The 272,672-nt window shown below is 59.9% G+C and overlaps 4 protein-coding genes and 1 long non-coding RNA gene across 6 annotated transcripts; 2 read left to right on the top strand and 3 right to left on the bottom strand.

Moving 5' to 3' along the window:
- Positions 1-46,904: 46,904 nt before the first annotated feature.
- Positions 46,905-105,077, bottom strand: SKI (SKI proto-oncogene). The gene is made up of 7 exons (XM_059900187.1): positions 104,065-105,077; positions 51,581-51,700; positions 51,387-51,502; positions 50,650-50,912; positions 50,240-50,541; positions 49,431-49,661; positions 46,905-48,870 (listed from the first exon to the last, which is right to left on the bottom strand). Exons 1-7 carry the CDS (start codon positions 105,031-105,033, stop codon positions 48,682-48,684), a joined length of 2,190 nt encoding a protein of 729 aa, XP_059756170.1. The 5' UTR covers positions 105,034-105,077; the 3' UTR covers positions 46,905-48,681.
- Positions 105,078-118,698: 13,621 nt separating this feature from the next.
- Positions 118,699-122,703, top strand: LOC132347615 (uncharacterized). The gene is made up of 2 exons (XR_009497249.1): positions 118,699-119,097; positions 121,602-122,703. It is a non-coding gene; the product is annotated as an uncharacterized LOC132347615 (long non-coding RNA).
- A 7,675-nt stretch (positions 122,704-130,378) lies between these two features.
- On the top strand, positions 130,379-135,023 carry FAAP20 (FA core complex associated protein 20). Its single transcript, XM_059900061.1, has 4 exons — positions 130,379-130,455; positions 130,714-130,849; positions 130,936-131,222; positions 134,860-135,023. Exons 1-4 carry the CDS (start codon positions 130,394-130,396, stop codon positions 134,930-134,932), a joined length of 558 nt encoding a protein of 185 aa, XP_059756044.1. The 5' UTR covers positions 130,379-130,393; the 3' UTR covers positions 134,933-135,023.
- Positions 135,024-138,297: 3,274 nt separating this feature from the next.
- On the bottom strand, positions 138,298-236,624 carry PRKCZ (protein kinase C zeta). Of its 2 annotated transcripts, XM_059899867.1 has the most exons (18): positions 236,350-236,624; positions 231,813-231,934; positions 230,769-230,858; positions 229,035-229,085; positions 170,352-170,437; positions 164,976-165,107; positions 164,303-164,384; positions 163,242-163,294; positions 160,402-160,590; positions 157,401-157,498; positions 145,703-145,789; positions 144,123-144,258; positions 143,848-143,935; positions 142,747-142,866; positions 142,019-142,098; positions 141,520-141,609; positions 138,982-139,097; positions 138,298-138,695 (listed from the first exon to the last, which is right to left on the bottom strand). In XM_059899867.1, exons 1-18 carry the CDS (start codon positions 236,418-236,420, stop codon positions 138,608-138,610), a joined length of 1,779 nt encoding a protein of 592 aa, XP_059755850.1. In that variant the 5' UTR covers positions 236,421-236,624; the 3' UTR covers positions 138,298-138,607. The 2 variants fall into 2 exon arrangements, with proteins under 2 accessions (XP_059755850.1, XP_059755925.1); XM_059899942.1 differs by lacking the exons at positions 229,035-229,085; positions 230,769-230,858; positions 231,813-231,934; positions 236,350-236,624 and adding an exon at positions 214,149-214,452.
- Positions 236,625-250,263: 13,639 nt separating this feature from the next.
- On the bottom strand, positions 250,264-260,367 carry GABRD (gamma-aminobutyric acid type A receptor subunit delta). Its single transcript, XM_059894284.1, has 9 exons — positions 260,300-260,367; positions 254,429-254,541; positions 254,047-254,114; positions 253,738-253,958; positions 252,509-252,591; positions 251,982-252,119; positions 251,214-251,369; positions 250,784-250,995; positions 250,264-250,548 (listed from the first exon to the last, which is right to left on the bottom strand). Exons 1-9 carry the CDS (start codon positions 260,365-260,367, stop codon positions 250,264-250,266), a joined length of 1,344 nt encoding a protein of 447 aa, XP_059750267.1.
- Between the last annotated feature and the right edge of the window lie 12,305 nt (positions 260,368-272,672).

Here is a 272,672-nt window from a genome sequence, read left to right as displayed (position 1 = left end):
CTCTCGTTCTCCCCTCACTCATGCCCTGGTCTGTGCTGCACTGACCCCGAGGTGCCCCCTGCTCCGCTCCTGTGTGGGCCTGTCTCCCAGCCTCTACCCGACCCGCTCTGCACCAGCCCCGCATGTCCTCTCAGGGTGGGAACTGGGCAACTGTGGAGTCCATCGTGTTTCCCGTCCCTCAGGAACCACTGTCCTTGCCTGATGTCCAGGGTCTTGGAAACCACAGTCTCATTCAGTTTCATCTGCTCTTTGGTTGCTTCGAGTAGGAGGGTCCGTGTTACGGACCTCTGGGACCCTCTGGTCCCAGTTACGCCCTCTGGACCAGAACCAGAAGCCAATCAAACCACAGTTGTCTCTACACTTGGCTCCTTTTCTCCCCAAGTCCACGACGTTCTGGTGTTTGCCCTGCGTGTCTCCTTTTCGGATCTCAGCAACTCGAGGCTGCACAGGGCCCTCACTGGCACTGGTCAGTGCTCCTTGTTGACCCCGAGCCCCTGAGTGCGTGTGACCAGGCCTGTGCTGGGTGCCTCGGGGATGTAGGCAAGTGGGTGGAGCCCAGCCCCCAGGCCGAGGGGGGAGATGGGTGGCCGTGTGCTCAGTCGGTCCCCCACGGCCCTGAGCCTGTAGCCGGTGAAGCCCTGAGGCCAGCCAGCAAGGAGAGGCCCTCCCAGAGAGTAGGGACCGGTCGGAGCCAGAGGCACAGAGGTGCCCTGCGGCCTGGAACTGGACTCAGGGTCGGGACTCCCAGGACGGGGTGGGGCGGGCAGGCAGAGCGTGGACGGTCGGCCGAGGGCCAAGAGGAGGGGAGGGACCAGGAAGGCGAGCGGAGGGCGAGGTGACCGTGCTCTTGGCCCCTGGCAGTGCCCTGCTCCTCCTGGACACTCTGCTGCAGACATTCCTCACGGAGGCCGGGGTGGGGGGCTGGGGGGGCCCAGGTGCGGCTGCCCTGCCCCCGCGGCCCTCGGCAGCCCCTCTCTCTCCTTCGGGAAAGTGAGCACGGCCGGGTGGTGGAGATCTCCGCGGGCATCCGATACGTGCAGCTCCCAGCCTACTCGGAGGTCAGCTTTTTCAAAGTGGACGATGGTCACAGAGAGACACCCATCCGGACCCCGTTGTGAGTAAGGGTGACCCCGCGCGACACCCATGAGGGTGGGGAGGGGTCCCTCCTCGACTCTGCTCCCCCGAGCCCCTCCCGCACCCCTCCCGCTCCCACCAGGACACTGCGGGCACTGGGGTCACGACGCGCTCTGTCTGGCAGAGGGGAAACCAAGGCAACTTCTGACTGTGGGGTCCGGGCAGGGAGGGGGTCCGGGCAGAGGGCAGGAAGGCAGGCCGGCCAGGGCTGCAGTGCGACACCCTGCCTGCCCCCACTTCCTTCCCACCACCCTGGTCTCCGAGTGGCCACCTCAGCCCTTTCTCCTACCTGGACCGGCCCCTGGACCCCCGTGTCCCCGCAGCCAGGTGTCACCCAGCTCGGTGTCGAGCAGAGCCCAGCCCTGTCCTTCCCTCCACAGCGGGTTCCAGTGCATCTCCTACCCTCGGTCCGGCCCCAAGTCCAGGGCCCTGGAGCCCAGAGCTGCCCTGGAGAGTGCCGGCGCCAACTCCCCACTCCCCGAGGGAGAGCCCTGCGACCTGCCCGGTGAGTGGGGTTAACCAAGGGGTCAGCGGTGGGCAGCACAAGCTCAGGGCTGCATGGGGTGACAGCGGTGCCCCCGAACCTGGGCAGGAGGAAGTGTAGTTGCTCCCTGAGAACAGTGGACCTGGGAGACACGGGACGTCCCGGGAAGACATCCCAGACAGCTCCGAGGGGCGGTCACCATGGCGATGGGTTAAAAGGCAGGCTGGGGGCCGCCAACCTGGCGTCCGGGCTGCTGGTCGTGCTCGCCGTGCAGACCCAGGGCCCCCGGTGGGGGAGGGGCGGGGCGGGGTGGGATGAGTGGTCCGGGCCGCTGCACCGCCGTCCTGGGCTGTCCGCCTGCACAGCCCTCGTTGCCGTGAACGCAGAGTGAAGTCGGTTTGTTCGTCCCCTGTGAGCCTGGCAGCAGGTGAGGCCCCCGGGCCGCTGGTCTCAGGGCTGTTTCTGTCCAGGGCTGTCCCTGGAGGGCGGCAAACCCACCAAGGCCGCTGCCAGCGGGAGGCCTGTGTTGGCCTGGACAGGACACCGCGTAGGAGCCCTCCCCCAGGCCCCCCAGGTCACCCCCGGCTCTGTGGGGACCTTGCGGGCCTGATGGTCACACGTGTTCACCTGGTTTTCCAACCGATTCCACCCTCCCTGGAGCACAGGGCCAACAGCATCTCTGTGTGCGCTCGGCTCCCGGTTCTTCATGGAGATGTGGCTCCAGTGTCAGGCAGAGCCCGCGCACCCCAGGCCCGGGCAGGGGAGACCTGCCTCCGTGGAGTGTGGGCCTAGCTTTGCCACGGGTCTTTTCTGGAATTACTCCCGGAAGCTGGTGCTGGAGCTCGGGCTGAGTTGGTTTAATCACTGCAGTTCACGCTCAGGGATCGAATCCTCCCGCAAACCCAGGGCTCGCGTCTTCGGGGAGAGTGGGCATTTGAGTTAACAGAGGGCGCGTCCCAGCCGAGCATCAGCTGATCAGCTGCCGGGGGCCCCACCTGGTCCCCAGGGCCCTCGACACTCCTGGGAGGGCTGCTCGGTAGTTGGGGCTGGGGTCCCGCCGGGCAGACTCACGCACACTTCGGTTTAGGGCCCTCATGCTCTCCTCAGCCTCTTTTTTTATTTTTAAATTTTTAAAATTTATTTATTTTTGGCTGCATTGGGTCTTTGTTGCAGTGCGCGGATTTCTCATTGCGGTGGCTTCTCTTGTTGGGAGCACGGGCTCTAGGCACACAGGCTTCAGTAGTTGTGGCACGCGGGCTCAGTAGTTGCAGCTCGTGGGCTCTAGGGCGCAGGCTCAGTAGTTGTGGCTCATGGGCTTAGTTGCTCCGCGGCATGTGGGATCTTCCCGGACCAGGGCTCGAACCCGTGTCCCCTGCATTGGCAGGCGGATTCTCAACCACTGCGCCACCAGGGAAGCCCGTCTCCTCAGCCTCTTGAAGGGGCCCCCATCCCTCCAGTTAGGATTCCAGCCCCGGGCGCAGCCAGGTGGGTGCGGGGCACAGACTTGCCGTGTCCGGGGCCCGAGCCAGACAGGGTGGCCGTGGGGTGCTGAGATGAGGCACGTCCAGACTGAGCCCCGGGTGCCTCCCTCACGGGGCAGGCGGGGCCAGCCTGGCCAGAGACCCCCTCTCTGCTTCCACCTCAGTTTATGGAAGCAAATTTAGCTGCACTGTCGTCGGGGAAAGTGCTCGTATTTCTGTGTAAAAGTGCTCACTGGGCGCCAGGCCCTCCGCTGGGAGGGCTTTCAGAGCCGCTAGGAGGTCTCGGTGGAATGCGAGGAGCCCCGCGTCGGCCGAGTGCGGGCCTGCGGGCTGGACGCAGCGCGGCTAGGGCACGGGCATCGAGCTGTAGAAAGTGCCCCATAGGGAAGCCGAGGGGCACAGACCCCCCGGGTTCCGGCCGTCACCCTTCTGCGTTCGGCGCCGAGTCGGAGGGCCCTGGGTCCCCGGCAAGAGCATCTGGGGACCGGCCGGAGAGTGTCCGTCATTCTCCGGCTGACCCTCCCTGGGCTTCAGTTTGCTCTTCTGCCAGATGAGGTGGTCACAGCGTCCACCTCCGGGACGGCTGACCGAGCCCCCGCGCCCCACTCCGTCCCCGTCACAGGTCTGACCCGGAAAGTGCCCCGAGAAGGGAGAGGGCCCACCATCCAGAGGCCAGGGAGGTGGGCTCCCTTCTGCTTTTGCTCCTCTTAGCGCTGATGCTTCCCGTCGTGCGAGTGGGTTCACGCAGGACCGTTCCCGGTGAAAGTCCCCCCCCCCCCCCCGCCACGGACACGGCTGCGGCAGAGCATCTCGCCCACGATGACACTCGCCCCCTCCACGTACCCGAGCCCCTTGGACGTGTTGCGGGGAGCCCAGGTCGGCCCAGGGTGGTGAACACGCTGCGTCTGTCTGTCCTCCGTCTGTCCTGTGGTGCACGCTCCAGCCCTGCCGCGAGGAGGTGAGCGGTCAGCCGCCAGTGAGAGAAACGGCTTCAACTCGGGGGCCCCACACCCCGTCAGCAGGAAGGCGGACCCTGGGCTGCAGGCCTGAGGGGCACCCAGTCGGACCTGGGACCCTGGTGGGCGGAGCAAAGCCTCGAAGTGGCCAGAGGGGGACACGGGGCTGCTGGGCTAGGGAGGGAGCAAGCCTTTTCTTTTTTCCTTTTTTAATATTTATTTATTTATTTATTTATTTGGCTGCACCGGGTCTTAGTTTTGGCATGCAGGATCTTTAGTTCCGGCGTGCAGGATCTAGTTCCCTGACCAGGGATCGAACCCTGGTCCCCTGTACTCGGAGCACAGAGTCTTAACCATTGGAACACTAGGGAAGTCCCAAGCCTTTTCTAATTCTAATACAATGGCTTATTCTATGACTATATGGGGATAGATATCTTTAACTTTTAAGTTTTATTTATCCCTCATCCTAAAAGAAAGCAGAGTGCGGAGTTCTGGGGCAGGCCCACATGTACAGGGATCAAAAACCAGGAGTCCTTTCCTCATAAGAGTGAACTTCTGTATTCTCAGAACCAGAGAGATAAACCCCATTCCTCTCATGCTCACTCCAGCACAGCTGTGGCCCTTTCTCGCTTGGCTCTCGGACCCAGACCTTCACCAAGGACCCGAGCCCTTTCTCCAGCCAGCACAGGGCCTGGGGGTCTCGGTGGCTGTCTCTGCCTGTGTGCTCACTTGCGCGAGGGCCGTGAGGGGCAGGACGCGGAGGCAGAAGGCGGCCCCTGCTGAGTCCAAGGGCAGGGGCATCGCCGTGGGCCCTGGGAAGCCTGGGGAACGTGCCCTCGGGGCACCGGCCGCAGCCAGGATCCCCACGCGGACAGGTCTCGAAGAGACACAGAGGGTTTCAGATCGAAAGATAATTCAGCACAAGTCCTGAGATAAACTTGGGCCAGGAAATCTCTGAGGTGACAGTTTCTACTGAAGCGAATTACAGGGACCCCCGCACAGAGGAGTCCAGTGAAACGTCCGGCTTCCCTCTCAGCCCAGAGTCGTGGGCGCTATTGAACGCCCGCCATGACCGACACATGCCACAGAGCCAGACATGGGACGGCTCTCGCCGAGGCCTTGTCACTGGGCCCCTTGCCCTCACCGGGCGGCTCCACCGTGGTCACCCGTCTCTCCAGCTGACTCTCAGGGCATGGAGCTCACACACGTGCCTGCTTCGTTTGGCTCCTTCCTGGGCAGACCACATGCTAATGGTGAGGCTTGGCTGCTTCTTACAACACAGTCGTGGCTTCAACTCCATCGACGTTTGCTGCTCACGTAAGTTCAGAGGCAGGGGTGACATCCTTCCTGATTGCCAGGGACTCCCACTTCTGTTTCCTATTCTGCTACTCTGTGTACCACCTCACGGTCCTCGAGGGTTGCACAAGCACCAGGCAACATGCCCCTATTCCAGCTAGCAGGAAGGGGGAAGCATAAGGAGCGAGGGGCCCTTCGCTTCTAAGAAGCTTCCCTAGGGGCTTCCCTGGTGGCGCAGTGGTTGAGAATCTGCCTGCCAATGCAGGGGACACGGGTTCGAGCCCTGGTCTGGGAAGATCCCACATGCCGCGGAGCAACTAAGCCCGTGCGCCGCAACTACTGAGCCTGCGCGTCTGGAGCCTGTGCTCCGCAACAAGAGAGGCCGCGACAGTGAGAGGCCCGCGCACCGCGATGAAGAGTGGCCCCCGCTTGCCGCAACTAGAGAAAGCCCTCGCACAGAAACGAAGACCCAACACAACCAAAAATAAATAAATAAATAAATAAATAAATAAATAAGAAGCTTCCCGGGGGTATCACTCCCACTGCCACTTACACCTCATTGGCCAGAGCTTGGTTACGTGACCACACCAGGCCATACGGAGACAAGCAACACAATTTGCCAGCTCGGACCAGGTTCTGCCATCAGAGAAGGAGGGGAGGATGGTCAGCCAGCCATCTGCCAAGTGGTTTGGAAGCCCGAGTCAGAAACCGTGTCATCATGCTGCACTACCGGCCCCTGCTGGGCGCCAGCTGAGCGGGAAACAGCCTGCGGGCAAGGATCCTGGCCTCCTGCCGCCTCCGTGCCGGTGCCCCCCCGCCCCCCGTCTCCTTTTAGGAAGCAGGCCCCGTCCGTGACCCCTGCCCGCCCTGCGACCTCACCCTGCAGCCCCGCGACAGGACTGTAAGGTCGTGATTAATGGGTTTGGTAAAACGGGCTGGTGGTGAAGATGCTGATTCTGTTAGACCAACGGGGAGTGAAGGAGACAACCATGGTCGTGCCGTGAGGGTGTTGCAGCCTTGGGAGCTAATGAGGCCCCCCCGGGAGTGGGTGGCCCGCCAGATGGGTCAGGCCGGCTGGGGCTGAGGGCTGGGGGTCCAGAGCTGCCGCCCCCCGGCCCTGCCCTGCCCTCCTGCCATGGGGTTCACTCACCGACAGGAGGCAGTGCCCCGGGCCCTGAGCCGAGGCCCCGGTGGGTGAAGGCAGTGCTGGGGGCCTGGCCGCAGGTCGGTCCAGCGGGACCTGGCAGGTGGCACCTGCAGGCCTGCTCCTAGAGGTAGCGCTGGGTGTGGAAGGCGGTCGGCACCGGGTGCAGGTGGGGAGCCGCTGCAAGTGGGGGAGGCCACCCCACCCCCGCCGCTGGAGCACGAAGTCGGGTTCAAACCTCGGAGCAGTTAGGGGTCTCCCAGAGGTTGGAGGTCGGGCTGCCCCAGGACAGGAGGGAGGGAAGGAGGCCCCAAGCAGAAGCATCGCGGCTGAGGCTGACCTGAAGTTAGAGCAGAGCCTGAATCGTCTTACATTTTGAAGCAATTTTCCAGTTCCAACCTGTTCTGAGACTCGTGCCTACAGCCTGGGGTGCGTGAGCACGGACCCCGGCAGGCGGCAGCAGCTACGGGCGCTCGGCACCCTGTGCCCCACGCTCCGCCCCCAGACTTTCCTGGACAGAAGGGGATGTGGCCTCTCAGTCACAGGTTCAGAACCTTGGGCGCCTGGAGCCGAGGCCTGTGCACAAAGGAGGGGCCCCTGGAAGTCACCCCCACTCAGGGGTCTCAGCCCCCCTCCGCCCAGCCTCACCCAGGCCTCCCAGCACCTACCCAGGGGCTCGGCCCTCACCCCACCCCCAGCCGCGGCCAGGTTCTCAAGGACGACAGGTCAGCATCTTCCCTCCCGCATCTGGTGGGCAATTAAGAAAGTGGACCCTCTAAAAACTTGGCTTCTAATTATACAAATAAGTAAAAGGAGAAGAGAAAATGCTTTCTCTTTCCCAAGGGCTAATGTCAGTAATATGTAATTCAAACTCTGTATTTTATTATTTTGTTGATATGAAATATCTCAGTTGTTCAATTGTTTTTAACTTTTGAATAGACGATTTGCTTTTCGTTGAGAAGAAAAAAGAATTTCATCGATGTGGACTATTGCCAGATATTCTAAACCCTATTTTGGTTAAATTATAGCACCCAGATTTTAGTTAACAAAGCACATTGATTTTATATTCAAAAAATTTTTTATATTTAGTCTCTTAACCTTTTGTAATTCCCACCCACAGCTTTAAATGGTAGAACCCTTTTATGCTAATTGTTGTCAGTGGGGTGTCTGCCTCGGCCCCCCCCCCCCCCCCCCCCCCGGTAATTTAAGCCCATTGAATCCTAATGCAGGTGCTGGTAATTGCCAGAGGGACATTGTCAGCCTGGCTGAGCCTGGGTGGTTCAAACAATCCCCTGTAAATTGGATTTGGGAACCTAAAAAAGCCATAGCAGTGAGGGAGAACCTCAAGATTGCTTTCTTTTTTTTTTAATGCACAAAACCCTCCCAGGAAATGTTTCCAATTGATCTGAGTGGTTCCTCTTTTTCACTGTTGAACAATGGTTTTGAGTATTCATCAGATGGGATCTAGGAAGAATCATCATAATTATAAGATGATTTTAAAAATCAAGGTGCCCTTTGCTGCTAATCCAGTCTTGCCAATAAAGTGGCAGAATGTGTAGCAAAGAACTTCTGGAAATTTCATTGCCTCTTGGGGTGATAACACGTTTTAATATTGTCTGCGGTTAATTATGGCAGAATAGCATGAAAGATCCATACTTTTAAAGGAAAATTTGTGCTATAAATGTCTTGTCTAGGAATCATCCCAGCTAGAGGAAACGTCCCAGAGAAATATAAAAAGATACCGCGTTGCTTCCAGGGCCAACGCAGTGGGTAACGATGGAGGTGAACTCAGATGTGAGGGGGGATGTCTGCCTGGAACCAAGCGTCAGGAGGGTGAGGGGTGGGGGCCGCAGGACCCCGAGACCACAGCTCCTGGGAGCCGGGGCCTCAGGGGGTGCCCTCCCCGGGGCTCTCCTGGACACTGGGCCCTCTGGCCCTGCGGCGGCCCTGTGGCCTGGGAGCCCCAGGAAGGAGGAGGGGCCGGTCAGCAGGGCGGTGGGGCCTGACCCCCAGGGTGGGTCCAGCGGGAGCCCCCGCTGGCTCCTCCTTCCCATGGATGGATGTGTGGTCTGGGGCCGGGCAAGAGGACACCAGCCCCTCCCTGTGTCCTGCGACCCCGAGGGCACAACCAGCGGGAGGGCCCCTGCGCTGCCTCGGATACCCCACGCCCTCTGGCCCCGACAGCGGATCTCTGGCGGCCGTTTGGTGGGACCCACAGGGTGGAGAGCAGAGGGAGGTGGGTTGGCACCCAGGCTCCCAGTGCAGCCGAGGTCTTGCACGGCGGCAAATCTGCACCCCCCATGGGTGCTCGCGCTGGGTGCTCACGTGTCCTTAGGAGGGACCGTGCGGCGGGCAACCGGCCTGGCCCGCCCCTTTCAGCCCCCGTCGTGGCCTCGAGGTGAGGACATCCTGCCGGGGGGGCAGGTGGGCTCTTTCCCTATGACCTTGGGGGTCCAGGCCGTCTGCTGGCCGGGCCCCAGACCCCTTAGAACCACCAGACCAGCCAGGGATGGTGGCTTATTGATCTTCAACTTTACGTTCTGACAGGGGGCCAAGAAGCAAACCCGACCAGTGGCTGCTGGCAGCTTCCAGCATCAGGGGGGGCAGCTCCTGCCTCGCCCCGCGCCCGGGACCCCAAGTCAGCCCTTCTGCCACCCACATGGGCGCCGCCCGTGGGGCTCCCCGTCTTCTGTGGTCAGAGCCCACACCTGTCTGCAGCCTCGCCCCAGGGGCTCTCCTGGGCACACTTTCTGCCCCCGTGTCACCTCACATGTCACCAAGCCTGTGGCCTTCCTGTGTCAGCCCCAACGCTGCCTGTGGGTCCCCGTCCAGGGGGGACAACCCAGGGCACCACACTAGGGTCAGGCTCCTGCACCAGCTGAGGTGCCGGTTGACGCGGCCACGGCCCAGCTGGCAGGGCACCGGGGTCTCGTGGTGCAGGTTGTGGCCTCTACGGTTCAGGAACAGCTTTAGCCTGGAGACTGTTGAGGGCGGCAGGCGAGTCAGGCACCATGACTTGTCCAGGGTCACTGGGCGAGGGGCCAGGACCCGGCCACCGTCAGGAAGCTCGTTCCGAAGGCGCCGGGGTGGGGCTTGCTTGGGGGTCGCTGCTGTCCTGGAGGCCTGGCCTGGGGCCCCCACGGGCGGGGCAGAGTCAGGACAGGGTGACGCGGAGGAGGGGGCTGGGCTGGCAGGGCGCCAGCAGGAGGGGGTCGCCCCGGGCCTGCAGGGCTGCACTCGTGGGCCCGTGAATGTGCGGGTGAGTGCATACCCCAGCTGAGCCTCTGTACACGGGTGTGAATGTGTGTGTGCACCAGAGCGTGGAGGGCCTGTGCACGGGGAGAGCGTTTCCCGTGTGGCTGAGTCCTGTGTGCGAATGAGGCCGTGTGACTTGTGTGCACGCTCGTGTGTGTGCGTGTAAGTGTGTACTCGCACCCCTCCGTCAGGGCCTGCTTCCTGGGAGCAGCGCGGGGAAGGGGGCGGCCTCCTGCTCCCAGGTGCCCCGGCCCACCTGCTCCCAGGTGCCTGGCAGCTGGAGCTCCCGCAAGCCCTTTCTCGAAGCCTCAGTATCAGCACGTTTTCTTTTTAAAGGCAGTTTTCAGCTCTGTTCCCTCCTTCCCGCCGGGCCTCGGGCCTCATGCCAGCCCTGCCCTGTGCGGGGGAAGGAGGCCAGAGGCAGAGGCGGTGTGACCTGGGCCGTGCCCCACGCGCCAGCCACGAGTTCTGCGGCCTGATGGTCTCCTAGACACAGCGACAAATACCCCTCCACCCTTTTCTGGAAGAACAGAAGCACATGAGTTCTTTGTTGTTGAGAAGCACAAGCCCCCAGCCTGAGGCTGACTCAGTCCCCTCCGGAAGACAAGCTCCTGCCCCCGGAGACCCCAGACCTCCAGAGGCCCAGCGAGAGCCCCGTGCTGCAGTCCAGGCCTCCTCTGCCTGCTGACCGCCCCCTGCAGGTGGCCCTCACATTGGAAGGCAACCGCCGGCTGCCCCACTTCAGGCCATTTCATGGCCCCTGAGGCCTGTAACCAGGGCCGTCCGAGACCCCCAGGATGGATGTCGTCAAAGTGGCAGCTTTAGAAATGGCAACTTCCCAGCAAGTGAAAGGACACATCACCGCAGGAGAGACCTTGGACGCAGCGTCCTCGGGCCCCTCCCCACCCCCACTCCTCCACCCAGGACGAGGCCGCTGCTTAGTGAGCCGCGTGCAGGACACAGAGTGAGCACACGGGGAGCACAGGGGCCGCTGGCTGCTTTCCAGTCTCTAGCCAAGGACTGCGGGGACGGACATGGACCCGTGGCTTAGTGGGCACCTCCAGGGGCCCCCGTGTGGGTGGCCGGCAGCTCACCTCTCCCTGCAGGGCTGGGGCCCCGACACAGTCCTCCCCCGGGCCCGTGGGGCCTGCCCAGCCGTGCTCTGCCAGGCTGCGTGCAAACGGCTTGGCTGGGGGAGCCTCGTGGAGGCGGGGAGTGGGTGGGGGTGTCAGAAACAGGCTCGGAGAGAACCCCAGCTTCGTTCCCCAGCCCTGGCAGCTTGCCCCTCGTGTTCCTCAGAGTGCCAGTGGGCCGGTCTGAAACCAGCAGCGTGCCCTCGACGGGGCAGGACGCCCCAGCGCGCCGTCTCTGAAAAGGGGGAGTTTTCAGCTGAACTTCGGTGCGTACAGAGCACGCAGCTCCCTTCAGACAGAAGCACGACTGGCAGCGGGAACGCGGCAGACAGAAAGCTCGGGCTGTAGGAACACGCGTCCTGTCCCTGCTGAGCGTCCGGGGAGGACGTGGGCCAGTGGGGACGATGGCCTTGCTTCACAAAAGGACGGGGCAGGGCTTCCCTGGTGGCGCAGTGGTTGAGAGTCTGCCTGCCAATGCAGGGGACACGGGTTCGAGCCCTGGTCTGGGAAGATCCCACGTGCCGCGGAGCAACTGGGCCCGTGAGCCACAACTACTGAGCCTGCGCGTCTGGAGCCTGTGCTCGGAAACAAGAGAGGCCACGACAGTGAAGAGGCCCGCACACCGTGATGAAGAGTGGCCCCCGCTTGCCGCAACTAGGGAAAGCCCTCGCACAGAAACGAAGACCCAACACAGCCAAAAATAAATAAATAAATACATACATACATACATAAATAAAAATCAAAAAAAAAAAAAAAAGGACGGGGCAACACCAGGGTCGGGCTTCTGCTCAGTTACCGGTGCCGTGGCCCCAGAGGCGGGATCTGCTGACCTCAGCCTGGGGTGGCTGCCGGGGCCCAGACCTCGCTCTGCCGGGGGTCCTGATCCACAGGCGCCCACCACAGGGACTGGAGATTCCAAATGCCCACCATGCCCACCCCTCCCAGGCCAAGCCAGGTCACGGTCCCCTTGCTAGCCTGGAAATTCTCGAGTTTGAAAATCTCTTAATAAAAAAATAAGCCAAACCTCGCCCCCGGGCGGGTAAGAGGGCCCAGTTACAGATGAGGCACTATATTCCCCACACAGTGAATTTCTGCTTCCGGGGCTGATTCTCAGGCCCGTGTCTCCACCCCAGGTGCAGGCAGCCTGGACAGACGAGGCTGAGGTGGAGGAGGGTGCCCTTGCAGGGGCTCCTGAGGAACCTGTGGGTCCAGCCCTGGGATCCCTTCAAAGACAAGATCCGTGCACCCGCCTCCACCCCAGTCATGCCTACAGAGCAGCAGGGCCCCTTGGCTGGAGCTGGCTGTCCTCAGTTTCCCCCTCCATAAATAGGGAGACAACAACTCCTTCTCTAGGCTGAGGTGAGGGTTAAATGCGTGTAAACCACATGGGAAGAGCTTAGCAAAGGATCTGGCTCCTGGAGAGTGTAGAGTGACCGTACTGTGGATGTGAGAACGATCCTGGTGGTGACATCTGTGATGGTGATGATGGTGGTGTTGTTAGTGATGGTGGGGATGATGGTGAGGATGATGGTGATGATGATGATGACGGTGGTGATACTGAGGATGGTGAGGATGATGGTGATGATGGTGATGATGATGGTGATGATGATGGTGGTGATGATGGTGATGGTGATGATGAAGGTGATGTTAATGGTGATGATGATGGTGGTGATGATGGTGGTGATACTGAGGATGGTGAGGATGATGATGATGATGATGGTGATGATGATGATGGTGATGATGATGATGATGATGATGGTGAGGATGATGATGGTGATGATGGTGATGATGATGGTGATGGTGATGATGATGGTGATGGTGATGATGATGATGGTGATGGTGGTGATGGTGATGGTGATGATGATGATGATGGTGGTGATGATGATGGTGGTGATGGTGATGGTGATGATGGTGGTGATGATGGTGGTGATGGTGATGGTGGTGATGGTGATGATGATGATGATGATGGTGGTGATGATGATGGTGGTGATGGTGGTGACGATGATGGTGGTGATGGTGATGATGATGATGATGGTGATGGTGATGATGGTGATGGTGATGATGACGGTGATGATGATGGTGATGGTGATGATGGTGATGATGATGACGATGATGGGGATGATGGTGATGATGGGGATGATGGTGATGATGATGATGATGGGGATGAAGGTGATGATGATGATGATGGTGATGATGATGATGATGATGGTGATGATGATGGTGATGATGGTGATGATGATGGTGGTGATGATGATGGTGATGATGGTGATGATGATGGTGATGTTAATGGTGATGGTGATGGTGGTGATGGGGATGATGGTGTTGATGGTGATGATGGTGATGGTGATGATGGTGATGGTGATGGTGGTGATGGGGATGATGGTGGTAGTCAGGGTGGCGAGGACAATGCAGCAGGCAGACCTGGTCCTAAGGACACCTAAGGACTGAGGCTATAAGAGCCAGGAGGGACTGTCCAGGAGAAGCAGGCTTCACTCCTTGGGATGTCAGCAGCCAAACTAGGCATGGAAGGAGGCCCAAGGGCGAGTGTGTTTGGGGGTGGAGGAGCCGGTGGAGGTGGGCAGCAGGGAAGCTGGAGAAAAGCACAGGCAGATGGGGGCCCTGGGAGGTGAGGAGGAGCCAGGAGGAGATGGAAGAGGCCCCTGAGTCTGGCGCAGGTTGGGAGGGACTCTTGTGTGGCAGCGTGGATGAAAGGGGGAATGGGAACTGGGTAGGAAGGGGGGTGTGAGGGCCCTGAGCCCCTGGGGGCAGAGGCAGCATGAAGGGCTGGAGCAGGGAAGCCAGGGCATCACTCGGCTGGAGAGCTACCACTCGCTTCCTGTGTTCTTTCTCGAGGAGCCTGGCTTCGTTTTTCTGTAACAGAAACAATCCCCACTTGGTGTAGGATGCTCGCAGCTGGATCTTAGATGGGTTGAGTTGTCCAGAGGGTGCCAGGTGGGGTCAGAAGGCAGGACTCCTGGTGGATGTCCGGCCACGCCTAGGGGACAGTAGCCCGTCCACTCTGGTCCCTGCCGGCTCCAAACGGACCCACCTGCAGGGTTTTGAGCAGGCAGCCATGGCCTGTCTTACCTCCTCCTGGCCTGGACCATCTCCTGGTACCAAATGGTTCACGGGCGCCAGACTTGATTCCCGGCTCCAGGGTCAGGAGGGCAGGAGTGGGAGGGTCGAGGGGTCCCTGCTCTGCCTCTGGTCACCTGTGGGGCTCAGGGCGCACTCCGCTCTCCCAGCCACACCGCTCACCCCATCGGCCAAGAGGACAGGCTGACCCATTAGATGTCAGCAGCTCGGAGCTGCACTTCCCCTGCTGCAGGCATTTCTGTCACTCTCATCTCCCTGGACAGGACACACGCGTCCACTGCTGAGGCGAGCCCGTGCCCATGGGGTCCGCTGCGTGGGAAGTGCCGCTGCGATAGCTCCGCAGGACGCGGACGGCAGGACAAGTGTAGGGGGAGCCCGTCTAGACACGCAGAGCACGCCTTCTGGCTGGCTTGCCAAATGCACGTGGAGGAGCCCCAGACAGGACCCAGTGAGAGTGGGGGAAGGCACTTCCTCTTTCTCCTGCCCTCCTCCCCACCCTCCAGGAACCGTGGCAGGGCTGGGGAGGCATCCCTCAGAGGTTTTTGCCAGACGTTAGGAAGCCCTCCGAGGCAGACACCACCAACAGGACCAAGGCCCGGTCCGTGAGGGGCGGCTCTGTCTGGGGGCTCTGCATCCTCGGCCACTTCCCCAGGTTGGCAGCAGGCGGTCCGTCCAGAAGGGCACGGGCAGCGGCCCTGGGCTGGAGACCTCCCTGGGCAGGGGAGCGTGAGAGTCGGGACATGTGTGCATGCGTGCCTGTGTGTGCACACGTGTGCCACGTGGGGAGACAGCTGACAGCGTCGGGGACTCTGGACAGAGGTCAGCAGGCCTGGTGGCAGGGGAGCCCGGTACAGATGCCCCCAGACCCTCTCTGCCTGCGTCCGGCTGATGAGAGACCCTCCAGGCCAGACCCCAGGCCACAGCAGAGCTGTGTGCGCCCACTGGACAAACAGGGGTCGGGGGGCTGGCACGCAGCCCAGAGGGGGCCCTCGCCAGGGCACTGGGCGGCTGGAGAAGGGGCCCGAGGGTGCCCACCTGGCCGTGCACAGCCCTAAAGGATGCCTCCCCCCCCCCCCGGTCATGGAGACCCAGGGCCCACGTGTCCTCCCTGCATGGCCCTCCCTGCTTCACTGGCTGCCCAGGTGCTCGTGTGTCCCTGTCTCTGTAACCCGCCAGCCCCTCGCTGATGTAGTCTGCCCTGAAGGCTTGCGCGGTGTGTCTGGTCACCAACAGACGGGATGGCTTGTCTGCTTCGGGCTGATAAGCTCTCAGGGGTTTGAGTCTCGCAAATGGAGGAAACATCCGGCCTAGAGCTGCCTCTCCCCCGGGTAACAGCCGGGCCTGCATGAGGTCTCTGCGCCTCTCGCCTCTGCGTCCTACACAGGTGATTAGCGAGTCTAATTGAGTCGGCTGTAAAAAGATAATTAATTGGCATTTCCCTCCCGGAGAGGTCAAGCTGCCCGATCTCCCTGGCCAGCAGTGACCTTTATCTTGCTGATAAAGCCATAATTGTTGTAATTAAAATCGACATAAAGGCTTCAGAAGTCACTCCCCAGAGCTGGAGTCTCGCGTCTGCTCGCAGGGCCGCCTGGCTGGGGAGGCCCCAGCAATGCGCCAGGAGCAGCCCCAAGGGCCCTGGAGGCCAAGGCGGGACCCGCCCCCAGGAACACTGTCCCCTTTGGAGCATAAGGGGGTGAGGGCGTTGCTTCCTCTTGCGTGGCATCCTCAGGGCCCACGGAGTCCAGAGTGAGGGCTGATCGCTCCTCAGGGCATTTGATGCACTTGAAGTGGCCTCTCGGCCCGTGCAAGCTCGGCCAGGAGAACGGCTGGCTGGCCTGTCCCCAGGGGCGCTCTGCGGGGGCAGTGCCGTGGCCTCGCCGTGTGCCCGGCGGTGTCTCTGCGGCTGTCTGTTGTCAGAAGTGGGGTCTTGCCTCCCGTGGGGGGGCACCCCCCTTTCCTGTTGGTGGTTCGGCCTCTCGCGACCAGGTTGGCCACAGAGCAGGCAGGGTGAGGAGGGGCTGCGGAAGGGGCCATCGCACCTGCAGCAACGTCCTGGGGAGGGGTGTGGGCAGGGGCCGGCAGGGCCAAGGCCCAGAAGGCTCAGCGGGGCTCAGCCGTAAGCGAGGACGGGACCGGCTCGCGCCCAGGGTGCAGGCGGAAGTCGGTCTGTGGGTCTGGTTGCGGGTCCGTGTGCTGGAGCGTGAGGCATGTACTGGACGGCCGGAGCTGGGCCGAGGCCAGCGGGGCCGGATCTGAGACGGTGGCCGCAGCGCTGCGGGCAAACGAGGACCAAGAGGGTTTGGGGAAACCAGTATCAGGCAGAATCGAGGGTGTCGCGCAGGTTCCTGGCGGAGTAACCAGTGGGTGGTGGGGCCCGTCACCAAGGGGGGGACCGAGCTGCAGGAGGGGCGGGAATCAGGTCTGGGGGACCCAGAACACCAGGTGAGGAGACAGTACGTGGGGGTGTCCACAGGGAGCTGAGACAGGTGAGGAGAGGCCAGTCCGCCCCCGGACGGCACATCAGGTGTCCCGCAGAGGGGCCGGGAGGGAGGCAGATGGGGCGGCGGGAGGAGGTCGGCCATGGCTGCTGCTGCTGGGGGTGGGGGAGGCCCGGAGCCGCCGCAGACGCGGAGCAGCTTGTGCTGACCGCCCCGGCGCTCCAGCGAGGCCGACCGGTGAGCCACCGCTCCTGGCAGGAGAGCAGAATCCGCGAGGCCTCTCCGCCCCTGCTGTGAGCTCCTCGCCTCCGTCCCGGGGGGTCCAAGCCCCCCACGAGGCTTTGGGCCTTCTCGAGCCCCCTCACCCAGGCCAGCATGCATCTCCCCAGCCTGTCTCCAGCCGGGCCTGGACACCACCCACCCCACAAGCGCTCCACACCGCAGTCCGTGCGCGGGCCACCTGAGGACGGGGTGGCCGGGGACGGCAGGCTTGGACATCACACAGCAGAGCCGACAGAAGCTGAGTGGCCCAGTGGACGGGCCAGGAAGCCACCGTCCAGCCAAGACAGAGGCGGCCGGGAGCATGTCCGAGACGGGGGTCAGCGAGCGGGGCTGAGCGTGGCCAGGCCGGACTGCGCTCTGGGGGCCGCGGGGGCAGCGGCCCGGCTCCATGGGGAGCAGCTCGAAGGGCGAGGAGGACCCTGGGGTCCCACCGAGGGCAGAGCGGGCAGCAGGCGGGCAGTGCTGGGGCCCGCGAGGTCGCGGTGGGCACGGAGAGCGTAGTGGTTCAGAGTCGAAAGTATTTGTGGCAGAGCTGGCGTCGCTGGGGCTGCTGAGAGCAGAGGCGGCGCGCGGTGGGGGGGCACGGAGGCTGCCCCGGCTTCTGGCTCAAGCGCCTGGAGTGGGTGCCAATCACCAGGACGGCGGTGGGCAGATTGGGGGGGTTCCCCCTGAGCAGATGAGGCCGGCGAGTGGAGGCGGCAGGAAGCGGCCAGGTGTCCAGCACGGGCAGCACGTGTTTGTGGGGATGGGCACCGCTCAGTCTCCTGTGTCCAGGATCCCAGTTCCAAAGGCTGCCCCGCCACCCGCCCCTCCTTCCCCTGTGGGGCCATCCACTGGGGTCAGATGCACTTCCCAGCCCCCAGTCCCAGGCCAGGGTCCAAATGCACCTGAATCTAGGAAGATTCCACCCCAGGACTGCAGACACAGCTGCCGCTGGGGTTTAAGCCATTTCGTGCCGGGCCTTGGAGCCCCCTGCCCTTCTGTCCCTGGATGGCGCACGGCGTGTCCCGGGGGGTCAGGAATGCCCGCCCTCGTGGCCGAGATGGAGGCGGTCCTGAGCCGCCATCGGGTTCGCCATGCCCTCTCCCCGCCTCGTCCACCCCGTTGGTTTCCGAGACCTGGGCTCCGAGGCTGCCTGTGATGGTCGGGAGGACGGGCCTCTTCAAACAGCCCTGCTGGCACCCAGAGCCGGGGGGCGGCAGCTCACCCCCCGGCCACCAGCCCCTGGCAGTGGCATTTTGCGGGCCCAGGTCTGAGGTTACTTCTCCAGGAGGGACGGCGGCCCTGGCAAGCCCAGCTCCGCCTGGCGCCACTAGCAGGGTCACCTTGTCAGAGCACAGCGCAGGGTCTCTATTGTCCAGAGGTGTTGAGAAAAGAGGCAGGAGAAGTTAGCGCCTCGTGAAGTCGCGTGGAAGCCGGCGGTGCGTTAAGAAATGGAAATGACGCCGTCAGCAGCACAGCTCCTGTCGTTGCCCAGGACGTAAATAGTGTGAGGGCAGCAGCAGCTAACGAGGGGAGGACGATAGCAGAGAACGTCCTTGCGGAAGGGAAGACTTTCCTTTTTATAATGTGCCATAATGGTGAGATGAAGACACCTCCGAGAGAAATAATTCCCCACCTGTAATTTGGAAATTCTTCTGGGACCCGTCTCCACCTCTCCCTGCAGAAGCTGGGCTCCGGAGAAGGCGCGTTAATGCCTGCGGCCCCAGGGCCCCATCCAGAGCATGGATGACAGGGGCCCCCCCACCAAGGGGGGCCGATGAAGGGTCCACCGTGCAGACTCTGCTGGCAGGAGCGTCCAGCCACCTCCCGGAGGCTCCTCCCCACTGGTGTGCAGGGCAGAAGTGGGCAGCAGAGCCCTGAGTCCAGCCCCCATAGGACAGCGGGCCTGATGGGCCTGTGTTTGGGACGGTCCTGGGGTGACCCTGCACCAACGCCACATCGCAGAGTCCCCTGCAAGCTCAGCTGTCGGCCTCTGTGCAGAAAAGGCAGAGTGCGGAGGTGCGGGGCTGGGGCTGCACCCCTGTCTGTGAGCGGCCTGAGCACGGGGGCGGGCCCGCCAGAGGAAACGCTCCCTATCACCCTCACACCTTGGGGCCCCAGGGGGAGGAGGGGTGGAGGAAGCCGGGGTGAGGAGCAGTCCCAGGGGGCACCCGCTGCAGGACAGGCCCGCTGAGCCCAGCCCTCTGACATTCTCCAGCACTGGAGGGCGGCAGGGTCTCCTGGGGGGCGGCCGCAGCCCCATCCATGCTCCTCGCCGTCACGGGTGCGGTCTGACGTCACCCGCACCGGGCAGCCATCGTCCAGCAGGAATGTGCTCTGGTCACACTGTTCAGAAGCGGGCGCTGGGCTCTGCCTGGCCGAGCACAAGGCCTCTGACCTGCGGCCTGCCCCGGGCAGCCAGGGCCTCAGCCGGCAGGGGCCTTGCGACAGGAGACCCTCCCAGCCCCAAAGCATAGCCTGCCAGGCCTGGTGGCAGACCCCAGATGAAGGGGCGTCAAAGGGCCGTGGCCCCCAAAGCGTACCAAGCCTGCTCCGTCTCACCGGGCCTGGCCTGGCCCTGCCTGGGGATGGCCACGTGGCCCCACTCCGGGCAGTAGGGCCAGGCCCCCAGGGCCCCCGTGGCCACCGTGGCTCGACCACCTCAGCCACACAAGTCACGCTTCAAAGAGGCCACGTGAAATGTTCTTCCCAACTTTTGTTTTGTGGCACTTAAAGGGCCTTTTCGTTCTTCATTTTTCTGGAAAACCTCTTTCCCCTCAGCTGGGGGACACAAGCCCCGCTGTCCTGAGGACCGTCGGCCAGCAGAGCACAGCTGCGCCCAGTTCTCTGCCGTCCGCCTCGGACCCCCTGCACCCGGGTACCACCCCATCCTCTTCCTGGACAGCCTCCGCGAGGCGAGGCGGGAGAGCCCCACGTGGCTCAGACACTGAGGCCAGCGCGGGGGGCGGGGGAGCGGAGCACCACGGGGAGCCCCTCCGAGCCCCACCTGCTCCTTCTATAAGGCGGGCAGCAGGCCCAGAGGCCTGGGCTGCAGGAGGACGACGCCCACAGTGCAGGACCCGCCAGGAGACAGCAGGTAGGAGAGGTCGACCCCACTCCCGGGCGCCTGGGGGCTTGGTATGGCCTCCCCATCAGCTGGGCCACAGGCAGGGCCTCCCAGGTGTGTGCATTCGAGGACGGGGGCCCTTCTCCACCCGCCTGCCCGGTGTCCCCAGGCCTGGGCATGGAGGCCGCAAGCAAGACCTCTGTCTGCCCTGGCATCACACATGCTTCCGTGGCCTGGGGCGAGGGGAGCCCGGGGCCTGGTCCAGGACGGCGACGTCCCTGCAGCACCGAGGGCCTCGCCTGGGATGTGGCAGTGGGGGTGGAGCCCCACCGGCATCCCGCGGCTGTCCCACGTGGGGACTCGCTCAGCCGGGCCCGAGGCGTGTGGAGCAGAGTGGTCACAGGGGATCTCTTCCTCGCGGGGCCTGCGGGACGCTCCAGCATGTGGACAGAGGCCGGGGGCCACTGGGCGGGGAAGCAGGCCCTCAGGCGGTGGGCGGGCACCGTGGGCTGGCGCTTTGTCTCCCCACATCCCTCCCTGCCCCACACGGACGCTCAGGCCACCACCACACACCCTGGGCCATAACCAGCCCATCCTACAGGCCGGGAGACCGCGGCTCGCCCAGGCTGAGTTGGGGTTTCTGTCTGACAAAGTGGGCAGGGCTGTGTGGGGAGGCGAGGGGACACCCCTCTGCTGTTCCTTCTCAGACACACGCTCCCTGCAGCGCTGACCCTGCCCCGCGGGAGGAAGGCTGGATTCCAGAGAAACTTCCTGGGAGCCCCTCGCCCGCCCCCGCCAAGCCACACAGCCCAGCCCCAGAGGCTCGGGCGGGACTGACCCTCACCCCCCTCCAGACCCGAGTGCCTGGGAGCCCTGAGCACGGGGCAGCCCTCCACGGAGCCGCCAGCGCCCCGCCACCTGGGGCCCCCTTCACGGGTGGAACCTGTGAGGTGTGGCCACGCGGAGCAGACCCGGGCTGGCAACTCGGCCGCGACACCCGGAGAATACAAGCACCGCTCCTGAAAGATAGGAGCCTCCTTCCCGAGACAGGCAGCCGGGCCCTGGGTGGGCGGGGAGGGAGGACACGGCCCTCCGAGACGCTCGCCTGCCACCAAGGCCCGGCCTCCGACCCGAGCGTGAGGCTTGCCAGCCACGGGAGCCAAGGTCGGGGTGCCGTGGAAGCCTCTCGCCGCCAGCGCGGGGCACGCGTTGAAATAGCCACACAAGAGCAGAGGCCCGTGGGCACAGACGCAGCAACAAAACTCTAGGAAAAGGAGAAACGCAGGACAGATGGGCAAGGCGTCCACAGCACCGCCCTGAGATGCCGCAGCCGCCGACGCTCCCTGCGATTAGCTTGTTCATCGGTGACGCCAGCGGGTGTGGGACGGGCCGGGACACTCGGAGGCTGGCACGGGGTCGGCAGGCTGACAGGCCTTTGATCCCACTCGCCAGGGGGAGCGGGAGTGCGCCATTTCCAGCAGAAGGGGCCCTCCTTCTGTGTCGTTCTGAGTCACGGTTTGTGAATTAAATATGAAGCTCACTGATAACCGGAGAAGCACAGACTCAAAACAAAACAAAACAAAAAGGCAAGATCCCGTGAGACACGAGACCCCACGTTGCCCAGTGTTTCGATCTCGGGAACACACGTGCAAGCCAAAGACTGAAACACCCCAGGAATAACTCACAGAGCTGTGCACAGACCCAGATGCTCAGGGCAAAACGGAGCTTGATTTGGTAACTGTGGCAACCCGGCAGCTGAGGTTGATGTGGAAACGTCTGATTTCAGCAGAAAGAAGCTTCTCACTGTCCGATTCTTCTGAGAAGACGGGGGAGCGGCCAGCTCCTCCTCCCGCCTGCCGGCCCTGCTGAGGGCTTTCCAGGCTCTGGAAACGAAATGCCCTCTGCTACGGTGGGTACCGCCCCAGGAGGGCACGTCTGCATCTTACAATGCCCCGTGCCCACGTACTGGCCCGAGTGTGAGGCCTGGCCCATTCTCCCCGGGGAGCCCCATCTGAGCTTGTTCTCCGAATATGGAAACCCCGGAGAGATATTTATAATCCTGAATTCTCCCACAGCTCCTGGGCCACCCCCTCAGCCGGGCCAGCTGTGGAGGGGCAGGGCCCCGTATGCAGAGCTCCCCACGGGGCCTGGAGCTGCCGCGGTTAAAGACACGTGCCGGTGTGGACAGGCAAACCCCGACCTGGCCCCGGCGCCCTGGCCCGAGCCCACCTGCCTGGCCCGCGTCCACCTCCCAGGCCCCGGGGCCAGTTCCTGCAGCCGTGAGGTCCTTTCCCCCCCACAGACCCCAACGCCCCCACTGCCCAGACGCCCTGTGCTGACGGGCATTGGCCTCAAGGCTTCCTCCAGGGCCCCAGCTCTGTGCCCCCGAGTCCCGGACCTGCTCTGCGTCTGCGCGGTCGCCGGCCCCATACAGGGAAGAGGTGGGGAGCTGGCCAGAGGGCCCCAACGCCTCCTGCTCTGTGTTATGGGGCACGGGCCGTCCTGGTCCCTGCCCACCACCACTTCCTCGCACTTGTTCAGGCGTCAGTGCCCTGTGCCAGCCTCCACACCTGCCTCTGGACCCAAAAGCCCACCCTTGGGACTTCTAAGAAACCCATCCTCTCCAGCAGCCGGCTCTGGCAAATCAGAAGCACCTGGGCCTTCGGGTGTGCACTGAGAATTCTTGCAGAGCCGTGGACATTTGGTTCCTGCTGGGCCCACTGTCCCCACCCCCGCCAGGAGGCACAGGGCTCCCCGCTACCTGACCGGGGTAAAGTGACACCTCCCCCTGACACCCTTCGAGGCCCCACGCGGCGGCCAGGTCCCAGGCTGGGGCTCAGGGGCTCAGGTTTGTGAATGACAGACCCACGGGGGGCGGGGGGGAGAAGGGGTGCGTGGGCCCCTGCAGCCGGCGGGTCCTCCTGAGTCCTTAGTGCCTTCTGCCCCGAATGGTCTCACCAGCAACACACGGCGGTTCCCTCCCCCACCAGGGCCACCATGGTCGGCTGGGGGACCCCTCTTTCTGTAATGGGCAGCTGGCCTGCAGGGCCTGACCCAGACGCCGAGACGGGGTGCAGGGCCAGTCGGGTCTCCCGCTGGCCCCCCACCCCACCAGGCTGGCTCAGGCAACGCAGAGGCCACAGGGCCATCCCCCGTCCAGCAAGGCTAAGCCCGTCCTGTGTCACCATCCGCATTTCCGCATTTGTTTATTGACAGTCTGCCTCCCAGCCCTGTGGCAGGGGAGGGCTGTGGGGGGGCAGAAGGAGGCAAAGCCTGGGAGGGGCCAGCACGGGGGCCGCCCGCGGGTCTCACCCTGTGGCAACCCTGGGGGCACAGACCACCGGTCACTCCTGGTACAGCCCAAGGCTGCCGAGGCCCTGCCAGGGCCACCCCAGACGAGGCTCTCCCCGCTCCCTCTTCTCCCCCTGCAGCAAACCCCAGAGTCGCCGTACCCTCCCGCCGGGGTGGTTACTCTCTCAGACGTGTCCATCACTCTTGCTAAAGATGCAGATATTGACAGAAGCTGATTGCAAACTGCCACAACTGCCTCCTGCTTGTTCCGAATCTCGGGCCAACTGGCAAACACTTGCCTGCAGACAAGGTTCCTTGAGGTGCCAACAGTCTTCATGGGAGCGAGACGGGGCGCGTGCATGCCTGCGGGTGCAGCCCAGCCCCCGCCCTCACCTCTGGTTGGCAAGCGCGCAGCAAGCAGCTCTGGAAACCCTTTCCGTTTCCCCCAGAACCCGTCCACAGGGCCCTGAGTTTGGGGCCATCCGACACCTGGCCCTGACCATGGGGCCTCTGGGCTGGCCTGTAGGTTTTGGCCTCTAGGTGTCAGACCCCAAGGTCCAGGAAGGGTGGAAGAAGCCGCTGAATTCAGGTGACCGCCACCCCCCAACCCAGGGTGACCCAGGAGGAGACCAAGGGTAGGCCGGCGCTCCTCAGCTTCCGGGGCCCGCGTAAGTGGTCCAGGCGGCCGGCTGTGGGGCTGGGCCCAGGGCGAGCTGACCTTGAGGCCCCAGGGCCACTTGACCCTCAGAGCAGCCCCGGCCATGCCCACAGCCCGCATGGCCCCCCACTCAGCCGCCACCTTCCTGCCCTCCTGCCCCAGGGCCCCTGTGTGTCCTCCCCTGGTAACCCCTCAGACCCACAGGACACCTCACGTTGTCACTTGTTAGCTTCACCCATTGTCACCATCCAGAGGGTTCCAACAGTAGACAGGGTTGCAAAGGTGCCTCTCCATCCCCACGAGGGCTGGGGTGACACAGGCCCTGTAACCTCAGAGCCGAGCCGGTCTTTATTTCACGTAACAAGGGGGCAAGTTCAAGGGGAACCAGTTGCTGTTTGTCACAATGTTCAGGTTTAATTAAATTACCTTTGTGCTCCCTAAAGTAAGCCTTTCAGTGGAGGGAAGGGGTCCCGCTGGGGCGGACCGGCACCCTCGGCCTGGGGGTCGCGGCCTTCCCAGAGCCTGGCCGGCAGCCCACCAGGCCCCTGCCCCTCCGCAGACACGCTCTGACCATTTGCTCCTGCGGGTGCATGCCCGCCCAGGGAAGGGGCGCCCAGCCCACCGGGGGCCCTCACCACACAGACCCCGCCCTGTGGAGGGAGCAAGCAGGGTTCGCGCCCACCCGGCAGGGTTCCGGCCTGGAAGGGCCCTGCGTGTGGACGACAGGGGAGGCCCCGAGTCCTGGGGGTCGTACAGGGGGTGTGGCCGCCTTGAACTCCCCTTCCCCTGGGAATGAATGGCCTGCGTCCACGGGGCTCTGGCTCTTCCCGGCCGTCGCATACGTGGCTTCTTTGCGTCTCAGAGTCTGGTTCCTGAGTTGCTGCCCCACCACGGTCAGGGGAGCCTGCCCTGGTCCCCCGTCCCCGCAGTGCCAGACCAGGGGAGACGGCGTGTGGACCGGGTGGCCCCTCCGTGCGGCCCCAGGACCCAGGAAGGCCGGCGGGCGGCCCTGTGCCGTGCTGCTTCCCGGGAGAGCGCGGTCTCCACCGCAGGCCTCGCTGCATTCCTGCGGAGACATTCCTGGCGTATTACGGAATTTCACAGCATGACACAGAGCCCTGTCAGTTCCTGAATGATGTGAGACTGTGTCAGCTGCACAAGACAGAGTCCATTTCAGAACCGGGGGCCGTGAGCCTGCCCGGCCACACGGGAGAATTCCATCGAATTGGGGAGCACGTGGCTCTGGTTGCATCTTCCCCAGAAATCCTGAATGCCGGCCCTGTGACAGGAGGACACACCTGCAGCCCCATCAGCCTGGTGGCTGCACTTGACCTTGCCCGAAACTGCTCAGCGGAGGACCAGCCGGAGCCTGACACACAGCGACCGGCCCTGCTCGCTCAGAGAAAAACGGGTTTCATTAAGACTTCCATGATTAGTCATTTAATCAGTCATTAGGCCAACGCAGATGGAGACAATTTTCTACTTGAATAGATAGTTGAAGCCCACAGTCCAAGAGTCCCCCACCTCCGCAGAGGGTCGCAATGACCGCCGAGCCCCTAAGACAGGCTCTCGTCCCCTCTGAAAGGCTGTCCTCCCTGAGTCTGCATCCTGGGCTCCCCCTCCGCCCGCCGTCCCCCCTCCTCTGCCAAGTCCAGGACAGCCCTGGACGGGGGTGGGGCGCGGTCCAGGAACCACCGGGGTCAGCAGTTCCTGTCTCGAGCGCCGGCCCCCGCACCCTGAATGTGCTGGGCCCAGTCAGGAAGGCCCGGCTGGTGAGGCCACAGGGGGCAGACAAGAGGGAGGTGCACCCCCAGCCGTAGGGCAGGGACGGGGCCCCCCTCGGCCCCCGTGATGGAGTAAACGGGCAACTCCACGGCCACAGGCCGGGGGCTGCCTGCCTCTCCCGGGACCCCCAGGCCTCCCACCATACCCTCTGGCCTCTGGGGGCCAATTCTGGGTGCCCTCCCCCGACTCCGTGTCCTACACGGGGCTCAGCCCAGGGGGCCACAGGCAAATGCTTTAGAACTGAATCTCGAATGACCCAAAGGATCTCCACCGGAGGACCGAGGCGAAGCCCACGGGCCCTCTGCCTTCCCGGCCCTCGGCAGGGAGCTCCTCTGGGTGGGCATTCATGGAAGACAAGAGAAACGGAAGGTTCTTTACTTCTTTAGAGACTTTCAAAGACTGAGAAGTGAGCCCGTCTTGTCCGCAGGAATAACAAACCAGAGCAGGTGTGGGCCAGGCAGGAACAGCTGGCCGGGAAGCGCGGCTCTGGCGCCCTGACCGCTCCGCCCCCCAGCAGAGCGGGATGCTTCCCGCCTGACGCAGGGCTGGAAGAATCGCCCCGACAGAGCCCTTAACCCTTCACACGCCTACCCCCAGGGCACCACCCACGCTCCCCCTGGCCGAGGGACCCCCTCAGCAGGCACCCCCAAACAGAAGACACCCTGCAGGCTTTCCAGGACCTGGAGCTGACTGTCCAGCGGTGCCCCGCGGGGCACAGGAGCCTCTGGGAGAGGAGCCGGCCGGAGGCCCGCGCCAACCTGGGGCTGTGCCTGGGGCTGTGCCTGGGGCGGTTGCGCCAGAGCTCACGGCCCTGCGTGAGACCCCCTGTCTCTCGGGGGTCCTAGGGAGGCAGCGACAGTTCCCAGCTTGGCCCCAAATCAGGGCCAGCCGCAGTGCTGCAATGAGCTGACTTTTAATTTTGGAACTTTCGTGTGGGCTCCCTGCGGGGGCCAGAGAAGCCCCGGGGCCCACGCCCCAGCAGCAGGTTGGAGGGGCCTGGGCCGGCTTCTCTGCAGGCCGCAGACCCTCAGGGTGACAGTTTTCCCAAACTGGGGCCTTGACTGGGCCCTCTCAGCCGGCACATCCCACGAGCGCTGGGGTGATGCGCCCGCCCACCCCCAGGACCCTGGGCCTTGACCCAGACTGCCCGGGGCCGTCCCCTGACCAGGCCGCGGGAAGGGGTCCCCACCCTCTCGCAGCGGGTCAGCCTCGAAAACTGGTCCCCGTGCCCAGATAGGCCTCGGGGGATCCACACCCCATGCCATGCCCTTGTATCCACTTCAGAGACTGGAAAACAGACGGTCAGGTGCAGGTCAGGTGCAGGTCTGACCGCGCCCAGAGCCCGCACCCCAGCCCGTCCCCCGCGGGTCTGTGGGTGGCCAGGCCCGGGTCACGTGGGCTGCTGGAGACGCCTGGCCCAATAGGGAACCAGTCTCTCCAGAGCGTGAGTCCCTTTCTCCCGTGGTCACAGGGCACCTGGCCAGGGGCTCCCAACGCCCAGCACCTTCTACACCCAGCTGCCCGCAAAAGAGCCGGCTGTGTGCAGGTGCTCCACGCGCCGGTGTCTGGCCGACCAGCCTCAAGCTTCTCGTCCAATTATGGCCCTTTTCTCACCTCTGCCCTTTGGATCCCCTGACCTGGGCCCCGAGGAAAAGCAGTGAGAAGCCACGGGCCACGGAGCTTGGCTGTAGCCCCACACCCCACCCAGGCTCAGCGGGCATCGCCTTGGCAACAGCTCTGCTTAGGGTCAGATGTGCTCGTGGGAATTTCAGCGGAGAAAATCCAGGGCAGATTCCTAGGGCCTCTGTGACCCCGGTGCTGCGACGCACCAGCTCTGGGGACACTCTCGGGGCCTCCGGAAAGGAGAGGCATGGCCGTGGGGCCACCCGTGCCAAGAGGACAGCCAACGGACTGGCGGGTCCCTTGGGTAGCTGAGCGCCCGACAGGGACCCTCACGGCAGGCCCAGCTTGACCACGTGTCCCACTGGAGCAGTCAGAGGGTGAGGCCCCTGGGCCTCGTGGAGGACTCGGGGGGACCCACCAGGGGAGCTTCACTACAGGCCTCGTGTCACAGGGACACATCTGGCAGGTCAAGACGCCTGACAAACGCCCCGGAAGGACAGCCCACGCAGCAGGAGCTCGAGGCCGCCCTCCCCCTGAGGAGCCCCACCCTTCAGGTCGGGTCACTGGAAGACAAGTCGGTGCTGTCTGGGCACCAGGCCTCGGTTTGGTCTGTAAATGCAGAAACGGACTTCTGCTTCCAGCCAAGATGGAACGCAAGGGGCTGGATTTGCCCTCCCACAAGTAAACAAGTAAAAAACTGGACAAGATCCAGGACACAACAGTCCTCGAGACAGTGTACATCTGATGTCGAGGAATGGGGAACCATGACGCTGAACCATCGGGGTGAGCCCTCGGGTCCCCCAGCGCGCTGCCTCCGGGGTCTCCAGCTGTGGCGCAGGCAGGGGACCCAGGCAGGTTCAGGGGTGCCCCGGGGGGAGACACGGAGCTGGGAGGCCCGGAAAGCCGAGGCGGCAAGAGTTCGCAGGACGGAGCCCCGGAGAGGAGAGAGCCCCCGAGTCTGCAGAGCACGGATCAGCCCGTGCACGTGAGGAAAGGAGGCCAGGAAAGACCCACCAAGAAGGTTAAAGGGAGTCGTGTCCAGAGCTCACACGGGCTGTGAAAAGTGCAGGCTCGTTCCAACAGCCGGGCCAGAAGACCTCCAAATTCACGGGGCGTTGGTACTCACAAGGGTCCTACCTTAAACCCCACCGAATGAACCTTAAAAGCAAGACCCAAAAGGATCACACTGTTTCTAAGTAATATAACAGCACCAAGAATGTTTACAAGAATACAAAAGTATCCGGCACCCAAGAAGGTAAAACCCACAATGTCCAGCTTCTCATCAAAGATTACCAGGCAGAGAATGCAGGAAAGCACAACCCACAACGAGGAGAAAAATCAATCAATCAAAACTGATCCTGGACGACACGAGTGAAAGAATTCATAGGCAAGGACACTGGACCGGCGGTAACTGGATGGAACATGGAAGGTTGAAAAGACTGAATCAAACGTCTGGAGATTGAAACGGCGATGTCTGAGGGAGGGGTAACGGCCACGAAGCAGGCGAGTGGGCTTGAAGACACGGCCACCCCAGATGAAACCCAGAGCAAGACAAGAACGGACACGGCAAGCAGATCTTGCTTATTAAACCCTGAGACGACTTCAAGAGGCCAAATGTGTACACAGCATCAGAGCTTCCAGAGTGATGGGGCGAGGAGCAGATGCAAAACATATTTGAAGAAATTATGGCCAAGATTTTTTCAAATTTGATGACAACTATGAAGCCACAGATCTCAGACACTCAAGAACCCTGAGCACAAGAAACATGAAGACAAGGACACCAGCCACAGACAGAGGGAAGGTCTTGGATGGGGGACTGCAGGACCTCGGGTGCACCCGGCCCCTCCCACATCCTGCCCCATCCCCACTCCACCCAAACCTGGGTCACGGGTCTCGCCACTGACCCCACGCACGCTTTCCCACTGACCTGGAGTCCAGGTGGATTCCGAGAGGAAGTCCGTTAGTGGCCCAGCTCTGAGCCCTCCTGATTCCAGCGCTGTGCACACAGTGGGCGCACAGTCAGCATTTCTGGGCTCAGACAGAACCTCCACCTCACACACCGCCGGGCTGCAGCTGCGCCGGTCTCCACGGGGCCAGGCCCCGAGCCCTCGGGTCTACCAGAACCGTCAGCTAATCCGCTGGCTCCTTCCTGGCTCTGCCTCTGTTTTCTCGAAGCCCTGAGGGTTCTGTAAAAACTCTCAGGGTTCTTGTAACCCCGTTTATTTCTCTTAAAGCTGGCAGCCTGACAGGCTCTGGTTATTCTTAGAGCTGAATACCCGCACTTCAGAATATTTAACGCGGCTCCTGGGTCCGAGCCAAGGCCCATTTTCCCCCACTGGAAATGAAGTAATTTTAAAATCTTTTGTCTTTAATTTTTTATCACCCAAACCATGCTTGAGGTATTGAAGCTTGGCAAGGGGTCAGAACCTGGTGGGTCACCAAGCCTGTGCCAGGAGCCCCCATGCCCTGCCCCGGCTCTGATGACAGGAAACCGCCAGCCACAGAGGGCAGGGTTGGGGGGGGCCCTCCCTCTCCCCTAAGCCCCTTTGCGGGGTAAGTCAGGGCAAAGCCCAGCCTGTGGCACCTGGGACTCTGTAGCTCCGGCAGCCCAAGGATTCAGGGTGGCCGTCCACACGGCACGGGCTCCCTTGTCCCCCGAGGATGCGTGGAGAAGGCTGGGCAGAAACGGAGGGTGCAGCCAGGGCTCAGCTGGGGCACAGTGCCCTGCCCTTCCCTGGGGGTGAGGCCCGGGTGGTCCTCCTGGGCAGGTGAGCCTCCCCTGCGGGCAGGTGGGGTGAGCCCATCACTCGCTGCAGAGCAGAAGGCGGCATGGTCGAGACGGAAACGTTGGGACTGGGCCTCGGGGCTGAACAGCTGTGGCCCCCGGGACCCCCGCGACCTCCTGTCTTCACCTGCTGCCTTTTCTCTCCTGCCTCACGAGGGGACACCGGCGCCCACGGCCCCAGCCCGCCTGAGTCCCGGCTGCCGCTTGTCACTTCTCGCTGGGAAATAAACGCAGCTCCTGTGTCCTCTCCATACAGACTCTACACATCCGTGAGGCCTCGGTGCAGCTCTGACGCCCACTTTTCAGAGCAGCCCCTGGATTCTGCACGGGCAGCGCCCGCAGCGGGGCCGGGACTGGGTTTGTCCAGCTCCAGCTCTGGCTCCACGCGTCTGTGGGCACGTTTGGGATCGGACGGCGAGGTTAGGGGCTGAGGGCCGGAGACCCAGGTCCCAGGGCTCGCAGGGACCCCCCTCCAGGTGCAGGCAGAGCGGAGAGGGGCTGGGGCACACTCCCCCTCAAAGGCAGCAGTGGGCCTGGGAGGACAGGGTGGTCACACGAGGGCGGGCCTGAGGCTTCTGCTGTCCTCAGGCCCGGATGCGGGGGACCCGGGCAGTGCCTTCAGGGGCCTCCTCCTCTTCTCCCCGCAGGCCTGACAGGGTGGTCACGGCGGAGCTGGCAGCAGCAGCCTTCCCAGGTAGCCGGGCAGCGGGCGGACACGGCCGGGCGGGGCATCTCCAGCTGTCACTCCACGATCCGAATGGGTCATTTGTGTCGACCTCCAAACGCCCAGTGGGAAAGGGCAGCTCCCAGGGCTCCGGATGGGCCTTGGGTTGCACGAGGGTGCCCCCAACAAGGGTCTCTGGGCACCCCCGAGGCAGTACCAAGAGGGCCCTGGGCAGGTGGAGGGGCAACCAGCCGAAGGTCCTCCCCAAGCCCCTCCCAAGGCTCAGCCCCTTCCAAGGATTGTGCGTGCCAGCAGGGCGCCTCCCTCTCCCCTCGGCCAAGGCGAAAGTCCCTGGCTCCTCGTCTCTGGGGTCCTGGTCAGAAGGCAGGCGGCCTCCAGGTGTGGGCCCCCGACCCCTCGTGCAGCTGGGAGCGTTAGCGAGCCCTGCTGGTGGCTACAGCCGGAAAGGCCCCCGTGCACGGGCAGCGCTGGGGTTCCAGGCAGTGCCCCCGCCTGGCTCTTTGCGCTGGCACTGGTCGTCCTAACAACAGCTACACGTGCCTGCCAACTGGCCAACAGGGCCAGCCCCATGGTCACCCCCAACAGGACCCTGGGACCCTCGCATGCGCCCAAGGAGGAGGTGGCGGGGCTAGGCAGAGAGCGTGCCCCCGTGCAGCAGCTGGGAGAAGCCATCAGGGGACCGGCTGGACCACCAGGCTGTGAGGGGCAAAGCCAGGTGGACGGTCGAGTCTCTGAGATGTGGGTCAAGCCAGGCCAGGCTCGGCCGGGCGCCGGGCCCACGGCGGGACCACGTGGCGGTTGGGTGGTTTCCGAGGCCGGCAAGGGGGCCCCTGGCCAGGCCCTTTCCCATCTGCTGGGAGAAGGGCCTCAGGAACAAGGTCAGATGAGGGCTGGGGCCTGGCTCTGCGGCCGCTGCCCACTGAGCTCTCGCCGGCTCCCCCGCCGGCGCCCTTGGCCGCGGCTGGTGTGGCTGCGTGTTCCCGGGAACACCTAGAAACCGGGCTGCTTGGAAACACTGCGCCGTTGCCATGCGCCGTTTTCCTCCAGGCCGGCCAGGGAGGCCCGGTGCCCGGCTGCGGAATGTGGGCCCCCTCCCAGCGGCCCGAGCCGGCCCCCAGGACCCCCAGAACCGTGGCTTCTTCTGAAGGAACTGACTCAAGGTCAAGCAAATTCCTGCCAGCCCCAGAGGCCCTTTCTCGTCCCGCCCCAGGCACGCGGGCCGTCCGCGGCCCCCAGGCTGGCCTGAGCCGGAGGGTAGCGCGCAGCCAGGGAGGTGGCCTGTTTTCCACCCCGGGTGCTGGAATGTTCCCTGACGGTGGGAGCCGACTCCCGCGCCCCCCTCAGCTGCGGCCGCATTCCTGGTGGGAGCCCCGGCCAGCCCTGCGAGCTTTTTCCACGCTCCGGTGCCAGCACTGGCGGCCTCGGGCGGGAGAGGACGGTTTCCATGGCAACCTCACTTTCTGTTATTTCTTATTTTCTTTTTTATGGTTTCTCCAACTTTGAAGCTCTCCAGACAGTTTACAGACTGCAAGGAAGAAAAGTGTTTCCTTCTCTCCCATGTCCCCCAGCGGGCGGCAATCCCACCCCCAGAGCCGCCCCTTCCCACAAAACAAGCCAGACAGCCATGTCTTCAGAGGCTAATTATTTTTAAAAACATTCTAGAGGAAGTGAATTATTTTTCTCCTAAAAAGATAGGAAAGTATTTTCAAAAGAACCCCTGCCCTCAGCCGCGCAGCCCCATCGGCGGGGTGGGGAGGCCCTGAGCCCGGCCCACCTTGCAGAGCTGGCACGTGTCCTCGGGTCCGGCCCCAGCTCTGCCCCAGGACACGGGGTGGGAGGTGGCTTCCCTCACCCCAAATGCACTTATTCACCTGTGTTGCCCACCCAGCTCCCCAGGAGGAGAAGGGTCTGGAGCCCCGGGCAGGGTACCAAGGCGGGGTCCCTGGGTGGGGGTCAGGGGGTGCGGAGGATCTGAGGGCGGCGGGAGCCTGGTCCAAGTGCCCGCCTCTCGCAGGGGGGGCGTGTCGTCGTGATCCGTGACATGACCACCCCTCCGTTCCCGGGCCACACACTGCCCACTGCCTTCAAACACCTTCAGGTCTCGGCGCAGGGTTCGGCCCTGCAGCCCCGAGCTAGGGGGCTGCCCGAGGCACCCACCACCGGCTTTAATAGAACGCGCAACACCGACTTCCGAGGGACCCCTCCCCCGACCCCCGGACACATGCGGCGGCTCATCTGGGCGTCCCAAGGAGGGGCGGCCGGTGGTGGCTGGTGCCCTTCTCGGCTGGCACGTCTGCAACATCCACGCTCTCCCCGGGGTGAGCCCAGGCCTGGCGGTCCCAGTCCCCCGGCCACAAAGCCCTGCAACAAAGCCGGCCCAGCTGACCTCTCGGCCCAGCACTGCCCAGAGCCCGGCCAGCCAGCGCCTGCCTCCCCGCCGTCCCTGCCTTGGAGGGTGGCTCAGGGGCCCCGCTGGCAGCCTGGAGGTCAGGACGGCTCCCAAACGAGAAATCAAGAGGCCGTAGGCAGGTGATTGGTTTTCCACAAACCAGAGGCCGTGTCTGCAGCGACCGCTTGTCAGATTTTACAGCTGCCTCTGAAATGCACCCCCAGCCAATCAGCCAGGTCTGGGGCTCGAGGGATAGAGCAGGGGACACACCAGGAGGCCTGGGGGCAGCCAGACGTGCAGTCACGTGGAGGAGCCGGTGGAGGGGCCCGCACCTGCCAACCCCCTACTCGGGGTTCAACCACACTCCAGACCCCGGATCCAAAGCCTCTGCCCAGGGCCCCCAGATCTCCCTGCATCCGCACGGGGCTGGGCTCACCCCCTGCCTCGAAGCCCACGACCTCCTCCTCATCCTCTCCCTGACCACCTGCTGCCCTCACGGAGCGTGAGGAAGGGGAAGGGGACACCCAGAGCCCTCAGCCCCTCCCTCACCGGCACAGTCACCCCTGGGCCCGAGTGGATGGGCCCGAGCCCCCAGCCACGAGGATGGAGCTGCTGCTTCCCATCCGAGTTGCCCTGCTGACCCCACGCCCCTCATCCCGCACCCATTTCCCTCCTATGCTTGCCATCTGCACCCTTCCCCTCACCAATGAGCACCCCACCCCCATTTCAGTGCTCAGAGCAGGGCCACCTGCCCCAAGGGGCTCCAGACACCAGACGTGGCCCTGGCAAGGCCCCCCCATCCCCTTGACTCTCAGCCCTGGGGCCCGGGGCTTGGGCCGCCCCCCACCTCCCGGGAAGCTCGCTGGCTCCTGGTCTCCCCTGGCTTCAGCGGCGGTGGCGCGGCAGCCCCTCGGGCGTCCAGGGCACCGTAGACCTGATGTGCCCCACACCCGCTCCTCCTGCTCGGCTGACAACTACGCAGTCTTCTGTCATTAAGGTCCGAATCCTCCGCGTCCGCCTTTGTTCTCTCTTGCTCTGTGGTCCACGCCCCCACCTCAACCCCAGCAATCCTGCAGGTCTTCAAGGTGCATCCCCAGCTGACCCCATCTCACCACACCCAGCACTCGCCCTGCCCCTGACGTCTCTCCTCCACCAGAAGGTGACCCCACGGCTCGCTGCCCCTACTGCCCCCTGCTCCCTGCGTCCTTCAGCCAAGCTGGGCACGCTTCTGCCTCAGGGTCTTTGCACTTGCTCTTCACCTCACAAGGCCTTCCCCACCCCAGCTCCAGCAACACGGCCTCCACGCTCCCCGCTTCCTCTTTCGTCTTCTGCACGTGTCACGGGCTAGGACGCCGTGAGTTTCACAAACCAATCTCCCAAAGGGTGGGCCTTTCTTCAGTTCTGTACACCAGCACAGCTCGGCACCTGGTGCAGCGTGTGGCCTACACAAGGCACCCAGCGGGTATTTGCAAGGAACGGGTGAACGCGGAGCACCCAGTCGGTGCAGCCGCTACTCCAAGCCGGGCAGCGTGGAGGCACTGGAGACAAACAGGCAGAGGAGGTGTGCAGGCCGGGGTGGCTGGGGGGGGGGAACAGCTGGAAGGATGGGTGGAAGGGCAGACGGACGGACGGACGGACGGATGGTGGGTGGGTGGGTGGGTGGACGGATGGAAGTATGAATAAACAGAGGGATGGATAGAGGGATGGTGGGTGGATGGATGGGGATGGATGTAATGAGGCATGGAGGGAGCAGAGGTCCATTTGTCTTTAGGACGTAGGTCTATGTGGAATAATTATGTTCTAACGTGAAAGGCAAGAAGAGACTGATGATCAAAACCAATCCAAAGCCCGAGAACCCTTCACCCTTCCTGCTTTTCTCTTAGTAAGTTTCCCACCCAATTTTCCCTCAATACACCTGCCTCAATACACAGTCAGCAGATGGGGCGGCCGGGGTGGAGCTGATTCCCCCTGCAGGACCAGGGGAGCTGAGCCCCGGTCCCAGGCGATCCTCCCCTCTGCTCGGTCCCGGCTCCCAGAGCAGGTGGAGCGGCTGGGCGGTGAGCCCCGCCAAGGGCCCGCTTCGGCATCAGGAACAGAGAGGAACGACAGCCAGTGAGGGAAAGGGGGTTCCAGGACCGCCACGATGAGGGAGTTGATGCAGTTCTGAGCCTGAGACGTGGGGTGGCAGCTGGGGAGGCTGGAGCAAGCCGCATCCGTCAGCCTCTTTCTGGATCGACGAGCTCAAGGAGCCACAGATGCTGCCGGCCTGGTCCAGCAGGGCCTCCGCCTCTGAATGTCTGTCAGGAGAGGACAGGCTGCGGGTGTCCCAGCAGTGAGTTCCCAGAAGGGGCCCGTCCTCGGGAACCCCTGACTCCTGCATCATGCCTGGGCTCCTGGGGGCTCTACCCCACCCAAAGTGCGTGGAGGCAGACGGAGGGGGTGCAGGGCGGCGCCCCCTCCGGAGGGTGTGGCAGGTGAGCTGCAGGGGGCGGTGTCCACACAGGGCTGCGTGAACCCCGTGGGTAGAGCCCTGGCCAGGACCCCATGCCCTTGAAAATCCCCTAAGACAGCTTCCTCCAGGCCCCGTCATCCACCGGCTCCACCCCAAGACTCGGCAAGTCGCTCTGCAGCTCCTTCTTCGCATCAAGATAAAACCACACTTCTGTCAAAAGAAAAACAATGAAAATGATGTTTCAATTTAAAAAACAAAAACGCTGGAAACAGAAGCAGCTGCTGTGTTTCCCACACGCCCGGGTCAGGAGGCATCTTCTGGGGCTGAATTCCAAATCAGCATCACGGTTTTCAGTCCCCAAACCCAGGGCAGCAAGTTCAAGGTCGCCGCCCCACAAGGACGACGCGGGCCTCCCGGGATGCGGGGCGGGGGCTGCCCATCGTGGGTGTCCCCGCAGACTTGGAGCGAAGCTGGCTGTTCAAGTTGGCAGCCTCTGCAAACACAGGGCCCACGAAACCTCCTACCTTCCGAAGCCCGAGGGCAGGGGCTGCTTGGAACCTGGGAGGTGGGGTAGGGACAGGACCGGTCCCAGGTGAAAGGCGCTGTCCCCTGCTCCTCCCCTCGTGCCCACCCTCTGCCAGGAGTCCTGGGTGGGGGGCGGGCGCGGCCCCAGGGACCCGCCCGGACTTCTGCTGAAGGTGGGGGGGTGCGGGGGGATTCAGACACCAGAGGCACCACCCCAGCCCGTTAGGACCCCCCAGTCCTCACACTGTGTCCCACAGACAAATCTGTAGAAAATCTGAATTCTCAAAAAAAAAAAAAAAAAGAGGGAGGGTCAGCAGAAGCCAGAGATGCTGGCCCGGCCATTACACCAGCTGGAGGAGGAGCTCGGCGGGAAGAGCGGGGTCCTGAGAGGGGCAGCACCCAGCCTGGACCACGAAAGGCCAGAGCCGCAAGGCGGCCACAGGCAGGGCCTTACCTGGAGACAGTGCCCCCAGGCAGGCGGGGGCTCCGGCGGGCCTGCCTCTCGGGGGAGGCTATGCGTCTGCCTCTGGCTTGGAGAGCCCCCCCCCCCCCCCCGCCTGGGGCCTTCTCCTCAGAGGCAGGCAGGCCTCTTGGGAGTCTCCCAGGAAAGCAGCACCAGTGGGCCAGGTGGGGCCTCCAAGCCACCCTCTTCCACACCGGGATGGGGCAGGCAGGCGGACAGAGGCTGATGGAGGGCTGCCTTGAGGCTGCCCCCCACATGCCTTACACCCCAGGAGGCTACACGGGCTCCAGCAGGCTCAGGGAGGGGACTCCTTTCTTCCCTGGGCCTCGATGTCCCCGGTGGACCCTCCTCCTGCCTCTGACTTCTGGGGCTGGGGATTGGCTCCGGATGGTCCACTCACGGAAGGGACATTTACCGAGTGACAATCACGCGCCTGAGTCCTAGCCAAGCCCCGCCAGGAACAGAGGACACCTTCGTTCCTCGACTGGAGTCTGGAGCCAGAGACGAGGGACACACACAGAGACAGGAAGAGATGGGAGAGGTGGGGGCAGCTGCCCTCTGCCCAGCCCACTTCCCAGCAGGGCCTTGGCAGGCACAGCCCCTCAGAGCACCCAGCGGCGGCCTGGTACCAGACCTCCCAGCCTCCCCTCCCGCTGGCCGGCGGGTCGCCCAGGATGCCCCCGGCGGAGGCCTCCCTTCTCCGCAGCCCGGGCAGGCCGCCTGGTCTCGGTGCCAGTCGGGTGGCGAGGCCAGCTGTGCAGAGCAACCCCCCCGCCACCCCCAGGGAGGGCTTCCCGGAGGGCGCAGGGGGGCAGCCTGGCCCGCCCGGTGAGCGCGCTGCTGGCCCGAGGTGCCCTGGGAGCCCTCGGTCCTGGCGCAGTCGGCGAGGGTCTCCAAGTCTGTTTCAGCGACACCACTGGGGGACACAGACAGCTGCCCGTGGCGCCCCCCCCTTCTTGCCCCCTCCCTTCAGGGCAGGGACAGCCACTGAGGGCCAGCCCGGGGCCTCTCTGATGGAAGAGCCGGGCTGGGGCGGGCACAGGGGACCTTGGGAGGCAGGTGGGGAGCGGCTGCCGCGGGCCCCTCTCCTCAGGCCCGGGACCGCCTCGGGCCCTCAGCAAGCCTGGGGGCGGCCCGGGGGCAAGCGAGCCAGGCGGTGACCCACACTGGCCGCAGCTGCCCCAGCCCGGGCTCCTCTTGGCGCGAGGCCCTGGGTCTCGAGGCGCGGGCGGGCGCCCCACTGCCACGGCCGGGGACGTTCTCTGATGGAGACTATAAATAGGTCTGTCATGGGGACACCAGATGTGCGGTCTCAGCCGGCAGGCCAGCCCTCCCGCCCCACACAGCCCCTGAGCGGGATCGCTCCCCCAAACACGGACACCCGTCCTCCTGGTAACCCTCCCGTCCACAGGGGTTCAGAGCACTGCCAGTCGCCCCCGGCCCTGCCCCCTGCACACCCAGCAACAGGAACCAGGACAGGTCCCTCCCACAGATGCGGCTCCAGAGCCCAGTGGGTGGGACCACCTGGGGAGGGGCCCGGGAGGAGTGCTGTCCACCCCCCGCCCCCCCCTCCCCGAGCCCTCAACACCCCTTGGCCCTCCACGCAGCACAGATGCCAGCCTGGCCGCGTCAGCCACGGGGGCCTCTGCACCAGATCGAGGCCGGGCTGGCCCTCCAGGGGTTTCTCATCCTGTGGGCTAATCCTTGGTGAGCCCTTCTCGAGGACCCCACTAGAAAAGAGGGCAAAGGTGGAGCAGAGATGAAGGGGAGGCTTCAGGCAGATGCCCGGGTCAGGGCTGGGGGTGCACCTGGAGCACCACAAAGGCCCCGATCTGGAAAGAACCTGCTGGCCAGCGAGCAGCCCAGACCTGCTGTGAGCTGGGGCGGGGGGTGGGGGGGGTAGGACCCAGAGGCAAGGCAGGGCCTGGGGAGGGGGCCCCAAGTACTGGACAGTGCCAGGGAGAGGAAGGGTGTGTAGACGAGGGGATTACCATCCTGATGACAGTGAGGCCTGGGGACAGAGGAGGCCAGGCCTAGAGAAGACAGGGACGGAGAGAGGGGCAGGGGAGAGCATTTCTACAGGGGGAGCAGGTCATGCGAGGCCTTCTCTGGTCACATCCTTCAAGGCGCATCCCACCTCCCACCCTGGGGGCTGGGGTGCCCTGGGGCTTCCCCACCCCCCCACCCCCGTCCAGAGGAGGTGCTTACCCCCCCAGCAGTTCTAGGGGACTAGGGTCAACTCTGCGCCTGCATGGGGGGCAGTGGGGAGGGACGGGGCCCAAGGCCTCTAGGGAGCCCGGGCAGGGTTCTGGGCACAGGGATGCTTTTCCACACCGGTGGGAACGCGCTGCCCCAAGTTCGAGGGGCCTTCAAGGATCCGTTTTCCTTCGGACCTGGCATAAAATGCAGGCAGTCCCCCCAGAGAAAAGGGCACCCAAGCAGGCTGAGCAGAAACCTCCTGGGGAGGGCGGGTTCGGATGCGGACCCCGGAGCAAGCCCCTCCCACCGCTCGGCCGGGAGGTGCAGTTCCCGCCTCTGCCGCCGGGGGTCGCGCCGACACCCCGGCCCCGCTAGGCCGCGCGGCGCTCGGATGCGTGGACACGTCAGCGCCCGCCCGCCCCCGCAGGGGAGACGCTCGGAGCGCGTGGGGAGCCCCTACCTTACCCCGGAGCGAGGGCGCGGGGGCTCCAGCCCAACGTGCCCCCAAGGCCCCTCCCCCTACAGGGTACCCCTCTGTCTCCCCCCATCGCGCCTCTCCCCAGCGCGCAGGGCGGGAGGGGAGGGGGCACTTCCTGCCGCCCGCTCCCTCCTTCCCGAGCGCGCGCCACCCCCAGGCCCCGGGCCCGAGTGCCCGGGCTGCGGGGTGTGGGTTGCCCCGGCCCGCTCCGCCCCCACCCCGGTCCGCTCCGCCCCCACCCCGGTCCTGAACCTGATCCCGCCCCTCGCGGTGGGTGGGGGGGTCGATCTCGCGGCGGCGGGGGAACGCGCGGCCCCACCCCCGCGCCCGGCGCAGGCGTGGAAAGGAGGGGCCTGGGCGGGGGCGGGCCGCCCCGTCGTAACCCCATCTCCGACCCCGCCCCACGGCCGGAAGCGCCGCCGTGCCCACCCCCGTCGGAATCGGAGGCGGACGGAGCCTCGCGCCCCCCGCCGGGCAGGGGGAGGGGAAGTGAAGCCGGGCAGCGGGGCCCGGGGGCCGCGTCGGGGTTTCTGTAGACGCGTAATCGGAAACTGAGGCCACGGGGCGGGGGCGCGGCAGCCGCGCGGCCCTTCCGGACCCCGGCCGCCCGCGTTCCCGCCGCCCCCGCTCTGCCGGGGAAGCCCCCCTCGGCAGCGGAGATGGGGCGCAGCATCCTCCCCTCTCCAGCCTCGCTGGATCTCAGGAGGCAGCTCCGGGGAAGGAAGTGGGGGGATCTGCCCTGTCCCGACTGGAGCGGGGCCTTCCTGGGGAGGGCGCAGCCCACCGCCCCTGTCCCCGCAGCCCGCCCCCCAAGCTCCCAGCACCGCCCACGAGGGGCGCACACCCTCCGGATGACTCACTCCGGCGGAGACACCCACTCCCTGCCTGACTCACTAGGTGCCGGGCCCCACACGGACACCCCGTGCTGGGGGTGCATTTCGGGTTCGCGCTCTGCACCCCCATCGGCACGTTTGCTGGGCGTCCGAGACCCGCGTGACTCGGGAGAGGCCTCTTGGGGTGCTGCGCGGCCTTGGCCCAGCAGGGCGTGGCCCCCGACCCGCAGCCCTAGGCTCCGGACCGGGAACCCGGAGCCGCGTGCAAGGCAGGCGGCAAAGGGGCTTAGGTTTACCCCAAAAGGGCCTGCCAGGGGCCTCCGCACCCAGCCCGCCTGCCACCGCCCCCCCAACTCCCCGCCCGGCTTCCGGCCAAGCCGGAAGGAGCAGGAATTTGGAATGTTGGGAACCAGCATTATAATTCTCCAGGGGCTTCTCCGCCCCCGCCCTTCCCCCAGGGGTGGGCGGGGCAAGGGGAGGAGCCTAGTCTGCCTCCGAAGAGGCGGGGTGGTACCTCCAGGGCCGGGGGCCACCCTGGCGTCTGGCCGAGACGCGGTCTCGCGGGTGCCGCGTAAACCGGGGCTGGGGGAAGGCCCGGGCGCCCGGCCCACCGCCAACCTCAGGCACTGGGGCGCAGGAAGTCGGGGGCGAGGCCCGTGTCCTGGCAGGGGTGCCTGCAGGGAGACCGCACTGGGCGGAGGAGCCCCGACCAGCTGGGCCTCCCAGCACCGGGCGTGTTGGAGCAGCCGCTTGCCTTCCCGCCGGGGAAGCAGTTGTGGGGAACGGCAGACGCCCCCAGTGACGGGGCCAGTGACACCTGCCTGGCCGCGCCGGCTGCAGCCCTCTGGACACAACACCACCCTTCCCCGGCCCGGCCTTGGCAGGGAGCCTCCTCCACAAACCACCAGAGCCTTTTCTGGGACTGTTTTTCTTAGAAACAGGAAGTTGGGGTGTGGGCCACACGTCCCCCAGGTCAAGGCCCCACCGAGGGCAGAGCAGGGTGGGGGTTTGGACCCATGGGAATTCGCCATCCTGCCCGGCTCCTGCAGCCCTCTGGCGCCCGACGGAACCCCAGGTGTACGCAGACAGAGGAGAGGGGAAGGAAACAGGACGACCTGGCCTGGCCGCCCGGGCTCTGCTACCCACCCGGCGCCAGCCCCAGCACTGGGTCACTTGGGCCTCTCGGTGGCACCTCCACGAGTCCGGCCCCGGGCGTGTAGAGCGGGCGCACTGGTGCTCTCCTCCCGGCCCCAGCCCCGCAGCCGCTCGCCCGAGCAGAGCCTGCCCCCCAAGGCCAGGAGACCCCTGCCCCAGACGAGATGCCGCAGCCGTCCTGGGCCTGAAGACCTGGGTCACTGACCCCATCCCTGGTGGATCAGCCCCTTCCTCTTCTCCAGCGGAGCTCCTGGGCCCTGCGTCGTGCTCACTGGGCAGGGTGGGGGGTCTTCTTCTCTGCTCCTGCCCCGTGTCTGACGCTTTCTCGTGCTCACAGGTGAGCATCTGTCCCGGTGGTCCCACTGCCAGCCCCTCTGTCTGGGAGCCCCACGGAGGGCACTGTGGACACAGCCCTGGATGCCTGACCCAGCCCGCCTGGCCTGGCCGTGCACCAGGCCCGGCCAGGGTCACCAGCTGGCCCCACCCCACCCGCCTGGCCAGAACAGGGAGGTTTGATTTTGGAGGGTTTCAGGATGCAGGCCTTCCTTCCAGGCAGGCCCCCACCCGCACCCTCGTTGTGGACCTGGGGACCCCAGGGCCGCAGAGGATGGAGCCCAGGGGGGCCTGTGGGGTGGGCCCTGATGCAAGTCTGTGCACACTTGATGCCCAGCTTGCAGGGCGCCTGGCACCTTCTTCTCCTGACTCGGTGGAGGGACCAGAGGGTTCTGAGCGTGGGGGAGGGGTATGTGTGGGGGGAGGAAACCTGAGGGGCAGAGGAGGGGGAGGGCGGGCACCCCGACACTAAGCACGCGCTGCCAGGGCTTTCCCTACACGCCAGGTTGCAGACCGCACAGCTGCGCCCACGGCCTGCCTGGGTGCAGGGGGGACCCGATGCCACCTGCCTCTCTGGGGCTGCAGGGGGCACCGGTGACGGGGCGCTGCCAGGTACCTGCCTCCCCTCTCTGCTTGGGTTTGCTGGACTCAGGTGGCCTTGGACATGAATGCTCTGATGGGGGCCTTGCAGAGGAGGCGACCTCAGGCTCCGTCCCGCACAAGGTGCCCTGTCCCTGGAGGTTTCCGGAACAGGCCCGCGGGCAGCAGGAGTGACCTGGGAGAGAGCTTGGGCCGAGCTTCCTGCCTGCAGAGGCTGCCAGGCCAGGCGCAGAGCAGGAAGGCCCGACCCCCGCCCGGCCGGGCACCTGCCTGGCACAGGACGCTCCATGACAAGCCAGGTCGGGCTGGCTCCACCTGCCTGCCCACCCCCCTGCTGTGCGGCCACCTGCTCCGGGGCTAGGAGCCCCAGCGGCCCTGGCCCCTGGCACAGGCCTGGGCACAGATGGCCCTGTGTGTGAGGCCTGCCTGCAGGAGCACGTCCTCAGTCCTTGGGGGCAGGGGCCGGCAGGCGTCCAGATCCCCAGAGTTCTGTCCCCATGTCCCTCCCAGGGTTGCCCGTCTGGGGGTGGGCAGACAGGAGGCTGCAGGGCTGCTGCCACCCACAGCGCAGTGGGTTTCTGTGGGGAGGGGTCCAGGGTCCCTTCCGAGGCCCTGGTTTCACATCCTGCTGACAGCCCCACCCTTTCCTGAGGGCACAGACTGTCCTGGGGGCCGGGCCAGCCTCCCTGTTCCCTAGGGGATTCCACCTCCCTGCGGGGAGAGGGGGGATTACCCAGGTCACCCAGAGTGCGGCCAGGGCTCCTGGCCAGCCCCGGTGGACCACCAGCTGCCCGGCGGCCTGCTGAGCAGTGTGGGAAGGAGGCCTCAGGGATCTCGTGAACCGCCCTAATCTGACTTAGACCCGCTCGTGGAGCCCTCCGACCCTTCTCTTCTGGCCAGCAAGGAGGCGTGACCCTGCGACAGGACAGGCAGAGACGAGGGGGCAGGGGCAGGCTGGGGTCTGGGGCCCACAGATGGGCTCTGCTGGAGGTGTGGGTGGGTGGAAGCTGGGGGCCACACCGAGGGCCAGGGGCTCGGGGAAGGGAGGACGGGCTGTGCCAGCTGTTGCTTAAAGGGCAGGCGGCTTCCTCTTTCCACGAGGGCGCGCCTGGCATCCGCCTCCCCGGATAAGGGCCCGGCGCTCGGCCTGCGGTTGCCCCCTTTGACCACAGGACGCTGGGTAGGGGCTGGGGGGGCCAGACTGTGGCTCTGGGGCCGGCAGACTAGAGGGGTGGGGACCCCAAGACACAGGCAGGCACAGCTGAGAGCCGAGGGGGCCGGGGCGGGGCCCCCAGCTGCCAGTGACGGAGCAGAAGTGAAAGCCGCGGGTGGGAGCCGCGGGGCAGGGACAGAAGCTGGGGAGGCGAGGGGGTTCTCAGGAGCACCCCGCCCTGGGCTCACTTCACCCCAGGCCTCGGGGGGACTTAGGAACTGGCTCCAACGTGGGGGGTGGGCCTGCCGAGAGCTGCCGGTGCAGGGACACTTGCTCCAGCCCAGGGCCCTGGGCAAAGGCCAGGCTGGGGGATGGCCCCGTGGGTCCCTACAGCGGCCCTTGCTGGTGTGACGGTCCCGAGCCTGGGGACCCAGAGGTGGGGGGTGGGGCTGGGGGGTGGGGCAGGGGGCTGCCAGGAATTCCCGAGGAGGGGTCCCTCCCTCCCCGAGGGTCTGATCTCCTCTCCCTGAGCCCTCGGGGTGCCCTGAGCCCTTCAGCATGGGCTCGGGAAGGGGGTTCTGAGCTCAGACGGCTCCCATCCTGTCTTCTCTGGGCTGGGGGTGCCCAGAGCCCTTGAATGCCATCAGGTTACACCCAGAGGTGAACCCAGAGGGAAGCCCAGGGCAGCGCAGGAAGACGGCAGAGCCCGGAGCCCCCGGGAGCTGCCACCGGCCCAGCTCCAGACCCCCGACGGGCTGAGCACCACGCTGGCCGTGGACTCCCCCAGCCCCAGAGGGCCCCCAGTCTCCCTCGGGAACACCTCCCCCACCCCCCCATTTCCCTGGCCGTCAGGACCATGGGTGTTACGTGGACCGCCCGAGCGGGGAGCCAGGGTGGAGCCGGGGGCCGAGGGGCTGGGCGCTGGCGGCCAGAGGTGCTCTGGGGAAGGGTGAGGAGAGGCCGTCGCCATGCGGAGCCCAGACCGAGGCCTCGCGTCAGCTCTGGGGACAAGCGCAGACTGCGGAGCACGTGGCACCCACGCAGTGGAGACGGTGCCGTGCAGGGGCGGCAGATCTGGACACGGGACATCACCCCAGTCACACCACCCAACCCTGCTGGGCTCAGTGGAGGTCGTGAGGAAGGCGTGCGTGTCCAGCGTTGGGAGTGGCAGGGCCTCAGCTGCCCTCAACTGGTGTCCATGCCTGCAGTACCCCCGACGGGCCGCAGCGGACGGCTGACCACTCAGGGGACCCCAGAGGATAGTGCTGCTTAGCACCCTGGATGTCCAGGCAGAGGCAGCGGTCAGGTGGACGAGGGACCGCATGGCCCAGTAACATGGCCACAGTGTCCGGCCACCGGCCTTTCTCCCGCTCTCCTCCCCCCTCTGGGTACGTGGGCCAGAAGCGCGCCCTGGGGGCCATGCCTGCCTCATCTCTTGCAGAGCAGTGCCCCAGGGTCCAGCCCTGCCCGGGGAAGGGGGCCCTCAGATTCTGACTGATGGCCCTACAGCTCAGTGGAAGGCCACTCCTGAGAGGGACAGTAGTCAGGCCCAGGTGACACCTGCACCAGGGGGGAACAGAGGGTATCGGGGCCTTGGCTGTGCCCCATTCAGGTGGGTCTGTCGCCCACACCACTGGGCCCAGGGCCCCAGGCACCGCTCTCGGGTCCAATGCACAGGCGGGAAGGGGGCGGGGCTGCAGCTTAGGGCCCAGCCTGCCTCCCTTCCCCTGACCTGTCCCCGACCCTAGGTGGCACCCCATGACCCTGGACCTTGGGGCAGCTTTCTCCTGGGCCCTGCTGTCCCCCGCCCCAGCCTGGCCTGGGTGGAGTGGGCTTCTGCTTCCACACTACAGGCCATCGTGCACCCCTCCCCGGGGGCTCCAGGGGAGCACTTCTGGGCCCAGGTCTGGGGGGCTTCCCAAGGCTGGGGAGAGGAGTAGAAACCCGGGAGCCCTCCCAGGCTGGGGTGTGTTTTCTCCAGGTGACCTGTGAGGCCCCACGGCCTGGGCTGGGAGGCCGGACCTAGACGGCCAAAGGAAGCCTAGTGAGGTGGCACCCTGGGGCCCAGAACCAGGGGCGGGGTGGGGCGGGGTGGGGCGGGGCGGGGCGGGGTCGAGGGGGTCCTGGGGAAGCCCCCAGGTAGTCGGGCAGGCGGGGGGTGGCCCTCTGCTCATCCTTCAGGGCAGCACATTGGGGTCTGCGGTTCTGATGCCATCTGGCCCCCTCCCCGTTAAAGACGTGGGGCAACTCTGCAGGGAGCTGGCCATCTACCCCCGGGGGACAGGCCTCCAGGCCCCATGGGGGACAGGCCAGGAAGGGCCCCCAGCCGACGTCCACAGTACAAGGAGGAGCTGCAGCTTGGCGTGACCTTGAGGGAGAGGGATGGAGGGCGCCCCAGCTGGGACCTGCCCGCATGTGCCCCGTGTCCACTTGGGGTCAGTGGAGACTGAAAGGCCCCAGGGTCTGACCGACCGGAAGACAGGCGCCCCTTCCCGGGCTCAGGCCTAGATGGTGGCTGGAGGAGGGGCAAGGAGTGCTGGAGAGGAGGGGCTCTGGGGTGGCCAGGCGAGCGAGTATCTTATGATGTCATCTGTTTGGGGAGGGGCGCCAAAGGACTAACGGGTACACAGAGAAATAGAGAAATATGCCAAGCTCTTTTTTTCTTTTTAAATCAGGCATTTATAAACAAGAAAGCATACATTAATTACATAAAAATAGTTTTCGAATAGTGAGTAAGTCATCATATTGTCATTAGCAGCAGCAAAGGAGAGAAGGGGACGGCGATGCAGACGCTCGAGGCGGGTACGAGGGTGGAGCTGTGGTTTTTTTCCTTAATTGAAAAAAAAAAGTGTCGTTTGTGACTCCTGACTTAAAGCAAGAACAAGACGGCCTCCCTCAGCCTGGTGGGCGCGGCAGGCGGTGTCGCCCGGAAAACCGGCTCGAGCCGGTGGGCATGTTCTGCCTCAGTTAGAAATAACCCAGAAAACAAGACAGCTACCAGGTAAGAAGAGAGTCCCGGCAAAGGACCCACCACGTACACGTATGATACACGAGTATCAGAGGAAAAAATATTTACATGGTCGCTTTGTACATCGGCGAGTTCTGTACGAAAAGCAGGATATTATGTGAGTTAGCTGCTCCATAGATATGAATGTTATTGCTGTTGTTTTTTCCCTTCGTTAAAAGTCTTCTTTCAGCATAGAAATAATGAGTGATTAAACTGAATACACGATCATTTCGATAATGGGTATTACACAGGGGGAGAGTCAACAGCCTACGGGAGAGTGCCTCTTCAGAAAAGAAACGCAACTGCAGCTGCACGGCAGGAGCCCGGGGACCCTGCCCCCGAGGACGGGGACGAGGACAAGGGTGGACAGCCCCATGGCCGGCCTCGCCCAGGGGCCACCACCGGCGCTGGCAGGCCAAGGGACCTCGGGGCGGGCCTGAGTCCACCGCCTCACCTCCAGCTCTTCCCGACATCTGGGGACCAAGCCGGACAGTGGCGGCGTAGACCCGATGGCCGAGACGTGCGGGTGACCGGAGGGGACAGAGCGCGGGCGAGGAGGCGCAGCGGCCCCCACTCGCAACTTGGAAAAACGTATCTCCCTCTGGAGCCTAAGAACTCAGAAAGTAAACGGAGCAAAGCAGGTGGCCTCGGGCGGGTCCCGGGGGCCCTGCGATCTCACTACGGATTTTCAGACTTGGCAACAGAGCACAGCCGCACAGAAGCACACTGACACGCTTAACGCTTTGCTCCAACTAAATCATTTACTTTCCCTTGAAGAAATGACCGCAAAAACACAACTCTGGAAAAACAAAGCTAAACACAGCATTCTGAGTGTTGCGTGACACAACCGACCCTCTACACGACACGGTAATAATGCCCATCGGTGGATATACGTATGGCAGAGGTTTTAAATTCCATGCATACAGATTTAATAACTGCAAAGAAAAACAGAAGCAAAAAAATTTAAAAAAAAAAAAAAAACAAAAAACAACAACAACAACCAAACAAATGCTGCATATACACGATGTCCCTTTTGCATTGCACTTTAGAAGGGGGGCCGGCAGCACCCGGCCCCCACCCAGTAAACCAAGGGCAAAACCCCACCGACGATGCCGTCACCCGGTCTCCGCTCCACTCGGCGGTCGCGGCACCACCCCCGGCCACGCTCGCAGCTGCCGGGGTGCTGGAACGGAGTCGGGCAGAGGGTTCTGGTAAGATCTCTCCATGTAAATAAATACCATGATTTTAGGACGGGCAGCCACCTCGTCTACTGGGAAATCATTTTTCAAGCTTGGGCATAAGAAACCTTATACAATTCGCATACAGTTGAGAGTAAACGAGATTATTTGGAATAAATGCAAGTAACTCATTGTGATAGTGGCAGATTCAATAGCTACTGAAGACATATTTTGGGGGTAAAAAGACAAGTCAGGGTCTGCTGTACAAGATGCTGGAAGGCACAGAACTACCCCCCGAAGTTCAGTTTTTGCATTTTCGTTTTCGTGTGATTCCCTTGTTCAACCAAGCACCAGAGGGGTTTCTAAACACTTGAGCACTTAGGATGTGAATGCTCTATAAATCGGTTTGCAGTATTTGAAAGTAAAAACCTCAGTTAACTGGGGAATAAAAAGAGAAGGGAAGATTTTTGACAAAGTGCAGTTCTAAATATACGTTTAAATGAACAAACAAACAAAAAGAAAAAGTGAAATAATGCTGTGTTTTGTTCCAATGCTGCAGCCTCAGTCCCCAAACAGAAGGAGCAACGCTTGCCGAATTGAGAGGGTTGCCTGGTCGAGGGCGCGCGTGTGCCCAGCCAGCGCGGACCCGTCTCCCGTCGCCTCCAAGCACACCTGCGGACACACCTGTGGAAGGCGGGCGGGTAAGGCGGCAGTGTTCCAGCTCATCGTGCCTGCGCGGTGCTCTCCGTGCCCTTCCCGGTGGCAGCACAGGAGACGGGGGTCCTTATGGCTGAAAAAATAGACTCTGGAGAAAAACCCTTTGTGTTGTCACGCGGCCGCGGGCGCGGACGAGCTGCGATGGCTTCGAGGGGCAGGGCGGCTGCCACCCTGGCTCCCTTGCGGGTCCTCGGGTGGCGTCACGTGTGGGTGGGGCTTTTAAAAGTCAGTCATTAAAAAACATGTTGATTTCTTTGAATATCAAGTCTCCTCATGGGTTTTAAATAGCTTATCACAAAAGTGTAAATGTTAGAACGATCCGGCAAGCGGAGGGCCAGCTGCAGCTACCGAGCTGGCCTCGGCTCCGGCCGCAGTTGGGGACCGGCTTGCTCGCTTGACCTTGGCCAGTAGAAAATTTTGCAGTGGATTCCAAAAGTATGTGGTTCCAAACACTTGCTTGGTTCTAGGCACAGTAAGACGTTGTGCTATATGGACCGGGGCTGGGGGGGCGGGGGCGGGGGTGGGGGTGGGGAGCAGCCCCGCCGGCACGGAGCCCCCAGCCCCGCTGCCCGCCCGCCCGCCCGCCCTGCGGCGTCCGCCCCGCACAGCAGGCAGTGGGTCCGGCTAGGGCTCCAGCTCGGCCGTGCTCTCGCCGCCCGTGGCCTCAGAGCGGGGCCGCGGCCACAGCTGCTCCTGCAGCCCCTTCACCACCTTCTCCAGGTGCTCCCGGGCCTCCCGCTCCCGCAGGAGGTCAGCCCGCAGCTGCTCGCGATCGGCCTCCGCGTGCTGCAGCTTCACCTGCAGGTCCTCGATCTGGAAGGGGACGCCCCGTGTCAGCCGGGCCCGCTCCCCACCTGGCCGCCGCCCTGGCCCCGGCCTGACCCTCCGGCCCATCACAGGCTCGCCACACCCGCCGCCCACTGGACCCGGGCTGGTGAGGCCGGCAGGGCCTGGGGGAGCTTCCCGGGCGGCACCAACCCTGCCCGCGGAGACCCTGAGTGGGGGAACTACCCGAGCCCCGAGCGCGGCGGCCTTGCGCCTCTCAGCCTCCTGGGCCCGGCCCGGGCCCCCGAGGCGGCAGTGAGGCCGGAGCAGGGGCTACGTGGACCCCGTCTCCCGACCCCAGGCCAGGCAGGGCGGCCAACTGGGACAGGCTGAGACTTTTAACGGTGCGTGAGAGTGTGGGTGCAGCCCTCCCCCCAGGACAGGAGGTGAGGAGAGCCTGGGGCCAGGACACCCCCGTGGAAGGAGAACCCCAAAGCCCAGCAGGGCCGGGCCGGCCTGCAGGCTCCCCACGCCCAGGGCGGCCCCGCGAGGAGGGGAGGGACCCTGAGACACCGACGGCGCGCCCACCCTCCCGGCGGCCCACGTACCTGGGCCGAGTACTTGGCCCGCAGGCGGCCGGCCTCGCAGCCCTTGTCGCACACGCGCGCCTGCCGCGCCTGCTCCAGCTCCCGCTTCAGGCGGAGCCGCGCCTCGTTGGCCTCCTTCATCTTCTTCTCATTCTCGGCCCGGAGCCGCTCGATCTCCTTCCGGAGGCTGCGCTTGGCCTCCGTGGCCTCCCGCAGCTTCTCCTTCTTGGCCACGCGCAGGAACTCCAGCTCCTGGGGCGAGGGCGCCGGCTCAGGGGCGCCCTCACGCCAGGCCTCCCCGGCCCCGGCCCTCCTGTGCCCACTGCGCACAGCCCGAGGGGAGCCCCTGGGGCCGGGGGAGGGGGCTCACCCAGGCATCGCGCCATCTGGGGGCCCCGGGGACACTATGCGGCCGGATGGAGAGGCGGCGGCCCTTTTCGGGGTCTCACCCCCGGCCCCCAACACGCTCACGGATATGCACGTGGGGAGCCACACCTCCGACCAGAACCAGGAAACCGGTGCGGGTTTCCGAGAGAGTGGTTGAAATGGGGCTCTCGGGGCTGGCAGGGCTGTGCTGCGCTGGGGCCACGTGTCAGACGCTGGCTGAGGTGTGAATGCAGCTGAGCCCTGGGGTGACAGACCCGCCCTCGGCAAGGTGGCGCACAAGGCGACCAGGGGGCCGACGGCACAACCGCAGGGTCTCTAGCCCCCCCCGGGAAAGGAAGCAGTCCCGGGTGGAGTCGCCCGGAACCGGTGCGCGAGGGGCCGGCGGGGCAGCGCCCGCTCCTTCCCCGCACACTCGTGCCCCCGCCGGCCCCCGCCCGCCCCACCTGGTGGAGGCTGCGCTTGGCCTGCAGCGCGGCGCTCAGCTTCTCCTCCTGCTTCACACGCATCTTCACCACCTCATGCAGGAACTTCTCTTTGGCTTCCTTGGTGTCCAGACCGCCCTCCAGGGCCTGCCGCAGGTGCTCCAGCTCCACCTCCAGCCCGCTGCTCGGGGCGTCGGCGGGGGCCGCGGCATCGGGGGCGCCGGGGGCCGCAGGCAGGGCAAGCAGGCCTGGGGAGCTCAGGTCCTTGGCGGAGCCGGATGAGGTAAAGGACGGGGAGGAGAGCGAGGACAGGGAGGAGGTGACTGCAGAGGCAGACAGACGGAGGCGTGGGTTCGCAGGGCGTCCGCCCCCAGGAAGGGCCGGGCGGGCGCACCCCCCGCACCGAGGGCAGGTTTGCGGGCCGCACTCACACTCCTCTCTTCCCTCCACCTCCACCTCGGCCTCCGAGTCCTTGTCCTCCTCTGGGGCAGGCCCGGGTGCCGGCGTCTCCGGGGCTCCAGGGGTGTCCACCGTCAGCTTCCGCTTCCGAGGCTGGACGCAGCTGGTGATGGGCTCGGGGGCCCGGGAGACGACCGTGGCGCAGGGCGGGCTGCTCACCACCTTGTGCTGGGCTGGCGGTGCTAGGGCCACGTTGGGGGCCACGCCCGTCTCAAAACTCTTGTAGGAGTAAAAGCTGCAGGGGTGCGGTGGGCGTCGGGCCCTCGGCATCTGCCCCCCGCACCCCCTTGCCCCGCCCCTGTACCCCTGCGCCCCTGCACGCCTCCGCACCCCCGCTGCACACCACCCCCCATCGCGACCCCGGCTCCCATGGACCGCGTGAGGACGCGGACACTACAGCCCGGGGCCCTGGGGGAGCTGCAACACGGCGACCGGCCACACCCAACGCAGAGCGCACGGCCAACTCCAGACGCCACTGAAAATCCTAGCTTCCCCCCCGCCCACCCCCCATGCCATCAAAGAACCAGCACTTCTGCAACTGCCTCGACTGGAGGGCTGGGGATCTGACACACAGCCTCCAGACCACATGCCCGTCGAGCTCAGTGATGATTAAAGCGGGAACCTGCTTCCCCGGCTGGTTCGGGGCCCCGCAGCAGGGTCAGGCTGAGCTGGGACGCGGACATGCCCATCACAGCTGGCGGGTACTCACCTGTCTCGAATCAGGGCTGGGAGGTGTGGGGAGAGCTCTTTGTCACTCGCAGAAACCGCAGGGGACCAGGGTCGGAAGGCAGAGAGGCGCTGGCGAGGGTGGATGCAGCCCAGGCTCTGTCGGGAGAGAGGCGCCGTCAGAGGCCGGGCCCCGGGCCGCCCCGCACGCCCGCCCCGCACCGCACAGCACAGCACCTTGCTGGAGGAGCCGGCCAGAGTCCGCAGCCAGCCACACTGCTTGTCCTTCTCGGAGGACGTGGGGTGCTGGGAGGGGGCGTCGTCTGCTTTTCTTACGGAGGCCGGGGGCTCGGAGACCTGTGAGCAACACAGAAGTTCCCGTTGGCAGGTTGTGAGGCGTCCCCCGGGGCCCGGCCTCAGACGCAGCGGAGCACGAGGCGTGTCCAGGGACGCGTACACCCTGCCCAACTCGTCACCCAGGGCAGGCCCGGCCCCACAGCAGTGCTGCACCCACGCCCACCGGGCACTGGTGCAGGACAGCAGGAGGGACCCCTGCTCCTACCCTCGGGCCACGGCCGGTCTGGAAGAGGCAGCCCGGCGGGCAGGCTCGCTGGCCGAGTGTAGGGCCCTGTCGGCGCCACCTGGAACTTTCCAGGGGTGCCACGCAGCACCCCCAGAGTTCTGGATTTCACCACATGGAACTAACTTCAGAAACTCCCTGTGGGCCTGGGGCAGCTGCACGGTGGGCTGGCAGGGCAGCCCTGGGCCGCGCCCCCTCCCCGCCTGAAGGAACATTCCCAAAATGAACTGAGTGTGTTCAGCTTGACAAGGAAGCCCCCTCGACTTTCCCAAGTCTTGCTGTCAGGGAAGGAAGCTTGGGACAGCGACCCCGGGCCCAGCAGCCGCGCGTTGTGTCTGCTGGACGCTGTGGTCCAAGTGGCCTCCTGGGTTGGTGTCAAACTGCCCCCCAATCTGCCGGCACCGGAGTCCTGAGGACACAGGGTCCCTCCCCAAGAAAACAGAACAGTCTTTGGAGAAAGGACGGTGCCTCCCACCCCCGGCCGGAGCCTGGGCGTGTCCGGGAGGCCACTGAGGGCGAGGGGCTGGGGGACAGTGCCCATGACCCCCGGGTCTGACCTCAGGAGGGGTGGGGTGGGGGGGTGGGGGGGCTCCTTCCGCCCCAGGGGGCACTTGGAGAAAATACTGAACCCCAGAACTGGCCCGAGGGTCAGCAGGGCCATCACCACAGAACTCAAGAGACAAGGGGCAGGCTGGGCCAGGCCCCCCAGGGAGAAGGAGCCAGCACGTGTGGGTGTGCGCGCAGGGGGCCGCCCCCGACCCCGCAGCCAGGCTCCCTAACTCTGCTCCAGGCACCGTGTAGCCCTCGGGCCCCAGACCTGTGGGACTGCACGGCGAGGCTCTGGCCTCGGTCCCCGCACGGGGCAGCTGTCCCAACAGCCTGCCCACCCAGCCCCAGGAGACGGCGCGGGGGTCCCACAGACAGCGGGGACCGTCTGCTCAGACCTGAAAACACTCACTCCGGAAAGAGAGGCCCACTTAGTGCTGCTTTTCAGGGGAAAGGAGTCGCGGTGATGCCTAGACCGGGCGACACCCACAGGGTGGGGTTTCCTGTCTGAGCCCAGTTCTCAAGGGAGACAAGCCACAGCGGCCCCGCCGGCTCCTCCGATTCCGAGAAACCTCAGGGAGCCTCGTGGCGGGTGTCAGTGCGCCGCGCGGCAGGGGCGGCTTCCCACTTGGGAGAAGGGCCGGAGCCTCCTGCCCCCGCCTCACCCCGAGCCCTGGTCCACCCAGGACGCAGGGAGGCAACTCGGGAAGCCGAGCAGCCCGTGAGACTCCCGACCCCGGCGCGCCTGCCGTGAAGCTCAGCCAACCGGTTACAAAAGTGAGGAAGCAGCGGAAGAGGAGCTTGTGGACCGAGGTTGGGCGGGCGCAGGGCTGCCAGGGCCCCGAGGGAGTGTGGCCTCCTCAAAGCCCTGGGAAGGACAGGCCGGCGACAGCAGGCGGTCGGGGACAGAGCTGTGCGCGGCGATGGCCGCCATGTCCCCCGTGTGCGAGGAGGTGAGCCTGTGGCCCCCGGCTCCTGACCCCGCTGGGCGCCTCGAAGCCCAGGACGCTCCCCAGCAGCGGGGCTGGGAGCCCGTGGCCACCTCCCCACACTCGAAGACCCGGGTGGGAGCACGTGCCCCGTGCACACGCCCCAGGGCAGGGGGGTGTGCTGCCTGACGGAGAGGCCTGTGGGGACAGCGCCAAGACGTGGGTCCCAGGAGACACCCCGCCGCCACAGGGTGCCGTCACCACGGAGGACAGGACACGCGTCTGCCCGTAGGGCGCTCCCTGCTGTGGGGGTCTGTGCGTCACCCAGGGACCTGTGTACGTCTGCAAGGATTTGGGGGTACAATTTGGGAGTGCTGTCACTCCCGTGACTTTCATGTCCGGCCAGGCCACGAGTGTCAGCCAAGTCAAAGGCACCAAACCGTGGGGTCCGCGGGATATGGGTGGAGTGGGGTCTGGACGGCTGCTGGGACTGTGGCCACCGCCAGAGACCAGCGCAACGGCAGCAGGCAGACCGGGGGGGGGGGGGGGGGGCTTCCAGCGTCCACCACCTCGTGCTCCCAAGGGCCATACTCAGTGCCTGAGCCCCAAAGGCCCTGCAGGCCAGCCCAGCCAAGCAAACCTGGGGGCTCCTCCCTGCAGGCAGCAGGCCCTGGACCCACCGCGGAGCAGAGCAGCCTGCACCCTGTGCTGAGGCCCAGAGGTGGGGAAGGGGCGGAAGGAGGGCTTTGGGCCATCGAAGACGAAGCTCACCCTGGGTTTCTGAGTCCCCACCCCCAGCGCTGCACTGAGAGCCCCAGGGTCCGGCAGCACGAGGGCCTGGACGCTGGGCCCTGGCCTGCACATCTGGGGACCTCAGGAGCCCCCGGATGCTGGCAGTCCCCACGCCATGGGCCTGCCCTGCCACGCCACGCTCCGTTTCTTATGCCCTACACCTTGGACATCTTAAAAGAGAAAGCGACAACGTACACGAGGCAGGAAAGAAAGGAGAAAGAGCATTCCAGATGCAGCTCGTGGCACCGGGCTGAGGCCTGAGCGCACAGCGTGACGTCTGCACACACAGAGCGCTGGGGCATCCCATCCTCCATGTTCCCAGCTCTGGGGCGACCCTGGCAGTACAGAAGGGCGGATCCCACTAACCGCAATGCAGGGCCGGGGGCCAGGAGGGCACAGAGCCGCCCAGCGCTAACCTGCACGGGACAGAGCAAGGGAAGCCCAGCAGCAAGGGCAGGACCAGCCCCAAAGGGCCTGGGGCTCGGAGAGGAAGGCTCAGACTCACGGCCTCGAACACAGACACGCGGGCAGGGCTGAGGGAGATGCCGCCTGAACACAGCGCAGCGGGGCTGCCCGGGCTGGGCCCAGCATGGAGCACGTGGGAGGAGTGAGCGCCACCCAGGCGCTGCCCGGCGGGAGCAAGCGGCCACCCAGAGCACCTCCCTGCTCAGGTCCACGACTGCATCCGCGAGCCCCCGTGGGACGTGCGGGTGACAGGGCTCCACCCGCCCAGACGGGCGCCACGCTGCCCTGAGACCCGCCACCTGCGTGGAGGCAGGCTCTGTCCAGGGCGCACCGGGTTGCCAGGATGTGGGGCCTCCCTGCACCGCCCAGGAGGCACACGCACCTGCTCAGGGCCGCGTACACGCGAAGCTCAGCTGTGCAGGCCGCGCGCTGGCAGCCGCAGGAGAGCAGTAAGCACCCGCCTCCCCGGGGCGGGTTGGTCTGTGTTCTCGCAGCGCAGAGGCGTCCCCTCCGGCCTCGGGGCCTGAGGCCGGGACGCCCGCTGCCCTGGGCGCTCTGCAGGGCTGAGGGCGGCTGGTACCCACACGCCCTCTGGTCCAACAGCGCTGGACGACGCGGCTGGGGGACCAGGTGGGAGCGCCCACCCAGTGAGGCCTGCGCCGCTGGCCAAGGAGCACGGCCTCGACGGAAGACCTGCCCCACGGAGGAACGACACTTGGCTCCCCCAACTCTTTGCTGGGGGCGGGAGTTCTGCCACCTCGGGGACCAGGCCCAGATGAGGGTGCGGCCAGGCACTGTGCTCGGCCAGGAAGCGACACGCACTGTCCAGCCGCCAGACCCTGGTCGTCAACTTGTTAAGAAGAACAACATCAGCCTCGGTGTCACCCCCTGCCCCCCAGGCCCGGGTTGACCCGGCCCAGCCAGCAGCATGGCGCGCCTCCTGCCATCAGATACAGGAAGAGCGCCAGCCTCTCCCGGAGGCAGCGAGCAGCCTCCACAGATCAACCCGAGGGGCCACGTCCCCACCTCTCGGGTGTGAGCACACACCTTCCAGGTGAGCAGGAAGCCCCCCGGGAAGCTCACACAGAGCTGGGGGTGTCCTCCAGATGCACGTGCCCTGCTGTGCAACATACCTGCCCGCACCCCCTATATCATCCCCTCCCCATCACCCTCGCCCGCACCCCTCCATCACCCCGTCCTCCACCTCTTCACCAGGCGGCGGCTAGTGTGCAGAGCTGCCACGCGTGCTGGGAGAGCAGCCAGTCTCAGAGCTGACCTGCAGGCAGCGGCTCCCCTTTGCCAGCTCACAGTCCGACAGATTCTGCACCAAAGGCCCGGGCAGGCCGTGCTAGGGGCTGGGAGAGCGTCTCACCCACCGTCCGAGGCAGCTCTAACTTCAGGGAAGGGCTCCGGGAAGCGTCGGGAGGACCGGGTGGGCGTGGGGAGAGTGACCGCTGCCGGGTCCCGTGCAGAAGGCAGAGGCCGAGGGGCAAGACCACTGGCCGCCAACCTGCAACACCAACTGCTCCAGGAAGCTGTGACGACGGCCCAGAGCCCGGGGCACCTCCCCCGCGGCCAGTGTGGGCGAAGCGGCAGGATCACCCAAACGCCCAGGCCCCCGCCCAAGGGCCACCGGTCAGGACGGAGGCGTCCGGGGCTGCTGGACCGGCACGGCCACCGTCACGAGCTCATTTTCCACGTGGCGGGAAAGCGGTTCCTTGAAAGGACACAACCCAAACCTCCCCTCTGCTTCTCACGTCCTCACCCGGCTCTCGGGGTGTGGGCGGCCAGGGGCGGCCCCTCCCGGCTCCCGAAGGCCAAGACTGTTTCTGTGCAGCTTCCCTCCGATAAACTGCTTCCTTAAACCATCTCAGAGAAAACCCAAAGGTGAAGCGTCTGGAGGAACCATGAGGGCTCCAACGGTGTGAGCCTCACCCCCAAGGAACTGCTTAGACGATACCAAAGCACAAGGAACCAAAGGTGAAATAGGAAAGGGGGAATTCAGCAAAATCAGAACATTTGTGCTTCAAAGGACACCATCAAGAAAGTGAGAAGACAACACACAGAACGGAAAAAAACCTTTGCAAATCACCTCTGATAAGGGACCTGGATCCAGAACACACGAGAACTGCAACTCGAGAGAAAAACAACCCAACTCAAGGGCGAAGGCCTTGGATAGGCGTTTCTCCAAAGAAGGCACACACACACAGCCAACAAGCACATGAAGATACTCAGGGTCACCGACCATCAGGGAAACGCACCTCACTCCCATTAGGACGGACGGCTATGGTCACAACCAGAAAGCAAGTGTCGGTGAGGATGCAGGGAAATCGGGAGCCTGTGCGCCGCTGGCAGGGATGTGACCCGGGGCAGCTGCCGGGAAAGCTGCTGTAGAACCACCCCGCGACCCCCAGTAAATGCCCGAGAGGACTAGAAAGAGGGACTCAGACCTGGTACCAGAATCTAGACCAAGTGCACAGAAATATCTGTTACCTCGTACACCTGCACGTGAGTCTACAACCATCTGAAAAAGAAAGTATAATTTAAAAAAACACCATGAGGTGCCCCTTCACACTCACTAGGACGGCTGTAATTGTTGAAAGGATGGACGCTACAAAGCGTCGGTGAGGATGTGGAGAAACCGGAACCCTGTGCGCTGCTGGTGGGGAGGAACAGAGCTACAGTCGCCACGGGACCGTCTACACAACTGCCACACAGTCCAGCAACTCCACTCCTGGGCTTTACTCACGATTACTGAAAACACACCCACAAAAAGATCAGACACGAGTATTCACGGCAGCATTATTCATAATAGCCAAAGAGCGGAAACGTCCCAAGTGTCCATCAGTGGGTGAATGAAAACCCAAAACGTGGTCCCGTCCATCCACACACCGGAGCATCGCTCGGCCTTGATGAGGAGCGAGGCACAGACACGCGACACGGTGGAGCCGTGAGAACACGGCGCCCAGTGAGAGGAGCAGACACGAGAGGCCACACGGTCCCATTCCCGTGAAACGTCCAGAACAGGAAATTCCGCAGACAGGAAGTGCATCGGTGGGTGCTGGATGATGGGGGGCCTACGGAGTACGGGTTTCTTTCAGGGTGATGGAAATGTTCTAAAAGTAGACAATGGTGATGGGTGGCATATACTAAACATCACTGGATCATATCTTAGAAAGGATGCATTTTATGGCATGTGAATTACATCTCAATAAAGCTATTACTAAAAATATCTATTAGAAAAATAAGATGAACTGTGGGTTGAAAAGCCAAACCCCTGAGGATCGAGGGCTCCTGACTGAGCAGCCCGGGGAGCCGCTCAAGGCCCATGGCACCGAGACGGCGTCAGAGGTCAGGCAAGGTCCCAGCGGGGCTGGCATCCACTGGGCACCTGGCCGGGCAGCCAGGGCACGTCCAGAGTGACAATGTGGCCCTGGCCAGGGTTCCATGGCGGGTGGGTGTGGGGCTGCACACAAACGCAGAGGCTCGGCACGGAGGGCGGCCCCGAGGTCCTGAGGCCCACCCCGGCCCCCGCCTCCCAAACCCTGTGGCCCGGCGTCCTGGCAGTGGGCGCCCCGGAAGCCCCGCCCCGGCTGGCTCTCTCAAGCCTGGTGCCACTTCACAGGTAGGGTCAGAGGGCGCTGCTCAGGCCGCCGCCTCACAGAGCAGGGGGCAGGAGAACCTTCAGCGCGTTGGCCGGCATCCACCGGCTCCCCCCACCAGCACCCGCCCTCTGGCCCTCCCCGCTCTGTGCCCCGACCCTCAGCAGCTGAAGGCCCAGGTCCCCTGCCAAGACATGGGCACGTGGGCACGCCCGGGGTCGGCACCCAGGGGCAGCACCCTCTGGGGGATCAACTCGGCATCCCCTGTGACGCCATCAGCATCTTATGAGCCACTCGGAAGACAAAGCAGGCCCCCCGCGGCCCCCAACCTCAGGGACCTTCCACCCACAAGAACGAGCCTGCACCCCCCAGACTGAGGCCTCAGAGCCAGCAGGGCCTCAGAAAAGTAGTGAGAGACGTTCTTACAAATGTACAAATCGGCAAAAACGTGTCTAAGGAGCATTTTTTTTAAAGTTACAGACGTCATATGAAAACCACTTAAAAAAAAAAAAACAACATAGCAATCTTATAAAAATAAGAAAGAAAAAAATTTTAGGAATCTTAATACAACACATCTATTTCTACTGAACCTTAACATGGAATTCCACTCCTAACTGATATTGCTGAGTTAGAAAGTCACTGCTGGTCTGGAGCTGAGGCAGGACTGAGGGTCTGTCACCCGGATTCTAGGTGATGAACAAGACACACACTGGAAGCATTCCTGGGATTTCCAAGCCCCAGGACAGGACCCAGGGGGATCTGTCCCCCAGAGCAGGGACAGGTGAGTGTAAGTGACCGCAGCCGGGCGGGGGCTCGAGGCGGGGGTCCAGGGAGGGCACGGGCGTGGGGCAGGGAGCCTGGGGTCTCCCCGTGACCCTCAGAGAGCCCCACGGTCCAGCTGCTCCTTTTGCGATCTTCCTGTCATTTGGCGGATCAGCAGAAAAACAGCCAGGACCACAAACGGAGACGAAAAGTTCCTGCTGGGCAGCATCGGGCCTTCACAGCAGCCCGCCGCCCCCCCTCCGACCCCCGCTGGAGCCGTCACAGCCGTCAGGCTGGGACCCCCGGAGATCGGCGGGGGCAGCCGCCACCAGCCCCGCTTCTCGGCCCCGGAACCCCCATCCGCACACTCTGACACCGGAGAAGACAAGCGAGCGTCCCCTCGGCATGGCGTTGAGCCCAGGAGGAAACGCCCACGTCACGTGCTGGCCCAGGAGGCCCACCACGCAGGGGAAAGCCCCTCAAGAACCCATAACCATGGACCTGCACGGACCCCTAAGAGGGGCAGACGCCCACAGACCCTACACGCAAGGAGCACAGGGTGGAAACACCCAGAGAGACCCAGCCGGAGCGGAGCAGACACAGAGGGAAGCTGTGCGTGTGGGTGGGCACCAGCGCGGGGCAGGCACGTGGCACCCCGCAGAGCGGCCCCGCTCTGCTGGACTCTCCCGCCCGGGGTGAACCCGGTGCCCACGGGGGCCGGAGCAGCCCCGCTCCTACAGCCACGTGGACCCACCGCCAAGACCGGGGCCAGCCCTGCTGGGCCCCTGAACCCCTGCCCGGGGTGGGCGCAGCAAGGAATTGCAGGCTCCTTCCTGCAGGGATGCCCGCCTCACCTCAGAGGGAGGCCGCAGAGGAGAGAGAGTGGCTCCCCCGGGCAAGGGTGGGGCTCCGGGCCACCGCGTCCCACCTAGGCTTTGTGACAAAGTCCTGCCAACACCACCCACGTCTCCTACAGCGTAGCTCTCAGCCCCCATGCTTGGGACCACTACCTCTAAATCAGCCCAAGGGCTACGTCACGGATGGTCCTGCAGATTTTACAGTTCTAGAAACTGCAGAGCTATTTTTGTAAGTACCATTAATATTTTCCACGTGATAATTCATGTTTCATATTATGCTTAAATTAACCTATTTTCTGATTATTGTGGTACAGAGGAAGCAGATTAAATTTGCAAGACAACCCCAAACCCCAAAATGAAGTGAAAATAGCAGTTTTACAGATTTGCTTTGATTTTTTTTAAACTTAAGTGGGTCATCTTTTCTGTTACTTCCACACCGTCGATGAGAAGAATAAGTTAAAACTTTTCTAGGGAAACAGTCACTGCCCCTCCCCCGAGAACCAGACCTCAGCGGCTCTCTGCTGAGGGGTCCACATTCCCTCCGCAAGGAGGAACCTTTGGCCTGGCTCCCAGAGGGAGGTCCTCCCACCCCCCACCATCCCTCCTGCGGAGGAGACTGCGGGGAGGGGACAGGAGGGGCGGGGCTCCGGGAAGGGGTGTCCCTGAAGACCCTGGACATCAGCCCCGACACTGGGAGGCCTCCGGTGGCCTTAGTCCCCGCCACGTCGCGGACCCGCCACCAGCCCTGCTGCACAAGGCCTCCCACACCCGTCTCCCCACACCCCTGCAAAACCTCCCTTTTAGCATCAGAAAATCAGGGGAAGTCCCCCGCGGGACCAGGCGGGGTGGAACGGAACCTTTTCTTTTCCTTAGCAGTCACTGGAAAGTAACTGTTAAAAGGACTTTAAAAAAAAAAAAAAACCCAAACACCAGAACCCGGAGAACAATGAAGCTGTCCTGGGGCTCATTTTACTCTTAGGACGATGTCCTCGAGGGGTGGTGAGGAACAGCGCCTTTCCCAGCGCCCTGACCGGCCAGTGTGGGGGCGGGGGGCCACAGTGGTCGTCAGGCCTCCGGCCCTTGGGCAGAGAGGGAGGAGGACCAACAGGCCTCTCCATCCAGAATGAGAGAGAAAACCAGCAGGCAACACAGGACGCTGGGGCCGCCCTTCTGGAGGGTGACTAAGAACCAGCCTGAGGGGAAGAGGACAGTTTATAGGACAGCAAGAGGGGCGAGGCTGGACACCCCCGTGCCCCACGCGGCCCTCACCCCACCAAGGCCCCTCGGGAAGGTCGGCCTCCCCCTTGACCCCCAACAAGCCTCTGACGCAGGAACCACCAGGACGCACGGGCGCTGTCCCCAGATAAGGGCCCCGATGGAGCAGCGGGCACTCTGCCGGGTCCCCAGCCTCCCCGCCGCCCCTCCCCTCTCCCGTCCTGCCCCCCAGCCCACGTCCGTGCCAGATGCCAGCCTGTCCCCGGCCCCTCTGCTCACACCCACATCTGCCGCCAGGGGCTCCGTGGGCGCCTCACCACACCCATGGCGTGTCTCTAGCCGCCCCTGGGGACACAGCCCCCGTGCCCTGCGGGCCCCAGGCCCCCTCCACCTCCGCTAACCGGCCTCCTCCTCCGAGCTGCACACCCTGCCGGGTGGGGGCCAGGGCCACCCTCCGCTGCTTAAACCTCCGGGGCACCCCCGCACGCTCCCGACTCACAGCTGACACCTGCCGCGCTCGGACCAGGACAAGGTCGGGGCACGCGCGGTGGGCGGGCATGTAGGGGCGTGTAGCCTGCATACAAACGTACCACCACACTCTCGCGTGTAATCTTCGCCTGCTCCAGGTGAGAGCCTCAGAGAGAAGCCCGGGCCCGGGGCAGCTGGGAGTCAGCGGGGACCTGGCAGGCCTTTCACTGAGCAGAGCCCTAAACCTGGCAGGCTGGTGGGGTGGCTCCCGGGTGGCCCTGGGACAGGCCCTGGGGAGAAAGCCCCCAACCCCGACGGGTCACATCAGTCACGACACCGACGCGGACGCTGGCTGGGGGCGCTGAGCCAGGATCAGAGGCTGCCGGCACATAGCAGCCTCCCACGTCCTTCCAGTAAAGGGCCTTCCGCTCCTCCAAACGCCGACATGACGCCAGACGAGGGTCTCCTGAGGCCTCGGGACCCTAGGCCTCGGCTGAGAGCGGAGCACCCGGGGGCCCAGGGAGGCTGAGGCCTCGGGCTGCTCAGCGTCCCACCCTGGAGGACACACGATCGGAGGCAGAAGCGGGAACGTGTCCCCAGACTTGGCTTCGCCATCTCACCCGCCCCCCGCTCCTGCGGGAGGAGCCGCCGGGCCTGGGGCTGGGAGCCTGGGGCTGGGAGCCGGAGCCTGCAGGTCTCCGTGCACAGAAAGCCTGCTCTTCCTACAACCCCGCTTCCCATGCGCCAGGCCCTGCCACGAGCTACGCATCACAACTGGCCTGTGCGGGAGCCTCGGGAAGGTGGATGCGTGAGCCAGGACCGAAGGAGGACCAGGAACCTGGGGGCCGGGCTCCTGGAGGGGGTGATACAGGTGCTGGGGGCTGGTCAGTTTTGTGGAGGGACTCGGAGGACCAGGAGCTCCACGCCCAGAAGAAAGGCCCGGATCCCGGCCACCATCGGTGTCCCGAGGGCACTGCCACGACCCCCACAGGTCAACTACACCCCAACCTCAGAGCTTACTGACACACAGACACGACTCCAGAAAAGAAGCCCAGCCCCAGGCGAGGGCACGTGATGGACACCCGAGCGCCCCCAAGCCGTGCGTCCTGAGAGGCAGGATGGGGGGCTTCCAAAGAGGCAGCCGGAGGGAGACGAGGAATCTCTGCTCTCAAGCGACCCCTCCCCCTGGCTGGCACCCAGCTCCCTGGGCCCCGGGAGGCCCTCGGAAGACGAGGTCCACTGCCCACACGCCCCATCCCACTTAGGGGAGCCCCGCGCTCCGTCCACGGGAGCAGACCCTCCCAGCAGCCCACCTCGCAGGGGGCCACAGAGCCTGAACCGTCCTCGGGGGTAGAGGCCACTCACGACGTTCTCGGGGTCCAAACTGCCCGTGTCAGGAGCTCCCCGTTTCTCTCCACATCAGGATTTTTCCTGTCCAGGGAACACTGTCCCCGTCTTCAGAATCTAAGTAAAAATATCCCCAAGATGTGCCCACCCAAAGGGGACAGGCGGCCAATCTCTGCACAGAATGGGGGTCTCCCGGCCCTCCAGAGCCTGACACCAACTCCCACACACCCCCAGGAGCAGGAGGAGGGCCGGGAAGGGGGTCCCAGGAGGCCCCTCCCACGAGGGCTTTTTAACCTGAAGGTAAGACACCAGGGCTGGCTTTGCGGGCACACGACGGCGCACTGGGGTCAACGCTCTGCTGGGGTCACCTCTTCACCTTTGATCAAATGTTATTTTGTAAATGAAATCCAACGGGACAGGGGTGTGTGCAGAGCCAGAGAGACGGCGCGTGACCCCAAGGGGCCAGGGCTTCCCTTCAGACAGGGGGGGCCATCCACCTCCCACCCCAGCCCAGGAGGCCGTCCTGGCCTCTCGGTACCCACGCTAGAGTCAGAGACGCGGCCAGAACGGGAGCTGGGGACCCGGGTGCTCGTCCCTCCCGCCCTCCACACCTCAGAGGGAGGCAGAGGCAGCTGGGGGGGCAGCAGAGTCAGCCAGACAAGGACGAAACACACACGCAGGCTGCAGCGACCCTGCACACACCTCAGACGCTCTCACCTTTGCATTTAACAGTGGCATCACACGACGGGAGGAGGAATGCTAAAACTCAGGGTGATAGCTTAAATTTTTAATTTTTTCTTTATTCGAAATGGTATTAAATAACGATAAAACCCCCACGACAAGTTGAAAGACCTCAAAAGAGAGATGAAGTGTAGGCATTTCAGGCCCTTTCCTCCTGCTTCCCAGACAAAAGCCGGGTTACGCAGCCAGCCCAGACCCTCAACGCGCACGGTCACCGTGGACCCGCAAAGTGCCCAGCTGCACAGGCTCAGCAGCGGCCACTCGCCATCCTGGGGGATGCAGAGCAAAGGGCTGCCCATAGAAGCCAACTCTGCGGTCCAGTGTCACCCACGTGGAGCCCCAGGGCGCGTGTGAGCACCACCCGGAGCTGAGCCTCGGCTCACGCCAGAGCGAGGGAACTTGGAAACAAACCACTCTCTGACCTGTTAACGATAAGATCCTCCAAAAGAAGACTTTTAAGCCCATTTGTCAACACCTCCCAAGTGCACACAGAGGGCTGGTGATGGCGGGGAAGATAGAAATTCACTGGGGAGGCTGCTGTGAGCTGCCGCCCAGCTCCCCACAGCTCCGCGAAAACCACCAGGCATCTGAACCAGAGCTCAATGCAGCACACAGGCTGCCCACTGGGGTCCAAACACACTTCAGAGCCAAAGGGTTTTCTGTGCTCCCAATTCTAATTACAGAAAAAAGTCACTTTTTATCGTTGGGGGTGCATCTGTCCAGGAAAGCACACACGTGGGTCCCTAAACTCCCCTGTCCATACCAGCCACTGACGGGGATGTGACGGGGATGGAGCCACAGGACCGTGCGTGGAGCGCTCACCCCGCCCTCCAGCCACGGGGGCCACAGCAGAACCCCGGGTGGGTGCGATCTGGTGGGCAGGTGACCCAGAGGAGGGCGGCCGAAAGCCCATCTGCCCCCAGCTCTCCTCGAGATGCAGGCCTCCTGGGAGGGAAGGGAAGGGAACCCGACCCAGGGCAATCTCACAGCGGCATTGGCATCGGTTCCGGTCAGCTGGAGACCCTGGGTTCCCCTGGAGGGGCTCTCAGGAGGGGCGCAGCAGCAGGGGGAGGCAGCCTGGCCCCTCACCCAGACCTGCAAGCAGCCTCGAAAAAAATCAGGGTGACCCGGGGCCAAAAGGAGGCTGCGGCGAGCCAGGCGTGGGCGGCAGGACCAGCGGGCGGCGCAGGCACAAGGAAAGACACACCGGACCTGGCCACCACCGCTGCGGCACCGCCGGGCCAGACCCCGTGCAGCCTCCTCCGCCAGCAGGCGGGGTCCCAGGGGAGCTGCCCTCCACTCCTCAGCAACCTAAAGGTCCCCCCCAGAGGCAAGTCCCCCTCCCCCGGGCACTGCACGTGCCGACAGCCGACAAGGCCGAGCCCGGCTCTTGCAGGCACCCCGGCCTCAGCGGGCAGCTGGAGGGACGGCACTTTCGCCTGCTTCCCCGCCAGGAAGTAGCCCCGGCCGGCCCCGCCCACACCCCGCCCATGCCGCCGGTCTGTTTGGCTTCCTCAGCGCCTGCACCTCCTCCCTCCCCTTCCCCTCCCCCTCCCGGCAGCCGCCCTGCTTGTTTCCTCGCCATAGAAACCGACACAACACTGAGCCCAGCGCTCGAGTCGAGCCGGCGCGGGTGGACGGTGACGTTGCCCGGCCGCGGGGCTGCTCAGAGCTGGCGCGGTGGCCGCCTCTGCTTCCAGGCTGCTTCCAGGCTGAGGCACCGAGGCCGGCAAGGGGCCAGCGAAGTCACCGCTGGTGTGTCCCTGGTGAGTCCCCGAGCCCAGGCTGAAAGACAGCTGCTCATGGGTCCCGAAGACATGACCCTGGAGACACAGAGGCGAGAATCCACGGCCCTGTCGCCAACACCGACCAGGGCACAAGAAGGCAGGGCCACCAGAGTGGGTCCCTAGTAAAATGCAGAACACATGGCATGAAGCTCACTGCGTCACCTTCACACTTGGATGAGGGTCTCCAAGGGGGCCCAGCCCCTCCCGTCTGAGGTTCATCTCTGCCAGTGGGGTGGGCTGGGGTGGGGAGGGGGACAAGGGTGACCAGCACCGGGGAGGAGGCTCTGTGGGCCACACTGGGCCCAGGAGAGCCAGGACACAGGCAACAGGGGCCTGAAGAATCCACACCTGTTTTTCATCTGAAAAATGGGGCGACGCAGGCTCTGCTACCTCAGAACAGAGAACATGGCGTTTCTCGAATCTCTAGCCCTAACACGTCTCGCCTACGGCAGGAACCACGCCGGTCACATGACAGCCCCGTAGCTGCAGAACCCCCACCACTGCTGAGCCAGGCAATGGGCCCTGAGACCCCTGAAGCTCCCCTCCTGCGGAGTATCCCAAGACACCCCCCCCCCCAGCAAGACGCAGGTGGAGGCAGGGCCTGGCAGGGGCAGGAGGCCGGGGGCCCAGGCACCAAGGCTCTCCCAGTGCGGCCAGGCCAGAGTCTGGGTGACATGGCTGCACCAGGGGACCCGGCCCAGGACCTGACCCCACCCCCGCCCCGGCCCACACCAGCCCTGCATCGTCCCCTCGCTGACAGGCGCCCCGCCGGGCCCCTTCTCTCACTGCACAAAGCCAAGGACCCCACGGGGAAGGGAGGGGTGTCCCGGCAGCCCTGGTGGGGAGCAGAGACGGGGATCCCTGTGCCTTCTCCTGGGGGGAGGGGCAGCAGCCCTTCGCAGGCCCTGCCATCAAGGACGGCGGAGGGCTGGGGCCACCATTAGAATCAGCGGCCGGCCCCTCGCCCCAGGTCTGGGCCTGCTCTGCTCACTGTGGCCAAGGCCACAGCAGGGACCAGAGCCCACGGCCCACCCCCCGCTATCTCTGACCCTCACTGACCCTAAGACCTGAGTTCACATGATCTAATTAGGAAGACTGGGGCCTCCTGTTTCATTTTTTAATACCCACACTATAGCCTGTGTTTGCTGCTGTTTTTTAGGCCAGGTGTACATTCTTAAAAGGTGCACATGTGAGGTGTCAGGTGACACGGCCTTCTCTCTGCAGGCGAGGAAGGCGAGGAGACCGGGCGCCATGTCGGGGTTGTTCAGGGGTTCAATCTCGTGCGGTTACAGCAGGCCGGGCTCTGGCAGTGACATCGGGAACACCAGGCCCTCCCTCTGCGATGGTGACCCAGGCGGCCTCCTGGAGAAGGGGCCGCCGTCTGCCCACACAGGAACGGGTTCCACCCCAATGGCTAACGTGTCTCCTAAACGCTAATGACACAGACGGCGGGAGAGGCGGTGTCACCACTGATTTTTGAAAGATCCCACTTGAAACAGCTAAAGAAGAAACACCTCACTTCCCTCAAGGAGCCCGCTGACCTCCGGTCTCGGTCTCCCCCTGGCAGGGCGTGCACATGGGGCCAAAGCGAGGCAGACAGCACCCCTCTGTCTGCAGGGCTGGGGCGCGGGGTGGCCTTGGCCGGGGACAGCTTTCCGCGCCCGTGCCCCTCCCCCAGCCCCCTGCACTTGCAGCTGGAGCAGTCCTTAGAGGGAAGGAGGCATTTCCTGTGCCCCCCCCCCCAATTTCCCAACATTCTTGGCAAGCCCAGAGGAGAGGAGGTGACAAGGACGGGAAGGGGGCTTGGAAGTGGGGGGTGGGAGGATGCGGCGCCCAGAGAAGGCCGGCGGGGCAGGAAGGGGCTCTCCGTCAGGGTATCCCCCGTGGGGTGTCCGCCAGGCCCGCAGCACCCGCAGAGAGGCAGGGGGCAGGGACTCGGGCCTTCAGGACACGGAAATGCCAGGCGGCCGGGAGTTGGGATGACTGTCCAGTCCTTGGCCACTAAGCCCCAGTAGTGCTCTGCGGCCCCACCTGGCATTCGGCCGCCCCCGCTGGACTGGGAGGGAAAGCCCTGCACTGCTCACCAGCGCAGCCTGGGGCCTCCAGACACCAGGTCCGTGACAACCAGGCCCGAAACACCAGCGCTGCGTGCGGGCCCAGAGCAACCGGAGCCCAGGAGCCCAGGAGCCCAGGAGCCTAGGAGACCAGAAGACGGGGCGGCCGCTCCTCCCACAGGCTGTGGAAACGCCCTCCCCGCACGCCCAGCAGGACAGGAGGTCGGAGTCTAAGCCTGCAGTCAAGGGCTAAGGGAGGGACCTGGTTGGTGGAGCCATGCCCCCGGGGCCAAGTCACAAGGACCAGGGCGGGGTCACCCCGGGGTCCACACACGCCATGCAGCCCTGTGGGTGCACGGAAGCCCGGGGGATCCACGGCCATCCCAAGGCCCTGGGGGTCTCGGGGACACAGGGTGTCTGAGCTTCCTGGGGGTCGAGGCGATTGCTGGGACGGAGACCCTGGGCCCGCAGCCCCACGTGCCGGGAGCTCTGGAGTCCGGCCAGCACTGGCCCTCCAGCAGGTGGTCTCTTCCTCCTGCAGGGTTAAGGACGCTTCGGACCCTAACAAGAAAGCCCAGACGCTCGGGGTCGCCACCCAAGGCCAGGACTGATCTCCACAGACGCCCTGGGGCTCAGCGGCGCTCCTGCCCTCCTGCCCACCCCTGGCAGCAGGCACAGGAAAGGGTAAAGCCCTGCAGGTCTGCGTGGGACCCCGGCTGCGCACCTATCAGAAATGAGAACGCCACAGTGGTTGGCTGACAGCCCGGACCTCAGGGCCGCGTGCCCGCTAACCGCGCACGGCCCCGACAGACACCCCGTTTATATTCGAAGCAGCCTCGGAGCAGCCCCATCTCCCCCCAACACGCCAGGACCCACGGAGAGGCCTCTGTCTTCACAACAGGAAGGTCAGGCCCCTGCTCTGAGGGGCTGAGGGAGAGGGACACGTGAGGACCACGTGATTCTGCCTGGGGAGTGACCAGGTGGGGACTTCTCCACTGGGAGTCGTCTTCAAAGCAAGTTTAGGAATCTGCATGTTGCAAGAATGGCCCCAGAAAAGCCGCTAGTCTGGCCCCGGGGCCCATCTTAGCTGCTGCCCCGCATGGCCTCCCAGCAAGGACAGAGGAGGTGAGGCTGGGGCCAGGCCTGAGGCCACGTGGCCAGACCTGCAGCCAGCACGCCCTGCTCAGCTGAAAGGACTCCCTGCAATGACACGAACCCACGTGACTCCATCCGGCCCAGGGTGCCGGCCTCTCCTGTGCGTGGATGTGAAGGCTCGGCCTGAGCAGCCACTTTGGGCCAGGAGGCAGCAAGCAAGAGTGACGCAGAGAGCCAGCAAGGACGGGGCTCCTGCCTCCAGGCTGCACTCGCCACAGGGGGCGTGCGCACTGCGTGTCCTCTGCACGCGCGGCCAGGCCCCACCCCGGCTGGGGGCGACCACGAAGCAGGGCTGCCGGCAAGGGTGGAGCGAGCCCTTGCTGACATGCACCCAGAAAGCAGAAGGTCACGACCTCAAGAAGTTTTAAGTTTGGAAGGTTTACAATAGTCTTTCTTTTTAAACAGAACAAGCGTCCCCGCGGTCAGCCAGAGACCCTTCTCCAGAGCCAGGCTTGGCGGCTGTGGACACCCACCTCCTGGCCCCCGGGTGGAGTCCTGCTGCGTCAACAGCCCACACCCGTCCTCGCGGGGGAGCAGCCGGAGGCCACGACACGCACACAACGCTCACTGCAAACGCACGCGTGGACACAGGGGCCCAAGAACCCCCCACGTTTTGGAACAAAAGGCAAACGCCTCAAAGACTAGGGGTCCTGCATACATCAGGACCGAGGTACCAGGGAGGCTTTTCACCTTTCCCAGGGAGAATCCGCAGCGCTAACAAGGGAGCGTCACAGGAGAGCAGCCAACCCTCCGACAAGCGAGGCTGCAGCATCGAGGTGGGGGCACAGCCCCAGGGGTGGGCCAGGGGGACCCCGGGAAGCACAGGGACACTGAGGGCCCCCCCTTCACGCCCAGTGGGGGGAGCAGCAGAGCCAGGCAGTGCAACCTCCCCCTGGGGCCCAGCCGCCCAGGCAGCTCCTTTCACCGCACGGCCTCGCCCTTCTTTTGGAGACAAATACTGGGCACCAAGAAAACAACTTCTGAGCGTAAAAAGTGACCTGAGAGCTTGGAGGACGGGTCCCGGTGCCCCTGGGGGTGTGCCCTGCCCACCGCCCACAGAGAGGCAGGTGCCGGGCCAGGACCACCTCCCTCCAGGATGCTGGGCGGTGTGGACTGGAAGTTGGAACCGGGCCGCAGGCTGGGGCTGCGGGCACAGCGGGCGAAGGAGGCTTGAGCCGCGGCAAAGCCGACACCAGTTCTTCCACACAGAGCAACCTCCACCCCGGCGGGTAAAGGCCAGAGAGCAAAGGCACGCATGACCCCAGCATCTCCGCAGTAGAGCAAAGGCCCCAGTCCCCCACCCCTAGGCAGAAAGGGCTGAGAGTGTGCTCGGCGCTCTCCCATGGGGCCAGACCCCTCTAGGGGCCCCTCCTCACCTTCCGGCAGACACTTAAGGATGTGCTAGAGTGCTCATGGAAAAACCAAAGCCCCGGTGAGTGGGAGGCCCCGGCTGGGAGGAACCTTGAAGGACCAGTGGGCAAAGGACAGCAGAGCTCAGACACGACCGCGGCGCCCGTCCCCGGAAGAGCAGGGAGGCCGCAGACGCCGCCCCGTGCTGGCCAGAGGGAGTGACGACAGATGGTGGAGGGGGTGCGCGTCTGCGGCCCCTGTCATCGCCGCTGTCCTCCCGGGGCCAGCACGGGGCTGGCACAGCGTCCACTTCGCCGTCCCTCACGCCCCAGGCCCCCACCTGACTCCTGCTTCTAGAAACAGCACGGGGATGCACGTGGCCAGGGCGTGGACGTGGAGCCCCAGGCAGGCGTGAGCGCGTGGAGGGTGCCGTCCACCGAAGTGCGGGGAAGACGCACAGGCTTCACAGCACAAGTGCTCCGGAAAGTCACAGAAGGAACCAGAACAGACGTGTGAGGGAGGTTTCCCCAAATACGTGAGCCTTTCCAGCCTGTGAACCACTCACCTACTCCCAGTGACACAGAAAACGGAAGGACAGAGCTGGGAGCCGGGCAGGGCGGCGGGAGGGGAGGAGGGGAGAGGGCCCCGCGCCACGCCCGTCTCCACGGCCACCTGCCCCTGCAGCTCCAGCTCCTGCAGCCCCGTCGTTGGAGCCTGAGTGGCCTGGCACACGCTGGGCCACCGGCCACAGGCACAGGCAGCGGCAACATAACCTGTGTCTCCCTGGACCTAAGAGCCAGGCTCCTGCCACCTGCCGCCCCCAGAAAGGAGCACATCTGAGGCCGGCTACAAGCAGAGCACCTCGGGGCCTCGAGAGGGACGGCTCTGTTTAAAAAGGTACCGGGGGTCATCCTGGGAGCAGAAACACCTCGCCTGCTCCAGGGTCCAGAGAAGCAGGGCCGGCGCAGGCCAGAGGAGGTGGGGAGAGAAATGAGGTCCCAGCACCGCGGACGGACACAAGCCACGGCAGCAACAGGAAGGCTCGGGTTTGGGGCAACACAGACGACATCAAGGACGACGTGGACGAGCCGGCAGCGCCGACGGGTCAGCACACAGGGACACCGACTCGTCAACCCCCGTCATTGCTAGGAAAGTCCCGAAGGTCTTCCCCAGGCCGGGCCGGCCGCGAACAGGGGGCTCCTGGCATGGCCTCCCACCCGGGGCTGCCCACCTCACTGTGCTTTAGCAGCTGGTGTCGTCCCAACCAGTCCTGGTTTCTCTTTGTCCTAAACCGAGACGTGTGTGTGTGTGTGTGTGTGTGTGTGTTTCTCAGCTTTAACACCACTTTTCAGCTACTGAAACATGTCACCTCAGGGCTGCAATTCAGACCTTTCAGCCTGTTTCATCCCCTGAAAGGCCGTGTCAAGCCCCAGCCCTGCCCGTCTGTGCGGAGGGCGAGGGGTCGTGAGAACACACGACGCGGCGTAAAGATCAGGGCAGTGACCTTTCGACCCGGCCTCTCTGCAGGGCCCGGGCCTGCAGCGCCAGTGAGGGGCCCGGGGCGGGGCGTCTCTCCCCAGGCCCCTCGGCCCGGCTGGCCCTGCACCTGCCCACAGGGGCCAGTGCCCCCTGGGGAAAAAGGAATGAGCAAAGGGGGTTGACACATCCTCCCTGCAGCCCCTTGTCCTGAGAATGCTGCCTGTTTTGGGGATCAGGTCCCCTTTTCAAGGAGCCGCTTCTGTAAACTGAGCAACTCTTCCCCGGGCACTGTCCTCTCAGGCCATCTGCACCTCCTGGCCTTCAGCAGTGGCCCGGATGGGAGGAGGGGGTGCCCCAGGGGCCCCCCAAGTCCCCGTGGGCCGGGCAGCCACACAGGAGACCCCCAGGGACAAGGGCCAAATCTCAGCCCTGGAGGTCCTGCGGGGGCGGAGAGGGGTCCGGGTGCCGGCAGGCCCAGAGGGACAAAGGTTTCCGTGGGGCGGGAGCAGCTCAGCATAAAGGGGCGTTTGGGTGGGCACAGGGCAGCATCAAGACTTTGTGCCGAGGGTCCCGCAGCTGCAAGCTCCCGGACTGGCCCTTCGTCCCCGGTGGGAACTGGGCGACAGGACGCCGGGGAGGTCCCTCCTAATTAAGCTCCAAAGGGACGAGCCGCACCGCCCACGGCGCGGCCATCAGGCAGAGACCACAGCACCTTCGGGGGCAGGTGCCCTCCACCTGGGGCAGCCTGAGGGCCTGACCACAGGTGAGGGCGCATCCCGGGGTGCCCGCGCTCCCGCCACCCACGGTGAACCGTGCCAGTCCCTGGGATGCCACAGGCGGGACCGCGTCCGTCTGTCCCGAGCCCAGCCCCGCCCTGCGAAGAGCAGGCCGGTTTGCTGAATCCAGGGCCCAGGAGGAAAACAGGCAGTGGCTCCGCCCCACCCCCAGCTCCCTCTGGGGCTGGTGGCCTGAACTTTTCACCCTCGGCACAGACACCAGGAGAGGAGGGCGCAGGGGTGTCTGCCCGCAGGCGGGGGAGGGGAGGGCGGCCAACACCCACCGCCCCCCTCCAGAAACGTGTATGGCCCCTTTTACAATGGCCAGATGGAGGCCCAGGGCCCGCAGGCCTCCTCACCCTCTGTGACCGCCTGACCTCTCGTAAACGGGGACAGAGCTGGGACCTGCGGCCACACCCCCACACCCGGGAGGGGCCAGCGAAGGTCACCAGGGCTGCGTCCAGCCCCTGGCCTCGCGAGGTGGGCCAACGCCTCCCAGACGCTCCCCCAGACGCTCTCTTGTGAGAACCAAAGAGGACCCAACCCGCTGGTGGGGACGGGGCAGAAGCGGTGGAGGGATCGCGGCCCAGAACCCACCCGATGGCGCAGGGCACGGCCACGACGGGCAGGGGACACGCGGGGACAGCTGAGGCTCTGGGCGCAGAGACCGACCCGCACGCCCCATTCCCCTCCCACACACACACGTCACGACGACAGGCTGGGAGAAGCAGGGACCTGCCGGCCACGGGGCCGGGCTCCATCAGCAAGTGACCCCCGTCTCTCCTGGGGGTTGAAAGCAGCGCATCGTCACACCCTGAGACCAGACGCTACCGAGTCTCGCCGTCCCTAAGGACCAGCCAGGGCCACCGCACGACGCAGCACACAGCCCGCCCGCCTGCCCGCCCACTGACCTCCTTCCAGGTCATCGCCTGTCCCCGTGAGGCCTGTCGTTCTAAACTGCCACACGGGGCGCGATGAGCAGAGCCTGAGGAAGAAAGACCCGCTAGGACGCAGGCCCCGCGGCTCTGTGGCCTCCAAAGGACCTGCTGGCAGTGCCTCTCAGGGGACCTGCTGCCCAGAGGTACACGATGGACGTCACAGCAGGTCCCAGACAGGGCCGCGAGGAGGCAGGCGTGGGCTCACCCAAAATCCCCAGCAGCATGGCCACACCGAGGGCCCAGCGTGGCAGGGACACCTGAGCCAGAGCCCAGTGGGTCCCGAGTGGCGGGTGGACCCCCAGTACCACTGAACGTAGGCTGGCTCCCCCGAGCGCCCGGGCACCTGACCAGGTGACCTGCGGCTTCCTCAGCAGGAACGCCAGGCCTCGCCACACCGTGTGTGCCCACTGCCCCTCGGCCCCTCTGCTCTGCAGCCCTCCACCAGCAGGTCAGGTCAGTCACCCCCTCGACCAGGGAAAGCACTGTGCTCTAACGCCAGGCAGGAAAGCTCTCCCGCACCGCCAGAAACCCAATCAAATATGGTTCCGGACAGTCCTCTAGAGTGACTCGGAGGCCCGCAGTGCCGACCGGGCAGGAGGGCACCGGGCAGGGGTCTCGGCCGGCCCTGCCCACCTTCCCCGTCACCCAGCATTCACAGCCTCCTGCCCCGTCGCCGCCCTGTGGTCAGCTCGGCACCACCGGGGGGGGCCAGACGAGGCCCTGTGCCCCTGGATGCAACTTCCCAGGCAGCCGTGTGCCCCCAAGGGCCCCTCTCGACTCAGGAAGCAAAACGTCCCCCAGCAGCCAAGCCGTGGCCAGCACCTCCTCCGACCCACATGCTAGCACTTCGCCCCGTCAGGTGCAGCTGTGGCCGAGGCCCCGTGGCTCAGCCCACCGCGAACCCCAGCAGGAGCCCGGCCCCTTGCCCAGCACCCGCGTGTGCTCACTCGAGGCTACGCCTGTCCAGAAGCTGGGACGGAGGAATCAGGGTGGAGGGCACACACGGGGGCATCTGCCGGCCGCCAGGAAAGACCCAGAACAGCAAAGTCAACGTGGATCAGCTCCCCGGGGCGGAGGTCCTACTACGCGACGAGTTCTCTGAGCTGGAGCCCTGCGTCCGAGAGGCCGCCAGTCCAGGGCTGGGGCCGGTCAGGCACCCCCGGGGCAGGGGCTTCCAGGGTGAGTGAAGCCCACCGAGGGGCTCCCCGCCCGGCACCCAGGCCTGTCCCACAGCAGCCCTGCCCCCGACCCCAGAGCTTGGGCCACCCGGGCTGCTCGGGAAGATCTCCGGCCACCCGGTGAAAACCGTTCTGATGCAGCTCCGGGCAGACACCGGGGTGGCACTGCAACCTGTGACCAGGGACAATCCGGAAGTAGGAGGGCCACAGCCCCACCTGTGCCCTGATGCCCAGGCTCACCATGGCACAGACGTTCGCGCCCCTCCTGGGCGAGACCACAGCACAGCCCTGACCTGCTAAGCCCTGAGCTCCTCCCCACAGTGTCTAGGAGGATGCAGCCCCACCCTCGGCCTGGCCGAGCCCCAAAGCCACTGACCACACCTCCAGACCTAAAGGAAAGCTCTAGGTGGATGTGGTATTTAAGCACGAGAACACGAGGGCACACAGGCCACTGTCACCGCTCTGCTGCACCCCGACGGCATAACCGATGCGCCACCTCCTCACTCTGAAAGGCACCACACTACCTGGAAATTTCTGAAAAGCAAAATACACAGCTCTGTCCCTGCTCAACCTGAAATGAGTGGCACCTGGTAATCCCCCTTCCCCGACAGCCAAGTCCTCAACTCTGAGTACTGTCCGTTCTCGCAGGTGCCACGGAGAGCGCGTGGACGCAAGCCCATTCTCGCAGGTGCCACGGAGAGCGTGTGGACACCAAGCCTGTCACTAGACTGGTTAAGCGCTGGCTCGACGCAGCTGCTACTCTGAATAGTCAAAATCATGGCACTTTGTTCATAATCAATTCTGACTAAAATTGAAAAGGCAGTAATGAAGATGTTAACAAAAACGAATTTAATGTAGCCCAGATTACTGCAAAAAGGAAAACATATCTGCTCACAACGGACATGCCAGTCAGCACAATTCAGAGATTTTTTTGAAGACTTCCACCTCGGAGTTTGACTTGCTCACCTTCCTTCCGAGGGCCGACAGCACCCCTGGGGTCTGCCACTCAAGTCTCGAGCTATTTTTGCTTTTCATGGGATTCCAGCAGCGCAGAGGACCCCCCACACGCCCCCGTGCAGAGAAGCCTCCCCAGATGTCCGCATCCCGCAAGATGACAGCAATTTTTTAACTTTTGATCTCGTTTTTCTAATCTTGTTTATGAAAAGAGTGCCTGATTAGACAAGCTGGAAGCCGATTTGGGGGCAGTAACCACGCCGCGGGGAGAGGACCCGCCTGCAGCCCAGATGGCGTCACAGGGACCGATCACCCCCTCCCCCAGCCAGTTAAAACCCAGACAAGATCCAGGAGATGACCGCCCTCAAGGCACTGGACATCGTGACCAAGGACAGCGACGCCCCCCCCCCCCCCCACCAGATGTGGAAGCTCTCGGCCACCCAGCTCACTGCCTTGAGCTCTCAGACAGCGGGGCCCAGGGCACCCCGAGTTGAGGAGACAGAGCTGATGGTCCAGAGGGACCAGTGTGGCTGGAGTGCCCAGGACGGAGCCGCAGGGGGAGGGCAGGGTGGGCAGAGCGCAGGCTGGCACACGCGTGTGAGGACACTGCCAGAGGCCGGGAAAGACCCACCAAGAGGACTCAAGGGAATGGAGCCTGGGGCCCACACGGGGCTGGGAGCAGCCCCTGCTCCACCTAGGAGGCTGGAGTACCTGAGTCCTTGCAGTCCTGGCTACTCAGGATGGTTTTGCCACAGTGCGGGGGATAATTACCCCTAGAAGGAGCATTCCTCCGGACCTACCCAAGAAATCGTAAAAGCAAGACCTGTGAGGATCAGACTGTCCGCAAGTAACTTAACTGTGCCCCAGGACAAAGCTTGAGAAGATTTACAGGAATTTAGAACATTCAGCATCAAAACGTCTATAGCCCAAGAAGCAGGAAACCACGAACCACAATGCAGAGATGCACGAATCCACTGAAACGGACCGAAACTTGGAATTCACATAGAACGTTAAAACCATTACTAAGGCCAGACTCCACATGCTCAAGAAGTTAAACAGAGACACAGAAGGTCTGTGAAGTCAAACGTCCACAAGATGAAGACGATGCTAGATGGGGCTGGCAGAGCGGATGTGCAGCGCAGATGCTCGCGACAAACTGCTCACAATGGAACAGAGAGAAAGAACCCAAGAGAAGGGGAAGAGCATCTCTGGGGGGTGGGGGGGGGCAACTTCAAACGGTGAATCGGCAGGTAACTGGGGCTCCCACACGAGGCAGGGGGAGCAGAAAAAGTCTTCAGAACGCCGGCCAAAAACTCTCCAAACTTGAAAAACACTATGAACTCCAAAAGCTCAATAAACCCCAAACACACGCAATCTAAAGAAAGCCACGGGGCTTCCCTGGTGGTGCAGCGGTTAAGAATCCGCCTGCCAATGCAGGGGACACGGGTTCAAGCCCTGGTCCAGGAAGATCCCACATGCCGCAGAGCAACTAAATCCGTGCGCCACAGCTACTGAGCCTGCGCTCTAGAGCCCACGAGCCACAACTACTGAGCCCGCGTGCCACAACTACTGAATCTCACGTGCCTAGAGCCCGTGCTCTGCAGCAAGAGAAACCACCGCAATGAGAAGCCCGCGCGCCGCAACGAAGAGTAGCACTCGTGCACCCCAACTAGAGGAAGCCCGCGCGCAGCAACAAAGATCCAACGCAACCAAAAATAAATAAATAAATAAATAAAATAAAAATAAGTAAATTTTTAAAAATAAAAACAAAGAAAGCTACAGGGACTTCCCTGGTGGCGCAGTGGATAAGACTCCACGCTCCCAATGCAGGGGGTCCGGGTTTGATCCCTGGTCAGGGAACTAGATCCCACATGCATGCTGCAACTAAGAGTTCGCCTGCCACAACTAATGAGCCCGTGTGCCACAACTAAGGAGCTGGTGAGCTGCAACTAAGGAGACCACCTGCCACACCTAAGGAGCCTGCCTGCCGCAACTAAGACCTGGTGCAACCAAATAAACTAATTAGTTAATTTTAAAAAAAGTTTTTTTTAAAACATAAAGAAAGCTACAGCAAAGTACATCAAAATCAACATGCTCAAAACCAGTGATAAAATGAAAATCATAAAGACAGCCCAGAAAGAGGAACAAAGGACCATAGCAGATCAGCATCTTTAAAGTACTGAAAGGAAAAAAAAAACTATCAACCTGGAACTCTATACCCACTGCAAATACCTTTCAAAAACAAAGGGGAACTAAATACGCTTTCACACCAAAAAACTCACCACCAGTGGACCCATACTAATAAGAAATATTAAAGGACATGCTTCAGGCAGAAGAAAAACAACACCAGATGGAAATCTGTATCTTTGCAAAGGAATAAGCAGTGCTAGAAATGATTACTACATAAGTAAATGTATCAATTTCTCTCTTACTATTTAAGCGCCTTTAAAAAGCAATTGTTTAGGGGCTTCCCTGGTGACGCAGTAGTTAAGAAACCGCCTGCCAATGCACGGGACACGGGTTCGGGCCCTGGTCCAGGAAGATCCCACATGCCACGGAGCAACTAAGCCCGTGCCCCACGACTACTGAGCCTGGGCTCTAGAGCCCGTGAGCCACAACTACTGAAACCCGCATGCCTCGAGCCCGTGCTCCGTAACGAGAAACCACTGCAATGAGAAGCCGGCACACCGTAACGAAGAGTAGCCCCCGCTCGCCTCAACTGGAGAAAGCCCGCGCAGCAGCGAAGACCCAACGCAGCCAAAAAGAAATAAATAAAAGAAATTTATTATAAAAAGAAAGTAATTGTTTAATCATAAGCTGTAATGACGTATTACAGGGATTATGACACGTGTAAAAGTGCAGTGTGTGACAACAGAAAGCCGGGAGCGGAACGATGGGCAGACCGCAGTGAAGCTCTCGCGCTGCAGGTGCTGCGCTGGGTGCCGCTGAACGGTGGCAGGTCCAAGGTGACGAGGACAAAGGCGAAAGCCCCGGGCAAATCCTTAAAATCCCAAAATGAGCGCAGCAAATGAGGCAACAAGGAAATACTACGGCATCATAAACAGTATTTGATTAATCCAAAGGAATGCAGAAACCCACGAAAAATGAAACAAATAGATGGAAAAATAGAAAACGAATGAGATGAAAGACTCAAACCTAATCCTGTCAATAATGAAAGTAAACCTTAGTGGGGTGAACACCCTCAATTAAAAGGCAGAGATTGTAAGACTGGATAAGAAAGCCATATGCAGCCTACAGGAACACATTTCAAACATAAAGATAGGTTAAAGCAAAGGCGTGGGAAGGGATACGCAAATTCACAGGAGTAAAAAAAGTAAACAAAAGCTGAAACGGCTACATTAACATCAGACAAAGTACGTTTCAGGGCAAAGAGTATTCACCAGGGACGAGGCTGATTTCATAACTGATAAAAAGGATCAAGTGATCTTTAAAAAAAATCATAAACACGGATGCCCCTCATAACAAAGCTACAACATACATGAAGCCAAAACCTGACCTGACCGCAGAGACAGACCCACAATCGTGACAGAAGATGCCAATTCTCTTCTCGCAGTAACAGAGAGCAGGACACAGGAGACCAGCCAGGATGGCAGCTGTGAACAAGGCTGCCAACATCTCGACCTGAGGGTTCGGAGCAGCCCCCAGCTCAGCTCCCCCAGCGTGCACAGAGGGTTTACCGGGATGGACTGTACTCTGGGCTGAAACCAGCCTCGGGACCTTCAAAAGGAGCCACGTCACACAGGTGGGTGCTCTTACCAGGTGGGATTCGATGCGCAATCAGTAACAGAAAGACCTCTGGAGAATTCCCAAATGTTTGGAAACTAATCCACTTCTAAATAACCCGTGCATCAAAGAGAAAATCAAACGGTAATTAGAAAGTTTTAAACTGAATGGAAATGGAAACAATGCACCAGAATAGTGCAATACCCTTAAAACAGGACTCAGGAGAAAACCAAATGTTTGGATCACAAAAAAAGAAAGGTCTCAAATAAATGGCTCAGCATCCAATATATGAAACTAGAAAAAGGACAAATTCAACCCAAAGTAAACCGAAGAAACAGAAATATAAAGACCAAAACATAAATCAATGAAATAGAAAACAAAAAGTAACAGAAAAAAATCAGTGAACCCAAACTGGTTTTTTGAGAAGACCAGTAAAATTGATAAACCTTTACCCAGATTGATCAGGAAAACAAAAAAAGAAAAATGATCAGCATCAGAAACGTGAGAGGGGCCACCGCCCTGATTTCTACAGCTAACAGGAAAACACTGTCAACAACCCGCGCCAATAAATCTGACAATTTAAATGAATTGGGCAATTACGTGTAAAAAACAACTCTCAACCTAGAACTGATAACCTGAATAGTTAAAAACCTCCCCACAAAAAAACCTCCACACCCAAATGGGCTTCAATGCTAAGTGCTACCAAATATTTTGAAAAGAAGTAAATAATTATTTCAAAAAGTTTAAGGACGGAATACTTCCCAAATAATTCTATGAATCCAACATTACTCTGACACCAAAACCAGACAAAGATATTACAAGAAGAAAAAAAAAACAAAACAGAAACTATAGCCCAATATCCCCCACGAATATAAATGCAAAAACTTATAAACAGGGCTTCCCTGGTGGCACAGTGGTTAAGAATCCGCCTGCCAATGCAGGGGACACGGGTTCGAGCCCTGGTCCGGGAAGATCCCACATGCCGCGGAGCAACTAAGCCCATGAGCCACAACTACTGAGCCTGCGCTCTAGAGCCTGCAAGCCACAACTACTGCGCCCACGTGCCTAGAGCCCGTGCTCCGCAACAAGAGAAGCCACCTCAACGAGAAGCCCACGCACCACAATGAAGAGTAGGCCCCGCTGGCCACAACTAGAGAAAGCCCGCGCATAGCAATGAAGACCCAACGCGGCCAAAAATAAATAAAACAAATAAATTTATTTTAAAAAAATTTATAAACAAAATTTTATCAAGTCAAAGTCAACAATATTCTAAAAAGGATAAGACACCGTGACCAGGGGAGATTTATCCCAGAAAACGAAAGGTTAGCTGAATTCAAAATCAGTCAATGTAACTCACCATATTAATAAACTAAAAAAGATATGCACCATATAAATAATCTCAATAAATGCAAAAAAAGCATCTGACAAACTCCAACCCATTCCTGATCAAAGCAATCAAGGACAGAACTGGAGGGACTCCTTCAGTCTAATAAGGAGCATCTACAAAACCCAGTAACGTGTGAACAACATACCCAACAGTGAGACACTGCACACTTCCCCTAAAACCAGGAGCAAGGCTGTCTGCTCTCACGAAGTCTATTCAGCCACAGGAGGCTCCAGCCAGTGCAATCACGCAAGACAAAGAAAAGGCATGCAGATCGGAGAGGAAGCAAAACTGCCTTTATTCACAGACGTAAAACCTGATGGAATCTCCAAAAATCTACTAGAATGATTTGCAAGGTTGCAAATGCAAAATAAATTGTACTAGCAACTTATAATAAGGAGCTGAAATTTAAAAAACAAGAGTACTTATAACAACACCAAAAGAGAAAAAGAAAAAACTTGGAGATAAATCAATAAATCTGAAAAAAGGCATCAAAGACCTGTGCCCTGAAGACTATAAAATATTGCTGAGCGAAACTAAGAATAACTTAAATAAATGCAGCAATATACCTTGACCATGGGTTGGAAACTCAAAACTGTTAAAATATCAGTTCTTCCCAAATTGATCTATAATCTAATTCAATCCCAACCAAAAATTTCAGCAAGATTTTTTTTCATAGAAATTGACAAACTGATTCTAAAATTCATATGGAAATGCAGAGGACCTGAAATAGTCGTAACAACTCTGAAAAGGAACACAGCTAGAGAATGAATATCACCTGATTTCAAGAATTATACAGCTATAATAATCAAAAACAGCACAACATTGATATTAAAGATAGATAACTCGACCAACTGAACATAAGAGAGTCCAGAAATAAATCCACACACATATGGACAACTGATTTTTGACAAAAGTGCAAAGATAATTCAGTCAAGAAAGTATAGTCTTTGTAACAAATGGGACTGGAACAACAGGGTCATCCACATGCAAAAATATGAACTTCGACGTAGACCTTGCATCATTCCCCAAAATTAACTCAAAATAGATCACAGACCTAAACGTAAACCTTAACGCTACAAAATCTGTGGAAGAAAACAAAAGAGATGATCTTTGTGACCTTGCATTAGGGAAGATTTCTCAGCTAAAACATCAAAAGCCCCGTCCAAAAGAACCAACTGGTACACTGGAGTTGATCAAAATGTTAAAATTCTACTCTTGAGAAAAAAAAAAGAAAAAAGAAAGCCACAGACAGGGAGAAAGCTTTGCAAAGCATAAACGTAAAAAGGGACTTGCACTCGGAATACATAAAGAACTCTCAAAATTCACCAGTAAGACAACAACTCCACTTAAATAACAGAGAAATCTTGAACGGACACTTCACCATAGAAGACACACAGACGGCAAACAAGCCCACAAAAAAGATGCCCAACGTCATTAGGGAAACGCAAATTAAAACCACAATGAGATACCCCTCCACACCTGTTAGAAGGGCTGAAAGCAGAGAGGAACCACAGCAAGCGCTGGCGGGGATGGGGAGTGGTGCGGGTGCTCTGGACCAGCTCGGCGTTTCTAGAAAGGCAAACCTGCACACAAATACACGACCCGGCCATTCACACCTAGGTGTCTACACAAGGGAATGAGACGTGAACGTCCCGGCAAAACCTGTGAAGGAGCGTCCTCGGCAGCTTTATGAGTAACAGCCAAGAACTGGAAAGGATCCCAGGCATCCGCAGGTGAACGAAGAAACAAACTGTGGCGAATCGTACAGTGGAGCAAAGACGAAAACAAAAATCCCAACTACCGACGCGACCACACAGAAGAACCTCAAGATAATTATACTGAGTGGAAGAAACCAGACCGAAAAAGAGATCTCACGTATATAAAGCTCTGGACAAGGCAAATGCATCTAGAGTGAAGGAAGCTGCTCGGTGGCTGCCCGGGGTGCGGATGCGGAGGGACAGGCCGGAGGGGCCGCCGAGCGGCACGGGACACTTTGCGGGTGAGGGACGGTTTCTTCACCTTGACTGTAGCAATGGTTTCACGTGTGTACACGTTTGTCAACGTTATCAAACTGTACGTTTTAAATATGCACAGCTTAGGGGCTTCCCTGGTGGTGCAGTGGTTGAGAGTCTGCCTGCCAATGCAGGGGACACGGGTTCGGGCCCCGGTCTGGGAAGATCCCACATGCCGCGGAGCAACTAGGCCCGTGAGCCACAACTACTGAGCCTGCGCGTCTGGAGCCTGTGCTCCGCAGCAGGAGGGGCCGCGGTGGTGAGAGGCCCGCGCACCGCGATGAAGAGTGGCCCCCGCTTGCCGCAACTGGAGAAAGCCCTCGCACAGAAACGAAGACCCAACACAGCCATAAATAAATAAATAAATTTAAATATGCACAGCTTATTATGTTAATTATACCCTTAAAAAGCTGCCTTTAAAAAAACTATACAGCAATTATCCCAACCGGAGCCTTTATATTCCAGGACTCATTTGTTCCATGGCTTGAAACAATCCCTAAAGGTCAATGGCAAGTGTAAATGAGCGGCACAGGCCACCATTTCATCCATGGTCGATCCCAAACACGTCCTTTTCCATCCCAAAAAGATTCGCAGAAATGCCGTGGCCATGCATTCAAGTCATTTCTTTGTCTAGATCAGGAAGCTGCAAGCACTTCCTATAAAGGACAAACCATATTTTTGGCTTTTTTTTTTTTTTTTTTTTGGCTTTTCGGGGCGTGCGTTCTCACTCCAGCTGCTCCAGGCTCCCACAAAAGCAGCCCCAGGCCAAGTGGATGCCACGGGCAGGGCCGCGAGCAGATACAGCTTTACTTACATAGATGAGTGGGGTCTGGCCTCAGCCCAGGGCTTCTCCCAGGGGGGCCCAGGGGCAGTGTCACCTGGGAACTTGTAAGAAATGCAAATTCTCAGGGCCCACCTCAGATCTAGGGATCTGAAACTCCAGGGGTGGGACTCACAAGCTAGTCACTGAAGAATTCTGAAGCTCAAGCTCTAGAACCACCCGTCTAAAAAACCGGCAAGAATGACGGACTGAACCAGAGGCAAGAATCAGCACTAACAGAAAGCTGCAGCCCACACTCCGCAGGGGAGGCCCTGGGCCTTGGGCAATCTGTGATAAAACATGTCTGCTGACTTAGCCACAGGAGAAAGTCTCAGAAAAGGAGAAAGGAAAACGAGACTTGTCCTGACGAACCTCTATTACTAAACAGCTCCTGCTGGTTCTTTTCACTTCTTGACAAAGAGTTTTCAACCCACTTTTAAAAGGCAATTCCAAAATTGTCTTGGTTCACATTCTCCCTTGACTGCCTCCGCTCGCCGCTCGGGGATGATTAAACCTCAGAACAAGGGGTCTGAGTCATTCCTCCAAACATCAGTCAAGACGACACTCAGCCCGAGACACTGAGTGCGAGACCTTCAAGGGCGGTGAACCCTATGTGGACACGTGTGCACACACATGCACACACACACTAGCAAGAAACAAAACACTTGGAGAAAATAAATCCTGGTTATCTGAGGGCGGCTTCTGGTCAAGTCACAAATCACTGGCAACACTGCACCTTCCTTTTTAAAGCAGCTCTTCATGCTGTTCCTTCCCGAACGCTTACAACGCCAAAACCTTTTGCAAATTCAGAGACACTCATCAAGAAGATGGAATAATTAAAATGCGTAACGATAAAAAACCAGTTTCAAGATGGAAGAACAAAGATGCTTCAACCCCGCTACCCTCCAGCGAGGAGCACCTGTGCGGGCGGGAGGAGGCTGGGCCGGCAGCGGCGGCGAAGGGCCAGGGCCACGTGGACACGCGCAGCGTGCGAGGACGCCAGCGACCACGGCCGGCAGAGAGGACGTCTCCATCCGCAAGTGTGTCCGCGGAACGGTTCAGCGGACCCCAGCGCCCAGCCACACCACACCACCGCTGCCTGCCGCAGTCACCTGCCTGACGCCGGGCTCAGAGCGAAGAGGCAGGGCACACGCCAGGTCCAGCACCTCAGCCTCAAGGAGGGGGACAGCACCACTCAGGGGAGCAGCAAACAATGACCAAGCCCAGGATGCAGGATGGACATAAAGTGAGGTCAGGATGCGGGAACCAGAGCAGACAGGAAGTGAGGTCAGGACACAGGAGCTACTGCAGACACGAAGTGAGGTCAGGATGCGGGACCCAGAGCAGACAGGAAGTGAGGTCAGGATGCAGGAGCTACTGCAGACAGGAAGTGAGGTCAGGACGCAGGAGCTACTGCAGACAGGAAGTGAGGTCAGGACGTGGGACCTAGAGCAGACAGGAAGTGAGGTCAGGACGTGGGACCCAGAGCAGATAGGAAGTGAGGTCAGGACGTGGGACCTAGAGCAGAGGAGAGGAAGTGAGGTCAGGACGCGGGACCCAGAGCAGACAGGAAGTGAGGTCAGGACACGGGACCCAGAGCAGACAGGAAGTGAGATCAGGACGCAAGAGCTACTGCAGACAGGAAGTGAGGTCAGGATGCGGGACCCAGAGCAGACAGGAAGTGAGGTCAGGATGCAGGAGCTACTGCAGACAGGAAGTGAGGTCAGGACGCAGGAGCTACTGCAGACAGGAAGTGAGGTCAGGACGCGGGACCCAGAGCAGACAGGAAGTGAGGTGAGGACCTGGGACCTAGAGCAGAGGAGAGGAAGTGAGGTCAGGATGCGGGACCCAGAGCAGACAGGAAGTGAGGTGAGGATGGGGGACCCAGAGCAGACAGGAAGTGAGGTCAGGACGCGGGACCCAGAGCAGAGAGGAAGTGAGGTCAGAACACATCCGCTGGCTCAAGGTAAACACGTCCCACAATCACAACAGTCAGCACGAAGGGTGGATTTATCCAGACCTGAGATGCAAGGGCATGGGCCGGCCTGGACGGGTGGCAGGCACAGGTGACTTGAGAAACACAGGTCAACAGAGGATAAGCCGTGAACCGAAGGAAGCCCCTGCCCAAAGCCAAGTGGGGAGTACAGGACAGGGACACTGGGTTTGTGCCTTTGGCCCTTTAGCCATGACCCTAAGTGACAGTAAAGGTAAGAGGATGCCCACGTCGTGATAAGAACAAACATCAAACCCTCAAACCCCAAAAGGACGGAGAAGTGACGTCTGCGCACATGGGGAGCAGGGCACAAGCCCGCACCTTCCACCGCATTACAATGCGGGCCTTGCCGGGCAGCGTGTGGCTAAAGGCCACCTGTGCCCCGCAGCGGGAACGGGCATCTGCAGGAAAAGAGCCGCCACGGCCGTGTCCACCCAGGACATCCCGATCCTGCCTGCGAAGGCCGAGTCACAGCCAGAGTCAGCTGGCCTGGACCTTGAGGATGTCGGAAGCAAACAGAAGAACCCAACTCAGCTCCCCCCACCAGGGGCGGCAGTGACAACCAGAAGCGCACACAAGGACTGTCCGGCAACGAGAGAGAGCGCACCAGCGTGTCTAGACTGAGCACCAAGTAAGTCAAAATGGACAACAGGCAAACAAAGATCCTGAGCTTTCCCTGTGACGGCTCCTGGGGGAGGCAGCACCGCTTCAGGGCTACTCGAGGGACAGGGAGCAAGGAGAAGGGCCCCCGGTGGGTGGGGCTTCCCAGCCCCCTGTGTGCTCCAGGATGGGCCAGAGGGCCTGGGCCAGCTAGCTCCTTCCGTGAGCACCAATCCTGGAGACAACTCCATCCATCGCTGGGCCCACAGCCCAGTGTTGCCTCGTCTAAGGGCAGAGGGGCCGGCAAGAGGCCGGGGGGTCGGGGGAGGGACACAGGCCCGCCGGCCAGCGCTCCAAGGAGGTGCATCATGCTGGACGATGGCCCAGTCTATAAGGTGGACCTTCCCGACACTTCAGAATCAACATCTCGAGATGAACAAGAAGCTCCCACGTGTATCAGAAAGTCTCGGAGAAACTTTCGAGAGAGGTCCCCCTGGACCAACCTAGAGACCACCTATCAATGTACCTGGGGCACCTGAAACAACGCAACACAGCTCAGGACGGCTCCAGGCCCGGCAGCGCACACACACTACAGGACCGCGGCCCACAGAGGTCTGGCCACCTCTGCTCGTGGCACCTCCGGCCCTTCTCTGACTGCAGAGCAGGGGAACACCAGCGAGCGCAGTCACCTCCCGTGGCAAGGGCAAGCTGCGCGGCAAAGCAGTCGCGGCGGGGCGTGCATGGGGCCCGGACGGTTCCCCCGTCACAGCAAGCCCTGCCGTGGATGAGCGGGGCAGGTGTGAGGCTTCCAGGAGAACAGAGCACCTCCCGCCCCGGCAGCAAGCGCTCCGCCCGCAGGGTCCACCTCTGCCCACGACGGACAGGCGCCACCAGCGCTAAGCCTGGTCAAGGCCTTTGCCAACGGGTCGCCCCCGCCCCTCGCATCCCTCACGCCCCCTGGCAGCTGTGGCACTCCTTCCCACTCGGGCTGGGCTCCCCGGGGCCACATGCCCTCCGGCGTCCAAACGAAGGCACCTTGGTTCCCTGTGCGCCACACAGAACCCGACACCCAGGCGGGGCGCGTAACGGCACCAGGGCCTCGAGCGGCGGAAAGCACTGGTGTGGCCCGGCTGACGGCACCGCGCAGCGAGGCCCTGTTATGCCCGCTGCTCAGGCACACGCCACCCCCCGGGCCCTGCGGGCGGCAGGCAAGCCAGGGCAGGCCAGGGCCGGGACACAGCACCCGGCTGGGCGCACAGCAGGGCCACCTCCTCCTTCTCTCATGCGGCCCATCTCTGCCTCTGCCTCTGCCTCACCATCGGGCTTGGAGCGTGTGGCTTGTCTACTAAGAAACGCACACGTGTGGGAACGCGTGCCCAGGAATAAAAGCGAGGCCCCTGGAGGGGACAAGACGTGTATGCAGGAGGGCTTGAGAGAATTTGGGTTCACAGGCTGTCTCCTCAAATCGCCGTCTGAGGACAGACTCGCGATGGGTCCTTCTCACATTGTCCTTCTCCCCTCACCGGAGGCCTGGCCCCAGCGATACACAAAGGGTACAGCAAGAGCAAGCACACACACTGATCCGGGGGCCCCAGGGGGGACGCGAGGCCCCCGGCCCTGTGACGCCCACGCTGGCTGACCGCGGGGGCCGGTGCCGGAAAGGGTGGCAGGGCTCGGCCCACACCCACGCGCTGCAGGTCGGGACGGCGAGGCTGTGGGCCATGGCGCTCAGTACCCCACGGAGCAGCCAAAGCAGCTTTCATCAAGTCGGGCCCTGAACATCCATTCCAGTCAGGCCTTCCTCGTTCTCCCGTGAGGCTCAGTACTCACAACCTCCTGCCGACAGGCTGGACCCACCGAAAGGCCCTTCTGGCAGAGCTGGGCGTCGGCCCGACACTGGCCGCAACCAAGGACCCCGTCCCGAGCTCGGAGGGGCTGTGGGAACGCGGGCCTTGTCCTCTCTGGAGGCACGCGGACTGTGCCGGAAAGCCAGGGGCAAGGTGCCCGTGGCCAGGGGCCAGGCGTGTCTTTAAGCTCTGTCTTCTCTGTGGGCACAAAGCACTGACGTGCCTGTCCTTGGGTTAACATTCTGGCAACTCTCTGTGGTCAGCAGCTCACACGGATGGAGACCCTCAGCAGGTACAAAGCACTGTAGCCCTTAGGGACCCTGCGAACTGCTCCCTGGGAGGCTGTGCCACCAGCCTAGGGCCTGGAACCTGGGGGCCTCCCCAGCCACACGGCCACGGGGCACCTGTCGGGAGCCCGGCCGCCCCTGCACAGCCCAGAAGAGCTTCAGAGCGTCGGGCCCTGCCAAGGGCGAGACCTCACCCTCGAGCAGCCACTACTGCTCTCAAAACCCTCTCGCCCTTCTGAGGGTAGCTAAACTGACCAGCCCCTTTTTCTTCTTTAATCTTACAGGGCTTTCAGAGATTTGAGGTAGGATTAAGGTTTGTTTTCCAAATGGGGAAAAAAGGGATGGTTTGCAATTCTCTCCATTCCACCTCAATCCGAAGTGACAGGCACCTGGAGGCCGCGCTGTGCACCAGGCTCCCTCCCCTCCTGAGATCCAGGCGCAGGAACGAGAGAACATTCTGGGCAGGGAAGAGCGTGAGTGACCCCAGCGCACAGGCGCGTCCGGGCACAGCCCAGGGTGGAGTGGACAGAGGCACAGAGACGGCCTCTGGACTCAGGGACAGTGAAATATCAACAGACGCAACCCCATGGGAGGCCCCCGAGACACGAGCCACTGGGGAGGAAGCGGCTGGGTTCCATCCACGACCCCCAACAATGAGAAGTGGAAAACGGCCCAACATTCACGTGCAGAAAGATCATCTGCCGTCAGCAGTCACCTACTGCTGCCCGACGTGACGCAACCCCTACAGAGACTGGTACCCACCCCCCAGGGCTCTGGCTTGGGAGCAGGCGTGTCCACATCAAGGGGCCGCGTCTCAGACTAAACCACTTGGTGACCCGGCTCCCTGTAAGGGAGCCGTCAGGAGAGGACGGGCCACACGCTGCCATGAGGTGTGGGGCATGGCGGTGGGGGGTGGGAGAAAAGCCATCAGGAGGGACCGAGTCCCAGTAGGTGGCCAAAAGAGGGACAATTTAGGCATCAGATAATGGCAGAACGATTGCGACACTGAAACGGGCTGAATTTGGTGACACCAAGCAGCAGGAGGGGGAGGGAGGGGAGAGCTCCGGGAGAAGCAGACCGGCCACTGTCGCTGGTCAGGCAGCATCGCAGAGGGACACCGAACCCACCAGGAGAAAGTTCACGGGGACAGGATGCTGGCAGGGTCTAAAGTCTGCCCACTTATTACTTATTAACCATGGAGAGAAAAGGCAGACACCACTCACGACAGTGATCAAAAGCTGCCGTCCCCAAGGGGAGGCGGACTCAGAGCCTCCTGCAGCTTCACGATTCGCCCCAAATGCCACCTGACCCCGACCAGGAGACCCGACAGGCACCCCAGCTGGGGGATCCACAGGACGGCTCCGCCCTCCAAATGCAGCGTCAGGCAGGACCAAAGGTGGGGAGGAACTCAGGAGACGGCTCGGGAGGAGACGGCCCGATGGATCGCAGGGCGCATCCTGGCGGGTCCCCGGCAGAAGCAAACCGCCGTGAAAGGGCCGAGAGGGACGACGGGCTCAGGACGGGGCAGCAGCTGGGCCCCACGGTGGTCACACACCCAAGGACCACAGTGACGGACACTCCCTCCAGCATAGCAGGGTGTGAACCCTGGTGAACCTGCTCTCAAAGCTTCACTGCAGGTTTGAAGATTTCCTAAAATAAAAAGTCCCAAACCAAGGAGAGGCAGCAGGTTTACCAACGGGAGCAACAGCCACGCCACAGAACAAGGACACGGGATCACGCACCAAGAGTGGGCACCGGTGCTCTGGGGACGCCCAGCTCGCGCAGGGCAGTGACCGCCTGCGATATTGAAGCCACGCTGAGTGATTTTCCTGAGACGGACCCAAAGGCGTCAGAAATCAAACAGCACGAAAAACCTAACTCTCAAAATTCCAGATTTCCTGAACAGTAACAAACCTGGTTATAAAAACAAATGTCAAATTCCAGTTCAACTCCCTGGTACGATGATCCAGAATCCAGCACGTGAGGACCTGGACCAACAGGGAGCAGGGGAATGGCGACGCCCACACCCCCTACCCCCGGCCCCGGTGCAGCCAGGCCTGTCGGAGACCCAAGACCCTGGCTCCTGCCGACAGGAGAGGTCGGCCCGTGACCCCGCCCCACGGGCTCCTCCCTCCCAAGCCCCCAGCCCAACAACAGCAGGACAGGGAAGGAACCTCCCTAAGCGGGTCCTCCACACACTCCCTTGCTTCCGCTGGAGAGGACCGCTGCTGGCTCGTTTACCCAAATCACCACTTGAAAAATTACCCAAAGTTGTCCCACTTGAAATCCCATCCCGTCAGCCTTGCTCTGAAACAGAATGCAGGTCTTCCCTCCCACCATGGGGCCACGTGAAGGTTGAACTTGGCAGAGAAGGGACTCCCACAGCCCGTCACCGGGCACCACCTGCTGGCATGGCTGAGGTGGGCACCCGAGCTCACCCACGCACGCCCGGCCTACACACAGAGCCCAGGGGCCCCCAGGACATGGGTGGCTCCCAGCATCCCAACAGGACCACACGCAGGGGACCAGGCCAAACGCACCACTACCCACCCCATCTTGGACCCCACCCCTCGGAAGTGGGCTGAGAACTTGCAGGTCCATCGGGGTGGCCAGCATGGGGCACACTGACCACAGACGGCACAGGCCCCAGTCCACCCATGAGCCCGCTGCTGGCACAAGGAGCTGCGGCCGCCTGGCTCACCGTGTGTTCTGCTCACAGCACCTGCTGGCGCCCGCCCCACTGGCCCGGCTGGCTGTAGGGAGGCCACCGTGCCAGCCCGCTATGCCCACACATGGCCCCGGCTGGGCTCCTGGGATGGCTTGTTGGGCCCGCTGCCTCCTCAGATGCCCCGGCTTGGAAAGAGAAAAGGGCTGGAGCAGCCGGAAGCACACGCACGGTGCTGGGCCTTCATCACCCCCAACACAGGGCTGGGCACCTCCACCACCCCACCCTACAGGCGGAGACACCGAGGCCCGAGCAAGTGACGGGGCCTCAGATCCAAGTGAGAAACTGGCCAAGCCAGGATCTGGGCCCGGGAAGCAAGTGTTTTTCGGTTGTTTGTTGTTTCTGTTTTTGTTTTTATTATTGTTTGTTTATTATTGTTTGTTATTATTGTTTGTTTTTATTTTTTTAATTTTTAATTTTTCGCTTCACCACACAGCTTGTGGGATCTTAGTGCCCCGCCCAGGGATGATACCCAGGCCCTCGGCAGTGAAAGTGCCGAGTCCTGACCACTAGACCGCCAGGGAATTCCCAGGAGTCAGGTTTTAAGAATCCATGCCCCTAACCACTAAGCTAGACTGCCTCTCTAAGTTTCAAGAAACTTCTACTTGACCAGAAATACCAAAAAATTATACTTACTACTACTTGCACAGAAAAGATGGGGGGGAAAGAAAAGGTTAAAATCAGATCCAAAGACAGTGATTTCTGCTTCACTGTGGGCAGCGGGAGAGGCCGGGGAGAGCCCTCTGAGCGATTTCCAAGTCCTTCTTTTCTTTAACCCAAACACAAAGAGCCACCCTCACTGCGGTCACTGCAGGCCGCGCCCGGGTTCCCGGGTTCCCACCACCGGGTCTTCCTTTTGAATCCAGCCGGTGGCGTCACCCCACCCAGCGGGCGGACCGGCAGTACCTGCCCAACAACAATCAAGGACCCTCCTTTCGAGCGCCAACGGCGGGCCGCACAGCCCCACCGCCCCGTCTCTCAGCCGCAGTCAACAGCTGAGACAAAGCTGGACGGAAGAGCAGACGGTCACCTCGGCCCCCCAGGTCCAATCCCGCGCCCCACCCCCCCGCAGGAGGCCAAGACGGGGGCGTCTGGAAAGCAAACATCGGGGATGGTCCGGGTCATCAGCTCAGGCAGTGCAGCCCCGGGGCCAGGGTGCGGGCAGCGGGGCACGGCCGCCCCGGCCAAGACCACCACCCAGGCTCCAGGGGCCACCCCGTGACCTCAAGGCCCTTCGGGGCTCCAGGGAAGGGACGCCGCCCCCCCCCACCCCAAGCCTCACCACCCACACCTCCACAAGGTGGCGGAGCACAGCAGCGAGTGGCCCACCCGGAGGACCCGTGCCTCCCGGGCCCCCCCGTCACCATGGCCTCCTGAGACCAACGCCAAACTAGTGGAAATCACGGCTGGGGGCCGGGCTGGACCCAGGGCCACGAGAGGGGCACGAGCGCCAGTCACGCGGGAAGCGGTATCCGAAGGTGGAGGGAGGACACCAAGGGGCCAGCGGTCCTGGGCTTGGGCTCCCGGGCTCCCAACTGTCCTGGAGCTGAGCCGGGTGGGGCTGCAGGTCCGCACGCTGGCCCCCGAGCTCGGCGTCGGCCCCCCGGCTGCCCAGGAGCAGCTCTGACCTTCCTCCTAGTCTCCCTGGAAAAGTCAGCGTCCGGCCAGAGGGCACTCCTGCCCCAAGCTGTCCAGGGCAGGGGCGGGTGTCCGCCTGCTCTGGGCCCAGCGTGCCACCCACACCTGGTGACACGATTAAAAGGTGGAGACGCGGTTCTCTGTGTGGGGAGAAGCATCAGTTTCAGAGAGTCCATCACTTCCTCTTACCAGAACTTTCTCCAGAAACTGGGGCAGGAGGTAGACTTCACAGAGAGAAGACAGCCTCACGCCAGGCTCGCTGGGCCGCCCCTCGAAGCCTGACGCGCTCCTGCCCTGCCCTTCCCCACCCCGGGCCGAGGCCCGGCCATCTGTCCAAAGCCTGGCCCCGACCAGGGCGCCCCCGCAGCAGCCCTCGCAGAGGCCTCCCCAGGACGCGAAGACGGCCGGCGCGTGGTGGGCAGAGCCACCCCCGCCCCTGCAGGCTCTCTCCCAGCCCCCACGAGCCGGGCACGGCGCAGGCGCCCCATCACGAACGACCTCTGCATCCAGGTCCACCCGCCGCGCTCCACCATGAGACTCGCCGGCAGCCCCTCCTCCAGCAGGTCACTGCCCCGCCCACCGTGCCGGCTGCACCAGAGGCTCTGAGGCATGCGGGGTCTCCTTGTACAAAGATGGGTGTCCAGCCACACTGACAACAGAGGGGTGACTGAACCAGCACACAAAACATCAGACTCCAGGAAAGGCAGAGAACTCCTACAGCTGAACAAGGCAAGACAAACAGCCCAGTTCAAAAAGGGCAGAGGACTCCGAACAGACCTTTCTCCAAAGAAGACACACACGGCCAACAGGCACACGACAAGATGCTCAACATCACTGATCATCAGGGAACACAGATCAACGGCACAGCGAGGCACCACCTCACACCCATGACCGCCATCAAAAAACAGCAACCAGTGTTGGCGAGGATATGGGGAACCTGGGACGCAGGTGCACCACTGCTGTGGAAGACAGTACGGAGGTTCCTCAAAGAGCAGACACAGAATTACCGTGTGAGCAGCCATTCCACTTGTGAGAATGTGCCCCACAAAACTGAAAGAAAGCTAAACCCATTCACAGCAGCACTATTCACCGTAGCTAAAACATGGAAGCAATCCAACTGTCCATTGTCTGGTGACGGATAAACAAAATGTGGTCCATCCATACAATGGAATATTATTCTGCCTTAAAGAGGGAGGTGATTCTGACACCTGCTCCAACGTGGATGGACCCTGAGAACACGATGCCGAGTGAAATAAGCCAGACAGAAAAGGACACATTCTGTGTGATCCCGCTTCTGTGAGGTCCCTGGAGGAGCCACACTCACAGAGACAGAAAGTAGGAGGCTGGGGCTGGGGCTGGGGCTGGGGGAGGGGTGGAGAGTGTCTAATGGGGGCAGAGTGTCGGTTTGGGAAGTTAAAAAAGTTCTGGAGACCGGATGGTGGTGATGTTTGCACAACAGTGTGAACGTGCTTAATGCCACTGGGCTGTGCACTTAGGGGGGAAAAAAAAAAAAGTGGGAGATTTTATGGTACATATATTTTACCACACACACCAAAAAACCACATATAAGGAAAATTACAGAAAAAAATACTAAAAATAACAAAATGGCTGACTCCATTAGCAAAAAAGGAATCGAGAGCTATTCACCTCTCACATTAACAAAGCTATTCTGAATGACGGTAACCTAACGTTGTGAGAAGGTAGGAACGTGGGCGTGTAACTGGCACGCCATTTAGAGAAAGAATTTTGGTAACAAAATCAAGAGCCCTTAAAAAAGGCCTACACCCTGCGGGGGTCAGAGTCTCCTGAGAAATGCCCAGGAATGTGCACGTAGATTTAAGCACACACAGTCACCCCACGCGACCAAAGATGCCAGAGAAGCATAAAGACACACCGTGTGCATGAATAATTAAATGAAAGAAACAGGCCAGGGAGCTCGCTCTGAGCCACCGAATCTCCTACAAGAAGCTCACTGAAAGTCCCAGGAGTCTGAGGAGGTGCACTTGCGGTGACCACTGATCTGGGCCACCTCAGGGCCCAGGCCCTGCCCTCCCCTCCGCTCCCCGCAGGGGCCGGTGCTCCAGACACACGTGCACACGCTTGCACCAAGGGCGCTCCACACTCCTGTTCGCAGGCGCCCCCAAGTCCATCGACACAAGGGTGGGGACAGGCTGGCGTGTGCCCAGCAACCAGGCGAGCAGACCGCGCGACAAGGCCCAGGTGGGAGCCAGCAGCCTCGTGGACGCAGGGCCAGACACAGGGGGACGTTCAGGGTGGTGTCCTGGGAGGGGCAGGAAGCAGGGGGCAGGTGTACGTGACTTTCCGTGCTACCACGCGCTGCTGTGCTGAGATTTCTGCGAGGGATCCGTGGTAAGACGCTCCCTGAAGCATCACTTGTAATAACAAAAACATGGCCCAACCCTCGGATGCAGAATAAATGCCAGGACCCTTGATACAACAGATTACTCGCAAACATGCTACGTGGCTGTAAACACGCACAGACGTGCACAGACATACGTGCACACAGGGGCGTGTGCCCAAGGGAGGGCTGTCACCCACTCACAACGGCGGCCCCGGATCCTACAAAGCCCCCGCAGGGGACTGTGTCTGAGATGGCGAGGATCCGAACACAGGCCGGGGACCGGCTGGCATTAAGACATTGTCGACGATTTTGTTAGATGCGCTAATGGCAGCACGGTGGTGATTTTCCACAATTCCGTATCTGTTAGACGGATCTTGAAACACTTAAACATGAAGTGAGATGACGCCTGGGATCTGCTTTTAAAGAGGAGGAAGGAGCTAGATGAAACGAAACGAGTAACACGATGGCACGTGTGGAACCGGGCACGTGGCTGCGTGAACTGACGTCCCGACTTCGGGGCACTCTTGAATCTCCCAGTTTATAAGTCACAGGCACGTCACCATGGCACTGAGAGACGAGCGCTGGTCCCTTCAGGTGGTGGGCTCTGCTGGGCAGGACTCTGCTCCACTCACCCCGTAGCAGCAAAGGCACAGGCCCAGGCGGCCCCGGAGTGTCTACGACTCTCTCGCGAGCCCCCAGGCACTGCCTGCGCCCCCATCCCTCTGCCCGCTTACAGCCGCCGCGGGGCCAGGCTGTGGGGCTGCCCTGCGGAGTCCCGGCCACAGCCCTCGGCCCCGGGGACCCCAGGGCCTCTGGCACGGGGACGCATGAGAGAAATCGCAACACAAGTGTAAGTGTCTAACGGAACACTTAAAAGCCTAGCTACGTACGTGATGCGTGAGAGGCCTCCAGCTCGGGGAGCTAAATCCCGAGGGGCACTAAAAACCACAGGAGACCCCCCAAGTGACTCAAGACCACCTCAATAGCAGCGACAGGAAAATTAAAGCAAGTTCTCCCCAACCAGGAGAAGACTCCAACACGGATCCAGCAAGAAGAGCAACACGCCCCAACCTCCCCTGGCAGGACGCCCGCCCCGCGGCAAAGACTGGACACGGGGCCAGCCTGGCCGCGCTGTCGGCCGGGGGGGTGGGGGGCAGGAGGGGAGGGCTTCTTCCTCGCGGCGGGAAGGAGCGCGGTTCAGAATCCCCGGGCCCTCACGGCAGGCAGGGATGCCGGGGACCCAGCCCGCAGGGGTCCCAGCGCCGGGCGGGGCGGGGCGGGGGCCCGCGGCCGCGGTCCACTGCAGTCGCACCCATCGGCACATGGCCTGGCCCCGGCTCCGCTGCAGGTGGCCGGACCCCGGCTGGGAGGAGGGTCCTGAGTGTCCCCCACCAGGGAGCCCAGGACCCCGCACAGCCGCCCGGGGCCACGCGAAGCACAGCTTACCTCCTGGAGTGACACGGGGCCAGCCCAGGGCCTACCTTGGTTTCACAACCTAAAGAGCTTTATAAATGCAGAGAAGACCCACTAGGGTCAGGCAAACTAGGCGACACTTATTACATACAAGGATGTTAAAAAAAAATCACAGTTTTGATAGTTCTGCAAAAAAAAACTTAGCAAATTTACAACAAAACTGTCAAGTAATTAAGGCTAGGCACTTCACACATGAACTTAAACTGCTAATTAAAATCCCCTCGCTTAATTGACTACATTTGCATATCATTCAACTGGGGAGTATAATTTTTTTTAACGGTTTGGGCAACGCGGTTCGAACGCCAGGAAGCGGGAGGCGGCAGGTGAGGGGAGCCAGCAGCCCCAGGCATGACCAGGGAGGGCAGGGCTGGGACCCTGGGGGCTTCACGCCAGGCCTGGGGTCCCCACCCCAGGTGGAGAAGGAGGGCGAGGCCAGCAGAGACCCCCCCCGGCCCCAAGGCTCCCCCCTTGCAGCCCAGCACCTCTGCCTTGCCTTGACCTCCGGTGGGGAGGGGCCAGGGGCTTCCAGAACCACTCATGGGACACATGCACCTGCCCCTCCTCCAGGGGCAGCACGGCGGCCCCCCTGCCCCATCTGCCCCAACTCCTCCAGGGGCTCACGGAGCACCGGCCCTGCGGTTCCAGAGACACACCCACCCCGCAGGGGGGCAACGTCTTGGAGTCAGACCACCACACCCGCCTCCCAGCCCAGCCTCCCAGCCCAGCCTCACTCAGCGGCGGCTGGAACACGAAGCATCGGGGCACCGAGGTCCCACCGTCTCTAGGGCCCGGCCCGCGCCCGGCGGGTCCGCGTGAAAACTGTGCACCTTGCCGTCCACGGCTGGACCCGTGGGTTCTCGTGTGAGGCATCCCAGCCGCACGCAGGGCGAGAGGGGGTCCGCAGGGCCGACGGCCCGCCCTTCTTGTTCCAAGGGTGGAAGGGCAGCAGTGAGTTGATCCAAGAGGAGAACGCCGGGCAAACAGGAACGCGTCCACGAGGACGGGCAGGAGGAAGCACGGGGGCCGCGGGAGAACCACCAAGCATCACCGCGAGGCCCATGGCGACCCCGGAGAGCGAGGAGGTCGGGTGTGAAGGCAGCACACGTGGTCACCGGCCAGCTCGCCTGTCACTGCCGCTGCCACGTGGATGCCTCGCCCACCCGCCAGGCCTGAGCCATGAACCAGGGCCACGGGAACATGAAAGAACCCTGAGGTGTCAGAGAACAGACGTGGACCCAGAAAGCTGGCCACTCACAGCCCCAGTCACAGCCCCGCAGGCCCTCCAGATACCCCCAGCCTCGGAGCCAGGTGGGCCGCCGGCCTCCCCAAGGCTTGGGGCCCTCTGGGCTGTTGGTAGCGGGTGTAGCTGTGACGGCCCATGGATGTGGAGGTGGGCTCCCGTGCTGGGGTAGTTTCCTGCACACGAAGCGGGACAGACCCTCGGCCCTCCCGGAACACGCTACGTGGCCCAGGAGAGGCACGGGGGCGCCCCTGCCCAGCTGGGAAGAGTGGGGTGCGGAGAAGACCGTGCTGCCAGGCCCAGGTTTCGGGGAGGTCCCCAGACACCAATCACAACCCCCTGGCTCCCGTGACGACGTGGCCAACAGCTCCTCGGGCGCTGAGGGAGGCCAGCGCGGGCACACAGGACCACCTGACACCCAGTGGCTGACCCCAAAATGCATCCATCGCCCCCACCTACAGTCCTGACATTCAGCCCAGTTCCACACTGCCAGCCACGTCGCGGGGAGCCTACTTTCAACAAGAGATGTTCCTTTCGAAGCAGCCCACCAGCGTCCCAGCGGGAGCCACGTCAGGGCCGACGCCACGCGACGCCTGTCCAGGGAGAGCCGTCCCTCGAACCCCCCACGCAGACCCAAGCAAGTGTGAAGCACGGCCAGGACGCCCAACACCTACAGGACAGCTCTGTCCACTCCCGGGAAAGCTCCCCGCTCTCTCCTTTTCTAGCCATTGACAGCCAAGCTGCCAGTAAACCTTGACGATTAGTGATTTCATGCCTCTATGAGTCATTCAACGAGTATTTATTCCAGGCCCGGAACTGGGGACCCAGCCGAGACCAACACCCCCCCCATGAAGCCGACAACACAACCACAAACACACAACCCCAGAGCCGGCCGCAACAAGGGCTCCCCGGAGAGCCCAGACCACGGGGCAGGCCTGACCGCTGCGGGCTGCGCGGCCCACAGAGCCACGCCAACTTCCTGAATTATCTGTAGCTGCAAAATCAAGAAGTCGCAGTGTTGAGTCTTTCTAAATCAAAAATGTAAAATCAGAGGAGACGCAAACGCCAAATACCCGACAGCATCCTATCTGCTCCCCAGGCCGTCCCACTGCGCTGAAGTAGGCGCTTCTAGAAGCCAGCCCTGCGTTCACAGAAAGCAGCATCAGAGCTGTGGTCTGCTCCCCGCTTGCCCTGGGGCTGCATGGGGGCCCGGGCCACGCTGGCACAGGTCACACCGTGGACACACATGCAGCCCAAGGCCCCGCCCGCCCCACTCCACTCACACGAACACACGGACACCATTCGCAGTGCTAACCCAACTCCGACCAAAACCAGCTTCAGACCCCACCGCGTGGGCCCCACACTCCTGGAAACGACTTCCCGTCCCTTCTCTGAGGCTCGGATCGGCCCTCGTTAACCCATGGATGCGTGTGGCCCGGAGCCCCCGCCCCACGATCTCAGGGCCCAGCCCCCCTGGACTCGCCCGCTCCCCCCACGACCAGTGGGCAGGAGGGAAGGAAGGGCCCTCGGAAAAACGGAGCCTCTCCGCTCTCCCAGATCTTAAGAAAATAATTCAGCCTCTGTATTTTAACTCAAAACAAAGAAACTTCTAAAAAACATTTCAGTTGAAACTTGCATAATTCTTCCAGTGGAGAAATCCTCCCCAACTTTCGCAATCCTTAGAAAGAGACACATTATTGCTGCCTGTGTAACAGTCTCCGGGCCACAGAGAGTCCAGCCGCCGGCCACGGACACCTCCCGCCAGACAGCCGGGGCGCAGGGCCCGGAAACACCGCCTCCCCCAGGCCCTCCCGGCGCCCGGCGGTCACCCTCCCCAGACTTCCTCGTGGGCCTCGCCTGGCATCTCAGACAGACGGTACCCAGACGCGCTGCAAGGAAGCGTGGGAGCCACTGGCCCTACTCTCGAAGCCCCACGCTGACTGAGGGGCCCCGGGGGGCAGGAGGGTCAGAGGCGAGGGCCACTCAAGAGAGATGAGGGCCCCGCCCAGCTCCAAAGAGACGTCCTGGACATCGGCAGGATGGCTGAAGACGGGCAGACGTGGCCCGCTCACTGCACACAGACTGAGGGCCAGCCCCCCACGCCTTCCCTCCCTCGCACACGGCTGACCACAGGGCCCAGGGCAGCAACCAGAGGCTCCTCAAGCCGCTGTTTCCCTTCCGACAAGGCCCCGGCCTTCACCCTGGGGCCTTCGCGCTGAGGACCAGACCAACCCGCAGACCCTGTCCTCCTGCGCAAGGGGCAGGGCCCGTCCAGGAGCCTGGCCTCACAACATCACCCGATGGCACCCCGCCTTCTCAGCCGAACATCCAAAGCCAGGAGATCACCATGGAGCCCCATGAAAACCTCGAGCAAAACAAGTGGACAAAGGGACTGCCGAGGGACTTCCCTGGCAGTCCAGTGGCTAAGATACGCGCTCCCAATGCAGGTGGCCCAGGTTCGAGCCCTGGTCGGGGAACTAGCTTCCGCACGCATGCCGCAACTAAGACCCGGCGCAGCCAAGAAAAACAGATAGATAAATAGATATATACACAGAAAAAGAAATAAATATCTTAAAGAAAAATAAAAAGGACAGCCAAACCTCTACATCTATGGCCAAACCTGACGGCATCCGGTGAGCACAGCCCCCCGTGAAAGAGGGAGTGCCGGGAAAGGCATGCTGGCCAGAGCCCCTTCCAATCTGTCACACGTCCCCGATTCCATCCCCTCCCGTGGCCATTTCAGCCTGAATGCACAACACGCAGCCCGCTTAGAGGCCCCGGTCGCCCTCCACCACAGCCACAGCCGATCCCCAACAGAGACCAAGAGACTCAACGCTCCGCCACGCCAACAGCCCGGCCGGGTCTCTACTTTGAGAAAACACTGCTCTCTGACTGGAGAGCCGTCATCAGGTGACGCAAGGAAACGGTTCCAGCACGAGGAATTTAGACAGACCGCACCGTGGACGCTCACAACACACAGCACGGCGCCCATCGGCCCGCGAGCCCCTGCCGCGCAGGCAGCTCTACGAAAAAGACTCCTGCAAGGACGCAGCGTCTGAATGACAGAGGCTCAGTGAGCGAACACCATCCCCGGTCTCCAGTCTGAAAGCGGGACCCTCCGAAGGCGCGGCAGCTCCCAGGAGCCCGTTTCTTAACCACACAAGGACCGGCCTGGCTCCAGCCCCAGGGAGACAGCACACCCCCCTGCCGCCTGCTCGGCCTGCGAGGAGCCCTCCCGCGGAACGAGGGGTGCGTCCCAGGCAGCAGGCAGGCTGGCAGCACCAACGCCCCGCCGCGACTAATAGCAGCCGTACCGTTAAAACACCGGTCCGGTTTGGTTCAAATGCCATCAGATAAGGGACAGAGTCGACTAGGCAGAAGAAAAGGGCAGGGGACCGTGGGAAGGCTCTGAGGCCCCCATCTCCTCGCCACACGTTCCCAGCAGCAAAAGGACACATCCTCGCCCCGCCTATGACCTCATCACCTAAACACGCCCCAAAAAACACTGCCAACGGGCACTACTTACTACAGTCCCCCTTTCACAAGTGAGGAAACTGAGGCAAACTTGCTCAAGGTCAGGCAGCTAGTGAGGAATGGAGCGAGGGACAGGGCGAGGACGTGGGAGCAGCCCCGTGGGGCTCCACGGTCAGACCCGCCCAGTGCGGGACACCGAGGACAGCAGCCAGGGCCCCGGCAGCCCCGGCAGCCGTGGGACGGACGAGAGCACGCCCTTGGGGCCCCGGTGGCGTGGGGGGCATCACTGAGGAGGGCCCTGGCTGGCACACATGGCCACGCCACCTTCAAGGGCTTCCAGGCCAGGCTGGAGCCCCGCCCCCCCACTCGGTCCCACGCTGGGGCGACCACAGGGATTGCCGCCCCACCGTGGTCAGGCCGCAGGCACAGCAGGGCAAGCGAAGGCCGTCGGGCACCAGGACCCCACGAGAATCCCTGGCCCCCGCCCACTGCTGACGGCAGAGGACGCGGGCCTCCGTTTGGCAGGAGACCCGGCGACGCCTTGGCCCCCAGCACCTGGACCACACTTCGGCTCACCGCATGGCCCCGGCACCCACGGCCCCCACAAGAGCGGTGCCAGCTCACCCTTTGCTCCTTTCTGCCCTCGGCCTCGGGGGACCAAAAATATTAAAATAAGCTACGAGAAAAGTGAAGAGATCAAAACCCAACCCGTGAGTAGTTTGTTAAGCAGGGGGTGGGAGGAGCGAACAGAGGCGGGCAGGGCGCCGGGGAGGGGGTCTTCCAGGCAGTTTCTTCCAGAACAAGCAGGGCCTGGGCAGCCATGGGTCCCCCTGATCCTGAGCCTCAGAACCCCCCTTCTCACGGGTGGGGTGTCCCTGGCATGTAGACAAGCTGTGCTGGCGACTTCTGAAAGGGACCCCGCACCCCAGAATTCCCAACCGCACGGTCACAGAGCCAAGGCAGTGGGCAGAGTCCCGGGAACAGGATAAGTGGCCGAGGCCAGCAGGAGGAGTGCTCCCCGAGGTGGAGGAGTGGCAGGAAGGCGAAGGAGCGCGTGAGCGGCCAGCCAGCCACACGGCCGAGGCCCGGAAGGAGGGACACCGGACCGCTGGCCCAAACCACCGCTGCGAGGATAGGCCGTGCTGACATTTCGGCCTGGGGACCCCAACCGCTTACAGCAATCACATCTTCGTCATCACTGGGGAGACTTTTGTAACCAGTGAATGAGCTTTCTGAGTGGCGCTGGGGGGAGCACAGAAGGAGAAAGGGTGGCGCTGACCATCTGTTGAAATCACCGGGCACGAAAGCACGCTCTGACCTCTTCTCTGGGACTGTGGCTCAGGGGACGGTCCTGCCTTCTCACCTGGCAGTCCCTGGGCCCACAAGCTGAGCCTACAGACACCCATGTCCAGAAGAGCAGAGCCTGCTGCAAGGGGGCCAAGGCCCGGGCCTGCAGCTGCAACAAAGAGCCCACCCCAGGAAGACAACCACAAACATACACGACCGAGATTCGGACACAGACATAGACACACCCTGTCAGACAAGCCCCTCTGCATTCCACCCTGGGTAAGTGACCCACCACGGGCTTACCCACTACAGGCCTACCCAGTCGGCCAGAACCCACCACCATCCTGCACACAGGGCTCCCTCGGGCCACAATGGCTGTCGAGGGAGCGGGCACCCCAAACAGAAAGGCCCCCAGTGTGCAGGGAGCGCCCACCACGCCACCCAGAGCCAGCTCCCAGTCTGAAACGAAGGGTCCGGCCAGCCTGCTGGGATCCGCCACCGGCCGTTCCCATCAGCATACTCCCCCACCAGTGCTGCCCACTCAGACTGTCCCTCCCGCCCAATCCCAGCCCCACAGTCTGCAGACAGCTGCCACCTGGGCGCCAGCCTAGCCAAGGGCAGAAACACCACAAATCCACGAACGCACGCGGTGGCCCCCTCTGAGCGCAGGCGACAGGCCCTCACTTCCCCTCCCCTCCTCCGCTCCCTGAGACTCTGACACTCCGCTGGAGGGGCGCCCAGAGAAAACCGGGCGGGAGCATCTATTCACAGATTTGGAAAAAAAAAAAGTTTGATGCAATAGCTGAATTAATCAGGCCTCCCAAGAATAGCTGAGCCAATGCAGCATTCTGTGTGTGCAATTTAATAAGCCTGGATATTTAAAAGAAAAGTTACAAATACTCGGGGAGAGGGGGAGATGTCACAGAAAGTTAGCGTGGACCCCACTGAATGGTTTCGGCATCGAGTGGCCCGGGAGCTGCCAGGCTGGATCACACAGATCCTCCGTCAGGCAAACAACGGGGCCTAGGCCAGCGGCCCTCCCCGCGGTGCCCTTCAGCGTCTTAGAGGGAAGGAGAGAAGAAAACGTGCGCGTCCAAAACAAATCGCAAGCCAGCGGCTACCCTGACACTCGGGGCCCCGGGTGCCCGCTGACCAGTCCCCGAGCCCAGTGCCAAGTGGCCCTCGCCCCCACACGGGGGACTCTGGGATCCACTCCCTGGCAGGTCAGGGCAGACACACAGAGCTGGAGTCGCCGAGTCTCGGCCCCCTGCCACCACGGCCCGAACACCTGGCTTCGGTTTAGTGCCTGTCTCCCAAACCTTCAAGGCACAAACAGGCCCTGCCTGGCCAAGTTCTGCCTGCTAGGACACAGGGGCAGGCGCCCCTCTGAGTGCCAGCCCAGGAGCGTTAGGGCCAGGGCGGGTCCCTTCCGCCAACTCGGCCCGGACACCTCCTTGGGCCCCATGAAGGCCTGGGCTGCCAGCTGCAGCCTGGGCCCGGCCGGGATCAAACTTCCCGGGACTCAGGGCAGAAGAGTCCGAGGTCTGAAGCCTGCCCCTCCCGGCCCAGCTGGGCACCGGCTATGGGCCTCAGGAAGGCTTCACCCACCCTGGCCTGCCCTCGAGGCCCCCAACCAGGGAAGCGGCTTGTCCTAGGAGTCGGACGGGAGGACCTTCCTCCCAACTACATGGCCATCTACGGGAACGCCAACGCCACCCCAAGTTTCCTTAAAGCCAAACCAAACCCTGAGACACGTGCAGGGGAGGCAGAGCCCCTGGCCCAGGAGGGACCCCCACCCTCTCCGCAGCCCGCCCTCCCACTCACTCCCCGGGCCCGGCCGGGGCGCGGGACACTCACCCGGGGCACCCGCCGCTTGTACTTGTTGCCGTAGTCGAACTTCTCCTTGACGTCGTCCAGACAGCGGCCGAGGCGCGCCTGCTCCTCCTTGCCCGTGTAGTCCTGGCTGAGCAGGATGTAGGCCCGCCAGTTGGCCGAGTCGAAGCCCCAGTGGCAGGTCCGGTTCTCCAGGGCCTTGTGCGAGTGCACCACGAACTTGTGCGGTGGGTACATGAGGCGGCAGTCGAGGCACTGGATGCAGGCGGCGCTCGGGCTGTTGTAGAGCTCGGGCACCAGCAGCCCCTTGCACTTGCCGAAGCACTCGTGGTACACGCGCACGCTGCGCTCGCTGAGCTCCAGGCCCAGCGCCAGGCTGGCCGCCAGCTCCTTCTTGCAGGGCGGCGGGTAGGCGCCGCCGTACAGCAGCGCGTTGCACAGGCGCTCAGCGTCCGTCTTGGTGATGAGCCCGCACGAGGGCGCCGAGAAGGGCAGGATGCCCATGACTTTGAGGATCTCCAGCTGGTCGGCCGTGCAGCGCGAGCAGTAGATGTGCAGCTCGTCGCACACCGAGTTGATCTGCTGCAGCGAGAAGTCGCGCAGCACCGAGTTGAGGATCTGCGGCAGACAGAGGCGCTTCTCGCCGCCCACCACGAAGCACGAGATGGTCTCGCCCTCCAGCACGGTCTCGCAGCGCTCCGTGGAGCGGTCGGACGGCATGAAGAAGGGCCCGGGCAGCACGGGCGGCGGCGGCTGGATGGCGGGCAGGTGCAGCACCGGCGGCGGCTCGGCAGCCGCGGGCACCGGCGCCGGCACCGCAGCCGCGCCCGCCTCCTTGGAGCTCTCCTTCTTGTAGGCCTCCTGCGCCCAGCGCGCCGAGAAGGCGGCCGGGCCGCCCAGCGAGCTCATGGAGCTCAGATGGAACTGCTCCAGCGTCTTCTGCAGCCCCGGGTGCGGCTGGAAGCCGCCGCGGCCGCCCGCCGCCGCCTCCATGGTGCGCTCCGGCTCCCCAGGCCGCTCCCGCTCCCGCGCGCCCGGGCCCCCGCGGCCCCCGCCGCTGCCCCGCGCGCCCCGGCGGCGCCCCCGGCCCCGGCCCCGGCCTCCCCCCGCCGCCGGCTCCCGGCCGATCACGGCCGCGGCCTCGGCCTCGCCCGGGGGAGCGAAGGGGAAGGCGGGCGGGGCGAAGGGGTCCCGCCGCTGGAGCCCGCCGCCGCCCGGGCCCGGCGCCACATCCACGCGCCCCGCGCCGCGCCCGCCGCCGCCGCCGCCCGGGCCCCCCGCGCGCCCCCCGCGCGCCCCCCGGGCCCTAGGCGCGGGGCATGCCCCAGCGCGCGCCGCCAACGCCAACGCCAACGCTCGCGGGCCCGGGGCTCGCGGGGGGCGCGCGGGCAGGTGCCGGCGCCGCGAGGCGCGAATCGCCGCGGCGACCGAGGCCGAGGGGCCCGGGAGGAGCGGGGGCGCGGGCGCGGGGCCCGCCGGGCCGTCCTCGCGCGGCGCGCCGCCGCCGCCCCGCTCCTCCCACCGCGCGGCGCCCGCCCGGCTCGTGCCGGCGGCGCTGGCCGGCCGCGTCGCGCCCGCCGCCGGCCTCCCGGCCCGGCCCGCGCCCACCCCGCCGCCCGCGCCCGGCTCCGCGGCCTGCCCGCCCGCCCGCGCGCGCGCGCGCGGCTTCCGGGGCGGCGGAGCGCCTGTGGGGCGGCCTCAGACCGCGGCGGCGGCGGCGGCGCGGGGCTCGGCGCACATCCTCCCGGCGGCTCGCTCCAGCTCGGACTGAGCGCCGGGCGCTGAGCTCACGCCGCCGCCCCGCCCCGCGCCCCGCCCCGCCCCGCGCCGCCGCCCCGCCCCGCGCGTCGTCTGGGGCCGCGCGTCCGCCTCAGCCGAGCGCCGGCCAGGAATGCGCCCGCCCCCTGGTCCGGCTCTTCCAGGAACGCGCGCTCCCCCCGCCCGCGCTCGGCGCTCCGCCGCACTCAGCCGTGCTTGGGCCCGCCCGCCGGCCCGGGACTCGGGCCCGCTCGGCTGCACTCGGGCACGCCCGGCCGCGACTCGGCTCCGCTCGGCTCCGCTCGGCTCTGCTCGGCCCCGCCCGTCCGGGACTCAGCCCCATTCGGCTCCGTTCGGGCCCGCCCGCCGGAAGGCCACTCGGCGGGGGCGGTGGCGGCGGCGGCGGCTGCGCCCCGGGCCCCCCATCCGGTGGCGGCAGCTTCCTGCGAGGCTGCGAAGGCGCCCGTCCCGCCGCCGCATCGCCGCCAGAGCCCAGAAACCCACACAAGGTCCCCACTACAACCGCAAACCAGCTGAGGGGCGTTCGGGACGGGGCGGCACACCCTCCACCGCCCACCTCCCAGCCCCCGGGGTCCCCACGCAGGCGATGGGGACGCCAGGCCAGATGATCCACGTCCCACATAGGACAGGGACACCGAGCAGCACGATGTGGGTTACTACACACGTTGGGATTGCAACACCCCACACGGGACACAGACACCATGCAGCCTGTTCTGGGGACCCCCAAGCGATGCAGGCGCGACACAACACCCCCAAGGGATGACTGGCCGCAGGGCCGACCACCCCATGACGCAGCACGGTGGTCCCCCCACACAGCCAGCGGCTGCACCTCCCACCAGTTCCAGGGCAGGGCTTGCATCCAGGTCGCTGCCAGGCCCAGGCCCAGGGTGGGTCTTCAGGAAGCTGGCTCCTTCCTGCCCCCGGCAAGCCGGCGCGACCCTTACCCTATAGCCCCCCAGGCCCAGGGAGCCATTGACACATCTGCAGGGCACCCAGGGCATGGCCAGTGGGAGACCCCACTGTCCGTCGTGGCTCTATCACGAGGGAGAGACAAACCAGAAAGTGCTGGGTGGGACAAGACCGGGGCCTGAAGTTGGACAGGCTGGCTGGGGGGCCCCCGGAGGAATCAGCATCCAGCAGAGGCCTAGGGGGTGGGGACTTGAGATCAGGAGGACGATTCTGGTGGTGCTCAAGCCAAGGGCAGAAGGACAGTCCAGCCAAGCTGGGCAGTGGCATCTTTTCCTCCATAGGACAAGGGCACCCAAGCTGTCCTGGGCACTGGGGGACACGTGGGGGGGGCCACAGTGCTGGGCAGAGGTGAGAGGGCCATGCCCACTTCAGCCTGTGTGACCTTCAGCTTGTTACCTACTGCTCCTGCCTCCCAGTGGAAGCTGGAACTGGCCCCAAACCAGCACTCCCCAGGGCCGTGTCTGCCCCCCAGGGAGCCGACCCGGTGTCTCTGCAGGCCTCTGTCGCCCCTCAGGCACGGGCAGGTGTCTGGAGATGCAGCTAGGATGGGCAGGTGACCCCACACCTGCATGGCTGCAGAATCTCAAGGGAGGCCTTGAGATTTGGGGTGCAGTGCTCCACGTCTGAAGACCTGACCACTCCCCACCATGGACGTGAACCCTCTCCCACCTTCGCCTGTGCCCTGGGGACTGTCTCTTCCACTCTTCACCCCAGTGCCCCCAACGCGAGGTTTTTCTACGGGTGCTGGCACAGGAAAACTAGGAAAGGGGTCCTTACAAAACAAAAAAAGGGACTTCTTTGCTTTCGAAGGCTGTTTTCTTGGTCCCATTTGGACCAAAAAAATTTCTGTTGTACCTGAGTCCGTTCCTTCCACGTGGCTTTGACTCCCATACAGTCAGGCAACCTGTAATTGAAAGGAGATGGTTGGAGAACCAGAGGGCTGGCCAAGGAGGGTTTCCAGCCGAACGCACAATTCCTCCTTCTCGTTCGGCCAAGTGGGCACTCCCAGGAGAGCCCCGAGCCTGAGGCCCCCTGGACAGGCAGTGCCTGGCTCCCAGTGTCCCACCCCCGGCCCACCCCCCGTCCTCTGGCTTTGCAGGGCTCCAGGAAGGGGTCTTGGGAAGGGGCCAGGTGGAACGACCAACATTCCCAGAGATTCAGAACCCAGATGGAAGCCGAAGTGGGTGGGTGTAGGGTGGGGGACAGGTGAGGGGTGAAGGGCCCTGAGATTCAGGGAGGGCCTGGACTGGTCGCTAAAACTTCTCTGCCTCAGTGGACTTGAGGTCTCCTTCCCCGAAAGATGTCGGAGCTTCTGGAGCAGCCGAGGCCGTCCTACCCACCGAGGGCCAGGACAGCTGCACTTAGAGAGAGTCAGCCAGGCCCTGTCTTCTCCATGAGCCCAGTTGGGGGCCCCCAGTTTCTGGCCTTCCTCCTTTCAGCTCATTGCAGCAGCTGCCCTGGCCAGTGGCCTGCGCCCCCCACTGACCCCTGCCACAGGCCACGCACCACACTGTGAGGCGGAGGGTCCAGGCCACAGGCACAGCCATGTTGGGGGGCAGGGGCAGGAACCTGCTGCACCAGGCCCACCCAGCTCACTCTCCAGCCCTTGCCACACTGATGGGTATGGGCAGCTGGTCATGTGCATGTTCACTTGCAAGATAAATACACACTTGTGGAGCTCGTACCCCCGTGAGCACAAGCCAGGCTCTGGGACCAGTGGGGAAGGAGATCAAGTTCTGCCCCGTGTGCTTCCGTGTCCTGGGGCCAAGGAGGCCAAGGATCGGCAAACTGCTTGTAAGGGATCAAGATCATTCAGGACCTGGGGGCGGGCTTTGGAGCCAGCAGCACCCCGAGACCTGAGAGAAGAGGGTGCCGGCAGTGATGAGGTGCCCCTGGCCTCAGGGGCAGCTCAGAGGCCCAGCTGGGAAGTGGGCTGCGAGGCTCCGATCAGCAGGTCCTGACAGAGACCCCGACAGACAGCTCTGCCCTCCTTGGCCCCACCTGTTCCCTACTCCCTACTCCATGGGAGGGAAACACCTGGTCTTAGACAAGCACAAACTGCCATTGTCAGGAAAGTGCTGAGATACTGTTTTAAAACTTTAAGTTTGAAAAAAAAAAATTACTTAAGTAACATGAGCTTGATAAAAATTTAGAAAAGACTTTTATGTTATTTTGAGTTCCACCAAAAGCAGACCCTGAGACAAAGATTTGAGTGAAAATATGTGTTTGGGAGGTGTTTCCAGGACACACAAATCAGGGTGGGAGGGAAGGCAGGATACCCGAGTGTGTTACCAGCCTGTCACCCCGGGCTCCTGGAACGGGATCCTGGGGTGCAGAGCCATCCCCGGGGGCCGTCCTGGTTGAGGTCAGAGCCCAAGGAGGGAGGGGACATCCACTGGAGCAGGGAGATTGATTACATATGGGATTGAGCAAATAAGGAAACAAATTACTGGTGACACGTCAGGTCTCTCGCTGTTAGAGATTGGAATTAAAAACTGGAAAGGTATGAGGATATCTGTATATGTATAGCTGATTCACTTTGTTGTAAAGCAGAAACTAACACACCATTGTGAAGCAATTATACTCCAATAAAGATGTTTAAAAAAAAAAAAAAAGAAACAAAAAAATGGAAAGGGATAAATAAATGCAGTGAGAGGCCCTTAGAGGAATGACACCCCAACAGCAGCAAGCACCCTGAGAACCTGTGTCTTGGCTTCTAAATGCCATCCTCCACTAAAAGGAAGCAGGGTCCTTTGGAGAAATGACTAGTCGTAGGGCTTGGGCAGAGAGAGTACAGGACGAGTCTGGAACATCTTACTGTGTGGGGAAGTAGGAGAGCCCAGAGCATAACAGGGACACACTGAAAGGCCGTGTAGCTGGCTCGAAGAGGAAGGGCCCCCAGTGGCAAGTCGGAGATCATCATAATGGCCGTGGATTACAACCGTGAAGTAAAGTAGAAGACCACAGGGCCATGTGTATTTAAATATTTATTAAAATAAAATGGATTTGTAACTTGAAAGTTTGATGAGAAAGGGGCTATTTGCATCATTTTACAGTTCTTCCCCACAAGGCTCCCGTCAACTGCAAAAGGAAGAAGAGTGAGTTCCCAGGGGACCCTGGCAAGTACCACCCAAACCGAGCCATCCGTGGACACCAGCAGTCATCAGATCAATTGTAACCCTGCACCACCTGACAGGGTGGGATGGTCACTTCTGTGACTCTCCTGCCAAAGAGGCATAACCTGCACCTGACCGTGACGAAACCTCCGACACCCACACAGAGGGACTTTGTACAGAAAGACGGGCCTGGAACCTTCAAAGGTGTCAGGCTCATGACGGTCAGGGAAAGGCTGAGGAATATTCCGGACCGATGGAGACAAAAGATACGACGGCTCAGGGCAACGTGTGGTCACTGGCTGGATCTCGTTACTAGAAACGATGTTATTGGAGGGACCAGAAAGCCTTGGATGTGGCCTGAGGCTCAGAGGGCAGCAGCCCTACCTGGGACTTGGTGCTGTGGGGTGTGATGGATATTGCCCCATGTCAGCAATTCACTCTCAAATGGTTTGTGGGGCATGAGGGGTGGTGTTCCTGTACCATTCTTGCAAGTTCTAACTTCTCTGTTAGCTTGAGATGGTTAGAAAACACAAAATTTATTTTTGAGAACGTCATGGGGAAGAGGCCTGGATTCTCTGTTGAGCCTTGTGAGCCTGAGCTGCCTAGCGGAGCGGGCTCCAGCCTGGGGCCGCTGGAAGCCCTACCGCTGGGCAAGGCAGGTCAGGCCTGGGGAGTACAAGCAGAGCCCCATGAGTGTCTGCTGCAACTCCAGCCCGGATGGTGGAGGAGCTGGACCCCCTTCCTGGTCCAACGCGAGCACAAGCCAGGGAATATAGGTCGCTCTTTAAATGTATAAATGTGAAAATTCGGAAGGAAGGGAGCTCCGCAGAGCTGGAGACAAGGACGGAAGGCAAGGCCCAGGGGTGAGCAGGGTGGAGACCAAGCAGCCTACACGGGGCTTGGAGTTGGCCTCACACCACTAAGGTCAGGGATTTAAGGCCACGGTGGGAAGGAGTTGAGGCCACAGGCCATTTCTCAAATGGGAGCTGGAACCAGGCTTCCACCATGACCATACAGGCTGAGAAGGGGCTGTCTGGTCCATGAAGGGGACGTAGAGATTCTGCCCACCAGCCTGGAGGAGGAGCCCAGAAAGCAACCAGCCCAGAACAGGACAAGAGGGCAAAGGGTGACAGGGAAACGAGGATCTGATGGAATATAGGATGTATTTGACTAGATCCAAAACTGTATGGAGAGCCTCCTGGATGAGGTAGGAGATATTAGCTATAGGAACAAACTCAGCAGATGAAAAAGAAAGCAAAGCAAATGTTAACTCCAGGAAAGACAAAGAGAAAACCTAAGTAGAGTTCACCACTTGGCTTAGCAGTGAACAGTGTTGACATAGTTATAATAGTGTAAACAACAACTTAGGTCATTTAAGAAGAGAAAAGAGAAAGTCAGGTGAGGACAGAGGGTGCTGGGCCATAGCTACTCCATCTCACAATGTCCAAAACTTGTAAACGAAGAAAGAAGCAGCAAGAGAACACAATTTAGAAAAATGGAGAAAAATCAGACAAGAAACGGCTGAAAGAATTGAGAGAGGCTGAGGCCAGGCCACTGGACCCAGGGTCGGACGGAGATGGCTTAGTGACCACCACAGACTTGTCCAAAGAATCTTAACCCTTTGGGTTCTTTTTGTTCCTTTCATCTATGTATCTATCTTTCTTTGGTAAGAATTAAAACGAACGAATCATAACCCTAAACTAAAAATAAATAACAACAAAAAGACGAACTCACATTCCACCCCCCCAAAATGCCACAGTATGGGACATTAAAGAACACACTTAGAATAAGTCATCAGTTAAAGAAGGAATAAAATGGGAATCACAAAAAGTTTATTTTGCCGCACCGCACGGCATGTGGGATCTTAGTTCCCAGACCAGGGATCGAACCCGTGCGCCCTGCAGTGGAAGTGCAGAGTCTTAACGGCTGGACTGCCAGGGAAGTCCCAAAAAGTTTTAAATTGAATGATGATGGAGCGCTGTCAATCATCGGCACAGCCAATGTGGTGCTCAGACATTTATGGTCTTCAGTTTCTACGTCAGAGACAAGAAAGTGGTTTTGCCAAGTGCGGGAACTGCAAAATATTTTTAATTTCTTCCTTGTGCTGACCTGCATTTTCTAGTTTTCCAAAGAATCTGCTTCAGTCTTGTTGACCTTCCCTGTTGTTTCCCCTGGACCATTCTGTCTGGGAGGGACCCCCTTCCCTCATGGAACCTTCTGTGGGGTCAGCCTCGTGGCCCATATAAGGACTACTCATCCAGGGGCCAAGGGTGTGTGTGTGCCTCCCCAGAGGTGGTTGGGGACCAAGGCCTGGGCCGGGTCACACGTGGCTCCTGCACCCAGCACTCAGCCCAGACCTGCCTCGTGGGGGTCAGCTGAGCTGGTGCTCGGGGAGCTGAGCAGAGGACCTGGCCACGGTGCGTGGGAGTCGCCATTGGCCATGAGGGTGGGCTGGCTGCCTCACCCCGGGCCCCCAAGTCCTGCCCATCTCCCACTGCGGGCAGCAGCCCCCAAGTCCTGCCCATCTCCCACTGCGGGCAGCAGCCCCCAAGTCCTGCCCATCTCCCACTGCGGGCAGCAGCCCCCAAGTCCTGCCCCTGTCCAGGAGCTGCCCTTGTCTTCCTGGAGGGAAGGGAAGAATGGGCCCCTTCCCTGTGCCAACCAGAGCCACCCAGATGCCCACCCCGTGGCCCCGACACAGCAGGCCCGGCCTCAGCCGCGGACGAAGCCCTGGGGGGCAACGTTGAGGCCGCCTGGCCTCCGGGGCCCGGGCAGGGCGGGGGCAGTCCCGGGAACCAGGCAGTTGCTCAGGCCCACGTTTACGCCCTGGCCCCAGGCCGGGGACACAAGGCTGGCTCTGGAGCCCCTTCCCCAGGGGGGAGGGAGACCCCGCCCGCCCCTGCTCGGCCAGCACAAACCCTGGAGGTTGAGGAGTAGCAGGAGGAAGGAGCTGGAATGAGGGAGGGACGCACAGGCCTCAGCCACCCGCGGCTCCCAGCCCCTGCCTCTGGGGACACATCCTCAGCCTGGAGGGCGTTCTGTGGGCACCTTCCCTGCGACCTGCCCCCGCCCACAGGACCCTGTCCCCCAAAGCGTCCTGGGCTGCTCCGGACAGAACGTGCCCCTTGCTGGCCACACCCCGCTGATCACAGGGTGGCCGCCCGTGCCCCGTGGCCCTGGGCCCCGGGACAAGGGGCAGGGGTGCCGAGCTGGGTGTGAGGGGGACCTGGGCCCTTCGGGGACCCCCTAATGTGCCCTTGCCCAGCAGACGATGCTGAGAGGCGCCAGGTGGGCACAAGGGACAGGATGGGGGCGGAAAGGCAGGTCCTCGCTTGCAGGAAGCTCCCACCAGCACCTTCCAAAGGCATCCTCCAGGGGCCCAAGCTGCCGGCAATGACAGTAGGACCTCTTCGGGGCCCAGGGCTCATGAGACACACTCACGTGCACAGGTGGCGCTGAGGGTGCGGGGTCACCATCCCGTGTCACGGCAGGGCACACCAAGGCCGGGGTGGCCCGGGACCTGCCCAGTGCGCCGTGCGGTAAGGATGTGGGAGCCCGGGTGAGACCCAGCCGCCCGCAGCAGGGCGTGGGCAGGTGGCTGTGATGAGTGGTCGGGGTGGGGGGCCGGGTACAGGTGGGGGCTCTGAGGGCCGGACCCCAGAGACCTCAGTGGAGGGGTGAAGCAACACGGGAGCCTGCCTTCGGAACACGCCCACTCGACCTCCCAGCAGCCCAGTGACACCTGAGATCCAGAGGGACCCCCACGTCCTGCTCCGCTCCACCAGGGATGCTCGCCCCTACAGCACCAGGACAGGCCCCATCCCCGTCTCCTGGGCCCACGGCCTCTCCAACTGCCTCGTTCTCCCCGTCCCCCCCAAACACACTCCCTAGGAGCGGGTCTGCCCCGCCCTGAGCCCCTACCCAGGCCCTGGGGTCTGCCTCCTTTTGCCTGGGACCTGTCGCTTCCCCATCAGGGACCCGAGGCAGTGAGTGGTGGGCAGACTCTCAGTAAATCTTGGTGGACGGTCTGAGGGAGGTCTCTTGACACGAGGCACCTCACGCCGGGCCCAGCCACCGGTGCGGGGGCAGGTATCCCCGGGCCGGGTGGGGTGCCGTGGGAGCCGCTCCTACGGGCCGAGGGGCACCGCACACGGCTGCTGCAGCCGCCCTGAGCCCCTTCCCCTCTCTGGGCCTGAGGCTGCATCTCCAGGAGACAGAGGGTGGCTGGGCTGGCTCTGGGGTTTTGGCCTGTCGCACAGGAGGTGGGGGGTCGCTGCACACCCCAGAGGGGAGGGGGCACGAAGGGGCAGCGGACCAGGTCTCCGGCAGGGAAGAAAGGATGGAGAGGCCGTCCTCGGAGCAGTGTCCGCCCTGGGTGAGCGTCACGGGAAGGGGAGAGGGAAGGAGGACAGAGGGCAGCTGGCGCCCACCCCTCCAAGGCGCCCCACGCGGCTTCCCAGAGAGACTTGGATACTCAGGAGGAGCAGGGGGGTCTCGGCCTACGGACCCCAGGCCCGTCCACGGCACCCGGGCCCTGCTCCCTCCCCGGCCCCTCCCGCCCCAGGAGAACCCAGGCCCAGCCTCTGCAGTCCCCTCCTGCTGCACAGGCCCTGGGCCCCTCTCTCCTCGTAAATCGTAAAACACCGGAGCCACACTCCGTTCCAGAGCAGGCCCCTCCCGCCCTCCTGCTGTCACTCCTGGCAGGCGCTGCAGTGAGCTCACTCATTACATAAGGCATCCGAGCTATTTCTTGGGGGACTGAGCTCCCCCTACACGGGGCTCCATTCCCCCCTTCCCTCTCCAACCATCAGCCATCACCAGCCAAGGGCATCTGGGCATGAGAGGCAAAACCCCCAGGCTCCCAGGGCCCGCCCCCGACCCTGCGTGGGGAGGGGGCTCCCCCCACCCCGCAGAACAAGGGTGGGAGAGAAGAGACGGCACCTCCTTCCAGATTCCCTGGGAGGGCTGTGGGCAGAGACGCAGCCCCACCCCCAGCCTCAGGCGTGAGGGGGAGGAAGGAAGGGATTTCCCCAGGGCACGGGGCCCTGCCATTACCGGTCGCTGTCCCAGGGATGGGGATGGGCTTGCCTCCCTCTGGGTCTGGGAGTCGCCCCCATCCCCACGGGCACCCGCAGCTGGTGCTGTGGGCTCCTCTGAGGGCACCTGGGTCATCCGTGGGCCCCGATCCCAGCAACATGTCAGCCAGGACTCGTGTTCTCCGGAGGAGCAGCAGTCCCCTTTGGTCAGGACAGAGGCTGCCTGGCGAAGTGCCACTGGAGGCCCCAGCAGGACAGCGCTGCTTTCCAGAGGGGGGTACCAGCCCAGGAGCCCCTTGACGCTGCGGGGGTCCTCCCAGGGGGAGAAGGGCCCGGGGACCTCAGGCCTCCTGCCTCATTTCTGTGGCCGGGGACCAGGCGGACGCAGTGGGCCCCCAGAGGACACAGCTGAAGGGGTGTCCAGACAGCGTGTGTTGGGCATTTCGGAGGGCCAAGCCGGCTCCCGGCCTGGAGAGGAGCAAGGCAGGTCCCCTCGTTGCCTGGAAGGAAGCTCCGGGAGGGGCGGCCGTGGGGCCGGCGGGGCCAGGCCCACCGCGAGCTTCTCCCACGGGACGGCCCTTCCCCGCTCCTCTGGGCCCGGCGGCCAAGCTTGGGGCCGCTCGGTGGCCCGCGCTCCGGCCCCGCCTCGGGGGAAAGTGGCCCCAGCGCCGCCTCCCGCCAGCCCCGCCCGGAGGAAGCGGACTCCAGACGCCCCCGCCGGGAGCCTGGCGTGCACCACGCCCTGCTTGGGGACAAAGCTCCCGGCGGGCGGGCGGGCGGCAGGGACCCTGGGGACCGCGGGCCGGCGGGTGGCGGCCAAGCCGGAAGCCCGGCGGCCCCTCCCCCGGTTCCCAGCCCCCGGCCTCTGTCCTCCTCGAGAAACGGGGAACGAACGAGACCGTGTTTTCCTTTCTTTTCAGAGACTCGCGTTCTTGGAACTTACACCCTCTTGGGTTTGCTATTTTTACCCACCCTGAGCCTTCCGGTCTCCATGGCGACGCCTCCAAACAGCAGATTCCAGGCGGCAATGACGTCACCTTTCCCTTTCCTGCCGCCCAGGCCTCCCGCCGCTGCCGCCACGCGGGGCCGCCTGGCTGAGCCTCCGTGGGCCCCGCCGCCTCCCCGTGCCCGCTGCCCGCTGGCCAGGCCCTTCCCCGGGTCCCTCCGCCCGGGCTCCCTGCCGCGCCGCTGCCCTGTGGGAGCTGCCGCGGCCCCGGTGGCCCCTGTGTGGCCCCTGTGGTGACCGTGCTGGGGCCGTGCAGGCAGCAGGAGCACCGGAGGCCCTGTGGCCTGGTCTCTTAAGTGCCAGCTGCCCGTGGGTGTCGGTCCCCTGGGTGAGGCTGTCACACTGCCCGGCCCCGGGGCTACTGCCCTCCGGGCTGTGTGGTCCACGGGCCTCAGGCTCCACACCTTGATCCTGGTCTGGCTGCAGGACCGGGGCGCCTTGGTCCCTCCTCCTGGGCTGAGGTGTCCTGCAGTTGGTCACCGGGCTGTGTCTCTATCTGGACTGCACTTTACTCAGCTGTCCCTTCAATGCCCAGCCTGAGGGCTGCCCTGAGGGTGGGGACACTCAGGACTGGAGGTCCACCCCACCTCTGGACACTTGCTTTGTCGTGGACTCAGACATTTGCCGAAATGGCTGAGAAGTCTTGGCAGGGCCTCGCTAGACGGGCGAGTTCGGCATGGAGAGCCCCGCGTCCCTGCCACGGTCAGAAGAAGGAGTTCTTCCTCCAGCGGAGGAGTCCCAAAGAGCCAGCACCCCCAGCCCCTGGGCCTGCAGAGGCTACCTTGCCTGGTGGGATGCCGGGGTCCCCTCCCCTAAGCAGGGCCTGCTTCTCCCCATCGCCCCACAGGGCTTGGGACGGACGGTGTGAACCCCAGCCCCAGCCAGAAAGCAGACACTGGGTCTGGGGCCGAGGAGAAGGGGAGCAGGCAGGACTGCGGGGGCTTCGTGGGGGGTCAGAGCCGCTGGCACGGGCCAGGCCGATGGTTGGGGCCACACTCTACGCCGCCAGCACCCAGAAGGGCAAAGAAGACACTTCGATAGCTCATTAGCTGCCGTCCCTGCTCCCAGAAACAACATCGCAGGAAGGTGGTTTCAAGGCTCACATTCCTGCCCTCCTGCTGCATTTCAGGTACGAAGTCCCAACTCGCCTCCGTCTGACACAGGCAGGCACACTCGCAGGTCTGGGCAGGAGGCAGGCCGGTGGGCGGCCCCGTCTCCAGAGCCCCACACAGACATGTTCACGAAAAGCTGTGCAGAGCACTTTCCCGGGGGGCACAGGCGGGCCTTTCCACTGCTCCCCCAGGACACTCCCCAGCCTGATGCTTTGTCCTCAGGCCTGGAGGAGGCCCCGAGAGAGAGGGCCCGGGCCGGAGCAGACCCGCGCCGAGTGGAGGTGGCTCCAGCAGGGGTGCACACGTGGCCTGTCCGGTTAAGCACCTACCCCAACGAACTCCGTCTGGACCGGAGACACAGGGTCTGCGAGCTGTGGGACAGTGAGGGGCAGGGGGCAGGCTTCACACTGCGGGGCGTGAAGGTCAAGGATGGAAGGCCTGTGGCCCCAGAACAGGTCAGGTGGCCGCCCCACCGTTACATTACCGCAGGTACCCGCGCGGGACTCTGTGTGCCTCTGTCCTTCCACCCTTCTCCCTTGGATTTTTTTTTTAATATTTTATTTTATTTTAATTTTTTTTGGCCACGCTGCATGGTTTCTGGGATCTCAGATCCCCGATCGGGGATTGAACCCAGGCCACAGCAGTGATAGTGCGCAATCCTAACCACGAGGCCACCAGGGAACGAACTCCCTCGGGGCTTTTATGTAAGGCTCAGACTCCCGGGACAGCCACTGCCCAGCCCTTTCCTTTGCACCCTTTAGACCCCCCTCACAGGGGGCCCTGGTCAGAGCTCTGGTCAGCCAGACGCATCCTGCCCAGGCTAGGACCCAAGTGCAGGCTGGGGGCTCAGGCCCTGAGGGGCAGTGAGTGCCTATGGGTGAGACCCCATGCCAGGCGTGACTGTGTAATTGATTTCTTCCACCAGGTTTATCAAGGGCCAAACTGTGACAAGCAGAAAAGAATTCCTGTTCTCAAGTGCTTACAGTTTCGTGGGAGACAATGAAAAATTAAATTTCCATATGTTCTATATTAGTCGGGAGTATATGCTCTTAAGAATAGACCAGGGTGTGGTCCAGTGGGTAAGACTCTGTGCTCCTAACGCAGGGGGGGCCGGGTTCGATTCCTGGTCGGGGAACAAGATCCCGCATGCACGCCGCAACTAAGAGTCCATGTGCTGCAACTAAGAGTCCACATGCCACAACTAAAGAGATCACGTGTGCCGCAACTAAGACCCGGCGCAGCCAAAAAAAAAAAAAAAAGACTAGGGTGAGGGGGGTGGGATACCAAGCAGAGGGGCGTGCTCCTCATGAGGGCCATTCAGCAGAGCCCTGAGATGGGTAAGAGGTGAGCACTGAGGGCAGGGTGCAGCAGGTGCAAAGGCCCTAAGGCGAGGGCACGCTTGGGTCCCATTGGGGTCCACGCAGAGGGGTGGAGCAGGTAGTGAGAGGAGGGTGGGCAAACCCAGCTTTGCTGCCCCCGGGGGATGGGGGTTTGGGGAACCCTGCTCTGAGCCGGCCCGGAGGCCCCCAGAGCCACAGCCCATCGCTGGCAGGCGGGGTGGAGCAGCTGCCGGGTGAGCAGGTGGGTGCCTCCCCAGAGGAGGAAGGGACGTCCAGTACCCAACACCCCTGTGCCTCCACTTCGCTGCTGGGAAAACTGAGAGCGAGATAAGGGGAATCGATTCGAAAGAGACAGGCTACTTCTCGGAACATTTGTTCCCAGTCCCGCCCCCAGCCTGGCACAGGGCAGGAGCCACCAGCCAATGGGAGGGCCCTCGCCAGGCCCAGGCCAAGCCCCTCTCGGCCCCTGGGCGGCCCCTCCCCACCCCGCCCAGGGCCCCGCTGCCCGCTGTCCTGCCTGTTCTGGGCACAGCACAGGGGTTAAGGAACAGCCCACTTCAAAGGGTGGGGCTCCCGGCTGCCACCCCAGCCCCACCCCCAGTCCCACAGCCGCCGCAGGCCTGGCATTGGCCTCTGCCCAGCACCTTCTCCAGACCGGTCCACCTCCAGGCCAGTGCTGCCCAGCGGGCTCTCATCTCCGTGAGTAATATTTAACTTGGAAGGGGCAGCGGACAACTGCAGGGGAGAAGTTCACAACAAGTTTGGATTTCGATCTGCTTGCCAGGAAGGAGAGGGGGAGGGGGAGGGGGAGGGAGGGCAAAGTTGAGAGGAAGAAAGGAGGGCAGGAGGCGGGCCTGAGAGACCAGCACCCCAGGGAAGCTCGAAGGACGGGGCCCAGCACCGCCCGGCACAGCGGACAGCCCCTCCAGCCTCGGCCTCCCGGCAGGAAACACCCCGGTCAGGAGGAGACTCAGGATTCAGCTCTGGGGCAGAGAACACAGACGTGTGTGCGCGCACACAGAGACAGACAGACACACACAGAGACAGATACACAGACACACACAGAGACCCATACACAGACACACACACACACACACACACACAGAGACAGACAGACACACACACAGACACAGACACACAGACACAGAGACCCATACACACAGACACAGACACACACAAACACACAGACACACACACACACACACACAGAGACAGACACACACACAGACACAGAGACAGACACACAGACACACACAGAGACAGACAGACACACACAGACACACAGAGACAGACACACAGACACAGAGACAGACACACAGACACACACACACAGAGACCCATACACACAGACACAGACACACAGAGACAGACAGACACACAGAGACAGACACACACACAGACACACACAGAGACAGACAGACACACACACAGACACACACAGAGACAGACACACACACAGACACACACAGAGACAGACAGACACACACACAGACACACACACAGACAGACACACAGACACACACAGAGACAGACACACACACAGAGACCCATACACACAGACACAGACACACACAGAGACAGACACAGACACACACACACACAGAGACCCATACACACAGACACAGACACACACACAGACACACACACACAGAGACCCATGCACACAGACACAGACACACAGAGACAGACAGACAGACACACACACACAGAGACAGGCAGACAGACACACAGACACACACAGAGACAGACACACACACAGACACACACAGAGACAGACCCACAGACACACAGACACAGAGACAGACACACAGACACACACACAGAGACCCATACACACAGACACAGACACACACACAGACACAGAGACAGACACACAGACACACACACAGAGACCCATACACACAGACACAGACACACACACACACACACAGACACACACACACAGACACAGAGACAGACAGACACACACACAGACACACACAGACACACGCACAGAGACCCATACACACAGATACACACAGACACACACACACACAGAGACCCATACACACACAGACACACACCCATACACACAGACACACACAGACACAGACACACAGACACAGACACACACAAACACACAGACCCATACACACACAGACACACACACAGAGACACAGAGAGACCCATACACACAGACACAGAACTCGTGGTTGTGAGCAGAAAGGCCTGCCTGCTCTCTGAGGCTTCAGCACAAGGATGGAAAAACCCTCGGGGCAGGAGCACAGCTGAGGTCCAGCCGTGGCAGAGAGCAAGCAGGCCAGGGCCCTCCCAGAGGTCTGTGCCCGCAGGGTTGCCCACCCAGCGCCTAGCTGGGAAGGGCCCCGGCCAGCGTGCCCTCCTTCTCCATGGGAAGCGCGGCCACTTCCGGGCAGTGGCTGCCCCAGGGTGTTCAGGAACACGGAGCCTCTGCCGGCTCCCAGCCTCTCCCGGCTCCAGGCTGTCCCCAGCCCACACCTAAGAAGGCTGAGGGGACCCTGGGAGGGCCCCGCTCCAGAGGCCCAAGGGGAGAGGCCCCGGCTCCCCCTGCCTTGGGGACAGGTCACCCCGGGTCTCCGTGCCACGTGGGCCCACCCTCCTCTACCGGGACCGGGCCCGGCTCCATGGTGCCAGGTAAAAAGCTGCACCCACCCTTCACCAACTCGCCTCTATTCTGGAATGTAGCAAATCTAAGTTGTTAAACGATTTATTTTCCGCAAGCATGCATTTTCCCAGGGAAAAATGCACCCCTCTCCGACCTTGTAGTTTGTCCTGATTTGCTCTCGGGCAAAAACGTCTACCCCTGGGGGGTGGGGCCTTGTATCACCCACCCTAGAGGACGGGCCACCAAAGCTGGCTGGGTGGGCACCCTGGCACCAAGTGGAGTGGGGTGCCTCGCCCGGGGGAGGGGACCCTCACCGAGTCACACCATCTGGTGGAAGAGCTCAGAGCGAAGCTTTCCCACTTCTGGTATCTGCCCTCCCCTCCGCGGCTCTCCTTTCACTAGTGAAACTGTTTCGTTTTGGACTTCCTCTTGGGAATCAGAGTCCCAGCCCTGACGGCAGCCGGGACAGCAGCGGCTCTGTCAGAGCTTTTGGATTCACGGCCCGTCTTGCGGGCTTGGCAAGAGGCTGGACAGAGTAAGGAGCTTTCCTCCAGAGCATGTGTTTGATTGTGACATGCAGGGCTGCAAGGGCACCCGGGTCTCCGCGACAGGGGATCTCCCACGCCAGTTCCTTCTCCCTACTTTGCTTCTCTGGAGGAAAATCAACCATCACCCATCTTCCGCGGACAGGCCAGTGAGTGAATCCGTAGGGGCCCCTGCTCCCGCCCACGCCAGACGGTGCCTGCGATGAAAGCATCTGGACCTGGGGGTGCCCTACCCCCACCTGGAGCCGTGGCTGCAGACCACCTGGGAGCCACGCAGATGCTGTGGCCTGCATGCTTGTGGCCCCCAAATTTGTATGTTGAGACCTAACCCCAATTAGGGAGGTGGGGCCTTTGGGAGGTGATTGGGTCACCAGGGTGGAGCCCTGGTGAATGGGATCAGTGCCCTCATAAAAGAGACGGCACAGAGCTGTGTCCCACTGCGTGAGGACACAGAACCTGGATGTGGGCCCTCACTAGAACCCAAGCATGCTGCCACCCTGATCTCAGACTTCCAGCCTCCAGGACTGCGAGAGACAAATTTCTGCTGTTTATAGCCACCATCTATGGTACTGATATTTTGTTACAGCGGCCCAAACGGACTAAGACACCAGGGTCTCTTTCCCTGCCAGCAGGCGTCAGCTCTCAGGCCAGGCTGAAAAGAAACAGGGTAACTGAGGCCCGTGGAGGGTGTTTCCAGGGCTCAGGGCCCAGGTCGGCCCACAGGTGAGGTGCAGAAGGCCGGGCCCAGGGTGGGAGGGCAGCAGAGCTCCAGGGGGGTCCTGCTTCTCGGCATCCCCCGGCACCCTGATGCGGTATGTGAGGGGCGGTCAGGAGCACTTCCCTGGAGCCCGCAGCCTCGACGTGGCAGACAGAGCCCAGAGCACGGCCCCGGGCTCCAGTGGGCACGTGGCAGGAGCTTCCTGTGCTCCCAGGCCCCTCCCCCACACACGGTCACACGGCCACACGTGGCCCCCCGAGCTCCTGGAACGCGGCCAAAAGGAGCCGTACTCTGCGTGCAAAGGCCCAGCCTGAAGAGAAGAATGTGCGGAAACGTGCTAATAATTTACATACGATTCCACGGCGAAATGTAATATTTTAGATATGCTGGGTTGAAATGAAATATATTTTTACGATTAACTGCACCTGCCTCTTTCACCTTTTCAGAGGTGGCTACTGTACATCCTGAATGACCCGAGCGGAGGGGCAGGCAGATGGACAAAGGCTGGGAGGGTGAGGGCAGGTCGGAGGAGGGTGTGGCGGGGACAGCCGACCGCAGACCCGGGGCAGCACTGGGAGGGTCTCTCCCTGGAGGCTGGCGAGGGCCCTGCGGCTCGGGTCGGTTCCCAGGACCCCCTGCTGCAGGGCGTCCTCGGGCAGCTTCGCGAAGGCCCATTGCCCACAGTTGCCCGAAGCCCTGCGTGGCGCCGGGTCTCAGCAGCGTCCTCCCTGCCCGGCTGGCCAGCCGCTCTCATCACGTGGGGAAGAGAGGCTGCTATTCGGGGGGACCGGCCCCCCCGGGGCACCCAGCAGCGGACGGCTCCCTCAAAGGAGGCTGCGGTCCAGGAGATTTGGGGCAGTCTTTACCAATCGAGGGGCAGGCCGGGCGCCCAGGCCTGGGGACACCAGAGGGACACTGGCCACACTCACCAGCCGCAGGACAGCAGACCCCGGGCGGCTGCGGTCGCTGGGCGTGGGTGCAGAGTCGGGGGAATAGTCCTCTCCCTGAGGGAGGGTCTCGGGGGCCCCTCCCCAGCCCAGGAGCAGCCCGTGGGGCATGTGGGCACCCAAGAGGGGAGGAGCTGGCCCCACCGGCTGCCTAGGCCAGGCCTGGGTCTCCCAGGCCAGAGATGCTGCCCCTCGTCCCCACCCCAGGACTTGGAGCTCCAGCACCACCTTCACCCCCTGACCCCAACTCCCCCCTCAAGGCCACTCAGTGCCACTAAGTCGGGAAGTCCACCAGCCAGGCAGCAGCACAGGAGACCTGGGTTCAAGTCCCTGCTCGGAGCTCACTGTCACGCAGCTGATGACAGGCTGGACGGCCCGTCTGTCCTCCGACGCGGCTGGTGCCCGGAAGTGAGCCCCGCGTGGGCCAGGCACGGGGAAGCAGCTCAGGGAGCCCATCCTGGCAGCTCCACCGCCCAGGCCCTGGTGCAGCCTCAGCATGGCTCTGATCGTCAGGGACCTGCCCCACCTCGGCCTCAGAGCCGCCCGCCACCCCCTCCTGGACGGGTGACAGTCCACGCGGGGCTGAGCTGGGAGGAGGACCGCGTGGGCTCAGCTGGCCCCAGCGAGGGAGACCCCTGTGCGTGGGGGCTGTCAGGAAGGCCGGCTCAGCTGGGCCTGGCCTGGGTGGGGTGACCGGCAACGTGGTCAGGGGGCTTGGCCACGGACGGGCCCCAGGCACTCCCGAGGGAGAGGGAGGAAGCAGCGGGGGAGGAGGCGGGCTGCGCCCCTTCTCCGGGGCCTGCTGCGCCGCTCATAGGCCCTCGACGGCCCAACTGGGGCTCAGTCGTGTCAGGGCCCGGGTGCCGCTGTCTTGGCAGGTGGGCGGCAGCAGCTCTGGGAGGTGCCCACTGCCTGAGAATGACCCCAAACAGGTCCCGTGTCCCTGACTCCTGGTCCTCTTCCTGCCCCTCCCTCACCTGGGGGGGCTCCCTAAATTCCTGCACTCTCCCCCTCCGCCACCCCTCCCCCACCCTTCTCCTTCTGAGCAGCCAGATGGGCCAGAAGGCGCCTCCGGAACGGTGAGAGGCCAGCTCTCTCCCTGGGCTGTTGCCCCAGCCAGGGCCCTCCCGCCCTCCTGCCAGCATCCCAGCCCGGGGCCTGCGGAGTGGCCCAGGGGGTGAGGCCCGAGGAGGAGGAGGAGGGGAGGCGGAGGCGGCAGGAGTGGAGGGCAGGCTGGCCTCAGTGGCCCCAGGGGGCTGAGTGGATACCTACCGGCCACCTGGCCTGCTTCCAGCCACGTCCTGCTTGGCCCCAGCTTGGCTTTAGCCCGCCCCGTATGGACACAGAGGCTCGGTCAGGGCTCAGCAGATGGTTGTTTGACCTCCCTGCAAGAACGGGTAGGGGTCTGTTGGGGCAGGGGTGGTGTACACAGGCAGGAAGCTGGGCTACAGACGGGAGTAAGGCCAGTTCAGAGAAGTGATTACACGGGGCCAGAGGCCCCACTGGCCGGACAGTCCCCTGCAGGCCTCAAAGGGGACACTCAGGACCCGGGGCTGCCCTCTAGCCTGGGGGGTTGCCAGGCCCCTGAGGACCCTGCGACAGCCAAGGCAGAAACAGCTCAGCACCCAGGGCAACGGGAGTGGGTGGGGCCTGGGGGGGGGGGGTCCCTGCTGCTCCTGCCTCTTGGATGGTGAAGCCAAGGGGTCTCACGTCAGAGAGGTGGCCCGGCCCCCTCCTGCCCCCCTGGGCCAGACAACAGACAGCTGTGCCCTGACCAGCTGCTGCCCCAAACGTGGCAGTGGAAAGGAGACACAGGCCCTCTGCCAGGGGCTGGCGTCCCTCGAGCAGTCTCAGGCTGATGCCCTGTGACCTGTGGTTGCTGCTGGGACCTCTGGTGGCCAAAGTTCTGGGTCCCAGGAAGACTCAGGTAAAATAACTCCAGGTGCATGGCCCCTGGGGGCGGGGGTGGGAGGGAGGAAGCAGCTTCCTGCCTGTGCCCACCACCCCTGCCCCAACAGACCCCTACTCATTCTTGCAGGGAGGTCAGACAACCGTCTGCTGAGCCCTGACCGAGCCTCTGTGTCCATACGAGGAGGGGCTAAAGCCTTTGTGCCCTTGTGAAGAGAGGAGGGGGCTGAAGGGGGAGGGAAAGGGAGGAGGAGGACAACGAGGGGGAGGGGGAGGGGGAGCAGGGGGAGGACCCAGCTGAGGCCCAGCAGCACCTCTGATGGGGATGCCTGCCCCGTGAGCCAGATCGGGACACCCAGGCCAGCCTGAGAACAGCCCCTGCCTGAGGAGGTCCCCAGGGAGGGGGTCAGAGCTTTCTGTGTCAGGCCTCCCTCACAGCAGGTGGTCAGAAATGGCTCACACAGAAATGGGGGTGACATGGTGGGGGCCTAGAAGGCCAGGCTCCAGTCAGCAGATCTGCTGTAAGCAGGCAAGAGGCCACTGGAGCGAAGAGCTGGAGCGAGGAGCTGGCCTGAGTGGGACAACAAGCGGCGCTGGCCCACCCTTTCCACCCAGAGGGGGAGGGGAGAGGAGGGAGGAGGAGGGAGGGGGAGGAGGAGGGGGAGGAGGAGGGAGGGGGAGGAGGAGGGAGGGGGAGGAGGAGGGGGAGGAGGAGGGAGGGGGAGGGGGAAGGGAGAGGAGGGGGAGGGGGAGGGGAAGGGGGAGGGGAGGGGAGAGGAGGGAGGGGGAGAGGGGAGGGGGAGGGGAGAGGAGGGAGGGGGAGAGGGGAGGGGGAGGGGAGAGGAGGGAGGGGGAGAGGGGAGGGGGAGAGGGGAGGGGGAGAGGGGAGGGGGAGAGGGGAGGGGGAGGGGGAGGGGGAGGGGGAGGGGAGGGGGGAGGGGAGGGGAGGAGGGGGGAGGGGGAGGGGAGGGGAGGGGTGGGTGGGCCCTGGGCCCTCCCCCTCCCCCTCCCAGTGCCGCCCATCCTGGGTTCTTTCCAGGGCACATGTGGAGCTGGCTCTCCTTGGGGCCATCGTCTCAGCTACAGTGGCAGGAGCTTCCCCTGCTCTGGGGATGGTGACGGGACCCAGAGGTGAGAAGAGGATGCTCAGCTGCCCCCAACCAAACCGTGCTTGGGGTCTTCCAGCTGCACGTGGTGCCAACAGCTTGGAGAGGCCCGAGTCTCCGTGTCAGTGTCCTGTGGCTACTGCACAAATGACCCACCTGGGGGCTTCAAACAACGGGATCCACTCTCTCACAGTCTGGAGGCCAGGAGTCCACACTCAAGGTGTCGTAGGGCCCCGCGCCCTCTGGAGGTGCTGGGGTAGACTCCTTCCTGCCTCTTCTGGCCTCCTGGGGTTCCAGGTGCTCCAGGGCTCGTGCCCACATCCCTCCAATCGCTGCCTCTGCCGTCATGTGGCTTGTCCCTGTGTGGCTGTGTCCAAACACCTCACTTCTTGTGAGGACACCAGTCACGCTGGATTCAGGGCCCACGCTGACCCAGTATGGCATCATCTTAACTCGATTCTAGCTGCAAAGACCCTATTTCCAAACAAGGTCACACTCACAGGTTCCCAGGGGACACTGTTCAGCCGCCCAATATCCTCAAAGCTTGGTCTCTGCTGGACTTCCGTTCCCCACAGGAGAGGTGAGACGGCGCCCCCTCGCCGGCCCCACTCATCCTCAGGGTCCGGCACCCCCGAGGCTCCGGGGACACCGTGGGGGCAGAGTGCAGGCTTGCCTACCCGGGAAGGCACACAGCACCCTAGCCCTACAAGTCCCACTGTTGGGGGGGGGGATGGCAGGAAAACCCAGGCAGGCGACAGGGGCAGGGAGAGTCCAGAGCGCTTCTCTGTGGAGGGACCCCAGAGGAGAGCCCAGGGGTTGGCAGGAGTGGAGACATGGGGACAGAGGCAGAGCCGGTGCGGCTGCACGCAGGGCGGCAGCAGAGGAGGGGGTTGGGGGCGGGAACAGTGGGGACCTCAAGGGAGCGACAAGGTTCGCCATGCATGCTGGGAGAGGGTGGCTGTCCAGGGGAGAGGTGGTGGCCAGGATGGGTGCTTGGCCACAGGCTGCCGTCTCTGCCACGCCGGGTCACCCCGGCTCTGTTCTCGGTGGAAGGGTCCCCGGCTGCCCCGTGGCTTTCAGGCTCTTGAAGTGGAGGCTGGAGGCCGAGCCGGCCCTTGGCTTTAGCCCGCTGACCGTGGCAGGTCCCGGCCATGGACGCCCACCCCTCTGCAGCCGTGACGAGGGGCCCTGAGGAGGCCGAGGGCGCCCTAACTCCCACACCAGTGAGCGGGCCCTGCGCGCGCTCTGCTGCCCGACGGATCCTGCGATGTTTCCCAGGCAGCTGTTTCAATCCAGCCTGTCTGCCTGGCGCTCTGCGTGCCCACGAATGCACTGCCCGGCTCCAGGCAGGCTTGCCCGCTTGGCACCCACAGGCCAAGCAGGTGTGGCCGCGTCAGAAGGCCGGGCTCCAGGGATGGGGCGGCCCAGCCCTTGAGGCCATCCTGGCCGGCATGGGCACCGACAGGGCACCCACACGGAGCACGTGCCCCCGGCGCCCTGTTCCACTTGGAAATTGGAGGCTGCGGTGCTCTCTGGGGCTGGTCGTGCCCGCCAGCCTCAGGCCCTGCTCTGCCCGCCTGTGCCATCTTGGCTGCCCCGATGGCAGAGCTGGCCCCAAAGGAGGGTGTGGGGAAGCCAAGTGGGGCTCGCCAGCCGGCCCTGGGCCGGGGTCCAGCCGACAGGTCTTGCCCGGCCGGCCCGCTGTGGAGTAGCGGCATCGGCACCAGTCGGTCAGCGGCAAACTCCGCTCCGTCGGGGGGGGAGGACAGAGCACAGTCACCCTGGCTCTAAGGACACCAGGAGAGCCCAGAGGTATCGGAAGGTGCTGGGGAGGGCTGGGCCCCCGACCAGCTGGCCGCAGACGTTACCCTGATTCTGGGAGGGGAGGGCGTACCTGGCTCGCCATCGTGGACAAAGCCAGAGAGTGCAGAGGGAGGTGGCCTCACAGCTGGTGGGGCCGCCACCCCTGCCCACTGGCGCCCTTTCTGCTTCGCTGGAGGGCTGCCTCCTCCAGAACGTGAAATATTCTCTGTAAACATAAACTTGGTTTGTAAAAATCTCGTCCCGCAGTGCCAGCCTCAGTCCTGATCAGAAATTATTCTCCAGTCAAGCCCGTGGCCTGTCACTGCAGCAGGTGGCTCAGAAAACGGGAGCCTTTTAATCAAGTTCAACTTTTAAACTTCCTCCAGCCCCCCCTCCCTCCCACCGCCACCGAGTCTTGCTGATAACGCCAGGACAGCTGGGACAAGGTGGGTCCCCTTCCACCTCCAGAAGGTCCCCATGCAGGCTGGGCAGGCGGCGGGCAGCTGTCGGGAAAGCGGCGGCCAAGGGGACGGGGCTCCTGCCGGGTGCCGGCACCTGCCGCGTGCTGGCATACGGGTCACCCCGGCTCTGTTCTCGGTGGAAGTATCCCCGGCTGTAGGTCTCAGCGGCAATGGGGGAGTTAATCCCCAGCAGCTGGATGAAACCAGAGAGGAGAAGCCCCCGGGAGACAGCTTTGACACGTTGCTCTGGCTCTGCCATCCCCAGAGCACAGACCCCGAGGGCCTCTGTTCTGCCTGGCCTGGGGTCTAGATCCCATGCACCCCCCAGCAGCCCAGGGTAAATGAGGCCCATTGGCGTGGTTAAGGCCAAAGGAGCATGAGTGCCCCCCACCCCCTGTGCTGAAGGCCAGAGCCAGGCTCAGCCAGGCCCTGACAGCCACCGGGGCCTGCACCTCCTCGGGGCACCTGGGTCCACCTGAGAGCCTCCCTGCTCCTGCCTCCAGCTGCCTGTCTTGGGTTGGGGAGTGGGCTGTGTGAGGTCGGTATAGGCAGAGGCCGGGACGCTGGAGACCCCAGGGCTCACTTCCCAGAGCCCTGCTGGGGAGGAGCAGCTGCTCACACAGACGTCCCCACGCGGCTTCCCAGAACGGCCCGAGAGCCGGGCCCGCGCCGGCCGTCGAGGCCTGCTGGGGCCCCGTCTGCCTTAGGGAGGCCTGGCGTTCCTCCTGGAAGTGCCCACGGCTGGCGCTCAGAGGCGCGGTGACACTTCCAGGGGAGGCTCTGAAGCAGCGGAGTCTGAAGCCAGAGCCAGTGGCGCAGTGTCTGCGAACCCCCCCCCCCCCCAGCACGCCCTGCACACCTCAGTCCCATCCTGGGGCCCCCAGGGCACAAACTCTGCACCGGCAGGAGTGGCCGAGGGTGCCTGGGCGTCTGCTGCCACCACGTGGCGGATTGCAAGGTCACTGGACGAGAGTGCCTGGCGCCCGGGGTGTCACAGAAGCCCCCTCAAAGGCCCTCCACCTCCAGGCCCCCGCCCCTGGCCCAGGACTCCAGGCCCTGCACTTGGTCGTCTCACATTTCTTTGTATTTATTTACTTATTTGGCTGCACTGGGTCTTAGTTGCGGCACGCGGGCTCTAGTTCCCTGACCAGGGATCGAACCCAGGCCCCGCCCCCTCCCCCCCTCCCCCCTGCCCCCCGCATTGGGAGCGCGGAGTCTTAACCACTGGACCACCAGGTAAGTCCCTCTATTTCTTAATTAAGGAAAATAAGCTTCTCCCTTTTGTAAGGAAACGGGGAAGGATCGCCGGGGTCGCCAGAGCTGGACACCCAGGCTCAGGGCTGCCGATGCAGAGGGAGATGGCAGAGCCAGATCAGGCCTGGAGGCGGCGGGTGGGGACGCCAGGACCCCCAGCTGTCTTCCCGCGCAGTTCCTCCTCCTAGAAGCCGCTGCAGACCCCAGGCCTAAGGGGTGAGGGCGGCATCCCCCGGCTCAGCTGGAAAATGACTCCCTCAGGGCAAGGCAGCCTCCCGACTTCAGTGCCGCCTCCGCGGTGGAGGGAGGAACCCTGGCCTCCGTCTCCCCAAAGGTTGGGGTCAGGACACCTCCCTCTGATAGTGCCACAAAGGGGAGGTCACCTCATGGCCTGCGGAGCAGGTCGTGGGGTTCCCAGGGTCGGGTCAAGCGCCCACGTGGGGGTGGGAGTTGGGGTCCACAGCTCACGTCTGGCCGCGCGGGGATTGAGGAGGGGGTCCTGGGTTGGGTTCCGTCCCGGCGCGCCGGGAGTGCCCGGGGCGGGGTCTGTGCCGGGGGCGGGGTCTGTGCTGGGGGCGGAGTTCGGCGCGCGGGCCGCTCATTTCCGCCGGACGCGCGGGCTCGGGGCCGATGGAGGCGGCGCGGAGGTCGCGGCTGAGCCTGAGCCGCCGGAGGCCGCCCTCGGGGGTCGGGTGAGGCCGGGGGCTGGGGGCAGCGGGGGGAATGGGGAGCCTAGTGTCCCCGGCCGAGCAGTGGCCGGGTGTCACGTCCCCACGTGCTTCCCCGAGCCCGCCTCGGTCCTGCCCCGCCCCCCCAGCTCTTCCCGCTCGACCCCCCCTCCCGAGGAATTCTCACCTCCCCACGCCGAGCTGCACATCTGTCCCCCCACGCTGAGTCCTCCCTCCTGTGCCCTCCCCCCCGGCTGAGTGCTCACCGCCCCGCCGCCCCAGGTCCCCGAGCAACCCCCCCGGATCCCCTCCGGACGGCGGCGAGTGTGCGCGGCCGTGGGCTGAGGTGCTGCGCGCCGCGAGTGCGGACCTGAACGTGGACGGCGAGCCGCCGCCGCTGCCCGCGTTTCCCGGCCAGGTGCGTGTGCAGTGGTCCCCGCGTGGCCCCGGGTCTCGGGCTGGAGCGGGGCGGGGCGGGCGCGGTCCGACGACCCCGTTTTGTAGGAGCCCAGGCGCAGCCCTGAGCGGGCGCCCCCGGAAAGCTTCACCGTGGGAACCGAGACCTTCTCCTGGACGCCCTTCCCGCCGGCCCCGCGGCGAGGCGGGGACCCGAGCCACTCCGACCGGGTGCTCCGCGAGGCCCTGGGGCGCACGGGGTCCTCCGCCTGGTCCCCCCAACGACACTCCGCGCCCGAGCCCCGCGGGACCTCCAGCGCCGAGGAGCAGCCGTCCGTGGAGGGGTCGCCGACACTGCAGAGCTGCCCCATGTGCCAGGCCGACTTCGCCCCCAGGTGAGTGGCCCCCCTGGGCCTTCCCTCCCCTCTGCTGCCACCCGGTGGCCCCTTCCCTGTTTGGAAACCACAGGCAGTTTCAGAAAGCTAGGGTAACTGAGCTCGACTTTGGCCTTCTAAAGTGATATTTCATGCAGAAAAAGTTGGCAAAGCCCAGAGACGGTGCTGATCAGCCAGAGGGCACAGGGGTGCAGGTCTGGGGGTCTACTTGCTGGTCCACCGGCCTGGGGCCCTGCTGACAGGCTGCAGTCTCCTGGACGGGGCCCCTGGGACTCTGCAGCACGAGGGCAGGGAGGCTCTGGCTCTAACCGGGTCCACCCTGACATCCGGGAACCGGGTGGCGACTGGCATCCCCGGGTGGACTGCCTCCAGAGCCAGTCCAGGCTGTGGGTCACTGAGCAGTTTTCTGTTACAGCCCCTCGGGCACCTTCCCCCGTGGGTGGATTGCCAGTTTTAAAAACAAGACTTCATTTCTGTGTCCAGAGATGCTTTTCTCTTTTTAAAAGTCCAACGTATATTTTTATACCTTTTTAAAAGTAAGGGTGATGGAATTGGACTTTGCTAAGAAGTCCCAGCTGCCCAGCTTGTGGACCACGTGTCACAAAGCCGAGGACACAGGTGTGGGGGTCATGGGGGTCAGGACGGCGGGAAGGAGCTTGGTCGGATGAAGGGGGTGGACGGCCGGTTTCGGTAGCTGGACGTGCTCTGCGTGTCCTGTGGCCTGGAGAGTGGGTTCAGTTATGTGCCTTGTCTCTGATTTTCCAGAAGTAAAACCAGCCCTGGGGGAGTGAAGGGAGTGGCTTGTAGAACTAGCAGCTGGTGACAGACAAAAGTCATCAAACCAGCGATCAAAATGTGCGGCACAAAACCGCACAGGTCTGCAGTCAAATATCCAGGCTCCTTCAGTGGCGACACTTCACTGGAGCCAAGCCTTTGGGGGCCTGGACGGCTCGGGGTGGGGGGAGTGAGGGCGAGGAGGTGGCTGTCCCCAGGGGGGCCTGTGGGCGAGGCCCCCCAGCCGGCACAGGTCTGGCATGGCGGGGGGTGCAGCGGGTGTGGCAGCCGCGCTGAGATGCCCCTGCTCCTCGTAGCGCTGGAGAATTTTTCCCAGACCCAGTGTCTCACCAAACATGCCTCTTGCCTGTACTGATGCTTCAGGACAGTTGTGGGCTGCAGACACCAGCTCTCTCACCAGTTTGCTTTTTTTTTTTAAACATTTATTTATTTATATTTGGCCGCATTGGGTCTTAGTTGCGGCACATGGGATTTTTCTTTGCAGCGCATGGGCTTAGTTGCCCGGCGGCATGTGGGATCGTAGTTCCCCGACCAGGGCTCGAACCCGTGTCCCTAGCATTGGAAGGAGGATTCTTAACCACTGCGCCACCAGGGAAGTCCCCCCCCACCCCCGCCCCACCAGTCTTGATGAAGCCATGAACGCTTTTTAAAATATGAAGTCCTCTTGACTCCTACCCGTCGAAGGAAACCCAGGGACGGAAGTACCGTCGGAGCCCTGGAGAGAAATTCGTCTTCTTGGCAGCAGATGTGCAGCCCAGCACCTCCGGCCTGGTCTAGGGGTGGCTTTTGTTTTTGAATTACTTGTTTTTCTTCACAGTCTAAAAAAAGGACTCCTAGATATGTTAGAAAGAAAGTTCCAGTCTGAGCTCTTTAAGCAGTTAGGTTGAGGCTGGGCAGAGTGCCTCGGGATTGCAGAGTAGGTGTCAGCGCAGTTGGGTCCAGGTCTCCGCGTGTCTGGAATGCTTCTAGCACGTTCTTCCCTTTGATTAAGAAGGAGAGAGTGGGCCCTTGCCGGGCCACACCCCGAGCCTGCAGGGTGACAGTGGAAAGCTCCCCCTGCCCCCCTGGCCCCCTGCCCCTCGGGCAAGGGGACAGGTCAGGCCGTTAGGGGGCAGAAACGGGACTGTCCCTAGAAACACGCCTGCTTTCAGTGATTTTGGGGACTGTTTTTGGGCAGAGATGGAAGCCCTGCCACGCCTCCAAGCAGAGGGGTGGGCTGCTGGTCCGCAGGAGGTGCGGGCGGCCTGGGTGCATCGGGCAGCAGTGAGACGGTGCTCGTCTTTCTCGGAGCCTCGCGCTTTCCGGGTCACTCAGAACCGTTTGTCCTCTGAGCTGCTTCTCTGACCTGAGGGCCGTCGTGTACCGCGTGTGTGTGAAAGCACCTCCGGGTCCATGAGCTTGGGGCTGGTTCGGGAGATTGGCTCCCACCTGCCCCCTGACGTGAGGACGGGAAACCAGACAGGCACTGTGTCCTTGTGATGGGACCCAGGCCAGCCCGTGGGGTCTCACGCGCTCCGAGGCCCCTGGAGGGTTGGAGCAGAGTCCCCTCCTGTGCTGGGCCTCCCGTCCACGCACCGGGCACGAGTGGGAGACAGAGGCGGAAGCTCAGTGTGCAAGGTGGACCCGCCACGAGGCTCCTGTTGGGGGGTGTGAGGGAATCCCAGACCGTGCCCCCCCCCACGAGGCACAGTGCCGGGCAGCCCCCGGACGAGGTGACCTGGTCCAGATCTTAGGGTCTTTTGGTGGCCTCGGAGAAGGCACCTGGAGGGGCTGCTTCCCAGGACGGGCCGAGGGGCCTCTAGGCACTCGAGGAGGCACTGACCGGGGGCCTCAAATCCTCAGGAGGGGGCAGAAGGCCACCCGGATGGCAGGGGCTCCCGCGAGCAGCAGAGGCCGCCATGGGCGTGCATCGGGGGAGAGGCTGTGGCTCTCGGGCTCGCCGAGCCACGCGCTGGAAGGAGGTCGTTTCGGGCTCGGCGCTGGGACGTAGTGGTGCAGGGAAGGGCCTGTCCACTCTGGCCAGGTGACCAGCTTGGTCTGCTGAACGCCCGGCTCTGCCGCCCTCTGGGCACCGTGGCTGCGAGCTGACCGTCCACAGGCCACCAGCACGCGGGGTAGGGTCACTCCCGGCCTTTCCTCCGTGATGGCATCAGACGAGTTCAGAGATGGGAGGTGCCCGCTGTGACCCGCGTCCACTCTCCCCTCCCCCACCCAATACCGAGGGGCTGACCCGTGGGCCTCGGAGCCCCGCTAAGTCCTCTTCCCCAGAGGGGCCGAGTCCTTGAGTGAAGAAGACAAATTCTCAGGTCTGAGGCGCATACCCACCTTCGTAGTGACCGCCCTCCTGGGCACCAGCGCTCACGCCTTTTCTGGTTGCCAAGCGGGTGGTTTTCGAAGGAGGGAAGGGACGCATGGGGCATTTGTCGGTGTGGACACACCTGGTGGGTTTGTCTGACTGATGAGACAGAGCCCCCGCCATGGGGGGTGGGGACCCCGCCCTCCACCTGGGGGGGCCCCGTGTCTTGCCCACGCCCTTTACTCGGGGCTTTCCGACACAGGGTGCCCCTCAGTCTCAGACGCAGGTGCCGGGTGAGCCTGGGAACGGGCATCCAACAAGCCTTCTGGGTGCCCTGAGGACCTTGGGCCCAGGAGCAGGATTTGGAAAGGCCCTTTCTGGTTGGGGGGGCCCCCTCCTTAGTTCTGCCAGCCGAGGGCACCGTCCCCGGTTTCTCTCCAGCTATGCTTTGGTGCGTGGTGAGCACCCAGGAAGGGCGTGAAAGCGGGTGCTGCGTGCTCCGGCCGGGGCGCCCTCGCTGCCCGTCACCCTCTCCTCTCCTCGCAGGCTGACCCAGCTGGACGTTGACAGCCACCTGGCCCGGTGCCTGGCGGAGAGCGCGGACGACGCGGTGTGGTGAGCAGCGAGGCCCACGCTTCCCCTCCACCGGCTGGGCCGCCTCCCCTCTGCTCTGCACCCCCAAAGCTGTATATTAAAGCGCGTCAGTGGGAGGTGTTCACGTCCCATCTCTTTGTGTTGAGGCCAGAACACTGGGTCCTTTTTCCTTTTTGGCTGATGCCGAGCAGCGTGATGACTGACGTGGACAGGGCCACTCGGCAGACAGCAGCCCCAGGCAGGTGACAGAGACAGTGCCACCGCTCGGCAGACAGCAGCCCCAGGCAGGTGACAGAGACAGTGCCACCGCTCGGCAGACAGCAGCCCCAGGCAGGTGACAGAGACAGTTCCACCGCTCGGCAGACAGCAGCCCCAGGCAGGTGACAGAGACAGTCACCAGCAGTTTGGCTATTTGTACCTGAGTTGGCACAAGAACGGAACTTTTGCTCACCCCTCGGACTCGGCTCACATTTCACGACCGTGTTTGAACCCCCTGGGGAACCTGCTCCTTCCGCAGCTGCAGGTTACTGCCAGCAGGGAAGACACTGTCGCTGGTGCCTGTCATCACCCGCAGGGGTTCAGAGCAGCTCCCCTCAAGTCGCGAGTTCACGGGGAGGGACCAGGCCCGCCTGCCGACATCCTGTGTGAGCTGTGTCTTGTTCAGGCTCTCAGTGCCCGTGGGAAGCAGGGCCAGAGAGCGTGTGCAGGTAGTTTTCCTTCCGGTGCTGTTGGCCCACAGGTCCTGGAAGAGCCTCGTCTCCAGCACAGCCACGGCGGCGGCAGCACTGGCGGGGGGCGGGGGGTAGGATGCGGAAGTCGAAGGTTAACTCCCAGAAGTTGGTATTTTCCTTTCAAAAATGGCTTCAGACGAGCCATGAAAAGACACAGAGGAAGGCTCAGTGCACATTTCTCAGTGAAAGACGCCAATGTGAAAAGGCTACACGTTGTGTGATTCCAACTCTAGGACATTCTAGGACAGGCAAAAGCCATGGAGACGGTAAAAAGGTCAGTGGTCACCAGGGGTTAATGGGGAGGGGGCATAAATAGGCAGAGCACAGAGGATTGTTAGGGCAGGAAAATACTCTGAACTACAAGGGTGGATACGCAATACACGTATCAAGCCTGCGTCCAAACCCACAGAATGTACCGCTCCCAGGCGACGCTGCCAGCTGATGCAGCAGAGCAGGTTCTTCTTTTGTAGCAAATGCACCCTCTACAGGGATGCTGGGAGAGGGAGGCGGGGGGGGGTGGGGGGCACATGGGAACTCTCTGTACCTTACCCTCACTTTTTTTTTTTTTTTTTTTTTAATAAATTTATTTATTTTTGGGTGTGTGGGGTCTTCGTTTCTGTGCGAGGGCTTTCTCCAGTTTCAGAGAGCGGCGGCCACTCTTCATCGCGGTGCGCGGGCCTCTCACCGTCGCGGCCTCTCCCATTGCGGAGCACAGGCTCCAGACGCGCAGGCTCAGCAGTCATGGCTCACGGGCCTAGCCGCTCCGTTGGCATGTGGGATCTTCCCAGACCAGGGCTCAGAACCCGCGTCCCCTGCATTGGCAGGCAGACTCTCAACCACTGCGCCACCAGGGAAGCCCACCTTACCCTCACTTTTGCTGCGAACCTAAAACTGCTCTGAAAAATAAAATGTCTTTAAAAGATGGCTTCAGAAGCCTTTGCTCCTGGAGACACCTACTTTTAATGAAAATGACAACAGCACGCATTGTCATTAACGTCTTTAATAATGTGCAAGACACGAGCGGGTGTGGCCTTGGTGGGCACCCCCTCTGCAGAAGGAAAGCCAAGGCCACGTGCTCCGCCATTCACTGTACAAAACCACAGGGACGCGTTTACCTCTTTACAGTTCTGACGGCACCAGTTTCCAAGAACCGTATCAAAAGGACACACCGTATTGTGACTGGAGCCGCGGGAAAATGTTAACGATTTGTTTCCAAACCCCACCTCAGCACATCCTTCACCTTCTTTAATTTATAAAAACAAGTGACTGTGCACAAAACCTCCCCTCACCAGGAGCACAGGTCACGCACACGTCTGGTACACGAGCAGCCACACTGGTGACCGGGAAGCTATTTGGCAACACCGCAACCTTGATGTAAATGCCTTAAGTTTCAACAGATCCGTGGCCCCTGTGCTGTCTGAGCAAAGATGTCACCATACCCGATGCAGCACGTGACCCCTGTTGGGAGGAAGGGGGCTCCTGAGGCCGTCTGTGACCCTGTCCTGGGCACAGCGGGGTCTCCCTCCCCAGGCGACCTCGCAGCCCTCACATGCGGCTCCAGGACGACATCACCACGGGGCTGCCACGCCCTCAGGCCCAGGCAGCTCTGACTCTGCTCCGTGGTCCCTCATTTCCGTCTCTGGAGGTGGGTCCTTCTGGTCACAACTGGGGGGCTGGTTGGAACAAGTCTCCACGTTCCACGGACACTGCCACCGGGGCCAGGGGCCTGGGGAGGCTGGCGTGTCTGCGGAGGGTCGCGGTGAGGCAGCGGCTTCTCTGTTACCCTTTTCTTACCGTGATCTGCCCAAGGCCGCAGACACATGGAGAGAAGCAAGGCCTAGGGGTTGTGGCGATGTGGGACATCCGGGGACTGCTGTCCCCGAGGGTGGGCAAGGCCCCTGCCCCCCCCCCCCCCCCCACACACACACTCTGCCTGTCCCTGAGCTACACCTGACATGTCAGGGACTTACAAACCCACATGATTTACCTCTTTCTAGAAAACCTTGGGTTTGGCTTTTCACTTAAGAGGGTGGCCGAGTGACACGTGCCCCCTTTGCAGATTATGGGAAGTAGGGGGCGAGCCGTGCCCAGAGATGCATGTGTGAGGGTATTCTAGATTTATTGTTTCACTTTAAGGCTAGGACCCATCATACATATATGTTTTTAAAATTTCTAATTCTGAGCGTCATTATTCCTGATAAAAATATTTTCCAAAAATCTGATACATAACACGAGACATCATGTAGGCACTGCTTAGTGTTTCCAGAAATATATTTTGTGCGGATTTAGTTTTCAATTTTCTTTTTTTTGTTTTTTGGTCTACGGGTGCTTTGGTGAGCCGTGTTTTAGAACCTCTATGATCCAATTTTCCTGGTCAGTCTAATGCCTGGGTCGGGACCAGCGGTGCCCACCTGGTGAAGGGGGGACCTGGGCGTCAGACCACAGGGGCTACTGACATGCTCGGTATGAAAATACTTGTTAAATATTAACAACAGGAACTTACCAGGATTTAGAAAATGTTCCGAATTTGTAAAAATGCTCCATTGCAGTGGATCCCCGCAGGCACTTACGCTCCTGTCCCCGGCCCGCGCCTCCTCCGGGTGGGGCCGTGCCTGCGACACCGGGCGGGTGCCACCCGCGAAAAAAAGGCATCAGAGGGAAGCTTCAACATCATCGGGACACTTTATTCCTCAGGACGTTACAGGCTAACTCTCCCGGCGGAGCAGGTCAGTTCTGTTTCTGTGGAAAGTGTGCACCTTCGAAGTCGGGGACACTTTCTCCCTCGGACACGGGCACCGCGGCCTCCGCGGCGCAGGCACAAGAAGCAAGTTCCTCCGGTGCAGGCGGCCGCGGGCCGGATGGAGGGGCTGTTCTGCCCGGGCCGCCGGCGCCCAGCCCGGCATGCATGCGCGGTGGTCGGGGGACAGGCCCGCACCCTCTGCCCGCGTCCACGACGAGAACGCGGCGCCTCACGCGGACTCCTCGGCGGACAGCAGCAGCGGGTGGGTGTATTCAAACCCTTCAAACTCCGACTGGTCGATCCTCTTGAGGACGTCCCTGCGGGCACCGGACAGGGCAGGCTCGACGGGCCCGCGCGAGACCCCGCCCCCGTCCCGGCCCGCAGCTCGGAACACCCCCCCCCGCATGTCCACGCCCCCACCCTCACGCGAGACCCCCCCCCCCGCACGTCCACGCCCCCGCAGCTCAGGACGCCCCGCCCCTGACTCCCACGCGGGACTCCTCCCCTCGCCCACAGCACCCCCGCCCCCCACGGGAGACCCCACCCCCCCGCACGTCCACGCCCCCGCAGCTCAGGACGCCCCGCCCGTCCGGCAGGTCTTACTCGTCGTCTGGGGTCAGCTGCACCGGCTCGCTGGTGAACTGCGTGTCGAAGTTGTCCAGGCCGTAGTCGTCCGTTATCTGCGGCTGGAAGGGCGGCAGGGCCTGCTTCTTCCCCAGCTGCAAGAAGACACGCGGTCAGACCCACGCGCGCCGGCTCAGCGCCCGCTTGGTGTTTGCACAAACACAAACCACGGAATTGAACAGGAAGAGACCGCCTTTAAATATGCCTCATGTTTAAAGACCGATTATTTTTCTCTTAAAACAAAGTCCAGCAGGAAAATTTTCCAAAGTCATAAAAACCCTACTTGAGCTGAAAAATGCCAGCAGCGCAAGCCGCACAGGACGTACCTGGGATGCAGCGCAAGGTCCGACCACCCACGCGAGACCCCCACGCCATCTGGGGTCTGCGCCCCCCCCTCGGCAGCCCCACCACTTAAACCAAAGGAGGCTGGTTTGGGAAGTTTCTTCCTTTCTTAATCTGGGAACCCAGGTCATAAAAGAGCTGGGACCTGGCAGGGACACCCCTGCCCACACTGGAACCCCTTCTCCCAAAAAAGCCTGAAGTGGCCATTTCTATGTTTTCTTTTTTATATATGTTTATTTTTGGCTGCATTGGGTCTTCGTTGCCGTGCAAGGGCTTTCTCTAGTTGTGGCGAGTGGGGGCTACGCCTCGTTGGCGGTGTGCAGGCTTCTCATTGCGGTGACTTCTCTTGCTGCGGAGCACAGGCTTCAGTAGTCATGGCACGTGGGCTCAGTAGTCATGGCTCGTGGACTCTAGAGCGCAGGCTCAGTAGTTGTGGCGCACGGGCTTAGTTGCTCCGCGGCACGTGGGATCTTCCCGGACCAGGGCTGAAACCCGTGTCCCCTGCATTGGCAGGCGGATTCTTAACCACTGCGCCACCAGGGAAGCCCTCTATGTATTTCTAATCCCAAAGGGATGCACAGCAGTAAAACGCTTGTCAGGCGGGAAATGGGGTGTCTCAGGACCCAGACTCTGCTTCCTACTCGACATTTAGGAGGATGAGACACGCTCATGCCTGGAGAGGGCGAGTCGTGCGCTGGGGCGGAGCCGCACCGCTCACAGTGAGGATGGAGGACGGCAAGGATGGAGTGGCCCCCACGTTCACTCACTCGGTGACATAACCCACCCTCCCACCCCCCGCCCAGGTGTGTGCTGCGCACTTGTGCTGGGCCAGGCGTGCTCCTAAGAACTCAGATCGAGCCGTAAGTGAGAGGTAAGGTCCCTGCCCCGTGGGGTCTGCTCCCGCCCACGCCAGCCACGTGTGAGCCGGCAGCCAGCCCTCCAGCCCGGACCCCTCAGCTCTCAAGGCCCGGAGCAGCTTGATTCAGGAAAAGGATGACCCAAGCCTTTCGGGACTGGCTGGCCCCTTCCCTTGGAGGGTCTGAGTGAGCGCTGAGCCTGGAAACCTCCACCTTAGTGGGGCCTCCACGGGACCCCGTCCAAGATGTGGAACTGTCCCAAGGCTCCGTGTGGGGAGAGAGCGACAGCCGAGTCAAAAATAAGCCCCCAGCCCACCTCAGCTCACACTCCCTTTGCACTGTGAGGCCCAGAGCCATGAGGAACTCCAGTTATAACAAGAGAAACAAACTGGGCCTGGAATGTTGAAACACATTCCATAAGTTGTGGGGACGTGGGAGGGATGAGCACAGGTTCTGCTGGCGAAGTTGGTGCATGAAATGAGGATGTCACAGAAATAGACGAATCCTTCCCAGTAACGCCCAAGTGTCAGGGCTGCGGCCAGCACACCTGCCGGGGCCCCAGCAGCATCCATGGCCAGGCCACTGGGCAGAGGAACGCCTGTCTCTGTCACCCAGGGGATGCAGGAGCAGAGGGAACGGGCCGACCCACAGGCAGAGCGGGGTCACCAGTGTTTGTGTGCGTGCATGTGTCTGCACACCCGTGTACACACTGCAATCACAAGGCCTGAAAGAGGTGAGGGAGGGGTGGAGGTCGGGGAGGGGCACAGCTGTGCAAAGACAGGAGCGGACCTGCTATGTCGGGGCGTCGAGGGCATCACGAAGCCCCAGTGGGGGAGGCCGCTGCTGCTAGGGGCCAGGCGGGAAGCAGGGGACCAGCCTGGATGAGGGTGGCTCAGACCCAGGTGGCCGCAGTGGGGGTGGGAGAAGGTCCAGACCCTGGAGGTTGAGTCCCTGAGGACTGAGTGGGTCAAGGTCCACTGCAGGGGGGAGGGGCCACGGTGCACCGGGATGTCCTATTGGAACTAGCTAGCCGGCCAAGTGGAAACGTCCGGGAGCTGAATCAACTCAGGCGGACGGCAGCGGTCACAGACCGGGCACCCCGCCACGGGACCCCCGGCATGGCATGGCCGCCCAGGCAAGGCTGCTCCCAGGCCCTTCAAGAAGCAGCCCCCCACCCCCCAGGGGCTTGTCAGGCCCCCTCCTTGTTCTTCACGTGAGTTTCCAGATGGCTCCCCGCCCGTTTCCATCCATCCCGCCCCCCTCCAGGGCCGCCCACCACACGGGGCGGGGGGCCTTATCAGATTCCGTGCTGCTTTACCAGGTCCCAGTCTATGCTACGGAAGAAAGCGTGAGACTTGATGTCGGAAAATCCAGTTTGCGGCCGGCAGCCGAGCCTCTCCTTAGGGTCCTGGGGGTCAGAGTTCAAATGAGGACAAGTCAGCACAGAGCAAGGCAGCCCCTGATCTCCCCCGTGCCCAGCAGGGGAACGGGCCTGCCCTCCCCGGGACTTAGAGACCTTTAGCAGACCACCCCCCACCGGCCCAGCACCCAGGTGAAGGCCAGACGTTCCCTTCATTAGAAACGCTTCCTCCCAACAGGTTAAGCTCCTCCGGGAAGTTCCTCTTTGGCATCACTTCTCGTCGTTACATTTTGTCAGGTGTGAACAAGCATCCACAGGACGTTCAAGGAAGGACACAGAGAGTCACACCCACACCCGACACTAAAAATGCCAACCAGCTGGTGGAGCCGTGGCCCCAGTAACTGAGAAAGGGCCGCAGCCATGGCCGGCTCGGCCGCCACGGTGGCCACGAGCGTACCTTGTTTAAAAATCCTTTCAACACGTGGGAGGCCTTGACCGAGAGGAACCGGGGGATCCGGATGGGCTTCTCCAGGATGACTGCAACGGCCGGGACCGGGAGGTGAGAGCCAGTCCCTCCTCCGTGCCCGGCCCCCGCCCGCCACGTCAGCTCTGCCCAGCAGCCGGGGAGCCGGCGGCCTGCAGGGCGCTGGGAACCCTTTCTGAGCAGGAGGCTCGGGGCGCTCGTGGTGCCCCGGGCCCCGTCCTACACCCCAGCAGGGCCTCGAGGCCTCAAAGGGCCCTAGTGCCCATGGTCACGTGTGCTCACGATCACACAGGAACCAACGGTGGCTCAGCTGGCCCTGCGTCCCCATGTCCACGGGTGCCAGAGGGCACCGTGGGGACAGCCTCAGTCCTGAGCCCCAGCATCCCGGGGCCCAGATGGCGAGGAGCCGTGGCTGGAAGGGGGCGGCACTGGGGCTGAGCACAGCCCCTGCCCGGGAGTCTGATGTGCACACCTGGCGTGGGTGGAAGGGAGTTTGGGCTAAATCAGGACAGACTCTCTTTCCCGTGGGCGTGACAGTGCCGTGTCCCCGCCCCGTTCCACGGGGGCTGTGCTGAGAGCCGGTCGTGGACAGGAGGCCCCACCTAGTCTGTGGCAGCCGCGGGGACCAGCCTGGGGACCTGCACCTCTGAAAGGGGACAACCCGCGGGGTGTGGAGGCAGCGGGACGCCCGGGCCGCGCACCTTGGAAAAGGTAGTCCTCGGTGTTCATGTCGGGGTTGTCGGTGATGATGTCGAAGGGGGAGCGGCCAGCCATCATCTCGAACATCAGCACGCCCAGGGCCCACCAGTCCACGCTGAACCCTGCGGGAGCGCGGGGCTGTCAGGCCGGGCCTCTGCGGCTGTGCCGTCCCGTCACGGGCCGACAGTCGTGACAGTGGGCATCTCCTGGCCCTCAGCTGAAGATGTGTGTCCCCGGCGTCTCCCAGGCAGCCTGGCGTCCCCTCCGTCCACTGTCCCGGGACGCTCGGCTCCTCCTTACTAGCTGCAACGGTGTCTTCACATCAAGGCCGTCCACGGACGGCCAGCTGCTCCCAGGGTCTGGGGCCGTCCACCTCCATCGCACACGGGATCCCCGTCCCGGGCCAGGCTCTAGACTCCCTGCTCTGGTCCACAGCTGCCGTCTGTCCTTCTCTGGCTACTAAGTGACTTCAATCCTATCAGCCTCCTGGGTGCCCAGGTATCTGAGGGTGCGAGAACCTGCCCACCCTGCCTACACCCCCACTTTTAACAGCAAGGAAAACGTGTGGAAATATCTGACGGTATATTTGTGATGTGAAAACAGCAGAACCCAAGGAAGGGGTGGACAAGCTCCAGTGTCCACGGGGGCTGTGCGTGGCTCTAGTGGCTCTGGGGAACCCCCTCCGGTGGGCGGCACCCACTGACTCGGGACACCCGCCTCGGCTCTGTCTTTGCTTTGTCTTCTCCTTCCCAAGCCCTTCGGGCTCCTTGACCGGAGGGATCCTGTCCAGTGACCTCGCCAGGGGACACTCAGGTGGACACAGAGGACAACAGCTGGGGACTGAGGCCAGGTAGTGACCTGGGGCTGGGACGAGGTAAGGGTGTGTGTTTTAGTGTAGTTTGGTTAGGAAGACCCCTCTCCCCGGCTGCTGGGCCAGGGCCCTGGAGCCCCTGGTTGGGACCCCCGGCAGGGTTGGCCCCAGGCAGGCCCACCTCCCTCTCTGCTCCGTGGCCGAGTCCCCAGGGAGAGGAAACTCCCAGGGCTTCGGTCGTGCTCTCCCGCCTCCTCTGAGCCCAGCGCCCTAGTGCCCCGCCCGCGCTCACCGTACTCCTCTCCCCGCAGGATTTCCGGGGCGATGTAGTTCGGGGTTCCGCAGAAAGTGCTCGTTGTGTCACCGGGGCCCAGGCCTTCCTGTAGGGATAAAGCCAGTTACCAGGAGGGAGGGGCCCGCCAGACACACCCCCGCCGGCGAGAGAACCCACAGAGGACCGGCGATGTGGGGGCGGCCGGAGCCCGGCAGCCAGGACAAGACGGAGCGGACGCTGGGCTGCCCGGGACCCCCCCAGAGGCAGGTGGGGGCAGCGGGCCGGGAGCCCACCTTGCACATGCCGTAGTCCGTCAGCTTGATGTGGCCGTCGGCGTCGAGGAGAACGTTGTCCAGCTTCAGGTCCCGATAAATAATCCCTCTCTCGTGTAGGAAGTTGAGCGCGATACAAATCTCAGCAGCGTAGAACCTGGGGAGGGGGTGACACCCGTCGTCAGCAGAGAACCCAACCAGGAACCGGGACGGGGGCGCAAGCAGACAGACGTCCCGCATCCTCCGCTGAAGAGCGCGTGGGCCGACAGGACAGGGCAAGGCACGCAGCGTCCTAGTGGTCAGGGAGACGCAAACCAAACCCACCGTGAGACATCACCTCGCGCCCACCAGGACAGCCACTATCCAAACCCCCCAGACAGAAAAGAACAAGCGCTGGTGAGGAAGTGGAGAAACTGGAACCCTTGTGCACTGCTGGTGGGAATGTAAAATGGTGCAGCTGCTGTGGAAAACAGTATGGAGGTTCCTCAAAAAAATTAAAAATTAGAATTACCACGTGACCCAGCAATACTACTTCTGCGTATATACCCAAAAGAATTGAAAACAGGGACTCGAATGGGTATTTGTACCCCCATGTTCACAGCAGCACTATTCACCGTAGCTAAAACACAGAAGCAACACAAGTGTCCATTGTCAGATGATGGATAAACAAAATGTGGTCCATTCATACAAGGCAGTAATATTCAGCCTTAAAAAGGGAGGAGATTCTGACACCTGCTCCAGCGTGGGTGGACCTTGAGGCCACTATGCTGAGTGAAATAAGCCAGGCATGAAAGGACACATCCTACATGATCCCGCTTCTATGAGGTCCCTGGAGGAGATCCATAGAGACAGAAAGTAGGAGGGTGGGGCCGGGGCTGGGGAGGGGTGGGGAGTGAGTGTCTCATGGGGCCAGAGTGTCGGTTTGGGAAGATGAGAAAGTTCTGGAGATGACGGTGGTGATGGCTGTACAACACCGTGAATGTGCTTAACGCCCCTGAGCTGTGCACTTACAAATGGCTGAGATAGTAATTTCATGTGTATTTTACCACAATTAGAAAAAGAGGACATGAGCGTGTGGGGCTCGCTGTTCTTGACTGATTACCCGCCTCCCCCCAAAAAGGATCTATGGTGACTCATAATGCCGCGTGGAATTATTTTCCAGTGAGGAAATGAGGAAAAGAGAAAAATATGGAAAACAGGAAAGAGCTACGTACGGGGTGGAAATAAACGCCCCACCCGTCCGTGAGGCCAAGGCTGCGTGGCGGTGATGGGGTCAGTGTCCCTGAGAGTCATTTAAAAAGAAACGGAGATTGTCTTCCTCTTCCAGGCAAGCCCCTGCTGTACATCGTGCAGATGGTGGGGAGCGGCCTTGCCGTCCAGGCGGCTAAGCTGATGGTCGGGGACGTTCACCCCGTTTCAGAAACAGGGAAAAGCACGGCGCCAACGCACACGCAGTGCTCCAGGGGATCGGCCACTCCCAGGACCCTCCCGGCTCTGGCCTGGCCCCTGGCAGGAGGCAGTGACCCCCTGTGCCCCTTCCCCAAATCCACTTCCCCCACCCGCCCCCCCCCCCAGGTCCCCCTACCCCCGGCTGCACCCACCTGGCGTGTTCCTCGGGCAGCTTTCTCTGCCTCTGCATGTGGAACATGAGGTCACCCCCGTTGACGTACTCGATGACCAGGAACAACCTGCGGGACACATGGCGGGGAGGCCAGGGTCACAAGCGCGGCCGGGACCCCCAGGGGTCCCCCTCTCTGGCCGGTCACCCTCCTGAGAGGCCCAGGGAAGGCGGTGACCGGGGCTGCCCGCCCCACTCTGGGGTCCGGGGGAGGCCGCTCAGCTCTGACCCCGATGCAGTAAAACTCAGGAGAGACACTCTTGTTCACCACTCGCCGCATCCAACACGGTTATTTGTTCTCCCAGGGACGCCAGGTCTGCCTTTGGTTAAAAAAGGTAAAAATAAGGCAGGGCTGGTGGCCGGAGGCCCACTGGGGCAGGGAGGGCACTACGTGGCTGGGTGGCCGCAGAAGGCCTCCCCAGGGAGCAGAAGCCCGGAGGGTGGGGGGACGGGGAGGGGCCACGGGGGAGGGCAGAGAGCTGAGGGACCACCCTGTAGGCCAAGGGGCCCGGCTCGGCAGGAGAAGCCAGAAGGGCAGGTGCACAAGCCAGGTGACGCGAATGACCCTCTGGCTGCTGTCTGGATGGACCCCAGGGAGGGGGGAAGGGCAGGCGGAGGGGGAGGAGGTGCCCAGGTGAGAGCACAGGTGCGCTGGCCAGGAGGGCCTGAGGCCGAGGCCACAAGATCGCCAGTGGGCTGGGCAGCCAGGAGGAGAAGGAGTGGGTGGGACCCTCTGGGACCCTCCCTGAACAGCAGGTCCCAAGGGGGAGGGTCAGGCTCGCTGACCTGGCCACAGGGAGTCGGCGATGCCAGCTGCCCTCCAGGAGGGGGGCTGGGGGCAGCGGGGTCGGGGCCTCCGGCGGGAGGATCCCTGTGACTGACAGATCCGTCCTCTGGATGCAGTCAGGGCCCTTCAAGTCTCCAAACAATTTACCATTTACCATGTGGTTTCTTTTCTGATAAGATCCTTCTCGCATTTAATAAGGTTCCATTTTCAAAATTAAATTCACCCACGATTTTCCAGAAATACCCTGCTGAGGGCAGCTCGTGGATTTTTAGGTCAACGGCTCCTCTGGGCGCTTTTGGAGAGTTGGGAGCACAGAGGGAGGGGAGCAAACCCGCCGGCCCCCCAGCCTGTCTGCATCCCTGATTCAGTGATGACGTCCTTTAACACGGAGCAAGTGAACGAGCTGCAAATCGCCTTCCAAGTCTCTGATTACATATTTAGACTAGAAACAACTCCTAAATACATAAATAGCAGAAATGGAGACAAAAGCCTGACCACTGGGTGGGTAGCCAGAGCCTTCCCTGTCATCCTGGAGAAAACCCAGCTCCTCTGTGGGGGCGGGGCGGCTCCCCTGCCTCCAAAGGATGCTCTCGGAAAGGGTCCAGGAACCCTGGCCCTGACACGGGTCCGCCCGTTTTGCAGGCAGATTGTACTCACGCACATTTTGCCTGTGGCTGTTTTCACACTACAACAGAGGTGAGAGACGGAAAAAGCTTGCCGACCCGCTACAGACAGCAAGGACAAACGACAGCTGTACAGCCCCCGCTGACCGTCGGGCACTATTCCAACATGTGTGCACGTCTAATCCTGGCAGCTACCCCGAGGGAAGTGCTGTGCAGGTCCTCGACCCCTGCGGAGAGGCCTAAGACCGCACGGTTTTTAAGAAAAGCATTTACTAACAACTCCGTGACATCAAAGCACAGGACGGTATTTGCCACCAGGACCCGGAATCATGCAGCCCCAGGAGGTGTGTTCACCCCAACGTGGGTGCTCCCCAGGAAACGGATGTGGCCGCCCACACAGGGACAGAAAGCGACGCCATTCCAGAGAAAAGGAAGAAATACGCCAATGCTAGAGACAGACACCGACACGATGGCTTAGGGAGCAGAAGAAATTTAAGGGGACATTTAAGAACCCAGAGAAGAAGAAGCAATGGTAGTTTCCTTTCTGTATCCAGGGGAAAGCCCGTCAAGGGAGTTTCAAGAGAAGCCACATCTCTACGCGTGGACGCGGGGACACGTTCAGCTGGTCTGTGGCTGTCGCCTGGGGCCCCGGGTCTCAGGTAACTTGCTGATCAAGGAATTTATTTAATTTGTGAAACTGATCAGCTACAAGAACAGAGCAGGGAGTTTTTTTTTCTTAAAGCAACTGTATATCTAAAGATTTTTTTCATTCTACAAATAAATCTTAATACTACTCCCAACATTTCACTTTTTCTTTTTCCTTTTTAATTTTTACAGGAGTATACTGGATTTACAATGTTGTGTTACTTTCAGGTGTACTACTTTCAACACTTCTTTAGAGCAAAACCCCACCAGAGCCGTCAGGGGCTGATTCGCTCTGATGACAATGCTTTGTGTGACTCAGACGAGCTGGCTGCTGTGACAAAACGCCCCGATGTCCATGGCCAAGCGCAGCTGAAGGCCGTCTCTGGGCTTCACGCCCGGGGCTCTGCCATGTCGGGCCTCCCGCGTCCCTGCACGTGAGCCCCTGGGGCGCAGCCACAGTTGGCACGTGTGTGATGCCAGGATGGGAAAGAAGCCACCCCTGGGGCCGAGACAGCAGCTTACGTTTCCTCGGTACTTAACAAAATGTGCAAAATATAGTAAAACCTCGCAAAACAGGATTCATCAAGAGCTGGAGACAGAAAGGGGAGTAAACACCACAGTCAACTCACAGGCTGGGACCAGGGCAGGAGCAGAGGCCAGAGGCCGGTCCTACGTGCCTGTCCCCCATCACCTGAGGAAAACCTGGGATGTGGGGCCTGTCCGATGGCTGAGGGCGCCGGGGGCAGGGGAAGAGGGGACCGTGGCCCCGTCTGCATGGGAGATGCTCTCCTCAGCTCGGGGATAAGTCAGGCCAGGCCCCTACCTCCCCACAGCCCCCATGGGATAAAACACCAGCCCCGGGCTTCCCTGGTGGTGCAGTGGTTAAGAATCCGCCTGCCAATTCAGGGGACGTGGGTTCAAGCCCTGGTCCAGTAAGATCCCACATGCTGCGTGCACCACAACTATTGAGCCCACGTGCCACAACTACTGAGCCTGTGTGCCACAACTACTGAAGCCCGTGCACCTAGAGCCCGTGCTCCGCAAAAAGAGAAGCCACTGCAATGAGAAGCCCGTGCACCGCAATGAAGAGTAGCCCCCGCTCGCTGCAACTAGAGAAAGCCCGCGTGCAGCAACAAAGACCCAATGCAGCCAAAAATAAATAAACAAATTTATATATACATATATAAAAAAAAACACCAGCCCCATACCTCGCTCAGAGGAGACACCGATGGCATGGGACAGTGTGCTGAGATCAAGAGGTAATGCCACATGGACACCAGCAGCTGGCTGCATCTGGCCCCCCACCCATGTCTGTCAATAAAGCTTTATCGGAACACTGTCTTTGTCTGTCCGAACCCCAGTGAGTAGCTGTCACAGAGACCGTGTGGCCCTCAAAGGTGAAAATACTTACTATCTGGTCTTTTGAAAAAAAGTGTCGACCCCTGGTGTAAAAAATAACAAGAACAGCAGCTTTTACAGCCCTCACAAAACGTCAGGCGCTGTTCCAAGCACATCTGTGTATAAAACTTAACCTGAGAACCGTGCAGTAGGTTCTAGGAGTTTCCCTATTTTACAGACAGGAACACTGAGGCACTGGGAGGTGAAGTAACTTTCCCAGGATCACACAGTTACTGTCTAATAAGATCTGATACCGGGTGATTTGGATGAATCCAGAACCCACGTCGGGAGCCCCACCTCCAGTTACCGACCCCCTATCACAGGGGTGGCCGCCCCCCAGAGGAGCTCAGGGAGAGAAGAAAGGAAAAGAGGAAGCAGACAAGCACCTGGGCTCCCGACAATGAACGACAGACAGGAAAGGAGGCTGAGGGCCAAAGGGAGCATCTCAGGAGAGCCCACCCTCATTCCTGAATGAAAACACAAATCAGAAACGCAAGGCGAGCCCCAGGGCAGACATGGTCAGAACCCAAACCCTGACTCGGAAGGATGCTCCCAGCGATCACGGTGCGCGTGCAAAGCAGAGCCCACGGCTCTGGGACGGCTGCCAACAGAAAAGGGAAGCTGGCGACTCCAGGCCCAGAAAAACCTCCTCCTGGAGCGGGGGGATGCACAGCTTGTCTCCATCTCCCCATGGACGATGAGTGCTGGACGGACACACCACCAAGCACCCGTCTGTGTTCGAGGGCAAGGGGACCTGGCTGAGCCTGGCTCACGCGCCTGTGCTCTCATATGTGAAGGACGCACGGAACGTGAGCCCTAGCGCTTCCCAGACTCGGGAGTCATGCCTCGTGATGAAATCGAGCAAAGCAGGAGAGACCAAGACAGTGAAGCAGCTACAGAAGGACCAGCATGAGGATGGCACACCTAAAAAATATAAAAATTACAGCAAACACAATTGGGTGGTGGAGAGAGGGAAGCTGCCCTCTGAAACACCCTAGGCCCCAGCAGATTCAGGGAATCCTGCCAAGAGATCATTTCAATGAGATTTAGAATGTTGCAGAGAGTAAAAAAATAAGGAAAATGCAAAAATCTAATAAAGGTTGTATAAGGGGAACTATAGATGGATCAGACATCAATATCAACATCAATGAAAAACTCCTAAATAAGATCAGAAAACTGAATTCAAAAGCACATTAACAGAATTGTACACTAAGACCAGGCATGCGTTTCCCCAGGAATTCAAGGAGAGTTCAACCCTGGGAAATATGTTATAATGATACAATTCATCATTTTAGGAGGCCCCGAGGAGTAAAAATCATAACAATCACCTCCAGAAATGGTGAGAAGACCTTTGGAAAAATTCCATATTCTTCCTTGACAATAAAATAAAAAGAGGTGTAAACTTCCTTCAGACAAACTGTAACTCCATGCCGGTTATTGGCATGTCTGTAACCTCCCCACTGCTGGGTCTGGGAGTCTTTGAGCTGTGTTTCTGAGGCTCTGGGGGGAGATGGGGTGATGGGGTCCAGGAGTCCGTAGGGGGTGATCCTGTTCCCAAAAGCCAGACAGGGGCAGCACCTCCTTAGCCTCCAGCCTTGTCAGACGGGGCCCCTGTGGACCCAGAACCCAGGGCGATGGCCGCAGGTGGAGACCCTGGTCCCTGCTGCTCCCTCCCTCCCCCAATGCCCCCGAGCCCCTTGCTGTAGCGAACGCCAACACATTTGACTGGAATGCCAGCGCGGTCTGGTTCTGCGTTCCTGACACCCCACTGGCCCACAGCAGCTGGCGCTGGGCTCTCAGTGCCAACACCAGATGCGTTCCCTTGGGGTCAGGAAGGGGACAGGTTTGCCCACCACCACCAGTCCCCAAATGCGGTAGGTACTGGCTGATGTCATTAGAGACAGAAATGAACAGGGGCACGAATTGGGAAGGAGGGGGTAACAGCATCGTCTGCAGATGTTATCACTGCACATCCGGAAATGCAAGAAAACCACCTGAAATTTACTGGAGAAAGAGAATCATGAGGCAAAGGGCCCGAAATCAATGTGCAGAAACCACATTACGTTGCTTGTTGCTTTAATGGAAGAAAAGACCTCACTTATAGTAGAAACAGAAGAGAGAAACACTCAGGACAAAAACTAAGCGAGGAACTGAAAACCCTGAATGAAGAAAAACTTTAAGATCTCCCGAAAGAGCAGACGAAAAGGGAAACCACGTGACTGAGTAGGAAGCGCCTGCATCCTAAGGATGCCCTGTCTTCCTTTCCGGAGCTGGACAGGTTGATTCCAAAGTCCACATGGAGAAATAAACAGCAAAAAGGAAAAACAAGCAGCAAAACGTGTCAATGATAAGACCAGGGAGCGTGCACAAAAGTTACTCCCTCCTTTCACTTTCCTGCGTTTTAAAATTGCGTCAAGTTTTTTTTTAAAAAAAGGAGCTACCCTTTTGCGTGGTTTCTGATGTCATCTAATAGTCGGCAAAAGCACAATTTCAGGTCTGGTCCTGACAGTTACTTCGACAGAAGGAGCCCCCATGCCCGGCTCTAGCGAGGCCCTGTCCAGGGGAGGCATGCAGCTGCACAGGGCGTCACATCAGTCAGGCAGTGGCTGCGTGGGGCACCGGGGTCACCGCATCCTAACGGGAGGGTCCAAGGACGCCAGCTCATGGAGAGCATGTCCCCCGCCCGTGCACGTCCGTCCCCAAGCACACGGCAATAACACGCCCCCGCCACCCACTTGCCCTGGTCTGAAAGCAGCCAGTCGCCTCCAGATTAGGAAGAAAGAAGGAACCACACTCAGTGAAGGCTGTGTGTGGGCACAGCGGCAGGAGGACTCAGGCCCCTGGGCTAGGCGGACAGAGGCCACGCCCCAAGGGTCCCTCACTGTCCGGGGCCGTGGGGTGATCCACACGGCTGCCACAGTGTTCCCAGAGAGAGCGCGGTCCACCCACACGATGGAAAAATACCGCGAGGTCCTGAAACCTCCGGAGTGTTCCGGTGAGTCTCGACTCACTTCCAACGGGGGGTCCCTTCTCCCCACGTGCGCCCTCGTGCCGGGCACTCTAGCCCGAGGGGTCCTGCTTGGTAGCCTGAGGGGTCAGGGCTGCATTTGGACCATTTTAGGGGACGCAGGGGATCCAGGTGGAGAACAGAGGCTGACGTGGCTCCGCCCACGCCCACTGTCACTCAGCGCCGCGCTTTCTATTCTGGGTTTAAATTACGACTGGAACAAATTTACTGCCTTTGGAAAGTACAGTGACTCACGTTCCCAAGGAGGGAGCACCTGCCCCTCAAGGTCGCGGATGATTCCCGCCGCGTGCACGGCCCCATGGGTGCATCCTCGCGCAGCGGTCACAGGTGTCCCGTGACCATCACCAGGGCCCCCGGGAACCGGATCTTCCTGACCCTCCATCAGGAGCGGGCGGAGGTCAGACTGGGCCCTGGGTCTGCTCACCGCAGGCCTACCTGCTTCTCACCATGGCGACAACTCACGTGGCCCCGGCTCCGCCTCGGCTCCCGCTTCCCAGCCCCATGTCCGCACCGCCCACTGGACACGTGCTCGCCCCGCGCCCCCAGCTCTCCACGTCGGACCCCGCCTGCCGCCCCAGCAGCGCCCAGCGTTCGTCAGTCCTGCCACGCTCTCCCTGGCATTGGGCGAACTCACCGTCCTCGTCTCCCTCTAGGCCTCCCTCAGGCCTCCTCGCCCAGCAGGTCCTGTGTCCCCGGCTGAGGATCGTGGTGCTTTCGGAAGCCGTCCCACCGGCAAGCCCTTCCTCATCCTTCCCCGGCACAGCCGCCTCCCCTGGGACACACCCATGTGACCGTCCCTCGTGGGCTCTGCCCCCACCCCACCTTGACGGCGTTCCCAGGGTGCACGTGCACGCTGTGGCCCCCCTGTATGGGGCCCCGGGACCCCGTCCAGGCTGAGGTCTCTCCAGAGCTGCAGGTAAGTCCTCAGGTGCGATTTACAAAGCCTAACACACAAGGCGTTTCACATCTCGAAGCCATCGGGAACCAGGAAGAACTGAGTTTAGCGTCTAAGTGGGCACTGCAAACAAGGCACAACCGCTTTGTTCTTCTTTAAAGGGGAAGAAGCATCTGCGTCCGTAGATGAACATAGATAACCAATTGGGCCAACGGTTAAAAGGTTTTATTTTAGAACAGCAGGTTGACTGTAAATATTTTACTGGTGGCTTGCTCATCTGTGATCGAGATCACGCAGAAGCAAGAAAAAGGTCCCCAAACTACAATCTAAAGTGGGGGGTTGCGGGGAGGGAGAAACAGATTTTCAGCTACCATCTCTCGATCACCCGTTTTCCCCACAATAGCTTAAACTGAAGCAGTTTCCCCTGTTTTGGCCATTTCGTAGTTAATTTTGGCTGTTGTTTAGAAAAGATGGGCTGTGTGGATATGAATGATGGTTTTTCCGTAACACAGATGTTTATTTTATACTAAAACCCCACTGTGGGACTTCCCTGGTGGCGCAGTGGTTAGGAATCCACCTGCCAATGCAGGGGTCATGGGTTTGAGCCCTGGTCCGGGAAGATCCCACATGCCGCAGAGCAACTAAGCCCGTGCGCCACAACTACTGAGCCTGTGCTCTAGAGCCTGCGAGCCACAACTACTGAGCCCATGCGCCACAACTACTGAAGCCCGCACGCCTGGAGCCCGTGCTCCACAACAAGAGAAGCCACCGCAATGAGAAGCCCGTGCACCGCAATGAAGAGTAGCCCCCGCTCGCCGCAACTAGAGAAAGCCCGGGCGCAGCAACGAAGACCCAAAGCAGCCAAAAATAAACACATACATAAATAAATACATTTATAAAAAAATTAAAAATAAAAATAAACCCCCACTGTACCATCTGCATACATTTGTACACACGTGGTGCTCTGTACCCTGTGTATACACATGGCGACATTAGTGACGACTGTAACGTTCCGGATTCCACGTCCACGAGTGAACACGGAACACGGCAGAGCCGGATGGCACTACTGGATTTGGGGAGAAAAAAGAAATGCTTATTTTCTTCCCATCCAGAGACCCCCTTCTGATAACTGCTTGTGAGAAACTGCGTCTTATTTACCAGATTTTTGCTGGTGGCGGCCCGCGGGCACAGCTCCGGAGTGGAGCGGGTGTCCGCTGTGTTTGGTGGCGCTGCAAGGGCTGCGCCGGCTCCTGGCACCACGGCAGGCCCTCGGGGCGGCGGCGCGGCGAGGAGCCCACAGGAAGGGTCGAGGTGGCCCGCACGCCCGTCCCAGCCACGTCCCCGCCGCCACCCTGCCCACCCAGCCTCCCAGTTTCCGTCTCCGGTCCGCCCGGGGGTCCTAGTGGCCACGCTCCTCACTCACCAGCAGCAGTGGGCGCGGTGCTGACAGCCGCCCCACGTGGGGCAGGGCAGCTGCTGGTTCCTGTGTCCTCGGGGGCTCAGACACGAGGTTGCGTCTGTTTGTTCCAAGGCCCAGCGCCCCCAGGAAGAAAGGCCCTTTCAGCCGAAGCTCACATTATTCACAGTTCCCCGGCAGCGGGGCCTTCCTGGCTGTAAACGTTTAACTGACGGACCCAGAGCCAGCCCCTGAGGTGGGCATCCCTGCCATTCCCTGTCCCAGGGCTGAGATGGGGCCCAGAGAGGGTGCCCTGTGCAAGGTCGCCCGGACAGTAAGGGGGGGCTGGCACTTGAAGCCCAGCTGTCGGCTCCAAGCCTCTGCTGGTACCGCTGTCAGGAGAACCACAAAAGGCTTTGAAAGACTGAAATGAGGACGGGGTCTCCGGAGGAACCAGGCTCTGCTGGCACCACCCTCCCAGGGCACGGCTTCCGGGGTCTCCCTCCGTCTCTGAGCCACTTTCCAACCGGGTGGCTTCTGTACCAACAATGCCATCCACAGACTTGCAAAGGAAGTCTGCCTGGCGGGGCCCCTCCCGGCCTCCCAGCCGGCTCGGCACCAGGCATCGGCCAGTCCCAGGGTCCCCGTCACCCAACGTGTGCAGGATCTTGAATTCTCCTGTGAGCGGGCTGTAACCTCTGACGAGTCCCTCATTAATCAGTAAACGCTGACACACGCTCACTTTATATCTGTACCAAGGACGTGACTGTACCTTAAAAAAATTATCCTTTAGCACCACCACTGCCTACGAGGTGCCAGGTATGAACCAACTGCTGGGAGCACAAAAACACCCCCCCCACCGGCCCTGCTCTTAGGGAGTTCACACCATGGGTGGTGGGGGACAGGCATATATCGTAACCCGGCGTCAAAGCAGGCACGTGGAAACAGCCCGGAAAGACACCCTATCCTGACTAACCAGGTCTCAGGTGCTTCTAGACGTCACTGACGGATTCCATAAAAGGGGGAGGCAAAGGAACTAGACACGGGTGCTACTGATTCCTGGGATGCCTCCCGGCCGTGAACGTGAAGGCCGGAACACAGCTCCTCACATCCGTTTGGAAAGGCGCTACAGTGCGCGCCTGCGTCGTGGGGCTCACACAGAAACACCTACGGGATGATTTTTTTTTTCCAGTTCTAACCTTAACGCACCTGGGAACACGTGAGCCGGCGGGCAACAGAGCTGGAAGTGAGGCTGAAATATCTGACCCTTGTACATCCACACCCTACAAGTTCATACAGTAAAGTCAACTGAAAAACACAGCAAGCCTCGTCTCACAATACGTTTAGGAAGCGTGGGTTTGGGGGGACACCCTCCCTCGGGCGTGCCCCATAATCCCAAGAGACTGGTCAGAGCCAAAGAGAGGTGAGGAAAGTGCACTGGACACTACTGCTGGGCCCCCCCGGAGCCCCGGGCGGGGCAAGAGGAGGCGAGCAAAGCGGCCTGGCAGGCAGGACGGTGAAGATGGACAGAGGGACCCAGGGGCGGGCTGGTTGCAGGGGCCTCGTCCACACGCCCAGGAGCCTGGACTGCCTCCCAGAAGCAACTGGGAGAGTGGCCGCGGGGCTCTGAAGCAGGTGACGGATACTTCACATCTGCGTTCTCGAAACATGGCTCAGTTCCAACGTGGGGGAACTGACAGCCTGGCGCCCCAGGGACCGGACGCCCCGAGGAGGCTGCAGCCGGGGCTCAGGGGGAAAGGGAGGGTCTGAGACCCACTCAGGAGGCAGAATCACTGAGATCTGGGGAGGGGGCAACGCCAGTTCCGGTGGGAACAGGGGACTGAAGATGGGGAGAGGTGGGGGTGGATGCGGGGGCTGTCGGGGGGTGAGTCACTGCTGTGATCACAACAAAGCCCCGAGCAGAGAGCGAGCAGAGCAGGACCGAGACCGTCGTGCAGAGAGGCTTGTCTGCACGCTGGGCCCTAGCAGAGTCGGGCCCTCGCTCGGTCACCGGCTCCCTGCGCTGACATAAAACTTCCCCAAGCGATAAGCGTGCCTCACCGTGACCACACTGCACAAACAACACGGTTTACACTGAACACCTGCTGCTCGCCGGGAGTCTGGGACTTCGGCACGTGTTAGGTAGAGGTGCCTACGTGACCCGCCCACAATAAACCCCGAGTTTCACAAATCCCTGTGGAGGAATTCAGGGTGTCCTGTGGGACTCCACAGGGAGGGACTCCGGGCGGCTCATGCCTGGTTTCGTCCCGACTTTACCCCGTGCATCGTTTCCCTTTACATCCTTTCACAGCAGCAAGCCTTAGCCTTGAGTTTGACGATGTGCCGTGTCCTGCAAGTTCTCCTAAGTCACCGAACCTGGGGGTGGGCCCTGAGCACCCCGACCCAGAACATAGTAACTTCTCAAGTAAACAAACTGTGTGAGTTCAAGTCATCTGGCCAAAAAAATTCCAAACTGAGTATACGTTGAATATCCTAGACCAGTAGTTCCAAACCTTTTAAAAGCAGAATTCTAATATGTACAAAGCTTCTAAGTGAGGCTGTTTAGCATTTATTAATTTATTCCACTCATCAGTGAGATCCATAAGCACAAAGACAGGCCTCCCATTCACAGCGGCATCCCAATACCTGATCCCAAGCTTGTATCAGTGGGATGCGTTCAATAAATAATTTGTAAACAGAATTAAAGAATTTAGCTTCTTCTGTATGAAATTTACTTAATATGACACCAGCCAATGAGAACAACAAAGCTAGTTTGAGGAACCAAAAAGCCCCCATACTTGCAAACAGGAGGACCCTACAGACGACAGCAGAAACCTCATGACAGCACAGCCTCCACACGGTTCAGATCAGAAAGCAGCAGAATCCCAGAAGCACCCCCTTTCTCTTACCGACTTGTTGTCTGGAAGCAGGAGTGTAAGCCGACCAGGAAAGGGTTGCTGGATGCCTGCTCAAACACGTGCTTCTCTGTCTGTACCCAGTCAATATCCTGAAATAGAAGCCAGGGAGTGTGAACACTTCACAGGCATCCTGGAGAAGGAGAGGCAAGAGAGGAATGTCAACTCTGCTTGAGGGAAGACAATGCAGAGAGGAAAAGAAAACGCCCGCTGAGAAATTCTGCCCACCACCATCACCATCCCCACCACTGTAACCCATTACCATCTGCCACCTTCACCTTCATCATCTCCACCATCACCACCATCTCCACCATCACCACCATCATCACCATCACCACCATCATCACCACCATCAACATCACCATCATCATCATCACCATCATCATCACCATCCTCAACATCACCATCTCCATCTCCACCACCATCAGCATCGTTAGCTGTCACCTATCACTATGAACATTTCTCACCGTTTCTACCACCATCACCAAAGCCACCATCCCCAGCTGTGCACTGGCCTCTGGGCTACAGGCTCTCCCGCACTGCCCCATGTGCTGCCCGTGGCAGCCTTGGAAAGTCTGTATTATCATCTCCACTTAAGACAGGAGGAAACAGAGAGTGGAGGTTTCTCCAACACCCAACACCCATCTCCCAAGCACCAGCTCCCACGGCAGGGCTATCTCCCTCCCAATCCACACTGGAACTTGCGGAAAACTCAGCTTGAGAGTCTCAGCTGTGGTTCCATTACAACCCCAGAAAGCAGCGTCGGACGAGATTCCCCGAATTCCCCGGGTTAAACCTCTTGTCTCAGGGGTTGGGAAGTGAGCGGGAACGGGATGTGTCCAAAGCAGCCTGCCTTCCCCTGAAGGTTTCTGGAAGAATGAGCCGACTCTCAGTGAGCAGCCCTTTGGTGGCCAAAGACCGTCTGGGTTCCTCGTCCTGGGGCTGGGTCCTGACCCCTCTGCCCCTCGCTCCCGGGAACGCCCTGGGTGGCATGGCTCTGTCTGACCAGCCCCACCTCCCCCAGCTCCACTCGCTTGTGCAGTGGCCACCTGGTGTCCCCACTCAGCGTCTCATGCGCAGAGCCGGCCTCAAACAGAGCCCTTGACTGTCCCTGCGTCTGTTCCCCCAGGCACCTGGCCACCCGGGTGCTCAGGAAGGAAATGCCGGTGGGTGCACGATGCCTCCTCCTCCATGCCCCCGGGTCCACCTGCCTCACGCCTGCCGGACTCCCCACGCTATTTTAACAAAGCGCCACAGACCTCGGGACTTAAATCCTCCAAACTGTGTCCTCTCGCTGCTCTGACGCAGAAGCCTCTGGGCTCAGGGTGTGGACAGGGCCCCGCGGAGGGTCCTTCCTGCACCTCCAGGGGACTCTGGCCCTTCTCCGCCTCTGTCTTCACAGTGACTTCTCTGTGTGTGTTTTTCCTCCTTCCTGTCTCAAATCTTTCCCTGATTTTCTCTAAAAGGACACTCGTCACTGGACTTAGGGCCCACCAGCTGATCCAGCATGACCGCCGCAGGATCTGTAATTACATCTCCCCAAATAAGGTCCCGTTCCCAGGTTCCTGGGATTGGGACGGGGGCCACGGGACGGCAGGGCCTCTCACAAACGCACAGTTGGCCCGCGCGCCAGATCCTGGGGTCTCGCTCCCCTGAGACCACCTCCGAGCCCGAGCTCCAGTCACGGCCACGTGCGAAGATGCCGACAGCGACCACAGCAGTAACGCTCTCTGGAGGCCTCTCCTCTCAGCGTTCTAGAAACCAGCCCTCACACACCATCAACCCTCCCGCCTGCCGCAGGCTGGGAAGGGGCTTGGAATCCTCTTGCGGGGCTGCAACCGGCAGCGAAGACGCCAGCCGGACCCCGCCCTTCCCGGGGCCTCCGCTTCCTCAGCTGTGAGGCACGGACGCCCCAGCTCACTTGTAAGCTCAGCACCCAGGGCTGAGGGGCCAGCTGGGCGGTGTGAGCACTGCACAAACGCGCTTGCTGGGAGGACAGGCGGGGACTCGGTGCAGCCCCGCTCTGCCCTCTGAACTGCGAGCCTGGGCCGGGGAGCCCTCCCGTGGCCCCCGCTCCACGGGCGCCAAGTGGCCTCAGGGGTCAGCGGCGGCTGCACCGTAACAGAGTGACCGCTCCCTGTGAAGTCAGTTCTCTGCTTCTTAGGGACGTCACCTCCGTTCAGGGGTCAAAGATACAGGTCAAAAGTACGTCAAGCCAAGATGCCCATGAAAAGGAGCTCAATACATTGTCACTATGGGAATGCCAATCAAAGCCACTTCATACCCACTAGGACAGCGATGGTCAAAAAACAGAAAATGGCAAGCATTGGCAAGAATGCGCAGAAGTTGGGAACCTCACGCGTTGCTCTTGGGAACGTAAAATGGCACAGCTGCCGTGAACACAGGTTAGCTGTTCCTCAAAAAGGTAAACATAGAATTTCCCTATGACCCAGCAGTTCCCCTCCTGGGTAAACACCCAGGAGGAGTGGAAACAGGGACTCAAGCAAATAACCGCACGGAGCCGTTCACGGCAGCGCGACTCAAGCAGCGGAAGCAAAGACAAGCCCAGTGCCCGTCAGCAGGTGAACAGAGAAGCCCGACGGGGTTGATCCGTAAAACGCAACATGGCCGAGGCTTAAAAAGGAAGGAAGGACGCGCAGACACCCGCTACCACGTGGATGGACCTTGAGAACACAACGCTCCGTGAGAGAAGCCGGACACAGAAGGTCCCATAACGCACGGTTCCACTTACACAGAGTGTCCACAACAGGCAAATCCACGGAGACAGTGGGCGGCCGTAGGGGCCGGGGGACTGCTCAGGGGGACGGGGCGGCCTTTGGGGGATGAGTGGGTGTGGAGCGGGGTGGTGGCGAGGGTGGCCCGACACTGTGAATGCGCTAAACGCCACTGAACTGTGCGCTTGAAAGCGGTCAAGTGGCAAACTCGGTTACGTGCGCTGACTTCCATCCGAAGGAGCGAGTAGGCGGGCCCTCACCTCGTCGTCGTGGACCAGCTCCTTCTTCACCACCTTCATGGCGTAGACCTGATCGTTCTTCTTCAGCCGTACCAGCAGGACCTTGGCATAGCTCCCGCGCCCGATGACCCTGAGCAGGTCGAAGTCCTGCAGCCCGAGCCCCTGAGATATTTTGATCCCGTCCATTCCATCGATAACCGGCTTGAGGTCCTGAGGGAGGGAGGACAAAACAGGAGGAAGCGGGAAGGGGACTCGTACGCGATAGGAGAAGACGGGGCGTCTGCGCCCCGGAGCCCAGAGCCCCGTCCTGCTCACAAGTCCTGACTCTCTGTCCCAAAGGCCGCCACCCCCGCGCCACCCAGGAGCAAACCCCAAGAGCTTCTGGTGGAAGGGGCCGGAAATCCGAGAGCCATCATCAGCCACCGGTGGGCCCTCGGCAAGCGAGGAGGCATGCTCGGGGCCAGCCCCGCCTGGACAGGCCGAGGAGGTGGCCGCAGGCTCACACACCCCAGGGCCATCGGTGCAGCGGCCGGAAGGCCACCTGGCCCTCCCTGGGGGGTTGCAAAGCATAACTCGCTAATGTCTGGAAAGACCTGCCAAAGCAAGTACCACTAGAAACAATATACGATGACAGAGAAAGGCAATGTGGTTAAGAGCACAAGCTCCCCTCCTGAGAATTATCTCTGGCGGAGGGAGGGTAACGAAGTGCTCCTGACTCACTCCAGACACAGAGTGACCAGGTAGAAAGATCTAGACGTCCAGGTGGGGACACTGACCCTGGGAAAGGTGTGGCCTCTCAAGGTGCTGCTGTTCCCTGAGGTCCTGTGCACAGAGGTTGATCCCCAGCTGGGACTGTCCTTGCTCAGAACCACAACTTCCTGAGCCTCATTTATCACCCAGAGTCCAGCTGTGATGCTGTGATTTGTAACACCAAGTTCCTATCTGTTCTAGGGCCCCATTCCGGGCACACAGCTCCTAAAACCTGGGGGGGGGGGGGGTGGGTTTCCTAAGTGCTGAGAGCCAGCAAGGTGTGTTTTGTTATGTTAACGAGGCAACTACAGGGAAGCCTCTAGGCTACCTAAGGATGCAGCTGGTTGCCAGGGGAACCAACCCTGGGATTAGAGGGTCAGTCCCATCCCCTGACCTCCCAGGAGGGGGAGGGGCTACAGGCTGACTCCATCGCCAGTGGCCAATGACTTAATCATCACGCCTGTGTAACGAAGCCTCCGTAAACCCCCAAGAGGACAGGTTTGGAGAGCTTCTGGGTTGGTGAATACGTGGAGATTTGGGAGTGGCGCTCGCTCAGAGAGACCATGGAAGCCCTCGCCCCTTCCCCACACCTTACCCTGTGCGCCTCCTACAGCTGGCTGTTCCCGAGTTACAACCCTTTAAAATAACCCGGTGATCTGGTGAGTGAAATGTTTCTCTGAGTCCTGTGGGCCGTTCTCACAAATTAATTGAACCTGACGAGGGGGTCATGGGACCCTCCCATCTGTAGCCAGTCGCTCAGAAGCACAGGTGACAACCTGGACTTGCAACTGGCATCTAAAGTGGGAGGAGGGGTCCGTCTTGTGGGACTGAGCCCCCGACCTGGGGGATCTGTCCCCCAGTTGATGGTGTCAGAGCTGGGTTACACTGTAGGACACTCAGTGTCTGCTGAGAATTGCAGAGCTGCTTGGTAGTGTGGAAAGCACACACGGAAAATAAAGGCAGGCTTTTATGCAAATAAAATTTGACAAAAACTGCAGCTCAGGAGTCAGCCCTGGACCCGCTGTGCGGTCTGGGTGGAGAGGATGTGGGAAGGCCTCACCCGCAGCAGAAGACGGTGCCAGGATTGGGCCCCCATGAACCTTTGGGGCAGCAGCCTCTGGGGCTTCATAAAGGATGTGCCTCTGCTGAGACCCAGCTGTGAAGGCGGCAGGGCCTGTTCCCGGAGCTGTCATCTCCCCACTGTCATCTCCCCCCCGCCTTGCCACCCCGCTTCACTGCCGCCCAACAGGCCGACTCCCCCACCCGGACACCCCATCCCCCCAAACCAGAGGGCCCGTGAGAGCTGCCTGTGGGTGCCAACGTCCCTGCCACACAAGGCACTGAGTCCCAGAGACGGGGACACCTGCCACGGGGGAGGGTGGCGGCCGCGGAAAATGTAAGAACCTGGGTGCTGGAGTGGGCGTGACAGCCAGGTCAGAGTGAGCCCACCCCCGAGGGGCCAGCCTTCCCGCTTTCTCTCAAAGCACAAGAGCACAGGGTTTCCTTTGTGGAGGTCATGTGTGCCCCTCGTGGTCCACCGTGATGGCCTGAGCCACCTGTACTGATGTGGAAATGGCCACGCCGGCAGTCAGTGCCATGGAAAGCTTCCGTGTGCCGGGCATGGTGCTAAGTGTTTATACAAATGCTCTCACTTTACCCTCACGGAAAGGTGCAATCATCATCCACCCTTGACAGAAGAGGATCCTGAGGTCAGAGGGGTCCCCTGACCCAGGCTCAGACCAGGCCTGAAGCTTGGGCTCACAGAGACTCAGCCAATGACCCACCACGCCCAGTTCTGCATCGGTGAAAGAGTACGTACAATGAGCACCATATCCTCACCTCTGAGATTCAGCAACGGCTGACGTGCTGCCACGTTCACTCGCTCTCTGCCCATTCGGCTGTACAGAGAGCACCTCTGCGCTAAATGTCTGGAAGACCTCACAGACCTCTGCCCTGGAAGCCTCAGTGTGCGCGATCCCCGATGTCTGCAAGGCCGTGCTCCCCGCAACCCTCCTCGTTCATATTCGAGTTTCCACGACTGCCCCAGAAATGAGCTAATGCACCTGTCAACAGGACACTGAAAATACTGATGAGCCGTCTGCTATACTCACCTCAGGTTCATCTTCAATGTTATCATGTTTCCGGGTTGAAGAAATATAAGCAACTAGTGAAGAGAGGAAGAAAAAAGGGGTGTTACAGGCGTTGTCAGGGACGTGCCCTGAGACCCCCACGGCCCTTGCCCCTCTGTGGAGACACAGTGGCCCAGGCCAGGCCGCCAGGCCAGCCGGTGCTCAGGGTGAAGGCCTGGAGCAGCCACTTCTGACTCAACTAGAGACTTAAGAAAATGCAGCTTCCTGGGCCCCACCCAGACCTGCTGACTCTGAACTTCTGGGGCTGGGAACCTGCCTTTGTGACAAGCTTCCCTAGTGATTTTTCTGGAAGCGACGGATCATAGGATTTTGGTGTCTAGCCTTCCAGTCTTCTGTTCTTATGGTATGCAGACGGGGGGCTGGGTGGATGGGTACTTGTTAAGGGTCTCCTTTACATGAGGTGCTGTGCTAAGGGTTTTATGCTCCGTGGCCTCCTGCCATCCCAGGGGATGGAGCTCATATTTATCAAACGAGGGCTAGGGCCCTTGCACACCCTTGTAACAGCCCACAGAACTGCAGAAGCTCAGAGCTGGGCCATCAGTCCAACTGGTACTCAAAATCACTCTCTGAATGCTTCTTAGCATTAAAAAAAGTCTCTCCCCAACGAAAAAAAAAAAGAAAGAAAGAAGAAAGAAGAAAGAAAAAAGAAAAAAAATCCATTAAAACTCAAGAACTACACAGCAGCCTGCCGCGCGCACAGCAGGCCTTTCCGCAGAGATGGGTATCCACGGTGGCCGCTGCACTACGTGCCTCTTAGAACGTCCGAAGTCGGCACAGAGGGCAACCCCGCCCCGGGCTCCCCAGGCGGCAGCACACAGAGACGTGGGCGCCCAGGGAAGGCCACCCCGCCCACCTCTGACCCGGATGAGGGGGGCCCTGAGAGCCCTCCCCGGTCCTGCGGCGAGCACGGGGCATGCTCCCAGGTACTGGCCCCTGGAGAGAGGGGAGGATCTAAAAGGATGCCCGGGGGGAAGGGGAGGCGGGCGGGTGTTCCCGGGGGGGGCGGGGCGAGCAGCCCCTACTTCCATCCGTCTCCTCGGAAGGGAGGTCCACGTCGTCACTCTTGTCGTCCACTGCAGGCTCCTGGGAAGGCATGACAGAATCCTGCAGAGAGACGGCAACACAGTGACCCGGCGGGCGCCACGACAGAGCTTCTGGAGACTTGTAAGTCACCTGTTGTGTAACACACACTGTAACACACGTCATGACACGTATCATTCAACTGTTACATCATCGCACTGAACACGGGAAGAGGAGCGCTGAGGTCACCTGTGAGTCCACAGGCCGAGGTGACCGCTCAGCCCCTCGGGCCGCGACCTTCCCGGCAGGTGCTTTAGAAAGCGCGTGTATTTACACGCTGACGCTGACTCCTCTCTCCCGCCCCCAGCCCCCATCTCGCGTCGCCTGCAGTCAGGCCCCAGCTCCGGGGTCCACGGCTGACGTCACAATCCAGGAGGCTCCCTACTGGTGGGTGGACCCTGCGGCCCCCAAGAGTGCCGGGGGCTCCCGGGGCTCAGGAAGAGGGCGCGACCCGGACCGCTGGCCTGGGCCGTCACCCTGCAGCCCACGGGAGCCCCTCCTCTCTCTCGCGGGTGGCAGGGACGGTGTCAGGGCCCCCCCACCTGGACAGAAGGAGGCCGAGGGTCCCTGGGGCAGCGTGGACACCCCCCCAGGCTGTACCCGGCCCCCACTCACCATATGCCTGTTGCAGGTCAGCGGGACAAGCACGTGGCAGCGCTTATGGACCAGCAGTTTGCAGTTGATGCACCTGTAGCCCTGCCTGGCAAGGCCCCATATCCTTTCACTGCACTGGCCGCAGTACGCTCTCTGCGCGGGACGAGAACAGCCGCTGTCAGCCGGGCCCGGTGCGCCCGGGGGCCCCGCCACGCCACGCGGACATGCTGCACTGTCACGACGCGCAGCTGGGGTGGGAGGTGGCCCTGTCGCCTCGTCACCCCCGGCACCAGGCCCCCGCCCAGGCTCTGCAGCTCCGTCCCAAGGTTGGGGGAACCGAGGCCCCAAGGAGGGCGCTGGGGCTCTGCTCCTTGTGAGGGAAAAGGGGAGGCCCCGGTGGGCAGGGGTGACGAGACCCCTCCACGGGCAGCGCCCCCTCCTGCTTGCAGGGACTGGATTGCAGGGCCTGGAGTGGGAGTCGTAGCTCCTACCAGGCTGCGCTCAGAACAGCCGAGGGGCCCCTTGTGGGTGGAGTGACCCAGGCGAGAAGCGGGTGGGAGAGCCAGCTGCCTGACCCTCGTCCAAACACCACCTACACGACGAGCACAGAAGCGACCCTGCCTGGCGTCTGGCCGGTCAGGGTTCTGAGCTGCTCTGGGGCTCCATGCAATCATCTTGGTATTTTTCTCAGCGTTTTAAAAGATTTTAAATGGTCAATCTTTATTCTTCTTGGTTCTAAACGCTTGAAATTCATGATCATTTCTGGCTTGTTTGGAGAAGTTTTCGTAATTTTGGAATGTCACAAAATGCGTGGAGGTGAGCGTGTCCAGAAGTCTGGTCACCCGCCCACCACTCGGCGTCCAAAGTCATCTTCGCAGTTACGTGGTGTCCGCACGTCGACAGGTTCCCCATTTAGTTTTTTTCCAGCCGTAACTCGTTTTTGTGTTTTACCCTCTTTTGCCTTTTTTTTTTTTTTTTTTAACAAATTTCTTTCTTTTGAGAGAGTCTCAAATTACTCCTGGAGAACAGAAAGGATACACAGTACCAGCCGCGCAATGGAGCTCATTTAGGAAACAGAGCGAACCCTCACGAGGTGTGGGCCTGAGGTGCAGGACGGGCTGCTGGCGGCCAGCGGGCACCGAGAAGCCGATTTCCCACCAGGAAGGAGCCCCCTCCCCATACACAGAGCGCGTACGTCTCAGTCACGGCCATGTGGTCAGCACCCGGCACAGTGCCCAGCACACAGTGGGTGCCCAATAAAGGTTTGCTGAAGACAAGTCCACACGCGTGCGCCCGCGTGCCCCACTGCTTTCAACTTCGGTAAAAGGAAAGAGAAGGATGTACCCAAGTCCCCCACGTTGCCGGAACCATCCCTCCCACAAGGAGGCCAACACGGGCTGTGGGACTCTCTCTGGGAACGGCCTGAGATGCAGTGGACGGCAGCAAGGGCCAGACAGAGGGCTGGACAGAGGGCCACCCCCCCAGACCTCCGACTCGGGCCAATCCAGTTTAACGCCGGCCTTGGCATCTCCGCCCGAGGAGGGTGAGTGCTGGTGAGTGAACTCGGGGTTCAGGGAAGGGGCGTCACCTCTGAGGACCACTCAGCATTCATGGAACCATTAAAAAAATTCACGTCTTTTTATACAACGTGATAAATGTGTTTAGCTTTCTCCAGAACACCATTTAACAATGCTTGGATCATATTTAGGGGCAAACCCACAGCCACCTGGTATCTTCACGAATTAATAACAAAGATCCCTTTTCCTACAGAGCCACCCTCACCAGGGCCCAGGCCAGGACAACGGGTGATCAAGGGCAGCGTGAGTGTGCCGGGTTCCAGCACCCGTCAGTCACATCGAGGCCACGTGCAGACATCTCCCCAGAAGAGGCAGCCACGAGGCTCTTTTTTTTTTTTTTTTTAATAATTATTTGTTGTTAATAGGCAAGCCCTGCTTTGGCCTGCTTGTGAGGCTTGGAATTCTTTTTTTTTTTTTTTTTAAAGAGAGTGGTTGCTTGAGGATAAACAGCTAGTTTTTTTTTAAATTAATTAATTAATTAATTAATTTATGGCTGTGTTGGGTCTTCGTTTCTGTGCAAGGGCTTTCTCTAGTTGTGGCAAGCGGGGGCCACTCTTCATCGCGGTGCGCGGGCCTCTCACTGTCGCGGCCTCTCTTGTTGCGGAGCACAGGCTCCAGACGCGCAGGCTCAGTAACTGGCTCACGGGCCCAGCTGTTCCGCGGCATGTGGGATCTTCCCAGACCAGGGCTCGAACCCGTGTCCCCTGCATTGGCAAGCAGATTCTCAACCACTGCGCCACCAGGGAAGCCCCACAAGGCTCTTTATTTCAAAACTAGATTTGAATTATCAACATTTCAAGAAATGTGCCACTAAATAATAAAACTTAGGGAATTCCCTGGCGGTCCAGTGGTTAGGACGTGGCGCTTTCACTGCCATGGCCTGGGTTCAATCCCTGGTTGGGGAACGAAGATCCCGCAAGCTGTGGCCAAAAAATAATAATAATAAATAAAACTTAAAACCCAAGCTTCGGGCTTCCCTGGTGGCACAGTGGTTGAGAATCTGCCTGTCAATGCAGGGGACATGGGTTCGAGCCCTGGTCTGGGAAGATCCCACATGCCGCGGAACAGCTGGGCCCGTGAGCCACAACTACTGAGCCTGCGCGTCTGGAGCCTGTGCTCTGCAACAAGAGAGGCCACGACAGTGAGAGGCCCGCGCACCGCGATGAAGAGTGGCCCCCGCTTGCCACAACTAGAGAAAGCCCTCGCCCAGAAACGAAGACCCAACACAGCCATAAATAAATAAATAAATACTTTAAAAAAAACCCAAGCTTCATTTCTCAGAAAAATCACGTGACTTAATAGATTAATGGGTGCAAATATTTTTAAGTCTCTTACGTGCTGCCCAAGTGGTTCGTTGCTCATGTTTTCAGTCACTGACGTCTGGGGCTGCTTTCACACGGCAACAGTAACAGCAGAGTTAGGGTCCGGCAGTTGTGACAGAGACCGCATGGGCCACAAAGCCTGAAACACCTACTCTCTGCCCCTGGGAGGGGATGCTTGCTCAGCCCCGTTCCAGCTGCTCAGACCACAGCCCTGGGGCTGAGGACCTCAGTGCTCCCGCTGTGGGCTGGACGCCGCCCCCACCCCACTGTGAGTCCCCAGCTGAGCCTTCCTCTCTGCTCGAGAAGCTCAGTTGTGCCCAGTGCAGAGAAAGCTCCAGGCAGGGAGCTCGGGCCAGTGAGGCCAACAGCCCTCGCTTCCATCCTTGGGTCAACAGCAAAGAAGGAGAGCAGTGACCTCCTTTGTGGGCTTGTCCCTGTGAGTCTGGCTGATCCCGCAGAGCCAGGCGTGTAGCTCCCGAGACACGTGGGGTGACCTCGCAGCCCCGCAGTTAACACTGGTGGATGGTGCGGCCTCAGACGTGGAGCCCAAGGACCCTGGTGGGAACTGTGCCTGGTGACAAACGGCGACACGCTCGCCTCCCCATCTGTGAATGGCGGGGCTGGTTAAGAGTTGTCGGGGGTCTCGGGGTCGGCTCCCTCCTTGGCCTCCTGGTGTTTGTGAAAAGCCGCTTGGCGCTCAGGGAGAGCGGGTGGGGACGGGGCTGGAGTGGGTACCCCCCACCGCCGAGTTCCCCTCCTCCTTGAGGAGGAGAAGCCTTTGCCCACAGATTTTGGGGAGGAGGCGGCAGGAGGTGCGCCAGGCTCTGCCATCAGAGAAATGGGTTTTCCTCCGAGAACCTGCGGGGAGGGAGAGGCCAGGCCCCTCCGGGCGGCCTTGCCGGGTGGGTGGGCTTCGTCGTGGGCCTGTGAGTCAATCTGTCATGAAGGGAACGAGCAGTTCTCTGATGTCCTGAAGGGTGGCCCATCCCGTCTGCCTGAGACCCTCTCTGGCAGAACCCAGCCGGTGCCCAGATGCACAGGAAGAGAAGCCACCGGCCGCAAGCTGGCTGGTCGTCCGTTTTTTAAATAAACACGGGAGGGTGGGCAGTGGGGGCCTCGCATCATGGGGGCTGGACGTTTCCATTTCTCCAGGCTTCACCCGGTCCGTCTGGGTGGTTCACCGGAAAATCTCACGTCCACACCCGTCGGCCAGGCCCATCACTCCTGCACCCCAGGCCCTCTGCCCCCACTCGGCGACGCCCGACCTCCCCACGGCATCCGATGTCCCAAAGACCCCATGCCCTCCCAACGTCGCCAAGGCTCCCAAAGCCCTTCTCATTCCCAACAGACATGCCGCATCCCTTCTTTACACCCAACATAGCACTCAGGGCTCCCCCGCTGACTCTCCCCCAGTCACCCATTACAGTAAACGATAAACCACTGTGTCGTGTGCACCTCCTGTGTGCCAGGTGGGAGGTGGCACACACGGGGCTGTGAGGGGCACGGAGAAGGCGCACCACGTGGGGGGGGGGGCGGGTGGGCAGAGCGCTCAGGGCATGCGGGGGTCCCCAGGTCAGCAGGCGCTCGGCTGCTGTACTGGACTCCGTGGTGTCCCCCCAGACTCAGGTCCACCCAGAACCTTACGTGGAAAAAGTATCTTTGTAGGTGCCGTTAGTTAAGTTAAAATGAGGTCAGACTGGGTCCTAACACCATGACGGGTGTCCTTGGGGAGCAGAGACAGAGAGCAGGCGGCAGAGGCTGGAGGGCTGTGCTCCCAGCCCAGGCGCTCCGAGGACCGCCAGCAAGCCCAGAAGCTACACAGAGGCAAGCAGGACCCTCCCAGGGCAGCGGGAGGGGGAGCGGCCCCGCCCCACCTTGGTTTGGACTCCAGACTGTGAGAGAACGAACGGCGAAGCACCCAGTTTGTGGTGCTTTGTGCCGGCAGCCCCGGGGCACGTGGTCGCCGGCCGTGGGGGCACCTGCAGATGCCCGCCAGCAACGGGACGGCTACACAGCCACGCGAACCCCGTGGTTTCTACAGGACACAGGGCAGCACGAGGAGAAACACCAGATGCTCAGCTAAAGCGCCTTCGGAGCGGGCCGGACAGCGGGGCCAGCGGGCCGGGGGCTGGAGGGCTGTCTCGGGCTCTGGGCTTCGCAGGACACCCTTGGGACCAACAGGGGACACCGTGGGGTAGCACACGCACCCTGGTTATGGGACAAATCTGCGTCCCTTCTGAATGCGCGCAGGCAGGCGGGACCGTGGAGCCACAGCGCCTGGACGGGGATCCCGTAGCAGGGACACACAGGCCGAGTTCATCAGAAAAGACCCGAGCTGGCACCTTCCCGGGCTCAGGGAGCCTCGTAAAGGGCTCGTTGTCACCCAGGGACAGCGGCTGTGAAAGCGGCTCACAGGCCTCGCCTGTGCGCAGAGCAGGGCCCGGCACCGCCTCTGGGGGGGGCGGGGGGGCAACTCGGCGGCCTCGACAGCAACTCACCCTGTTAAAGCGCTTGGCTTGGAAGAGGTGGCCGTTGGCGCGGTACAGCTTCCGCCATCTTCTGGCTCCGCGGCGGTAGATGGATTCTGGAAAGAACAGCAGAAAGGGGTAAAGAAACGGCCTAGTGGCCCACGAGCCCAGCTCCGCCACGTGCGGTGCGGTGGGGACAGGCCGCCCGCCGAGCTGACACGCCTGCGTCCCCACAGCCACTCCTCACGCGATCCCGGGGTCGACCACCCCTCGATGCCCCTGGATGTGCCGCGAGGGCTGCCCTCCGCAGAGGGTCAGGCTGTGACGACATCGGGGCCTGTGTGTCCTCCCACGTGTTTCCTTTCCACCCCCTTCCCTCCAGGCATGAAAACCAGGCCCCTCTCCACACAGGGACAGGCTCCGACAGGCCGAGGGCCCCCTGGATGTGCACGCCCGACCGTCCTCAGAGGGACCCTGGCCGCCGGGGAGTCCACGGTCAGCCCGAGACGGGCGTCTGTCCAGCCAGCACGATCCCGTCTCCTCCGTCCCGGGCTCCCGTTTGAAGAGCAAATCTAGGGACAGAAGTAAAGCCAAACCAACCGGACACTTATGTTGAATTGAAAGTTACCAAAACCGTCGCTTTCACAACCTGCATTCAGTAATTCAAACTCCTGAGGAAGGAGGCTGCTCGTTAAAAACGCGGAGCTAAATGTATAAGCAGAACTGTTGGCTTTATTCTTCCTCAAAAACGTTTCCAACTTTGCTCCTTCAAAACACTTTGAAAGTATGTGAAAACAAAATACTCAGGATACAACGGGAAGCTTTGTGCTTTTACAAAGCTCTCTAGTGAAGGCGACTTTCATGAGAGTCAGGGAAGTGCCAGGAATATACTGACGTGGAAACTGCAACAGAATGTTTTTAAAACAAGCAAATTACCAGCTCTGGCTGGAACCTGCCGAAACCAGGTCACGGTGACTGCAAAACCGGCTTCTCTCCCGGTAAATGGGAGACGAAGTGGGAAACCGAGACGCCGACACCCAGACAGAACAGGGCCGGCCAGAGGTAGCGTCCTCACCCCCCAGCCCATCCGCCCTGGGCTCCAAGGGGTCCCTGGTGATGCCCCAGGACCCCTGCCCGGATGACAGGGTGCGGCCCTCCTGGCCTGATTTGGGGGAAGCCTGGCCCCCAGCAGGTTCCCGCTAACGTCCACAGGCCTGACTGCCCCACGTGTGGCGGACACATCCCCCGGCTGTGCCAGCGGACGGAGGAATAAGGCACCGAGTGACACAGGGACACAGAGGGAGCTGGGCTCTCAGCCGGGGATGCGGTGGCACGAGACTCTGGCTCTTTCCTGCGCTCACACACGTGCCGTGTGAAAGCCTGAAAATGCAGCCCACTGGATACCCTTCAAATCTGAGCAAAGCCCCCCGAAATAAGAGACTCAAAGATGTCCTAGCAGAGGCCAAGGGGTATTAGGGAGCCCCCAGCAGGCCGGAAGGCTCAGCGAGGGGACAGGACGGAGCCCTGCACGACGCCTGGGTGTGGAGCAGGACTGAGGGAAGCCGGGCGATGTCCCGCTGTCCACAGAGAGAAAAGCCGGGCGATGTCCCACTGTCCACAGAGAGAAAAGCCGGGCGATGTCCCGCTGTCCACAGAGAGAAAAGCCTGGACCCCAGCTGCTCTGTGTCCTCCCAGATCACACGGGGAAGCCCTACCCCCAGCCCCCACGTGACTGTATTTGGAGGTGGGGCCCCTAAGGAAGCGATGGAGGTTAGTGGTCATAGCGTAGGGCCCCTGATGGGATTAGCATCCTCACAAGAAGAGAAGGACACCCCCGAGCTCTATCTCCAGGGCGGGAGGACACCGGAGAGGTGACGAGTGAGCCAAGTGTCCTCACCAGGCACCGACCCTGTTGGCACCTGGACCTCAGCCGTCCAGCCTCCAGACCCTGGGAAGTAAGCTCCCGTGGTCTCTGCCCCCATCCAGGGTATTGGGAGGGCAGCCCACGCAGACCGGACACCTGCCTCACTCCACACACAAGCTGTCGCCTCAAAAGATAAGGACTTAAACACGAGAGGCAAAGCGGCAAATTTTAGAAGGAAATGTGGACAATCTTAACAATCCAAGGGGGAGAAAAATTCTGAAAACACAAAAGCACCAGCCCAAAGAGGAGAGGAACACACCTGAGTACCATGAGGGGAGGACGCACGTCCATCCAGAGGCCACCCGAGAGGCAGACAAACCCCCGTCCCAATTATCAGCCGCACGCAAGAGACGGGTTAATGATTCAGGATGCGAGAGGCACTTCCACAAATCAGCGAGGAAAAAGCAACAGAAGCGTCAACAAAAAACAAGTCTCCGTGACGTCAAATACCGTCAAGGACCAGAGCAATTGGAAGTTGCCTGTCCTCCGAGACAGGGGCTAAACCGGGGCCAAAATTGATTGTCGAGAGGACGCGTGCTTCCCCGGGACCCAGCAATTGCACTGCTCCGAGACCAAGGCCCGAGGGACCTCACACGTGGGCTCGCAGCCGGCAAAGGGTGTTTGCGGACGCCCAGGCCCATCGGCAAGAGGACACGTGACCTGCGGGCGTGACTGTTCAGGAGGACCCGGCGGCCGTAACCTGACTTGAGCTACGCTCAGCAGTACAGACGCCATCTTCCAAAATCAAACCAAGTAAAAAATCAATATAAAGTGACATACTGACGTCCACAAAGTGGGCTCTGTGAAATGATGCCCTTGTTATCACACTAAAAAATAAGCCAAACGGACAATGTGTTGTTTCAGGATGCGCAGTTATGAGATGAAATCCTTCTAGTAAGTGGAAGACCAGGGGCAGTGGGTCAGCGCTGGGCGGGTCGGCTGCTAAGGGCACACGTGTCCACTCCATTATATGTTGTGTAACACACGTGAGTCCCATGCTCTTGAAGTGCCTCAACTGCTGCAGTAAACAATATACAATCAGAATTGTAAAAACACAGAGGGAGGGGCCAGAGGCAGCAACAACGACATGGTTATAAACTAGTTTCAGATTTTAATAGAAACACAGAGCTCTGAGTCTGCACAGAAAGGCTCCGGCCGCTGCATGCGATCCCGCCGCAGGGGCCCACATCCTCTCCCCGACTGGCTCGCACCCTGACCAGCGGGGAGCAGCGCCTGTGGACACGCGCTTCACACCCAAGGCAGGACACAGACCAGCAGGGCGGCCTCAGGGAGCCACGGCACTGATGTGACACTGCTCCCAGGCGACAGAAGTTGCAGATGTGCAAGTTAAGGGAGGGAAACCAGGGAGTAAAGTGGTGAGCAGGCAGGAGGGGGCCACATCCTCCAGGCGCCTCCCAACCACCAGCCCTCCTGGGGGAGGGGTCAGTGCGTGTCCTGCGCACACAGGACCGCCGTGCAATGTCGGACAGAGGTGTGACTGTGCTGTTGTCTTTAACTAGAGACTGAGCATGGTTTCAGGAGGTGCCTCTTGGCAAGGAGGGGAATGTGGTGGTTAATTTCATGTGTCAGCTGCGCTGGGCCACGGTGCCCAGATCTGCGGTCAAACATTATTCTGGATGTTTCTGTGAGGGTGTTTCCGGATGAAATGAACGTTTAAACCAATGGCCTCTGAGTGAAGCAGATTGCCCTCCATAATGAGGGTGGGCCTCGTCCGATCAGGCGAAGGCCTGAAGAGACCCCAAGGCTGACATCCCCCAGCGAGAGGAAGTCCTGCAGCAGATGGACTTCGGACCTGAACTTCGGCAGCGGCTCTTCCTGCTTCCAGCCTGCAGCCTCCGTGACCATGTGAACGAATTCCTTACAGTGAATACTCTCTCTACACACACGTCCTGTTTATCCTGCTTCTCTGGAGAACTGACTCACATGGACTCTCAGGTGCTACTTTCCATTACTCCCCACCCCAGGCAGAGACAGGAAGGTGCTGCCAGAGACCCTGGCAGGGCAGACCCCGGCTCCACACCCTGGCACCACTTCCGGCAGAGGCGGGGGAGCCCCTGTGGTGTCCAGTCCACACCCATGTTGCCACCTGGAAAGCAGTGCCCAGGTGACTTACCAGGAACCACAAGGGACAGAAGGGCATCCTACATTTTTAAAAAAATATACACTTTTTGTTTTGAAGTAATTTTAGATGTACAGAAAGTTGCAAAGACAGTTCAGAGAGTTCCTGTATAACCTGCCTGCAGTTTCCCCTCGGTTAGCATTGTTCCGACACGGTATGAAAAAGAAAAGGACACGTGTTCTCAGAGAACTTCTCAGAGAAGTAGCGTGCTTCCCGGGGCGGGCGCTCTGGGGATGACCCGCCCCACCGCCCGCTGCACCCACCGTGGGCCCTGCGTCTCCACCTTCCCATTCGGCTGATCTCAGTGGTAAACGGTCCTGAAGCCCAGCCGGGTGCGCTGGCAAGGCCTCCATGGGAAGCGGGCCCTGGTGGGCGGCTCCGGCTGATCCCGCAGCTGCTCCACCCAGTATCCTGGTAGGTCAGGAGGCTCCATCTCGGTCACCATGTCAAGGCCGACTTCGGAGTCAGAGCTGCTCGAAGTCAGAGCCTGCTGGGCACCTGGAGGTGTCCGGTCGCCTCCATGGTGCCCGTGCTCTGGACACAGAGCGGGAACGACAGTGGGTCCTCGTGGCCCCGTCTGCTCAGCCGCTCCTGCACCTTCTCTCAGCCTGAACGGCACCCTCAAAGAAGCTCTCTGCTTGTCTTTGGAATTCTATAATTAGGACGGCTACAGGGAACTTTAATGAGCTCAGTTTCTATGGCAATGGAGCATCTTGAGGGCTCTGACAAGGCGAAGAAAATACACTTTAAAAAGGGAGCTTAGAGCAACAGACCTTGAAACAAACCAGGCAGCCCCCAGATTTGGGGGGGAGCATGGGGTGCTCCGAATTTTCAGGGCAGATCATGATGCTATTGGAAGCCTCTCTGACTGTTTGCTGGACACGGACCCACCGCCCAGGTGACCAGCGCAGCACAAACCCCGGACAGCCCTGGAGCACCTCGAAACTGTGGCGGGAGTGCTCCGGCGACGGGGCATGTGGGTCAGCTGAATGCCTTCCTGGTGGTTCCGGGTTGGTGACCAGCCCGAGGCAAGGCCAGGGAGCTGGTGAGGGGCCCTCGTCCCTCGGGCCCGGGGTGGGGTCCTCAGCAGAGCGCGCGCTGCTGCCCCCAGGCCCGGCCCCCTCCAGGTGAGTGGCGTCCCCTGGGGTCCACGGCCAGGAGGGCGGGGCCCGTGTCCAGTGCGCAGCGCACTCGCTCAGGCCGCCCTGCCCTCACCGACCACACATTCCACCAAAAGGCTCCTACTGCAGGCTGCACGTGACCACCTAGAAACAGGAGTCTGGGGTTTACGTGGGACGCTGGCCTGGCCATGGGACACGTATCTGGTGCTGCTGAGAAGCCTGGTGGCCGCACAGGCTGGGGGTCCCAAGGGACGGTGGCCAGCGTGGACAAACAGTCCCAGGAAGCCCATGGAGCCACACAGCTCGCCTGCATTTCCCAGCGGCTGGTGTCACCCGACCGTGGATCCAGCGGCCCGCTGCTACGCACAACAGGTGGTCGCTGTGTCTCAGGAGGGACCGGGCGCTGCCCCCAGAGCCGTGTGACCCAGACCCATGTCCTCCTGCGCTCTGCGGGCCACGCTGGAGGCGGGGCAGCGGCGAGCAGGGCGCAGCTGGGCTGGGGGGGGTCGCACCCTCCAGGGCCCTCTTCCTCGTGGCTTCCTGCTCCTCGCTGATCTGTGTCCCAGCAGAAGATGTGACTTAGAACCCGCTGCTCTGAGAGGCAGGTAAAGGGGCCTGAGGCTACAGACGCAGACCTGGGATGGGTCTCAGAGCCACCCTGGCAGGAAACCAGCCACGCGGGGACGGCGGCAGTTTGGTCCTGTCGGCGGGCCCGGCTCCCACAGAAGCCTGTCTTCCTCACGTGGTCCCGACGTGGCCCCCAAGCCTTGGCATCGCTGGCGCGGTGCTGACCTCATCTGGGTCTAAAGCAATCCAAGAAGGGCAACCCCAGGGATGTCATGGGTCCAGGGCCGTCACGTGATGAAACCACCCAATCAGGCTGCAGAGAGGGGCTTCCCTCCGAGGCCAGGTCGCCCCTCCCTGGGCAGTGGAGCAGGGACACGGGGCCCGGGCGTGGTTGGCTGCGTGGACGAGGTGGGGCCAGCCCCAGGGTATGGCCATGGGAAGACAGAGTGACCAGGGCCAGGCTTGGCTGGACCCACCCCACACTGCCGCCTCTGGACACGTGCTGCGGGGATGTCCCTTGGGGGGACTGCCCATCAGCTGTGGCCACAGCTGTCTGGAGCACCTGCCAGCGCCGTGGCCCGGCAGCACCGGCGGGGCCTCCCGCGGAAAGGAAGCTGGGGACAGGGGCCAGCATGCGGGTCGCTTCCCTGAGCCTCATGCGCGGCAGGGAGAAGAGGCGCGAGGGTCCCCCCATGCGACGCGCTGTGTGCAAAGCGACGGGGCAGACACACGTCCCCTGGGGCTCGGCGACGCCTGCAGGAGTCCACCTGCCAGACACCCTCCCTGGTGGCCAAGAGGGACATCTGAGTCGTGCCTGTGAGGACACAGCGGCTGAAGGTCAGGACGCTGGGCTCCGTGGACAGGAGAGCGGCCACGGGAGCCACGGAGCAGCCACGGGGGGCGGGGAGGGGAAAGGCACCCTGACCCAGCGCTGGAGCCCCGAGTGGCGGATTCACTCTCACAAAGGCTCCGAGGGACGGGGGGCAGCCCCGTGCAAGAGATCCAGCGAAGGACCAGGTTCCTGATTTTTGTAAAGAGAAATGCTTAAGTAAAGAAAGGTCTTCTGCTTCCCAGGACAGGAGCTGTGAGGACCGGACGGCATCCTCCGTGTACAGCAGGGGCCCGGCCGGCACCCAACACCGGGGTTCAGGGCGACCAAGCCATCCAGACCCGAGGGCCCATCCCTGTTGGCTCGGGCTGCTGTCACAGGGCCCCAGACGCCCCATTAAGGAACAGACCTCGACGAGGCACAGGGGGTGCAAGGCCAGGGCCACACCCTAGGGGTTCCCAGAAAGGGCAGGCCAACCCAGAGCTGTCCCTTTGTCACCAAACACCATCAGTCAAGAAACCCAACCCTAAGAGGTGTTTTGAGAGGGAGGGGGTTATTATAACAGTTCAACTTTCTCACAGTTTTCATCACAAAGATACAAATTTGTCATGAAATGAGTTGAGTTTTGATGAAATGTCTGACCAATGTTTTCAGAAAGATTCTCTGGAAAAACGTACACAAACTTGCAAGCGATCTGTTGCAAGTGGGTTCCGCCGAACCACCTCCCCTCCATGCAGACGTCTTCCTTTATGGACTCACTTCTTATAAACAGCATGAGTCCTGGGGCCGCTCAGAGCCCACCTGTGCCGCAGGGGCCCGCGTTCCCCCCAGGCCCGCTGCACCTGCGGCCCGGAGCCCAGGGCCAGGCCCACGGGAGAAGACCTTGGGCCGGGAACACGGGCACCCCGAGTGTGCTGGGGGAAACGATGGGAGGGGACTGAGGACGCAGCCCCTCCGAAGACAGCCAGTGGCGGCTGGACCACAACAAGGACGGGCCGGCATCACGGCCAGACGTGCGGGTCAGAATGGGAGACGAGGCTGGTTCCCGGGAGGCCAAGCGGAGAGCGAGACCCGGTGCTCGTGGATCCAACTGCAGGTGAAAACTGGGGTTCAGGGCAGCCGAGACAAGCCAGCCCCAGGGGCCTCCTGGGTCCTCCTGGGACTCCACGACAGGCCCACAGACGGGCTGCAGCAGAGTCTGGGGGCTGGAGGCCTAGGTTCTGGCGACGGCCTCTCCCAGCTCACTCGGCAGAGGGGCTCCCGGGGTCTCTTCTCCTGTGGCACGAGCACCCCTCCCCACGACCCCATCTATTACCTCCCAAAGGGCCTCATCGCCACATACACCTGGGGTCGGGGCCTCCACACAGGAATTTGGGGGCACGTTTGGTCCAAAACAATCTGCTCCTGGTCCCCCCAGATTCATGCCCCTCTCACACGCAAAACACACCCACTCCATCAACAGCCCCGAAGCCTTCACTCCTGCAGCAACACTGACGTCCAAAGTCTCACTGAAACATCATCTAAACCACGGGGGTGACACTCAAGGGGCAATTTGTCCTCAAGAAAACCGCCCCCGGCCTGGGCCTGGGAAAGTTGTGTGTTTCCAAAACGCAATGTTGGGGGACTTCCCTGGTGGTCCAGTGGTTAGGACTCGGCTCTCTCACTGCCGAGGGTGTAGGTTCAATCCCTGGTCGGGGAACTAAGATCCCGCAAGCCACATGGAGCGGCCAAAAACAAAAACAAAAACGAAAACAAAATGCAATGTTGGGATAGGCATAGGATGGTCAGTCCCACTCCAAAAGGAGAAACAGAAAAGGAGCGAAAGCAACAGGTCCCCAGCAAGCCCCAAACGTGGCCAGACAAATTTGCCAGATCTTTAAGGCTCAAGAATAACCTCTTTGGTTTCATGTTCTGCCCTCCAGCCTCACTGGAGTGGCGGGGTGACCCCCGCTACGAGGCTCTCTCAAAGTCCCAGAGGAAAGGGGAATGTGGAGAAATGAACCAAAAATCCAGGCTGCCCTTCAAGGCACTTGCTGAGTCCTACGCTGCACAAGTCCGGGGCAAAAGGCCAAGAAACCAAGCAGAAAGCAGCTGCTAAAAGGTTAAAAAAAAAAAAAAAAAAGCTCGGTGGAGATTTTTGGCTGACTCACAGTGCTGGGGAGACAAAAGCTGGAGATTGGGGTCCTGGTGACCCCCCCCCCGACTTTTCCAGCTGCAATTGCTAAAAGATATTAAAGGAAAATGAGAAACAGACCAGCCTCAATGGAATCAAGGTGACTCACCCACACTCCATCTGCTGGGATAAAGTCAAATCCTTTCACGAGGAAAATAACATCACTCAGAGCTCCTACAGTTTTTCAAACACAGTATCTGATATTCAGTAAAAAGTTACCAGGAAGGCCAAGAAATAGGAGCATTTGACCAAACAGTCAATAAAAATGGACTCCCAGGAGATTCAGATATTCAGCATATATTGAAAAAGACAGGTAAAATGAGAGAATTTCACCTGTGAACTGGATCTATTAAAAAAGGAATCAGGGCTTCCCTGGTGGCGCAGTGGTTGAGAATCTGCCTGCCAATGCAGGGGACACGGGTTCGAGCCCTGGTCTGGGAAGATCCCACATGCCGCGGAGCAACTAGGCCCGTGAGCCACAACTGCTGAGCCTGCGCGTCTGGAGCCTGTGCTCCGCAACAAGAGAGGCCGCGATAGTGAGAGGCCCGCACATCGCGATTAAGAGTGGCCCCCGCTTGCCGCAACTAGAGAAAGCCCTCGCACAGAAACGAAGACCCAACACAGCCAAAAATAAATAAATTAATTTTAAAAAAAGCACAAAACAAACAAACAAACAAAACCCTACCTTGACCCTACATCTCCTTTAAAAAAAAAAAAAAAAAAGGAATCAAATTCTAAAAACCCGAGCATTTTAGAAATTCTCAAAGTGAGAATACAGTAATTGAAGTGAATAATTCAGGAGACAGATTTAAAAGCAGGGTAGACAAAATAAGAGATAGTAGCAGAAAAGGTCCAGATTGCAACACAGTGGGCGGAAAACCAGGACGGAAGGAAGTGCAGAAAAGAGCAAGAGGGCATATGGGACATGGTGAAAAGACATGGATGTGGAGCCTGGGGGACGAAGGGACAGGGGACGGGCACCACCTGAAAGGACACGGCTGATATATTAAAGCGGAGACAAAAGACACTGTGCCCCAGATCCGAAAAACTCTACAAACCTCAGGATAAATGCAATATTCCCCCTCTTTTGCAAGGCTGCTAAAACAGAAGAACAAAGACCATTTTTAAGGCAGCCAGAGAAGAAAGAGAAGCATCCAAGGGAATAACGGGGGGACAGGCGAGTCTCCAAGAGAAACGGCTGAGGCCAGATGACGCAGCAGACGTGCTGGGAGAGCATCACTGCCCACCTGGGCCCCACACCCAGAGAAAATGGCCTCAGAAACGAAGGCAACAGAAAGATGTGTGCGCAGAAACAAAAACCAATTAGTTGTCAGCAAACCTCTGCTAGAAGAAATACTAAAGGGAGTTTTTCGGGAAGGAAGATGGTCTCGGACGTAAGCACAATGCTGCAGGAAGAAATGTGTGCATCGGAAGGGGAATCTGAATGAACACTACTTAAAACAACACTAACAATGATTGTGGAGTTTAAAATATAAGTAAAATTTACACACATGACAACAATAGCATAAAAATTGATAAGGGGATAAATAAGACTAAAGCGTAGTAAGGTTCTTGCCTTACCTGGAAATAGTAAAAGTAGTAACTTAAGGTGCATTCCAACAATGTTTCTTAAAATTCCTAAGGTAGCCAGAATATTTTTTATTTTATTTTATTTATTATTATTATTAAAAAAAAATAATTTATTTATTATTTATTTTTGGCTGTGTTGGGTCTTTGTTGCTGCACGGGCTTTCTCTAGTTGCGGGGAGCGGGGGCTACTTTTCATTGCGGTGTGCGGGCTGCTTGTTGCGGTGGCTTCTCTTGTTGTGCAGCACGGGCTCTAGGCACGCGGGCTTCAGTAGTTGTGGTTCGCGGGCTCTAGAGCGCAGGCTCAGTAGTTGTGGCGCACGGGCTTAGTTGCTCCGCGGCATGTGGGATCTTCCGCGACCAAGGCTCGAACCCGTGTCCCCCGCATTGGAAGGCAGTGTTAACCACTGGACCACCAGGGAAGTCCCACTAGAATTTTTTTTTTTTGGCTGCATTGGGTCTTCGTTGCTGCACGCGGGCTTTCTCTATAGTTTTGGCGAGCAAGGGCTACCCTTTGTTGTGGTGTGCGGGCTTCTCATTGTCGTGGCTTCTCTTGTTGCAGAGCACGGGCTCTAGGTGCACGGGCTTCAGTAGCTGCAGCACACGGGCTCAGTAGTTGTGGCTCACAGGCTCTTGAGCGCAGGCTCAGTAGTTGTGACACACGGGCTTAGTTACTCCGCAGCATGTGGGATCTTCCTGGACCAGGGATCGAACCTGTGTCCCCTGTATTGGCAGGTGGATTCTTAACCACTGTGCCACCAGGGAAGTCCCTAGAATATTTTTTTAAATATATTTTTTAAAAGTATTACTTAACAAAGCTAATAAAAGGTGGGGTGGGGTGATAAAAAAATAACACTTGATTAAACCAAAAGAAGGCAGGAAAGGAAGGCCAAAAGAAAGAACACATAGGTCAATTACAAAATAAATAGTAAGATGATTGATTTAAACTGTAACTTATCAGTATGACGTTAAATGTAAATGAATTAAATGCTTCAGTAAAAGACATGGATTTCACACTAGGTCAAAAACAACAACTAACTTCCGCTTATAAGAGCTGTTTCCAAAATATGATACAGAAAAGTTGAGAGTATAAAGATGGAAAAAATACACCACGTAAACAGTAAGATCCCCCCATTCCCCCCCAACACACAGAGTCATAGTTATACTAATGTCAGACAAAGGAGACATAAATGCTAATAATATTTTTCATCTAAAAGAGCAACATTTCATGATGATAAAAGTGTCAATTCAAAAGGAAGATATAATGATCCTAAATCTGTATGCACCTAATATAGCACAAAATACATGAAGGAAAACAAAAAGAAGAAGTGAAATTTCCAATAATTTAACACCTATAGATATTAAAGATATTTTAAAGGATAACAAAGATATGTACTATGTCAATAAGTATGATTTAGACTTTAAAATATCCTTAAAAACACAACTTACTAAAGGTGACAAAAGAAGAAATACAAAATCTGAATAGTTAATCTGTATTTTAAAAATTAAACCTAGAATTTAAAATGTTCCCACAAGGAAAACTCCAGGCTCGTGGAGCTTTGCTATAAATTCTTCCAAATAATTAATTTAGAAATAACATCAATCTTAATGTAAATCTTCCCAAGAATTAAAAAAAAGCTCAGGGACTTCCCTGGTGGTTCAGTGGTTAAGAATCTGCCTTCCAATGCATGGGGCCCAGGTTTGATCGTGGTTGGGGAACTAGATCCACATGCATGGCGCAACTAAGAGTTCGCATGCCGCAACGAAGAGCCCGTGAGCTGCCACTAAGACCTGGCACAGCCAAAATAAATAAAATAGATACATAAATATTTTTTTAAAAAGCTCAATTAATTTTTTAAGGGCAATATACCTCCATGTTTAACTCTGACATTACAAAAAAAGAAAATTATAGGTCAATTTCTCTCATAAACATAGTTGCAAAAATACCAAACAAATATTTGCAAACTGAATCCAGCAAAATATAGAAAGGATAACACATTATAGCCAAACAGGGTGAACTAAGTGAACGCAAGGTTGGTTTAACATTCAAAGCCAAATAACGTAATTCACTTTATTAACAGAATAAAAGAGAAAAGTATGACAACAGATGAAAAAAAAATCCATCTGGTAAAATTCTATGTCATTCAGGATAAAAACCCTCAACTAGGAATAAAATAGAAACTCCTTAATTTGATGATGGGAATTTACAAAAGAAAGAAAAGTAATTCAGCAAACAACATCCTTAATGGTAAAATTTTGAAAATTTTCCACTGAAATCTAGAATGAGAGGATGCCGGTTGTCAGCATTTCTGTTCCACAATGTTTTGGACACAGGCTCAATGTTTTGGAAAGATAAACAGTGCCAGTGCCACAAGGCAACAGCTGAAGGTTTGGAAACAGAAATAAAACTCACTGGCGAAATGGCAGTGTATATAGGAAACCCAAAGGGACCTGCAGATAAAATACTAGGATTTTTAATATATATATATTTTTATTTTATTTATTTATTTATTTATTTATTATTTATTTATTTATTTATGGCTGCGTTGGGTTCGTTGAGTCGCCATTGTCACAAAATACACCGTGGAGATAAATTTTAAAAGCTGGTTTTCATATTTAATATGATTATTTTTTTAATTTATTTTATTTTATTTAATTTTGGCTGCGTTGGGTCTTCGTTGTTGCACACAGGCTTTCTCTAGTTGCGGCGAGCGGGGGCTACTCTTCGTTGCAGTGCGCAGGAGTTTCTCATTGTGTTGGCTTCTCTTGTTGCGGAGCACAGGCTCTAGGCATGCAGGCTTCAGTAGTTGTGGCATGCGGGCTCAGTAGTTGTGGCTCGCGGGCTCTAAAGCACAGGCTCAGTAGTTGTAGCGCAAGGGCTTAGTTGCTCCACGGCATGTGGGATCTTCCTGGATCAGGAATCAAACCTGTGTCCCCTGCATTGGCAGGTGGATTCTTAACCACTGTGCCACCAGGGAAGTCCCAAAATACTAGGATTAATACGTGAATTAACAAGGTTGCTGGACAAGAGTTCAATATCAACAATCAACTGCACTTCTCCATACATTTTTATAAGCAAACAAATAGAAAACAAAATTATAAAAGGAACACCACTTAAAGCAGCATTAAAAAGTAAATGGCAGAGACTTCCCTGTGGTCCAGTGGTTGAGAATCTGCCTTCCAATGCAGGGGACGCAGGGTCGATCCCTGTTTGGGGAACTAAGATCCCACATGCTGCGGGGCAACTAAGACCCGATGCAGCCAAAAATAAAATAAAATAGATAAATAATAATAATTTTAAAAATCACCCAGAAGCAAACAAACACTAATAACTTCTTTAAAAAAAAAAAAAGTAAACGGCAGTGAAGTGATCTAACAAAAATTGTGCAGGACTGCTACACAGAAGACTACAAATGTTACTGAAAGAATTTAAAGAAAAGTTAAATCTATTTTCATGGATTGGAAACCTCAATGCTGTAAAGATGTCAATTCTCCCATGTTGATCTATGAACTCGAATGTAATCCAAATAAAAAATCTCACTGGGTTTTGGGAAACTTATAACCAACTGTAAAATTCGTATAGAAATGGAAAAAGCAAAAAACAACCAAGATACTCTTGAAGAAAAACAAAATTGCAGGACTTAAAACACAATGATATTAAGAGTTATTGTAACGCTGAGTTAGGGGACTTCCCTGGTGGCACAGCGGTTAAGAATCGCCTGCTAATGCAGGGAACATGGGTTCGATCCCTGGTCCGGGAAGATCCCACATGCCATGGAGCAACTGAGCCCGTGTGCCACAACTACCGAGCCTGTGCTCTAGAGCCCGCGAGCCACAACTACTGAGCCCATGTGCTGCAACTACTGACGCCTGCGTGCCTAGAGCCTGTGCTCCACCACAAGAGAAGCCACTGCATGAGAAGCCCGTGCACCGCACTGACGAGTAGCCCCTGCTCGCCGCAACTAGTGAAAGCCTGCACACAGCAATGAAGACCCAACATAGCCAAAAAAAATTAAAATAAGTACACAAATTAATTAAAAAAAAAAAAAAAGCTGAGTTAAAACTGTGTGATACTGGTGTAAAAGGCCAACAGGACAGAACAAGTCCAGAAACAGCCCACCCCCACCCCCGACAATGTATGATAAGGATGTCACTGAATCGTGGTGAGAAAAGGATGGGTTTTGCTATAAGTGGTCCTGGATCAACTGGTTATCACCATGGCAGGGGGCGGGAGGGGGCGGATAACCTCAGCCCCGACCTCACGCCATACACAAAACTCACTCCCAGGTGATGTAGGACTAATGAAAAGTTGCAATTTGGGCAGGAGAGAAAATACTCAGGACCTGGGGTTAAGGGGATATTTCTTTAACAGGATACAAAAAGCACTAATTGTAGAGTGAGCGTCCAGTTTTTGTTCATCAAGAGTGGAAAGGCAAGCCGCTGAGTGCGGGCAGATGTTGGCAGTGTCACATCCACAACACACAAAGAGCTCCTGCAAAGCAGGAAAACAGATGCACAGCTGATTAAGTTGTTTTTAAACAACCTGATTTTGAAACTAAGCAAAAGACTTGGACGGGCACCCGACAGCAACGGGTCCTAAACAGCGGTCCTAAACAGCCCGTTAGTGAGAAGATGCTTACTTAGCCTCAGGGGTAAAGAGGAGATCAGACCAAGGCCACGATGTGGGACCATTCACACGTGCTCTGCTTGCAAAGAGCTTCTGACAAGCCCGTGTGCTGGAGGACGTGTGAGCGGGACCCCTACAGCCCGAGAAGAGGGTGGAAATGCAGTTATCACAACTGTGCTCCTGGCACACGCCTCCTAAAACCCTAGGAGTCCTGAGTGTCTTCCGTAAGCTGATGAGATTGGCTTCAGGTTGGGGGCTGTCGTCACGGTCCAAGGCATAATTAGAGGGCTGGAACTTCCGGCCCTACACCCGTCCTCTGGGGAGGGGAGAGGGACGGGAGGTGGGCTGCCCCCCCCAGCCATTTCCCTCCCCTCTCTCCACACTTCAACACCATCTCCCCCGCCCTCAAAGATTTGAGCCACAGGTCCCCATTGCTTTAGCTCAACACCAGTGACCTTAACCTTCCCTGTCCTCATCAACACCGCAGACCTACATCCCTCAGGATCGCCCACCTGCAGGCCTGCGTCCGTGCCCGCGCCCAACCTTCCCTCTGCCTGACGCCAGCCCACCTTTGTGACATTCCTCATCCAACCTAAGAGGCCATCAACTGACAGAAACACCGTGATCTTAAGCACCAGAAAGAAAGAAAACGTTGCCGGCTAAACGGGGACACCCAGACCTGCCCCATGCACCCCGATTTCAGCCACGTTAGGAAGCGGGAGGCTCGTCCTAGAACTGACGGAACGCGGTGTGTGCGGGGAGGCTCCCGGCCTTCCTGAAAGGAAGCCAGCCTGCCCTTCACCCTGCGCTGATCTCTTCCACTCGGGTGGAAATCTGGGAGCCTCGATGGACAGATGGTTGGACAGGAGGCTGGACACACACACGTGCCAAATTCTTGTAAATCCTGAGTTTGACGATGAGATCATAAGGAACGAGGACTGGGGAAAGGATCTGGACCCCCCGAAGCAGGAGCTCAGAGAGGCTCTGGCGGGGGTGGGACTCGTCCCAGGCAGGGCTGAGGTCCAAGTGGTGAGCTGGCGGGGCGCCGGGGGCAGCGCTCAAGAGTGAGTGTCCCCAGATGCAGGCCGGTGGCCACCCACAGTGGCAGCAGCGAGCGGCGGGGAGGGTGGCTCTCTTGGATAAACCAGCCCTTAGGAGCAGATTGGAAACCAGATGAAAGAGGCTGGGGCGGGGGTGGGGGTGGGGTCCCTCTCCTTACACCTCCCCCCGCAGGGCTCCACGCCCACCAGCCCAGGCCAGGCCACGTGCAGGGCTTTCCACCAGTGATGATTTGAAGGTGGGCGAGTGACCAAGGGCACGAGGCGGCGGTGTGACCCAGCAGCCGGGGACCCTGACGAGGCGCCTGACGGAGGGTAAGCCCCTCTGAGGAAACAAGCACTGCAGAGAGAGAAGCAGGTCCGGCCGCCCGAGGATGAGCCGGGGTCAGTCCTGGCTGTTGGGTCTCCTGCCTCAGTTTTAGAGAATCTGTTTTCAGTTCTTGGTCACTCACGGAAGCCCTTAGGAAACGCCCCCTCCTGTCCGGCTCTTCCCCCTCCCGGGGCCCCCCTGGCAGAAACCTGCGCTCCCTCAATGCCCAGCCAGCGACCAAGTCCACCAATTCTGCCTCTAGCTGAGGCTGGACTCTCCCCACGCCTCCTGCCTGCGCCTGACCACAGCCTCCCTGCCCCGTCCCCAGCCCAGGCCCTGGGAAGCCATCACCTTTCCTGTGTGGCTCTCAACACCGACACGATCAAATCTCAGGGACACACACGACCCGCAGGCTGTGATCTGGGCTCCCCCTGCCTCCTCGGGCGGGTCTGTACGAAGGTCTGTGAACAGGGCTGCCGAGAGGCCGAGCCCAGGTGCGGCTCCGAGGCCGAGCCGCTATCAGCCCCTGCGTCACAGCTGCTGCCAGCACCCTCTCCCTGCCCCACGCCCGGCCCGCTCCACGGGCACCCTGATGAAGCTCAGTTCAGCGGTTGTGATTAGGGTGTTTTAATACCCGTTACAACCTCTGATCATCAGAGGAGAAAGGGGCAGCTACCGTGGACTCCACTTCACAGATGAGCAAACTGAGGCCATCCAAGGCCAGGGGTCCCGGAGAGAGCTGGAGGGGGCGCCCAGGCTGCCCCCGCCCCACCCCCAGTGTGCCCGCCAGCGCCTTCCGTCTGGGTCTCGCTCTCACTCCAGGAATCCCTCTGGAGGGAGCCAGGGAGCCCCTGTGGTCGGCTGAGTATCCACCCCCAGAGATGACCCGTGCTAATCCCCGAGCCTGTGCCTGTGTCACCTTACACGGCAACAGGGACTCCGCTGGCGCGATTAAGGTAAGGACCCTGGGAGGGGATGATCCTGGATTATCTGGGGGCCAGTGTCATCACGAGGTCCTCGTGAAGGGGACGCAGGAGGGTCAGAGTCAGAGGGAAGATGTGATGACGGAAGCCCTCAGGTGTGCCTCTCACTCAGCCCAGCCCCCAGCGGCTCGCCTGCCCCAACCGTGTTCGGTCCAACAAGGAACGAGAGGGAGGCCTCTCAGAGACACAGAGACAGAGAGACACAGACACAGAGAGAGACAGAGAGATGACTAAGGCGGGGCCTCCCTTCCCTCATCCTGCTGTTGTCCTGGGACCACGCTGGGGACCGGGCAGGGCCCTCCCCCTGCCCTGGACTCATCCCAGTCCTCGTGGACAGCCCTGCCCACCCTGGAGGAAGGATTCCTGTCCCCACACCACGTCTCAGAGCAGCCGCCAGCTCTTCCTCGCGGCTCTCAGCCACGTGATCACCTCGTCCCAAATCCATCCTGCTCGGACGGCCGTTGAGCGAGACCCGCACACACCAGCACAATCCCCGTCCTATCGGCCACAAGCCCCGGGCACGCCCACGGCTCCCCCCCACCGCCCCTCAGCTCCTTCCGGGTCCACGTCTGCAAGCAGCCTGAGGGCCGCTTCTCCTGGCCAGGGACAAGCCAGCTCCTGGTCATCTGCGAGCACAAGGCCAGAGCGCCGCCTCCTTTCTGGGATCGAAGCGCCAGACCTGGGAGAGGGGCAGCGAGGCCACGACACACAACTGCACGCCCTCTGCAGCCACGCGACAGGACGTGGCCTCAGTGCCTGAGAGGCTGGCACTGTGATGCGCCCACCTTCCCACGAGCGCTGTGTCCTCCGTGCCCTCAGCATCCTGGCCGAAATAGCACCATGATGCTCGAATACCCACTGCGGCCGCGCAGATGAACAGCAGTAAACCCGGGGTCAGCCGAGCAGCTGTCGGCCTCCTTGGCTGATTAAGTACCTGGACGTGTCTGACCACGAGCGGAGACTCAGTGGAGAGTAAACACTTCGGATCCTGAAGGCTGCTCCCCTCACTCGGAAGATGGTGTCCGTGCACCTACCCGCGTCCCCCTGCCCACAACCGTGTTAACCTGCCTGTGTCCCCCTGTCCACATTCATCTCTCTGCGCTCAGCTGCCCACATGCGTCACGTGGGACCCACCCTCCAGTTCCCCCTTTCCTGGTCCTCCCAGGTCCTGCCAATCCTCTCCCAGCGCTGGACCCCTGCCCCCTTTCCCTGACCCCCTGCTGCCGTGTCTTTGGCCCTGTGGGCAGCAGCGGGCTGCACAGGCCTGCTGGCCCTGACCCACCCCACTCAGCATGGAGCGCCGGCCTGGTCCGCTCTGACCCCGCAGCTCCCACCTCACAACGGCTCCAGGACGGGCCCCAGCCTCCCTCTCCTCCCCCCACCTCCAGCCATGCCAGGTCCCTCAGCGTCCGAGCTCCGTCCACACCAGGGCCCAGGCCAGTCCCACCCCCGCGCCCTCCCGCCTGGGCAGAGCCAGATCCCCTACCCCTTACCTCGGCTGAAACAGCGTCTCCTCGTGGAAGCAGCCCTCCCAGGGCCCGTTCCGCCACGCGCCTGTGCCTTCCCTCCCTCTAGAGCACGAACTCCACGCGGACAGGTGGCGCCATCCCAGTCCCTGAACCAGACACGGTCACCAGGGGCCTTGCACACAGAAGGCCATATTCACATCTCTTCACGGTGGGTCTCACGGAGCAACGGCTAAACGGACAAAGTGGCTGATGTTCAAGTACCCATACTCCCCCCCCCCCGCCCCATTCTAAGAGGGACTAAGAAGCAAACTGCAGCCCCACCCGATGGGGAAGGCTTCCCAGAGAAAACGACTTATTCGACTTTTTCATGATATTAAAGATTTGTCACGCTGATATGAATCGATTAGAGATGGTTAGAAAGAGTGCAGGGGCCACGTGTTCGTAACGGCCTCGCGCATGGGGGGAGGGGCAGAAAAGTGAGGCTGGGGCCGAGGGGGGGGCCTCCCCCAGCGGGTCTGAGAGCATCTCCAAGGTCCCGCAGATACACCTGCTTCTCCTCCACATCTCAGCAGTGTATCCCACCCTCCCTCAAGAGAAGCACTGCCCCTTCCCCAGAGAGAGAGGCCTAAGTATGAGAAAAACAGGAAAAGAAAAAGTGAGGGTGGGGTCGTGCCTCGTAGTTGACTGCACGCCTTTGCTTTGGGACCCTTTAGTGAGGCAGTGGCGGGGGTGGGGGGAATCTTTAGACTTCTGCAACGTTGTCATAAAGAAGAGAACAAAATACAAGAAATTTCTAGGAGTCTAGAAACAAACCAACAAAAACAGAACAAAAACTTGTAAGCAGACCTCGAAAAGCCCACACCGGACTCTGAGGAAAAAATATAAATTCAAAAGATTCCTGGGGCAGAGCAAGGGGTGGGGGGGACTGGCTCCAGGACCACCCTCCCACCCCCTCCCCCAGCCCGTCGCCCTCCTTAGGGCCCAACCCAGAAGGACACTCCTCCACCCACCAGACAGGAAACGCTGCTCTGATGTGTCTGCTAAAAAAGGAAAAGGGGGAGACAGGGAAAGAAAATTGGACTGTTTTTCCAAACCCCCATAACAGTCCTCCCTTGTGAAAAGGATCCCACAGACAGCGAAGTGAACCCCAGGCGGGACACTCTTGATACACCATTATTAGCAAGTGTTGATGCTATGGCGTACCCATTACTTGTCTGTTACATGTGAATTTCTGCTGTGTATCTGTTCTGTATCTATTATGTATCTATTACGCACCTATGATATATCTGCTCTGTATCTACTACGTGTCTATGGTGTCTCTGTTCCGGATCTACTACGTGTCTATGGTGTAACCTGTTGTCTCTGCTACACATAATATGGGACATGTCCACCACATATCCACCCCGTGTCCACTCTGTATCAGATGCTGGTCCAGGCCGAGGATACGCTGAATCCTGTCCCCTCACAGGCCTCCTAGAGGCGGGCATTGACCTCTCCGTTTCACAGGCAGGCCTACAAGGCAGCATCCGGACTGCAGGTCGCTTCAGTATTTCCAAAGCTCTTGATCCTAAACCCCCAAGTAACACAGCAACAGACATGAGGGCCACAAAGTGGATAGGAAAACACACGCTCATGGCAGAAGTCCCACGAACCTGGCCGAGGCCTGCATCCCCGTGCACAGCTCTCGTCCTAGAGCCCCGTTCTAGTGGGTGAGGGATAAACAGCCGGGGAGTTGTGACCACGGCTGGGGAAGAACGGCCAAGAGCAGGGAAAGGAGCTTTCCAGCACGGCAGCAGGTGCTGGACCCGCATACCAGCCCTGAAAGGTAGCCACGCCTGCCCCCCGTTTTACAAGAAGGGAAACTGAGGATGGGGAGCCTCGTCCTGGGTCCCGCAGCCAGTGGTGACACGGGCCAAGCTCGGCCCAAGGTGCCTGGCTCATGGTCGTGGCAGCTGAGCTGGGCTGAATGAATGAATGAAAGAAACACACAAGCTGAAGAGAGAACAAGGAGATCAGCCTCAGACCCCCACTGGAGGTTGTCCCTGGGGTTTCACGACCAGGGCCACCCCGAGAAGTGGGGGAGGGGGATGCTCACCGGCCTCCTGGCAGGTGGAGGACTCAGCTGGTGCAGTCTCTTAGGTCTCTTCAATCATGTTGGAGATTCAAAACTGCTTTGGTAATTAAACACACAAAAGGGCCTGATTCTCCTTGAGATTAAGCTTTTCAAAGGCTTTAAGAATTTACTGGGGGGAAAGCCCACGTTGTCACAGCTGAATTCTGATGCAGGATTTACATATCGAGAGGAGGACTCGAAGGTCGAGAAAGAGGGGGGCAGGGCCAGCACCAGAGAAGTCCCCTCGGGATCCCTCCACAAGGGAGAATCTTTCAATGTCTTTTTACTAGTTACTAAAAGTAACTATCTCCTCATTGTCCCTTTCATCTTAGAAAGTCGGACACAAGGAAGTCAGGAGCCCTAGGCCTCCAGGGGGTGGGACGGCATCGCAGGACAGCCCCCCAGGAAAGCACGGAGTAGAGATTACATACCAGTACAGGCACACCTCAGGGATACTGTGGGTTTGGTTCCAGCAAATATAAAGCAAATATCGCAATAAAGCGAGTCACACGAATTTTTTGGTTTCTCAGTGCATATAATGTTTACACTAGACTGTAGTGTATTAAGCGTGCAATAGCCTATGTCTTAAAAAATGTACATACCTTAAGTAAAAACTACTTTATTGCTAAAAAATGCTAACCATCATCTGAGCCTTCAGCAAATCTTTTTATTTTATTATTTGTTTATTTATTGCTGGTGGAGGGTCTTGCCTTGATGTCGACAGCTGCTGACTGATCAGGGTGGTAGTTGCTGAAGGCTGGGGTGGCTGTAGCAATTTCTTTCTTTTTTAAAATTTATTTATTTTTGGCTGCGTTGGGTCTTCATTGCTGCACACGGGCTTTCTCTGGTTGTGGCGAGCGGGGGCTGCTCTTCGTTGTGGTGCGCAGGCTCTAGGTGTGTGGGCTTCAGTACTTGTGGCTCGTGGGCTCTAGAGTGCAGTCTCAGTAGTTGTGGCACACGGGCTCAGTAGTTGTGGCTCGTGGGCTCTAGAGCGCAGTCTCAGTAGTTGTGGCGCACGGGCTTAGTTGCTCCGCCTCATGTGGGATCTTCCCAGACCAGGACTTGAACCCATGTCCCCTGCATTGGCAGGCGGATTCTCAACCCCTGTGCCACCAGGGAAGCCCCACAAAATGTGTTTCTTGTTTGTTTTTTTTAATTTTTTTAAAAATTGAAGTATAGTTGATTTTTGTAAAAATTACTTTTATTGAAGTATAGTTGATCAAAATGTATTTCTTAAATAGTAAGACTTGCAAGTTGAAATTCCTCCTTGATCCACAGGCTGCAGAATGGAAGTTGTGTTAGCAGGCATGGAAACAACATTAATCTCGTTGCACATCTCCATCAGAGCTCTGAGGTGACCAGGTACATTGTCAATGAGCAGTAATATTTTGAAAGGAATTTTTTTTTTTTTTTGAGCAATAGGTCTCAACAGTGGACTTAAAATATTCAGTAAACCATGTTGTAAACAGTCATGCTGTCATCCAGGCTTTGTTGTTCCATTTACAGAGCACAGGCAGAGTAAACTTAGCCAAATTCTTAAGCACTCTAGGATTTTCAGAGCATTGGCTTCGACTTTAAGTCACCAGCTGCATTAGCCCCTAAGAAGAAAGTCAGCCTGTCCTTTGAAGCCAGGCATTGGCTTCTCCTCTCTAGCTATGAAAGCCCTAGATGGCATTTTCTCCCAATATAAGGCCATTTCATCTATATTGAAAATCTGTTGTGTAGTGTAGCCACCTCCATGAACTATCTGAGCTAGATCTCTTGAATAACTTGCTGCAGCTTCTACGTCAGCACTTGTTGCTTCTTCCCCTTGCACTTTTATGTTGTTATGGAGACACAGCTTCTTTCCTTAAACCTCATGAACCAACCTCTGTCAGCTTCAAACTTTTCTCCTGCAGCTTCCTCACCTCTCGCAGCCTTCACAGAATTGAAGAGGGTTAGGACCTTGCTCTGGATTAGACTTTGGCCTAAAAGAATATTGTGGCTGGTTTGATCTTATATCCAGACCACTCAAACATTTTCCATATCAGGAACTTCCCTAGCTGTCCAGTGGTTAAGACTCCGCGCTCCCAATGCAGGGGGCATGGGTTCCATCCCTGGTTGGGGAACTAAGATCCCACATGCCGCGCGGCACAGGCAAAAAAAAAAAACACCCCAAAACAAAGAAAAAAAAAACTTTTTCCATATCAGCAATAAGGCTGTTTTGCTTTCTTATCATTCATGTGTTCACTGGAGCGGCACTTTTAATTTCCTTCAAGAACTTTTCCTTTGCATTCACAACTCGGCTGTTTGATGCAAGAGGCCTAGCTTTCGGCCTATCTCAACTTCTGACATGCTTTCCTCATTAAGCTTAATCATTTCTAGCTTTCGATTTAAAGTGAGAGACGTGCAACTCTTCCTTTAACTTGAATATTTAGAGGCCACTGCAGGGTTATTAACTGGCCTAATTTCAATATTGTCATGTCAGGGAATACGGGGACCCGAGGAGCGGGAGGGAGAGGGGGAACGGCTGGTTCCGGTTCTTACTGGAGCAGTAAGAACACACACAACATTCATGGATTAAGTTCACCATCTTCTACGGGTGTGGTTCGTGGTGCCCCCAAAACAATTACACAGATCACTGATCACAGATCACCGTGACTAATGCAGGAATAATGAAGTTTGAAATATTGTGAGAATTGCCAAAACGTGACACAAAGATATCCTCGTCCACAGGAGCTGACCCTCACGACAGAGACCACACGAGGTTGTCCACGGAGAGGGCGGGACACAGCCTTCGGATCCAGGGGCAGAGGCCTGGGAGCAAACCTCAGAGCTCGGAAACCAGGGAGGCAACCAGCAGGAAAGGGCCGCTCAGGGCCACGGGGGTGGGGACAGAGGAGAGGTCCTGGTGGCAGCTGGTGACCTTCGGGCGAACAGGATGACAAAGCTAGATGCCAGCACAAAAGTTGCAGCCTCTGTGGAATCCTGGGTCCTGCAGATGGTCCCCCTGATGGACGTGTTTTTCCAGGTGGCAGATTTTGAAATAATTGTAGCAAAACAGCCTCTACCACTGCAAAATAAAATTAAGCCACAGAAAAGACTGCAGCCTGCAGTTGGGCCGAGACCGGCTCCTGCTTTGCGCTTGGGCCATGATCACGGGCTCAGGAAGGCCCTGGGGTACCTACGCGCTTCGCGAAGACAAGAAAGGACTCGGGGTCTGAACCAGCTGGCGCAGGGCACGCCGGGCACGCAGCTCGCTGCCACCAGGGTGCGGAATCCGAGGGCTGTCTCCTCCCACGGCGAGCGTCCTCATCTCACGTTCATTACTTCGAAAATGCAATTCAAGGTCTTGCTGCTCCTTGCAAGTCATCTGATCTAGCTGGATGTGGACAAGTGACGTCCAGCTTAACTGGAACAGCAAACTGGTCACACCCAGGATGCAGTTTTGTTGAACAAACGCCTTACAGGCTCACAAAATGCACAACTAAGGGGTGACCGGAGACTCCTGTGTGGCCCCCACCTTCACCCTCGCCTCTCTGGGCGGTTCCGCCAGCAGGTCCTCCCGGTTCCTCTGACCAGCCACGGTCCCCGCCCGCCCCCCACCCCCAGGAACCCCCCCCCCCCCACGGCCATGTCGGCGGTCCTCTGCGCTTCGCCTCAGGGGTCACACCACGCCCCGCCTCGGCACCTCCTTCGCCCCACAGGCCTTCCTGAGCCCCCGGCACCAGCCCCACTACCCAGTGTTTCCGTCTTGGTGCCACTTATATTAATTACAACCTAGAACTTTAAATCATCTGGTTTTGCACATCTGCTCATTAACCAGGAGAGACTGGGAGTGTATCCTCCAGGTCACTGGTTTTCCCAGCATCTGCCCGACCTGGCATCCGGGGGCCGCCGCTCAGGTACGTGGAAGGAAGGAAGCCCGTCTGAGTGAGGACCCCGGTGCGTGCGTGCGTGCGTGCGTGCGCGTGTGCGCGCGCGTGCTGACACTCCGGCTGAGGATTCAGCAGAGACTGAGGTCAGAGTGGACCCCTGGGTGTCTGCGAGAAGCCATGAGTCAGGAGCAAACCTGACGTCCGCAGTGGATGCTGCCCCAGGTTCCCTGACTCGCGACTTACAGCCCAGGACCGTTCTAATTCCCGTGGAACCACCACGGCAGCAGCGCACCGAAGCCGCTTCCTCCAGAACTGTCACCTACCACTCAGAAATACATCAACATTAGCACACTGGCTCCAGCACCTACTGAAGACAAGCTTGGTGCCAAGTATGTTTACACACTGTTGCATTTAATCCCCACAAAATCCACGTGATTCAGTTCCTTGTGTCCGCATCTGCCACCTGGAGATGAAACGGAGGCCCAGAGAAGAGGTGACTCGCCCCTCGACCAGAGTGGGAAGTAGGGGCTGCTGGATGCCAAGGCCCGCGCTCTGGGCCTCCTGGCGGTTGGGCCTCTGGCGCTGCCCTGACCCTGAGGGACCTATGATCTTGGCGTGAGCGTCCCGGGCACACGGAAACCCTGCCCCATCAGAGGGATGAAGTCCCAGGCTCGAAGGAACAAAGGGAGCCGCTTCTCCACGGCCATCATCAGGGAGTCAGATGCTGACGGCCGGGGTCCCTGGCCCTGCTCAGTGGTGGCCTGGGGAGACCATGCAAACGGGTGGGCGGCCCGGGGGGATCCGGGCAGAGCTTGTTATAGACAGGAGGGTGAAAGAGCTCAAAACCGAGCTTTCAGAAAAATGACTGGAAAGCAAGAAATTAATTCAAGGCCAAGAAGAGCTGAGACGGGAGACAGGGGCCAAGGGTGGGAAAGGAGGCCGCGGCAGGAGCCTCAGAAAAGACCCGATACCCCACGGTGACTGCTGTCCACGCCGTGGGCCTGCACCTTCACACACAAGGACGAGGCCACGGGCCTGGGACGCGCAGCTCAGACTGGAACCAGGGTTCTTCCGTCTCTTGCCAAAGACGGGGTCCAGACACAGAGACAGAGACAGGTGCTGCCCCTGGGGGTGGGGGAGGTGACGGCAAAGGAGAACCCCAACACCGCGCATCGGAGGGAACATTCCGGAGGACGCGTGGGCTCCCAAGGAACGTGGCTGCACCGATGTGACAAGCTGGGAGGTCACCCGAGGGGGTGGGGACAAAGAGGTGTCCAGCAGGAGATGTGGCCCCCAAGGTCAGACTGGGAGAGGGACACGTGGACCTGGACCCAGCACCGAGGCCTCTCTACCTCGTGCCCACAGCCCTGCCTGCAGGTGAGCATGTGTCCACACCTGCGGTTACCTGGCACCCCCCACCCCCGCCAAGGCTGCCGTGCCCAGTGCAGTTCCGAGTGCGGGGAGGTCTCCAGAACAGGGGGCCCCAAGTGCCACAGGTCCCTCTGTCCACGGCGCCCACATCTGTCTATCCACATCCACAGTGTGTCCACACCCACCCACACCTGTCTACACAGCATCCAGGCCCGACCACGCCATGTCCGCACGTGTCCACACCCGCCCGTGCCTGTCCATAACCAGGAGGAGACACTTTTCAAGGGAACAGCTGCTGCCAGCTCAGCCCATGGGCCGTCCGTCTCCGCCCCACCGGCCGGGGGTCCCGGGCCTCAAGCTGCAGCCTCCCTCAGAGCAGGAGACCCGTCGCAGGCGCTGCAACTTCTCTGTGCGTCTGTCTACGATGATCCGTTGCACGGCACCCCTGTGTATCCTGGGCCGGGTCTGTACCGGGAGCAGCAGGGCAGCGCCTGGTTCTCACGCTCGGAAATGAGAGCAGCGGGTGTTTCCCCCACCCACGTGGGAAGCACGTGCATCTGAGGCTAGCTAGGTTTATGATACTGGAGCTGAGTTTCAAAGTCTCGGCTGGGACTGACACTCAGAGCCACCGCCCGACTCCGCCAGCCCGCCCGGCCCCTCCTTCCTGAGCACAGAGGCCTGGACCCCAGGCCCGCGACCCCCCCCACCGCCCTCGCCCTCCGCTCACCTTGAAAACCGGGCCTCCAGCTAAACCATCCTTTAGTGCTTAAAAATAATTAAACTTAAAAGCTCCCTCTGTACAAAAACAGATCAGCTAAAATCCGTGAATAATTTATGCTTGTTCTGTTCACTTCCAAGAACATCAGCGTGGAGCTCAGGGAAGTTTCCGTCCTAAACGAGCCCGTGACCTTCAGGTGCACGGGACCCCAGTGCTTCCTAAGGCCCCAAAGCGGAGAAGGTGGTTTGCACTTACCAGCAGGCGCTCCCAGGGAGGCCGGGAGCAAAGAGAGGTGCCGACCGCCCCGTGCTCCGCTCCCCCGGGCCGGCCCCGAAGTGGGACCCCGCTGCCTGCCTGCCTTCCTCGCAGCTGAGCAACGACCCCAGGCTCCCCCATCACCCCACAGACGGCCCAGAGCCCCAGGCTTGCTCCATCCCGTTCTGTTCTCCCAGGAGTCGTCGCACGTAGGAAAACATGCTGGGGGCGCGGGAGTGCTGAATGACGCAGCATCCGAGGTGCAGCCGCCACCGGGCGGACCCCGCGGGAGGACGAGGGTCTGGGGCAGTGGGGAAACGTCTCACTGCAGACGTGCTGCCCCAGACCCACGTTCTCGTGGGGATGGAGTGACTCACAGCCCCTCCAGTGCCTTCTGATTCAAGAGTTCCTCCTCCACACAAAAGTCTTTTTCCTTCTTAATGAATTTGTATGCTATAAAAATAAGCTGATGAAAGACTTGGAAAATATCAGAAGACGTAAAAGAGAAAGAAAACAACAGTCCACCTTCGCGCTGACATCGCAGACGCACATCTGCTCTCCACCCTGAAGCCAATGCCTTGGATCGTCCCTGCTCTGCTCTGGTGACATGGTGACCATCGGGTTAAACTGGAGAAGGCTGAGCTCAATGTGCATGCATGTGGTCTGTCATTACACACTGACCAGGACGACCCAACGCCACACAGGCAAACAACCCAATTCTAAAATGGGCAAAGGACTTGCATAGACGTGTCTCCGAAGAGGATACAGCAGACCGATGGCCAATGAACCCAAGGAAAGATGCTCAACGTCACTGATCACCAGGGAAACGCAAGTCAAAACCACAGCGAGACACCACCTCACACCCAATAGGGTGGCTCCTATCAAACAAAACCAGAAAATAGCAAGTGTTGGTGGGGATGTGAAGAAGCTGGAACCCTGTACGTGCTGGTGGGAATGTAAAATGGTACAGCTCCTGCGGAAAATGGTCTGGTGGTTCCTCAAAAACTTAAAAACAGAATTACCATACAATCCAGCAATTCCACGTGTGCATATATTCCCAAAAGAATTGAAAACGGGGACTCAAAAAGGTATTTGTACACCCATTTTCAGAGCAGCATTATTCATAGCAGTCAAAAGATGGACGCAACCCAAATGTCCATCAGTGGATGATGGTTAAGTGAAATGTGGTCCATCCATAGGATGGACTATTATTCAGCCTTAAAAAGGAGGAAATTCCGACACCTGCTGCAATGTGGATGAGCCTTGAGGGCATAATGCTGAAACAAGCCAGACACGGAAGGACATGTACTGTATGATCTCACTTCTAGAGGACCCAGAGGACTCAGATTCACACGGTGGCTGCCAGAAGGGTGGGGGCCAGGGGCTGGGAGAGGGGCTGAAGAGTGTTTAATGGGGGCAGAGTGTCAGTTTGGGAAGATGAAAAAGTTCTGGAGACAGATGGTGGCTACTGAACCGTACACTTAGAAATGGTTAAAACGGTAAGTTTCACATTAAGTGTACTTTGCCACAATTTTTAAAAAACAACAAAAAACAGCGGTGGGCTGGATTTGGTGTGTGGCCCATAGTTCTCCGACCCTTTTATTAAAGTGTATCCATGTGATGGTACGTTGGGTGGTCTTTAAAAGCGGTATTTACAAGGTATATTCAATAATCTGCTTAGATCATAACGTCAAGAAAAACGACGTTCTGTAACTTGTACGCAAAGTTAAATTAATATCGTGGAAATATTTGGGCGGGTTCTATCTTGGACATTTAAGCTGTGTGAGGTCCAGAGAGCAAACCACACACTGGGCACAGGAAACGGGGCTGGAAGCTTCATTCCTACATGTGCAAGGGCCTCCTTGGAGAAGCACTGGGTGTTTCTTCAAGACCATGTGAGCTCAGGACTGCCCAGTGACCAGGGCCTCCTGTCCGGGAAGGGGTGGCCGCAGGGGAGGATGTCACAGCCAAGCCGTGTCCTCCGGGTGGTGTGATGGACCCTGTGGGGACACTGCGCTTGGGGCCCTGGTCAGCGGGGTCCTATGGTTGGTCATGAACCGTCCACTATAAATCCTCAGGCGGTCTTCTGGTTCCCAACTAGGAGAGGACACTAAAAGCAGCTGGCCATGAAGACTGCAGACCTGCCAGGCTGTGAGCCTATGGGGACCCCAGGATTCAACCTCTGCAGGGACTGTTCAGGCCGAATTGTGTCCCCCCAAATCCAAGTGCTAAGTCCTGACCCCCAGCACCTCAGAATGTGCCCTTATTTGGAAATAGGGTCATTGCAGATGTCTGAAGTTAGAATGAGGTCACAGGGTGCCCTCTGACTCAAAACGACTGGTAGTTTTATAAAAAGGGCAAATTCAGACACAGGCGCAGGGGGAGCTCACCGTGTGAGCGTGACGATGTCTCCGAGCCCAGGAGGGTCCAGATGGGCCCTCCCTCAGCCTCAGAGGGAACCAGCCTGCCCACACCGGGCTCTAGACTGAGAGAGAATAAACTCGGGTGGCTTAAGTCGCCCTGCCCCAGCAGCGGGGGAACAGGAAGCAGACCCTGACGGGGGAGGGGCTGCAGGACGGGAGGCAACCCCCAGAGCCTGGAGTCTCCACGGCTGACCTCAGCCCCTGGGCATCTGCACACTCACATCCTCATTCCAACACCGCGCAAAACGCAGCCCCTCTGAGCGCGTGTCCTGGTGACCGCTCTGCTCTCCAAGGCCCCTCCCTCCCATCCCTGCCCCTTGTAGACATGCCGCCTGGACCCCCCACACCCTCCCGGTGCCTTTGGGTTGGACGCCTGCCATAAGCAGAATGTCCGTGTCCCCCAAATCCATCTGTAGGGCCCCAACCCCAGTGCAGTGGTATTTGGAGGTGCGGCCTTTGGGAGGCAATTAGGGTGAGACGAGGTCATGAGGGTGGGGCCCATGATGGGATCAGCACCCTTAAAACTCGAGGAAGATTCACCAGTTAGCCCTCTCGGCCCGTGAGGACACAGCGGGAGCCCGGGAAGCAGGACCTTGCCGGGAACTGACCCAGGTCTCCGACGCCCAGCCTCCAGAAACGTGAGGAATTCCTGTTGCTTGAGTCGCCCAGCCTGGGGTATGTTTGTTACAGCAGCTGAGCTGACGGAGACAGGCCCCAAATCCCTAGACTCGCCCTCAGCCTCCCCGGCCCCTCTCCCCACAGGGCTGAAACAGGGTCTCACATAATGAACTCGGCGATGTGGGTCCTCTTCCCACCACCTGCCCCTCGCCCCCTCCCACACACACCCGTGAGTCCCAGGGTCCACACGCAGTTTACATGTAGAAGCCACGTCTCAGAAAGGTCGGGACCAAGTGGCTAAATTCCTCCCCTGGCCGGGGCAGGCGCGGGACGAAGGGGGAGCACTGGCCTCCCCCGGCCAGGCTGCGGCTCGAAGGCGCCTGCAACAGGACAGTCCCCGGGGATCGGTCAGATGATGGACGGCAGCACAGAGGCGCAGACACCCGCCCAGCCCCTCACCCACATGAGGACGCCGACGCGTGATGGACTCTCCAACTGTCCGGCTGGAGAGTCAACTCCTCGAAACGCAGAAAGTTCAGGAAGGGAATAAAAACTGAAAAGGTAATGTGGGGGGTGGCACCCGGGGACCACCGTCGCTGCATCCCACCTCCCAAGCCGAGAGGCAGATGCCAGCGCTCAGGTGACAGTGCACCCAAACGCACCGCGACAGGCGCCAGCGGCTCACGAGGTTTTTATTTACTTATGTCTGAAGATTTTTTTTTTTGGTGTGGACCATTTTTAAAGTCTATATTGAATTTGTTACCGTATTGCTCCTGTTTGATGTGTTGGTTCTCTGGCCCCGAGGCACGTGGGACCCCAGCTCCCCGACCAGGGATCCAACCCGCACCCCTGCATTGCAAGGCGAAGCCTTAACCACCGGACGGCGAGGGAAGTCGCCGGTTCACGAGACTTTAAATGATAAAAACGTGTTTACAGCCTTTGACGGCGTGATTGCTCATCTGGGATTCTGCACCAAGGAAACCAAGGGTGGACCAGAGGGGCCGGCGCAGCACAGCGGCCGAGGGGAACCCGCCGCCCCCGGGGCCACCGCATGCACAGCCTGAACCCCAGCGCCTGCCCACCCACGGCCAAGTCCCGAACCGTGAGCTGAAGACAGGGAGGAATTTTAACTAACCTGACGCCTCTGTATTTCTTTAATATTAGTAAGCACGCGAGGCTAGAATAGAATCTAAAATGGTACGCTCACCAGGGAGCGACATAAGGGGCAATTCAAATTTTTCCCCTTCCATTTCACTGCGTGTCTCAAATTTTCTGTACTCAACATGTGCTGCTTTTCAACCAGAAATGCTGTTTCAAATACAAAGTGGACAGTCCTGTCTTTCCGGTGCTGCCTTCCCGTCCACTCACGGTCACCAGCGACCCTCCCGAGACGCCGAGCGGCACACGTGACCCGGCCCCGGGCTGGCTCGAGGCTCCGGCGGCCTGACCCACGTAGCGGGGCTGACGGTCCTCCCGGGCAGCGGGCAGCGCTGTGCAGCCCATCGCTGACCGGTCCCAGGGTCTGGGGACCTCTGGTGTAAGGAGGGGACATCTTCGTGGGAGTCCGTTCAGTGAATGCCCAGGGAGGACACACCTGAGGTGGAAGCAGGCGGACCCCACCCTCACAGAGGCCACACCCTGGTGGTTGGGGGGGGGGCAGCAGAAAAGCCTGGGTGCTGGGGGAGAGGACAAACGGGGGGGGGGTGCCGGTGTGAGTCTTCGTGGAGGGTGGAGGGAAGGATGGTGTGCAGTGGGATGGGGAGGGAGACGGGGGTGGGAGGGCGGAGGCCTGCAGCCCTCCTGACGTGAGCTGCCTTTGCAGAGGGAGGTGGGGCTCCCGCAGCGAGGGCCCCCTCAGCCCGGCTAGATGGGGTGGGGTGGTGACGGGGGGTTACGGCCCAGTGAGACCCCATTTACAGGCCCCTTCCGCCTGCAGGGGCCAGGGTCAGCCAGGTGAGGGAGGCGGAGCCTGGGCCAGGTCGATAAGGAAAGGCTTCGACCTTCCTAAGGCCACACAGGAGGGAAGCAGCAGAACTGGAATTGGAAGCGGGTGGCAGAGTCCCCACTGCGCCCGCCGCAGAGAAAGCCGCTATTCAGCACTGGCTCCGCCCCATCAGAACAAAGGGCGCCTTCAAGCCACGTGTCCAGGCGGCCAGCACGTGCCAGCCACCAAGCAGCCCGCCCCTCACCGCTGTCCCCGCAGCCCCACCTCGAGGCCAGACCGCCCGCTGCTGCGGCCGCCCAGACGCTGCCCTCACCGCCTCCCCACCAGTGCCAGCTCCTCGGCGGCCGGACGGGACGGGTGCCCAGCCCGTTAGGTCAGACGCTCTTCCGTGGCAGGTCACTTCCAGCGGCCACGCCTTCCCCACACACAGGAGCAGAAAGATGGTACCCCCGACCCCACAAAATGCCAGCTTCAGAGGAAAAACCACCTCTGAGTTACTCACTCTGCCCACAGTAAATCTGTTTGATGACATAATACACGTATTGCTCAGATATCTTTTCATAGTCCTTTGGTAACGACACCAAGGTTTTCTGGATGATGAGACCAAAACAGAACAAAATGAACAAACAACAGCTATGCAAAAATAAGGGAATCATTCAAATCCTTCCGAGCAAAGGTCTTATCAGTGGCATGTAAGCTGCAAGGACCACCTGGCATTTCAGGCCACTGTCCAAAGGTGCTAACGTCACTGCTCTCTTGGTCGTGGGGCCCTTCCCAGCTGTGGACACGGTTAGCCCACGACAAAGCCTTAATGCTATAAGCCATCATGCTCCAAACCTATCTTTTATTTCCTGTTTCTCACAGAATTCTTCGTTTAAAAGCAGAAGAGAAGATGAGAGAGTTCTCAAGATCCGTTGTAGAACACAAGAATATGGTTAACACTTCTGAACCACACGCTAAAAACGGTTAAGACGCCCCTATCAGGATGACCAAAATCCAGAACACGACATCACCAAACCTGGTGAGAATGTGGAGCAACAGGGACTCTCATTCGTTGCTGGTGGGAGTTCAAAACAGACCAGCCACCCTGGAAGACAGCTTGGTGATTTCTTACAAAATTAAACATAGTCTTACCGGACAATCCAGCAATCATGCTCCTTGGTATTTACCCAAAGGAGCTGAAAACTATGTTCACACAAAAACCTGCACACAGACGTTTATGGAAGCTTTATTCATAACTGTCAGAACTTGAAAGCAACCAAGATGTTCTTCAGCAGGTGATGGATAAATAAACTGTGGTCCTTCCAGACAATGGAATTTTATTCAGCACTAAAAAGAAATGAACTATCAAGTCATGAAAATACATGGAGGAATCTTTTTTTAAAATTAATTAATTATTTACTTTGGCCATGCCACGTGGCATGTGGGATCTTAGTCCCCCAACCAGGGATCGAACCCGTGCCCCCTGCATTGGAAGCATGCTATCTTAACCACCGGACCAGCAGGGAAGCCCCAAGACATGGAGGAATCTTAAATGCATATTACTCAAGAAGAGAAGCCAGTCTGAAAGGGCTACATGTTACATGATTCCCACAATAAGATATTCTGGAAAAGGCAAAACTATGGAGACAGTAAAAGGATCAGTGGTTGCCAAAGGTTAGGGGGAGGGAGAGGTGAACGGGGGGAGCACAGAGGATTTTTAGGGCAGTGAAACTACTCTGTATGATACTGTAATGGTGGGTACACGTCATCATACATTTGTCCAGACACACAGAACGCACACCACCACGAGTGACCCCCAGTGTAAATCACGGGCTCCGGGTGACGACATAGGTTCGTGGGTGGTAACAAGTGTACCCTCTGGTGGGTGCTTGGGGGCGGGGTGTGCTTGGGGGCGGGGCGGGTATGGCAACTCCCTGTGTCTTCCTCTCAATTTTGCTGTGAACCTAGAACTGCTCTAGAACATAAAATCTTAATAAAGAGAATCAGAGAGAGGGTTGAGATGGTAATTTTTATACCATGTGTTATTTGGCCACGGCTAACTGAAGATGTATCAGGGACGTGGGTGGACGCGGGGTGTCTGACGCTCGGGAGTCTGACCGGTCCCAGATGCTCCGCAGGGCGATGACCAGCGCCCCCGTCAGAGCTTTAAAGCATCATCACGTTTGTGGGTACAAACCTGCAGCAGGACTAGGGGCTGCTGGCAGTTCTGGGTGACGTGCTGTGCTTCACGCATTTACAGAAATACTGAGTCAAGTCATACATTTCAAGCATCTCTAAAAACTACAACATGAATGAAGATTACACAAAATTCATACAATGTGTGTCTACAGCGAGGACCTGGACAGCAAAATGGTAAATGCGTGATTATCATCTCGAAGAATCTGTAAGATGAGTCACTGTACAAGAAAATTTGAACTGTTCTGAAGTCTTACAGATCTTAAATGAAAGAAGCTGAGGTTTTTCCCAAATTTGAAAACAATCCTAAAAATTGACGTGATGTTTCCAATAATAATTTGTGAGGTCAAAAAGATTTTCTAAATGGCCAAAAAGTAAAATTTTGTCAACTATATGACAGGAAAGATGGAGGTAATTATCTTTGAGGTTTCTCTATAGGAAATATTGCAAAATTGTCATTTGAGAAGGCAATCAAAATGTTTGCAGCTAGAACATATTGGGAGAAACGTATTATAGAACCATGCCAAGCAGATATTTAATGGTGAGTCTAATTAGTGATTTTTCTAGATTTTGGGATGCTGTCAGTATTTTAGAAGTTACCATTTATTTATATTTCTATTCTCATTCTAAATACATATACACGTGTATGTATAAAAGCAGACAAGAGTAAGAAAGTACGAGCAGAGAAGAATACGTGTACTAGGTTACTCTTTATGCAACAAAAAAGGGTAAATAACACACACACACACACCTATTTTTACAAAACGAAACACAGGAAGAATAAGCCAAAAAAATTAATGAAATTGGGTGCACATGGGTCGAAGGTACGTGAACAGGAATCTTTGCACACAGTTTTTATTTTTGAATCATGTTCATGTGTTACACAACCCTTCTATAAAATAAACAAATAAGGATGAGGAACACACCCTAAAACTGAGTGCAGACAAGAATAAATAAACCCGACTGACTACTACATCGGCACAGCCGTGGGGACGATGACAACGGAACCTAGGTGAACCCCTGGGAGCCGCGCTCGAACTGAACCAGCGTCGGGGGAGCAGAGGCCAAGGACCAAGGCTGCCAGGGAACCGGGCCGGTGCGTGGGCAGCGAGCCCGAGAGGCACGGAGGCGGGCGGAGCCGCCGCAGCTCCAGCCCCGGTGGGAGCGCGAGGGTCAGAGCGCAAGCTCGGGTCCCACTCCCGGAAGTGAGGGGCACACGGAGCCCAGCCCTGCTTCTAAAGGCCCTCCCCCACCCCGGGGAGGCCAGGTCCTCAGGACAACAGCAGCTCCGGGCTGGAAGCGGGACCGTGCTTGCTGACCCCAGAGGTGACCGTGCCAGAAAGTGGGGACGCCCTCAAACGCTGGTGGGAACGTGCCCCAAGCCGGCGGGAGCCGCTTCCCCAGGCTCTGCCGGCCAACTAGAGCCTCAAAAGGAATGACAGAAATGAATTTTAGGGCTTCCCTGGTGGCGCAGTGGTTGAGAATCTGCCTGCCAATGCAGGGGACACGGGTTCGAGCCCTGGTCTGGGAAGATCCCACGTGCCGCGGAGCAACTGGGCCCGTGAGCCACAATTACTGAGCCTGCGCGTCTGGAGCCTGTGCTCCGCAACAAGAGAGGCCGCGATAGTGAGAGGCCCGCGCACCGCGATGAAGAGTGGCCCCCACTAGCCGCAACTAGAGAGAGCCCTAGCACAGAAACGAAGACCCAACACAGCCATAAATAAATAAATAAATACTTTAAAAAAAAAAAGAATTTTAATAAACTCACAATCTAGAAAACCCCTCAATGTCGTACCCCATGCGGGTAGGACGCTGTTTTTAAACAGGAAGGGGAGCAGGACGGCTCCTTCTTACAGCATAAAATGCCAGCTGATATCGGAAGAGGGAGTGATGGAAAGAGAAAATGGCCACGGGAGCTCCACGACAGCAACAACCCTCCCACGGATGCCGACACCACGTGGGGGGACACAGGCCACAGGCTCCACCGCGGACCTACCCTCGTTCCGTGGACCTGAGAGGCGCCCGTGCTGGAAGCAGGACCGCTGGTGGGCGGCACTGGCTCGGAGAGGCAGCTCCGATGACAAAGGATTTGGAAAAAATGTGATCAACGAGAGCACAGTTTGGCGAGAGGCGAGGGTGTGTGTGGTCCAGGGGTCCGTTCTGAGACCCAAACGCTTTCAGGTGAGACGTGAAACGCTAACCCGGGAAGGAGGTGCTTAAGACCAGTGTCCATAGTGTGCCAACCCTCACCGCGGCTTCACATTCGGTCCTGTCACCATGGTCGGCGTGCTGCCCCTGCCCGCTGTCCGTGGGGCCGCTCCCGGGAGCCGCTCGCTACTTGGCTCCCCCGCCGACCATCAAAGGCCACGGGTGCCACTCTGAAGGAGGCCGGCCCGGAGCCCGGGGACAGGTGGCACTTTCTGAGCTGCGGTCATCAACCAGCTGGGACCCGGTGTCCGTGTCACCCCGCTGACCTTCTCTGATGACCGCGTGTCTCCCCCAGCTCTGCCTGCGGTCGGGTCACTGGGAGGCTGGGGGTTGGCCGCGATGGGAGCATTGACACCAGGGAGACTGGCAGAAGGGACACCAGCGTGAACGTGGCCTTTCCCAGCGCTCGGCTGCTGACATCACAAAACAGTCACTGGACGCTCAACCAGCGAACCTCACACACACGGGTCGGTTAGTTACAGTCTCCACATGAAGCCACCTTCCGCAGCGGCCAAGGTACACACGGCACCGGCGGACCTGCTCCTGGAGAGGTGCCACCTGCCGGGTCCGTCCTGAACGGCCGCTCGGCAGCCCCAGCCCCCCTGCGTGGTCACCCGCACGGGGTCCCCTCCCCAAACAGCGCCAGAGCGGGGGGCGCGGCCACCAAGGTTGACTGGAGCCACTTCCAGCTGCTCCGGGTCAGGCCCGACGGGTCAGCAGCCAGAAACACGCCTGGGCTTTCCCAGGGCAGCACTGCCGCGGCGTCCGTCCTGGGGCCTCACCTGGAGCCGCGATGGCTGGGGCTGGGCCTGTGTCACCATCACTGCTATATGGAAGGACAGGACGGAAGAGAACCGACCGTGCTCGCCGGGAAGATCCCGTGTCCGACGGCGGGAGCTGAGCCGCCGTAAGAGGCCGACCATCGCGCTGCCCTTCGTGCCCTCCTGCCCTCACCGTCTCTCCTGGGTGAAGGGACGGAGGGAAAGCCTGTGTCCCCACCTGTGGGGGTCAGAGATCCCCCTGCCTCACCGCCCACGGGGGCTCCAGGTCCACCTCACACCTCTGAGCCCCCAGCACCACCCTCTTGGGGGGCGGTCTGGCCCTCACGCTCCCCAGACCCACCTGAGGAGCTCCCAGTGGCCGAAGCTGGAACATTGTGGGCAACAAAAGAAGAAAGTCATATTGGATGAGAATCCCGGGTACAAAACTACCATCTGTGAGTCCAGACGGATATAAAGAAAGAAACGGAAGGGACATCAAACACCCCAGGCGGAGGAGTCCAGATAATCTACGTGGACGCCCCTCCCCTCCTGACGGGCTGTGCTGACAGCCTTCCTTCCCTCCTGACGGGCTGTGCTGACAGTCTTCCTCAGAGGAGAGGATGAAAGGGAGAAAGAGGGATTCTGCAGGGGGACACCTGGCAGACACACCTCAGCCAGGTGAGCGAGGCCCTGTCACCTGGTGATGTGAGAGCAGGTGCCCCGACGTGACGTGATGAGAAGGGCGGCGCCTCCGTGGGTCCTCCCCAAGCCCCTGACCCCAGTCTAAGCGTGAGAAAAACATCAGACAAACCCCAACAGAGGGGCCGTCGACCAACACCTGGCCAGCACTCCTGCACACGGCCAAGGTCACAAAAACAAAGGGCATCTGAGGGCTGTCGCAGCCAGAGGAGCCCGAGGACACATGACGACTGAATGTCATGTGGGGTCCCGGGTGGGAAGAGGACACGAGGGGAAACTGAGGAAACCCGAGTGAGGTGGGGCTCGAGCTCGTGGACACGCGCCTACATGGGATCATTAGCTGTGACTGATGTGCACACTGGTGCTACCGGATCCCGTGCCACCGTCCCAATTCTCCCTAAACCCAAGCCTGTTCTAAAACATAAAGTCTATCAACTCACACGCACAGACCACTGCTGGGAAGCACCCGCGACGCGCCAGCCCTGCCACCTCCAGCTGCCCCTCGCCGGGGGCCACCCCACTCCACCCCGTCGTCAGCCCCCCATCCTCCGTCCCACGGTCACTCGGGCCCTCGGACAGGCTGATTCCAGATGCCCACGCTCGCCCACATCCACCTGCGAAGGCCTGTCCCAGTGCTGGTTCTCCTGCATAATTTAGCCATGGGAAAGAATCACCTACGTGGTATCCAGGTAAACACAGCAGCAGGAACACAATCATTTTCCTACGTTCCCTCCCAAGACCACAGTCGAAGGAAGAAAAGCACCGATAAACCCGTCACAGCAAAGAGGAGCGGGGGTGGGGGCGTGGGAGGAGGGGCACCACGTGGCACCCTGGGAGACGGGCGGCCGGCCGGGGGTCACAGGAGATGGGGTAGGGCGGAGCCCCTCAAGGCCGCAACTCAGAGGCTCCTGGTCTCTGAGGAGGAGACCCCTGGCCTCACCCTGGCGGCAGGCAGAATGAGGGCCCGGCCTGGGGGGGATGACGGCAGCCTGGTCACCCAGCTTGAGACCCCCGGCCTCCCAGGGGCAGCCCAGCCAGGACGCTGCACCAGTCATCCCCACGGGCAGGTGACCATGGGTCACCGGGGCTGGGGGAAACCTCCTAGCAAAACAAGCCAAGAAAAAGCACCTGGGTGGACACGCAGTGGGAAGGGCAGAAGAACACATTTAGAAGGAAGACATCAGCTCCTCCTGCACCTGCCCTGCTCTGCTCGGACCTGGCCGCGGGCGCCAGCGCCTCATTCACGCACCTGATTCTCGAAGTGGCGGGGACTCTCACCCACAATCACACTCCGTTTACGAGGGTCTGAGCAGGGGCCTGACCCTTGCCAGAGAACCTGGACTTGGGCCCAGCCTGCGGGGGATGGACCCCAGCTCCACCAGGCACAGCTGTGTGCTTTGGGAAAATGACCTGACCTCTCTGTGCCTTGGGTGGCGTTCTCTCCACGGAACACAAACAATAATAGCAGGTACCCATAGGGCAGCGTGAGGATTAAAGGATTCATGCCTGCGAAGCCTTAAAGCCAGAGGAGTGCTCAGTGACTCACGCAGTCACTTTACATGATGGGGCCTCTTGCCACAATTAATAACCTCAAAGAAACACTGTGATCGTCCAGCTCCGAAACAAGAGCAGGACAATCTATTCTAGAAAGGAACCTTCAGAGAACAAAACAGAGCTCTTGGAAGTTAAAAAACAAGGACAAGACAACACACTTAGTAGATGGTTTGGAAAAGAAAAATTAAAGATATCGCCTAGAAAATAAAATAGAAGAAGTGGAAAATAAAAATCAGAGGACCAGTCCAGGAGTCCCAACAAACCATCAGTGGGAAGAGAAGGTAACAGAACCGTCAAAAGTGAACCATCAAAGAAATAACTGAACAGAACCTTCCCATCAGGAATGCCTTGAGTTTCCACGTTGAAAGTTCCAGCACAAGAGACAAAAAGGTCCACATCCAGGCACATCATCGTGAAACCTGAGAATATGGAAGACAAAAGTTCCTAGAAACTTTCAGCAGAAAAAAAAAAAAAGAAAAAAAAACCCCCACAACAATCAAAATGGCCTCTGACTTTGTGATCAGACCAGAAACTAGTGGACCACAGTCGGTTCCTTCAAGGTGCCAAGGGGGGCGATTCTAACAGGCTTCCATACCCAGCTAAACTATCACCCATGTTCCGCTCAAGTAAAAGAACTTCCACTCCAGGTCTCAAAAGACTTACCTCCCACCCCCAACCCTGGGGCCCCTCTTTCAGAACGTCTCTGGAGGACATCTTAACCAGAGATGAAGCCAAGAAAGGGAACGGGGGAGCCAGGGATGGAGGCGGCGGGCAGAGCAGAACGGCAGGAGATCGTGGGATGAAGGCAAAGGGAGGTCCTGGGCATGCTGCTCAGGGCCTGGGGGGCCCCGGGAGGGCTGTCCCTGTGCTGGGACGATAACGGGCAAATATGAGGCAGGACTTCTAGAAAACTCCAAGAATGAAAATCAAGACAAGTATTAACAGCAAGAAAAACTACAAGTTGTACAAGACAGGAAATCTAATGCTGGTGGCTCATGACCACGAGATATAAACAGTCAATGACAAAACAACCCTACTGGGGGCAGAGGGAGGGAGGGAGGGAGAGCTGAGCTGGCGTGTCCAGAGGCAGAGCGGAACAAGTAACGCCCCCAACGGAAAAGTGTGATCCGGAAATCTGGAAATACATGCCAAGGGTGGCGGAGGGGTGGCGACACCTGTTCTCTCTCTTTAAACCACATGGACTATTCAACACCTTAAAATAGAAACACATAAAACTCAAAATTAAATCCAAGGTATGAAAACAATATACAACGCAAACTGTACACATGTGCACCTCCTGACCAGGACGGGATGCCCAGCCCCCCCATGTTTGACACAACCTTGTTCCATCCTCCCAACAAGCCCACATCACAGATACGGAAACAGGTGCAGGGCAGCGGGCCACAGGGCCACTTGACCAGGGCAGCCCTGGGATGCTGACCCCATCTCTCCCTCCCAGGCGCTCTTCGCCGCACCCACACACTGAGATGCTCCCCACTGCCACAAATCAACTTCTCTTAAACTTCCCACAGAAGAGACAGGCAAAAAAGCAAACTTTGAAAAGACCAGGGAGGGCTTCCCTGGTGGTGCAGTGGTTAAGAATCCACCTGCCAATGCTGGGCACACGGGTTCGAGCCCTGGTCGGGAAAGACCCCACATGCCGCGGAGCAACTAAGCCCATGCGCCACAACTACTGAGCCTGCGCTCTAGAGCCCACGAGCCACAGCTACTGAGCCCGAACGCTAGAGTCCGTGCTCCACAACAAGAGAAGCCACCGCAATGAGAAGCCCGTGCACCACAACAAAAAAGACCCAACTCAGCCAAAAATAAATAAATAAATAAACTTATCAAAAAATTTAAAAAAGACCAGGGACTTCCCTGGTGGCACAGTGGTTAAGAATCCGCCTGCCAATGCAGGGGACACGGGTTCGAGCCCTGGTCTGGGAAGATCCCACATGCTGCGGAGCAACTAATCCCGTGCACCACAACTACTGAGCCTGCGCTCTAGAGCCCACGCGCCACAACTACTGAGCCCACACGCCACAACTACTGAAGCCCACGCACCTAGAGGCCGTGTTCTGCAACAAGAGAAGCCACTGCAATGAAAAGCCCGCGCACCCCCATGAAGAGTAGCCCCCACTCGCCGCAACTAGAGAGAGCCCACATACAGCAATGAAGACTCAATGCAGCCAAAAATAAATAAATAAATAAATAAATAAATTAAAAAAAAAAAAGACCAGACACATGCAAACTACCGAATTAAACAGTCAAATGCAAATTCAGGGTCCCCTCCACCCCAGCCCCCAGCATCGCGTGTACAATCTCCTGTCCACCCAATAAATGATCATGGACTGAAATGAAGCTGAAACAGCCTCCACAGCTGTCAGACCACGGTTCGGCACCTTTGAAATAACTACCGAGAAAGGCTCGTTAGTTGTCAACTCAGCATCCTTGCCTCTCCTGATCTGGAACCTCTCTTGGAGGAAATGGGGACCCACCAGCTCATGGTTCGGCTACCTGGGGGGGATCAGAACCCGGCTGGGCCTGGGTGGAGGCCTCAGAGACACGGAGGAAAAGCAGCCAGGCATGAACGAGGTGGCCTACTCTACATTTTAGGATGATCCTAAAAATAAACCGCCACGTCCAGATACACGGCGGGGATTTTGTGGTGCCACCTCCTGAACGGATGATGTCAGTCATGATTTCGTGACCAAAACAACTCGAACACTGGGCAAGTAACTGGTTCAGACGGCTGATTTTGGACAAAGCTTTTCCTGCCCCTCCCACAAAGCAACGAGCTTTTATGGACAGAGAGCCTGCTTGGTGCCCATCCCTGGGCTGGGAGCCGGGGACCCCACGAGAGCATGAAATGCCCATCCGACCCTTGTGGAGCCGTAGCCCCAAGTGCCACTTGCCCTGCAAGAGTGGAGGGAAAAGACGAGCAAAGGTCCAGCGGCAGCAGGGATCCACCAAGGGGGGAGGCCAGACCCGCCGGCCCCCAAACGCGTCTTTCCCAGAGAGCGAGGCAGGGAAACATGGAAAAGAATCATTCTCTGTTCTTTGATGTAAACAGAGACACGACACCCGGAAAGAGGGCTGGTCCTCCGCGGGGCTGGGAGTCGCTGGGCCCTGGCTCTGACGGGCAGCGCTCAGGGCGTCCTCCTCCCCCCACGGCAGCCCCGTGACAGCCCCACGACGGCAGGAAACAACTGCTCCCCAGGCCTTCGGATGCTCAGTGGGGTCTGGAGCCTGAGCCAGGCGCTCGCCGACCGGAGCTCCAAGGAGGATGGGCCTCCCGAGGGTTGGACTGCCATGGGATCAGCTCCGTCCTGGGGGGTAAATGCAGCCCCCCCCCCAACTGCTCAAATGTTAAAGGGAACAAGACGGGAACACGGGGAGCTTCTGAAGCAGGACGTCTCCGCAGGGACCACAGACGACCCTGACGGGGCCCCCAGGTCGGTGCCCAGCGAGGAGGGCGGAGGGTGACATCCGCCCGGAGGGGCTCCCGGACGCTCCGTGTGACCGACTGATGAATAGGCAGCCCTGGCAGTAAAGTCTGGAAGGTTACGGAGCTCACACTCCTTACGTAACTGCCAGCAGCTCTGAACTTTGTGAAGGCGGCCCGTCGTGGCTGACGCAGCAGAGACAGGAGAGTGGTGAAGCCACACGGATACAGGTGGGCCCTGCCACTGCCCCACCTGGCAGCACCAACACAGGATGGCTGTGGCTTCGGGGGCGTTCACTCCTCCCACCTGTCCCCCATTCACGGCTTTGACTAAACCCAGCCGAGACCCCGAGGCCCGGAAGCCACGTCCTGGGTTTTCGGGCAGCGTGTCTGCCCTGAGGGTCCCACCAGCCCTGCACGGGCAGCGTGTGATCGCGTGAAAGGAAAGAGGCCAAGACATCCCGAAGAAACTATGACACAGCTAATTTCTGCTCCTTGCCCGGTACACGTGTGCGCCAACACCCGCTCCATCTCCCTTTCCCGTGCACCCCTCCAATGCACCCTACGTTCTGTGATTCTAGGATCCAAAACAAATGAGTCACCCCCGCGTCCCGGGCTGGCTGCAGGGTGGCCGGTATTTCAACAGTCCTGCTCCTGGGGGAGGGGCGGCTCTGCCAGAGCAGCCTCCCCGTCACCCCAGCACCGGCCACATGGTGGGGAACCCACCCCCCAGCAGCCCACCCGCCCTGCTCCCCACCAGCCTGGGTGGGCGGGGGCTGCCTGCTGGTGTTTTTGGTTTTTACAAAAACACCTTTTGCAAAATGGACGTCAGAAAAGCACCCACATCCCCACCTCCCCGCGAGCTACGTGCAGCCCCGGGGCGTCCGAGTCTACCTCCAGCCATGTCAGAACAGGGACCCGGCCGCCGACCTCCCAGGCCCGGGCGGAGAAGCCAGACGCCGACACGACCTGCCTGCCCTCAACGCGGAGCCGGAGCCGGAGCCAGGACCGCCGGGGCTGCGGGAGCACAGCCGCTCTGCGCATGGGGCTCAGGGCTGGGAAACAGGTGCCGGCCGCGGGCAGCCTGGGCAGCCGGGGGCCCCGGGTGGCCCCATCGTGGCGCTGCCCACACGCAGGCGGCAGCAACGCGGAGCGGAGAGCAGGCAACACACATGCACGCTCGCTCCAGACCCTCCGCCGCTAAGCCCCGGCAGCAAAACTCCCAGGGAGAGAGCAGGGCCCCCGGCCAGGCTGCCACATGAAAACGAGGCTGCTCCCAGAGCCAACCAGCCGCGCGGCCGGGCCTCGGTCACGTACCGTCCGATTTCAGGGGCAGGTTTCCTCCCCACCCACCCCTCCCCCCGCGTCAGCCGCATCCCTCGCTGGGCACGCTCCCCTGGGGCTTGTTTTTCTAAAACCTGTCACCCCTCACCCCCTGCGCACTCGGAGCTGCTGCGGCCACGTCCCTGCCCGGGGCCGGTGGCACCGGCGCGCCTGTGTTTGGAGCATCTGTGCGGCAGGGAGGCTGCAGGCCGGGCGCCACACGGCCGAGACGCGGACCATCGCGGCTGCCCCGCCGGGAGATGCGCATCACTTACCGGGCTTTCTTCCCCTGCCTCCTCGGCGGATCCTTTATGCTCTACGGAGCAGTGGGCATGAAAGGAGGCATCCTCCTTCCCTGAACGCGCCGACGCTGCCCCCTGCTCCCCTTGGACCCGACAATAGGCAAGGGGGGCTCACACACCAGGGCAGATACTTAAAGGAAGGCTGGCCGGCCTGTCCCCCGCCTCTCACATCCCTGCCTCCTCATGTCTCCAGGCCCGGGTGGTACCCGGCTCCCCTGGGAAGCTGGAGCCGGCAGCTGAGGCACCAGCTAAAACACGGCCTGGATGTCGAGGAGCTGACGTCACAGGACCACAAGCATCGCTGCACTGAAATGGACCTGAAGGGAGCCCGGGGCAGCGGCTCGGCCTCCCGGAGCTGCTCAAACGCAGCGTCCGTGGGGAACAGAGCCTGGCGGGGCCTGGGGCCGCCACATCAGGCTCACCGGCCGGGATGCGGGGATGCAGCGGCCACCAGAGTGCGGGTGACCTCCGACCTGCATCGCTGAGGCCAACAATGGGTCCAGCGTAGATGCTCCCGGGTCCCAAGCCCTGGGCACCGTGGCCCGGCGGGAGGGGAAGGAGAGAAGGTCTGGCTCCGGTCAATGAGGCAGCGAACCCAGGTCAGGAGGTGTGTCTTGGTGCTGCTGCTACTCTGGGGGGGTTGGGGGGGGCCAGCGGGAAGGGCAAAAATGGGGGAACCAAGCTCCCAAGGAGGCGAGTATCGGGGTGACCAGCCTGGAACCGCACCTGCTCCAGCCTGAGGCGGGAGGTGGCCCCCCCCACGCAGCCTGTGTCATGCCGGCCGCGGTCAGAGTGGACCCCGGACCTCCGACACCCGCCCCAGGCCCCACCACACCCGGCATCCAGCCCTGGCCGGCTTCTCCCTCCAATTCCAAAATCACGAGGTGACTCGGCCCACCTCCCTGGAGCCCCCAGTGCTTGTGCTGAGCCTGCGTGGCCAGGCTTCACGCTGGGGGCACGGAAGATGCTGGAAACTTCCCTCCCCCACCCTCAGGCCGGCACGTGTGCTGGGGAGGCGAGCGGCCCCGGCCCCGGCTTCCCTCCTCTGATCGGTTCTAGGCAGGCAGCCGGCTCAGGAGCCTGCGCTTACCCGTGTTCCCGACACAGAGTCCGCGCCAAAGCTCTGGGGGCCTGGACTCCAGCTCCTTCCCTTGCTCCGGCCTGACGTCACCTTGGACCTTCTCTGACCCGGCGTCGAGTGGCCGTGCGAGAGTGTTTGAAACTCAGTACAACTCCAGAAGCGCCACTGGAGTAGAAGGTCCCCAGAAGCCGTGAAAGTATCCATCGATAACACCTCGTGGTAGCACCGCCCTGCTCCCCCATTGCCGCACCGGGGCTGCTTTCACACCACACGGCAGCTGAGAGCCCAAGACAAAGGCTAAATGGCCCAAAGAGCCCAAAATATTTATCGTTTGGCTTTTACGGGAAAAGTTGGCATAACCCTAAGACTATAAAATCATAAAATCGCGGAACCATCACATCTACAGTGGGCTTCGATGGGAAATGCAAGTGTACCCTGAGTCCAAGGGGAAAACCCGCCTAAGATGAGCTTTTGGTGTCACAGCTGCTGCCCTCCAGCCATCTCTCCTCCAGTCATTCCAAACATCCAGCTTTGCAGAACTCTAGAAACCCCAAGCTGAAGCGGGAGACTGTTCATTTTACTGGAAGTCCATCTTAGGTGGAAAAGTAGCTGTTCCAGGTTATTGCAAATAATTTGAGACAAAGCTGAACGAAACTGGATTTTTTTCTTTTTTCTTTTTTTTTTTTTTGGTCACTCTGCGGGGCTTGCTGGATCCTAGTTCCCCGACCAGGGATCAAATCCGGGCCCCAGCAGAGTCCTAACCACTGGACCGCCACGGAATTTCCTGAAACTGGATTTTTAATAAAACGGTACACACACCTATAAACACCAGGGAATAACAGGCGTCCGTTCTCCTGGAAGGATTCGGTGGTCACCGGGCCACCCACGCCTGCTCGACCACCCGGCCCACCCCCAGCCCCCCACCCACGCTGGGCCTCGTTCTCGTCCTCTCACTCTGAGGACGCTGGGTGGCCCTGAGCACACGAAGGAGGCAACTTCCCCGCCCTTGATCCACCAGCGGGGGCAGGGGAGGCGGCGAGCTGGGTACTCAGCCTGTTCCCGGAGCCCTTCTAGCGCTGCTAGTGCCCACACAGCACCCAAGGGGGCGGTCACTCCAGACCCCTTTCACAGCAGGGGAAACCGAGGCACAGGAAGCTGCCCCACCTGCCCGGAGCCGGGGTTTGGACCCAGCAGCACGGCGGCACCGCCCTCTGGGCTCTCACAAACACACGCGCGTTCAGGAGCCGCCACCGCCGCACGGAGCGACCCCTGGTTTCCCTGGGTGGGTCGTGGCTGCGGGAGACGTGCCCCAGCCAAGGCCGCTCCAGGACCAGCTCTGCTTCTGGGCGGTCGCCCAGCGTGTGTCCGGGAAGCACGCGAAGCTTCAGAGCCAGAGAACAGGCGGGACAGCAGCTCCGGGCACACCGGGTGGGAGCGTGAACAACAGAGGCGGGTGGGCAGGGGGCCCAGCCTGAGCCCCCTCCTCTCCCACAGCCCCTGGCGGGGATGCCCCCTTCCTCTGCAACCCACCGTGGCCCCTGCAGCCCGTGGCTGTCCCCACCAGCCCCAACCCGGCCCCACTCCGCGGTCACCACTCCTCTGGGCTTCTGGACCTACGTGCCCAGGTGAGAGCCCAGGTGAGTCTCCCTTCCGCTCACTCCCCCATAGGCTGACTCGCATGTATCCAGGTACTTGCCTTTAACACCTCAGGCTGTGAAAGCTTTCTCGCCCCAGAACAGAAGAGGAAATGGCTTGGGGCCCAGCCTCAGGGAGAGCAGGGCCAGGCTGTCATCCCCACCCCGCTGCCACTGATTGGGAGTAAGAGGGCTTCGAAAGCCCCCAAAGGCCCGGGGCTCCTGACAGGTGAGGAAGCCTGGCCCAGCCCACAGGGGCCGGCACGGGGCACAGCTGCAGACAGAGCCAGCAGTCAAGCACCCTCCTAGACCTGAGGGGTGAGGCTGGACAGGCTCCTGGCCCAGAGACAATCTCCCCGACCCTGGCGGTCCTGCCCTGGGTGCCAGGCTTGGCCCCAGAGCCACACAAGGGCCACCCAGGTGACAAGCAGGGTCCTCTGCAGCACCGCCTGCCCCCCAGAACGTGGGGCGCCTCTCCCCGGGAGCGGGCTGGAGGGGGGTTCCTACACCAGCCAGCCCACCCAACAGTCCAGGGACGCCTCTGTCGCTTGAGCGTGTGGACAGGCCAGGACCGATGACACGGAGCACACAGGCTGCCAGCGTCAGGTCCCCAGGACCTCGCAGGACACCGCTGGCTTTTAAGACGGGATCCAGCACCAAACCCCCAGATTTGCATTTTCTCCGAGGCCTTTAAGGACTGAGAAGCCCGGCTGAGTCCAGACCCGCCAGCCCTGCCCCGGCCGGATCCTGGTGTTGACGCTGCAGCCCTCCTTCCCACACCCCTTCCCAGGGGTCACCCGAGCGCCCGCAGTGTCCACGGCTAACTCTGTGTGACAGGGCCTCCAACGAGACTCCTCCCCCAGGAAGCCCTCCTGGGGCCAACTCACTACCCACAGGGACACTCCCGAGTGACAGAGAGAGCTTCGTTTATTGCGTTTATCCTGCCCTGTAAGTGCCCCCAACTGTCCTTTAAAACACACTCAACAACCACTCGCTCCATGATGGTCTCAGCGCTTTACAAACAGTGTCTGATTCACAGTCCCATGACCACATTTTCCAGGTAAGGAAAGGCAGGAGCTAAACGGGTCTGTCGTCTGCTCCACTGGCAGAGCCGCGGCTGCTGCCTGGACACCTGCCTGATTCCCAGCCAGCCACACACACAGTCACTACCCGCACCTTCCCAGGGAGGCCACTCCACCCCTCGGCCGCCCTGCTGGGGGCTCGCTCCAGCTGACAATCACCCCCAGCCCCCCAGGCCGGAGTCAGGTCCCTAGGAAGAGCCCCTGCGGAGGAGGGGCCAGCAGGAGTGGCCGACAGGGGTCCGGTCACATTGAGGGGAGTGCGGCCAGATGTTAAGGACAGCAGCTGTCAGAGGGGGCCGACGGGGCAGTGGGCAACAGGACCCCACTGTCCTTGGGAGAAGGGCTGAAGGTCTTGGCCACGCTTAGCCCCTGCTGGGCCTGCTCCCTGCGGGAAGACCCACGGACATGCCACCCAGACCCACAATCTGTGCGCAAGAAGCCGGCCCAGGCGATGCACCTGACCGCCAGCCTGGCCGCAGCACAAACTTCAGCCCACAGGTCCCCGTCCCCCACACTTCTTGCAGTGACCCCGTGTCAGGAGGGGGGCTGGTGTGAATCCACCTCCCACCGCCCGACCCAGGGTCCCACCCCTCAGAGCTCCGCACGGGACCCCGACCCGAACACTGCGAGGGCCCTGGGCTCCCTGCAAACCTGCACAGTGTCTGCCGCAAAGCTCCACGCCAGAGGCCCGCAGGGACCCTGTGCAGAGGTCACCTCCCGGGGGAAGACCACACCCACAGGGTGCGGGGGGGATTGGACCACCCACCGCCCCACGAGGAGACTGGGCAATCGGACCTGAGTGTAGTGGATTGCAGGGGGCTGGGGGCTGGCCCCTGAGACATGTCCACGTCCTAGACCCTGGAATCTGCAGATGGGACCTTACCCAGAAAAGGGTCTTCACAGACGTGAGGAAGTAAGGGGCTTGAGATTATCCTGGGTTACCTGGGTGGCCCTAAATACAATGACATGTCCTTGTAAGAAGAGGAGGAAAGACAGGCGGACACAGAGGGGAGGTGCCCATGAAGCCGGAGGGAGGAGTGGGCGGCCAGAAGAGCCAGACCTTTCTCCCCCGTAGCTCCCACTGCAGACTCCGTCTCCTGCTGTTCTGAGCTCGGGGTACCAGGTCGCACAGCCCCAGGACCTAACACGCCCAGCAGCACCGCACACCCCCAAGTCCCCGCTGCCCTGCGCCAGGCCTCTCCCTCCTGTCGGGCCTCGGGGCTGCGAGGACAAGTGGCCCAGCAGAGTCTAGAGCAGGCCGTCCAGGGGGCACTCAGGGACCCTGCCCGGAAGGGGCTGGCCGCCTGCTGGCCCTGCGCCCGCCCTTCCTGATGGGGGTGGGACGGCAAAGGGGAGGCGAGGAGGGTCCCTGACGGGATCCCCGCACAGCGCCCGGGTGTGACCCTGATGCCCACTGCGGCAATCCCGGCGGGGACCGGCCTGCTGTCTGTCACCGTGACTGTCTGCTCTGGAGGAGCCGCGGCCCAGGCCCGTGTGCGGCGCATTCTCCGCGTCCCCGCGCCCCCAGGTACGACATCTGCTGCATCTCACAGGCTCCCTGGGTCCCGCTGCCCGAGGGGCAGAGCAGAGACCTGGGTTTGCTGCATCTCGGGCCCGAGAGCTTTGGCCACTCATGTGGTGAGAGAGGAGACGCGTCCAGCCAGACACCCAGGCCGACACCACCTGGGACACAGCCTTACGTTCTAGACGGATCAAAGACCAGAATGCAAGAAACGAAATATTTCTTCCATTTGGGGGAGCCAGAAAGGAAAATGTGAAACAGGTTTGAACGCACAGAAATCAAACATGAACGCTTCCGTGTGAGCAGAGGCAGGACAGTGACAGAGGAGGACCCCCAGCAGGATGGACAAGGCACAGAGGGAGTCCCGTGAGGTCACAGAGCCCCTCTGTGCTGCCACCGCCCCGTGCTTGGCCCTGGGCTGCCCGGCGCCCTTGCCCAGAGCCAGCAGGTGGCCCTCCCTCAGGCCCCAGTGCTGCCACGTCATTCCTGGACTCCAGTAAGCCACCCAGAGCCACCAGTGGCCACCAGCTGCAGGTCCCGCCTGCCCCGGGGACGTCACCAGCCAGCCCAGCTCTCCCCACAGCGCCCCGGAAGGCCCTGGAAGGGTGCTTCCGTTTGGTGGGAGGGAGCCTCCCGGGTCTCCCAGCTGCCATCAGGCCCCTGTTACCGACAGCAGGGAGCGTGGCCTCCCAGCTGAGCCGACGGCACATTCACCTCCGTCGCCTGCACCTCGCGGGCAATGCAGGGCAACCAAGCTCCGCTTGCGCAGGACGCGGAACCGGACAGAAGCCAGAGCCCTTTGAGGTGGGGCGCCTCCCGGGCCCTGCTGACAGTTCATTCTGATGACGCTTCAACATACACAGACTCGAAAAATTCTTTGTGCTGTGGCCAGAACAAAATGACCAATTCAGTATCTTAAAAACCTATAATCTGTGCATGAATGTCCACAATAGCCAAGACGCAGAAACAACCCGATGTCCAACAACAGGTGAATGGATACATAAGATGTGACAAAACACCCAAGAGGGGGACTTCCCTGGTGGCGCAGTGGTTAAGACTCTGCCCTCCCAACCGTCAGGCCACATGGTAAGTCTCAATCGATTTTAAAAGACAGATATCATGGGCTTCCCTGGTGGCGCAGTGGTTGAGAATCTGCCTGCTAATGCAGGGGACACGGGTTCGAGCCCTGGTCTGGGAAGATCCCACATGCCACGGAGCAGCTGGGCCCGTGAGCCACAACTGCTGAGCCTGCGCGTCTGGAGCCTGTGCCCCGCGACGGGAGGGGCCGCGATAGTGAAAGGCCCGCGCACCGCGATGAAGAGCGGTCCCTGCACCGCGATGAAGAGTGGCCCCCACTTGCCTCAACTAGAGAAAGCCCTCGCATGAACCGAAGACCCAACACAGCCAAAAATAAAATAAAATAAATAAATAAAGTAGCTATAAAAAAAAAAAAAAAAAAAAAAAAAAAAAAAAAAAAGACAGATATCATACAAAATATCTTCTCCGACCACGGCAGGATCAAGTTAGAAATTAACAAGAGGAGGAAAACTGGAAAATTCACAAATGTGTGGAAATTAAACGACACACTCTTAAACAATGGATCAAAGAAGAAATCACATTGTAAATTAGAAAATACTTAAAGACAAATGAAAACAAAAACACAACATACCCAGACCTGAGGGATGCAGAGAAAGCGAAGCTAAGGGAGAAATTTACAGCTATAAATGCTTTCCTTAAAAAGTAAGAAAGATTTTGGGGCTCCCCTGGTGGTGCAGTGGTTAAGAATCTGCCTGCCAACGCAGGGGACACGGATTCTAGCTCTTGTCCGGCAAGATTCCACATGCTGTGGAGCAGCTAAGCCCGCGCGCCACAACTACTGAGCCCACGTGTCTCAACTACTGAAGCCCGCGCACCTAGAGCCCGTGCTCCACAACAAGAGAAGCCACCGCAATGAGAAGCCCGCATACCACAACGAAGAGTAGCCCCCGCTCGCCGCAACTAGAGAAAGCCCGCGCTCAACAACAAAGACCCAACGCAGCCAAAAATAAATTAATTAATTAAATAAACTTTTTAAAAAAAGTAAGAAAGATCTCAAACCAACAGCCTAACTATACAACTTAAGAAACTAGAAAAACAAATTAAACCCAAAGCTAGAAGGAAATAATAAAGATTAAAGCAGAGATAAACAAAACAGAGAATAATCAGTGAAACCATTTTTGTTGACAAGATCAACAAAATTGACAAACTTTTAGCTAGATGGACTAAGAAAAAAAAAGAAAGGCTCAAATTACTAAAATCAGAAATGAAAGCAGGAACATTACTACTGATTTCACAGAAGTCAGTAAGAGAGTACTATAAACAACTGTACACCAACAAACTGGATAACCTAGATGAAATGCACAAATTCCTAGAAACACAGAATCTACCAAGACTAAATCACTAAGAAACAGAGAATCTGAATAGACCTATAACTGGTAAGGAGAGTAAATCAGTAAAAAAAAAAAAAAAAAAAAAGCTCCCCGACAAAGAACAGTCCTGGACCTGACAGCTTCACTGGTGAATTCTACCAAATATATAAAGAAGAACTAACACCAATTCTTCTCCAACTTTTCCAAAAAACTGAAGAGGAGGGAACATTTCCTAACTCATTCTAGGAGGTCAACTTACCCTAACACCAAAGCAAGGCAAAGATACTACAAGAAAAAACGACGAAGGACCAATGTCCCCTAAGAATACTGACACGAAAATCCTCAACAAAATACTAGCAAACCAAATTCAGCAGCATATTAAAAGGATTATGCACCATGACCAAGTGGGATTTATTCTTGGAATAAAAAGATGAACAATCAATGTGATGAATCACATTAACAGAACAAAAGAAAAACATGGGATCATATCAATGGATGCAGAAAAGGCACTTGACAAAGTAGAAAATCCTTTTACCATAAATACATTCAACAAACTAGGAATAGGAGGTACCTGGTATGTTTTTTCCCATACTACCAAGCTATTAACTCAATTCTGACACCATCTCCCTGCAGGTAGCGTCAGATCCCACAGGTAAGGGCTCAGTCCTGCAAGACTGCCCACCACCCCACTTCAGATGCCAATTGCCAGTCCAGGTTGACACCTGTGCTTCTGACCCACGGCTATAGGTGGGAGGCTCACCACCCCCTCCTCAATTCGATTAATTTGCTAGAGCAGCTCACAGAACTCAGAGAAACATTTAACTTCCCAGATTAATTCAGGAACAGCCAGAAGGAAGATGCACGGGGCGAGACACGGGGAAGGGGCGCGGAGCTTCCACGCTCTCCAGGAGCCACTCCCCCCAAATCTGACCTGAGAGCTCTCTGAACCCCATCCTTTTGGGGTTTTATGGAGGCTTCACTGCGTAGGCACAATTGATTAAATCATTGGCCGTTGGAGATTAGTTCAACCTCCTGCCCCTCACCCATCCCTGGAGGTCAGGGGGTGGGACTGAAAGTTCCAAGCCTCTAATCTCTTAGTCTTTCCAGTGACCAGCCCCATCCTGAGGCTATCAGGGCCCCCACCCTAAATCACCTCCTAATGAATGACAAGACACTCCTATCACTCAGGAAATTCCAAGGGTTTTAGGAGCTCCTCGCTGTAAACTAGGGACAAGGACCACATACATTTCTCATACGCTAGAAGGAAACCAGGAAACCACCTCAATACAAGAAAAACCATACACGAAAAACCCACAGCAAACATCACACTCAATGGTGAAAGACTGAAAGCTTTTCCTTCAAGATCAAGAACAGACAAGGATGCCCACTATCACCATTTCTATTCAACAGAGTACTAGAGGTTCTAACCAGAGCATTCAGGCAAGAAAAAGAAATAAAAAGCATATAAATTGAAAAGGAATAAATAAATTATCTCTGTTCACAGATGACATAGAGAACTGATTCCACAAAAACGTTGTCAGAACAAACAAATTCAGCAAGATAGCAGGGTACCAAGTCAACACATAAAAATCAGTTGCATTTCTATATCCTCACAATGAACAACCCAAAAACGAAATTAAAAACACAGTTCCATTTATGTTAGCATCAAGAATAAAATACTTAAGAATATATCTAACAAGGAAGTGATAGATTGTACACTGAAAACTATAAAACAGTGCTGAAAGAAATTAAACAAGACATAAATAAGTAGAATGACATCTCATGTCTATGGATTAGGACTAACACCAATTCTTCTCCAACTTTTCCAAAAAAATATTAATATCTTAATATTGTTAAGATATCAATACTACCCAAAGTGATCTAAAGAGTCAATGCAATCACTACCAAAATCCCAATGATGTTTTTTTGCAGAAAAACATCCTAAAATTCTTATGGAATCTCAAGGGACCCAGAATAGCCAAAACAATCTTGAAAAAGAACAAAGCTGGAGGACTCACACTCCCTGATTTCAAAACTTACTGCAAAGCTACAGTAATCAAAACTGTGGTACTGGCATAAAGACAGACATATAGACCAATGGGATAGAATAGAGAGCCCAGAAATAAACCCTCACACATATGGTCAAATGATTTCCAGCAAGGGTGCCAAGACCATTCAACCGGGAAACGACAGTCTTTTCAACAAATGGTGTTGGGAAAACTGGATATTCACATGCAAAAGAACAGAGTTGGACCCTCAACTAACATCATATGCAAAAGTTAACTTAAAATGCAGCAAAGACCCTAAACGTAAGATCTAAAACTATACAACTCTTAGAAGAAAACAAAGGACAAAAGCTTCCCAACATGGGATTTGGCAATGATTTCTTGGATATGACACCAAGGCACAGGCAACAAAAGAATAAATAGACAAATTGCACTTCATGAAAATTTTATAATTTTGTGCACCAAAAGACACCATAAACAAAGTTAAACAAACAAAAAAAAACCTCACAGAATGGGGGAAAATGTTTGCAAATCATATATCTGATATGGGGTTAATATCAGAATATGTAGAGAATTCCTAAAACTCAACAGCAACAAAACAAACAACCCAATTCAAAATGGGCAAAGAACTTGAGTAGACATTTCTCCGAAGAAGACATACACGTGGCCAACAAGCACATGAAAAGAGGCTCAACATCGCTAATCATTAGGGAAATGAAAATCAAAACCACAGTGAGATGTCACCTCACACCCACCAGGATGGCTACTATCAAAAAACCAGAAAACAACAAGCATTGGTAAAAATATGGCGAAATTAAAACCACTGTGCACTGCTGGTGAGAACGTAAAACGGTGCTGCCACTGTAGAAAACAGTATGGCAGTTGCTCAAAAAATTAAAAATAGAACTACCATATGACCCAGCAATTCCATTATTGCATGCATACCCAAAAGAATTGAAAGTAGGGTCTCAGAGATATTCCTACACCCATGTTCATAGCAGCATTATTCAGAGTAGCTAAAACACAGAGGCGACCCAAGTGTCCATTGTCAGATGATGGATAAACAAAACGTGGTCCATCCATACAACGGACTATCATTCAAACTTAGAAAGGAAGGAAATTCTGACACCTGCTCCAACGTGGATGGACCCTGAGGACACGATGCCGAGTGAAATAAGCCAGACACAAAAGGACACATTCTGTGTGATCCCGCTTCTGTGAGGCCCCTGGAGGAGCCACACTCACAGAGACAGAAAGTAGGAGGGTGGGGCCGGGGCTGGGGGAGGGGTGGGGAGTGAGTGTCTCAGGCGCGCAGGGCAGAGCGTCGGTTTGGGAAGATGAGAAAGTTCTGGAGACGGATGGTGATGATGGCTGCACAACAATATGAATTCAGTTTATATCAATGAACTATACACTTAAAAATGCTTACGATGATAAATTTATTTTATGTGTATTTCACCGTGATAAAAAAATTGGGGGAAAAAAAAAAAGGATTGAAGTTCTGATACACGTTACAACACGGATGAAGTTCACAAACAACACGCTAAGAAGCCAGTTACAGAAGACCACACATCATATATTGCATTTACATGAAATGTCTACACCGGGTAACTCCGTAGAGATGGCGCAGTTCGGTGGCCGTTGGGCGCTGAGCAGAGGACCTGTGACGGCTCGTGGGCACGAGGTTTTCTTCCTGAACATGTTTCAGAAACGGCAGAGGTGGTGAACCTACTAAATGCCACTGAATTGTTCAGTTTAAAGTGGTTAAAATAGCACATCTTATGTTAGGTGTACTTTACACCACTTTTTAAAAACCCTATAGAACCGATTAAATTCAGGGTGACAACCTGCACAGAAGGTGCTGGAAGGGGCTTTGCTGCCACGAACACAGGCCTGGCCGGACATGCCCAGGCATGACCTCGAGGCTGCATCTCTGCCGTGTGTCCCTGTCTGGCTACCGCCCGTCAGACCGGCCAGCATCTGCATGCGGTCCTGACCTGGGTCAAGGGTGCCATTTGTCCCACCAGCCTGACCCTTCTCACTCGCCCGGCCTTGGCAGTGAACACCAACGCTCACGCAGGTGCCAGGATCATGCCTGCACCCGGGCCATCGGGGGACCAGCGCAGGGCCGTCCTAACTGTCCAAGGTCAGCGTCACGATCGAGCCAGACGAGCAGAGCCGGGAAGGGGACGATACCCCCACCCTCCGTCCACCCCACCCTCCACCGGCCGGCCGCGGAAAGGCTGCTGGAATGTTCCAACAAAAGCGAGTGGCCCGGAGCTCGGAGCCGCCCCTGGTGAGCATCTCAAGGACCTGCTTGCGAGTGGGGATGGCCCCACATTCTCCGCATTCCTCCGCGGTGATGCAGCCCCTGCCCACGCGTCAGCCCACGTCACCCTCCGGCAGAGACCCCATGACCCCCACGACCCCAGGAGGGCACCGCATCGGCTGTGCCGACCCCCATCACCATCCCCTACATGAGGCCCCAGACAGGGCGGCATCCACACGGGGATGAAGCCAGGAGGGCACCGAGTCGGGGACAGAACGGACAGGCCCGAGGCCCTCGGGGCGGCGCTGCCGGGGCCTTGGCCTGAGCTGATGGCTGGGCAGCCGGAGACCAAGATGCAGAGATGCTTGGGCGACCCCTGCACCGCGGGCCAGCACGGGCTGCTGGCGACGGCTCTGGGCAGAGAGACAGCCTGTCACTGTGGTTGAGAGCCATCAAGGGAGCACAGGAACGAGCTGGGGGACGCCTGGTACAGAGCACAGTGGAGGGGACCCTCCTTCCAGCAGGAAGGTCTACCTTATTTTGTCCTTTTATGTGTCTGAAAAGACAACGTGAACTATCAAAAGTGTGCCCCTTCCGTGAGACGTGGGTACCCCGGGGCGGGGGGTCACGGGGAGGGGCAGCCCCGCGGGGGATGAGGACCCCTGGGAGGCCCACCCGCCTCCGAGCCCCCCACCGACGAGCTCCTCTCTGGCCACCTGGGGCTCCTGCGGGTGGGCTTCTGCGCGTGGGGTCTGCTCCCAGCTGGCCGCACTCCCCACCCCCTCAGTGTCCTGCCTTGACCCACGTCCTGGCAGGTCCAAGGGCCGCTCGCAGCGAAACCGCACATGCGCACAGGAGCCTGCTGTCCTGGACGGGGCGGGCGGCGGCCAGAAAGTCTTACCCGTGGGACTGACTCCCCACCACCCGCCTTCTCAGGGCGGCTTCCAGGTCTCAGAAGCTCCAGGCTCGCCCCCCACCTCTGGCTTTATCTACCCCCGGCGGACATCTGCCTCCCAGCCAGGACGCGCTGGGACTCCTTACTCTCCCCCCAGCCTTCCCACACCTGCCCCTCACGTCCGCCCCCCGGGGCAGCACCTCCCGCCGGCCCCTGGGCTGCTGCGGCCTCTTCAGGCTGCCTGCTCCACTCCTGCCAGGACTCCGCGATCGGGATGTCTCCATGGCCTTGCTGACTGCTCCTCCAGGGTCCCCTGTTCTCTTTGGGAGACCCCAGGGCCCGGCCCTCATCACTGGCCACACCCTCCGTGGCCTCAACAGCCTTCTCTATGCTAAGGGTTCCCAAATCTCTCTTCAGCCCCGACTGCTCCCCGAAATGCAAGACTCACGCACCCAAGTGCCCACTGAACAGCTTCACTGGGTCTGACAGACCACAGACAGTCCGGCCTCTGCTCAAATCCGCTCCCACCCCACACAGGACGCTGCTGGCACCCAGAGGCCGGGCCCAGGGACCTGATCCGGAGCCCGCCCTGGGACCCCGGCTGGCAGGAGGCTGAGCCAAGTCCCCCTAACTGGACAAGCGGCCACCGTGGTCCAGAGCCCCTCAGCACCAGGCCAGGGCCCGAGAAGGGTCTGGTGATGGGTGTCAAGTTTCTCTATGCCCCACCCAGTGGGGGCCCTGCCCTGAAAGACGAGGCAGGCACACTGTTCAGGGTCGGGGGCCTCCGGGGCGTGGTCAGAAGCTCTCCTCTGACCCACGGCCCCTGGGACTCCATCTCCAACCAACAGACCTGCAGTGGAGGAGGAACGGGTGCCTCCCTGGGGGACCCAGGAAGGACTGGGAGGGGCCGATGACCAGGTCTGGGGGTGGCCGCAGCGGGGACAGACACACGGGAGCAGTGTCCAGCCATCCCAGCCAGGGCCCTTCCTGCCAGGGGACATCAGGGCTTCTCCTGGGCTTTACCTCATGGCACCACTGACCAAGCCGGTGCCCTGTCGGATGGTGGATACATCCCTAGCCAAGGGCGAGGACACCAGTGAAAACCCCACACGAGGCCACACCAGCTGCCCACTCTGCTTTCAGACACTTCGCGAGGAGCACCTAAGCCTCGGGCCGCCAAGCTCCATCCTCCGCGCCTTGCAGAGCAGACACGTCAACCCATCACCGTGACACACGTCATGGGAGAGGCGGTACTCACTGTCTTCTCCCGGACAGGGCATGCCTGGCTCCTCGGGGATGCTGGGGAAAACTGCACAGAGAGAGAGAGAGAGAGAGCGTGTCAGTGCCCACTGCGGCCTCGTCACAAGTCCTGCTTGGAGTCAGGCTGCCGGCAAAGCCCCCGCTGCGATGAGGGCCTGCTCTTGGGAGATGCTCATTAAGGCAAAACCTTGGAAACCCAGCACATCGATGTGTGCCAAACTCCCTGTGATGAGACACGGAGCTGCACGGAAAAATCCAGGGGAAAAAGCAACCAGAGGGGTCCCGAGAGCAGAGCCGTCCCAGAAGGACGCCTGATGTGTAAAGTCCATATGGAAATGGGAAAGAACCGAAATTCCCTTGAAAACTGACTTTTGAAAGCACATTTCGTTCCACTTCTTTACACTCAAAATGGAGTTCAAAATTAGGCATGTTAAAATATACCCTGGGTTTCCACAATAAGTTACTAGAAAAAAAAGTTAAATGTATTAAAACCTAGCTAAAATGACCTCTTTCTTAATCTAGAAAATAGAGTGAATTTTGAAAGTACCAAACCTTTCACTGTCGAGTCAACACAGACGTGCTAACGACCACCATGCAGTGGACGAGAGTAGGTTTGACATTTAATCCACATTCATACAAAGGGCTACAAAAACTAGGTATTTTAACCAACCACTAGTCCAGCGTCAGAGAGAACGATGGTCCAACAGAAAACCATGGACGGGGTCTTCCCTGGTGGTAGTGGTTAAGAATCCGCCTGCCAATGCAGGGGACACGGGTTCGAGCCCTGGTCCAGGAAGGTCCCACATGCCACGGAGCAGCTAAGCCGTTGCGCCACAACTACTGAGTCCGCGCTCTAGAGCCCACAAGCCACAACTACTGAAGCCCACGTGCCTAGAGCCCATGCTCCACAGCAAGAGAAGCCACTGCAACGAGAAGTCTGTGCACCGCAATGAAGAGTAGCCCCCGTTCGCCGCAACTAGAGAAAGCCTGCACGCAGCAACAAAGACCCAACGCAGCCAAAAATAAATTAATTAAATTTTTTAAAAAAAGAACACTGTAGATGGCTCCATGCGCTGGTCCTGGCTCTTGGGCTCAGCCGTCCGTGGCCCCCGCCAGAGTATAAGCTGCACCAGAAGCGGATGCAGATGTGGCAGGGCGGCTGCAGCTGCCAGAACTATGCTCTCTCTGCAGACCCCCTGCAGACCCCCAAAGTGCTGGGGGGCACAGCCTGAAAACCTGCGATTTAAAGACGATACTGACACGGTAGCAAGGAACACTTCCCGCTACTCAATTTCTACCCCGCGCTGAGCTTAACCAGCGGAGGAAGGCTGTGAGCCTGCAGAAAGCCACGGGGAGGGTCTCGTCCACCCTGGGGCAGGGCTGCGGCACTGTCCCTGCTCTGCCCGCAGGCGCGTGGGCCCCGGGCCCTCGGAGCTCCCGAAAAGGTGGGGGCAGGTGAGCGATGCCGCCCCCAGGAAACGAGGGCAGTGAGGGCTAACCACCTCCAGGACCCGGGCTTCTCCTTACAAGAGCAATTTTATCTGGATAATAAAATGTAAGAGAAAAAACCCCCATTGCATCCTATTCCACATCCTTACATTCTCGGGCGTCCTAAGATCTTAAACTGCGATCCTCCATGTGGCTCCTGGTCCGACAAAGCGCCCACGCCCTCCCGCCCCCCTCTGACCCCCCCCCCCACACCTCCCCAGACGGCCCTCTGGCCGGCACTGACCGTGAAGGATGAGCCCTTCGTCCTTGCGCTGACAGGACAGGCGGAAGGCCTCCTCCAGCTCCATCTGGGAGGACACAGTGCAGGGGTCACCTGGTGGACAAGAGACATGGATGAGGCCACCGCAGGCCCAAGGCAGAGGGGTTCACGGTGGCGGGAACCCGAGTTTGGGAGGGTAGTCCCACTGCTTGTGACCAGCTGCCCAGAGCAGAGCTGACCGGTCCCAGAGCGGCCAGCCTGACCAGCAGGTCACCCCAGCCAGGGCCCGACATCAGAACCAGTCAAGCCCAGAAGGGCAATGAGTTCACCCGCAGCCCGAGAAGGCCACGCGGGGAGCTAAGGCGCCCTAGGTTTCCCAGCCAGGGTGAGAGTAAGCACACCCTTAGCCAGTCCTAGAGCGGAGGGAAGGGCTCCTTGCCCGCTGCGGCTGGACAGGGGCACAGATCCACAGACAGCCAGCGCCCCACGCGGCCAGGTTCCAGTGGGAAGGGGCGCGGCTAGAGGTCTGCCTGCCCCTCGTCCAGGCTGAGAGCTGCCAGGCGGTCTCTCCTGGACGGTCTCCCAAACACTCCGCTTTCTCCGAAGTGTGTCCGGCAGCAGGAAAGAAGGAAGGAGGGAGGGAGAGAGAGGAGGGAGGGAGAGGGAAGGAGAGATGGACCCTGGGGCCCCGGCCACCCTTACCCTCCCCACTTCCCCGAGAAAATGAAGAGCTCAGCTTCCAAATCACCCACCAGAAAAACCCAGGATATGAGGAAGGAAGGTCACGTAAGGAGGGTAAGGAGCTGTGCAAGGCGTGGAGGAGACCCTGCAGCCCAGAGCTGGCCTTGCGGGGGTGGCTGGCCCCCCCAGAGGGGCAGCTCACCCCCCACCCCCCACCCACGCACCTGTCGCAGCCTCTTCCCAGGAAACAGCTTCCAACGACCCCAGTGGGGAAGCTTGTTAAATTTAACCAGTTTAATTCCAGGGTTGTCCATCTCCCCCCAGAAGGGGCTGCGCACAGACTCAGAGGTGTACAACCCGACCGACCGACACGCGCCCAGGCGCTACCTTCACTGTCCACCCACTTGAGGGTGAGCGGGTGGCCCTGGTGCAGGTGGCACATCTCCCGCACCTCCTCACAGAGCTCGTCAAAGGTGGTGGCGGAGTCCAGGCTGGTGATCAGGATGTCCCTGGGGCAGAAAGGACGCACAGGTCTCACCATGGAGCATATCTAAGCCACATGAAGTACTGATGATTGATTAACCAAGTTACTGATCAAATAAACGAAGCGATGTTGTCCCCAAAGAGAATATTACAGCCTCTCCCAGAACCACTGCCCGCAGTCTACGAAGTTACCACCATGAGGGCCCTTGTGCAGAAAGATCTATCTGGGTGCCTGGGTGTGCCTCAGTGGGGCGGAAGGACCAGGGTGGGCACGGCAGAAAGCACCGCCCACCCCCCCGTGGAGGCCGGACAGACCTGCTTGGACACCAGGAGTGAGGCTGTCAGAACGGTCACCCAAGAAGGGTGGGGCGGCTGGACACAGCCCGTTCATCTCAAGCCCAGCGGCCTCATTACACCGTCCCCCAACCTCCATGGCGCCAACAGGGCCACGTCATATACCTTCAGAAGACGGGAACTGGGGGGGTGCGGGCAGAAGGCAGTAACTTATTAATCCAAGGCCGCAGCTTCTTGAAACCCTGGAGGGACCATTCGACTGCCTTTGGTGCGGCCACAACACAATTCCAGGTTCGGTTTTTTGGAAAAGCCAGTCCCAGAATGTCACTACCTTTTATCTTTTCATCCAAAATAGGGAAGTGGAAGCTGGATCATTGGCGACAGCTCAGGGATTCACGGTCAGCCTTTGAGGGCTGGCCCTTCGGGGGTGAGGCAAGTCAGCACGAGGGAAACGCTCGACCCCCCCAGGATAGGGAGGGAGGGGTATCCCCCCCATGCACTGTCCCCTCCCATCACCCACCACCCAAAGCAGGGATGGCACTGACTCAGGTATGCTTATTGAGACTCTGAGCAAGAACCACTTTAGAATACGCTCAAGTTTTGGGGAAATTTTGCCAACAAGTGACACAAGGGCGTGGAGCATATGAAGAAAGATCTGAAACATCCCATACAAGAGAAATGCAGGATCTGCTTGGCGTTAACACTGCTGGCTGCTGAATTCTGTCAAACGCGTGTTTATAAACAGCCTCTGTCCACCAGGTAACATCCAGGGCCACCAAGACCTGTCTGCTGGGCGCCCACCACAGCTGGGGCCCAGCCCACGGGTCACTCACCCTAGTGGGTGGGGGGATATGGCCCCCAGCCGCCCACCCCTTCTCGTTGGAACTGGCCCCATCTGCTCACAGACCCACAGCACCTGCCCCCGGGGCCCCAAGCTCACCACAGCCTGCGACGTCTTGGCAAACCAAGGCACAGAGGGCTCACATGGCTCATCAGTGGGGGCCCCAGAGACCAAGCCCCCATAGCACCCACCCCATCATCCTGGGGTCACCCAGACTTGGTACCCACGCTGCCCACACTCGCCAATGACCCAGCATCCACCAGTCCCCCTGCCGCAGGGAACTCTGGAAGTCAGTCTGCCATCCCTTCACCTTTGACCTCTCCCTGCCCCATGACCCTCCCCCACAGTTCTGCCCCCAGGTGGCAGCTAGTCCCCACCCCCCAGCATTTCAGGGCCTGGAGTTCAGGTGGGCAGCTCCCCAGTGGTTTGGAGGCGCCCCTGGGCCCCAAGCTCATCACCCAGTGACAGCACGGCAGCTCTTCCCTCCAACGCATTACCTTGGCACCAGTAGGGAGGGACTGTCCCAACCCCTGGCCAGACCCCTGACCACCACCCCTAATGTCATCCCAAACCCGAATCAAGCAGCATCTCTGAGCAAAAGGGATCCTGAGGCTGCCAGCTCAGGGCGCCAAGACAGAGCCCCAGGCTGGGGCAACAGCCTGCTGGACGGCCCCTCCCGGGACTCCTGGGTCTGCCCAAGCCATGCACCCAGGCCCGGGCTTTGCACACAGCAGGCCCTCAATAAGAGTTCTGGAAGACAAGCTTGAGCTGCAGAGAAGGAAGATCCAGCCAAGTTGTTCCTGTGATCTCAGAAAAGCGGGCAGAGCAGGGTCTCCAAACCCAGCATGCATCACCTGGAAACCCCCTGAAAACACAGAAGCTGCCGGACCCCCAGACCCACCCTCAGAGTCCGGTGACTGCACACCCTCCAAAGGCCCAGCTGGCGAGGGGGAGACCGTGATCTCAAGCCTCTGGTGGGCCTGGGGCGGGGAGGGGAGGGGATGGGAAAGGGCGACAGGGAGAAGGCATCCCCAGTGGGGGCGGCTGACGACCCCCTATTTTTAAGAATAGTGTCTCCAATGTATCTGACCCTCAGCTCCCAGCCCTGCTGCTTAAAAATAACCTGCAGTGGCAGCACAGGGACAGAATTTCACTTGGACCCACGGGGTTTGGATAAGTGAGCGCGCGGAGCTCAGCGGACACTTTCCGGAGCCAGCATCAGGTCAACGCCCGCTGAGGACTGTCTCCCAACTCAGACGCCAGACTCTCTCATCCCAGGAAGAGGCGCCAGTGCGGAGCACTTTCGGGAAAGCATCGGGAGGCGTGAGGAGCTGGGATCGAGGAGGAACGGTCAGCCTGGGGCAGAAATGAGGAGGGTGGGAGGGAGAGAAGGAAGAGTGGGAGAAGGAGGGGAGGAAGCCGCAGCAGGGAGAGGAAGGGAGGAGGGGGAGGGGACGGAGAAGGGGCAGAGGAAAGGGGAGGAGAGAGGGAGGGGAGGAGAGAGGGAGGGGAGGAGAGAGGGAGGAGGGGAGATTGGGAAGGGAAAGTAGAGGGAAGGGTATAGGGTGTGGCCTCATCGGCCGGGAAACCAGACTCAACAGGTCACATTTCCCCCGGTAACCAAAGCGCTCTCCAGGGGCCCAAGCCCAGGGAGGGGACGGACAGGCAGCTCAGCCAGAACTCCCTGGGGCTCCTGAACTCTGCCCACAACTGCCTGGTCTGCCTTCCAGCCCTGGCGCAGTGCCTACTTGAACTCGTCCTGGGGGAAGGCTGGGGGTCTGGTTCCCACCTGCCCCCTGGCCTCTCCGGGTGTGAACTTCCTCTCACTAAGGATCAACTCTGATTTTCAGTCACTTGTTGCTCAATTCCATGGTTCCAGGCAGGGAAAAGGACTGTCTCTGATGTATGACAGCCATTCCTTACCCTCAGCGAGCCAAGACCCTCGGACCAGCCGAGGCCCAGGACCTGGCTGACAGCTCACCAGCTTCAGTCTGCAGCCCACCCTGCCAGCCAAAAGACAAGACCCCGTCAGCCTCTTCAGGTGGGCTGGCCAGTCATTCCCCCCCCCAGAAATCCTTCTTCTGGGGCACTGCCACCAATTCCCCCCGCTGCCCCCTCCACTGCGTTCCCAGGGGGTCAGCCTGAGGGCAGGAGAGGCCTGACAGACACCCCAACAAGGTGCGCTCACCAGCTCAAGAGCCCGAAGCCCCTCCTCCGGCGCCACTGCAGCCGAGACCACCAAGTTCATCTGCGGGGCCAAGGTCCGCTCCCCTCCCCACTCCCCGGCAGAGGCGACCCTGGGAGCAGCCAAGTCCAATCTGGGGGCTCCCGGAGACCAACACCAGTGGAAAGAAGCAGCAGCAAAGGCTCCTAGTTCTCCTCCGACCTCAGCCTGCACTGAGCGCGCAGCGCGGTCCCGGTCTCTGGGCGCAGCCCCTCCCCCCCACCAGGGCTGCCCCGACGCGGCCGAGAATCCAGCGAGCGCTCTCTGGGCTGGGCCAGGCGCTCCGGTCACTGACCCCTGTGGGCGCCGGCTCGCCCCATTTCACAGGGAGGCAGGTCGAATCCAGGGCGCCGAGCGCGGACGCAGGGCCCCAGCCCTTCCAGGCGCCCTCCATTCGCGCGACCAGCCGGCTCACCGCACCTGCCCTTCACCCGGTCATGAAACGGTTCTGAAACTGAGACCTGGTCGGGTACACTGGAAAAAGTTTAGGAAAACCTCGGTTTTTAAAACCTGCCGGCAGTCTTCACAATTTGACAAAAACTTTCGTCCTTACAGGTCGTGGCCTGAATGTTTCGGCCAACTTTCCAGGGAGAGTGTCAACACAGGGCCCGGGGCTGCGGGGCGTGCCAGACGCCCGCCTCCCCTCCGGACAAGTCCCAGCCCAGGAAAATCTCGTCGGAGCGGGGAGAGACCCGCGTGGCCGCGCGCTCCGAACTGGGCCCGGCGACCCCGAGCTAGGGCGCCGGGGGGCCAGGCCGACCCCACCCTGCCAGCGAGCTTTCCCGCCGATGACGTTCAAGTGCGCCCGGAGCGCCCGCCTCGCCCGGGGCCGCCTCTAGGCGCTGGCGCCTCCGGACCTCCCGGGACGCTCCTGGGCCCGGAGGGGCCTCGCTGTCCCCTCCCTCCCGCGCCACGGCCGGCTGCCCCCAGCCCTCGGCCTCCCGAAGCTGCGACGACACGGTCGCCGACGGCCGGCGCTGTCGGGGGCCGCTCCCCGCGCCCGGCTCTGCCCTCGGCCCCGCCGCCTCGGCGCACACGCCCCCCGCCCCGGCCGGGCCCTGCCGTCGGGCGCTCGCGCTCACCCGCTGTAGTGCGCCTTCAGGCGGACGCGGCCGCCGCTCCCGTCCATCTTGCGGCCGGTCCTGCTGGGCATGGCGCGCTCCGCCGGCCACCGTCAGCGCCGCGCCCCGGACGCTCGGGCCATGGCGCGGGGCGCCAGCGGCCGGGCCGGGGCGCAGGTGAGGCAGACGGCGGAAAGCGGAAGGGAGCGCGCGGCGCGGGGACCGAGGAGCGCCGGTCCGGCTAACTCCGCGGAACTTGGCTGCAGGCGGGGCGGGGCGGGGGGTCGGCCGGCGCGCGCGCGCCAGTGGGGGCGCGCACGGAGTCCGGCGTCAGGCCTCGCGGGGGGCGGGGGGTGTCCGAACATGGCCGACCCGAGGCCCAGCCGGCGGCCAATCGGCGGGGCGGGCGGTCCCGGGGCGGAGGCGGTGGCACCTGCGGCCAATGAGGTCGAGGCGGGGCCGCCACCTGGGCCAATCCTCGGGGGACCCCACGGCCGCAGCCCAATGGCGCGGCGCGGGGCGGACTACCTGTCGGGCGGGGCACGGCCCCACCTGGGGCCAATGGGGGCGCGCGCGGCCCGGCTCTGCCCGGCAACCGACGACTCCTGTCTGCGCCGCGCGCTGATCCGTCGGTGAAGTGGGCTCCCGGGGCCGCGGTTCCCAGGCGGGGCCCCTGCGCTGCGCGCCCCGGGAACTTGTTGGAAATTCAAGCCTTCGGCCCAGCCCAGACTCGCTGAATCGAAACTCCAGCAGTCTGTGCTAACAAGCCCGGGTAAATCGGATGAGCGCGAGTCTGCGAGCCGCTGGGCTAGGGGACAGCGGGGACGGGTCGCCCGTGACGAGTGCGGCCCGCCGCTCAGACCCTGGATTCCGAACCGCGCTCGGACCGAGTGACCCGCGTCCGGCCAGCTTACAACTGCGGAGACAGACTGCGAGGAGCAGAGAACCCAGCGAAGGTCACGGCCGGCAGGTCCGGGCTCAGTGGGTTCTCCCGGCCGCAGCCGCCCTCCTCCTTCTGCGGGTTTGTCTACACTCGCTAGCCTGCTCCCTCTGCCCCAGTTCACTCCTCGGTTCGGGACTAGGAGGCCGCGTTTGTCCAGCTCGCCCGTGACCTTCACTTCTGAATCCACATCCTCTCTGGGTCTTATTAACACCGTGCGTTTGTTCCGGACTGTCGCCTTGGAATACTATCCACGCCCCCACCCACCAGGTGCCTGCATCCTGGGCCCGTCCCTTACTGGTTGCATCCACAGGGGCCCAAATCTGCAGTCTGTGGGACCTCAGCTGGGCACTAGGTGCGCACCCCGGGCTCAGAGATCTACAGACCCCTCATCTCTGCCGCCCCTGCCAAGGCCTGTCCTACTCTGGGCCACACCCCTGTTGCCTCCCTCCCCTTCCCCATCCCACCCCAGCCCGTTGGCAACCTCTGACCCCCCCCCCCCCAACTCCAGTCCCGGCTAAGCCTTCACCACTCTTCACCTGGACAATTGTAAGGATTTCTCATTCACTCTTTCATTCCACAGAGCTTCCTGGCGCCTCCTAGTACAGGGTGCTGGGTGTCCCTGGAGAACCATATTCTCCCTAGAGATGGGCACAGAGAAACCTGTTGACAGCCCACCTCTCACCTACTTAGGGTGCTGTGAACTCTCCGTCCTAATAAAAAACAAAGTCCTCTGCACCCTACAGCCGTCCGGCCACCTGCCCATTTCTCTGCTCTTCTCTACAACAAACTCCTGCCCAGAGCTTTCTGCCGCCCTTATCTCCACTTTATCTTTCCTGCCACTTTCTCTGAGGCCACTGTCACTACCATCTCCTGTGTTTTAAGTACAGTGGCCAATTGTCAGCTTTTTCTGAATTGACCCTTGGCAGTGTCCTCACCCTAGGACGCTGCTGTCTCTTCCTTGTGCCTCTGCCGCTTCCTCGTCAGCCTCTAAATGCGTCCCCACCGCCCCCGTCTCAGTCATGGGTGCTTCTCAAGCCCTTGAGCTGCTCGTGTCCACTTAGGGCTCGAAGTACCATCCCAAGCTCAGATGGCCCCGCTGGGCTGATTCCCCCACCATCGCACCTCTCATCCCGCCAGAGCTCCCTGACATGCCATCCTCCACCTCAGGGCGCCCACCCCTTCTTTCTTCATTCTCACCTCAAAACTCCTGGGCTTTCCTTTGCTTCCTCTCCCTCTTACACCCAGCCCAGCACCATCTGCAGATCCTGGCAGCTCCAGATTCCTGCCGTGTCGACCACCTCCACTGCTGCCACCTGATCCAAGCCTCCAATTTCCCTAAAACCTAAGTCCATCTGTGTCCATCTCTCTGGTGTTCAAGACCTGCAGTGGTCTGCATCGTCCTCAGGGACCCCAGGCCTTTCTGCCCGGTCTCCCGCCAGCCTCACTGTGGCTCTTTCCACACTGGCCCCCTGGCTCCCTCCTGGCTCAGGGCCTTCGCATGTGCTGTGGCACCTTTGCCCAGACCCTCGCTTCCCTTGAGTCTCAACATCCCTGACACCCGTGTTAGTCTGCTCCCGACCCCACCCCGTGGGCACTCCTCCACGCGCTGGCATGGGCACCGAGCTCCCTGGCTGTCAGGTGCATGAGAAAGGGGAGGGGTCCGAGGGTTTGTCACGTGAGGGGAGCAGCATGGCGCTCACAGGAGGGAGCAGGAGCCTGCAGCCCAGAGGTGAGCGTGTGGGATGCAGCGCCCTGTGCCAGCCCCTCACCTGGCCCCATGGCCAGCACTGTGGCTGTGTCCCCTGGGCCACCGGGAGCCCAGCCTGGCACACGGCCTTGGGCACATCCTGACGGGCGGAGAAGAGCAAGACATCCCACAGCACCACCCCCGCCCCCCGTCCCCCCACCCATTCTGACTTCCTGCCTCAGAGCGTGGTGAGGGCAGAGGAGGAGGGGCCAGGGGGTCCAGTCCTTGATGCCCTCTTCCCCCTGCTGGTAGCACAGGCTAGCGAGGGTCCCTTCTCTGGGCACCATCTCCTGGACATGCCCCATCCAAGGCCCCACCAGACACAAGAGCCCTTTCTAACCAGGGAAGCCCTGGTCAGGGTAGGAGCTCTGGGCATCCCAGGTGGCCCCGTGGGTACTGGCCTCCGCCTGCAGACCTGAGTGCCACATGGGACCCTCTGTCCTGGAAGCTGGGTCACCCAGTGCTGGTGAGGAAGTCCGAGGGGGCACCGGTAGCTGCCTGCTCAGGGTCAGGTGGGTTTGGAGGGTGGGGCCTCTGTTCCCCATGGGGGTTGGGGGAGGAGAAAGGCGTATTCCAGGAGGGGAGGGTGTCCCTGACCATGTCTAGCCCCAGGCCCGGTTGAGGGCACGTGGGTTGCCTGTGGTGCCCAGAACACTTCCCTGAGGCCGCTGGAGGGGGGAGGGTGAAGGACCCTCCCCCCACCAACAGGTTCTGCAAAACGACGACCTGCTGCCCAGGCCCGCAGACCCCCTCCAGAGGGCAGGGCCACTGAGCCATCCCCCTCAGGGCCTCGAGCACAGAGGGCTGGGTCCCGACTGAGCGACAGGCAGCCGTGCCTGCCTGGCGTCCACTTCCTGCCCTGGATCCGGGCCATGGGCATGGGGCGTTTGGGTAGCTGGCGGGGTTGGGACCCCATCAGCCTGGGTCACTGCTGTATCCCCACTGCGTCAGGCATCTGGCACACCTGGAATGAATGAATTAATGAACGAATGGGTGAAGACCCCTCAGAAATGCTGGGACCAGTCGTCCTCCAAGGACCCCGGACCTGTTCTGGGGCCCACCCGTCGGCAGGCTGCAGCATGATGTCACCTGGGGCGGAGCGGCAGTGACCCTTGGACGGAGGCGCAGGCGGGACAGACCCGCAAGGGGCCTGGCAGCTGCGGGCTGGTCCTTTTCACTCTGGGCAGTTTCTGTATTTCCCAGTTTTCCACAAAGATCTCATATACGTTCATGATCACAAACACCTATTATTTCCAAAGTGAAAAGTACAAATGTGTGTTGTTATGAGCTGATTAGAAAAGTGACAATGGCTCACTGTAGAGCTCCGACAGCACGGCAGGTGCAGGGAGAGGAGACCTTCCCCCTGCCCGGCCCCCCCAAACCCAGCCGGGCCTTCTGCCCCTCCTGTCACCTGTCACCTGGGACCCAGGGTGGGGCTGCAACCTGTGCATCCCACCCGCTGTGGGACGGTGGGGAGGAGGTGGGCAGGGCCTGCAGAGGGCAGAGTGGGGCCCCAGCGTGTGGCTCGCCCCCTGATTTTCTTTGTTAAATGTTCTTTATGAGTACTTTCAACAACTTTGAGCTCCTCTAGGTGAAAGGTGAAAGGCAGGTGGAGTTTATGCTCGGTGAGCCTCATCAGACAGAAGCAGAGGTCTCCCGTGGGGGTCGGTGGTCCCTCCTGAGGGGTCCTTCTCAGAACCCTGCCTGGGGACCTTCCTCATCAAAGCTCACAGGCGGCACCTGTGCCGACTCAACACTTGGGGCTGCCCAGGAAGAGGTGACTGCCGGAGCCAGCATCTGCTTGGGCCCGTGGGGTGGGGGTGGGTGTTTGGTCATCCCGCCAGGTGTGACACTGACCCGGGCGGGGCCTGGCGAGGAGCACGCAGGTCACGGGAGAGCCCGGGACGCCCGCGGACAGGCGCCTGGCACGCGCAGCTGTGGGAAGGATGGGCCGCAGATGTTTCCTTTCTTCGTCTCGGATCTTGGGATTTGGAGAAACTGGTTTGATGTCAACATTCGTTTCACCTGCTCCTTCATTTATTCAAGGGAGGTCGACTGCGGGCCGACTGGGCGCTGCACCCTGGCGGGGGACAGGTCACAGACCTGGCAGCTTGGTCGAAGAGAGCGAGGTCTGCCTAGGGCCCCGGAAGGGAGGCTGGCTGTGGGGCCTGAGGGCGGGAGGGGTGGGGCAGGAGCAGAGGGGTCCGGGCGGCCTGAGAAAGGCCCTGGGGGCGCCGGGAGCAGGACGGCCTGCGGCGTGGGGCAGACCCCGGGGTGGGGGGGCCCCTGTGTGTACCCGAAGGGCTTCCTTCAGGAGAGGGTGACGGTTTCTCCCCCGGCACTGCCGGCATTTGGAGCAGGTGCTTCGCGGCGGCGGGGCCGCTGCCTTGCGGGGTGTGGAGCGCATCGGAGCCCCCCCACCTCCGCAGGCGCCTTCCCGCGGGCGCAGTGCTGCGCGGTCCCGGCAGAGGGCGCGGCGGGGACACGGCCGGAGGCGCGGAGCCGCTCGCGGGGTCCTGGGCGGGGCCGGAGTCCAGCCCGGGAGGGGCCGCTCCAAGGTCACCCCTCCGAGGGCCTCAGCCCTGTCTTCCCCCTGCAGTGGCGCGTTCTCAGCTTAACCGTCAGTTACACTGATGGTCCCTGTTTCAAAGCACGGCGAGGCTTGTCTGCGGGTTAGACCCAGACAGACAGTCTCCGTGTGCGTGTGCCAGAGGAGGTGCTGGGAGAGGCCGCGTCCGCAGAGGCAGGAAGCAGGGACGGGGGTTGCTGTGTCCAGGGCTGGAGAGGGGCTGGCGGGACCCTGACTGCTTGGCTGGGAGGGGCTGGAGGCTGCAGAGCCAGGCACTTCCCACACGTTCATGGCTGAGCCTCATCCTGAACGGGTGAGGATCGCGAGGCAAGGCACCCCCAGGGTCAGACCCTGCGCCAGGCATCACCCCCTAGGACGTGCCCCATTCTCTGGAGGAGGACACTGAGGGGGCGGGTGGCCCAGTGCTTCGTCCAGGGTCTCAGGGCTGGGACCAGACCTGCCCAGGCCAATGGGGACAGGCGCACATCTCTCCTTTCAGGCCAGGCATGCCCACAGAGCAGGGCCTAGGACAAGCAGGTCGGAGCACCGTGGAGGGAGGGGCGCTTCCTGTCCTGTGGCCGCTGGGAAATGGAGTCTGTCCCGCTTTCCTGTCCCCAAGTCTGCCTGGGATAGTGTTTACAACCCAAAGCGAGCCTGCCGTGCCGGCAGCACCCAAAGAACGGTCACCATGGCAATACGGAGCAAGCGCTATTTTAGCCGCATGAGGCATCACAGGGAGACGCGGTGGCAGAGCCGAGAAAGGTCTCCCACTCTCCGCCCGAGCTCGTCGCCCATCCTCGCCTGTCCACACCAGGCCACCTGCGTCAGGACCCACCGGGCTGAGGTGCCACCGCCTCGCTGAGCCCGCCCATCAGAGCGTGAGGCTGCGGCCCCAGGTGGGCGTGGCCTGAAGCCCAGCATTGCTTCTAAACTGCTTGTCCTTAACCCCAGCCTGGGGCGGGGAGGGGCGCGCAGAAGGCCCCCGTCCAGCAGGGGAGGTGCAGCTGGGGCCACCTTGCAGAGACAAGCGCACAAAACACGTCTGCATCATTGGGTCCAATCATTCCACTTCTGGGAATCTGCTTTAAGGAAAGGACTGGAAATGCAAACGTTTGCAAGCCAGCTGTCCCCGTGGCAGCTGCAGGCTCAAACGTGGGAGGTGACCTGCCTGGCCACCGGCTCTGCATGACCTTTAGATGGAAAGTTGCACACTCACAGGCACATACACATGCAACACAACACACATGTCCATGCGTGTGCAGACACGTGCACACACCTGGGCTTGTGCTCACCCAGGCCAGGCAGGAGCAGCTCTGCCAGGACCCCGGCCGGGTGGCCCCAGAAACCAGCAGATGGACGAGCAGGGCCCCGTCCAGCGGGAGGCTGTGTCCAGGCGCCTCTACCTGAGGAAAACGTCCCTGCTTCCCCACGCAGGGAGAAGATCACCGGGACCTTGTCACCCAGGGTCAGGAGCCTCCTGTGGACAGGGCCCTGGCTGCCGCCCCCAAGGGACAGCAAGCTGCACCCAGAGGCAGCCCTCAGCCCTCTCTGACCCCCGATGACCCTCGCCGTGGAAAAGCAGGTGGGGTGGACACCTGCTTTCAGGATGGGACTTCATCTCATCTCTGCAGCTCCCACCCGGGCGGGTAGGTGGCTGAGGCTCTGCGGCCCTGGGAGATGCAGCACCTTCCAGGGTCCAGCGCAGATCCCAGCGCAGGCCCCTCCGTGCCCCATCTGCCCCCCTCCGCACGGTGCCTCGGGGGAGTCCCGAGAGCTGTGCCTTCAAGGTCACCCTGAGGGGAAGCCACCCAGCCTGGCCAGACGGTTCCCAGGACTGCTCGAAGGCCGGGCCTGGGGCGTGGGGCCCTTGGTACCTGGGAGAGGGGGGCTGCGGGCACCCCAGGCCAGGGACACGAAACCCACAGCTACCCCATCCAGGTGCTCGGGCACCTGGGCCCACCCAGAGAGGGGCCACATTAAGGGAGGCAGCCCAGGTGGACGCCGCATGCACAGAGGGTTCCGTTATAGGAGACGAACTTGAGGTCCAGTCACCAAGTATTTTATACCAGGCAGAAAACCCTGCCCCTTCCCCTGCGGGGACAAGTCCAAGCTGTGTGTGCAACAGACCTCCTTGGAGAGACAGTGCAGGACAAAAGGCAGGTAGCATCTTGCTCATAAGATGTGCAGAGACCCAGAGTCCCGTGGAGAGCAGTCTCCCAGCGGGAAATCGGGACGTCACTTCCTGACTTGGCGGGACCCAGCAGGCCTCCCAGGAGGGGTGTCCTGCCCTCGGTGTCCTGGCTGGCGACCCTTCCAAGCCTCTGTCTTGTTGTCCTTCAGCTCCTTGGCCTCAGTGGAGCCCCAGCCTCTCTCGAGGGTCCCCTCACTCAGACTCAGTGGACCAGGGCAGGCAGCCCAGAGGCTCGGGGGGGTGGGCTGGACCACCCGCCTGGTCTGATCGCACTGTCTGGCCTTGCCATTCCACCTCTAAATTGTGTTGAGTCCGGAATGGGGACAGGGGTGTCCCTTCTCCCGTGTGTCACACGCCACTTGCCGTGCTGGTACACCAGCTCCCCGAAAATCCAAGCCCCGGGTGTAGTGTTTGCCGAGTTCCACGGCGTGAATTCACTGAACTTGGAGTCAGGGAGACGTGTACACATCAGCTCCCGTGAGCCTGGGGGAGCCCCCTCCTCCTCCCCCATCCGCTTCTCCTTCCTGCAGCCCCCCGGGCTGGGAGCGGGGGGGTCTCCCATTTCTCAGGACCGACCCTCCTCCGCAGGGCAGCACGCCCTTCCCCACCCCCGGAGGAGTAAGTCAGCATCTCCTAGAAGTGCCCTTGCTGTGCTCAATGGGACCTAAGAGACTGCAGGGAATTTTCAAGACACAGCCCGGATTGCAAGTGTACTGTCTTCGCTGCAAATCCTATTTCGAGTATCTAAACCCAAACACTAACCTTTTGTGTGTCTCCTGTACCAGGCTAATCGCCTCGCAGCCCAGGCAGACGTGTGCCTTGGGCCAACCAGTAACCATAAGTAGCACCTACTGAGTGGGACAAGGTACAGACACCACTGTAGGTGCCTTTTATTAATTATAGCAGTTAATGCTCACGACAACCATATACCATCGTTTCCCCATTTAACAGGTGACGGTCCCCAGGGCAGGTGGGTCACTTGCCCAAGGTTACATGACAGGCATTCAAGTCCGGAGCCCACGCTCTCAGCCGCCGTGTGTACAGGACTTCTCAACCAAGAGGCCATACCTGGGGAGGCAAAACGTGCTCATTTTCCCCCAAACGGTCACCCTGTTACCCTGGGAATCCAGAACCTTCTGGTCGTAGCAGCTCTTGATGCCTGGGCCAGGTCCCCTCAGCTCACCTCCAACCTCAGAGCAGCAGGGGGACAGTCCCCGAGCTCACGACCAGCGTTCCATCTCCACCGCTGTCCCACCTGGGACTTTCTCTGACCTGCTCAGCCTGGGGTGGGGCAGCCTGAAAGGGTGGAGGCTTAATGTTCCCGGGGGGCAGCCCTCGGCCGGGGGCGGGTGGGTGGGGAGGGGACCCGGCTGATGGGTGGGGAGGGGACCCGGCTGATCCATCCTCAGAGGACTGTGGTGAGGGGCCCCTCAGAGGGGCTCCAGGGATGGAGACCCCACCCTGCAGTGACAGCTCAGTAACCACACTCCACTGGCTTTTCCTCCTCCATCTCCCCACCTTGCTTGCTCCTGCGTCCTGGGGTCACTTCCCAAGGTCGCCCCAGGCACTGAAGTCCTTGCACAGATGCTGCTTTTGGGTCTTGGAAGAGTCATGGGATTGCCACTCAGTGGTGTCATGACAACAGCCTGGCCTCGCTGGTGGAACATGAGAGGTGAGAAGCGGCCTGCACACCTCCCACTGCTGCGTCTGGAGCCGACTGTGGCCTCAGGGCAGGCGGGGAGAGCCGGAAAGTTCTCCAGGCCACCCTGTCTCCTGCAGCAAGATGGCAGGGGGTGCTGACCATCAGGCCCCAGGTACAATCCTAGGTGAGGCAACAGACCCCCCCGAGGACTGCTCGTGCACCTTGCCAGGCCTCTCGAGTTGAGATCAGGACCCTGATGGGGAGGGATAGTGCCTGAGGTTCGGGGTCCTTGTGAGTGAGTTCACCCGAGGGTCTCATTCCCCCGAGTCATATCCCGCTTGTTTGTGGGAAAGGGGCTTCCCTGGTCAGGGGTCCCTAAAAATACATCTGAGATGGATGCCTTTGCCAAAGGGTGCTTGTTGTATGAGTTTCCTGTGGATGCTGTAACAAAGACCACAAACCGGAGCGGGGGCTTAAGACAGCAGACATCTATTCCCAGAGTCTGGAGGCCAGAAGCCCATGGTGAGGGTGTGGGCAGGGCTGGTTTCTTCTCCAGGCAGCAGGGAGGATCCCTGCCAGCCTCTGCCCTAGATTCCGGTGCTTTCCTGGCCATCCTTGGGCTCCTTGGCTTGTAGACACCTCTCTGCCTCTGTCTCCACAAGGTGTCTCCCTGTCCCACTGTGTCCTCTTTGTAAATAAGGACACTAGGGGTTGGATCTAGGGCCCACCCTGATCCCATAGGACTTCATCTAAACCCGCATCTTAACTGCATCTTCAAGGAGCCTATATCCAATATCACACTCACAGGTACCAGAGAGGAGGACTTAACACATCTCCTGGGGGACATGATCCACCCCACCACTCACGCCTTCCCTCACTGCATCCAGACCGACAGCCGGGACCGAGTCGCAACAGCCCGAGCGGGCATATATATGGAGAACCTGCGGCTCCCAGCTCACACGCGCTTGGCCGTGTGGGAGCAGCTCTGGAGGGTGTTGGATTGAGGGGCGGGGTGGACGTAAGGCTGGACAGGGGACAGTTTATTGATGTGGGAGCTCACCTGTGACTAGGGGTGGACCGTCTGAGCGAGGTGGCACCAGCCCTCATACAGCTTGGGTCACTGCACCAAGAGGTGACCTTAGCGAGCAGAAGTGCTGGCCAGGGACGGTGGGGGGGAGGGGGAGGATGGCTCTGATCATGGCCCCAGGCTGGCCACAGCTGTGGCACCGACTGTGGCTCGTTCCACTAGACCTCCTTGTCATTTGTTGCTGTTGCCGTGACAGCTGCCACCTTGAAGGACCAGTGCTGTCCTGAGCAGGCATGAGTGCCACGGGGGTGACTGCCGGCAGCTGCCCCCAATGTAAGTGGCAGCCTCTCCAGCGCCCTCCAGAGCGTCAGGGGTGCCCTTCAGCCCTGCGGGTGGGAGTTGGTGGTAAAGCCCCAGACCCTCCTTCTTCAAAAGGACAATTTGGGGGACTTCCCTGGTGGTCCAGTGTCTAAGACTCCACACTCTCAATGCAGGGCGCCCGGATTCGATCCCTGGTCAGGGAACTAGATCCCATATGCCGCAACTAAGAGTCCGCACGCAGCAACTAAAGATCCCGCATGCCACAACTAAGAGCCGGCTCAGCCAAATAAATAAATAATTTTTTTTTAAAAAAGGACTATTCGGGGCCCACTCCCCAGGGCTCTGCAGGGGTCCCCAGTGGAATGGGACCTGGTGGCCCATTGTAGACTTTCCCTCCCTCCTGGTAGACTTTCCCTCCCTCCTCCATGCTCCCCACACCCTGCTCCTGCGTCTGGGGTGTCACCCTCTGTACTGGCTTAAACAGTGTCCCCCCAAATTCATGTCTACCCAGAACCTCAGAATGTGACCTTATTTGGAAATAGGGTCTTCGCAGCTATAATTAGTTAAGATGAAGTCACACTGGATTACGGAGCCCCAAATCCGATGACAGGCGCCTTTACAAGAAGAGGAGGGACACACAGAGAGAAGCCACGTGATGACAGAGGCAGAGATGGGGTGATGCGTCCATCAAGCCGAGGGGAGCCAGGAATTGCCAGCAGTGCCAGGAACTGGGGAGAGGCCTGGGACAGGCTTGCTGTCGGAGCCTCCAGGAGCCCAGCCTGCCCACACCTGCATCTTGGACTCCTGGCCTCCAGAACTGTAAGAGCATGAGTTTTTCTTTTTTCTTTTTCTTTTTTTTTTTTTGGCCGTGCTGTGTGGCTTGTGGGATCTTAGTTCCCCAACCAGGGATCAAACCCGGGCCACAGCAGTGAAAGTGCAGAGTCCTAACCACTGGACCGCCAGGGAATTCCCTGAATTTCCGTTGTTTTAAGCCTCCCAGGGTCTGTGGCGCTTTGTTACAGTCACCCCAGGAAACTAATTTCCCCCCAAATAAACTTCCTCTACCAGGTCCTTGTCTCAAGCTCTGCTTTTGAGGGAACCCAAACGATGCCCCCAGGTGTGGGCTGCACATGGTGAGGCTTCTGCCTTGCTGGGAAGGGGGAGGGGAGGGTCAGTGCTGGTCCGTCCCCTGCTGCAGGGGACGGAAGGTAGCTGGGGCCCTGTCCCCTCCAGCCTTGGGGAAGAAGCTGTCCCGGGCTCAGGGAAGCATTTAGGAGTCTACGTGGCAGCACACGCATCCCGGCCTCCACAGGAGACCACAGACAAGGAAGCTGCCAGCCCCCAAAGACCGTCCCTGCTGGAACGAGGCTCATCCAGAGCCCAGGCCACCTCCCCACCCGGCCACCTGGCCCAGGTGCCCCGGCTCAGGAAACGCTGCCACCCCTGCCCAAGCCAGCTCCTCTCAGCTGCAAACCTTGATCCGCCCTGGCCTTCAATCTGCTCGTGTCATCAGCACCGGAATAGAGCTCGCGTTTAAACAGCATCGGCCCTTCCCGTCCCTCTTCCTGGCCCTGTAAACATGTGGGCAGAAATAGCAGCCTGCAGGCTAGAGGGAGTGACTGCCCGTTGCAGAATCAAGCAAAGGCTCCTGCCCGGGCGGGCCTCGCTGCGTGGGTGCCCAAGGCAGTCACAAAGCCCAGCTTTAAATAGCTCCCTGTGGGTACGTGCAGCAGAAGGAGGGCAGCCTGGGAGCCGTGAAGAAGGCGGGGAGAGGCGGGCGCCGGGGTGGGCAGGGTCCTGGCAGCAGAGGAGGGTCGGCTCGCTGGCTTCTGGACCCAGGTGAGCACAGCAGTTCCGGGAACCTTGAACCTACCCGCGCATCCGCCAGAGGCCCCGGTGGAAGGCAGGCCTTAGGGCAGGACCCTGGGTGCCAGGGGCGGGGGTGCTGTGGGCAGTCTCGGGCCCAGCCCGGTAGCTTCAGGACGCCACCGGGGCCTGGACGTCCCATCCCCGGGCCACTCTCCATGTTCCAGGAGGAGGGAGCAGTGACGCTGCTGGAGACACACAGGCCAGAGGGCGCCCATCTGGGAAGGGGAGAAAGAGGCGTCACTGTCCTCGTTGTCAGAGCTGGCCAGGCATGGCCTGGGGCCCTGGCCGACCCAGATCCAGGCTCTGCTGCATCTCGGCCACCCGCTTTCTGCTGCTCCCACGTCAGTCACTCCGGGGCCCGGAGGCCCCGCTCCCTGCTCGGTCCTGCAGCCAAGTCCTTTAGAGCAGCGGCCCAAGGGGCAGCCGGATGCAAGGAGGCGTCCTCAGGAGGTAAGCGGCCTTCGAGCTCGAGGTGTGAGCCCTGGGCGGGATGCAGGCCTCGGACACAGCTGCTCCCGTGGGGGGGGCCGCTGGGCCCTGCAGCCCTGGCTGGACCACCTGGCCTCAGGGGTCACTCTGCCAGCTAAGCCCTGCAGTGGGTGAGCGTCCCCAGCGCCTGCTGCCGTGGCCTGGGGACAGGGCGCACCCTGGGCAGGGGGCCCAGCAGGGCACACTCTCTGATTCCCACAAAGTCACCGTCACGCGCCCCTCGAGGTGGTTTGCGGGGGCACCTCAGGGCCAGCAGGGTCGTGGCCTGGCTGCCACCTGATCACAGCAGGGCACTGGGCCTGGCATTCCCAACCCTGCGGCCGACAGCTCGGCTGCACAGTTGCCCCTCTAGTCGCCTCTGTCCCCTCTGACTGTGAGGACCTGCCCTGCTCTGGTGCATGGGTGACCCGGGCCCCTTGCTGAGAGCTGCGACCCTGTCACCCTGAGTCCGTGGTGGCAGCAGATGTGGGAGGGGGCTGGGGTGTTCATGGGGACTTGGTGGTCTCTGTTCTCCCATCACCACGTACAGAAGGCACTGTGATGGCACCTCCGGCCGTGCACCCAAGGGACTGGGGGGGTGGTGAGTGACTCTTCCAGCCCCCGTGCCTCCCCCCAGCCCCTCTGTCCTCAAGTCTCGGTCCCCAGGTCCCTCTGTCCTGAGCCCGTCGAGCTAGTGGGAGGAGAGCCTTCCAGGCTCCAGCAGAGGAGGTCACAGTGAATTTAAGCAGCGGCCAAAGGCTCCGTTTTATTTCATGCTGGGACCAAAGGCCTTCCCACTTTCTCACCGAGAAGATGAGCACCTCCCACGCCCGGCCTCCTCCCCATCCCTGGTCCAAACCCACAGAGCGAAGTCCCAGAATCAGGATCCTTTTCCGAGTCAGACGCAAAGCTCCCCGGGGCCCGGTGCCTGCCTGGCTCCTGGGTCAGGAGGCTGGGCTGAAGGAGAGGAGATGCTGGGCCGTCTTCTGCAGACCAGGGGTCCGGGTGAGGGTGGGGACAGAGCTTGGGGGTGCTGAGCGAGGCTGAGGCCTTCCTCTCCTTTTATGGGGCCCGTGGTCCTCCCCCCTGTGAAACACGCAGAGCCCCTGGGGGTCCTTCCCCCAGGAGGTCCCGGGCATGGGACCTGCGAAGCCAGCCTCACATGGTGTACGCGGCCCAGTAGATGACGTTGACAGCGGCGAAGGCCGCCGGGAACACGGCACGGGCGTAGATGTCAATGGTGTCCGCGTCGATGGGCTTGAAAAGCACACGGAGGCCCCCCTGGGCCCCCTGCTTCTTCGTCTCCTCTGTCTCCACCTCCACCGACCTGTAGGAACCCATGAGGTTCCTGGGCACGCGGCACTGCCGGCGGGACACGGCCAGCTCCTGGGTGACGCCCGCGGCCGAAAGGGAGAAGAGCACGATGGCATTCTTCACGTCCATCTGCATGGGGAGGGGGAGGGGTGGGCTGAGTGGCTGGAGAGCGAGGGGCAGGACCCCCAGCCCAGGCCAGCGGCTCTATCCTCAGAGCAGGCGGCAGAGGGTCCCAGGTTGAGCACAGGAAAAAGTGCCCCCTGCCCCGCCAGCAATGCTGACCCTTCCTGGTGCTGGGCGGGGGCGCTGCCCTTCGTCCTGACCATGAGAGGCCCCCCCCCGCCCCACCCACTCCCAGCCTCACCTCGGCCCTCTGCTCCTTGACCTTGACCTTGGCCTTTTGCTTCTTCCGGTAGTCAGCGTTGAAGTGGGCGAAGGCATACTCCACCAGGGCGGCAAACACAAAGACGTAGCAGATCCAGAAGTACACGTCCAGCGCCTTGATGGCCGATGCCCGCGGGAGGGAGGAGCGGGCACTGACCATCAGTGTGGTCATGGTCAGCACTGTGGTGATGCCTGGTGGGAACAGGTGGTGCCATCGCTGGAACCCCACCCCAACCTGGGTGCAGGTCAGGCTCCTCTCACCAGGCCCGGCCTGGCTGGCCACTGCCCCAGGACAGTGGCCCGAGGGACTGCAAGGCAAGGCCTGTGCTCAGGACAAACGGGGTTAGGGCCCTGCTCCCAGGCTCCCTCCTTCCACCAGCTCCCTCGCGGGAGAGGCCAGGGCCCCGTACCTAGAGACACCCTGGCGGGCACTGCTGCCTGGCTAATCCAGAAGGAGACCCAGGACATGGCGACCAGGAGGATGGAGGGCATGTAGGACTGGATGATGTAGACGCCCCGGTTCCTCCGGAGGTGGATGTGCAGGCTGAGCCGGGGGAACTGGCCGGCTGCCAGAGACCCCCGTTAGCACCAGGCCCCACCACCCAGGGCAGTGCTCGGGGAGAGGGGCGCTGAGCGGGAACTGGGGCCACTGCCAGCCTCCAAAGAGAGGAAGACCCTTGTCCCCACCTCCCCCCACAGCCTGATGGGTCAGGAGAGGGGCCGGCCCTGCGGCAGGGCCACCAGAGGAGGGAGAGGAGAAAGATGCCGGCCTTGCTGCTGGCCCAGTGGGCCCCTCCCAGAGCGCGGTGCACCCCTCTCCTGCCCTGCTTGTGCACCGCCAAGCTCGAGGAAAGAGCCGGCCGGGGCTCGCTGGCTCCGACGACCGGGCAGCAGGGGCGGGAGGGGCCAGGAGATGACACAGGCTTGGCCCTGGAGCCCCCTGGCACCCCTCAAACCCCGGGAAGCAATGAAGAAGCGAGGAGTAAGGCGGAGGAAACCTGATCCGGGCCCGCACTAGGGCTCGTCCCGAGCGGCTCGGCCAGGCACAGCCTGCGCCGACCAGCGGTTTTCCAGTTGTATCCTCCGGGGGCCCTCAGGGCCGGCTAGTGGCTCTGCGGAAAGCACTAGAAAACCACCAGCGGGGCTCACAAGGAAGAGGCCACGAGAGGCCGCGTTACCCGATTTGAAGTTCATCAGCTCCGTGGTGAAGCGGTAGCTGGTGATGGTGAACTGGGCCAGCTGCAGCCTGTCCAGCCCGTGGATCTGCCCCTGGTTTTCGGACCAGTAGTAGACGATGTCCTCGGACGAGTAGCCGTCTGCAGGAGAGCCCACATGGGCCGCAGAGCCTGGCGCCCCCTCCCCAGCCCCCGGCAGCCCCCGCAGGACTGCCCTGCCTGTGCTGGGAGCCCGATACACAGAGGCAGGGAGCAAGGAGGCCTGGGACCACGCCTGGCACCTCGCAAAGGTGGGCAAGGCCAGATGAGCTGGCCAAAGGGCAGGTCACCCTTGGCAGGGTGACCCGCAGGGGCCGCCATGCTGGCCCAGTGACACAGGCACACGTCTTGTCTGGGCTCCAGGGCCGGCTGTCCTGGGCAGGGTGCTGACCCGCAGCAGGAGGGCCAGGCTGCTCGGGCCTTCCGGCCCCTTCTCTTCCGTCTGTTTCTGCCCCCCGTGCCTCCCTGCCCCCGCGCCAGCCCGCACTCACAGCTCTCCAGGTGCAGCATGCACTCCTGCTCGTCCATGGGGTACTTGGCCAGGTCCATGTCGCAGGCCACCGTGGAGGTGATTCTGCCCAGACAACACACTGGTGGGTCCCCAGGATGAGGCCAGCCCCCGGCAGCCGGCGTCTCTCTGGCCCAACATGGCAGAGACGCCCCTGCACCCAGCCAGTACGGCCCCCTCACGGGGCGGGGCAGGCTGCCTCTGGTCTTGCCGGCAAGCTGCTGGCATTTGGGTGGAAACTGGAAACTGCGGCCACTTTACAGATATCTGTGAGTCTTTCCTCAGGGATCAAGAACCGGATTTCATTCACTTTCCTCGTCCTTCAGAACAGCTGGCTGGCTAAGCCGGGGGCCAATAAGGCAGGTCCAGCCTGAGCCCCCTGGTCTGCCCCTGGGGACGGCCTCTAGGCGTCCCCAATGACCATGCAGCCTGGGAAAAGGCTGGTTTTCCAAGAGAATTTAGATTCTTATGTAAATCTCCTGATCTTTAAAACGTTGGCAATGAAGTCCACTTTTAAAAGGCATGTGTCAGAAAACACACATTCAAACAAATACATGTACACGTGTGTTCACAGCGGCACAGCTCACAACAGTCAAATGCGGAACCAGCACAGCTGTCCGTCGACGGAGGAGCAGATACACAAAACTGGTGTGTCCATGCAATGGAACGTCACCCAGCCATAAAAAGGCAGGAAATTCTGATAAGTGTCACAACACAGATGAATCTCAAAAACACTACACTAAGTGAAAAAAAGCAGACTCAAAAGGTCACGTAGCGTATGATTAATTTTGTGTGAAATGTGCTGAATAGGCAAATCCATGAAGATAGAAAGCAGATTGGCAGTTTGCAGAGCTGGAGAGGGGAGACGGGGAGTGACTGCTAATGGGCACGGGGTCTCCTTTCGGGCGAAATGTATTACAAGTGGGTAGAGGTGATGTTTGCACAACATAGGGAGTGTGCTAAGTATCACGGAATTGTTCACTTTTAAATGCTTGATTTGATGTTATGTGAACTTCACCTCAATTTAAAAAGACAAGGGCACGCGTTAGCCAAATAGCGGCCTCTGCTGGCTTCCGGCCAGCAACCTCTGCTTCCTGCGCAGCTGCTGGTTGCCGGGGGATATAAATACCGCCACCCCCCACCCCCCATCCCCCCAGCTCTCAGCAGTGCGCTCCGTGGGGGGTGGGCGGGCAGGCAGCCGGCTGCGCTCACCGGATGCTGTAGAGAATCACCCCGTCGGGCTGCAGCCGGATGAGCTTGTTCTCCACCGTCACGTCGTGGAACCAGGCCGACTTGGCGTTCACGATGAAGGTGTCTGGGAGCCACAGCTTGTCCACGAAGCGGCTGTCCAGGCCCAGAGTCTCGTTGGTGTGGTTGTAGGACAGCCTGCTGTCGCGCCAGCTCTGATGCAGAAACACCGTCATGGTGTACTCCTGCGGGGGGACGTGGAGGCCTGGCCGTCAGCCCCTCCGCTCCTGGGGGCACGTGGCCGGGGGTGGGGCGGAGGCCAGTGGGACCTACCATGTTCGCCTCCGAGATGTGGTCGATGCTGGCCACCTCGATGGCGAGTGCCACGTTCACGGGCGGGCCTGCGAGGAAGGAGCCAGGCCCGAGGCAGGTGGGGCTGAGGCCAGGTCCCAGCACCCCCGGCTGCTCAGACAGGCCAGCGAATGCCCCAGAAGGCGGGACAGGGAACAGCCAGGGGCTTTGCAGGGGAGGCCGTCTTGGTGCAGACCAGCCTGAGGCCTGAGCAGATCCACCTTCCTAGCCGTTTCCCTGGGGGCTGGCGCAGGAGCTCGGGCACGCCCCTCAGGGGAGCCGGCCTCTGCACCAGCCCAGAGCCAAGCAGGGCTCACACCCACACTGGACCCAGGGTCTGCCCGAGCCCGACGGCCACTCTCACCTCCGATGCCAGGCCGGAAGTTGCGGGCGTAGCCCTGTATCAAACCGTCCAGGTTGGGGAGCCAGGATATTTCCAGGTTGGAGCCGACATAGTCGCCAATGTCATTCATTGCCCTGGAAACGCAAGGCCCACTGGTCACAGGCAGGGTGCCAGGGACAGAGCCTGTCCCGGGCACCTAGGCCAGGGGTGGATAGGGAGGAGGCCCTGCGGGCTGGACCTGACCAGTCACGCCGGACACAGGGAGCCCCCGGGAGGTGCAGAGCCCGGGACTCCTGGACCTCTTCCACTGGCCTCTATGCTCAGCTTACACCCCACCCACTCGGCCCTGAGGGAGGCCACCCAGGTCAGGCAGAGGCCCCCGGCTCCCTCCATAACCACCCAGCATCCCCACCCCTGGGGTCCCCCAACAAGAGCACATGGCCTCCCTTTCAGCTTCTGAGGGCAATGTGTCCTGTAGGAGGTGACTTGGGAGAAAAGACATGTGACCAGGAGGCTGAAGGCTGGGGAGAGGGAGAGAGAGGGTGAGGTCCCAAACCCGCGACCCAGTCCAGGCCGAGGGCCCGTGGGGAGGCTGCAGGCCGGCCTCCTGCTCTCTGTCCCTTCCCAGGCAGTCTCCAGAGCTCCCCAAATTGCCACGTGCCTCCGGGGCTTAGCCTGACCCCGGAGCAGCTGGGGGCCATGCCCCCTGGTTTCAGATTAACCTCACTGACAGCCTGTGCTGGTCGTGTTTGTCCCTGGTGGGGCCACAGGGGGACTCAAAGACACAGGCGTCTCACGGCCCGCACACGCCGACTGCCAGAAGCCCCCCAGTGGCTCTGCCTGCCCCCCTCCTTCTGCCCACCCTCTGGGAAACAGAGCCCCCAAATTCATGTCCATCCAGAACCCCAGAATGGAACCTTATTGGGAAGCAGGGGCTTTGCAGATGTAATTAGTTAAGATGAAGTCATGCTAGACTAGGGTGGGCCCTAAATCCATGACTGGTGTCCTTAGAAGAAAAGGAAATGGACACACAGGGAGAAGCCACGTGACCACAGAGGCAGGGATTGGAGTGATGCGGCCACAAGCCGAGGGACACCAGGGACTCCGGCAGCATCAGAGGCTGGAGAGAGGCATGGACCCTGCCGACACCTTGGCTTCAGACTTCTGGCCTCCAGAATTACGAGAGAATAAATTCCCCCTGTTTTAAGTCCCCCAGCTTGTGGTCGCTTGTTACAGCAGCCCCGGGAACCTCACACAGCCTTGCTCCTGCAACCCACAGCGGCGGCGGGGGGGGGGGGGGGCATTTCTCCTAAATCTGACAGCAGGGAACGAGGAGGGACATTCAGGAGGAACCCTCTTGTTTTTCTCTGAATCACTCCTGTCCCCAGTGGGCAGAGAAGGCCTCCAGGTCACCTGGGGCCCGAGCCCATCCAGAGCCCGCAGGGGAGACGATGCGCCAGGGTCTGGATGCAGAGAAGCTGGGACCGTGACGAGACCGCTGACTCCTCTGGGCTCCCGCGGTGCTGCTGCTGGCCGCCCCGCCCCTCCCCTCCGGAAGTGGGACCGGCTACCGCTGAGCCTGTCGGCGCAGCCTCTGTGTCCCGCCCCCCCCACCAGCCCCCACTTGGGCCACCGCAGACCACGGCCCCCTCCGCCCGTGGCCCCAGTCCCCTGCCTGCTTCCAGCTGCTATGCTCCCTGACTCCTGCCCTCCAGCCTCTCCCCTCTTAGACGCCTCCTTGACCCTCCAGACCCTCTGCCATCTGTCCCCACCTCTTTCTCCGGCGCTAACTCTGACCCCCCCATGTCCCCACGCTGATTCCCCCCACCTCCACTGAACCCCCATCCCTCTCCTGGCCCCGCCCCGGGCCCCTGAAGGAAGCTGTCCTGATCATGCATTTGTTCATCCACCCGTCCATCTGGCTAGTGTGACCCTTGGCGCCGCTCTGTTCCAGAGATGTGACTGAGCCGGGCAAGGACAGTCGCGGCCCAGGCCCATGCAGAGGTCAGCGTCTGCAAGGGGTGGCAAAGCAAGGGGCTTTGAGCATGAAGAGGGTCACAGGAAGGGGAGGTCAGGAGCCCTCTGTCTGGGGAGAAAGGGACAGCCTCCCCGAGAAAGTGACATCACAGCCCAAAGAGAGAGAAAGTGAGTCTGGGGCAAGGCAAGAGGCAGGAGGCGGGCGAGGGCTCCACGCGGTGGGGTCTGGGAGGGGCCTGCAGGGCAGTGGCAGGCATGGGGCAGAGAGTGTGGAGGGGGGGACCGTGGGGCTCATCCAGGGTCAGGGGGAAACCGGCACTCCGAACAAGGAGCTGCTCGATTAATTAGATTAAACCTGGATGCCTGTGAGGGAGGGGCATGGGAAGTGTCCTGAGGGAAGAGGGGGGATAAACTGGGGACCATCGTGGAGGTTGGGGGGATGATGGGCTGGATGGGCCATGGAGACAGAAAGGGGCCTGGTCCAGACCAAGGGAGGGTCAGTGGAGGGAGGGGCCGGGAGCAAGTTCTGCCGCTGAGTTGGTGGGGCTCGGCATCCAGCTGGACTGGCCCCAGACGTTGTCCTCTCAGGCGGGTTCAAGAAGCCCTCGGGGCCGCCGGGGCTTGGGAAGCACCAGCAAGGGCACCTGGGCCCCTCGTCTGCTCCACATACTGGCCCATGAGGAAGGTTGAACGTGACCCAGGAGGTCCTCAGCTAGTGAGACCTGCAAAGCCCGCTCTCCCCGCAGGCCCACAGGGTCGCTCCAGGTGAAGGCTGGGTGCAGCGTGTGGACAGGGCAGGTGCTTTGGTAACAAAGTAAAAGAAGGAATTAAATGAAGCCCTGGCCCCAAGTAAAGCACAATTAAAAATGCAAATGGAGTTCACCCTGAAGGTCGGACGCAAAGGGATTGGAATGAGGCTTTATTTTTGGACCGGTCCAGCAGCTGGCCCACTTGGAGCCAGGCCGTCAGGAGGCACCACCCTTCCCGGCCTTGGGCTGGTGGCACAGGTGAGCACACCTGTCCTGGGCCAGGGCCTCACAACCACTTAGGGGCACAGAGGCAAGGTCAAGGGCAGCGTCCACCATGAAGCTCGCCTGAAAGTGTCAGGACACTGCTGGGTTCCCAGATCTGCCGTCTCCAGGGGTGAGAAGGGAACAGGCTCCCGCGGTGCCACATCTCACCTGGGACAAGGTGGCCGTTTCTGCAGCTGCGAAGGGATGCGGGGGCCGGAGTGCCCTGGAGGCGGGGCTACATGGTGCTCTGGGTCCCGGAGGGCCCTACGCTCCTCCACTGGTTCAGGTAGAGTCAGTGGGGCGGGCAGGGTACCTGGTCCATGGGGGGCTCTGCATGGGGTCAGAATGTGGGGACTCTGACCCACGTCCCGGGAGGGAGCGTCTGACTCCTCTGATGGCCCTGGCAGCTGGCGATGGCCTATAGGGTTGGGGTTTCATTAGAGGAACAGAAGCTCAGAGACACGCCAGGCTCAAGCTTGTGGGACAAAGCAGGTGCTGTGAAATCACAGGCAGCTTCCGCCCTCCCGGGGTTGCTCCTGGGTACCGTCAGGCCCCCCACCCTCTCCTGGCCCCCCTGAGAGAAGCCCCACCCCTGTCACTTGCCTGTGCCCCTGGGGATGGAAAGGGAAGGTGGGTGTAGCTGAGCAAGGCAGCAGGCCCACCCCCAGGATCCTCCCACCCCCCCCCCCCGACCCTGCGCACACGAAGCCCACGGATCCCTGACAGCTCTGCTTTTAGAGCAGCCGCCGCAGCGCTGGCACCTCAGTTACCAAGGCGAACACCACGAGGATCGCACTCACGGGAGGTGAGGGCGAGGCAAGCGCCGCAAGCACAGCTTCTCCAGGGAGACGGAGGTGCCAGCAGCCCCGGAAGGCCACCCACTCGGGTAGGCAGCCGGCGAGCTTGGGTGGCCGCTGCGTGAGCGGATCTTCAGACTCAGGGAAGCGTGGCCTTGACCCGACCCACAAATGCTGCACGGCTCACTCCCTTCTTATCCCAACAGGAGCCCCGGGATCTGGGCTGAGGGGCGGCAACAAAGAGGCCCTTCCATTAGCCCGATGTCCCCTCACACCGCACCGGGGGGGGGGGGATGAGGGAAGGGAAGGCACTGTTCCCCTGGTTTCTGAGTGGAGGGATGCAGAGCAGATGGGAAAGGAGGCCCCGAAGGCCCCCAAAGCCCAGAGGCTCTCGTCTCACCCGGGGCCTCAGCCTTCCTACCCCGGCAGACAGGCTCACCCCTCGCCCAACAACCCAGGAGCCAGATGGGGTAGGAGTTCAAAACACTGCAGATTTTAGAAAGGCAATATAATGCACTCAAGCACTTGGGGAGGTGTGTGTCTGGAGAATTTTCCAGCAGGAAATGTATAAATATGCCCCATGAGTAGCGTGAATACAGACAAAACAAGCAAGGCAGGCTTTGCCGCCAACTGAGTGTTGGTGTCAAACTTGGACTAAGACTTGGGGTTCAGAGCAACTTGGATTTCAGAACTGCGGCTACGCAGCTGTGGGCCTGAGCCAGCAGCTGACCCCCGGCCCCCAGCACATCCCTCCACAGCCACACCTCAACGCTTTGCCCTTTCTGGGACCGCGAAGCAGGAAAAGGAGAGAGGAGAACAGCCCATTGGGCTTGATAAAGAACAAGACCCCAGGACAGGGGCCACATCGGCACTGCCTGTGACTTTGACATGACAGCCACGTCTACAACCAAAGCCAGGCTTTCCTGGCTCTGCCCTCCACCCACCAACAAGTAAGCTCTGACCACACACACACAGAGCCGTGTTACATATTGTCCGAGTGACTACAGCCAAAACACAGGCCAGTGTTCAACGATTTCTGGCTTTTAAAGTCCTCGACATCAGTTGGTTGACCACGAAGTCTGGAATGCTGGGGGGAAGGGGCAGGGAGAGATGATTTTGCTCTGTTTTTTTCTGCAGCCCTGGCACCAAGACGATTTTCGAAAAGGCCCCTCACAACTCCTATGGCAGGTAGCCAGACTCAGTGCTCAAGATGCTGGGCAACCCGGGGCCCACATCAAGTCTGGTCTGCAGAGACACGAAAAGCGACCTGGGGCCATGCTGGCCCCTGGGAGCCAGAGGGAGGGGCCTCAGCACAGGGACCTTTCTTCTTAGCCGCTGCCTTCTCTGGGGAAGACAGGGCGCCTCATCCCCTCTCCTGACAGTTAAAAAGAAATCCGGAGTCTGTCCCCTGCCAGGGGCACCTGGCTCCCCGACTCGCATACCCTGGCGTCGGATGGCATTAGAAGTGGTCCCAGAAGGGAGGTCCACAACCACACCTGCCATGAGGACGCGCCTTCGTGTCCACCCCAGACCGCTAAGGGCAACGGAAGCTGGCGCCCGAGGCTCTGCTCTTAGAGCAAGGGGAGCAACCTCCCCTCCCGTGTTCCCCGGATCCCTCCTTTCTTCCTGCCTGCAGTTGGGGCCCTGCTGAGAGCTCAGACCGCGCCTGGAAGGGCACCAGCCAGCCAGGGATCGGCCAAGTGCCGGCTGGGGCGAGGAACCCGAGCTCAGCAGGCGAGCCCGGGCACCGGGGGAACTGCGGGCGGCTCCGACGCCCTCGACCGGCCCTGCGGCGCGGGTTCAGCACCGGGACGGCGGACAGCACCGGGGCGGCGGGGCTGCCAGAACCTAGAACATCGCCGCTGCTCGCGCCCAAGGGCATCTCCGCGGCGAGTTTGGAGAGGAGGGCCCGCGGGGGAGACGGGTGGGGGAGTCATGGGGGGGATGGGGGACCGACACGGTGGGAGCCTGTGGGTGCGGGCAGACGCGGGGGCCTGAAGAGCAGGGGTTCGCACGGGGCTCCAGCCCGGCAGCCGGGGCTTGGCCGGCGCGGGACTCCCCACCGAGGGCGGCCCCCGCGCAGCGCGGACCCGGCGCTCGCTCACCTGGTGCCGCGGTGCTGCTGCGCGCAGAGAAGCAGGAGCGGGGGCAGCAGCCAGGCCAGCGCGTCCATGGCCTCGGCCGGCTGGGCGCTGGGCCGGGGGCGGCGCCGGGGTCCGGCCGGTCGCGGGAGCTCGAGAAGTTGCTTAGCCGGCGGCCGCGGCGGCGGCGGCACAAGCGGGCGGGAGCTAGAGGGCGCGCGGCGCGGGCGCGAGGGCGGACTGAGCGCGGAGCCCGGAGCCGCCCCGCCCCGCGCCGCGCGGCACGGCCCCCTCCCGCCCGCCCCCCCTCCAGCTCCGGCCGCCCCGCCTGCAGCTCCCCTCCCGCCTCCGCCAGACCCCCGCGTCCCCGGCCGGGGGTCCGGCACTCCCCGTCCCAGCGCCGCTGCCCTTGCCGGCCGGAAAGGGTCCCTCCGCGCGTCTATCCGGGAGGCGACTCAGGCGCACGACCCGCGTGGACGCGGCCTCTCGCTGCCGGCCAGGCGCCTGCGGACCGACGGGCGCGGCAGAACCTGGTCCCTGGGGCGGAGTCTGCCATGGGCCGTTTGTGGGGGTCACGGGTCCCCGGGAGCTGGTTCGGGGGGAGGAGGGTGCCAGCGCCCCAGAAGCCTTCACCTTCTACCGGGCGAGACGCGCCCCCAGCACCGGCAGCTCCTTCCAAAACCCTCGCGCTTGCGCCTCGCCCACCCTCCGCTGGGTGCGCGGTGAGAGGGGCAAGGGAGGCCGCTCCCGGAGCGCCGCTGCCCGCAGGTCTGTGGTCGGAACCACGCTCTGGTCGCGGGACGCAGTGACTTCTCTGCCTGGCGGGTCAGGCTCCATCACACCTGCCCACAGGCCGTCGGCTGGGCTCTGACGAGACGACACCTCCACCTCACCCCACCGCCACCCCCAGCGAACCGCCAAGAAAAGCCAAGGCCTCCGCATTCTCTATTGTGACTCTTCTGAACATAAAACTCTACACAGTTTCCCCAAATAAGCTGACCACAAACTCTTCTCGGTTGGTCTCATTCATTCACTTCTGGACTCGGTATCAGTTGACGACCGAAAGCGAACATCTCATGAAAACACTTAAAAATGGGCAAACTGGTCCCGGAGTGGGTTGAGTCCTGTGCGTGGCTGTTGACACTGGCCAGAGCAGGTGCGGGGCGGGGGGGAGTGTAGAAAGGGCTTTGCTGGGGCTTCCCAGGTGGCGCAGTGGTTAAGAATCCACCTGCCAATGCGGGGGACACGGGTTCGAGCCCTGGTCCGGGAAGATCCCACATGCCGTGGAGCAGCTAAGCCCGTGCGCCACAAGTACTGAGCCTGCGCTCTAGAGCCCGCAAGCCACAACTACTGAAGCCCGCACACCTAGAGCCCGTGCTCCGCAACAAGAGAAGCCACCGCAATGAGAAGCCTGCGCACCGCAACGAAGAGTAGCCCCCCCTCGCCACAACTGGAGAAAGCCCGCGCACAGCAATGAAGACCCAACACAGCCATAAATAAATAAATAAATAAATAAATTTACTTAAAAAAGAAAAGAAAGAAAGGGCTTTGCTGCTGGGAATTTCTAGCCCAATCCTGAGGGCCACGGATCAAGGGGCCTGGGTCTCACCCTTCTTTCCTAAAGCCAGCAACGAGCTCTAAGACAGTCAGGCAGGTCCCAGCACAAATGCCCGCCTGGAGGGTCCCCTGGCCCCTCGGGTGGGTCCTCTGAGTACTTGGAAGCACTGCCCTGCTGTGTGTGTGAGCATGTGCTCTGGGGGTGTCTCTGGACACATTCCCATTTGTCCTCCTGCGCAGGCTTGATCGGAGGTTGAGGAGTTAACCCACAAGAAAGTGCCGAGAGCGGGGCCTGGCACGGAGTGAGGGCCCTGAGCCTCACGAGGGTCGTTTTCATTATTCTTCTGCTAGATTGGGATCCAGTCTGTCTGCTTCTTTATAGCAGCCCTCGTGTCTAACAGCCTCTGGTGTATGATAGATGCTTAATAAATGCAGGAAAATTTAGGCTCAGAGTCACCAAAAGCCAGCACAGCTGGTGTGGTCAGACCCCGCAGTGTTCAGGAACACGCACAGCGCTCGCTCTCCTGTCTTTCAGGCCCAAGCTTTGGTCTCTGTGCTGGTCCAGGCTCCAGTGCTTTCTCTGGGTTCACTGTCACACTCTTTTCTTGGATCTGAGAAGATCCAGGTGCTGATAGCCCCTGAGAAATATTGCTGACCTTGAATCACTTGATTCAGTTAGTTCAGGGTGAACCAGATTATTGCTATTTTCTACACTCCCGTCTATTATCTGAGGCATAACATTAATACTGAGCTTTCACTGGAGAACTCCCATACAAGCATCTCAGCCGTAGCCCTGGGTGGTGGGTGCCATCGAATCACCTTTTCTTCCTCGAGCCCTGGAGAGAAGCACATATCAAAACCAGGACAAAGAAAGAGGTAAAGCAGCGACCTGCACATCCGTGGGACCCATGACACTGCCCATCCGTCACAGCTCCCTCTAGGATGCCCGGCTGTTCACTGACCTTAAATCAAAATGCTTAATTTCTTCCCCAGAGCCTGCAAGCTTTATTTTAATTCTGTTTTGTTGCTAATTGGCTTCAGTTTGGATCTCAAGAATGGGCATTTTCATTCTTCCTTCCTTGAGTTTTTTGAGAATTAGCTTGTCGCACTCCTGAACCTTGGTCGCATTCCACTGATGTGTCACTAGTCGGTCTCCTGGTTCTCATCTTCCCCTCCACCCAGACAAGCTCCAGCCGTCCCAGGATGGGGAAAGCCTATGCGGGGCAGCCCCACCAAAGGTCAGGAAACCAGGACCTTGGTTCTCTGTGGTCAGCCTGCGGCCGAGGCAAGCCCCGTGACGCGGCAGTGTCCACACCTGGGAAGTGCCAAAGGTCCACTTCTCCCCTCCCTTTGATAATTCAGGAAATGTCCCCAGAGTCAGAGCTCTGGGTACTAGCCCCAGTCCTGCTCCTAACTGGCTGTGTGGCCTCAGGGAAGTGATTTCTCCCGACTTTGTTTTATTCATTTGCCAAAGGAGGGGCTGAGTAGTGATGGGTCTCCTGGGTACCAGAAGTCCACAAGGCTGAACCCCATTACAGAGAATCTCAATGGGTTGTCTTCATTGAAAACAACAGTCTAACTTGTAGGTGCCCAGGCTCCCCCCTTCTGTGGAAAATAGTTTAGGTTATTCCCCATCTTTATTCCACACCTGTGATTTTTTTGCGGGGAAGGCAGAACCCCACCCTCCAAGTGTGACTTTGCTGAAACTTTCCAAATCAATCAGATGAAGGGCCTCTGCCCATTTCAGGTGAGGTCTGTGCTCTTCACCCAGATACCTGCCAGCCCCACCCCCTCGGCCTGGCACTGAGCGCATGGGACAGGGGACCTGGTGCCAGAGCCTGCAGACAGGGATGAACAGGAAGCCCGAATTTCCACCCTGCGGCGTTCGGTCCCCATAGGTCTACTTAACTCATCCACTAGCTCCCCTTCCTCTTATTTCACAGGTAACACGGCTTCTCTGGCGGACCATCCATGCAGAGTCCTCTGGTTACGGGCTCAGGGCAGCGGCTGCTGTACCTTCATCCTGTTTAGTGCAGGAAGGCATTATGCTCTCCCCATGTGGCACTGAGCAGGGCCATCGCACAGTTGGCCCTGGAAGGTATGGACACTCTACTTCTGTGGTTGCCCCCCGGAGTCACCAACTCAACACTTCCCTGGGTAACAATGCCCCAGGTAGCACCTAGGGAGCTGCAAGGTGTGTTCAGTGAGTGTACTCGACTCTTGAGATCATCAGCCTGCTGCCTTTTTTGCCTGTTTCTTTTGGGTAATGCTTTGCCGCATGCTCACGGCATAGGGGAAGGGATGGCACCGAGTCCAAAGCTTGGGCGGAGAGCTGGCCTGAAACCATTGCAGCAGCAGGATGGGCCCCAGGAGGTACAGGTGAGTCACAGGGACCCGGGAGGGGAAACTGCACCAGCTAATTTTAAAATCCCTGCTTGATACATTTGTGAGGTTGTTTTATTATTTTCCTGGGAAAATGCACCAAACAGAGAAAATGGCAGTGACACAGAAAAATTTTCTTGAGCTTATTAGAGTGTAATTATTAATCCCATGATTTCCAGATGGAATCCATTCATTTGGAGAAGCAGAGGCAACTTAGCAGAAAGGATCACATGCAAAATCCCTGCAGCGGGCCGAGATCAACTGTCTACTCAAACAAAGGATGCGCTGGAAACGGGGCTGCGTTTCGAGGCTGATTTTGGTAGTCAAGGCCCTGAGAACCAATAAACACCCGAACTTGGCCACTTAGAGAATTTTTTCTCCATGAGGTAAATAGACGTCCAAGTACAATTGCTCACGTGTAATGAGGAGAAGACAGAATTCTATTCTCGTATTTTATGTTTTTTAAAGTGGCAATTTGAATTCTTTCATGTGATGGAAAATGCTAAACACAGATTAACATACCTAACAAAGGGCTGCCTATCAAGTGAAAAAGACTCTCCTTTAGGTGCCAGCGTGACTGAATTGACTGATGTGAAAGTCCTGAAGGGGCTGCTGGCAGAGGGTCCCCATGGTGGCCGGGCGGCCCTGCTCCCCGGACTCTGAGGAAGGTGACCGTGGCTCCCCAAGACGCTCTCTGGTCTGACGAGCTGATCCTCTGGGCAGGATGCTGGAGAAATAAAAGCAGGAGATTTGCTGTCATCTTTTTCACGTTCGATATTTGGATACTTTGATTAAACTTCCTTAAGAAAGGCCCCGACACAGGTCGATATTCATTTAACCAATATTTATGGACTTATTCATCCTACTCTGTGCCAAGTACTGGTCTAGACGTTGGGCGTGAATAAGATATAAAAGGTTCCTGTCCCCAGTGGCCTCAACTTCTAGGAGGAAGAACCTGGACAATCAGTGGGTAAACAAACAAAAGAAACTATTCCAAGTGTAATCTCAGCAAGATAAAAGTCATGGGGAATACCTGTGGGGACGGGCACTGTACACAGGGTGGGTGGGAAGACCTTTTTGAGGGGCAACATCAGAGCTGAGGTTTGGATTCTATTCTATCCCTTCTGGAGGAAAAGCCAGCCCCACCAAGAGCCAGGTAAGTGTTCAGGGCAGAGAACGGAATGTGCAAAGGCCCTGAGGCAGGAGTGAACTGGCCAGTCCAGACGGGAGCAAGACCAGGCCAGAGTGGCCGTGAGGGAGGGAGGGAGGGAAGGAGGGCAGCAGAGTGAGGCAGGCAGAAGCCAGGTCACGCGTGGTCCAGTAGGTGCGGACTGATGTCTATGTTCAGCTTATTTTTAATTAATTAATTAATTGGCTGTGTGGGTCTTTGTTGCTGCACGCAGGTTTTCTCTAGTTGCGGCAAGTGGGGCTACTCTTCTTCGCGGTGTGCAGGCTTCTCCTTGCGGTGGCTTCTCTTGTTGTGGAGCACAGGCTCCAGGTGCACGGGCTTCAGTAGTTGCAGCATGTGGGCTCGGTAGTTGTGGCGCACGGGTTTAGCTGCTCCACGGCATGTGGGATCTTCCTGGACGAGGGCTCGAACCCGTGTCCCCTGCTTTGGCAGGCGGATTCTTAACCACTGCGCCACCAGAGAAGCCCAGGTTCAGCTTATTTTTAATGAGCTTTATTGAAATACAGTTTACATACAATAAAATTCACTAATTTAACTATACAATTTGATGGCTTTGATATACATGGAGCGTTGTATAACCACCACTGAAATCACGACATTGCCCATTTGCTCCACCTTAAAAGTTCCCTCCTGCCCCTTTGCAGTCGCCCGAGGAGGTGACCGCACCCCAGCCCTGGGCCCAGATGACCACAGGTGTCTGCTTCCTGTCCCTACAGTTTTGCCTTTTCTGGAGTCTCACAGGGTGATGCTGGTGCAGACGCCTTCTCACTTCGCACCCAGTGACCCCTGCCCCCTGCTGCAGCCCCCCAGCCGCACGTGCTCTGCCCCTCGAGACTTGCTCCAACACGTTCAGGTCGACAAGGTTTGGGTTAGTTCTCTCCTCTTTCCTTCCTTTATTTTCAAGTTCCTTTGTCTTTGGTTTGCATGGTTTGTCACAAGAAGCTGGTTGACATTTCTTCATTGCTCTGTAGGGAAAGTGTGTTTTTTCTCTGGGAGTTTTGAAGAGCTTTTCTTTGTTTCTCATTTTCATTAATTTGATTAGTATGAGTCTTGGTGTAATTGTCTTGTATTTATTCTACTTGAGGTTTGTTGAGCATCTAGGGTCTGCGGGCTTAGAGTTTTCATCAGATTTAGAAGATTTGCAGCCGCTTTCGCATGCGTTTCAGCCTCCTCCGGCTCCTTAAGGCATTAAACCCCACATCCCAAGAGAAAGCCCCTCATAACCTCTCCCTGTCACAGGCTTGGGTTTGGCCCCGTTGCTCAGGAACCCCTCCCCATGGCCGGGTCGAGCTGCTCACTCTTGCAAGTCCTTGGCATTTAGCCCCTTCCTCTCCTCCCAGGCTCACGTGTACCTGATGAGGCTGCAACTTACCCCTAGTCACCAGCCTGGCAGCCAGGGGAGGCGTGGGGCAGATGCTGAGCAGGGTCCTGTCGCCTTGCTGGGGAGACCTCTGCGGTGTCCTTCCAGATGGGGGGAGTGCTGGCTCTCCTTAGGGAGACGCGAGCCACCTTTGCCGCCTCTGAAGTTTCAGAGCAGCCTGGGGAGCCAAAAACCCTGGGGCCTCCACCCAGATATCCCGCCCTATGCGTCAAGATTTCCCACCTGCCCTTGAACCCAGAACCTGCCTTTGGCCCCCGGGCCCTGCCCTTGAACCCAGGACCCTGCCCTTGGCCCCCGGACCTGCCCTTGGTCCCAGGACCTGATCTTGGCACAGCAAAGCTACCTTGGCTTGGACTCCATCACCTCTGAATCTCAGCATCTCTAGTCTGTCCTCGTCCTGCTTCCATCACCTCCTTTTCTCCACAGAAGGAGGTAAGAGCCTCTTTATAAACTACCAATCAGCTCCGGCCTTCACTCTTAGTTTTTTGGGGGGTTTTTTCTTTTTCATTATTTTTAATTTGAGAAGTTCTTTTCTGTCAAATAATACAATTATGTGTTATAATCATTATGATTTAGATACTGTTTTGCTTTCACTTTGAAATTTTTTGTTGAGGTATGATTGACATACGTACATATTTCAGGTGTATGACATAATGATTCCATGTTTGCATATACAGTAGACCCTTGAACAACGTGGGGCTCAGAAATCCCGGGTTAACTTACAGCTGCCCCACCTCAGCCACGGCTCCGCGGATCCTGTAGTACTGGAGTGCAGGTATTTATTGAAAAAAATCCATGCATAAGTGGGCCAAGCACTTCAAACCCACGTTGTTCAAGAGTCGCCTGTATTGCAGAATGATCACCACAATAACCTAGGTAACCGCCATCACAACATAGTTATGGGAATTTTTTTCTTCTGATGAGAACGTCAAAGACCTACTTACTCTCTTAGCAGCTTTCAGATACGCAACACGGTGTTATTAACTATAGTCACCATGCTGTACATCACATCCCCACGACTGATTTCTTTTAAATTTTTACTTATTTATTTATTTATGGCTGCATTGGGTCTTCGTTTCTGTGCAAGGGCTTTCTCTTGTTGCGGCAAGTGGGGGCCACTCTTCATCGTGGTGCGCGGGCCTCTCACTATCGTGGCCTCTCTTGTTGCGGAGCACAGGCTCTAGAGCGCAGGCTCAGTAGTTGTGGCACACGGGCCTAGTTGCTCCGCGGCATGTGGGATCCTCCCAGACCAGGGCTCGAACCCATGTCCCCTGCATTGGCAGGCAGACTCCCAACCACTGTGCCACCAGGGAAGCCCGACTTATTTCTTTTATAACTAGAAGTCTGTACCTCTTTTGATTCTTTTTATGCATTTCACCCACCCCCCACCCCCCTGCCTCTGGAAACCACCAATCTGTTCTCTGTATCTATGAGTTTGGATTTTTTGTTTGCTTGCTTGTTTGTCTTTTGGGTTTTGTTGTTGTTGTTTGTTTGCTTTTTGTTTTGTTTTTTGGGTTTTTTTATTGTTGTTGGTGGTGGGTTTTTTTGGTTTTTTGTTTTTTTGGGGTTTTTTTTCTTTAGCTTCCACACGTGAGATTATATACTATTTGTCTTTCTCTGTCTGACTTATTTCACTTAGCATAATGCCCTCAAGCCTCATCCATGTTGTCGCAGATGGCAAGATTTCACTTTTTAAAAAACTTTTAAATTATTTTTAAAATTATTTTTATTTTTATTTATTTATTTTTATTTATTTATTTTTGGCTGAGTTCGGTCTTCGTTGCTGTGCGCGGGCTTTCTCTAGTTGCAGCGAGTGGGAGTTACTCTCCATTGTGGTGCGCAGGCTTCTCATTGCAGTGGCTTCTCTTGTTGCGGAGCACAGGCTCTAGGCATGCAGGCTTCAGTAGTTGTGGCTTGTGGGCTCTAGAGCACAGGCTCAGTAGTTGTGGCGCATGGGCTTAGTTGCTCTGCGGCATGTGGGATCTTCCTGGACCAGGGCCTGAACCCGTGTCCCCTGCATTGGCAGGGGGATTCTTAACCACTGCGCCACCAGGGAAGCCCCCCATCACATCTTCTTTATCCATTCATCCACTGATGGACACTTAAGTTGGTTCCATGTCTTGGCTCTTGTGAATAATGCTGCAGTGAACATGGGGGTGCAGATATCTTTTTGGGTTAGTGTTTTCATTTTCTTTGGATAAATATCCAGAAGTGGAATTGCTGGATCACATGGTAGTTCTATTTTTAATCTTTTGAGGAAACTCCACATTGTTTTCCACAGCGGCTGTTTCAATTTACATTCCCACCAACAGTGCACGAGGGTTCCCTATTCTCCACATCTTCGGCAACGCTTGTTATTTCTTGTCTTTTTAATAATAGTCATTCTAACAGGTGAGAGGTGATATCTCATTGTGGTTTTGATTTGCATTTCCATGATTATTAGTGATGTTGAGCATCTTTTCATGTGCCTATTGTGTGTCTTCTTTGGAAAAACATCTATTCAGATCCTCTGCCCATTTTTTAATTGGATTGTTTGGGGGTTTTTTTACTACTGAGTTGTATGAGTTCTTTATATATTTTGGGTTATTAACCCCTTATCAAATGTATGATTTACAAATATTTTTTCCTGTTCCATAGGTTGCCTTTTCGTTTTGTTGACAGTTTCCTTTGCTGTGCAGAAGCTTTTTAGTTTGATGTAGCCCCATTTGTTTAACTTTGCTTTTGTTGCCTTTGCTTTTGGTGTCAACACACTTAGTTTCAATTGTTGGTTAAGTGTCTCCAGCTTTTCCGACCCCCTCAATGCAACTCAGTAACAGCCAGATCATTGTACTGTCGCCCCCCACAAACACACACTCTCCTCAGTCATTGCCCCAGCCACCTTCTCCAGATTTGTTATTGGGGGAAGTTTACCAGCAGACTGCCCCCTTGTTCCAGGTATCCACATATTGCCCAGGATGGGCTCCTCCTTGCCAGCTGGACAGTGGGCGATCAGGTTACAAATCCCCATCATGCCATCTGCTTTCTGAGACCATTCCTGGTACCAGCTGTGTCCGTCTGGGTCCTCCCGTAAGCAGACCGTGAGAGGGAATTAGGAATGCAAAAGATTTATTGGAGGCTCATGCCTATGAAAGATCAAGGGGAGGAAGTGGGACTGGGCCGAGAAGGCCTTCATTCCGCAATCCTGATCTGCCACCTGTGGATGGAAAGAGGCGGAAAGCAAGACTGAGCAGGAGAACTTAACTCTAATGTAAACCTGACAAGGTTTTGGCCAACGCAGAGCGGGTATGGAAGGGCTCTGGAGCAGAGGCTGTGCATGAGAGAGTCCCACGCCGGGGGAGGTGGCCGGGCCCAGAGGCCAGCCAGAGAGAGAGTGGGATCAGCTCAAACACTGTCCAACTACAGCACTGCAACTGGAGGTGGGTCGCCAGCTGCCACTCTTCACAGCTACATGCAACTCCTTTCTGGAAGGGAGATCAGAGGGCTGCTCCCCCACGGCTGCTACGAAGTTCTCACAATAGTAACTTAGTATCCTAGCATCCTCCAAAGATGACCAATGAGGATTCTATGTTTAGAATGAACTCATGGATATTAACATATTTGATGAGCTTCAATCCTTTGTAAATAGTTACTTTTCTTTTCTTTTTTGTCCTTGGCTTGCTGTGGGATCTCCCCTACACTTGGATACTCAAAATTGTCCCTACTTTGACCGCAAGTTGGCTAATGAATCCTCTGACGCAGCACTAGAATCTTTGATAATTTCCTTACTTTCTGTTGGTAAGATGCTCCAGGATCATCTTGCACGTTTTCTGCCTCAGATCTGGAATCAGCCATTTTCTTCTAGGAAGCTCTGTTTTCTTTCTTAGTGGGAAACGGCGTGTAGGGACAACAGCCCGGGTGCTAATAGTGTTCATCACTGCTGGACTGGTGATTGTGTTTAGACCAGTGCTATCCAAGACGGTGATGGGCACTTTCTACATCTGTGGCACCTAATACAGCAGCTATGAGCCGCACAGGGCTTCTGCCACTGAGGAATGGAATTTTTAATTTTATCTAATTAAAATGTTTTTATTGTGGTAAAATATACAGAACTTAAATTTTACCATTGGAAGCACTTTTAAGTGTACAGTTCAGCAACATTAAACACATTCACATTGCTGTGCAACGGTCACCACCATCCATCTCCAGAGCTTTTTCATCTTCCCAGACTGAAGCTCTGTCCCCACTAAACACTCACCCCAAATTTCACCACACCAACCCCAGCTCCTGGCAACCACCAGTCTACTTTCTGTCTCTATAAATTTGACTATGTACCTCATATGAGTGAAATCAAATAATATTTGTTCTTTTGTGACTGCCTTATTTCACTCAGTATCATGTCTTCAAGGTTCATGCATTTTGTAGCAGGTGTCAGAATTTCATTCCTTTCAAAGGCATAATAATATTCTACTATATGTATCTATCACATTTTGTTTATCCATTCATCCACTGATGAACATTTTGGTTGTTTCCACCTGGCTATTGTGAATAATGCTGCTGTGAACATGGATGTATGAATATTTGTTCAGGTATTTAATTTTAATTAATTTAAATTTAAATAGCCACATGTGTCCAGTGGCTACCATATTGATAGTTCTAGACCTTCTCAGTGAACAGAGCTAAGAAATATATGTTAAAAGAAAAAATTATATTAATTCATACTAATATTTCACATCCAAATCCAATATTACAGGTTTTTCCACTTATATTATATTTCTATCTCTTTGCACAAATGAAAAATATTGGTTCCTAATATTACTATACTACTTATTTGTTTTACCCCACTTTGTATAATTCCAGAATAACAATATTAATATTATAACAAAGACCAGGATTACTGCAAACAATTGTATAGTTTACAGTCTACTAGGTATGTACAAACTGTTGGGTTTTAAAGTCACTTGAAATTGTCCTTTTCTGTTGGTTAAGCCACCAAACTGACATAGAGTTAGGTTTTTTTTTTTTTTCATTTTGTTTTCAACTCTTTTCTTTGTTTTTTGTCTTCTGTCTTATTTTGGGTTTTATAATTACACAGTTCCATAGTCAAATGTACAAGCACATTTAGAGAAATCTAGTTTCTACTGTTGACCCTCCTGGCCCTGGTCAGTAACCATTTTTATGTTACTTTATAGTGTAAGAAAATAAGCAAGTATATTATTGCACCTGTCCCTTCTTATATAAAATACTATACCCACTGTTCTGCATCTTGGTGTTTTTCCCTTAACGGTATGTTCTGGCAATCACTCCAGGGCAGAACACAGAAACAGTCCTTTCCCAGCCCTTCCGCTGTGCGGCTGCACCTCACCCAGCTCTTACTGGTGGACACGGGGCTCTTTTCAGTCTTTCACTGTCCTTCTTTTCTTTAGTAGAAAGTGCCTTAATCATTAATATGGACAGGCTCAGAGAAGCAAAGCTGACAAGGAAGAAGCTCCATAATTTGGGTGGGGTGGGGAAGAGAAGAATAATTTCTCTTAGAAAAACTGTCCTGGGCGGATATGGTGACTCAGTTCTGTTCCTCAGTCCAGAAGGGAAGAGGCCTGGGCACCGTTGCAGGCGGATGAAGGCAGAGGTAACTGCTGTCACCTGGGTGAAGTCCACAGCTCTCAGAGATGCTGCGCTTTTCACAAGGCTTGATGTCTCTCACCATTCCAGGATGAAACTAAGGGACTTCCTGGGCCCCACTGTGGCATCAGGAAACACTGGTCAAAGCCAGCCAGTGGCCAGCAGGGCCAGCGGCCTTGCAAGTCACATGCAGGCGGGGTGCTGGAAGGCGCGGGGCCCTGCAAGGACGGGGGATACGCGGACTCACTTGGGGGCCCAGGGCCCGGCACTGAGTGCACTGGCGAGAGGGA

Source organism: Balaenoptera ricei, chromosome 1 (assembly GCF_028023285.1).
Source record: "Balaenoptera ricei isolate mBalRic1 chromosome 1, mBalRic1.hap2, whole genome shotgun sequence".
NCBI lineage: Eukaryota > Metazoa > Chordata > Mammalia > Artiodactyla > Balaenopteridae > Balaenoptera > Balaenoptera ricei.
Note: the sequence above shows the minus strand (reverse complement) of the source record. Positions and strands in the feature narration are given on the sequence as shown.

Excerpts from the sequence above, each read along its gene's own strand:
- FAAP20 (XM_059900061.1), top strand. The coding sequence starts at position 130,394 with ATGGAGGCGGCGCGGAGGTCGCGGCTGAGCCTGAGCCGCCGGAGGCCG. Across the intron at positions 130,850-130,935 it reads TGCCCGCGTTTCCCGGCCAG|GAGCCCAGGCGCAGCCCTGA; the intron begins GTGCGTGTGCAG and ends CCCGTTTTGTAG. Across the intron at positions 131,223-134,859 it reads CAGGCCGACTTCGCCCCCAG|GCTGACCCAGCTGGACGTTG; the intron begins GTGAGTGGCCCC and ends CTCTCCTCGCAG.
- PRKCZ (XM_059899867.1), bottom strand. The coding sequence starts at position 236,420 with ATGCCCAGCAGGACCGGCCGCAAGATGGACGGGAGCGGCGGCCGCGTC. Across the intron at positions 145,790-157,400 it reads TGCTTCCAGACAACAAGTCG|GTTGTTCCTGGTCATCGAGT; the intron begins GTAAGAGAAAGG and ends TGTGTCCCGCAG. Across the intron at positions 143,936-144,122 it reads CGGACTACGGCATGTGCAAG|GAAGGCCTGGGCCCCGGTGA; the intron begins GTGGGCTCCCGG and ends TTATCCCTACAG.
- SKI (XM_059900187.1), bottom strand. The coding sequence starts at position 105,033 with ATGGAGGCGGCGGCGGGCGGCCGCGGCGGCTTCCAGCCGCACCCGGGG. Across the intron at positions 51,701-104,064 it reads ACAAGCGGCGGGTGCCCCGG|GTCTCCGAGCCCCCGGCCTC; the intron begins GTGAGTGTCCCG and ends TGTTGCTCACAG. Across the intron at positions 51,503-51,580 it reads TGGCCGGCTCCTCCAGCAAG|AGCCTGGGCTGCATCCACCC; the intron begins GTGCTGTGCTGT and ends CTCTCCCGACAG.
- GABRD (XM_059894284.1), bottom strand. The coding sequence starts at position 260,367 with ATGGACGCGCTGGCCTGGCTGCTGCCCCCGCTCCTGCTTCTCTGCGCG. Across the intron at positions 254,542-260,299 it reads CAGCAGCACCGCGGCACCAG|GGCAATGAATGACATTGGCG; the intron begins GTGAGCGAGCGC and ends TTGCGTTTCCAG. Across the intron at positions 252,120-252,508 it reads CATGCTGCACCTGGAGAGCT|ACGGCTACTCGTCCGAGGAC; the intron begins GTGAGTGCGGGC and ends GCTCTCCTGCAG.